This window comes from Siphateles boraxobius, unplaced genomic scaffold, assembly GCF_051911475.1.
Source record: "Siphateles boraxobius isolate OS27281-9 unplaced genomic scaffold, OSU_SipBor_1 140, whole genome shotgun sequence".
Lineage (NCBI taxonomy): Eukaryota > Metazoa > Chordata > Actinopteri > Cypriniformes > Leuciscidae > Siphateles > Siphateles boraxobius.
Window position 1 is genome coordinate 693,560 of NW_027508745.1, and position 288,358 is coordinate 981,917.

A 288,358-nucleotide genomic window follows, 5' to 3' on the forward strand; every position below is an offset into this window, starting at 1 on the left:
ATGATAACTAGACCATATAAGGTAGGATGAATCTGCAAACACTGCAGAATAACACTAAGCATGTTTTATCAAGTGGCTCCAGGTGGTCACAGCTGAGGGAGGTGCAGTGCGACACCTGCTGGTCATTTTCTGTAAATCCTTTTGGTGTGCTTACTGTTAGTTCGATGCCATCGATCTTTATAATATTGAGAACACGTTACCGTCCACAGCATTTACTAAAATAAGTAAAATAATTTACTAAATTTACTAGAATTTACTAAAATCCTTTTGGTGTGCTTACTGTTAGTGTATTGACTGGACTGTACACATAGACTGCCATTCTCAAGAGTGCTTTATTGCTCAAACTCCGTTAACAAGCAACATGAAGCAACACCGCTTAACGGCGCCCTCTGTTGGCTGACTGTTACAATAGTCAGTATCAGTACATCTCTCTTTTTTTTTTTTTTTTTTTTTTTTACAAGAACTTAACAATGACAATTTAAACAAGGTCTGTCAACCTAAACAGCACTTACTCTTAATAACAGCAACAACAAAAGCAACAAGTTAGTACTACACAATCTTGCTGCGTATTTCTAACATTAGCTGCACAAACTTTGTTGCATATAACTAAGTAAATACGAAGTAAAAAAAAAATTTCAAACCTAACCTAACACTATTCTATTAGTCTTTTAGGTTTCATTGCGTGACGACGTGGTCTTCCCCCAGCCATCTCAGTGGAAGGTGAGTTTTTTGTGATGTTTTCAGTGACAGCTGTAGAGCTAGGAGAGTTTTCCTCTACTCGTGTTTGCTCAGTTGGTCCACCAGAGATTACTATGTCTGTACTTTCACTACAGGTGCTTGGCACTTTCAGCAGGTGACGGCGATTTCGTCGCAGTGTGTTACCATACTCAGTAAGTACCTCGTAGGATCTTGGTGTTGTCTCTTTGATGACCTTCGCTACAGGTCCCCATTTCCCATCACATCTGACACGTACCGTGTCCTTTTGTTCCAGTGGACATAGCTGTTTGGCATTCCTGTCATAGGCTTTGCTCTGCCTGTTCTTCTCTGCATAATCTCTGTGTCTCTTTTGAAGCAGGTGTTCTGCTGAGGGTAGCCGTGTTCTCAGCTTCCTGTTCATGAGAATTTCTCCTGGAGACTGTCCACATTCAAGAGGGGATGCTCTGTAGTTTAGCAGTGCTAAATAAGGATCCTCTCCTGTCTCAGCAGCTTTCTTTAGCAGACGCTTTACAATCTCCACTCCTTTTTCAGCCAAGCCGTTTGACTGCGGGTACAGTGGACTTGATGTTACATGTTCAAACCCATAAGTCTCCGCAAAGTCTCCTGACTGCTGAACTGTGGTCCGTTGTCACTCACCACAGTCACCGGAATTCCATGTCTTGCGAAGATGGCTTTAGTGTGTTTTATCACCTGTTGTGCTGTTGTATTTGTCAGCATCGCCAGCTCTGGATAGTTTGACTTGTAGTCCATGATGACAAGGTAGTCCCTCCCTGCTAGGTGAAATAAGTTTGTACCGACCTTTCTCCATGGTTCCTCAGGTTTACTGTGGGCCATCAGGGGTTCCTTAGGTTGCTGGTACCTGTGCCGCTGACATGTCTCGCAGCGCTGCACCAGTGCTTCAATGTCCTTATTCATGTGTGGCCAATACATCAAAACTCTTGCACGTCCCTTGCATTTCTCAATGCCTAAGTGTCCCTCATGCGTGAGTTTTGCCATTTGTGAGCGCATGGAGGTAGGTATGACAATCCGTTCGCCTCTCAAGAGCACACCATGCACAACTGACAGCTCGTCTTTAATGCTCTGATATGGGTTTGTCAACCTCTGATCTCCTGGCAGGTGGATTTTGTCTATTACAGCTTGTAGCTCACGGTCGTCTGCCGTTGCTTCAGCAATCTGTCTCCATTTATCCTCAGACACTGGTAGGTGTTTTTGTATGCAGTCTACATGAACCTGAACATCATGTTCTATGTTACTTGATCCTGTATGGCTCAAAGATGCTCTGCTGAGTGCATCTGCCATCACCAGGTGCTTCCCTGGAGTGAACTCAAACGTCAGACTGTATTTCTGGAGACGGAGCATTAACCGTTGGATGCGAGGAGGAGCATCTCCTAGTGCCTTTGTTGAGATCGCTATCAGTGGTTTATGATCAGTCTCTAATACCACTTCTCTTCCATAAATGTATTCATGGAACTTTTCACATCCGAAAACTGCTCCTAATGTCTCTTTCTCTATTTGTGCATAGTTTCTTTCAGCCTCAGTCATCGTTCGTGATGCATATGCCACTGGAAACCATGCCAAGTCATGCTTTTGAAGCAGAACTGCTCCAAGTCCATCTTTTGAAGCATCAGTAGATACTTTCACTGGAAGCTCAGGATCAAAGAATTTTAGCACCGGTTCTTTAACTAAGCTGTTCTTGAGCATGTCCCATTCAGTCACATGTTCATGCTCCCATCGCCACTCAGTTCCGCTTTCCAGCAAGCTGCGCAATGCCTTCGTGTTAGCCGACAGATTTGGAATAAATCTTCTCACATAGTTGACTAAGCCTAATGCACGTTGCAGCTCTGTCTTTTCTTTGGGTTGTGGCATTTCTTTTATAGCTCTTATTTTTTCAGGGTCTGGCTGTATCCCTGCAGCAGATAATCTGTCACCCAGGTAAGTAATGTCTCTCACCCCAAACTGACACTTTTGCTTGTTCAGTTTCAGTCCTGCTTTTCGTGCTTGTGCCATCACTTTTCTCAGTCGCTCATCATGTTCTGCCCTTGTAGCACCCCATACGACTACATCATCAAGAAAGACTCCCACACCTTCCATGCCATCGAACATTTGTTGTACTGTCCTGTGGAAAACCTCTGGAGCTGAGGCAATTCCAAAAGGCATACGTAGGAAGCAATGTCTACTAAAGGGAGTGTTAAATGTGCACAATGCTGCACTTTCCTCATCCAGTTTAACTTGGTAGAACCCTGATGATGCATCAAGCTTGGAAAAGAACTGTGCACCAGCCATTGCGCTTGTGATGTCTGATTTAGTTGGCAGCCTATAGTGCTCTCTTTTGATCCATTTGTTCAGATCTCTTGGATCGATACAAAGTCTCAAATCACCGTTCTTTTTTTCCACAATGACGAGAGAATTAACCCAGTCAGTAGGTTCTTCTACTTTTCTCACTATCCCTTTGTCTATCAAGGATTTCAGTTCTTTTCTCAGTCTTTCTTTCAGGGCTAATGGCACTTTTCTTGCTGCATGGATAACCGGTTCTGCATTTTCTTTCAGCCGTATTTTGTACTGATTAGGTAAGCAACCGATACCCTGGAACACATCCTTGTACTCCCTCATTATCTCAGCGGTAGAATCAGCACATATGTCCATCCGTTTGCTGTGCGCCCCTAGTGGTCACTAAAGCACTATCAATGACATGAACTCTCTTTATAAGCCCAAGTCCTTCACTTACTTTCAGACCTAAAATCGGCTGTCTATCCTCCTCTACTAGAACAAACAGTGCATTTATGGTGCGTCCTTCTCCTGAAAGACTCGCTCTGAAAACACCCATATGTGGAATCGGCTGATCGTTAAATGCCCTTAAGTCCAATTTCTTTGGTCTCACTTTTGGCTTAACGTTCATCTTATTGTAGTATTTTCTCGGCAGAACATTTACTTGTGCACCTGTGTCGATTTTCATTGGCACTGTCACACCATCCACCATCAAAGGTGCTATGCATTCATCATCATTACTGTCCATATTAGTCAGAATTGCTGCTTCGACATACAGGGGTTCTCCGTCCTCACTGTCACTTTCTTCTCGTTTCTGTCCGACGACATGTACCCTTTTCTTTGTGAGACAGGACCTGGCAAAATGATTTTTTCCTCCACACTTTCGACTTTCTTTGCCATAAGCTGGACATTCTTTGGGAGCATGTTTACTTCCACATCTCTCACAGTCTCTGCCCTGTGGTTTCCATTTGGATTTTTGTGTCTGTCGCTTATCAAATCTATTTTTGTGTTTTTGCACCGTATCAACAGCAGCAGTTTCACTTTCGTTTTCAAATGATTTCAATTGCATCTTCGTACTTTCTGCAGCCTGACAAATACCAACTGCTTTCTCAATGGTAAGTTCTGTTTCTTTTAATAACAGCATCCTTACTCTCTTGTCCTGCACTCCTATTACAATTTGATCCCTTATCATGGAGTCGCACAGTGTGCCGAAATTGCAGGATTGACTCTTAAGGCGCAAGTCTGTCACATACTGTTTTATTGATTCAGTCTATTTTTGCATTCTGTTTCTGAAGACATACCGTTCATATGTTTCATTCTTTCTCGGCGTGCAGTAATCCTCAAACTTGCTCAGTACTGCGGGCAGCGTGTCTCTTTCCTCTTCCGAAAAGACGAACGTGTTGTATACATCCAGCGCAGCCCGACCAGCTACAGTTAGCAACAGAGCTATCTTCCGTCGATTATTTCGTTCGTCAAGCCCAATGGCTAACAAATAAAGCTCAAAACTTTGCCTAAAGGCTTTCCAGTTTGCGTGGACGTTACCCGTCAGCTTCAACTCGTCCGGTGGGCGTATATTATTCATTACACTCATGTTTTACGAGTTTACTCCTGGTACCATGTATTGACTGGACTGTACACATAGACTGCCATTCTCAAGAGTGCTTTATTGCTCAAACTCCGTTAACAAGCAACATGAAGCAACACCGCTTAACGGCGCCCTCTGTTGGCTGACTGTTACAATAGTCAGTATCAGTACAGTTAGTTCGATGCCATCGATCTTTATAATATTGAGAACACGTTACTGTCCACAGCATTTACTAAAATGCTAAATCTGTTATTTATGCAAATGCCAGTGCGCCACAGTTCAGGTCCTCCCAGGGTGCGAACTACGGGGGAGCCAGGGGGAGCTTAGCTCTTTATAATACAGTAAGACATGAGCTCCCCTAAAGACATGATTTGTGAAATTTTTGGGGGTCATCAGGTTTCATCCAGTCAGAGCTGCAGAGGGAACTACTGCAGCGTGGGCCTCTCCACAGCGCCTCACAACTTTCTAAACTCTTCCATCTCACAGAGAGAAGAGTGTAGAGAGACTGGGGCCTACCTGGGGTCAGACCGTCTGAGATCAACTGTAACATTCTGTGTCTGACGCTGAGGCTACATCAACTGTGATTGAACTGTGGCGCACTGGCATTTGGTGTCTCCATCCAATAACACGCATGCTCACAATGGGGAAGATAGATGGTAGTCTACTCTAATGCGCTTCGTAATACAGGGAAAACGTAAATGTACACGTGTAGTGTATGTTAGTAGGCTAACTAAAGCTGGTTGCTGTTTTGACAGCGGAGATCATATTTTATCCAAAAAAAAATGTATGCTTGTATGTTAATTTGCGTTTCAAATCTGGGCAATAGTAAGCTTAATAATAAAATATGATAACTAGACCATATAAGGTAGGATGAATCTGCAAACACTGCAGAATAACACTAAGCATGTTTTATGTTTTTTACACTAAGAGTGTAGAGCATTTGCATTTGCATTTGCATAAATAACAGAAATACCTTTATTTAATTCATCACAAACATGCTCCAAACTGATCATACAGTTGAATTTTGGTCTGAAACGAAAAAACAACATTCAGTTTGAATTTTCGCTTATTTCGTTTTTTAAATCAAAACAAAAAAACGAAATTCAGCGCAATGTCTTGTTTTCCATTATTACTGACAAAACAAATGTATTACTCAATATTTCCTTTCATTGGTGGGTGGGACTTTATCAACCCCTCGCTTCTGATTGGATAGTGTTCTCTATCAGTTATGTCTTTGCTTCAGGCTACTGTTCAATCTTAAGGTTCTACCAAAGAACCTTTTTGCTACTGTAGAGAGACTGACAAACCCCCCAAGCCAGATTCCCAGTGAAATGCTCTCAGAGAGCAAGTGCAGTGAGTTTGCTTCTTTCTTCTCTGAGAAAATCAATAATATCAGAAAGGTGATCAGCTCATCCTTGAGTTGGGCTAGGGTCAGGCAGATCAGACAACAGCCTGAGAAAGTAGTCACTATGTCTGATTTTGAAGAAATTGATGGTAACATTTTGGAAGAAACCGTACGGCACCTTAAAACATCAACCTGCGCCCTTGACGCACTTTCCACATCTTTTTTCCAAAATGTGTTACACAGCTTAGATCTCCTAGAAGTGGTAAATGCCTCACTTCTCTCTGGGAGTTTTCCGAACTCCCTGAAAACTGCAGTTGTCAAGCCCCTCCTGAAGACCATATTAAACAACTATAGACCGATCTCAAAACTTACTTTCATAGGCAAGATCATTGAAAAAGTTGTCTTCAATCAGCTGAACAAATTCTTAAGCTCAAATGGACACTTTGACAATTTTCAATCTGGTTTCCGACCGCACCACAGCACGGAGACAGCGCTCATAAAGATAATAAACGATATTCGCTTAAATACTGATACAAGCAAATTATCAGTGCTGGTACTACTCGACCTCAGTGCTGCATTTGACACTGTCGATCACAACATACTTCCTGACAGGCTGGAAAACTGGGTCGGGTTTTCTGGGATAGTCCTAAAATGGTTCAGGTCATACTTGGTAGGGAGAAATTATTATTTGAGTATAGGAGACCATAAGTCTGAGTGGACATCCATGACATGCGGAGTCCCTCAAGGCTCGATTCTTGCGCCACTCCTATTCAACCTGTACATGCTCCCAATGAGCCAAATAATGAGAAATAACCAAATCGCTTACCACAGCTATGCAGACGATACACAGCTCTATTTAGCCCTATCGCCTACAATTACAGCCCCATTAACTCTCTGTTCCAATGCATTGATGAAGTAAACTATTGGATGTGCCAAAACTTTCTTCAGTTAAACAAAGACAAAACTGAAGTCATTGCGTTTGGAAACAAAGATGAAGTTCTCAAGGTGAACGCATACCTTCAGTCTAGGGGTCAAACAACTAAGTCAGGAATCTTGATGTGTCTCTGGAGTCAGACCTTAGTTTCAGTAGTCATGTCAAAGCAATAACTAAATCAGCATACTATCACCTGAAAAATATTGCAAGAATTAGATGTTTTGTTTCCAGTCAAGACTTAGAGAAACTTGTGCATGCTTTCATCACCAGCAGGGTGGATTATTGTAATGGACTCCTCACTGGCCTTCCCAAAAAGACCATAAGACAGTTGCAGCTCATACAGAACGCTGCCGCCAGGATTCTGAGCATAACCAGAAAATATGAACACATCACACCAGTCCTCAGGGCTTTACACTGGCTGCCAGTTACATTTAGGATTGATTTTAAAGTATTATTACTGGTATATAAATCATTCAATGGCCTAGGACCTCAATACATTGCAGATATGATCACTGAATATAAACCTAACAGATCACTCAGATCATTAGGATCACATCAGCTAGAAATACCAAGGGTTTACTCTAAGCATGGCGAGTCCGCTTTTAGCTACTATGCCAGCCGCAGCTGGAACCAGCTTCCAGAAGAGATCAGATGTGCTCCTACAGTAGTCACATTCAAATCCAGACTAAAAACACATCTGTTTAACTGTGCATTTAATGAATGAGCACTGTGCCACTGTTCGTCCGACTGTTTGTACTGTATTCTATTTTATGTTTTTAATTATTCTGATTTCTTTTGATTATTTCTGTATTTTATCTTTTACTCTAAACTGTTTTAATTATTCTGATTTATTTTGATTATTTTAATTTCTTCTATGTAAAGCACTTTGAATTACCATTGTGTATGAAATGTGCTATATAAATAAACTTGCCTTGCCTTGCCAAAGAATTTCCATTACTGCTGTGGAGCTCCCTCTTTGCCTTAAGACAATGCAATGTTTCCACAAAAATATACACTTAGATCACAATTTATTTGTAAAAACTAATTAAATAATGCAATAAATCCCCCTTCATGATAAAGAGATGAATAGTTTTTAAGAGGTGGCGATTCAACTGTATGATCAGTTTGGAGAATGTTTGTGATGAATTAAATAAAGGTATTTCTGTTATTTAGCATCACAGGTTAAGGCTTATTTTTGTAAATGCTGTGGACAGTAAGGTGTTCTCAATATTATAAAGATCGATGGCATCGAATTTACAGTAAGCACACCAAAAGGATTTTTAGAAACTGACCAATTTATTGCATTATTTAATTAGTTTTCATTAATAAACTGTTATCTAAGTGTAGCTATATTTTTGTGGAGACATTGCATCGTCTTAAGGCAAAGAGGGAGAGCCACAGCAGTAATGGAAATTATTTGGGAGAACCTTCATTTTGAAAAGTAGCCTGAATCACAGACATAACTGGGAGAGCACACTATCAATAAATCCCCATCATGATTAAGAGATTAACAGTTTATGAGAGGAGGCGATTCAACAGTATGATCAGTTTGGAGCATGTAGCCTAGTTTGTGGTTCTGTTAAACTGTAATGAATTAAACAAAGGTGTTTCTGTTATTAAGCCTCACAGATTAAGGCTTATTTTAGTAAATGATGTGGACAGTAAAGTGTTCTCAATATTATAAAGATCGATGCCATCGAACTAACAGCAAGCACGCGAAAAGGATTGACAAAAAATGACCAGCAGGTGTCGCACTGCACCTCCCCCTCAGCTGTGATCACCTAGACCACTTGAGAAAACAGTTCCACTGAGTTAATCCTGCAGTATTTAAAGATTCATCACACCTGATATGGGGCCTGTACCATGATGGTAGTTGAACAAACTCAGGGTTACAGGATTAGTTTAGAGTTGACAAAACCAAACCAATCCAACCAGGCTTTTTTGGTACCATGATGCTGATCATCAACTTTCTCTGTCAACTCAGGCTTTGATCCCGAGTTTAGGAGTTTAAGTGTGACATCAGTAGCGAACAGCCAATCACATGTTGAGAAAGAGTGAAACTGAGATTAATTTCTCGTGAGAGAAGCAGCGCAATTCACTTATTAAATAAAAGTATTCAAATAGTAAGAATTTAAACAAATTTACACAGCAAGAAGAAAACAGCTGTCTATGAAAGAGGACAACTAAAAGAAAAAGTCTCGCTACTGTATATCAGTGCAAGTAAAAGTTATTTTATACAGCTGACAGGGGCGCAGTAAAGGGGGGGTAAACGATGACGATTCTCGGGGCCCATGACTAAGAGGGGGCCCAGAGAAGCCCCCAATAAAATTGTGGTGCTAAAAAAATATATTTGATAGTAAAACTAATTAACTTTAAATTATTCTATTTGCTGTTTCCTGGTGTCAAAAAATTTATTTGTTTAGGAAACACAAAAAGTCCGTGGGCCCCTCTCCCCCTCTCGATTATCTTAAAATGGTTCAGTCCGCCCAAATTGTATTCAGGCAACGTATTTTACGCTCTGATTGTGTGAGACGTAAGTTACACGCTAGGACAGATACGGCTTGAAGTCGTTCATTCTCGGATGCGGTGCCGCTAAGCGAAATGAGGTCTTGCGCACCGAACTTGTCACTTTTGCCGCGCTCGTGCGGACGCTATAAACTTTACTCCGTGTCAGCCCGCGCTCTGATCGGTAAAGGTGCACAGACCTCTCCCGAATCATCTCCAGCACTCAGCCTCCGCCTCCGTTTCCCTCGTAAGCTGATATTAGTATTTAAACATTCTCTATGATAATTTTTTTTAAATGACACAGTCTCTTTCTCTCAGTCTCATACACACACATTCTCTTTCTCTCACACATATGTAGGCTAGTTATAAACTCTTTAGACTTTTAATGATTAGTGCTTTATTTTTAAAGTTTGTGGTTAAGAATCGTGTAAAAAAATCGCTTATTTTGGGGATGGATTCCGGGAAATCTCCCTTATTTTCAATGTTGACAGCTATGGCGTACGCACGCTTTGCATAGTAGACAGTAAAAGAAAGGACGCTTTGTAGATAGATAGTTTCAGACAAAAAACTTAGTCTCAACACATTTGAGCTGACAAACAGCAGCATATTTACAACAGTCTGAAACAGGTGTAGGCTGAAGCTCTTGCTTATACCCTTTTTTGAAAACCTCTCATATTTAAAAAATAAAAGTAATTATCATTATAATCTTGACAAACAAATCTAAACAGAATACAATTTTTTTTATTTCCTATGCAATACAGTTGCACCATCCAAAATACAACAAAAACAGTTTGTTCATTTATCGCTCTTTAAATAGTTTCATATAGTTTCATTGCATTATTTTTAAATAATTTCTTTAACTTGCTAAGTGTCCCACGTTTTTTTAATTCCTCATCACAGCTGTTCCATAGATTTACACCTTTAACTGAAATACAATGGTATTTTGCATTGGTCCTCACTTGGTTCTTTTTGAATATACAAGTTCCCCTTAAGTCATGTTGGCATTCTCTTTCTGTGAACAACCCTTGGATACTTTCTGGCAATTGATGTTTTTTTGCTTTGTACATGATTTGTCATGTTTTAAGTTCTACTAATTCTTTAAACTTTAAAGCCTTTAATTCAATAAAAAGGGAGTTTGTTGGCTCCCTATTGGTGGTTTTCTTTACTATTCGTATGGCTCTCTTTTGAAGCATAAATATTGGGTCAGTGTTTGTTTTATATGTATTTCCCCATACTTCCACACAATAAGTTATGTATGGAAGCACAAGGGAACAATACAAAGTATATAATGATTTTTCATTTAAGAGATCTTTAACTATATACAATATTGCGATTGAATTGATATCTTGTTCAGATATATGGGGCTTCCAATTTAAATTGTCTATAATCACTCCAAGAAATGTAATAGCTGACACCCTTTCTATTTCAACTTCATTAATCATTAATTTACCTATTGTGTTCGATAAACGATTACCAAATACAATAAATTTTGTTTTCCTTATATTTAATGTTAGTTTATTCGAATCAAACCAATTTTTTAGCAGTACCATTTCTTTTTCCATTGTATCCAGAAGTTGTTTCAGATTGTCACCAATACAAAATAAGTTTGTATCATCTGCAAATAATATAAATTTAATACTTTGGAAACCTCACATATATCATTAATGTATAACAGAAAAAGCAATGGGCCCAGCACAGAGCCTTGGGGAACCCCACATGTTACCTGCACCAATTGTGACTTGCAATTATCTATTTTGACATATTGATGCCTTTTCTCTAAGTAATTACTTATCCAAGAGTGAGCTACCCCTCTTACTCCATATTTTTTCAGTTTCTCTAGTAATATGTCATGTTCGACAGTGTCAAATGCTTTTTTAAGATCTAAAAATACCCCAACTGTGCATTGTTTATTTTCTATTGCGTTAGATATTTTTTCCACAAAATCTATTAATGCATGTGAGGTTGTTCTATTAATTCTAAACCCATATTGTTGCTTGCTTATTATATCGTATTTTATAACAAAATCATTTAATCTTATGTAAAATAAATTTTCCAATATTTTTGGAAAATTGTGAAAGCAAAGAAACGGGCCTATAGTTTGAAAAGGTATGTCTATCTCCAGTTTTATATATGGGTATAACTTTAGCTATTTTAAATTTTTTTAGGAAATATGCCATTTTGAAGAGACAAATTGCATATATGTACCGGGGGTTTCTCAACACACTCGATAATATGTTTTACTACAGACATATCCATGTCATTCCAGTCAGTTGACTTCTTATTTTTAAATGATCTGACAATATCAATTATTTCTTTTCCATCTGTTCCTCTTATAAAAATTGATTGCTTATTTACACTACCCGTTTCTCTTTCCGTTCTACTTTTCTTATCAATTCCTACAATCTCCCCAGCCAGACTACATGTACATGAGGCCCCAGGTCTCTACGGTAGCATTTTTCGACAAGTTAGCACGTTTCGACAGGGTGCAGCGGGTGCACGGCTTTGTATTACAGAGGAAAAATTACGGGTGAGGACATGGAGTTCAATTGTCTGATTGACTTAAATATATGAGAATGATAGTCAAAATACCATAAAAGCGCATGATTTTATGTAAATTAATATGAAAAAAGTCTCAGCTGTGTTGGGGGCCCTGTCAAGATTCTTTTCATGGGGCCCAAAATCCTTAGCAGCGCCCCTGCAGCTGATAAATGTATAGAGAGAATTGAACATATAAGCTCACATGTAGTCATTTTATAGCTTCATCTATTGATGCTAAAGCGTATTTATATTACCTTTATATATTTATTCATTTAAACTGCTTAATAATAATTGATGAACTAAAATTGTACATGTGTGATTGATAAAGGGTATAATAATTACATAAATAATATCTAAACCATACAAATTTATTATTCTAAATAAGCATCACTAAAAACCAGACGATTTTGTCTTTAAAAATCATTTGCTATGTAGTGACCATTAATTTGGAGTAGAAACAGGTGGAGTGACTTTATCGCATCAGACATGTGTCACTTTGCTCACAGCTGATTGGTCCAAGTTCAGTTTGCAACCTCTTACCTAGAACATAACCTGCCCCGGACCAGGTTAGCCGTGGAGTGTAAGTTACTATGGCGATGAACACTGCTAAAAGCCAAACCACTTTCATGTTCCCTAAAACCCAGGGTTGACGCAAACTAAACTGAAACATAGCTGGCTAGCCACCTAAACTGGCTTCATAATATAGGCCCATGGTCTAGTTAGGGTTACACTGTTTTTTTTTTATTTTAGGGGCGCATTACTATGACACCGTGCGCATTTACGCACGAGGCACAGCAGCGTAACTTCACTGATTACTAAAAGCTCCTGAAAGCTGACAGGATCGGTCGGGATCAATATTAACTGATGTCCTGTGTTCTTTACACATTCAAAAGGTCTCACACACAGTCCAAGTACATACAGAGAAACTCTTTGGAGTAAAGCAGCCGTCCTCCTGATCAGTCCTGAGCTCCATCAGAGCGTGTCAATAATTTCAGAAGCTAAAAGTGGAATTCTAGTTCCTCTGCAGAGTTTCCTCTGATTTTATCTTTTATTTTTGAATATAATAAAATTATTTCAACATTTCTGTTTATGTGTTTTGTTTTTTAAAACTATTATATACCAGTTATTATAGAGTAGGTGAAATTGGATGTTGTCCTGCTTTTCAGTTGGTTTAATGACTGCAAACAATACATTGATGTTAAAATAGTAAATGAAACACCTGAAATCTTTTGCACATATATGCCATCTTCATTAGATTGTCATATTTATGGAAATCTGATGTTTTAAAAGTAATTGGTGGCTCTTAAAATACAGAAAATGTACAGCCCCATCTGCAAAGAAATAGTACTCAAATATATCTGGCAATGTTTGGCCTCTGCTGTGGATTTAATACTGCCCACAGCTTCTTCATCTCCAGATGATGGTATGGGCATCCTGGGTGTGCTTACGGTCCTCAAGAAGTTATGCAGGACACGGGTAACCTTCCGACAACCGTCATGTTGACAGGGCTGATCCATATGACCAAGCATTCCGTATGAACTTAGCCTCTTGACAAATACTGAAAAGGCTGGTAAAATACATACACTGAAAATGTTACACTTTCCTTTTGGACACAACTTGGATATCCTGAAATGTAAATAAACTGGTGCTGTGATGATGCTCTGTCTAAGGCAAAGGTTTCCACATCAAAGGTCAAACCAGAACATCAAGGCACACCAACTCATAATTGTAACTCATTTAATTATCCTAATAATCATAGCCTATAATTTGCAAATAATTTACTACACACATTTGTGTTTAGGAAACTAAGATATTACAGTAAGCTACCTTGGTTGAGTAAGTAAGAGGCCAGTATGCTGAAATGTCTCAATCTGAGTTCATTGTTAATTGGTTTATTATAGGCCTATGCGCCTTGATATGACATAGCATATGAAACCAGGTGCGATAAAAAAAAGTTTGTAAACTGGCTTGGAACGCTCCCAGGACGTCACCTTATTTAAGCTATCCAAAACATCTGTGATGTGATCAAATATGATCTCCTCTGTTGTGTCAAAATAGCTACACTTCAGCTTGAACCCCCCTTGATGAACTGCACGTTTCCAATTGCACTGTGAGAGTGCGTTGTGATGATAGAGAATGCAAATGCCAGTGCGCCACAGTTCAGGTTCTCCCAGGGTGCAAACTACGGGGGAGCCAGGGGGAGCTTAGCTCTTTATAATACAGTAAGACATGAGCTCCCCTAAAGACATGATTTGTGAAATTTTTGGGGGTCATCAGGTTTCATCCAGTCAGAGCTGCAGAGGGAACTACTGCAGCGTGGGCCTCTCCACAGAGCCTCACGACTTTCTAAACTCTTCCATCTCACAGAGAGAAGAGTGTAGAGAGACTGGGGCCTCCCTGGGGTCAGACCGTCTGAGATCAACTGTAACGTTCTGTGTCTGATGCTGAGGCTACATCAACTGTGATTGAACTGTGGCGCACTGGCATTTGGTGTCTCCATCTAATAACACGCATGCTCACAATGGGGAAGATAGATGGTAGTCTACTCTAATGCGCTTCCTAATACAGGAAAAACTTAAGTGTACACGTGTAGTGTATGTTAGTAGGCTAACTAAAGCTGGTTGCTGTTTTGAGAGCGGAGATCATATTTTATAAAAAAAAAAATGTATGCTTTTATGTTAATTTGCGTTTCAAATCTGGGCAATAGTAAGCTTAATAATAAACTATGATAACTAGACCATATAAGGTAGGATGAATCTGTAAACACTGCAGAATAACACTAAGCATGTTTTATCAAGTGGCTCCAGGTGGTCACAGCTGAGGGAGGTGCAGTGGGACACCTGCTGGTCATTTTCTGTAAATCCTTTTGGTGTGCTTACTGTTAGTTCGATGCCATCGATCTTTATAATATTGAGAACACGTTACTGTCCACAGCATTTACCAAATTAAGTAAAATAAGCAGCATCACAGGTTTACAAACCGGTGATGCTAAATAACAGAAATACCTTTATTTAATTCATCACAAACATGCTCCAAACTGATCATACAGTTGAATCGCCACCTCTTAAAAACTAAGCCTGAAGCACAGACATAACTGATAGAGAACACTATCCAATCAGAAGCGAGGGGTTGATAAAGTCCCACCCACCAATGAAAGGAAATATTGAGTAATACATTTGTTTTGTCAGTAATAATGGAAAACAAGACATTGCGCTGAATTTCGTTTCGAAGAATTTCGAAAAAAAACAGAAAGAGCCCGTTTTCCGTTTTTGGAATTTTGGCCTGAAACGAAAAAACAACATTCAGGGTCAGGGGATCTCTGGATAATCCGTAATTCGTTTGTAATTATAAAACGAAAATAGCGTTTTTCTGTTTTTTGTTTCAAAACGAAAAACCAAACAACCGTTTTTGGTGTAGGAATCAAAAAACGAAAAACCAATTAAAAACGGCCCGTTTTTCGTTTTTGGCGATCATTTTATCGTTATTCCTTTTTGAACAAAGAATGAAGAGAGTCTTTGAACTTCAGTCAATTTGTTTTTCGTTTATAAACCAAAAACGGAAGTCACGTGGTATATTCCTTTTTTTGAAGCGAAAGTAACCGGTAACACTTTCAAAATAAAAGTAGGCTAACTATAGTTAGTGAGGTGATTGTAGACTAAAACTGAACTAATATAACGTTTTTTAGTACAACTAAAGTAGCACTGGGTGTGAAAAAAACACTTTAGTTAACTGAAATAAAAATTTAAACTAATAAAATAATAACTCAGCTGTTAGGGAGAATTAAACATTTGTAAGACCATTGGTGACCTGCAACTTCAGATTAAGACAAGTGAACTCATTTTATATATAGCTTAGGATAGCAGGTAGCCTATTTATTTATAAGTTTCTATTATTTAATTCACATTTTAGTTTTGTAACATATTTATAGCCCTTCTTGCTATGTGGAAGCTGAACCAGCAGAGGTCACTCTACCCCCTTCTGTGCACCGACTCTTTCTGTGGGACAACAGGCAACACGCGTTTGACCTTTTGACTTGTGTTTATATCAAGATAAGAGAAGGCAAGCACAGCTACCAACAGAAGCTAATCACTGAGTTTGAAGGGTGTGCAGAACTTCACCTGCCTTCCAGCTTCTCTTTCTATGGCACTATAGCTGCTAAACACTCTCAGATTCCACCATCTACTGTTACTGTGTCAAAACAAAACTCTTCCAAAACAAATCTATAAAGTTGTATACTTTTTCTTTTTCTTTTGCATTTTTCTCCAGTGTAATATAGCCTACTTATTATGTTAGTTAAGTAGATTAAATATTTGTTATGCAGCTTGTAGTTCTCATTAGTTATGTAGACCTACTTGTGTGTGAAACCTAGACAACCAGCCAAATAACAGCAATAAACAGCTAACATAAGAAAACAACTGAGGGAGAATCAAAAGAAGAAACAGTCAAGCAAATTAAATAAATACAGCACAGCCATGAGAACTAGAATAACAACAATACATTTAAATAAATAACTTAATGAAAAGCATACAGAATAGTTCTACCTGTGACAACTAAAAAAATGAAATTTGTTTGGGTGAATGTTCAATTTTAACCATAAACATAATAGTAGCATTGTTTGTTGGGCTGCTGATAAAGGAAAATCAACCACTAATTTGTGCCCTGGTCACTCCTTTTAACAGTTTCCATTGCACTCCATTTAGTGGCACTTGTGTCCCACTATTTCCAACAGAAGCATTACTAGTGACACTGGGTGCCGCACTTGTAGCACCAAAGTCACAATTAGTCTTAGGACACGCTTATTTCAATATCCAATTCCACAAAAGTAGTGCCACAATTCAAAGATGTGGCTTACCATAAACCATGATGTAAATATCTGAAAGTGACAACAAGGCCCTTTTAGGGTGCCGGAGGAAGGAGTGGTGTGCTGCTTTGTCCTGCCAGTCCAGCATTTATTTGAAGAGAGAGTGATGGTAGGTGACTGGGGCCAGTCTTAATACTATCATCAGTCCTTAAACCCTACACACAGTGCACAGGATCACATCCTCCAGGTATTGGGTCAAATCTGGAAGGTCCTGAGATGAGTACCAGGGAGAAAAACTAAATGATTTAACTAAACTTTTATTTTACTTTACACAAGTACCAAGAGTACAGAGCACTGCCTTTCCCTGGTGGTTCATCAAACAGAATTAAACCCCAAAAAAGCACTAAAAGATCTGAAAGTCCCAGAGCTAGAGACCATTTTTGACTGAGTAATGCTAGGTTTCACACACAATAGGTCTACATAACTAACCAGAACTACAAGCTGCATAACAAATATTTCATCTACTTAACTAACATAATAAGTAGGCTATATTACACTGGAGAAAAATGCAAAAGAAAAAGAAAAAGTATACAACTTTATAGATTTGTTTTGGAAGAGTTTTGTTTTGACACAGAAGGGGTAACAGTAGATGGTGGAATCTGAGAGTGTTTAGCAGCTATAGTGCCATAGAAAGAGGAGCTGGAAGGCAGGTGAAGTTCTGCACACCCTTCAAACTCAGTGATTAGCTTCTGTTGGTAGCTGTGCTTGCCTTCTCTTCTCTTGATATAAACACAAGTCAAAAGGTCAAACGCTTGTTGCCTGTTGTCCCACAGAAAGAGTCGGTGCACAGAAGGGGGTAGAGTGACCTCTGCTGGTTGAGCTTCCACATAGCAAGAAGGGCTATAAATATGTTACAAAACTAAAATGTGAATTAAATAATAGAAACTTATAAATAAATAGGCTACCTGCTATCCTAAGCTACATATAAAATGAGTTCACTTGTCTTAATCTGAAGTTGCAGGTCACCAATGGTCTTACAAATGTTTAATTCTCCCTAACAGCCAGAGTTATTATTTTATTATTTAAAAATTTTATTTCAGTTAACTAAAGTGTTTTTTTCACACCCAGTGCTACTTTAGTTTTACTAAAAAACGTTATATTAGTTCAGTTTTAGTCTACAATCACCTCGCTAACTATAGTTAGCCTACTTTTATTTTGAAAGTGTTACCAGTTACTTTCGCTTCCAAAAAAGGAATATACCACGTGACTTCCGTTTTTGGTTTATAAACGAAAAACAAATTGACTGAAGTTCAAAGACTCTCTTCATTCTTTGTTCAAAAAGGAATAACGATAAAATGATCGCCAAAAACGAAAAACGGGCCGTTTTTAATTGGTTTTTCGTTTTTTGATTCCTACACCAAAAACGGTTATTTGGTTTTTCGTTTTGAAACAAAAAACTGAAAAACGGTATTTTCGTTTTGTAATTTCAAACGAATTACGGATTATCCAGAGATCCCCTGACCATTCAGTTTGATTTTTCGCTTATTTCGTTTTTTTAATCAAAACAAAAAAACGAAATTCAGCGCAATGTATTGTTTTACATTATTACTGACAAAACAAATGTATTACTCAATATTTCCTTTCATTGGTGGGTGGGACTTTATCAACTCCTCGCTTCTGATTGGATAGTGTTCTCCATCAGTTAGGTCTTTGCTTCAGGCTACTTTTCAATCTTAAGGTTCTACCAAAGAACCTTTTTGCTACTGTAGAGAGACTGACAAACTCCCCAAGCCAGATTCCCAGTGAAATGCTCTCAGAGAGCAAGTGCAGTGAGTTTGCTTCTTTCTTCTCTGAGAAAATCAATAATATCAGAAAGGTGATCAGCTCATCCTTGAGTTGCGCTAGGGTCAGGCAGATCAAACAACAGCCTGAGAGAGTAGTCACTATGTCTGATTTTGAAGAAATTGATGGTAACATTTTGGAAGAAACCGTACAGCACCTTAAAACATCAACCTGCGCCCTTGACGTACTTCCCACATCTTTTTTCAAAAATGTGTTACACAGCTTAGAAGCAGATCTCCTAGAAGTGGTAAATGCCTCACTTCTCTCTGGGAGTTTTCCGAACTCCCTGAAAACTGCAGTTGTCAAGCCCCTCCTGAAGACCATATTAAACAACTATAGACCGATCTCAAATCTTCCTTTCATAGGCAAGATCATTGAAAAAGTTGTCTTCAATCAGCTGAACAAATTCTTAAGCTCAAATGGACACTTTGACAATTTTCAATCTGGTTTCCGACCGCACCACAGCACGGAGACAGCGCTCATAAAGATAATAAACGATATTCGCTTAAATACTGATACAAGCAAATTATCAGTGCTGGTACTACTGGACCTCAGTGCTGCATTTGACACTGTCGATCACAACATACTTCTTGACAGGCTGGAAAACTGGGTCGGGTTTTCTGGGATAGTCCTAAAATGGTTCAGGTCATACTTAGCAGGGAGAGGTTATTATGTGAGTATAGGAGACCATAAGTCTGAGTGGACATCCATGACATGCGGAGTCCCTCAAGGCTCAATTCTTGCGCCACTCCTATTCAACCTGTACATGCTCCCAATGAGCCAAATAATGAGAAATAACCAAATCGCTTACCACAGCTATGCAGACGATACACAGCTCTATTTAGCCCTATCGCATACAATTACAGCCCCATTAACTCTCTGTTCCAATGCATTGATGAAGTAAACTATTGGATGTGCCAAAACTTTCTTCAGTTAAACAAAGACAAAACTGAAGTCATTGCGTTTGGAAACAAAGATGAAGTTCTCAAGGTGAACGCAGTCTAGGGGTCAAACAACTAAGTCAGGAATCTTGGTGTGTCTCTGGAGTCAGACCTTAGTTTCAGTAGTTATGTCAAAGCAATAACTAAATCAGCATACTTTCACCTGAAAAATATTGCAAGAATTAGATGTTTTGTTTGCAGTCAAGACTTAGAGAAACTTGTGCATGCTTTCATCACCAGCAGGGTGGATTATTGTAATGGACTCCTCACTGGCCTTCCCAAAAAGACCATAAGACAGTTGCAGCTCATACAGAACGCTGCTGCCAGGATTCTGAGCATAACCAGAAAATATGAACACATCACACCAGTCCTCAGGGCTTTACACTGGCTGCCAGTTACATTTAGGATTGATTTTAAAGTATTATTACTGGTATATAAATCATTCAATGGCCTAGGACCTCAATACATTGCAGATATGCTCACTGAATATAAACCTAACAGATCACTCAGATCACATCAGCTAGAAATACCAAGGGTTCACTCTAAGCATGGCGAGTCCGCTTTTAGCTACTATGCCAGCCGCAGTTGGAACCAGCTTCCAGAAGAGATCAGATGTGCTCCTACAGTAGTCACATTCAAATCCAGACTAAAAACACATCTGTTTAACTGTGCATTTAATGAATGAGCACTGTGCCACTGTTCGTCCGACTGTTTGTACTGTATTCTATTTTATGTTTTTAATTATTCTGATTTCTTTTGATTATTTCTGTATTTTATCTTTTACTCTAAACTGTTTTAATTATTCTGATTTATTTTGATTATTTTAATTTCTTCTATGTAAAGCACTTTGAATTACCATTGTGTATGAAATGTGCTATTTAAATAAACTTGCCTTGCCTTGCCAAAGAATTTCCATTACTGCTGTGGAGCTCCCTCTTTGCCTTAAGACGATGCAATGTTTCAAAAAAATATACACTTAGATCACAATTTATTTGTAAAAACTAATTAAATAATGCAATAAATCCCCCTTCATGATAAAGAGATTAATAGTTTTTAAGATGTGGCGATTCAACTGTATGATCAGTTTAGAGAATGTTTGTGATGAATTAAATAAAGGTATTTCGGTTATTTAGTAAATTAAATAACCGAAATTATTTTACTTATTTTATTAAATGCTGTCTCCTCAGAGGGTCCACAGAAGGTCTAAAAGCTACATGATGTCCTTATAGACTCTTTCTGATGTTAAAAAGTCAAGTCAAGTCCGCCAGACAGTAGTCCATATTGGACCTTTTTAACTTTTTTTCTCCTCAGAGAGTCCCCAGAAGGTCTAATAGCTACATGATGTCTTTATAGACTCTTTCTGATTTTAAAAAGTCAAGTCCTCCAGACAGTTGTCCATATGGGACCTTTTGAACTTTTTTTCTCCTCAGAGGGCCCACAGAAGGTCTAAAAGCTGTGATGTCCTCATAGACTCTTTCTGATGTTAAAGAGTCAAGTCAAGTCCGCCAGAGAGTAGTCCATATAGAACCTTTGAACTTTTTTTCTCCTCAGAAGGTCCCCAGAAGGTCTAAAAGACAGTCCGCTACATGATGTCCTCAAAGACTCTTTCTGATGTTAAAAAGTCGTCAAGTCCGCCAGACAGTAGTCCATATTGGACCATATGGGACCTTTTGAACTTTTTTTCTCCTCAGAGGGCCCACAGAAGGTCTAAAAGCTGTGATGTCCTCATAGACTCTTTCTGATGTTAAAGAGTCAAGTCAAGTCCACCAGACAGTAGTCCATATAGAACCTTTTGAACTTTTTTCTCCTCAGAAGGTCCCCAGAAGGTCTAAAAGACATCCGCTACATGATGTCCTCAAAGACTCTTTCTGATGTTAAAAAGTCAAGTCAAGTCCGCTATACAGTAGTCCATATGGGACCTTTTGAAATTTTTTTCTGCTCAGAGGGTCCACGGAAGGTCTAAAAGCTACATGATGTCTTTATAGACTCTTTCTGATTTTAAAAAGTCAAGTCAATTCCGCCAGACAGTAGTCCATAGGACCTTTTGAACTTTTTTTCTGCTCAGTGGGTCCACAGAAGGTCTAAAAGCTACATGATGTCCTTATAGACTCTTTCTGATTTTAAAAAGTCAAGACAAGTCCGCCAGACAGTAGTCCATATGGGACCTTTTGAACTTTTATTCTGCTCAGAGGGTCCACGGAAGGTCTAATCATGATGTCCTTAAAGACTCTGATGTTAAAAAGTCAAGTCCGCCAGATAGTAGTCCATATGGGTCCTTTTGAACTTTTTTTCACCTCAGAGGGTCCCCAGAAGGTCTAATAGCTACATGATGTCCTTAAAGACTCTCTCTGATGTTAAAAAGTCGTCAAGTCCGCCAGAGAGTAGTCCATATGGGACTTTTGAACTTTTTTTTCTGCTCAGAGGGTCCACAGAAGGTTTAAAAGCTAGATGATGTCCTTATAGACTCTTTTTGATGTTAAAAAGTCAAGTCAAGTCCTCCAGACAGTAGTCCATATGGGACCTTTTGAACTTTTTTTCTGCTCAGAGGGTCCACAGAAGGTCTAAAAGCTACATGATGTCCTCATACACTCTTTCTGATGTTAAAAAGTCAAGTCAAGTCCGCCAGACAGTAGTCCATATGGGACCTTTTGAACTTTTTTTTCTGCTCAGAGGGTCCACAGAAGGTCTAAAAGCTACTTGATGCCCTTAAAGACTCTTTCTGATTTTAAAAAGTACATCAGAAAATTAAAAAGTGACCCTGCTCAGAGTGTCCACAGAAGGTCTAAAAGCTACATGATGTCCTCATAGACTCTTTCTGATGTTAAAAAGTCCAGTAAAGTCCGCCAGACAGTAGTCCATATGGGACCTTTTGAACTTTTTTTCTGCTCAGAGGGTCCACGGAAGGTGTAAGAGCTACATGATGTCCTCATAGACTCTTATGATACTCGCACATAGGATAAAGCAATAGAATAACATATAAGTGATATGCACTTTTTTTGCATTGAAAAGCATTCAAGAACTAATTTATTGCTTTCTGCAATGAACAAACTAACCATAATTATTTGTGTATGAAGTAAAATCATTGCATCAGCTGTTGAAAAGACAACTCACAGCATATTGTTTTTCGAATTGCATACAGCTCTTTAATTTGTGTACTCACGAGGAAATATCACAAAGCTGTCGCTTTCCAATGCATGCAGTAACTATTTCCATTGTTCAACGAAGAGATGTGCAATGCAGCGTGCTGTTGCATTGCACAAAGCGTTTTGCATTGAAGAATAACATTTAAAAGAAATATGCACTTTGTTGCATTGCAAATGCATTCAAGAACTAATGCGTTTCATTCCATTGCAACAGCGTGCTTTGCATTGCATAAGCGTTTTGCATGGAAGAATAACATTTAAAAGTAATATGCACTTTGTTGAATTGCAAATGCATTCAAGAATTAATGCGTTTCATTCCATTGCAACAGCGTGCTGTTGCATTGCACAAGCGTTTTGCATGGAAGAATAACATTTAAAAGTAATATGTATTTGGGTTGCATTGCAATGCATTCAAGAACTAATGCGTTTCATTCAATTGCAACAGCGTGCTGTTGCATTGCACAAGTGTTTTGCATGGAAGAATAACATTTCAAAGTAATATGCACTTTGTTGAATTGCAAATGCATGCAAGAACTAATGCGTTTCATCCCATTGCAACAGCGTGCTGTTGCATTACACAAGCGTTTTGAGTGGAAGAATAACATTTAAAAGTAATATGCATTTGGGTTGCATTGCAATGCATTCAAGAACTAATGCGTTTCATTCCATTGCAACAGCGTGCTGTTGCATTGCACAAGCGTTTTGCATGGAAGAATAACATTTAAAAGTAATATGCGCTTTGTTGCATTGCAATGCATTCAAGAACTAATGCGTTCATTTCATTGCAACAGCGTGTTGTTGCATTGCACAAGCGCTTTGCGTTGAAAAATAACATTTAAAAGTAATATGCGCTTTGTTGTATTGCAATGCATTCAAGAACTAATGCGTTTCATTCCATTGCAACAGCGTGCTGTGGGATTTCACAAACGTTTACATGGAAGAACATTTAAAAGTAATATGCGCTTTGTTGCATTGCAAATGTATTCAAGAACGAATGCGTTTCATTCCATTTCAACAGCGTGCTTGATAATCAGATATGTGCACATTAGACTACTGACTGCCTACTGAAAATTGTTGCTTGCTAGCAGATTGTCTTGTGTCAAACTTGGTTATCTCTCATTTTTTAGCCTATGTTGTGTGCTGATGTTGCTTGTTACTTATTGTTGTGTGTTGTACTTGTCGTATCATTACTTTTCTATGTTGTCATTATTTGTGGACTGTAAAAAGTCATTTTTTGTTTTTATATCTTGATTTTAGGTTGCCTTAATAATAACTGGCCAGGGACAACAGATGAAAATTAGCCGGTTGAGCTAACTCTGGCTCATTTACAGTTATTTTACTGTTAATTAATGAGCACTGTCCCTGTAAAATAAACCAATAAATGAAATGAAATGAAATAAAAAGTAATAAGCACTTTGTTGCATTGCAATGCATTCAATATTCAAGAACTCATAGAAATACAGGCTGATGGTCGACCTTCTGGGCATTGCTGCCTGACGCACCTCCACCGGTGCCTTTTGTGCAGGTGTGCTCCACCTCTTCGGGCATAAAACGGGTCATCAGCTGGGGACCACCAGTCGTGGATGTTTCGCTCCTTTAACCCCAGTACATCTCCTGGTGGCGGAGCGATGGCAGGGATCACTCCCTGCCACCCCCTGCTGAGGCCCTAGGTGTTACTTGGCCCCCATCCCCTATGCTTCCTCCTTAGCCACAGCCAAAAGCTGTCCCTCTCGGCCTCCTCTGCCAGTTCTTTAATGGCTTTTCGACACCCTGCTCCTGTACATCCCATTTCGCGGAGCAGGCGAACCGTTGAGGACCCAACGAAGCCCCTACATCCCACTTCAACGGGACATGTGGTGGCTTTCCAGCCAGCCTCTCTGCAGTCTTCTACCAGATCTGCATACTTGGCACGCTTCCGCTCGTTGGCAGCCTCCATTCCCTCCTCCCATGGGACAGTAAGCTCCACCAACAAGATGGTCTTGCATGACTCTGACCACATGATCAGGTCTGGCCAGAGCAAAGTTTCCACGATCTCCCTGGGGAATTGGAGCTGCGTCCCCAGGTCGACCCTCATGTTCCACTCACTGCCAGATGAGAGGACCCTAGATGTTGCTCTCTGGTGAGGGTGGTTGATTTTTTCCCCGGCCCTTGCAAACAGAATGGGACTTCTCGTTGGCCCAAAAGGTCTGCTATTAGCCTCCTGTCTACATGACTCTGCCACCTCTGCTAGCTTCCTCAACACCAGATCATGTCGCCACCTATAGCGACCTTGGGACAATGCTGTCTTGCTGCCCGACAGGATGTGCTGGAGGCTTGCATCGCTGGTACTGCAAAGGGGGCAAAGTTCTTCAGTGCCGAACCACTTATGGAGGTTTCTGGGACAAGGTAGGGTGTCATAAGTAGATCTAATCAGGAAGCTGAGCCTGGCTTGGGGGATCTTTCACAGATCAGACCATGACAAATGCCTGTCTGTGACACCTTCCCATGACATCCAGCCTCCCTGCCGGCTCTGAGAAATACAGTTGTTTGATGTTACGCCTTGATGTTAAGGCGCTCCTGCTCAGTCCTTGTCACTTCTGCCACCACCATGGCTCTCCGCTCTTCCTTGGAGGCCTTTGACCAGAAGAGGGGGGTCTTGCTCCTCCCAAGGCCTGCTCGACCCTCCTGGATTCTGCCGACTATTTCACAGTGTTTTAGCCTGCTAATTGCCATGTCGACCTCTTCCTGGGCTTTCCACTTCCTCCCTGTTTGTATCTTAGGGCCAGCTGCTCTCACCAGTTGATCAGTGGATTCCCTCAGCTCCAGCACCATCCGAGCCTAAAACTCATTCCGTTTTTTTCATAATAAACCTAAAAACATTTTTTAAAGTAGCCTATGTCGTACTCTTAAACCGACATGATTTTAATTATTGCTATTGCCCTGCTAATTAAGTCATTATTAAAGTACGTTCACTTATTCTAGCTTCTCTCCTTTCTCTCTCTTTCTTTTCTTGTGAAATGAGTAGGCTACACATGCTTACATTCATAAATATAAACTTTATTTCTATTAAATTTTCAAAACTATTTATACATGTGTCACATGATGATGTTAAGACCACCAGACAGTAGTCCATATGGGACCTTTTGAACTTTTTTTCTGGTCAGAGGGTTCCCACAAGGTCTAAAACTACATGATGATGTTCTTATAGAAGCATTCTGATGTTAAAAAGTCAAGTCCGCCAGACAGCTACATGAAAAGCTACATGATGTTATTATAGACTCTTTCTGATTTTAAAAAGTCAAGTCAAGTCATCCAGACAGTAGTCCATATAGGACCTTTTGAACTATTTTATCTCCTCAGAGGGCCCACAGAAGGTCTAAAAGCTGTGATGTCCTCATAGACTCTTTCTGATGTTAAAGAGTCAAGTCAAGTCCGCCAGAAAGTAGTCCATATAGAACCTTTTGAACTTTTTTTCTCCTCAGAAGGTCCCCAGAAGGTCTAAAAGACATCCGCTACATGATGTCCTCAAAGACTCTTTCTGATGTTAAAAAGTCGTCAAGTCCGCCAGACAGTAGTCCATATGGGACCTTTTGAACTTTTTTTCTCCTCAGAGGGCCAACAGAAGGTCTAAAAGCTACATGATGTCTTTATAGACTCTTTCTGGTTTTAAAAAGACCAGTCAAGTTCTCCAGACAGTTGTCCATATGGTACCTTTTGAACTTTTTTTCTGCTCAGAGGGTCCACGGAAGGTTTGCACTTTGTTGCATTGCAAATGCATTCAAGAACTAATGCATTACATTCCATTGCAACAGCGTGCTGTTCCATTGCACAAGCGTTTTGCATGGAAGAATAACATTTCAAAGTAATATGCACTTGGGTTGCATTGCAATGCATTCAAGAACTAATGCGTTTCATTCCATTGCAACGCGTGCTGTTGCATTGCACAAGCATTTTGCATGGAAGAATAACATTTCAAAGTAATATGCACTTGGGTTGCATTGCAATGCATTCAAGAACTAATGCGTTTCATTCCATTGCAACTGCGTGCTGTTGCATTGCACAAGCGTTTTGCATGGAAGAACATTTAAAAGTAATATGCACTTTGTTGCATTGCAAATACATTCGAGAACTAATGCGTTTCATTCCATTGCAACAGCGTGCTGTTGCATTGCACAAGCGTTTTGCATGGAGGAATAACATTTAAAAGTAAAATGTATTTGGGTTGCATGGCAATGCATTCAAGAACTTATGCGTTTCATTCCATTTCAACAGCGTGCTTTTGCATTGCACAAGCGTTTTGCATGGAAAAATAACATTTAAAAGTAATATGCGCTTTGTTGCATTGCAAATGCATTCAGGAACTAATGCGTTTCATTCCATTGCAACAGCATGCTTAGGCATTGCACAAGCGTGTTGCATGGAAGAATAACATTTAAAAGTAATATGTATTTGGGTTGCATGGCAATGCATTCAAGAACTTATGCGTTTCATTCCATTTCAACAGCGTGCTTTTGCATTGCACAAGCGTTTTGCATGGAAAAATAACATTTAAAAGTAATATGCGCTTTGTTGCATTGCAAATGCATTCAGGAACTAATGCGTTTCATTCCATTGCAACAGCATGCTTAGGCATTGCACAAGCGTGTTGCATGGAAGAATAACATTTAAAAGTAATATGCGCTTTGTTGCAAGGAGGAATAACCTTTAAAAGTAATATAGTAATATAAAAAGTAATATGCACTTTGTTGCATTGCAATGCATTCAATATTCAAGAACTAAAACTCATTCCATTTTTTTCATAATAAACCTAAAGACATTTTTTAAAGTAGCCTATGTCGTACTCTTAAACCGGCATGATTTTAATTATTGCTATTGTCCTGCTAATTTAGTCATTATTAATGTACGTTCACTTATTCTAGCTTCTCTCCTTTCTCTCTCTTTCTTTTCTTGTGAAATGAGTAGGCTACACATGCTTACATTAATAAATATAAACTTTATTTCTATTAAATTTTCAAAACTATTTATCCTGTGTCACCTTTTGAACTTTTTTTCTGCTCAGAGGGTCCACGGAAGGTCTAATAGCTACATGATGTCTTTATAGACTCTTTCTGATTTTAAAAAGACAAGTCAAGTCCTCCAGACAGTTGTCCACATGGGACCTTTTGAACTTTTTTTTCTGCTCAGAGGGTCCCCGGAAGGTTTGCACTTGGGTTGCATTGCAATGCATTCAAGAACTAATGCGTTTCATTCCATTGCGACAGCGTGCTGTTGAATTGCACAAGCGTTTTGCATGGAAGAATAACATTTCAAAGTAATATACACTTGGGTTGAATTGCAATGCATTCAAGAACTAATGCGTTTCATTCCATTGCGACAGCGTGCTGTTGAATTGCACAAGCGTTTTGCATGGAAGAATAACATTTAAAAGTAATATGCACTTTGTTGCATTGCAAATGCATTCAAGAACTAATGCGTTTCATTCCATTGCAACAGCGTGCTGTTGCATTGCACAAGCGTTTTGCATGGAAGAGTAACATTTAAAAGTAATATGCACTTGGGTTGCATTGCAATGCATTCAAGAACTACTGCGTTTCATTCCATTGCAACAGCGTGCTGTTGCATTGCACAAGCTTTTTGCATGGAAAAATAACATTTAAAAGTAATATGCGCTTTGTTGCATTGCAAATGCATTCAAGAACTAATGCGTTTCATTCCATTGCAACAGCGTGCTGTTGCATTGCACAAGCGTTTTGCATGGAAGATTTATATTTAAAAGTAATATGCACTTTGTTGCATTGCAATGCATTCAAGAACTAATGCGTTTCATTCCATTGCGACAGCGTGCTGTTGCATTGCACAAGCGTTTTGCATGGAAGAATAACATTTCAAAGTAATATGCACTGGGGTTGCATTGCAATGCATTCAAGAACTAATGCGTTTCATTCAATTGCAACAGCGTGCTGTTGCATTGTACAAGGGTTTTGCATGGAAGAATAACATTTAAAAGTAATATGCGCTTTGTTGCATTGCAAATGCATTCAAGAACTAATGCGTTTCATTACATTGGCACAGCGTGCTGTGGCATTGCACAAGCGTTTTGCATGGAAGAACATTTAAAAGTAATATGCACTTTGTTGCATTTCAAATGCATTCGAGAACTAATGCGTTTCATTCCATTGCAACAGCATCCTGTTGCATTGCACACGCGTTTTGCATGGAAAAATAACATTTAAAAGTAATATGCGCTTTGTTGCATTGCAAATGCATTCAAGAACTAATGCGTTTCATTCCATTGCAACAGCGTGCTGTGGCATTGAACAAGCATTTTGCATGGAAGAACATTTAAAAGTAATATGCGCTTTGTTGCAAGGATGAATAACCTTTATAAGTAATATAAAAAGTAATATCCACTTTGTTGCATTGCAATGCATTCAAGATTCAAGAACTAAAACTCATTCCGTTTTTTCATAATAAACCTGAAAACATTTTTTTAGAGTAGCCTATGTCGTACTCTTAAACCGACATGATTTTAATTATTGCTATTGCCCTGCTAATTTAGTCATTATTAATGTACGTTCACTTATTCTAGCTACTCTCCTTTCTCTCTCTTTCTTTTCTTGTGAAATGAGTAGGCTACACATGCTTACATTCATAAATATAAACTTTATTTCTATTAAATTTTCAAAACTATTTATACATGATGATGTTGAGACCGCCAGACAGTAGTCCATATGGGACCTTTTGAACTTTTTTTCTGGTCAGAGGGTTCCCACAAGGTCTAAAACTATATGATGATGTTCTTATAGAAGCATTTGATGTTAAAAAGTCAAGTCCGCCAGACAGGTACATGAAAAGCTACATGATGTTCTCATAGACTCTTTCTGATTTTAAAAAGTCAAGTCAAGTCCTCCAGGCAGTAGTCCATATAGAACCTTTTGAACTTTTTATCTCCTCAGAAGGTCCCCAGAAGTCCATATGGGACCATATGGGACCTTTTGAACTTTTTTTCTCCTCAAGGGCCCACAGAAGGTCTAAAAAATGTGATGTCCTCATAGACTCTTTCTGATGTTAAAAAGTCAAGTCAAGTCCTCCAGACAGTAGTCCATATGGGACCTTTTGAACTTGTTTTCTGCTCAGAGGGTCCACAGAAGGTCTAAAAGCTACATGATGTCCTAATACACTCTTTCTGATGTTAAAAAGTCGTCAAGCCCGCCAGACAGTAGTCAATATGGGACCTTTTGAACTTTTTTTTCTGCTCACAGGGTCCAAAGAAGGTGTAAAAGCTACATGATGTCCTCAAAGCATATTTCTGATGTTAAAAAGTCAAGTCAAGTCCGCCAGACAGTAGTCCATATGGGACCTTTTGAACTTTTTTTCTGCTCAGAGGGTCCACAGAAGGTCTAAAGGCTACATGATGTCCTAATACACTCTTTCTGATGTTAAAAAGTCAAGTCAAGTCCGCCAGACAGTAGTCAATATGGGACCTACTGAACTTTTTTTGTCCTCAGAGCGTCCCCAGAAGGTCTAAAAGCTACATTATGTAGACTCTTTCTGATGTTAAAAAGTCAAGTCAAGTCCGCCAGACAGTAGTCCATATGGGACCTTCTGAACTTTTTTTCTCCTCAGAGTGTCCCCAGAAGGTCTAAAAGCTACATGATGTCCTTAAAGACTCTTTCTGATGTTAAAAAGTCAAGTCAAGTCCGCCAGACAGTAGTCCATATGGGACCTTTTGAACTTTTTTTTCTGCTCACAGGGTCCAAAGAAGGTGTAAAAGCTACATGATGTCCTCATAGCATAGACTCTTTCTGATTTTAAAAAGTCAAGTCAAGTCCGCCAGACAGTAGTCCATATGGGACCTTTTGAACTTTTTTTCTGGTCAGAGGGTTCCCACAAGGTCTAAAACTATATGATGATGTTCTTATAGAAGCATTTGATGTTAAAAAGTCAAGTCCGCCAGACAGCTACATGATGTTCTCATAGACTCTTTCTGATTTTAAAAAGTCAAGTCAAGTCCTCCAGACAGTAGTCCATATGGGACCTTTTGAACTTGTTTTCTGCTCAGAGGGTCCACAGAAGGTCTAAAAGCTACATGATGTCCTAATACACTCTTTCTGATGTTAAAAAGTCAAGTCAAGCCCGCCAGACAGTAGTCAATATGGGACCTTTTGAACTTTTTTTTCTGCTCACAGGGTCCAAAGAAGGTGTAAAAGCTACATGATGTCCTCATAGCATAGACTCTTTCTGATGTTAAAAAGTCAAGTCAAGTCCGCCAGACAGTAGTCCATATGGGACCTTTTGAACTTTTTTTCTGCTCAGAGGGTCCACAGAAGGTCTAAAGGCTACATGATGTCCTAATACACTCTTTATGATGTTAAAAAGTCAAGTCAAGTCCGCCAGACAGTATTCAATATGGGACCTTTTGAACTTTTTTTTCTGCTCACAGGGTCCAAAGAAGGTGTAAAAGCTACATGATGTCCTCATAGCATAGACTCTTTCTGATGTTAAAAAGTCAAGTCAAGTCCGCCAGACAGTAGTCCATATGGGACCTTTTGAACTTTTTTTCTGCTCAGAGGGTCCACAGAAGGTCTAAAGGCTACATGATGTCCTAATACACTCTTTCTGATGTTAAAAAGTCAAGTCAAGTCCGCCAGACAGTAGTCAATATGGGACCTTCTGAACTTTTTTTGTCCTCAGAGCGTCCCCAGAAGGTCTAAAAGCTACATTATGTAGACTCTTTCTGATGTTAAAAAGTCAAGTCAAGTCCGCCAGACAGTAGTCCATATGGGACCTTCTGAACTTTTTTTCTCCTCAGAGTGTCCCCAGAAGGTCTAAAAGCTACATGATGTCCTTAAAGACTCTTTCTGATGTTAAAAAGTCAAGTCAAGTCCGCCAGACAGTAGTCCATATGGGACATTTTGAACTTTTTTTTCTGCTCACAGGGTCCAAAGAAGGTGTAAAAGCTACATGATGTCCTCATAGCATAGACTCTTTCTGATTTTAAAAAGTCAAGTCAAGTCCGCCAGACAGTAGTCCATATGGGACCTTTTGAACTTTTTTTCTGCTCAGAGGGTCCACAGAAGGTCTAAAGGCTACATGATGTCCTAATACACTCTTTCTGATGTTAAAAAGTCAAGTCAAGTCCGCCAGACAGTAGTCAATATGGGACCTTCTGAACTTTTTTTGTCCTCAGAGCGTCCCCAGAAGGTCTAAAAGCTACGTTATGTAGACTCTTTCTGATGTTAAAAAGTCAAGTCAAGTCCGCCAGACAGTAGTCCATATGGGACCTTCTGAACTTTTTTTCTCCTCAGAGCGTCCCCAGAAGGTCTAAAAGCTACATGATGTCCTTAAAGACTCTTTCTGATGTTAAAAAGTCAAGTCAAGTCCGCCAGACAGTAGTCCATATGGGACCTTTTGAACTTTTTTCTGCTCAGAGGGTCCATGGAAGGTCTAAAAGCGACGTGATGTCCTCATAGACTCTTTCTGATGTTAAAAAGTCAAGTCAAGTCCGCCAGACAGTAGTCCATATGTGAATTTTTGGACTTTTTTTTCTGCTAACAGGGTCCAAAGAAGGTGTAAAAGCTACATGATGTCCTCATAGCATAGACTCTTTCTGATGTTAAAAAGTCAAGTCAAGTCCGCCAGAAAGTAGTCCATATGGGACCTTTTGAACTTTTTTTCTGCTCAGAGGGTCCACGGAAGGTCAAAAGGCTACATGATGTCCTAATACACTCTTTCTGATGTTAAATAGTCAAGTCAAGTCCGCCAGACAGTAGTCCATATTGGACCTTTTGAACTTTTTTTCTGCTCAGAGGGTCCACAGAAGGTCAAAAGGCTACATGATGTCCTAATACACTCTTTCTGATGTTAAAAAGTCAAGTCAAGTCCGCCAGACAGTAGTCCATATGAGACCTTCTGAACTTTTTTTCTCCTACGAGCGTCCCAAGAAGGTCTAAAAGCTACATGATGTCTTTATAGACTCTTTCTGATGTTAAAAAGTCGTCAAGTCCGCCAGACAGTAGTCCGTATATGACCTTTTGAACTTTTTTTCTACTCAGAGGGTCCACAGAAGGTCTAAAAGCGACGTGATGTTCTCATAGACTCTTTCTGATGTTAAAAATTCAAGTCACGTCCGCCAGACAGTAGTCCATATGGGACCTTTTGAACTTTTTTTCCTCAGAGGGTCCCCAGAAGGTCTAAAAGTTTCATGATGTCCTTAAAGACTCTTTCTGATGTTAAAAAGTCAAGTTAAGTCCACCAGACAGTAGTCCATATGGGACCTTTTGAACTTTTTTTCACCTCAGAGGGTCCCCAGAAGGTCTAAAAGCTACATGATGTCCTTAAAGACTCTTTTTGATGTTAAAAAGTCAAGTCCGCTAGACAGTAGTCCATATAGGATCTTTTGAACTTTTTTTCTGCTCAGAGGGTCCCCAGAAGGTCTAAAAGCTACATGATGTCCTCAAAGACTCTTTTTGATGTTAGAAAGTCACGTCAAGTCCGCCAGACAGTAGTCCATATGGGACCTTTTGAACTTTTTTTCTGCTCAGAGGGTCCAGAGAAGGTCTAAAAGCGACGTGATGTCCTCATAGAGTCTTTATGATGTTAAAAATTCAAGTCACGTCCGCCAGACAGTAGTCCATATGGGACCTTTTGAACTTTTTTTTTTCCTCAGAGGGTCCCCAGAAGGTCTAAAAGCTTCATGATGTCCTTAAGACTCTTTCTGATGTTAAAAAGTCAAGTCCTACAGACAGTAGTCCATATGGGACCTTTTGAACTTTTTTTCACCTCAGAGTGTCCCCAGAAGGTCTAAAAGCTACATGATGTCCTTAAAGACTCTTTTTGATGTTAAAAAGTCAAGTCAAGTCCGCCAGACAGTAGTCCATATGGGATCTTTTGAACTTTTTTTCTGCTCAGAGGGTCCCCAGAAGGTCTAAAAGCTACGTGATGTCCTCATAGACTCCTTCTGATGTTAGAAATGGAAGGCAAGTCCGCCAGACACTAGTCCAAATGGATCCTTTTAAACTTTTTTCTGCTCAGAGGGTCCCCAGAGGGTCTGAAAGCTATGCGATGTCCTTCTAGACTCTTTCTGATGTTGAAAAGTCAAGTCAAGTCCTCCAGACAGTAGTCTTTATGGGACCCTTTGAACTTTTTTCTGCTCAAAGGGTCCCCAGAAGGTCTAAAAGCTACATGATGTCCTTATAGACTCTTTCTGATTTTAAAAAGTGAAGTCAAGTCCTCCAGACAGTAGTCCATATAGGACCTTTTGAACTTTTTTTTCTGCTCAGAGGGTCCACAGAAGGTCTAAAAGCTACGTGATGTCCTCATAGACTCTTTCTGATGTTAAAAAGTCGTCAAGTCCGCCAGACAGTCGTCCTTATGGGACCTTTAAACTTTTTTTCTCCTCAGAGGGTCCCCAGAATGTCTAAAAGTTATTTGATGTCCTCTTAGACTCTTTCTGATGTTAAAAAGTAAAGTCTGCCAGACAGTAGTCCATATGGGACCTTTTTAACTTTTTTTCTGCTTAGAGGGTCCACAGAAGGTCTAAAAGCTACATGATGTCCTCAAAGACTCTTTCTGTTGTTAAAAAGTCAAGTCAAGTCCGCCATTCTGTAGTCCATTTGGGACCTTTTGAACTTTTTTTCTGCTCAGAGGGTCCCCAGAAGGTCTAACAGCTACGTGAAGTCCTCATAGACTCTTTCTGATGTTAAAAAATCAAGTCAAGTCCACCAGACAGTAGTCCATATGGGACCTTTTGAACTTTTTTCTGCTCAGAGGGTCCATGGAAGGTCTAAAAGCTACATGATGTATTTATAGACTCTTTCTGATTTTAAAAAGACAAGTCAAGTCCGCCAAACAGAAGTCCATTTGGGACCTTTTGAACTTTTTTTCTGCTCAGAGGGTCCACGGAAGGTCTAAAAGCTACATGATGTCCTCATAGACTCTTTCTGATGTTAAAAAGTCAAGTCAAGAACGCCAGACAGTAGTCCATATGGGACCTTTTGAACTTTTTTTCTGCTCAGACGGTCCCCAGAAGGTGTAATAGCTACATGATGTCCTCAAATACTCTCTCTTATGTTAAAAAGTCAAGTCCGCCAGACAGTAGTCCATATGGGACCTTTTGAACGTTTTTTCTGCTTAGAGGGTCCAAACAAAGTCTAAACGCTACGTGTTGTCCTCATAGACTCTTTCTGATATTAAAAAGTCAAGTCACGTCCGCCACACAGTAGTCCATATGGGACCTTTTGAACTTTTTTTCTCCTCAGAAGGTCCCCAGAAGGTCTAAAAGCGACATGATGTAGACTCTTTCTGATGTTAAAAAGTCAAGTCAAGTCGGCCAGACAGTAGTCCTTATGGGACCTTTTGAACTTTTTTTCTCCTCAGAGGGTCCCCAGAAGGTCTAAAAGCTATGTGATGTCCCCATAGACTCTTTCTGATGTTAAAAAGTGAAGTCAAGTCCTCCAGACAGTAGTCCATATAGGACCTTTTGAACTTTTTTTTCTGCTCAGAGGGTCCACAGAAGGTCTACAAGCTACGTGATGTCCTCATAGACTCTTTCTGATGTTAAAAAGTCGTCAAGTCCGCCGGACAGTCGTCCTTATGGGACCTTTAAACTTTTTTTCTCCTCAGAGGGTCACCAGAAGGTCTAAAAGTTATTTGATGTCCTCATAGACTCTTTCTGATGTTAAAAAGTATTGTCTGCCAGACAGTAGTCCATATGGGACCTTTTTAACTTTTTTTCTGCTCAGAGGGTCCACAGAAGGTCTAAAAGCTACATGATGTCCTCAAAGACTCTTTCTGTTGTTAAAAAGTCAAGTCAAGTCCGCCAGTCTGTAGTCCATTTGGGACCTTTTGAACTTTTTTTCTGCTCAGAGGGTCCCCAGAAGGTCTAACAGCTACGTGACGTCCTCATAGACTCTTTCTGATGTTAAAAAATCAAGTCAAGTCCGCCAGACAGTAGTCCATATGGGACCTTTTGAACTTTTTTCTGCTCAGAGGGTCCATGGAAGGTCTAAAAGCTAGATGATGTCTTTATAGACTCTTTCTGATTTTAAAAAGACAAGTCAAGTCCGCCAAACAGAAGTCCATTTGGGACCTTTTGAACTTTTTTTCTGCTCAGAGGGTCCACGGAAGGTCTAAAAGCTACATGATGTCCTCATAGACTCTTTCTGATGTTAAAAAGTCAAGTCAAGAACGCCAGACAGTAGTCCATATGGGACCCTTTGAACTTTTTTTCTGCTCAGACGGTCCCCAGAAGGTGTAATAGCTAAATGATGTCCTCAAATACTCTCTCTTATGTTAAAAAGTCAAGTCCGCCAGACAGTAGTCCATATGGGACCTTTTGAACGTTTTTTCTGCTTAGAGGGTCCACAGAAAGTCTAAACGCTACGTGTTGTCCTCATAGACTCTTTCTGATATTAAAAAGTCAAGTCACGTCCGCCTGACAGTAGTCCATATGGGACCTTTTGAACTTTTTTTCTCCTCAGAAGGTCCCCAGAAGGTCTAAAAGCGACATGATGTAGACTCTTTCTGATTTTAAAAAGTCAAGTCAAGTCGGCCAGACAGTAGTCCATATGAGACCTTCTGAACTTTTTCTCTCCTACGAGCGTCCCCAGAAGGTCTAAAAACTATGTGATGTCCTCATAGACTCTTTCTGATGTTAAAAAGTCAAGTCAAGTCCGCCAACTTTTTTTCTGCTCAGAGGGTCCACAGAAGGTCTAAAAGCTACATGATGTCCTTATAGACTCTTTCTGATGTTAAAAAGTCAAGTCAAGTCCTCCAGACAGTAGTCCGTATGGGACCTTTTGAACTTTTTTTCTTCTCAGAGGGTCCACGGAAGGTCTAAAAGCTACATGATGTCCTTATAGACTCTTTCTGATGTTAAAAAGTCAAGACAAGTCCTCCAAACAGAAGTCCATATGGGACCTTTTGAACTTTTTTTCTGCCCAGAGGGTCCCCAGAAGGTATAATAGCTAGATGATGTCCTCAAAGGCTCTCTCTGATGTTAAAAAAGTCGTAAAGTCCGCCAGACAGTAGTTCATATGGGACCTTTTGAACTTTTTTTCTGCTCAGAGGGTCCACAGAAGGTCTAAAAGCTACATGATGTCCTTATAGACTCTTTCTGAAGTTTAAAATTCAAGTCAAGTCCTCAAGACTTGAGTCCTCAAGACTGTCCATATGGGACATTTTGAACTTTTTTTCTGCTCAGAGGGTCCACGGAAGGTCTAAAAGCTACATGATGTCCTTATAGACTCTTTCTGATGTTAAAAAGTCAAGTCAAGTCCTCAAGACAGTAGTCCATATGGGACATTTTGAACTTTTTTTCTGCTCAGAGGGTCCATGGAAGGTCTAAAAGCTATATGATGTCCTTAAAGACTCTTTCTGATGTTAAAAAGTCAAGTCAAGTCCTCCAAACAGAAGTCCATATGTGACCTTTTCAACTTTTTTTCTGCTCAGAGGGTCCCCAGAAGGTCTAAAAACTATGTGATGTCCTCATAGACTCTTTCTGATGTTAAAAAGTCGTCAAGTCCGCCAGACAGTAGTCCATAGGGGACCTTTTGAACTTTTTTTCTCCTCAGAGGGTCCCCAGAAGGTCTTAAAGCTACATTATGTCCTCAAAGACTCTTTCTGTTGTTAAAAAGTCAAGTCAAGTCCGCCATACTGTAGTCCATTTTGGACCTTTTGAACTTTTTTTCTGCTCAGAGGGTCCAGAGAAGGTCTAAAAGCGACGTGATGTCCTCATAGAGTCTTTATGATGTTAAAAATTCAAGTCACGTCCGCCAGACAGTAGTCCATATGGGACCTTTTGAACTTTTTTTTTTCCTCAGAGGGTCCCCAGAAGGTCTAAAAGCTTCATGATGTCCTTAAGACTCTTTCTGATGTTAAAAAGTCAAGTCCTACAGACAGTAGTCCATATGGGACCTTTTGAACTTTTTTTTACCTCAGAGTGTCCCCAGAAGGTCTAAAAGCTACATGATGTCCTTAAAGACTCTTTTTGATGTTAAAAAGTCAAGTCAAGTCCGCCAGACAGTAGTCCATATGGGATCTTTTGAACTTTTTTTCTGCTCAGAGGGTCCCCAGAAGGTCTAAAAGCTACGTGATGTCCTCATAGACTCCTTCTGATGTTAGAAATTGAAGGCAAGTCCGCCAGACACTAGTCCAAATGGATCCTTTTAAACTTTTTTCTGCTCAGAGGGTCCCCAGAGGGTCTGAAAGCTATGCGATGTCCTTCTAGACTCTTTCTGATGTTGAAAAGTCAAGTCAAGTCCTCCAGACAGTAGTCTTTATGGGACCCTTTGAACTTTTTTCTGCTCAAAGGGTCCCCAGAAGGTCTAAAAGCTACATGATGTCCTTATAGACTCTTTCTGATTTTAAAAAGTGAAGTCAAGTCCTCCAGACAGTAGTCCATATAGGACCTTTTGAACTTTTTTTTCTGCTCAGAGGGTCCACAGAAGGTCTAAAAGCTACGTGATGTCCTCATAGACTCTTTCTGATGTTAAAAAGTCGTCAAGTCCGCCAGACAGTTGTCCTTATGGGACCTTTAAACTTTTTTTCTCCTCAGAGGGTCCCCAGAATGTATAAAAGTTATTTGATGTCCTCTTAGACTCTTTCTGATGTTAAAAAGTAAAGTCTGCCAGACAGTAGTCCATATGGGACCTTTTTAACTTTTTTTCTGCTTAGAGGGTCCACAGAAGGTCTAAAAGCTACATGATGTCCTCAAAGACTCTTTCTGTTGTTAAAAAGTCAAGTCAAGTCCGCCATTCTGTAGTCCATTTGGGACCTTTTGAACTTTTTTTCTGCTCAGAGGGTCCCCAGAAGGTCTAACAGCTACGTGAAGTCCTCATAGACTCTTTCTGATGTTAAAAAATCAAGTCAAGTCCGCCAGACAGTAGTCCATATGGGACCTTTTGAACTTTTTTCTGCTCAGAGGGTCCATGGAAGGTCTAAAAGCTACATGATGTATTTATAGACTCTTTCTGATTTTAAAAAGACAAGTCAAGTCCGCCAAACAGAAGTCCATTTGGGACCTTTTGAACTTTTTTTCTGCTCAGAGGGTCCCCAGAAGGTCTAAAAACTATGTGATGTCCTCATAGACTCTTTCTGATGTTAAAAAGTCGTCAAGTCCGCCAGACAGTAGTCCATAGGAGACCTTTTGAACTTTTTTTCTCCTCAGAGGGTCCCCAGAAGGTCTTAAAGCTACATTATGTCCTCAAAGACTCTTTCTGTTGTTAAAAAGTCAAGTCAAGTCCGCCATACTGTAGTCCATTTTGGACCTTTTGAACTTTTTTTCTGCTCAGAGGGTCCCCAGAAGGTCTAACAGCTACGTGACGTCCTCATAGACTCTTTTTCTGATGTTAAAAAATCAAGTCACGTCCGCCAGACAGTAGTCCATATGGGACCTTTTGAACTTTTTTCTACTCAGAGGGTCCCCAGAAGGTCTAAAAACTATGTGATGTCCACATAGACTCTTTCTGATGTTAAAAAGTCGTCAAGTCCGCCAGACAGTAGTCCATAGGGGACCTTTTGAACTTTTTTTCTCCTCAGAGGGTCCCCAGAAGGTCTTAAAGCTACATTATGTCCTCAAAGACTCTTTCTGTTGTTAAAAAGTCAAGTCACGTCCGCCAGACAGTAGTCCATATGGGACCTTTTGAACTTTTTTCTACCCAGAGGGTCCACGGAAGGTCTAAAAGCTACATGATGTCTTTATAGACTCTTTCTGATTTTAAAAAGTCAAGTCAAGTCCGCAAAACATAAGTCCATTTGGGACCTTTTGAACTTTTTTTCTGCTCAGAGGGTCCCCAGGTCTAACAGCTACGTGACGTCCTCATAGACTCTTTCTGATGTTAAAAAATCAAGTCACGTCCGCCAGACAGTAGTCCATATGGGACCTTTTGAACTTTTTTCTGCTCAGAGGGTCCACGGAAGGTCTAAAAGCTACATGATGTCTTTATAGACTCTTTCTGATTTTAAAAAGTCAAGTCAAGTCCGCCAAACATAATTCCATTTGGACCTTTTGAACTTTTACTGCCCAGTGGGTCCCCAGAAGGTATAATAGCTAGATGATGTCCTCAAAGGCTCTCTCTGATGTTAAAAAAGTCGTAAAGTCCGCCAGACAGTAGTTCATATGGGTCCTTTTGAACTTTTTTTCACCTCAGAGGGTCCCCAGAAGGTCTAAAAGCTACATGATGTCCTTAAAGACTCTTTTTGATGTTAAAAAGTCAAGTCAAGTCCACCAGACAGTAGTCAATATGGGATCGTTTGAACTTTTTATCTCCTCAGAAGATCCCCAGAAGGTCTAAAACCTACATGATGTAGACTCTTTCTGATGTTAAAAAGTAAAGTCAAGTCCGCCAGACAGTAGTCCATATGGGATCGTTTGAACTTTTTTTCTCCTCAGAAGATCCCCAAAAGGTCTAAAAGCTACATGATGTAGACTTTTTCTGATGTTAAAAAGTCCAGTCAAGTCCGCCAGACAGTAGTACATATGGGACCTTTTGAACTTTTTTTCTCCTCAGGGCGTCCCCAGAAGGTCTAAAAGCTACATGATGACCTTAATGACTCTTTTTGATGTTAAAAAGTCAAGTCAAGTCCGCCAGACAGTAGTCCATATGGGACCTTTTGAACTTTTTTCTGCTCAGAGGGTCCACGGAAGGTCTAAAAGCTACATGATGTCTTTATAGACTCTTTCTGAAGTTAAAAAGTCAAGTCAAGTCCGCCAGACAGTAGTCCATATGTGCCCTTTTAACTTTTTTTCGGCTAAGAGTGTCCCCAGAAGGTCTAACAGCTACGTGAAGTCCTCATAGACTCTTTCTGATGTTAAAAAATCAAGTCAAGTCCGCCAGACAGTAGTCCATATGGGACCTTTTGAACTTTTTTCTGCTCAGAGGGTCCATGGAAGGTCTAAAAGCTACATGATGTATTTATAGACTCTTTCTGATTTTAAAAAGACAAGTCAAGTCCGCCAAACAGAAGTCCATTTGGGACCTTTTGAACTTTTTTTCTGCTCAGAGGGTCCACGGAAGGTCTAAAAGCTACATGATGTCCTCATAGACTCTTTCTGATGTTAAAAAGTCAAGTCAAGAACGCCAGACAGTAGTCCATATGGGACCTTTTGAACTTTTTTTCTGCTCAGACGGTCCCCAGAAGGTGTAATAGCTACATGATGTCCTCAAATACTCTCTCTTATGTTAAAAAGTCAAGTCCGCCAGACAGTAGTCCATATGGGACCTTTTGAACGTTTTTTCTGCTTAGAGGGTCCAAACAAAGTCTAAACGCTACGTGTTGTCCTCATAGACTCTTTCTGATATTAAAAAGTCAAGTCACGTCCGCCACACAGTAGTCCATATGGGACCTTTTGAACTTTTTTTCTCCTCAGAAGGTCCCCAGAAGGTCTAAAAGCGACATGATGTAGACTCTTTCTGATGTTAAAAAGTCAAGTCAAGTCGGCCAGACAGTAGTCCTTATGGGACCTTTTGAACTTTTTTTCTCCTCAGAGGGTCCCCAGAAGGTCTAAAAGCTATGTGATGTCCCCATAGACTCTTTCTGATGTTAAAAAGTGAAGTCAAGTCCTCCAGACAGTAGTCCATATAGGACCTTTTGAACTTTTTTTTCTGCTCAGAGGGTCCACAGAAGGTCTAAAAGCTACGTGATGTCCTCATAGACTCTTTCTGATGTTAAAAAGTTGTCAAGTCCGCCGGACAGTCGTCCTTATGGGACCTTTAAACTTTTTTTCTCCTCAGAGGGTCACCAGAAGGTCTAAAAGTTATTTGATGTCCTCATAGACTCTTTCTGATGTTAAAAAGTATTGTCTGCCAGACAGTAGTCCATATGGGACCTTTTTAACTTTTTTTCTGCTCAGAGGGTCCACAGAAGGTCTAAAAGCTACATGATGTCCTCAAAGACTCTTTCTGTTGTTAAAAAGTCAAGTCAAGTCCGCCAGTCTGTAGTCCATTTGGGACCTTTTGAACTTTTTTTCTGCTCAGAGGGTCCCCAGAAGGTCTAACAGCTACGTGACGTCCTCATAGACTCTTTCTGATGTTAAAAAATCAAGTCAAGTCCGCCAGACAGTAGTCCATATGGGACCTTTTGAACTTTTTTCTGCTCAGAGGGTCCATGGAAGGTCTAAAAGCTAGATGATGTCTTTATAGACTCTTTCTGATTTTAAAAAGACAAGTCAAGTCCGCCAAACAGAAGTCCATTTGGGACCTTTTGAACTTTTTTTCTGCTCAGAGGGTCCACGGAAGGTCTAAAAGCTACATGATGTCCTCATAGACTCTTTCTGATGTTAAAAAGTCAAGTCAAGAACGCCAGACAGTAGTCCATATGGGACCTTTTGAACTTTTTTTCTGCTCAGAGGGTCCACGGAAGGTCTAAAAGCTACATGATGTCCTCAAAGACTCTTTCTGTTGTTAAAAAGTCAAGTCAAGTCCGCCAGTCTGTAGTCCATTTGGGACCTTTTGAACTTTTTTTCTGCTCAGAGGGTCCCCAGAAGGTCTAACAGCTACGTGACGTCCTCATAGACTCTTTCTGATGTTAAAAAATCAAGTCAAGTCCGCCAGACAGTAGTCCATATGGGACCTTTTGAACTTTTTTCTGCTCAGAGGGTCCATGGAAGGTCTAAAAGCTAGATGATGTCTTTATAGACTCTTTCTGATTTTAAAAAGACAAGTCAAGTCCGCCAAACAGAAGTCCATTTGGGACCTTTTGAACTTTTTTTCTGCTCAGAGGGTCCACGGAAGGTCTAAAAGCTACATGATGTCCTCATAGACTCTTTCTGATGTTAAAAAGTCAAGTCAAGAACGCCAGACAGTAGTCCATATGGGACCCTTTGAACTTTTTTTCTGCTCAGACGGTCCCCAGAAGGTGTAATAGCTAAATGATGTCCTCAAATACTCTCTCTTATGTTAAAAAGTCAAGTCCGCCAGACAGTAGTCCATATGGGACCTTTTGAACGTTTTTTCTGCTTAGAGGGTCCACAGAAAGTCTAAACGCTACGTGTTGTCCTCATAGACTCTTTCTGATATTAAAAAGTCAAGTCACGTCCGCCTGACAGTAGTCCATATGGGACCTTTTGAACTTTTTTTCTCCTCAGAAGGTCCCCAGAAGGTCTAAAAGCGACATGATGTAGACTCTTTCTGATTTTAAAAAGTCAAGTCAAGTCGGCCAGACAGTAGTCCATATGAGACCTTCTGAACTTTTTCTCTCCTACGAGCGTCCCCAGAAGGTCTAAAAACTATGTGATGTCCTCATAGACTCTTTCTGATGTTAAAAAGTCAAGTCAAGTCCGCCAACTTTTTTTCTGCTCAGAGGGTCCACAGAAGGTCTAAAAGCTACATGATGTCCTTATAGACTCTTTCTGATGTTAAAAAGTCAAGTCAAGTCCTCCAGACAGTAGTCCGTATGGGACCTTTTGAACTTTTTTTCTTCTCAGAGGGTCCACGGAAGGTCTAAAAGCTACATGATGTCCTTATAGACTCTTTCTGATGTTAAAAAGTCAAGACAAGTCCTCCAAACAGAAGTCCATATGGGACCTTTTGAACTTTTTTTCTGCCCAGAGGGTCCCCAGAAGGTATAATAGCTAGATGATGTCCTCAAAGGCTCTCTCTGATGTTAAAAAAGTCGTAAAGTCCGCCAGACAGTAGTTCATATGGGACCTTTTGAACTTTTTTTCTGCTCAGAGGGTCCACAGAAGGTCTAAAAGCTACATGATGTCCTTATAGACTCTTTCTGAAGTTTAAAATTCAAGTCAAGTCCTCAAGACTTGAGTCCTCAAGACTGTCCATATGGGACATTTTGAACTTTTTTTCTGCTCAGAGGGTCCACGGAAGGTCTAAAAGCTACATGATGTCCTTATAGACTCTTTCTGATGTTAAAAAGTCAAGTCAAGTCCTCAAGACAGTAGTCCATATGGGACATTTTGAACTTTTTTTCTGCTCAGAGGGTCCATGGAAGGTCTAAAAGCTATATGATGTCCTTAAAGACTCTTTCTGATGTTAAAAAGTCAAGTCAAGTCCTCCAAACAGAAGTCCATATGTGACCTTTTCAACTTTTTTTCTGCTCAGAGGGTCCCCAGAAGGTCTAAAAACTATGTGATGTCCTCATAGACTCTTTCTGATGTTAAAAAGTCGTCAAGTCCGCCAGACAGTAGTCCATAGGGGACCTTTTGAACTTTTTTTCTCCTCAGAGGGTCCCCAGAAGGTCTTAAAGCTACATTATGTCCTCAAAGACTCTTTCTGTTGTTAAAAAGTCAAGTCAAGTCCGCCATACTGTAGTCCATTTTGGACCTTTTGAACTTTTTTTCTGCTCAGAGGGTCCAGAGAAGGTCTAAAAGCGACGTGATGTCCTCATAGAGTCTTTATGATGTTAAAAATTCAAGTCACGTCCGCCAGACAGTAGTCCATATGGGACCTTTTGAACTTTTTTTTTTCCTCAGAGGGTCCCCAGAAGGTCTAAAAGCTTCATGATGTCCTTAAGACTCTTTCTGATGTTAAAAAGTCAAGTCCTACAGACAGTAGTCCATATGGGACCTTTTGAACTTTTTTTTACCTCAGAGTGTCCCCAGAAGGTCTAAAAGCTACATGATGTCCTTAAAGACTCTTTTTGATGTTAAAAAGTCAAGTCAAGTCCGCCAGACAGTAGTCCATATGGGATCTTTTGAACTTTTTTTCTGCTCAGAGGGTCCCCAGAAGGTCTAAAAGCTACGTGATGTCCTCATAGACTCCTTCTGATGTTAGAAATTGAAGGCAAGTCCGCCAGACACTAGTCCAAATGGATCCTTTTAAACTTTTTTCTGCTCAGAGGGTCCCCAGAGGGTCTGAAAGCTATGCGATGTCCTTCTAGACTCTTTCTGATGTTGAAAAGTCAAGTCAAGTCCTCCAGACAGTAGTCTTTATGGGACCCTTTGAACTTTTTTCTGCTCAAAGGGTCCCCAGAAGGTCTAAAAGCTACATGATGTCCTTATAGACTCTTTCTGATTTTAAAAAGTGAAGTCAAGTCCTCCAGACAGTAGTCCATATAGGACCTTTTGAACTTTTTTTTCTGCTCAGAGGGTCCACAGAAGGTCTAAAAGCTACGTGATGTCCTCATAGACTCTTTCTGATGTTAAAAAGTCGTCAAGTCCGCCAGACAGTTGTCCTTATGGGACCTTTAAACTTTTTTTCTCCTCAGAGGGTCCCCAGAATGTATAAAAGTTATTTGATGTCCTCTTAGACTCTTTCTGATGTTAAAAAGTAAAGTCTGCCAGACAGTAGTCCATATGGGACCTTTTTAACTTTTTTTCTGCTTAGAGGGTCCACAGAAGGTCTAAAAGCTACATGATGTCCTCAAAGACTCTTTCTGTTGTTAAAAAGTCAAGTCAAGTCCGCCATTCTGTAGTCCATTTGGGACCTTTTGAACTTTTTTTCTGCTCAGAGGGTCCCCAGAAGGTCTAACAGCTACGTGAAGTCCTCATAGACTCTTTCTGATGTTAAAAAATCAAGTCAAGTCCGCCAGACAGTAGTCCATATGGGACCTTTTGAACTTTTTTCTGCTCAGAGGGTCCATGGAAGGTCTAAAAGCTACATGATGTATTTATAGACTCTTTCTGATTTTAAAAAGACAAGTCAAGTCCGCCAAACAGAAGTCCATTTGGGACCTTTTGAACTTTTTTTCTGCTCAGAGGGTCCCCAGAAGGTCTAAAAACTATGTGATGTCCTCATAGACTCTTTCTGATGTTAAAAAGTCGTCAAGTCCGCCAGACAGTAGTCCATAGGAGACCTTTTGAACTTTTTTTCTCCTCAGAGGGTCCCCAGAAGGTCTTAAAGCTACATTATGTCCTCAAAGACTCTTTCTGTTGTTAAAAAGTCAAGTCAAGTCCGCCATACTGTAGTCCATTTTGGACCTTTTGAACTTTTTTTCTGCTCAGAGGGTCCCCAGAAGGTCTAACAGCTACGTGACGTCCTCATAGACTCTTTTTCTGATGTTAAAAAATCAAGTCACGTCCGCCAGACAGTAGTCCATATGGGACCTTTTGAACTTTTTTCTACTCAGAGGGTCCCCAGAAGGTCTAAAAACTATGTGATGTCCACATAGACTCTTTCTGATGTTAAAAAGTCGTCAAGTCCGCCAGACAGTAGTCCATAGGGGACCTTTTGAACTTTTTTTCTCCTCAGAGGGTCCCCAGAAGGTCTTAAAGCTACATTATGTCCTCAAAGACTCTTTCTGTTGTTAAAAAGTCAAGTCACGTCCGCCAGACAGTAGTCCATATGGGACCTTTTGAACTTTTTTCTACCCAGAGGGTCCACGGAAGGTCTAAAAGCTACATGATGTCTTTATAGACTCTTTCTGATTTTAAAAAGTCAAGTCAAGTCCGCAAAACATAAGTCCATTTGGGACCTTTTGAACTTTTTTTCTGCTCAGAGGGTCCCCAGGTCTAACAGCTACGTGACGTCCTCATAGACTCTTTCTGATGTTAAAAAATCAAGTCACGTCCGCCAGACAGTAGTCCATATGGGACCTTTTGAACTTTTTTCTGCTCAGAGGGTCCACGGAAGGTCTAAAAGCTACATGATGTCTTTATAGACTCTTTCTGATTTTAAAAAGTCAAGTCAAGTCCGCCAAACATAATTCCATTTGGACCTTTTGAACTTTTACTGCCCAGTGGGTCCCCAGAAGGTATAATAGCTAGATGATGTCCTCAAAGGCTCTCTCTGATGTTAAAAAAGTCGTAAAGTCCGCCAGACAGTAGTTCATATGGGTCCTTTTGAACTTTTTTTCACCTCAGAGGGTCCCCAGAAGGTCTAAAAGCTACATGATGTCCTTAAAGACTCTTTTTGATGTTAAAAAGTCAAGTCAAGTCCACCAGACAGTAGTCAATATGGGATCGTTTGAACTTTTTATCTCCTCAGAAGATCCCCAGAAGGTCTAAAACCTACATGATGTAGACTCTTTCTGATGTTAAAAAGTAAAGTCAAGTCCGCCAGACAGTAGTCCATATGGGATCGTTTGAACTTTTTTTCTCCTCAGAAGATCCCCAAAAGGTCTAAAAGCTACATGATGTAGACTTTTTCTGATGTTAAAAAGTCCAGTCAAGTCCGCCAGACAGTAGTACATATGGGACCTTTTGAACTTTTTTTCTCCTCAGGGCGTCCCCAGAAGGTCTAAAAGCTACATGATGACCTTAATGACTCTTTTTGATGTTAAAAAGTCAAGTCAAGTCCGCCAGACAGTAGTCCATATGGGACCTTTTGAACTTTTTTCTGCTCAGAGGGTCCACGGAAGGTCTAAAAGCTACATGATGTCTTTATAGACTCTTTCTGAAGTTAAAAAGTCAAGTCAAGTCCGCCAGACAGTAGTCCATATGTGCCCTTTTAACTTTTTTTCGGCTAAGAGTGTCCCCAGAAGGTCTAACAGCTACGTGAAGTCCTCATAGACTCTTTCTGATGTTAAAAAATCAAGTCAAGTCCGCCAGACAGTAGTCCATATGGGACCTTTTGAACTTTTTTCTGCTCAGAGGGTCCATGGAAGGTCTAAAAGCTACATGATGTATTTATAGACTCTTTCTGATTTTAAAAAGACAAGTCAAGTCCGCCAAACAGAAGTCCATTTGGGACCTTTTGAACTTTTTTTCTGCTCAGAGGGTCCACGGAAGGTCTAAAAGCTACATGATGTCCTCATAGACTCTTTCTGATGTTAAAAAGTCAAGTCAAGAACGCCAGACAGTAGTCCATATGGGACCTTTTGAACTTTTTTTCTGCTCAGACGGTCCCCAGAAGGTGTAATAGCTACATGATGTCCTCAAATACTCTCTCTTATGTTAAAAAGTCAAGTCCGCCAGACAGTAGTCCATATGGGACCTTTTGAACGTTTTTTCTGCTTAGAGGGTCCAAACAAAGTCTAAACGCTACGTGTTGTCCTCATAGACTCTTTCTGATATTAAAAAGTCAAGTCACGTCCGCCACACAGTAGTCCATATGGGACCTTTTGAACTTTTTTTCTCCTCAGAAGGTCCCCAGAAGGTCTAAAAGCGACATGATGTAGACTCTTTCTGATGTTAAAAAGTCAAGTCAAGTCGGCCAGACAGTAGTCCTTATGGGACCTTTTGAACTTTTTTTCTCCTCAGAGGGTCCCCAGAAGGTCTAAAAGCTATGTGATGTCCCCATAGACTCTTTCTGATGTTAAAAAGTGAAGTCAAGTCCTCCAGACAGTAGTCCATATAGGACCTTTTGAACTTTTTTTTCTGCTCAGAGGGTCCACAGAAGGTCTAAAAGCTACGTGATGTCCTCATAGACTCTTTCTGATGTTAAAAAGTTGTCAAGTCCGCCGGACAGTCGTCCTTATGGGACCTTTAAACTTTTTTTCTCCTCAGAGGGTCACCAGAAGGTCTAAAAGTTATTTGATGTCCTCATAGACTCTTTCTGATGTTAAAAAGTATTGTCTGCCAGACAGTAGTCCATATGGGACCTTTTTAACTTTTTTTCTGCTCAGAGGGTCCACAGAAGGTCTAAAAGCTACATGATGTCCTCAAAGACTCTTTCTGTTGTTAAAAAGTCAAGTCAAGTCCGCCAGTCTGTAGTCCATTTGGGACCTTTTGAACTTTTTTTCTGCTCAGAGGGTCCCCAGAAGGTCTAACAGCTACGTGACGTCCTCATAGACTCTTTCTGATGTTAAAAAATCAAGTCAAGTCCGCCAGACAGTAGTCCATATGGGACCTTTTGAACTTTTTTCTGCTCAGAGGGTCCATGGAAGGTCTAAAAGCTAGATGATGTCTTTATAGACTCTTTCTGATTTTAAAAAGACAAGTCAAGTCCGCCAAACAGAAGTCCATTTGGGACCTTTTGAACTTTTTTTCTGCTCAGAGGGTCCACGGAAGGTCTAAAAGCTACATGATGTCCTCATAGACTCTTTCTGATGTTAAAAAGTCAAGTCAAGAACGCCAGACAGTAGTCCATATGGGACCTTTTGAACTTTTTTTCTGCTCAGACGGTCCCCAGAAGGTGTAATAGCTAAATGATGTCCTCAAATACTCTCTCTTATGTTAAAAAGTCAAGTCCGCCAGACAGTAGTCCATATGGGACCTTTTGAACGTTTTTTCTGCTTAGAGGGTCCACAGAAAGTCTAAACGCTACGTGTTGTCCTCATAGACTCTTTCTGATATTAAAAAGTCAAGTCACGTCCGCCTGACAGTAGTCCATATGGGACCTTTTGAACTTTTTTTCTCCTCAGAAGGTCCCCAGAAGGTCTAAAAGCGACATGATGTAGACTCTTTCTGATTTTAAAAAGTCAAGTCAAGTCGGCCAGACAGTAGTCCATATGAGACCTTCTGAACTTTTTCTCTCCTACGAGCGTCCCCAGAAGGTCTAAAAACTATGTGATGTCCTCATAGACTCTTTCTGATGTTAAAAAGTCAAGTCAAGTCCGCCAACTTTTTTTCTGCTCAGAGGGTCCACAGAAGGTCTAAAAGCTACATGATGTCCTTATAGACTCTTTCTGATGTTAAAAAGTCAAGTCAAGTCCTCCAGACAGTAGTCCGTATGGGACCTTTTGAACTTTTTTTCTTCTCAGAGGGTCCACGGAAGGTCTAAAAGCTACATGATGTCCTTATAGACTCTTTCTGATGTTAAAAAGTCAAGACAAGTCCTCCAAACAGAAGTCCATATGGGACCTTTTGAACTTTTTTTCTGCCCAGAGGGTCCCCAGAAGGCATAATAGCTAGATGATGTCCTCAAAGGCTCTCTCTGATGTTAAAAAAGTCGTAAAGTCCGCCAGACAGTAGTTCATATGGGACCTTTTGAACTTTTTTTCTGCTCAGAGGGTCCACAGAAGGTCTAAAAGCTACATGATGTCCTTATAGACTCTTTCTGAAGTTTAAAATTCAAGTCAAGTCCTCAAGACTTGAGTCCTCAAGACTGTCCATATGGGACATTTTGAACTTTTTTTCTGCTCAGAGGGTCCACGGAAGGTCTAAAAGCTACATGATGTCCTTATAGACTCTTTCTGATGTTAAAAAGTAAAGTCAAGTCCTCAAGACAGTAGTCCATATGGGACATTTTGAACTTTTTTTTTGCTCAGAGGGTCCACAGAAGGTCTAAAAGCTACATGATGTCCTTATAGACTCTTTCTGATGTTAAAAAGTCAAGTCAAGTCCGCCAGACAGTAGTCCATATGGGACCTTTTGAACTTTTTTCTGCTCAGAGGGTCCATGGAAGGTCTAAAAGCTACATGATGTATTTATAGACTCTTTCTGATTTTAAAAAGACAAGTCAAGTCCGCCAAACAGAAGTCCATTTGGGACCTTTTGAACTTTTTTTCTGCTCAGAGGGTCCACGGAAGGTCTAAAAGCTACATGATGTCCTCATAGACTCTTTCTGATGTTAAAAAGTCAAGTCAAGAACGCCAGACAGTAGTCCATATGGGACCTTTTGAACTTTTTTTCTGCTCAGACGGTCCCCATAAGGTGTAATAGCTACATGATGTCCTCAAATACTCTCTCTTATGTTAAAAAGTCAAGTCCGGCAGACAGTAGTCCATATGGGACCTTTTGAACGTTTTTTCTGCTTAGAGGGTCCAAACAAAGTCTAAACGCTACGTGTTGTCCTCATAGACTCTTTCTGATATTAAAAAGTCAAGTCACGTCCGCCACACAGTAGTCCATATGGGACCTTTTGAACTTTTTTTCTCCTCAGAAGGTCCCCAGAAGGTCTAAAAGCGACATGATGTAGACTCTTTCTGATGTTAAAAAGTCAAGTCAAGTCGGCCAGACAGTAGTCCTTATGGGACCTTTTGAACTTTTTTTCTCCTCAGAGGGTCCCCAGAAGGTCTAAAAGCTATGTGATGTCCCCATAGACTCTTTCTGATGTTAAAAAGTGAAGTCAAGTCCTCCAGACAGTAGTCCATATAGGACCTTTTGAACTTTTTTTTCTGCTCAGAGGGTCCACAGAAGGTCTAAAAGCTACGTGATGTCCTCATAGACTCTTTCTGATGTTAAAAAGTCGTCAAGTCCGCCGGACAGTCGTCCTTATGGGACCTTTAAACTTTTTTTCTCCTCAGAGGGTCACCAGAAGGTCTAAAAGTTATTTGATGTCCTCATAGACTCTTTCTGATGTTAAAAAGTATTGTCTGCCAGACAGTAGTCCATATGGGACCTTTTTAACTTTTTTCTGCTCAGAGGGTCCACAGAAGGTCTAAAAGCTACATGATGTCCTCAAAGACTCTTTCTGTTGTTAAAAAGTCAAGTCAAGTCCGCCAGTCTGTAGTCCATTTGGGACCTTTTGAACTTTTTTTCTGCTCAGAGGGTCCCCAGAAGGTCTAACAGCTACGTGACGTCCTCATAGACTCTTTCTGATGTTAAAAAATCAAGTCAAGTCCGCCAGACAGTAGTCCATATGGGACCTTTTGAACTTTTTTCTGCTCAGAGGGTCCATGGAAGGTCTAAAAGCTAGATGATGTCTTTATAGACTCTTTCTGATTTTAAAAAGACAAGTCAAGTCCGCCAAACAGAAGTCCATTTGGGACCTTTTGAACTTTTTTTCTGCTCAGAGGGTCCACGGAAGGTCTAAAAGCTACATGATGTCCTCATAGACTCTTTCTGATGTTAAAAAGTCAAGTCAAGAACGCCAGACAGTAGTCCATATGGGACCTTTTGAACTTTTTTTCTGCTCAGACGGTCCCCAGAAGGTGTAATAGCTAAATGATGTCCTCAAATACTCTCTCTTATGTTAAAAAGTCAAGTCCGCCAGACAGTAGTCCATATGGGACCTTTTGAACGTTTTTTCTGCTTAGAGGGTCCACAGAAAGTCTAAACGCTACGTGTTGTCCTCATAGACTCTTTCTGATATTAAAAAGTCAAGTCACGTCCGCCTGACAGTAGTCCATATGGGACCTTTTGAACTTTTTTTCTCCTCAGAAGGTCCCCAGAAGGTCTAAAAGCGACATGATGTAGACTCTTTCTGATTTTAAAAAGTCAAGTCAAGTCGGCCAGACAGTAGTCCATATGAGACCTTCTGAACTTTTTCTCTCCTACGAGCGTCCCCAGAAGGTCTAAAAACTATGTGATGTCCTCATAGACTCTTTCTGATGTTAAAAAGTCAAGTCAAGTCCGCCAACTTTTTTTCTGCTCAGAGGGTCCACAGAAGGTCTAAAAGCTACATGATGTCCTTATAGACTCTTTCTGATGTTAAAAAGTCAAGTCAAGTCCTCCAGACAGTAGTCCGTATGGGACCTTTTGAACTTTTTTTCTTCTCAGAGGGTCCACGGAAGGTCTAAAAGCTACATGATGTCCTTATAGACTCTTTCTGATGTTAAAAAGTCAAGACAAGTCCTCCAAACAGAAGTCCATATGGGACCTTTTGAACTTTTTTTCTGCCCAGAGGGTCCCCAGAAGGTATAATAGCTAGATGATGTCCTCAAAGGCTCTCTCTGATGTTAAAAGTGTCGTAAAGTCCGCCAGACAGTAGTTCATATGGGACCTTTTGAACTTTTTTTCTGCTCAGAGGGTCCACAGAAGGTCTAAAAGCTACATGATGTCCTTATAGACTCTTTCTGAAGTTTAAAATTCAAGTCAAGTCCTCAAGACTTGAGTCCTCAAGACTGTCCATATGGGACATTTTGAACTTTTTTTCTGCTCAGAGGGTCCACGGAAGGTCTAAAAGCTACATGATGTCCTTATAGACTCTTTCTGATGTTAAAAAGTCAAGTCAAGTCCTCAAGACAGTAGTCCATATGGGACATTTTGAACTTTTTTTCTGCTCATAGGGTCCATGGAAGGTCTAAAAGCTATATGATGTCCTTATAGACTCTTTCTGATGTTAAAAAGTCAAGTCAAGTCCTCCAAACAGAAGTCCATATGTGACCTTTTCAACTTTTTTTCTGCTCAGAGGGTCCCCAGAAGGTCTAAAAACTATGTGATGTCCTCAAAGACTCTTTCTGTTGTTAAAAAGTCAAGTCAAGTCCGCCATACTGTAGTCCATTTTGGACCTTTTGAACTTTTTTTCTGCTCAGAGGGTCCAGAGAAGGTCTAAAAGCGACGTGATGTCCTCATAGAGTCTTTATGATGTTAAAAATTCAAGTCACGTCCGCCAGACAGTAGTCCATATGGGACCTTTTGAACTTTTTTTTTTCCTCAGAGGGTCCCCAGAAGGTCTAAAAGCTTCATGATGTCCTTAAGACTCTTTCTGATGTTAAAAAGTCAAGTCCTACAGACAGTAGTCCATATGGGACCTTTTGAACTTTTTTTCACCTCAGAGTGTCCCCAGAAGGTCTAAAAGCTACATGATGTCCTTAAAGACTCTTTTTGATGTTAAAAAGTCAAGTCAAGTCCGCCAGACAGTAGTCCATATGGGATCTTTTGAACTTTTTTTCTGCTCAGAGGGTCCCCAGAAGGTCTAAAAGCTACGTGATGTCCTCATAGACTCCTTCTGATGTTAGAAATTGAAGGCAAGTCCGCCAGACACTAGTCCAAATGGATCCTTTTAAACTTTTTTCTGCTCAGAGGGTCCCCAGAGGGTCTGAAAGCTATGCGATGTCCTTCTAGACTCTTTCTGATGTTGAAAAGTCAAGTCAAGTCCTCCAGACAGTAGTCTTTATGGGACCCTTTGAACTTTTTTCTGCTCAAAGGGTCCCCAGAAGGTCTAAAAGCTACATGATGTCCTTATAGACTCTTTCTGATTTTAAAAAGTGAAGTCAAGTCCTCCAGACAGTAGTCCATATAGGACCTTTTGAACTTTTTTTTCTGCTCAGAGGGTCCACAGAAGGTCTAAAAGCTACGTGATGTCCTCATAGACTCTTTCTGATGTTAAAAAGTCGTCAAGTCCGCCAGACAGTCGTCCTTATGGGACCTTTAAACTTTTTTTCTCCTCAGAGGGTCCCCAGAATGTCTAAAAGTTATTTGATGTCCTCTTAGACTCTTTCTGATGTTAAAAAGTAAAGTCTGCCAGACAGTAGTCCATATGGGACCTTTTTAACTTTTTTCTGCTTAGAGGGTCCACAGAAGGTCTAAAAGCTACATGATGTCCTCAAAGACTCTTTCTGTTGTTAAAAAGTCAAGTCAAGTCCGCCATTCTGTAGTCCATTTGGGACCTTTTGAACTTTTTTTCTGCTCAGAGGGTCCCCAGAAGGTCTAACAGCTACGTGAAGTCCTCATAGACTCTTTCTGATGTTAAAAAATCAAGTCAAGTCCGCCAGACAGTAGTCCATATGGGACCTTTTGAACTTTTTTCTGCTCAGAGGGTCCATGGAAGGTCTAAAAGCTACATGATGTATTTATAGACTCTTTCTGATTTTAAAAAGACAAGTCAAGTCCACCAAACAGAAGTCCATTTGGGACCTTTTGAACTTTTTTTCTGCTCAGAGGGTCCACGGAAGGTCTAAAAGCTACATGATGTCCTCATAGACTCTTTCTGATGTTAAAAAGTCAAGTCAAGAACGCCAGACAGTAGTCCATATGGGACCTTTTGAACTTTTTTTCTGCTCAGACGGTCCCCAGAAGGTGTAATAGCTACATGATGTCCTCAAATACTCTCTCTTATGTTAAAAAGTCAAGTCCGCCAGACAGTAGTCCATATGGGACCTTTTGAACGTTTTTTCTGCTTAGAGGGTCCAAACAAAGTCTAAACGCTACGTGTTGTCCTCATAGACTCTTTCTGATATTAAAAAGTCAAGTCACGTCCGCCACACAGTAGTCCATATGGGACCTTTTGAACTTTTTTTCTCCTCAGAAGGTCCCCAGAAGGTCTAAAAGCGACATGATGTAGACTCTTTCTGATGTTAAAAAGTCAAGTCAAGTCTGCCAGACAGTAGTCCTTATGGGACCTTTTGAACTTTTTTTCTCCTCAGAGGGTCCCCAGAAGGTCTAAAAGCTATGTGATGTCCCCATAGACTCTTTCTGATGTTAAAAAGTGAAGTCAAGTCCTCCAGACAGTAGTCCATATAGGACCTTTTGAACTTTTTTTTCTGCTCAGAGGGTCCACAGAAGGTCTAAAAGCTACGTGATGTCCTCATAGACTCTTTCTGATGTTAAAAAGTCGTCAAGTCCGCCGGACAGTCGTCCTTATGGGACCTTTAAACTTTTTTTCTCCTCAGAGGGTCACCAGAAGGTCTAAAAGTTATTTGATGTCCTCATAGACTCTTTCTGATGTTAAAAAGTATTGTCTGCCAGACAGTAGTCCATATGGGACCTTTTTAACTTTTTTCTGCTCAGAGGGTCCACAGAAGGTCTAAAAGCTACATGACGTCCTCAAAGACTCTTTCTGTTGTTAAAAAGTCAAGTCAAGTCCGCCAGTCTGTAGTCCATTTGGGACCTTTTGAACTTTTTTTCTGCTCAGAGGGTCCCCAGAAGGTCTAACAGCTACGTGACGTCCTCATAGACTCTTTCTGATGTTAAAAAATCAAGTCAAGTCCGCCAGACAGTAGTCCATATGGGACCTTTTGAACTTTTTTCTGCTCAGAGGGTCCATGGAAGGTCTAAAAGCTAGATGATGTCTTTATAGACTCTTTCTGATTTTAAAAAGACAAGTCAAGTCCGCCAAACAGAAGTCCATTTGGGACCTTTTGAACTTTTTTTCTGCTCAGAGGGTCCACGGAAGGTCTAAAAGCTACATGATGTCCTCATAGACTCTTTCTGATGTTAAAAAGTCAAGTCAAGAACGCCAGACAGTAGTCCATATGGGACCTTTTGAACTTTTTTTCTGCTCAGACGGTCCCCAGAAGGTGTAATAGCTAAATGATGTCCTCAAATACTCTCTCTTATGTTAAAAAGTCAAGTCCGCCAGACAGTAGTCCATATGGGACCTTTTGAACGTTTTTTCTGCTTAGAGGGTCCACAGAAAGTCTAAACGCTACGTGTTGTCCTCATAGACTCTTTCTGATATTAAAAAGTCAAGTCACGTCCGCCTGACAGTAGTCCATATGGGACCTTTTGAACTTTTTTTCTCCTCAGAAGGTCCCCAGAAGGTCTAAAAGCGACATGATGTAGACTCTTTCTGATTTTAAAAAGTCAAGTCAAGTCGGCCAGACAGTAGTCCATATGAGACCTTCTGAACTTTTTCTCTCCTACGAGCGTCCCCAGAAGGTCTAAAAACTATGTGATGTCCTCATAGACTCTTTCTGATGTTAAAAAGTCAAGTCAAGTCCGCCAACTTTTTTTCTGCTCAGAGGGTCCACAGAAGGTCTAAAAGCTACATGATGTCCTTTTAGACTCTTTCTGATGTTAAAAAGTCAAGTCAAGTCCTACAGACAGTAGTCCGTATGGGACCTTTTGAACTTTTTTTCTTCTCAGAGGGTCCACGGAAGGTCTAAAAGCTACATGATGTCCTTATAGAGTCTTTCTGATGTTAAAAAGTCAAGACAAGTCCTCCAAACAGAAGTCCATATGGGACCTTTTGAACTTTTTTTCTGCCCAGAGGGTCCCCAGAAGGTATAATAGCTAGATGATGTCCTCAAAGGCTCTCTCTGATGTTAAAAAAGTCGTAAAGTCCGCCAGACAGTAGTTCATATGGGACCTTTTGAACTTTTTTTCTGCTCAGAGGGTCCACAGAAGGTCTAAAAGCTACATGATGTCCTTATAGACTCTTTCTGAAGTTTAAAATTCAAGTCAAGTCCTCAAGACTTGAGTCCTCAAGACTGTCCATATGGGACATTTTGAACTTTTTTTCTGCTCAGAGGGTCCACGGAAGGTCTAAAAGCTACATGATGTCCTTATAGACTCTTTCTGATGTTAAAAAGTCAAGTCAAGTCCTCAAGACAGTAGTCCATATGGGACATTTTGAACTTTTTTTCTGCTCAGAGGGTCCATGGAAGGTCTAAAAGCTATATGATGTCCTTATAGACTCTTTCTGACGTTAAAAAGTCAAGTCAAGTCCTCCAAACAGAAATCCATATGTGACCTTTTCAACTTTTTTTCTGCTCAGAGGGTCCCCAGAAGGTCTAAAAACTATGTGATGTCCTCATAGACTCTTTCTGATGTTAAAAAGTCGTCAAGTCCGCCAGACAGTAGTCCATAGGGGACCTTTTGAACTTTTTTTCTCCTCAGAGGGTCCCCAGAAGGTCTTAAAGCTACATTATGTCCTCAAAGACTCTTTCTGTTGTTAAAAAGTCAAGTCAAGTCCGCCATACTGTAGTCCATTTTGGACCTTTTGAACTTTTTTTCTGCTCAGAGGGTCCAGAGAAGGTCTAAAAGCGACGTGATGTCCTCATAGAGTCTTTATGATGTTAAAAATTCAAGTCACGTCCGCCAGACAGTAGTCCATATGGGACCTTTTGAACTTTTTTTTTTCCTCAGAGGGTCCCCAGAAGGTCTAAAAGCTTCATGATGTCCTTAAGACTCTTTCTGATGTTAAAAAGTCAAGTCCTACAGACAGTAGTCCATATGGGACCTTTTGAACTTTTTTTCACCTCAGAGTGTCCCCAGAAGGTCTAAAAGCTACATGATGTCCTTAAAGACTCTTTTTGATGTTAAAAAGTCAAGTCAAGTCCGCCAGACAGTAGTCCATATGGGATCTTTTGAACTTTTTTTCTGCTCAGAGGGTCCCCAGAAGGTCTAAAAGCTACGTGATGTCCTCATAGACTCCTTCTGATGTTAGAAATTGAAGGCAAGTCCGCCAGACACTAGTCCAAATGGATCCTTTTAAACTTTTTTCTGCTCAGAGGGTCCCCAGAGGGTCTGAAAGCTATGCGATGTCCTTCTAGACTCTTTCTGATGTTGAAAAGTCAAGTCAAGTCCTCCAGACAGTAGTCTTTATGGGACCCTTTGAACTTTTTTCTGCTCAAAGGGTCCCCAGAAGGTCTAAAAGCTACATGATGTCCTTATAGACTCTTTCTGATTTTAAAAAGTGAAGTCAAGTCCTCCAGACAGTAGTCCATATAGGACCTTTTGAACTTTTTTTTCTGCTCAGAGGGTCCACAGAAGGTCTAAAAGCTACGTGATGTCCTCATAGACTCTTTCTGATGTTAAAAAGTCGTCAAGTCCGCCAGACAGTCGTCCTTATGGGACCTTTAAACTTTTTTTCTCCTCAGAGGGTCCCCAGAATGTCTAAAAGTTATTTGATGTCCTCTTAGACTCTTTCTGATGTTAAAAAGTAAAGTCTGCCAGACAGTAGTCCATATGGGACCTTTTTAACTTTTTTTCTGCTTAGAGGGTCCACAGAAGGTCTAAAAGCTACATGATGTCCTCAAAGACTCTTTCTGTTGTTAAAAAGTCAAGTCAAGTCCGCCATTCTGTAGTCCATTTGGGACCTTTTGAACTTTTTTTCTGCTCAGAGGGTCCCCAGAAGGTCTAACAGCTACGTGAAGTCCTCATAGACTCTTTCTGATGTTAAAAAATCAAGTCAAGTCCGCCAGACAGTAGTCCATATGGGACCTTTTGAACTTTTTTCTGCTCAGAGGGTCCATGGAAGGTCTAAAAGCTACATGATGTATTTATAGACTCTTTCTGATTTTAAAAAGACAAGTCAAGTCCGCCAAACAGAAGTCCATTTGGGACCTTTTGAACTTTTTTTCTGCTCAGAGGGTCCCCAGAAGGTCTAAAAACTATGTGATGTCCTCATAGACTCTTTCTGATGTTAAAAAGTCGTCAAGTCCGCCAGACAGTAGTCCATAGGGGACCTTTTGAACTTTTTTTCTCCTCAGAGGGTCCCCAGAAGGTCTTAAAGCTACATTATGTCCTCAAAGACTCTTTCTGTTGTTAAAAAGTCAAGTCAAGTCCGCCATACTGTAGTCCATTTTGGACCTTTTGAACTTTTTTCTACTCAGAGGGTCCCCAGAAGGTCTAAAAACTATGTGATGTCCTCATAGACTCTTTCTGATGTTAAAAAGTCGTCAAGTCCGCCAGACAGTAGTCCATAGGGGACCTTTTGAACTTTTTTTCTCCTCAGAGGGTCCCCAGAAGGTCTTAAAGCTACATTATGTCCTCAAAGACTCTTTCTGTTGTTAAAAAGTCAAGTCACGTCCGCCAGACAGTAGTCCATATGGGACCTTTTGAACTTTTTTCTACCCAGAGGGTCCACGGAAGGTCTAAAAGCTACATGATGTCTTTATAGACTCTTTCTGATTTTAAAAAGTCAAGTCAAGTCCGCAAAACATAAGTCCATTTGGGACCTTTTGAACTTTTTTTCTGCTCAGAGGGTCCCCAGGTCTAACAGCTACGTGACGTCCTCATAGACTCTTTCTGATGTTAAAAAATCAAGTCACGTCCGCCAGACAGTAGTCCATATGGGACCTTTTGAACTTTTTTCTGCTCAGAGGGTCCACGGAAGGTCTAAAAGCTACATGATGTCTTTATAGACTCTTTCTGATTTTAAAAAGTCAAGTCAAGTCCGCCAAACATAATTCCATTTGGACCTTTTGAACTTTTACTGCCCAGTGGGTCCCCAGAAGGTATAATAGCTAGATGATGTCCTCAAAGGCTCTCTCTGATGTTAAAAAAGTCGTAAAGTCCGCCAGACAGTAGTTCATATGGGTCCTTTTGAACTTTTTTTCACCTCAGAGGGTCCCCAGAAGGTCTAAAAGCTACATGATGTCCTTAAAGACTCTTTTTGATGTTAAAAAGTCAAGTCAAGTCCACCAGACAGTAGTCAATATGGGATCGTTTGAACTTTTTATCTCCTCAGAAGATCCCCAGAAGGTCTAAAACCTACATGATGTAGACTCTTTCTGATGTTAAAAAGTAAAGTCAAGTCCGCCAGACAGTAGTCCATATGGGATCGTTTGAACTTTTTTTCTCCTCAGAAGATCCCCAAAAGGTCTAAAAGCTACATGATGTAGACTCTTTCTGATGTTAAAAAGTCCAGTCAAGTCCGCCAGACAGTAGTACATATGGGACCTTTTGAACTTTTTTTCTCCTCAGGGCGTCCCCAGAAGGTCTAAAAGCTACATGATGACCTTAATGACTCTTTTTGATGTTAAAAAGTCAAGTCAAGTCCGCCAGACAGTAGTCCATATGGGACCTTTTGAACTTTTTTCTGCTCAGAGGGTCCACGGAAGGTCTAAAAGCTACATGATGTCTTTATAGACTCTTTCTGAAGTTAAAAAGTCAAGTCAAGTCCGCCAGACAGTAGTCCATATGTGCCCTTTTAACTTTTTTTCGGCTAAGAGTGTCCCCAGAAGGTCTAACAGCTACGTGAAGTCCTCATAGACTCTTTCTGATGTTAAAAAATCAAGTCAAGTCCGCCAGACAGTAGTCCATATGGGACCTTTTGAACTTTTTTCTGCTCAGAGGGTCCATGGAAGGTCTAAAAGCTACATGATGTATTTATAGACTCTTTCTGATTTTAAAAAGACAAGTCAAGTCCGCCAAACAGAAGTCCATTTGGGACCTTTTGAACTTTTTTTCTGCTCAGAGGGTCCACGGAAGGTCTAAAAGCTACATGATGTCCTCATAGACTCTTTCTGATGTTAAAAAGTCAAGTCAAGAACGCCAGACAGTAGTCCATATGGGACCTTTTGAACTTTTTTTCTGCTCAGACGGTCCCCAGAAGGTGTAATAGCTACATGATGTCCTCAAATACTCTCTCTTATGTTAAAAAATCAAGTCCGCCAGACAGTAGTCCATATGGGACCTTTTGAACGTTTTTTCTGCTTAGAGGGTCCAAACAAAGTCTAAACGCTACGTGTTGTCCTCATAGACTCTTTCTGATATTAAAAAGTCAAGTCACGTCCGCCACACAGTAGTCCATATGGGACCTTTTGAACTTTTTTTCTCCTCAGAAGGTCCCCAGAAGGTCTAAAAGCGACATGATGTAGACTCTTTCTGATGTTAAAAAGTCAAGTCAAGTCGGCCAGACAGTAGTCCTTATGGGACCTTTTGAACTTTTTTTCTCCTCAGAGGGTCCCCAGAAGGTCTAAAAGCTATGTGATGTCCCCATAGACTCTTTCTGATGTTAAAAAGTGAAGTCAAGTCCTCCAGACAGTAGTCCATATAGGACCTTTTGAACTTTTTTTTCTGCTCAGAGGGTCCACAGAAGGTCTAAAAGCTACGTGATGTCCTCATAGACTCTTTCTGATGTTAAAAAGTCGTCAAGTCCGCCGGACAGTCGTCCTTATGGGACCTTTAAACTTTTTTTCTCCTCAGAGGGTCACCAGAAGGTCTAAAAGTTATTTGATGTCCTCATAGACTCTTTCTGATGTTAAAAAGTATTGTCTGCCAGACAGTAGTCCATATGGGACCTTTTTAACTTTTTTTCTGCTCAGAGGGTCCACAGAAGGTCTAAAAGCTACATGATGTCCTCAAAGACTCTTTCTGTTGTTAAAAAGTCAAGTCAAGTCCGCCAGTCTGTAGTCCATTTGGGACCTTTTGAACTTTTTTTCTGCTCAGAGGGTCCCCAGAAGGTCTAACAGCTACGTGACGTCCTCATAGACTCTTTCTGATGTTAAAAAATCAAGTCAAGTCCGCCAGACAGTAGTCCATATGGGACCTTTTGAACTTTTTTCTGCTCAGAGGGTCCATGGAAGGTCTAAAAGCTAGATGATGTCTTTATAGACTCTTTCTGATTTTAAAAAGACAAGTCAAGTCCGCCAAACAGAAGTCCATTTGGGACCTTTTGAACTTTTTTTCTGCTCAGAGGGTCCACGGAAGGTCTAAAAGCTACATGATGTCCTCATAGACTCTTTCTGATGTTAAAAAGTCAAGTCAAGAACGCCAGACAGTAGTCCATATGGGACCTTTTGAACTTTTTTTCTGCTCAGACGGTCCCCAGAAGGTGTAATAGCTAAATGATGTCCTCAAATACTCTCTCTTATGTTAAAAAGTCAAGTCCGCCAGACAGTAGTCCATATGGGACCTTTTGAACGTTTTTTCTGCTTAGAGGGTCCACAGAAAGTCTAAACGCTACGTGTTGTCCTCATAGACTCTTTCTGATATTAAAAAGTCAAGTCACGTCCGCCTGACAGTAGTCCATATGGGACCTTTTGAACTTTTTTTCTCCTCAGAAGGTCCCCAGAAGGTCTAAAAGCGACATGATGTAGACTCTTTCTGATTTTAAAAAGTCAAGTCAAGTCGGCCAGACAGTAGTCCATATGAGACCTTCTGAACTTTTTCTCTCCTACGAGCGTCCCCAGAAGGTCTAAAAACTATGTGATGTCCTCATAGACTCTTTCTGATGTTAAAAAGTCAAGTCAAGTCCGCCAACTTTTTTTCTGCTCAGAGGGTCCACAGAAGGTCTAAAAGCTACATGATGTCCTTATAGACTCTTTCTGATGTTAAAAAGTCAAGTCAAGTCCTCCAGACAGTAGTCCGTATGGGACCTTTTGAACTTTTTTTCTTCTCAGAGGGTCCACGGAAGGTCTAAAAGCTACATGATGTCCTTATAGACTCTTTCTGATGTTAAAAAGTCAAGACAAGTCCTCCAAACAGAAGTCCATATGGGACCTTTTGAACTTTTTTTCTGCCCAGAGGGTCCCCAGAAGGCATAATAGCTAGATGATGTCCTCAAAGGCTCTCTCTGATGTTAAAAAAGTCGTAAAGTCCGCCAGACAGTAGTTCATATGGGACCTTTTGAACTTTTTTTCTGCTCAGAGGGTCCACAGAAGGTCTAAAAGCTACATGATGTCCTTATAGACTCTTTCTGAAGTTTAAAATTCAAGTCAAGTCCTCAAGACTTGAGTCCTCAAGACTGTCCATATGGGACATTTTGAACTTTTTTTCTGCTCAGAGGGTCCACGGAAGGTCTAAAAGCTACATGATGTCCTTATAGACTCTTTCTGATGTTAAAAAGTCAAGTCAAGTCCTCAAGACAGTAGTCCATATGGGACATTTTGAACTTTTTTTTTGCTCAGAGGGTCCATGGAAGGTCTAAAAGCTATATGATGTCCTTATAGACTCTTTCTGATGTTAAAAAGTCAAGTCAAGTCCTCCAAACAGAAGTCCATATGTGACCTTTCAACTTTTTTTCTGCTCAGAGGGTCCCCAGAAGGTCTAAAAACTATGTGATGTCCTCATAGACTCTTTCTGATGTTAAAAAGTGAAGTCAAGTCCTCCAGACAGTAGTCCATATGGGACCTTTTGAACGTTTTTTCTGCTTAGAGGGTCCACAGAAAGTCTAAACGCTACGTGTTGTCCTCATAGACTCTTTCTGATATTAAAAAGTCAAGTCACGTCCGCCTGACAGTAGTCCATATGGGACCTTTTGAACTTTTTTTCTCCTCAGAAGGTCCCCAGAAGGTCTAAAAGCGAAATGATGTAGACTCTTTCTGATTTTAAAAAGTCAAGTCAAGTCGGCCAGACAGTAGTCCATATGAGACCTTCTGAACTTTTTCTCTCCTACGAGCGTCCCCAGAAGGTCTAAAAACTATGTGATGTCCTCATAGACTCTTTCTGATGTTAAAAAGTCAAGTCAAGTCCGCCAACTTTTTTTCTGCTCAGAGGGTCCACAGAAGGTCTAAAAGCTACATGATGTCCTTATAGACTCTTTCTGATGTTAAAAAGTCAAGTCACGTCCGCCTGACAGTAGTCCATATGGGACCTTTTGAACTTTTTTTCTCCTCAGAAGGTCCCCAGAAGGTCTAAAAGCGACATGATGTAGACTCTTTCTGATTTTAAAAAGTCAAGTCAAGTCGGCCAGACAGTAGTCCATATGAGACCTTCTGAACTTTTTCTCTCCTACGAGCGCCCCAAAAGGTCTAAAAACTATGTGATGTCCTGATAGACTCTTTCTGATGTTAAAAAGTCAAGTCAAGTCCGCCAACTTTTTTTCTGCTCAGAGGGTCCACAGAAGGTCTAAAAGCTACATGATGTCCTTATAGACTCTTTCTGATGTTAAAAAGTCAAGTCAAGTCCTCCAGACAGTAGTCCGTATGGGACCTTTTGAACTTTTTTTCTTCTCAGAGGGTCCACGGAAGGTCTAAAAGCTACATGATGTCCTTATAGACTCTTTCTGATGTTAAAAAGTCAAGACAAGTCCTCCAAACAGAAGTCCATATGGGACCTTTTGAACTTTTTTTCTGCCCAGAGGGTCCCCAGAAGGCATAATAGCTAGATGATGTCCTCAAAGGCTCTCTCTGATGTTAAAAAAGTCGTAAAGTCCGCCAGACAGTAGTTCATATGGGACCTTTTGAACTTTTTTTCTGCTCAGAGGGTCCACAGAAGGTCTAAAAGCTACATGATGTCCTTATAGACTCTTTCTGAAGTTTAAAATTCAAGTCAAGTCCTCAAGACTTGAGTCCTCAAGACTGTCCATATGGGACATTTTGAACTTTTTTTCTGCTCAGAGGGTCCACGGAAGGTCTAAAAGCTACATGATGTCCTTATAGACTCTTTCTGATGTTAAAAAGTAAAGTCAAGTCCTCAAGACAGTAGTCCATATGGGACATTTTGAACTTTTTTTTTGCTCAGAGGGTCCATGGAAGGTCTAAAAGCTATATGATGTCCTTATAGACTCTTTCTGATGTTAAAAAGTCAAGTCAAGTCCTCCAAACAGAAGTCCATATGTGACCTTTCAACTTTTTTTCTGCTCAGAGGGTCCCCAGAAGGTCTAAAAACTATGTGATGTCCTCATAGACTCTTTCTGATGTTAAAAAGTGAAGTCAAGTCCTCCAGACAGTAGTCCATATAGGACCTTTTGAACTTTTTTTTCTGCTCAGAGGGTCCACAGAAGGTCTAAAAGCTACGTGATGTCCTCATAGACTCTTTCTGATGTTAAAAAGTCGTCAAGTCCGCCGGACAGTCGTCCTTATGGGACCTTTAAACTTTTTTTCTCCTCAGAGGGTCACCAGAAGGTCTAAAAGTTATTTGATGTCCTCATAGACTCTTTCTGATGTTAAAAAGTATTGTCTGCCAGACAGTAGTCCATATGGGACCTTTTTAACTTTTTTTCTGCTCAAAGGGTCCACAGAAGGTCTAAAAGCTACATGATGTCCTCAAAGACTCTTTCTGTTGTTAAAAAGTCAAGTCAAGTCCGCCAGTCTGTAGTCCATTTGGGACCTTTTGAACTTTTTTTCTGCTCAGAGGGTCCCCAGAAGGTCTAACAGCTACGTGACGTCCTCATAGACTCTTTCTGATGTTAAAAAATCAAGTCAAGTCCGCCAGACAGTAGTCCATATGGGACCTTTTGAACTTTTTTCTGCTCAGAGGGTCCATGGAAGGTCTAAAAGCTAGATGATGTCTTTATAGACTCTTTCTGATTTTAAAAAGACAAGTCAAGTCCGCCAAACAGAAGTCCATTTGGGACCTTTTGAACTTTTTTTCTGCTCAGAGGGTCCACGGAAGGTCTAAAAGCTACATGATGTCCTCATAGACTCTTTCTGATGTTAAAAAGTCAAGTCAAGAACGCCAGACAGTAGTCCATATGGGACCTTTTGAACTTTTTTTCTGCTCAGACGGTCCCCAGAAGGTGTAATAGCTAAATGATGTCCTCAAATACTCTCTCTTATGTTAAAAAGTCAAGTCCGCCAGACAGTAGTCCATATGGGACCTTTTGAACGTTTTTTCTGCTTAGAGGGTCCACAGAAAGTCTAAACGCTACGTGTTGTCCTCATAGACTCTTTCTGATATTAAAAAGTCAAGTCACGTCCGCCTGACAGTAGTCCATATGGGACCTTTTGAACTTTTTTTCTCCTCAGAAGGTCCCCAGAAGGTCTAAAAGCGACATGATGTAGACTCTTTCTGATTTTAAAAAGTCAAGTCAAGTCGGCCAGACAGTAGTCCATATGAGACCTTCTGAACTTTTTCTCTCCTACGAGCGTCCCCAGAAGGTCTAAAAACTATGTGATGTCCTCATAGACTCTTTCTGATGTTAAAAAGTCAAGTCAAGTCCGCCAACTTTTTTTCTGCTCAGAGGGTCCACAGAAGGTCTAAAAGCTACATGATGTCCTTATAGACTCTTTCTGATGTTAAAAAGTCAAGTCAAGTCCGCCAGACAGTAGTCCATATGGGACCTTTTGAACTTTTTTCTGCTCAGAGGGTCCATGGAAGGTCTAAAAGCTACATGATGTATTTATAGACTCTTTCTGATTTTAAAAAGACAAGTCAAGTCCGCCAAACAGAAGTCCATTTGGGACCTTTTGAACTTTTTTTCTGCTCAGAGGGTCCACGGAAGGTCTAAAAGCTACATGATGTCCTCATAGACTCTTTCTGATGTTAAAAAGTCAAGTCAAGAACGCCAGACAGTAGTCCATATGGGACCTTTTGAACTTTTTTTCTGCTCAGACGGTCCCCATAAGGTGTAATAGCTACATGATGTCCTCAAATACTCTCTCTTATGTTAAAAAGTCAAGTCCGGCAGACAGTAGTCCATATGGGACCTTTTGAACGTTTTTTCTGCTTAGAGGGTCCAAACAAAGTCTAAACGCTACGTGTTGTCCTCATAGACTCTTTCTGATATTAAAAAGTCAAGTCACGTCCGCCACACAGTAGTCCATATGGGACCTTTTGAACTTTTTTTCTCCTCAGAAGGTCCCCAGAAGGTCTAAAAGCGACATGATGTAGACTCTTTCTGATGTTAAAAAGTCAAGTCAAGTCGGCCAGACAGTAGTCCTTATGGGACCTTTTGAACTTTTTTTCTCCTCAGAGGGTCCCCAGAAGGTCTAAAAGCTATGTGATGTCCCAATAGACTCTTTCTGATGTTAAAAAGTGAAGTCAAGTCCTCCAGACAGTAGTCCATATAGGACCTTTTGAACTTTTTTTTCTGCTCAGAGGGTCCACAGAAGGTCTAAAAGCTACGTGATGTCCTCATAGACTCTTTCTGATGTTAAAAAGTCGTCAAGTCCGCCGGACAGTCGTCCTTATGGGACCTTTAAACTTTTTTTCTCCTCAGAGGGTCACCAGAAGGTCTAAAAGTTATTTGATGTCCTCATAGACTCTTTCTGATGTTAAAAAGTATTGTCTGCCAGACAGTAGTCCATATGGGACCTTTTTAACTTTTTTCTGCTCAGAGGGTCCACAGAAGGTCTAAAAGCTACATGATGTCCTCAAAGACTCTTTCTGTTGTTAAAAAGTCAAGTCAAGTCCGCCAGTCTGTAGTCCATTTGGGACCTTTTGAACTTTTTTTCTGCTCAGAGGGTCCCCAGAAGGTCTAACAGCTACGTGACGTCCTCATAGACTCTTTCTGATGTTAAAAAATCAAGTCAAGTCCGCCAGACAGTAGTCCATATGGGACCTTTTGAACTTTTTTCTGCTCAGAGGGTCCATGGAAGGTCTAAAAGCTAGATGATGTCTTTATAGACTCTTTCTGATTTTAAAAAGACAAGTCAAGTCCGCCAAACAGAAGTCCATTTGGGACCTTTTGAACTTTTTTTCTGCTCAGAGGGTCCACGGAAGGTCTAAAAGCTACATGATGTCCTCATAGACTCTTTCTGATGTTAAAAAGTCAAGTCAAGAACGCCAGACAGTAGTCCATATGGGACCTTTTGAACTTTTTTTCTGCTCAGACGGTCCCCAGAAGGTGTAATAGCTAAATGATGTCCTCAAATACTCTCTCTTATGTTAAAAAGTCAAGTCCGCCAGACAGTAGTCCATATGGGACCTTTTGAACGTTTATCTGCTTAGAGGGTCCACAGAAAGTCTAAACGCTACGTGTTGTCCTCATAGACTCTTTCTGATATTAAAAAGTCAAGTCACGTCCGCCTGACAGTAGTCCATATGGGACCTTTTGAACTTTTTTTCTCCTCAGAAGGTCCCCAGAAGGTCTAAAAGCGACATGATGTAGACTCTTTCTGATTTTAAAAAGTCAAGTCAAGTCGGCCAGACAGTAGTCCATATGAGACCTTCTGAACTTTTTCTCTCCTACGAGCGTCCCCAGAAGGTCTAAAAACTATGTGATGTCCTCATAGACTCTTTCTGATGTTAAAAAGTCAAGTCAAGTCCGCCAACTTTTTTTCTGCTCAGAGGGTCCACAGAAGGTCTAAAAGCTACATGATGTCCTTATAGACTCTTTCTGATGTTAAAAAGTCAAGTCAAGTCCTCCAGACAGTAGTCCGTATGGGACCTTTTGAACTTTTTTTCTTCTCAGAGGGTCCACGGAAGGTCTAAAAGCTACATGATGTCCTTATAGACTCTTTCTGATGTTAAAAAGTCAAGACAAGTCCTCCAAACAGAAGTCCATATGGGACCTTTTGAACTTTTTTCTGCCCAGAGGGTCCCCAGAAGGTATAATAGCTAGATGATGTCCTCAAAGGCTCTCTCTGATGTTAAAAAAGTCGTAAAGTCCGCCAGACAGTAGTTCATATGGGACCTTTTGAACTTTTTTTCTGCTCAGAGGGTCCACAGAAGGTCTAAAAGCTACATGATGTCCTTATAGACTCTTTCTGAAGTTTAAAATTCAAGTCAAGTCCTCAAGACTTGAGTCCTCAAGACTGTCCATATGGGACATTTTGAACTTTTTTTCTGCTCAGAGGGTCCACGGAAGGTCTAAAAGCTACATGATGTCCTTATAGACTCTTTCTGATGTTAAAAAGTCAAGTCAAGTCCTCAAGACAGTAGTCCATATGGGACATTTTGAACTTTTTTTCTGCTCATAGGGTCCATGGAAGGTCTAAAAGCTATATGATGTCCTTATAGACTCTTTCTGATGTTAAAAAGTCAAGTCAAGTCCTCCAAACAGAAGTCCATATGTGACCTTTTCAACTTTTTTTCTGCTCAGAGGGTCCCCAGAAGGTCTAAAAACTATGTGATGTCCTCATAGACTCTTTCTGATGTTAAAAAGTCGTCAAGTCCGCCAGACAGTAGTCCATAGGGGACCTTTTGAACTTTTTTTCTCCTCAGAGGGTCCCCAGAAGGTCTTAAAGCTACATTATGTCCTCAAAGACTCTTTCTGTTGTTAAAAAGTCAAGTCAACTCCGCCATACTGTAGTCCATTTTGGACCTTTTGAACTTTTTTTCTGCTCAGAGGGTCCAGAGAAGGTCTAAAAGCGACGTGATGTCCTCATAGAGTCTTTATGATGTTAAAAATTCAAGTCACGTCCGCCAGACAGTAGTCCATATGGGACCTTTTGAACTTTTTTTTTTCCTCAGAGGGTCCCCAGAAGGTCTAAAAGCTTCATGATGTCCTTAAGACTCTTTCTGATGTTAAAAAGTCAAGTCCTACAGACAGTAGTCCATATGGGACCTTTTAAACTTTTTTTCACCTCAGAGTGTCCCCAGAAGGTCTAAAAGCTACATGATGTCCTTAAAGACTCTTTTTGATGTTAAAAAGTCAAGTCAAGTCCGCCAGACAGTAGTCCATATGGGATCTTTTGAACTTTTTTTCTGCTCAGAGGGTCCCCAGAAGGTCAAAAAGCTACGTGATGTCCTCATAGACTCCTTCTGATGTTAGAAATTGAAGGCAAGTCCGCCAGACACTAGTCCAAATGGATCCTTTTAAACTTTTTTCTGCTCAGAGGGTCCCCAGAGGGTCTGAAAGCTATGCGATGTCCTTCTAGACTCTTTCTGATGTTGAAAAGTCAAGTCAAGTCCTCCAGACAGTAGTCTTTATGGGACCCTTTGAACTTTTTTCTGCTCAAAGGGTCCCCAGAAGGTCTAAAAGCTACATGATGTCCTTATAGACTCTTTCTGATTTTAAAAAGTCAAGTCAAGTCCTCCAGACAGTAGTCCATATAGGACCTTTTGAACTTTTTTTTCTGCTCAGAGGGTCCACAGAAGGTCTAAAAGCTACGTGATGTCCTCATAGACTCTTTCTGATGTTAAAAAGTCGTCAAGTCCGCCAGACAGTCGTCCTTATGGGACCTTTAAACTTTTTTTCTCCTCACAGGGTCCCCAGAATGTCTAAAAGTTATTTGATGTCCTCTTAGACTCTTTCTGATGTTAAAAAGTAAAGTCTGCCAGACAGTAGTCCATATGGGACCTTTTTAACTTTTTTCTGCTTAGAGGGTCCACAGAAGGTCTAAAAGCTACATGATGTCCTCAAAGACTCTTTCTGTTGTTAAAAAGTCAAGTCAAGTCCGCCATTCTGTAGTCCATTTGGGACCTTTTGAACTTTTTTTCTGCTCAGAGGGTCCCCAGAAGGTCTAACAGCTACGTGAAGTCCTCATAGACTCTTTCTGATGTTAAAAAATCAAGTCAAGTCCGCCAGACAGTAGTCCATATGGGACCTTTTGAACTTTTTTCTGCTCAGAGGGTCCACGGAAGGTCTAAAAGCTACATGATGTCCTTATAGACTCTTTCTGATGTTAAAAAGTCAAGTCAAGAACGCCAGACAGTAGTCCATATGGGACCTTTTGAACTTTTTTTCTGCTCAGACGGTCCCCAGAAGGTGTAATAGCTACATGATGTCCTCAAATACTCTCTCTTATGTTAAAAAGTCAAGTCCGCCAGACAGTAGTCCATATGGGACCTTTTGAAAGTTTTTTCTGCTTAGAGGGTCCAAACAAAGTCTAAACGCTACGTGTTGTCCTCATAGACTCTTTCTGATATTAAAAAGTCAAGTCACGTCCGCCACACAGTAGTCCATATGGGACCTTTTGAACTTTTTTTCTCCTCAGAAGGTCCCCAGAAGGTCTAAAAGCGACATGATGTAGACTCTTTCTGATGTTAAAAAGTCAAGTCAAGTCGGCCAGACAGTAGTCCTTATGGGACCTTTTGAACTTTTTTTCTCCTCAGAGGGTCCCCAGAAGGTCTAAAAGCTATGTGATGTCCCCATAGACTCTTTCTGATGTTAAAAAGTGAAGTCAAGTCCTCCAGACAGTAGTCCATATAGGACCTTTTGAACTTTTTTTTCTGCTCAGAGGGTCCACAGAAGGTCTAAAAGCTACGTGATGTCCTCATAGACTCTTTCTGATGTTAAAAAGTCGTCAAGTCCGCCGGACAGTCGTCCTTATGGGACCTTTAAACTTTTTTTCTCCTCAGAGGGTCAACAGAAGGTCTAAAAGTTATTTGATGTCCTCATAGACTCTTTCTGATGTTAAAAAGTATTGTCTGCCAGACAGTAGTCCATATGGGACCTTTTTAACTTTTTTCTGCTCAGAGGGTCCACAGAAGGTCTAAAAGCTACATGACGTCCTCAAAGACTCTTTCTGTTGTTAAAAAGTCAAGTCAAGTCCGCCAGTCTGTAGTCCATTTGGGACCTTTTGAACTTTTTTTCTGCTCAGAGGGTCCCCAGAAGGTCTAACAGCTACGTGACGTCCTCATAGACTCTTTCTGATGTTAAAAAATCAAGTCAAGTCCGCCAGACAGTAGTCCATATGGGACCTTTTGAACTTTTTTCTGCTCAGAGGGTCCATGGAAGGTCTAAAAGCTAGATGATGTCTTTATAGACTCTTTCTGATTTTAAAAAGACAAGTCAAGTCCGCCAAACAGAAGTCCATTTGGTACCTTTTGAACTTTTTTTCTGCTCAGAGGGTCCACGGAAGGTCTAAAAGCTACATGATGTCCTCATAGACTCTTTCTGATGTTAAAAAGTCAAGTCAAGAACGCCAGACAGTAGTCCATATGGGACCTTTTGAACTTTTTTTCTGCTCAGACGGTCCCCAGAAGGTGTAATAGCTAAATGATGTCCTCAAATACTCTCTCTTATGTTAAAAAGTCAAGTCCGCCAGACAGTAGTCCATATGGGACCTTTTGAACGTTTTTTCTGCTTAGAGGGTCCACAGAAAGTCTAAACGCTACGTGTTGTCCTCATAGACTCTTTCTGATATTAAAAAGTCAAGTCACGTCCGCCTGACAGTAGTCCATATGGGACCTTTTGAACTTTTTTTCTCCTCAGAAGGTCCCCAGAAGGTCTAAAAGCGACATGATGTAGACTCTTTCTGATTTTAAAAAGTCAAGTCAAGTCGGCCAGACAGTAGTCCATATGAGACCTTCTGAACTTTTTCTCTCCTACGAGCGTCCCCAGAAGGTCTAAAAACTATGTGATGTCCTCATAGACTCTTTCTGATGTTAAAAAGTCAAGTCAAGTCCGCCAACTTTTTTTCTGCTCAGAGGGTCCACAGAAGGTCTAAAAGCTACATGATGTCCTTATAGACTCTTTCTGATGTTAAAAAGTCAAGTCAAGTCCTACAGACAGTAGTCCGTATGGGACCTTTTGAACTTTTTTTCTTCTCAGAGGGTCCACGGAAGGTCTAAAAGCTACATGATGTCCTTATAGACTCTTTCTGATGTTAAAAAGTCAAGACAAGTCCTCCAAACAGAAGTCCATATGGGACCTTTTGAACTTTTTTTCTGCCCAGAGGGTCCCAAGAAGGTATAATAGCTAGATGATGTCCTCAAAGGCTCTCTCTGATGTTAAAAGTGTCGTAAAGTCCGCCAGACAGTAGTTCATATGGGACCTTTTGAACTTTTTTTCTGCTCAGAGGGTCCACAGAAGGTCTAAAAGCTACATGATGTCCTTATAGACTCTTTCTGAAGTTTAAAATTCAAGTCAAGTCCTCAAGACTTGAGTCCTCAAGACTGTCCATATGGGACATTTTGAACTTTTTTTCTGCTCAGAGGGTCCACGGAAGGTCTAAAAGCTACATGATGTCCTTATAGACTCTTTCTGATGTTAAAAAGTCAAGTCAAGTCCTCAAGACAGTAGTCCATATGGGACATTTTGAACTTTTTTTCTGCTCAGAGGGTCCATGGAAGGTCTAAAAGCTATATGATGTCCTTATAGACTCTTTCTGACGTTAAAAAGTCAAGTCAAGTCCTCCAAACAGAAATCCATATGTGACCTTTTCAACTTTTTTTCTGCTCAGAGGGTCCCCAGAAGGTCTAAAAACTATGTGATGTCCTCATAGACTCTTTCTGATGTTAAAAAGTCGTCAAGTCCGCCAGACAGTAGTCCATAGGGGACCTTTTGAACTTTTTTTCTCCTCAGAGGGTCCCCAGAAGGTCTTAAAGCTACATTATGTCCTCAAAGACTCTTTCTGTTGTTAAAAAGTCAAGTCAAGTCCGCCATACTGTAGTCCATTTTGGACCTTTTGAACTTTTTTTCTGCTCAGAGGGTCCAGAGAAGGTCTAAAAGCGACGTGATGTCCTCATAGAGTCTTTATGATGTTAAAAATTCAAGTCACGTCCGCCAGACAGTAGTCCATATGGGACCTTTTGAACTTTTTTTTTTCCTCAGAGGGTCCCCAGAAGGTCTAAAAGCTTCATGATGTCCTTAAGACTCTTTCTGATGTTAAAAAGTCAAGTCCTACAGACAGTAGTCCATATGGGACCTTTTGAACTTTTTTTCACCTCAGAGTGTCCCCAGAAGGTCTAAAAGCTACATGATGTCCTTAAAGACTCTTTTTGATGTTAAAAAGTCAAGTCAAGTCCGCCAGACAGTAGTCCATATGGGATCTTTTGAACTTTTTTTCTGCTCAGAGGGTCCCCAGAAGGTCTAAAAGCTACGTGATGTCCTCATAGACTCCTTCTGATGTTAGAAATTGAAGGCAAGTCCGCCAGACACTAGTCCAAATGGATCCTTTTAAACTTTTTTCTGCTCAGAGGGTCCCCAGAGGGTCTGAAAGCTATGCGATGTCCTTCTAGACTCTTTCTGATGTTGAAAAGTCAAGTCAAGTCCTCCAGACAGTAGTCTTTATGGGACCCTTTGAACTTTTTTCTGCTCAAAGGGTCCCCAGAAGGTCTAAAAGCTACATGATGTCCTTATAGACTCTTTCTGATTTTAAAAAGTGAAGTCAAGTCCTCCAGACAGTAGTCCATATAGGACCTTTTGAACTTTTTTTTCTGCTCAGAGGGTCCACAGAAGGTCTAAAAGCTACGTGATGTCCTCATAGACTCTTTCTGATGTTAAAAAGTCATCAAGTCCGCCATTCTGTAGTCCATTTGGGACCTTTTGAACTTTTTTTCTGCTCAGAGGGTCCCCAGAAGGTCTAACAGCTACGTGAAGTCCTCATAGACTCTTTCTGATGTTAAAAAATCAAGTCAAGTCCGCCAGACAGTAGTCCATATGGGACCTTTTGAACTTTTTTCTGCTCAGAGGGTCCATGGAAGGTCTAAAAGCTACATGATGTATTTATAGACTCTTTCTGATTTTAAAAAGACAAGTCAAGTCCGCCAAACAGAAGTCCATTTGGGACCTTTTGAACTTTTTTTCTGCTCAGAGGGTCCACGGAAGGTCTAAAAGCTACATGATGTCCTCATAGACTCTTTCTGATGTTAAAAAGTCAAGTCAAGAACGCCAGACAGTAGTCCATATGGGACCTTTTGAACTTTTTTTCTGCTCAGACGGTCCCCAGAAGGTGTAATAGCTACATGATGTCCTCAAATACTCTCTCTTATGTTAAAAAGTCAAGTCCGCCAGACAGTAGTCCATATGGGACCTTTTGAACGTTTTTTCTGCTTAGAGGGTCCAAACAAAGTCTAAACGCTACGTGTTGTCCTCATAGACTCTTTCTGATATTAAAAAGTCAAGTCACGTCCGCCACACAGTAGTCCATATGGGACCTTTTGAACTTTTTTTCTCCTCAGAAGGTCCCCAGAAGGTCTAAAAGCGACATGATGTAGACTCTTTCTGATGTTAAAAAGTCAAGTCATGTCGGCCAGACAGTAGTCCTTATGGGACCTTTTGAACTTTTTTTCTCCTCAGAGGGTCCCCAGAAGGTCTAAAAGCTATGTGATGTCCCCATAGACTCTTTCTGATGTTAAAAAGTGAAGTCAAGTCCTCCAGACAGTAGTCCATATAGGACCTTTTGAACTTTTTTTTCTGCTCAGAGGGTCCACAGAAGGTCTAAAAGCTACGTGATGTCCTCATAGACTCTTTCTGATGTTAAAAAGTCGTCAAGTCCGCCGGACAGTCGTCCTTATGGGACCTTTAAACTTTTTTTCTCCTCAGAGGGTCACCAGAAGGTCTAAAAGTTATTTGATGTCCTCATAGACTCTTTCTGATGTTAAAAAGTATTGTCTGCCAGAGAGTAGTCCATATGGGACCTTTTTAATTTTTTTTCTGCTCAGAGGGTCCACAGAAGGTCTAAAAGCTACATGATGTCCTCAAAGACTCTTTCTGTTGTTAAAAAGTCAAGTCAAGTCCGCCAGTCTGTAGTCCATTTGGGACCTTTTGAACTTTTTTTCTGCTCAGAGGGTCCCCAGAAGGTCTAACAGCTACATGACGTCCTCATAGACTCTTTCTGATGTTAAAAAATCAAGTCAAGTCCGCCAGACAGTAGTCCATATGGGACCTTTTGAACTTTTTTCTGCTCAAAGGGTCCATGGAAGGTCTAAAAGCTAGATGATGTCTTTATAGACTCTTTCTGATTTTAAAAAGACAAGTCAAGTCCGCCAAACAGAAGTCCATTTGGGACCTTTTGAACTTTTTTTCTGCTCAGAGGGTCCACGGAAGGTCTAAAAGCTACATGATGTCCTCATAGACTCTTTCTGATGTTAAAAAGTCAAGTCAAGAACGCCAGACAGTAGTCCATATGGGACCTTTTGAACTTTTTTTCTGCTCAGACGGTCCCCAGAAGGTGCAATAGCTAAATGATGTCCTCAAATACTCTCTCTTATGTTAAAAAGTCAAGTCCGCCAGACAGTAGTCCATATGGGACCTTTTGAACGTTTTTTCTGCTTAGAGGGTCCACAGAAAGTCTAAACGCTACGTGTTGTCCTCATAGACTCTTTCTGATATTAAAAAGTCAAGTAGCGTCCGCCTGACAGTAGTCCATATGGGACCTTTTGAACTTTTTTTCTCCTCAGAAGGTCCCCAGAAGGTCTAAAAGCGACATGATGTAGACTCTTTCTGATTTTAAAAAGTCAAGTCAAGTCGGCCAGACAGTAGTCCATATGAGACCTTCTGAACTTTTTCTCTCCTACGAGCGTCCCCAGAAGGTCTAAAAACTATGTGATGTCCTCAGACTCTTTCTGATGTTAAAAAGTCAAGTCAAGTCCGCCAACTTTTTTTCTGCTCAGAGGGTCCACAGAAGGTCTAAAAGCTACATGATGTCCTTATAGACTCTTTCTGATGTTAAAAAGTCAAGTCAAGTCCTCCAGACAGTAGTCCGTATGGGACCTTTTGAACTTTTTTTCTTCTCAGAGGGTCCACGGAAGGTCTAAAAGCTACATGATGTCCTTATAGACTCTTTCTGATGTTAAAAAGTCAAGACAAGTCCTCCAAACAGAAGTCCATATGGGACCTTTTGAACTTTTTTTCTGCCCAGAGGGTCCCCAGAAGGTATAATAGCTAGATGATGTCCTCAAAGGCTCTCTCTGATGTTAAAAAAGTCGTAAAGTCCGCCAGACAGTAGTTCATATGGGACCTTTTGAACTTTTTTTCTGCTCAGAGGGTCCACAGAAGGTCTAAAAGCTACATGATGTCCTTATAGACTCTTTCTGAAGTTTAAAATTCAAGTCAAGTCCTCAAGACTTGAGTCCTCAAGACTGTCCATATGGGACATTTTGAATTTTTTTTCTGCTCAGAGGGTCCACGGAAGGTCTAAAAGCTACATGATGTCCTTATAGACTCTTTCTGATGTTAAAAAGTCAAGTCAAGTCCTCAAGACAGTAGTCCATATGGGACATTTTGAACTTTTTTTCTGCTCAGAGGGTCCATGGAAGGTCTAAAAGCTATATGATGTCCTTATAGACTCTTTCTGATGTTAAAAAGTCAAGTCAAGTCCTCCAAAAAGAAGTCCATATGTGACCTTTTCAACTTTTTTTCTGCTCAGAGGGTCCCCAGAAGGTCTAAAAACTATGTGATTTCCTCATAGACTCTTTCTGATGTTAAAAAGTCGTCAAGTCCGCCAGACAGTAGTCCATAGGGGACCTTTTGAACTTTTTTTCTCCTCAGAGGGTCCCCAGAAGGTCTTAAAGCTACATTATGTCCTCAAAGACTCTTTCTGTTGTTAAAAAGTCAAGTCAAGTCCGCCATACTGTAGTCCATTTTGGACCTTTTGAACTTTTTTTCTGCTCAGAGGGTCCAGAGAAGGTCTAAAAGCGACGTGATGTCCTCATAGAGTCTTTATGATGTTAAAAATTCAAGTCACGTCCGCCAGACAGTAGTCCACATGGGACCTTTTGAACTTTTTTTTTTCCTCAGAGGGTCCCCAGAAGGTCTAAAAGCTTCATGATGTCCTTAAGACTCTTTCTGATGTTAAAAAGTCAAGTCCTACAGACCGTAGTCCATATGGGACCTTTTGAACTTTTTTTCACCTCAGTGTGTCCCCAGAAGGTCTAAAAGCTACATGATGTCCTTAAAGACTCTTTTTGATGTTAAAAAGTCAAGTCAAGTCCGCCAGACAGTAGTCCATATGGGATCTTTTGAACTTTTTTTCTGCTCAGAGGGTCCCCAGAAGGTCTAAAAGCTACGTGATGTCCTCATAGACTCCTTCTGATGTTAGAAATTGAAGGCAAGTCCGCCAGACACTAGTCCAAATAGATCCTTTTAAACTTTTTTCAGCTCAGAGGGTCCCCAGAGGGTCTGAAAGCTATGCGATGTCCTTCTAGACTCTTTCTGATGTTGAAAAGTCAAGTCAAGTCCTCCAGACAGTAGTCTTTATGGGACCCTTTGAACTTTTTTCTGCTCAAAGGGTCCCCAGAAGGTCTAAAAGCTACATGATGTCCTTATAGACTCTTTCTGATTTTAAAAAGTGAAGTCAAGTCCTCCAGACAGTAGTCCATATAGGACCTTTTGAACTTTTTTTTCTGCTCAGAGGGTCCACAGAAGGTCTAAAAGCTACGTGATGTCATCATAGACTCTTTCTGATGTTAAAAAGTCGTCAAGTCCGCCAGACAGTCGTCCTTATGGGACCTTTAAACTTTTTTTCTCCTCAGAGGGTCCCCAGAATGTCTAAAAGTTATTTGATGTCCTCTTAGACTCTTTCTGATGTTAAAAAGTAAAGTCTGCCAGACAGTAGTCCATATGGGACCTTTTTAACTTTTTTTCTGCTTAGAGGGTCCACAGAAGGTCTAAAAGCTACATGATGTCCTCAAAGACTCTTTCTGTTGTTAAAAAGTCAAGTCAAGTCCGCCATTCTGTAGTCCATTTGGGACCTTTTGAACTTTTTTTCTGCTCAGAGGGTCCCCAGAAGGTCTAACAGCTACGTGAAGTCCTCATAGACTCTTTCTGATGTTAAAAAATCAAGTCAAGTCCGCCAGACAGTAGTCCATATGGGACCTTTTGAACTTTTTTCTGCTCAGAGGGTCCATGGAAGGTCTAAAAGCTACATGATGTATTTATAGACTCTTTCTGATTTTAAAAAGACAAGTCAAGTCCGCCAAACAGAAGTCCATTTGGGACCTTTTGAACTTTTTTTCTGCTCAGAGGGTCCACGGAAGGTCTAAAAGCTACATGATGTCCTCATAGACTCTTTCTGATGTTAAAAAGTCAAGTCAAGAACGCCAGACAGTAGTCCATGTGGGACCTTTTGAACTTTTTTTCTGCTCAGACGGTCCCCAGAAGGTGTAATAGCTACATGATGTCCTCAAATACTCTCTCTTATGTTAAAAAGTCAAGTCCGCCAGACAGTAGTCCATATGGGACCTTTTGAACGTTTTTTCTGCTTAGAGGGTCCAAACAAAGTCTAAACGCTACGTGTTGTCCTCATAGACTCTTTCTGATATTAAAAAGTCAAGTCACGTCCGCCAGACAGTAGTCCATATGGGACCTTTTGAACTTTTTTTCTCCTCAGAAGGTCCCCAGAAGGTCTAAAAGCGACATGATGTAGACTCTTTCTGATGTTAAAAAGTCAAGTCAAGTCGGCCAGACAGTAGTCCTTATGGGACCTTTTGAACTTTTTTTCTCCTCAGAGGGTCCCCAGAAGGTCTAAAAGCTATGTGATGTCCCCATAGACTCTTTCTGATGTTAAAAAGTGAAGTCAAGTCCTCCAGACAGTAGTCCATATAGGACCTTTTGAACTTTTTTTTCTGCTCAGAGGGTCCACAGAAGGTCTAAAAGCTACGTGATGTCCTCATAGACTCTTTCTGATGTTAAAAAGTCGTCAAGTCCGCCCGACAGTCGTCCTTATGGGACCTTTAAACTTTTTTTCTCCTCAGAGGGTCCCCAGAAGGTCTAAAAGTTATTTGATGTCCTCATAGACTCTTTCTGATGTTAAAAAGTATTGTCTGCCAGACAGTAGTCCATATGGGACCTTTTTAACTTTTTTTCTGCTCAGAGGGTCCACAGAAGGTCTAAAAGCTACATGATGTCCTCAAAGACTCTTTCTGTTGTTAAAAAGTCAAGTCAAGTCCGCCAGTCTGTAGTCCATTTGGGACCTTTTGAACTTTTTTTCTGCTCAGAGGGTCCCCAGAAGGTCTAACAGCTACGTGACGTCCTCATAGACTCTTTCTGATGTTAAAAAATCAAGTCAAGTCCGCCAGACAGTAGTCCATATGGGACCTTCAAAGGAAAGCTACATGCTAAAAGCTACATGATGTCTTTATAGACTCTTTCTGATTTTAAAAAGACAAGTCAAGTCCGCCAAACAGAAGTCCATTTGGGACCTTTTGAACTTTTTTTCTGCTCAGAGGGTCCACAGAAGGTCTAAAAGCTACATGATGTCCTCATAGACTCTTTCTGATGTTAAAAAGTCAAGTCAAGAACGCCAGACAGTAGTCCATATGGGACCTTTTGAACTTTTTTTCTGCTCAGACGGTCCCCAGAAGGTGTAATAGCTAAATGATGTCCTCAAACACTCTCTCTTATGTTAAAAAGTCAAGTCCGCCAGACAGTAGTCCATATGGGACCTTTTGAACGTTTTTTCTGCTTAGAGGGTCCACAGAAAGTCTAAACGCTACGTGTTGTCCTCATAGACTCTTTCTGATATTAAAAAGTCAAGTCACGTCCGGCTGACAGTAGTCCATATGGGACCTTTTGAACTTTTTTTCTCCTCAGAAGGTCCCCAGAAGGTCTAAAAGCGACATGATGTAGACTCTTTCTGATTTTAAAAAGTCAAGTCAAGTCGGCCAGACAGTAGTCCATATGAGACCTTCTGAACTTTTTTTCTCCTACGAGCGTCCCCAGAAGGTCTAAAAACTATGTGATTTCCTCATAGACTCTTTCTGATGTTAAAAAGTCGTCAAGTCCGCCAGACAGTAGTCCATAGGGGACCTTTTGAACTTTTTTTCTCCTCAGAGGGTCCCCAGAAGGTCTTAAAGCTACATTATGTCCTCAAAGACTCTTTCTGTTGTTAAAAAGTCAAGTCAAGTCCGCCAACTTTTTTTCTGCTCAGAGGGTCCACAGAAGGTGTAAAAGCTACATGATGTCCTTATAGACTCTTTCTGATGTTAAAAAGTCAAGTCAAGTCCTCCAAACAGAAGTCCATATGGGACCTTTTGAACTTTTTTTCTGCCCAGAGGGTCCCCAGAAGGTATAATAGCTAGATGATGTCCTCAAAGGCTCTCTCTGATGTTAAAAAAGTCGTAAAGTCCGCCAGACAGTAGTTCATATGGGACCTTTTGAACTTTTTTTCTGCTCAGAGGGTCCACAGAAGGTCTAAAAGCTACATGATGTCCTTATAGACTCTTTCTGATGTTAAAAAGTCAAGTCAAGTCCTCAAGACTTGAGTCCTCAAGACTGTCCATATGGGACATTTTGAACTTTTTTTCTGCTCAGAGGGTCCACGGAAGGTCTAAAAGCTACATGATGTCCTTATAGACTCTTTCTGATGTTAAAAAGTCAAGTCAAGTCCTCAAGACAGTAGTCCATATGGGACATTTTGAACTTTTTTTCTGCTCAGAGGGTCCACGGAAGGTCTAAAAGCTATATGATGTCCTTATAGACTCTTTCTGATGTTAAAAAGTCAAGTCAAGTCCTCCAAACAGAAGTCCATATGTGACCTTTTCAACTTTTTTTCTGCTCAGAGGGTCCCCAGAAGGTCTAAAAACTATGTGATGTCCTCATAGACTCTTTCTGATGTTAAAAAGTCGTCAAGTCCGCCAGACAGTAGTCCATAGGGGACCTTTTGAACTTTTTTTCTCCTCAGAGGGTCCCCAGAAGGTCTTAAAGCTACATTATGTCCTCAAAGACTCTTTCTGTTGTTAAAAAGTCAAGTCAAGTCCGCCATACTGTAGTCCATTTTGGACCTTTTGAACTTTTTTTCTGCTCAGAGGGTCCACAGAAGGTCTAAAAGCTACGTGATGTCCTCATAGACTCTTTCTGATGTTAAAAAGTCGTCAAGTCCGCCAGACATTCGTCCTTATGGGACCTTTGAACTTTTTTTCTCCCAGAAGGTCTAAAAGCTACTTGATGTCCTCATAGACTCTTTCTGATGTTAAAAAGTCAAGACAAGACCGCCAGACAGTAGTCCATATGTTTCCTTTTGAACTTTTTTTTTCCTCACATGGTCCCCAGAAGGTCTTAAAGCTACATGATGTCCTTAAAGACTCTTTTTGATGTTAAAAAGTCAAGTCAAGTCCGCCAGAAAGTAGTCCACATGGGATCTTTTGAACTTTCTTTCTGCCCAGAGGGTCCCCAGAAGGTCTAAATGCTACGTGATGCCCTTAAAGACTCTTTCTGATGTTAAAAAGTCAAGTCAAGTCAGCCAGACAATAGTCCTTATGGGACCTTTTGAACTTTTTTTCTCCTCAGAGGGTCCCCAGAAGGTCTAACAGCTACGTGACGTCCTCATAGACTCTTTCTGATGTTAAAAAATCACGTCACGTCCGCCAGACAGTAGTCCATATGAGACCTTTTGAACTTTTTTCTGCTCAGAGGGTCCACGGAAGGTCTAAAAGCTACATGATGTCTTTATAGACTCTTTCTGATTTTAAAAAGTCAAGTCAAGTCCGCCAAACATAATTCCATTTGGGACCTTTTGAACTTTTTTTCTGCCCAGAGGGTCCCCAGAAGGTATAATAGCTAGATGATGTCCTCAAAGGCTCTCTCTGATGTTAAAAAAGTCGTAAAGTCCGCCAGACAGTAGTTCATATGGGACCTTTTGAACTTTTTTTCTGCTCAGAGGGTCCACAGAAGGTCTAAAAGCTACATGATGTCCTTATAGACTCTTTCTGATTTTAAAAAGTCGTCAAGTCCTCAAGACAGTAGTCCATATGGGACATTTTGAACTTTTTTTCTGCTCAGAGGGTCCACGGAAGGTCTAAAAGCTACATGATGTCCTTATAGACTCTTTCTGATGTTAAAAAGTCAAGTCAAGTCCTCAAGACAGTAGTCCATATGGGACATTTTGAACTTTTTTTCTGCTCAGAGGGTCCACGGAAGGTCTAAAAGCTATATGATGTCCTTATAGACTCTTTCTGATGTTAAAAAGTCAAGTCAAGTCCTCCAAACAGAAGTCCATATGTGACCTTTTCAACTTTTTTTCTGCTCAGAGGGTCCCCAGAAGGTCTAAAAACTATGTGATGTCCTCATAGACTCTTTCTGATGTTAAAAAGTCGTCAAGTCCGCCAGACAGTAGTCCATAGGGGACCTTTTGAACTTTTTTTCTCCTCAGAGGGTCCCCAGAAGGTCTTAAAGCTACATTATGTCCTCAAAGACTCTTTCTGTTGTTAAAAAGTCAAGTCAAGTCCGCCATACTGTAGTCCATTTTGGACCTTTTGAACTTTTTTTCTGCTCAGAGGGTCCACAGAAGGTCTAAAAGCTACGTGATGTCCTCATAGACTCTTTCTGATGTTAAAAAGTCAAGACAAGACCGCCAGACAGTAGTCCATATGTGTCCTTTTGAACTTTTTTTTTCCTCACATGGTCCCCAGAAGGTCTTAAAGCTACATTATGTCCTTAAAGACTCTTTTTGATGTTAAAAAGTCAAGTCTAGTCCGCCAGAAAGTAGTCCACATGGGATCTTTTGAACTTTCTTTCTGCCCAGAGGGTCCCCAGAAGGTCTAAATGCTACGTGATGCCCTTAAAGACTCTTTCTGATGTTAAAAAGTCAAGTCAAGTCAGCCAGACAATAGTCCTTATGGGACCTTTTGAACTTTTTTTCTCCTCAGAGGGTCCCCAGAAGGTCTAACAGCTACGTGACGTCCTCATAGACTCTTTCTGATGTTAAAAAATCACGTCACGTCCGCCAGACAGTAGTCCATATGAGACCTTTTGAACTTTTTTCTGCTCAGAGGGTCCACGGAAGGTCTAAAAGCTACATGATGTCTTTATAGACTCTTTCTGATTTTAAAAAGTCAAGTCAAGTCCGCCAAACATAATTCCATTTGGGACCTTATGAACTTTTTTTCTGCCCAGAGGGTCCCCAGAAGGTATAATAGCTAGATGATGTCCTCAAAGGCTCTCTCTGATGTTAAAAAAGTCGTAAAGTCCGCCAGACAGTAGTTCATATGGGACCTTTTGAACTTTTTTTCTGCTCAGAGGGTCCACAGAAGGTCTAAAAGCTACATGATGTCCTTATAGACTCTTTCTGATTTTAAAAAGTCAAGTCAAGTCCTCAAGACAGTAGTCCATATGGGACATTTTGAACTTTTTTTCTGCTCAGAGGGTCCACGGAAGGTCTAAAAGCTACATGATGTCCTTATAGACTCTTTCTGATGTTAAAAAGTCAAGTCAAGTCCTCAAGACAGTAGTCCATATGGGACATTTTGAACTTTTTTTCTGCTCAGAGGGTCCACGGAAGGTCTAAAAGCTATATGATGTCCTTATAGACTCTTTCTGATGTTAAAAAGTCAAGTCAAGTCCTCCAAACAGAAGTCCATATGTGACCTTTTCAACTTTTTTTCTGCTCAGAGGGTCCCCAGAAGGTCTAAAAACTATGTGATGTCCTCATAGACTCTTTCTGATGTTAAAAAGTCGTCAAGTCCGCCAGACAGTAGTCCATAGGGGACCTTTTGAACTTTTTTTCTCCACAGAGGGTCCCCAGAAGGTCTTAAAGCTACATTATGTCCTCAAAGACTCTTTCTGTTGTTAAAAAGTCAAGTCAAGTCCGCCATACTGTAGTCCATTTTGGACCTTTTGAACTTTTTTTCTGCTCAGAGGGTCCCCAGAAGGTCTAACAGCTACGTGACGTCCTCATAGACTCTTTTTCTGATGTTAAAAAATCAAGTCACGTCCGCCAGACAGTAGTCCATATGGGACCTTTTGAACTTTTTTCTACTCAGAGGGTCCCCAGAAGGTCTAAAAACTATGTGATGTCCTCATAGACTCTTTCTGATGTTAAAAAGTCGTCAAGTCCGCCAGACAGTAGTCCATAGGGGACCTTTTGAACTTTTTTTCTCCTCAGAGGGTCCCCAGAAGGTCTTAAAGCTACATTATGTCCTCAAAGACTCTTTCTGTTGTTAAAAAGTCAAGTCACGTCCGCCAGACAGTAGTCCATATGGGACCTTTTGAACTTTTTTCTACCCAGAGGGTCCACGGAAGGTCTAAAAGCTACATGATGTCTTTATAGACTCTTTCTGATTTTAAAAAGTCAAGTCAAGTCCGCAAAACATAAGTCCATTTGGGACCTTTTGAACTTTTTTTCTGCTCAGAGGGTCCCCAGGTCTAACAGCTACGTGACGTCCTCATAGACTCTTTCTGATGTTAAAAAATCAAGTCACGTCCGCCAGACAGTAGTCCATATGGGACCTTTTGAACTTTTTTCTGCTCAGAGGGTCCACGGAAGGTCTAAAAGCTACATGATGTCTTTATAGACTCTTTCTGATTTTAAAAAGTCAAGTCAAGTCCGCCAAACATAATTCCATTTGGACCTTTTGAACTTTTTCTGCCCAGTGGGTCCCCAGAAGGTATAATAGCTAGAGGATGTCCTCAAAGGCTCTCTCTGATGTTAAAAAAGTCGTAAAGTCCGCCAGACAGTAGTTCATATGGGTCCTTTTGAACTTTTTTTCACCTCAGAGGGTCCCCAGAAGGTCTAAAAGCTACATGATGTCCTTAAAGACTCTTTTTGATGTTAAAAAGTCAAGTCAAGTCCACCAGACAGTAGTCAATATGGGATCGTTTGAACTTTTTATCTCCTCAGAAGATCCCCAGAAGGTCTAAAACCTACATGATGTAGACTCTTTCTGATGTTAAAAAGTCAAGTCAAGTCCCCCAGACAGTAGTCCATATGGGACCTTTTGAACTTATTTCTGCTCAGAGGGTCCACGGAAGGTCTAAAAGCTACATGATGTCTTTATAGACTCTTTCTGATGTTAAAAAGTCAAGTCGTCTGCCAGACAGTAGTCCATATGTGACTTTTTGAACTTTTTTTCTCGTCAGAGGGTCCACAGAAGATCTAAGAGCGACGTGATGTCCACATAGACTCTTTCTGATGTTAAAAATTCAAGTCACGTCCGCCAGACAGTAGTCCATATGGGACCTTTTGAACTTTTTTTTTCCTCACAGGGTCCCCAGATTGTCTAAAAGCTTCATGATGTCCTTAAAGACTCTTTCTGATGTTAAAGAGTCAAGTCAACCCCACCACACAGTAGTCCATATGGGACCTTTTGAACTTTTTTTCACCTCAGAGGGTCCCCAGAAGGTCTAAAAGCTACATTATGTCCTTAAAGACTCTTTTTGATGTTAGAGTCAACATCAAATTCTAGTCAAGTCCGCCAGACAGTAGTCCATATGGGATCTTTTGAACTTTTTTTCTGCTCAGAGGGTCCCCAGAAGGTCTTAAAGCTACGTGATGCCCTTAAAGACTCTTTCTGATGTTAAAGAGTCGTCAAGTCCTCCAGACAGTAGTCCATATGGGACCTTTTGAACTTTTTTTCTCCTCAGAAGGTCCCCAGAAGGTCTAACAGCGACATGATGTAGACTCTTTCCTATTTTAAAAAGTCAAGTCAAGTCGGCCAGACAGTAGTCCATATGGGACCTTTTGAACTTTTTTTCTCCTCAGAGGGTCCCCAGAAGGTCTAAAAGCTACATGGTGTCCTTAAAGACTCTTTCTGATGTTAAAAAGTCAAGTCAAGTCCGCCAGACAGTAGTCCATATGGGACCTTTTGAACTTATTTCTGCTCAGAGGGTCCACGGAAGGTCTAAAAGCTACATGATGTCTTTATAGACTCTTTCTGATGTTAAAAAGTCAAGTCGTCTGCCAGACAGTAGTCCATATGTGACTTTTTGAACTTTTTTTCTGCTCAGAGGGTCCACAGAAGATCTAAGAGCGACGTGATGTCCACATAGACTATTTCTGATGTTAAAAATTCAAGTCACGTCCGCCAGACAGTAGTCCATATGGGACCTTTTGAACTTTTTTTTTCCTCACAGGGTCCCCAGAAGGTCTAAAAGCTTCATGATGTCCTTAAAGACTCTTTCTGATGTTAAAAAGTCAAGTCAAGCCCACCACACAGTAGTCCATGTGGGACCTTTTGAACTTTTTTTCACCTCAGAGGGTCCCCAGAAGGTCTAAAAGCTACATGATGTCCTTAAAGACTCTTTTTGATGTTAGAGTCAACATCAAATTCTAGTCAAGTCCGCCAGACAGTAGTCCATATGGGATCTTTTGAACTTTTTTTCTGCTCAGAGGGTCCCCAGAAGGTCTTAAAGCTACGTGATGCCCTTAAAGACTCTTTCTGATGTTAAAGAGTCGTCAAGTCCTCCAGACAGTAGTCCATATGGGACCTTTTGAACTTTTTTTCTCCTCAGAAGGTCCCCAGAAGGTCTAAAAGCGACACAATGTAGACTCTTTCTGATTTTAAAAAGTCAAGTCAAGTCCGCCAGACAGCAGTCCATATGGGACCTTTTGAACTTTTTTTCTCCTCAGAGGGTCCCCAGAAGGTCTAAAAGCTACATGGTGTCCTTAAAGACTCTTTCTGATGTTAAAAAGTCAAGTCAAGTCCGCCAGACAGTAGTCCATATGGGACCTTTTGAACTTATTTCTGCTCAGAGGGTCCACGGAAGGTCTAAAAGCTACATGATGCCTTTATAGACTCTTTCTGATGTTAAAAAGTCAAGTCGTCTGCCAGACAGTAGTCCATATGTGACTTTTTGAACTTTTTTTCTCGTCAGAGGGTCCACAGAAGATCTAAGAGCGACGTGATGTCCACATAGACTCTTTCTGATGTTAAAAATTCAAGTCACGTCCGCCAGACAGTAGTCCATATGGGACCTTTTGAACTTTTTTTTTCCTCACAGGGTCCCCAGATTGTCTAAAAGCTTCATGATGTCCTTAAAGACTCTTTCTGATGTTAAAGAGTCAAGTCAACCCCACCACACAGTAGTCCATATGGGACCTTTTGAACTTTTTTTCACCTCAGAGGGTCCCCAGAAGGTCTAAAAGCTACATTATGTCCTTAAAGACTCTTTTTGATGTTAGAGTCAACATCAAATTCTAGTCAAGTCCGCCAGACAGTAGTCCATATGGGATCTTTTGAACTTTTTTTCTGCTCAGAGGGTCCCCAGAAGTCTTAAAGCTACGTGATGCCCTTAAAGACTCTTTCTGATGTTAAAGAGTCGTCAAGTCCTCCAGACAGTAGTCCATATGGGACCTTTTGAACTTTTTTTCTCCTCAGAAGGTCCCCAGAAGGTCTAAAAGCGACACAATGTAGACTCTTTCTGATTTTAAAAAGTCACGTCAAGTCCGCCAGACAGTAGTACATATGGGACCTTTTGAACTTTTTTTCTCCTCAGGGCGTCCCCAGAAGGTCTAAAAGCTACATGGTGTCCTTAAAGACTCTTTCTCAGTCAGTAAGCTCTTGTCAGTAAGCAGGGCTGAGTTGAGTCGGGGACGGAGGGGGGTGACTCTGGGACGCAAGAATCACTGTCTTCATGTTTTTTATCATTTACGCCCGTGTTATGGAAATCATTATGAACAGCAGCTACGCTAATTATTTTCCCTTTTTGCTTTTCTGCTGTTATCTCGGGACGCGAGTCCCGAGAAAAACGGCGTTCGTCAGCTCCAGTTTGTATCCAGCCTTTCACAGAGACTTCAGATACGCCAATCACAAAGCCTGTGAAGAGACGACTCAACACCGGCGATATGGACCCTCTATGGTGGACGGCACTGATCCTCAACAACTCGTCTCAACACCGGCGTGATTACTTGGACTTCCAAAAGATGGAAATGGATAAATATTCTAAATGTTCCGATCCAATCTGACTTGTAATGCTGCCCGAATCATAAATCATGCACTGTTCCTTCGTTGGCCAGAGGAGAACTGGCCCTCCGACTGAGTCTGGTTTCTCCCAAGGTTTTTTTCTCCATTCTGTCACCTGATGGAGTTTTGGTTCCTTGCCACTGTTGCCTTGGCTTTTGGCTTGCTTAGTTGGGGACATTTAATATTCAATAATATTATTGATCTGCCTTACTTAAGGTGGACGTTGACTCAATTTTCTTTTAGAAACAAACTCTGTTATATTATTTTCATGTTATCACTGTGAAGCTGCTTTGATACAATCTGTATTGTAAAAAGCGCTATATAAATAAAGGTGACTTGACTTGACTTGACTTTCTGATGTTAAAAAGTCAAGTCAAGTCCGCCAGACAGTAGTCCATATGGGACCTTTTGAACTTATTTCTGCTCAGAGGGTCCACGGAAGGTCTAAAAGCTACATGATGTCTTTATAGACTCTTTCTGATGTTAAAAAGTCAAGTCGTCTGCCAGACAGTAGTCCATATGTGACTTTTTGAACTTTTTTTCTGCTCAGAGGGTCCACAGAAGATCTAAGAGCGACGTGATGTCCACATAGACTATTTCTGATGTTAAAAATTCAAGTCACGTCCGCCAGACAGTAGTCCATATGGGACCTTTTGAACTTTTTTTTTTCCTCACAGGGTCCCCAGAAGGTCTAAAAGCTACATGATGTCCTTAAAGACTCTTTTTGATGTTAGAGTCAACATCAAATTCTAGTCAAGTCCGCCAGACAGTAGTCCATATGGGATCTTTTGAACTTTTTTTCTGCTCAGAGGGTCCCCAGAAGGTCTTAAAGCTACGTGATGCCCTTAAAGACTCTTTCTGATGTTAAAGAGTCGTCAAGTCCTCCAGACAGTAGTCCATATGGGACCTTTTGAACTTTTTTTCTCCTCAGAAGGTCCCCAGAAGGTCTAAAAGCGACACAATGTAGACTCTTTCTGATTTTAAAAAGTCAAGTCAAGTCCGCCAAACAGTAGTCCATATGGGACCTTCTGAACTTTTTTTCTCCTCAGAGGGTCCCCAGAAGGTCTAAAAGCTACATGGTGTCCTTAAAGACTCTTTCTGATGTTAAAAAGTCAAGTCAAGTCCGCCAGACAGTAGTCCATATGGGACCTTTTGAACTTATTTCTGCTCAGAGGGTCCACGGAACGTCTAAAAGCTACATGATGTCTTTATAGACTCTTTCTGATGTTAAAAAGTCAAGTCGTCTGCCAGACAGTAGTCCATATGTAACTTTTTGAACTTTTTTTCTGCTCAGAGGGTCCACAGAAGATCTAAGAGCGACGTGATGTCCACATAGACTATTTCTGATGTTAAAAATTCAAGTCACGTCCGCCAGACAGTAGTCCATATGGGACCTTTTGAACTTTTTTTTTCCTCACAGGGTCCCCAGAAGGTCTAAAAGCTTCATGATGTCCTTAAAGACTATTTCTGATGTTAAAAAGTCAAGTCAAGCCAACCACACAGTAGTCCATATGGGACCTTTTGAACTTTTTTTCTGCTCAGAGGGTCCCCAGAAGCTCTAAAAGCTACATGATGTCCTTAAAGACTCTTTTTGATGTTAGAGTCAACATCAAATTCTAGTCAAGTCCGCCAGACAGTAGTCCATATGGGATCTTTTGAACTTTTTTTCTGCTCAGAGGGTCCCCAGAAGGTCTTAAAGCTACGTGATGCCCTTAAAGACTCTTTCTGATGTTAAAGAGTCGTCAAGTCCTCCAGACAGTAGTCCATACGGGACCTTTTGAACTTTTTTTCTCCTCAGAAGGTCCCTAGAAGGTCTAAAAGCGACACAATGTAGACTCTTTCTGATTTTAAAAAGTCAAGTCAAGTCCGCCAGACAGTAGTCCATATGGGACCTTTTGAACTTTTTTTCTCCTCAGAGGGTCCCCAGAAGGTCTAAAAGCTACATGGTGTCCTTAAAGACTCTTTCTGATGTTAAAAAGTCAAGTCCGCCAGACAGTAGTCCATATGGGACCTTTTGAACTTTTTTTCTCCTCAGAGGGTCCCCAGAAGGTCTAAAAGCTACATGGTGTTAAAAAAAAGTAGACTCTTTCTGATGTTAAAAAGTCAAGTCAAGTCCGCCAGACAGTAGTCCATATGGGACCTTTTGAACTTTTTTTCTCCTCAGAGGGTCCCCAGAAGGTCTAAAAGCTACATGGTGTCCTTAAAGACTCTTTCTGATGTTAAAAAGTCAAGTCAAGTCCGCCAGACAGTAGTCCATATGGGACCTTTTGAACTTTTTTCTGCTCAGAGGGTCCACGGAAGGTCTAAAAGCTACATGATGTCTTTATAGACTCTTTTTGATGTTAAAAAGTCAAGTCGCCTGCCAGACAGTAGTCCATATGTGACTTTTTGAACTTTTTTTCTGCTCAGAGGGTCCACAGAAGATCTAAGAGCGACGTGATGTCCACTAGACTCTTTCTGATGTAAAAAATTCAAGTCACGTCCGCCAGACAGTAGTCCATATGGGACGTTTTGAACTTTTTTTTTCCTCACAGGGTCCCCAGAAGGTCTAAAAGCTTCATGATGTCCTTAAAGACTCTTTCTGATGTTAAAAAGTCAATTCAAGTCCGCCAGACAGTAGTCCATATGGGACCTTTTGAACTTTTTTTCTCCTCAGAGGGTCCCCAGAAGGTCTAAAAGCTACATAATGTCCTCAAAGACTCTTTCTGTTGTTAAAAAGTCAAGTCATGTCCGCCAGACTGTAGTCCATTTGGGACCTTTTGAACTTTTTTTCTGCTCAGAGGGTCCCCAGAAGGTCTAACAGCTACGTGACGTCCTCATAGACTCTTTCTGATGTTAAAAAATCAAGTCACGTCCGCCAGACAGTAGTCCATAAGGGACCTTTTGAACTTTTTTCTGAAACCTACATGATGTCTTTATAGACTCTTTCTGATTTTAAAAAGTCAAGTCAAGTCCGCCAAACATAATTCCATTTGGGACCTTTTGAAATTTTTCTGCCCAGAGGGTCCCCAGAAGGTATAATAGCTAGATGATGTCCTCAAAGGCTCTCTCTTTTGTTAAAAAAGTCGTAAAGTCCGCCAGACAGTAGTCCATATGGGACCTTTTGAACTTTTTTTCTGCTCAGAGGGTCCACAGAAGGTCTAAAAGCTACATGATGTCCTTATAGACTCTTTCTGATGTTAAAAAGTCAAGTCAAGTCCTCAAGACAGTAGTCCATATGGGACATTTTGAACTTTTTTTCTGCTCAGAGGGTCCACGGAAGGTCTAAAAGCTATATGATGTCCTTATAGACTCTTTCTGATGTTAAAAAGTCGTCAAGTCCTCCAAACAGAAGTCCATATGTGACCTTTTCAACTTTTTTTCTGCTCAGAGAGTCCCCAGAAGTTCTAATAGCTACATGATGACTCTCTATGATGACTCTCTACATGATGACTCTCTCAAAGACTCTCTATTATGTTAAAAAGTCAAGTCAAATCTGCCAGACAGTAGTCCATATGGGACCTTTTAAACTTTTTTTCACCTCAGAGGGACCCCAGAAGGTCTAATAGCTACATGATGTCCTCAAAGACTCTCTCTGATGTTAAAAAGTCAAGTCAAATCTGCCAGACAGTAGTCCATATGGGACCTTTTGAACTTTTTTCTGCTCAGAGGGTCCACAGAAGGACTTAAAAGATACGCGATGACCTCATAGACACTTTCTGATGTTAAAAAGTCAAAAGGAATTGTTGAATTGCAATGCATTCAAGAACTAACTCATTTTGTATTGCATTAAAGAGATTGGCAATGCATTCTGTTGTTTTAATAACATTTTTGATGTTTCATTCCATTGCATAAAAGGACTAACTTATTCCTTTGTGCAATGAAAAAAAACAACTAACGCTTAAAAACTGCTTTTGCATTGCACATATGATCAAGCGATAGAATAACATATAAGCGATATGCACTTTTTTTGCATTGCAAAGCAGCCAAGAACTAACTTATTCCTTCGTGCAATGAAAAAACTAACCATAATTATTTGTGTATGAAGGAAAAATCATTGCATTAGCTGTTGAAAAGACATCTCACAGCATATTGTTTTTCGAATTGCATACAACTCATTAATTTGTGTACTCACGAGGAAACATCACAAAGCTGTCGCTTTCCAATGCATGCAGTAACTAACTATTTCCATTGTTCAACGAAGAGATGTGCAATGCAGCGTGCTGTTGCATTGCACAAGCGTTTTGCATGGAAGAATAACATTTAAAAGAAATATGCACTTTGTTGCATTGCAAATGCATTCAAGAACTAATGCGTTTCATTCCATTGCAACAGCGTGCTTTGCATTGCATAAGCGTTTTGCATGGAAGAATAACATTTTAAAAGTAATTTGCACTTTGTTGAATTGCAAATGCATTCAAGAACTAATGCGTTTCATTCCATTGCAACAGCGTGCTGTTGCATTGCACAAGCGTTTTGCATGGAAGAATAACATTTAAAAGAAATATGCACTTTGATGCATTGCAAATGCATTCAAGAACTAATGCGTTTCATTCCATTGCAACAGCGTGCTTTTCATTGCATACGCGTTTTGCATGGAAGAATAACATTTTAAAAGTAATTTGCACTTTGTTGAATTGCAAATGCATTCAAGAACTAATGCGTTTCATTCCATTGCAACACCGTGCTGTTGCATTGCACAAGCGTTTTGCATGGAAGAATAACATTTAAAAGAAATATGCACTTTGTTGCATTGCAAATGCATTCAAGAACTAATGCGTTTCATTCCATTGCAACAGCGTGCTTTGCATTGCATAAGCGTTTTGCATGGAAGAATAACATTTTAAAAGTAATTTGCACTTTGTTGAATTGCAAATGCATTCAAGAACTAATGCGTTTCATTCCATTGCAACAGCGTGCTGTTGCATTGCACAAGCGTTTTGCATGGAAGAATAACATTTAAAAGAAATATGCACTTTGTTGAATTGCAAATGCATTCAAGAACTAATGCGTTTCATTCCATTGCAACACCGTGCTGTTGCATTGCACAAGCGTTTTGCATGGAAGAATAACATTTCAAAGTAATATGCACTTTGTTGAATTGCAAATGCATAAGAGAACTAATGCGTTTCATTCAAATGCAAAAGCGTGCTGTTGCATTGTACAAGCGCTTTTTGTATGGAAGAATAACATTTCAAACTAATATGCACTTTGTTGAATTGCAAATGCATTCAAGAACTAATGCGTGTCATTCCATTGCAACAGCGTGCTGTTGCATTGCACAAGCATTTTGCATGGAAGAATAACATTTAAAAGTGATATGCACTTGGGTGCATTGCAATGCATTCAAGAACTAATGCGTTTCATTCCATTGCAACAGCGTGCTGTTGCATTGCACAAGCTTTTTGCATGGAAGAATAACAGTTAAAAGTAATATGCACTTTGTTGCATTTCAAATGCATTCAAGAACTAATGCGTTTCATTCCATTGCAACAGCGTGCTGGTGCATTGCACAAGCGTTTTGCATGGAAAAATAGCATTTAAAAGTAATATGCGCTTTGTTGCATTACAAATGCATTCAAGAACTAATGCGTTTCATTCCATTGCAACAGCGTGCTGTTGCATTGCACAAGCGTTTTGCATGGAAGGAAAACATTTAAAAGTAATATGCATTTGGGTTGCATTGCAATGCATTCAAGAACTAATGCATCATGTAGCTTTTAGACCTTCTGGGGACCCTCTGAGGTGAAAAAAAGTTCAAAAGGTCCAATATGGACTAGTGTCTGGTGGACTTGACTTCACTTTTTAATATCAGAAAGAGTCTTTAAGGACATCATGAAGCTTTTAGACCTTCTGGGGACCCTGTGAGGAAAAAAAAAAGTTCAAAAGGTCCCATATGGACTACTGTCTGGCGGACGTGACTTGAATTTTTAACATCAGAAAGAGTCTTTAAGGACATCATGTAGCTTTTAGACCTTCTGGGGACCCTGTGAGGAAATAAAAAGTTCAAAAGGTCCCATATGGACTACTGTCTGGCGGACTTGACTTGACTTTTTAACATCAGAAAGAGTCTTTAAGGACATCATGTAGCTTTTAGACCTTCTGGGGACTCTCTGAGGAGAAAAAAAGCTCAAAAGGTCCCATATGGACTACTGTCTGGCGGACAGGATTTGACTTTTTAACATCAGAAAGAGTACATCATGTAGCTTTTAGACCTTCTGGGTATCTTCTGAGCAGAAAAAAAGTTCAAAAGGTCCCATATGGACTACTGTCTGGCGGACTTGACGACTCTTTAACATCAGAAAGAGTCTTTAAGGGCATCACGTAGCTTTTAAACCTTCTGGGGACCCTCTTAGCAGAAAAAAAGTTCAAAAACTCCCATTTGGACTACTGTCTGGCGGACTTGACTTGACTTATTAAAATCAGAAAGAGTCTATGAGGTCATCATGTAGCTTTTAGACCTTCTGTGGACCCTCTGAGCAGAAACAAAGTTCAAAAGGTCCCATATGGACTACTGTCTAGAGGACTTGACTTGACTTTTTAACATCAGAAAGAGTCTATGAGTACATCATGTAGCTTTTAGACCTTCTGTGGACCCTCTGAGCAGAAAAAAAGTTCAAAAGGTCACATATGGACTACTTTCTGGCGGACTTGACTTGACTTTATAACATCAGAGAGAGTCTATAAAGACATCATGTAGCTTTTAGACCTTCTGGGGACCCTTTGAGCAGAAAAAAAAGATCAAAAGCTCCCATATGGACTACTGTCTGGCTTACTTGACTTGACTTTTTAACATCATAGAGAGTCTTTAAGGACATCATGTAGCTTTTAGACCTTCTGGGGACCCTCTGAGGAGAAAAAAAGTTCTAAAGGTCCCATATGGACTACTGTCTGGCGGACTTGACTTGACTTTTTAACATCAAAAAGAGTCTTTAAGGACATCATGTAGCTTTTAGACCTTCTGGGGACCCTCTGAGGTGAAAAAAAGTTCAAAAGGTCCCATATGGACTACTGTCTGGCGGACTTGACTTGACTTTTTAACATCAGAAGGAGTCTACATCATGTAGCTTTTAGACCTTCCTTTGGACCCTCTGAGCAGAAAAAAAGTTCAAAAGGTCCCATATGGACTACTGTCTGGCGGACTTGACTTGACTTTTTAACATCAGAAAGAGTCTTTAAGGACATCATGTAGCTTTTAGACCTTCTGGGGACTCTCTGAGGAGAAAAAAAGCTCAAAAGGTCCCATATGGACTACTGTCTGGCGGACAGGATTTGACTTTTTAACATCAGAAAGAGTACATCATGTATCTTTTAGACCTTCTGGGTATCTTCTGAGCAGAAAAAAAGTTCAAAAGGTCCCATATGGACTACTGTCTGGCGGACTTGACGACTCTTTAACATCAGAAAGTGTCTTTAAGGGCATCACGTAGCTTTTAAACCTTCTGGGGACCCTCTGAGCAGAAAAAAAGTTCAAAAAGTCCCATTTGGACTACTGTCTGGCGGACTTGACTTGACTTATTAAAATCAGAAAGAGTCTATGAGGTCATCATGTAGCTTTTAGACCTTCTGTGGACCCTCTGAGCAGAAACAAAGTTCAAAAGGTCCCATATGGACTACTGTCTAGAGGACTTGACTTGACTTTTTAACATCAGAAAGAGTCTATGAGTACATCATGTAGCTTTTAGACCTTCTGTGGACCCTCTGAGCAGAAAAAAAGTTCAAAAGGTCACATATGGACTACTTTCTGGCGGACTTGACTTGACTTTATAACATCAGAGAGAGTCTATAAAGACATCATGTAGCTTTTAGACCTTCTGGGGACCCTTTGAGCAGAAAAAAAAGATCAAAAGCTCCCATATGGACTACTGTCTGGCTTACTTGACTTGACTTTTTAACATCAGAGAGAGTCTTTTAGGACATCATGTAGCTTTTAGACCTTCTGGGGACCCTCTGAGGAGAAAAAAAGTTCTAAAGGTCCCATATGGACTACTGTCTGGCGGACTTGACTTGACTTTTTAACATCAAAAAGAATCTTTAAGGACATCATGTAGCTTTTAGACCTTCTGGGGACCCTCTGAGGTAAAAAAAAGTTCAAAAGGTCCCATATGGACTACTGTCTGGAGGACTTGACTTGACTTTTTAATATCAGAAAGAGTCTTTAAGGACATCATGAAGCTTTTAGACCTTCTGGGGACCCTGTGAGGAAATAAAAAGTTCAAAAGGTCCCATATGGACTACTGTCTGGCGGACGTGACTTGAATTTTTTACATCAGAAGAGTCTATGAGGACATCATGTCGCTTTTAGACCTTCTGTGGACCCTCTGAGCAGAAAATTTTTTAAAAAGGTCACATATGGACTACTGTCTGGCGGACTTGACTTGACTTTGTAACATAAGAGAGAGTCTATAAAGACATCATGTAGCTTTTAGACCTTCCCTGGACCCTCTGAGCAGAAAAACGTTCAAAAGGTGACTTGACTTTTTAATATCAGAAAGAGTCTTTAAGGACATCATGAAGCTTTTAGACCTTCTGGGGACCCTGTGAGGAAAAAAAAAGTTCAAAATCTTCAATAGCTACATGATGTCATGAAAGACTCTCTATGATGTTAAAAAGTCAAGTCCGCCAGACAGTAGTCCATGTTGGACTTTTTGAAAGTTTTTTCTGCTCAGAGGGTCCACAGAAGGTCTAAAAGCTACGTGTTGTCCTCATAGAGTCTTTCTGATATTAAAAAGTCAAGTCACGTCCGCCACAAAGTCCATATGGGACCTTCTGAACTTTTTTTCTCCTCACAGGGTCCCCAGAGCGTCTAAAAGCTACATGATGTCCTTAAAGACTCTTTCTGATGCTAAAAAGTCAAGTCAAGTGCGCCAGACAGTAGTCCATATGGGAACTTTTTAACTTTTTTTCTGCTCAGAGGGTTCACGGAAGGTCTAAAAGCTACATGATGTCCTTATAGACTCTTTCGGATGTTAAAAAGTCAAGTCAAGTCCTCTAGACAGTAGTCCATATGGGACATTTTGAACTTTTTTCTGCTCAGAGGGTCCACAGAAGGTCTAAAAGCTACATGATGTCCTCAAAGACTCTTTCTGATGTTAAAAAGTCAAGTCAAGTCCTCCAGACAGTAGTCCATATGGGACCTTTTGAACTTTTTTTCTGCCCAGAGGGTCCCCAGAAGGTATAATAGCTAGATGATGTCCTTAAAGGCTCTCTCTGATGTTAAAAAAATCGTAAAGTCCGCCAGACAGTAGTTCATATGGGACCTTTTGAACTTTTTTTCTGCTCAGAGGATCCACAGAAGGTCTAAAAGCTACATAATATTCTTATAGACTCTTTCTGATGTTAAAAAGTCAAGTCAAGTCCTCCAGACAGTAGTCCATATGGGAACTTTTGAACTTTTATTCTGCTCAGAGGGTCCACGGAAGGTCTAAAAGCTACATGATGTCCTTATAGACTCTTTCTGATGTTAAAAAGTCAAGTCAAGTCCTCCAAACAGAAGTCCAAATGGGACCTTTTGAACTTTTTTTCTGCTCAGAGGGTCCCCAGAAGGTCTAATGGCTACATGATGACTCTCTATGATGACTCTCTACATAATAACTCTCTCAAAGACTCTCTATTATGTTAAAAGGTCAAGTAAAGTCCGCCAGACAGTAGTCCATATGGGACCTTTTGAACTTTTTTCTGCTCAGAGGGTCCACGGAAGGTCTAAAAGCTACATGATGTCTTCATAGACTCTTTCTGATTTTAAAAAGGCAAGTCAAGTCCGCCAAACAGAAGTCCATATGGGACCTTTTGAACTTTTTTTCTGCTCAGAGGGTCCCCAGAAGGTCTAAAAGCTACGTGATGTCCTCATAGACTCCTTCTGATGTTAAAAATTCAAGGCAAGTCCGCCAGACACTAGTTCAAATGGATCCTTTTGAACTTCTTTCTGCTCACAGGGTCCCCAGAGGGTCTGAAAGGTATGTGATGTCCTTATAGACTCTTTCTGATGTTAAAAAGTCAAGTCAAGTCCTCCAGACAGTAGTCTTTATGGGACCCTTTGAACTATTTTCTGCTCAGAGGGTCCCCAGAAGGTCTAAAAGCTACATGATGTTTTTATAGACTCTTTCTGATTTTAAAAAGTGAAGTCAAGTCCTCCAGACAGTAGTCCATATAGGACCTTTTGAACTTTTTTTCTGCTCAGAGGGTCCACAGAAGGTCTAAAAGCTACATGATGTCCTCAAAGACTTTTTCTGTTGTTAAAAAGTCAAGTCAAGTCCTCCAGACAGTAGTCCATTTGGGACCTTTTTAACTTTGTTTCTGTTCAGAGGGTCCCCAGAAGGTCTAACAGCTACATGATGTCCTCAAAGACTCTCTCTGATGTTCAAAAGTCAAGTCAAGTCCGCCAGACAGTAGTCCATATGTGACCTTTTGAACTTTTTGTCTGCTCAGAGGGTCCACAGAAGGTCTAAAAGCGACGTGATGTCCATATAGACTCTTTTTGATGTTAAAAAGTCAAGACACGTCCGCCAGACAGTAGTCCATATGGGACCTTTTGAACTTTTTTTCTCCTCAGAGGGTCCCCAGAAGGTCTAAAAGCTACATGATGTCCAGACCCGTCGCCAGACCTCAGTCTTAAGGGGGGCATATGAAATGTATGGGGGGGCACAATTATTATTAGCCTACAGTATGTATATTTATAATAATCAACTCTAGTCGCGCAGCACGTAATCATCATGTTAAAAATATAACCTACAGCAATATGACCAGGTAGCCTAGCCTACACCACATTGCACAGAAGCAATGTTATGAATATCCATAAAACACTTGACTACACCACATTAGATGTAAAACTAGAAGCGTCTCTCAAACATTGCATTTTAAAGCAGTCAACACAGGGATATGCATTGCCATGACACACACACACACATACATACACGCACGCACGCAAATACACTCGCACAGATACTTTGAGTGGAGGCAGCGCTGTCCTCTCTCCAGTGAGTAGTACAGCGGGAGGAAGCGTTTCTCCGAGCAGAACCTCCTCATCAAAGTATCAATCCACTCGGAAGGAACTGAAGCGAGTAAGCCGGCGAAAACTCGTTTTGAAACCGCTTTCAAAAATGAGCGGTAACTGTTGAGCGGCTTAGTTGTATGTCACGTACGTAGCCTAACGTTCTTTTGTAAGGCCGTGATAGGCTGTTGCAGTGAAGATTCCCATCAATCAAACTAAATCACACCATTGTTTCTTTATATTTTTAATATTTTAATTATAAAGAATGCAACATTAATGCAACACAAAATTAGCAACTATGATAATATTGAAATTAAATTAAAATTAAATTATCTGTGCCTCAAGTGCAGGGGCACAAGCGTTTTTGGGGGCGGGCCCGGCCCCCTATGGCCCGCCCATAGCGACGGGTCTGATGATGTCCTTAAAGACTCTTTCTGATGTTAAAAAGTCAAGTCAAGTCCGCCAGACAGTAGTCCATATGGGACCTTTTGAACTTTTTTTCTCCTCACAGGGTCCCCAGAGGGTCTAAAAGCTACATGATGTCCTTATAGACTCTTTCTGATGTTAAAAAGTCAAGCCAAGTCCTCCAGACAGTAGTCCATTTGGGACCTTTTTAACTTTGTTTCTGCTCAGAGGGTCCCCAGAAGGTCTAACAGCTACATGATGTCCTCAAAGACTCTCTCTGATGTTAAAAAGTCAAGTCAAGTCCGCCAGACAGTAGTCCTTATGGGACCTTTTGAACTTTTTTTCTGCTCAGCCGGGCCCCAGAAGGTCTAACAGCTACGTGACGTCCTCATAGACTCTTTCTGGTGTTAAAAAGTCAAGTCAAGTCCGCCAGACAGTAGTCCATATGGGACCTTTTGAACTTTTTTTCTCCTCACAGGGTCCCCAGAGGGTCTAAAAGCTACATGATGTCCTTAAAGACTCTTTCTGATGCTAAAAAGTCAAGTCAAGTACGCCAGACAGTAGTCCATATGGGAACTTTTGAACTTTTTTTCTGCTCAGAGGGTTCACGGAAGGTCTAAAAGCTACGTGACGTCCTCATATACTCCTTCTGATGTTAAAAATTCAAGGCAAGTCCACCAGACACCAGTCCAAATGGATCCTTTTGAACTTTTTTCTGCTCAGAGGGTCCACGGAAGGTCTGAAAGCTACGTGATGTCCTTATAGACTCTTTCTGATGTTAAAAAGTCAAGTCAAGTCCTCCAGACAGTAGTCCATTTGGGACCTTTTTAACTTTGTTTCTGCTCAGAGGGTCCCCAGAAGGTCTAACAGCTACATGATGTCCTCAAAGACTCTCTCTGATGTTAAAAAGTCAAGTCAAGTCCGCCAGACAGTAGTCCTTATGGGACCTTTTGAACTTTTTTTCTGCTCAGAGGGTCCCCAGAGGGTCTAAAAGCTACATTATGTCCTCAAAGACTCTTTCTGTTGTTAAAAAGTCAAGTCAAGTCCGCCAGACTGTAGTCCATTTGGGACCTTTTGAACTTTTTTTCTGCTCAGAGGGTCCCCAGAAGGTCTAACAGCTACGTGACGTCCTCATAGACTCTTTCTGATGTTAAAAAATCAAGTCACATCCGCCAGACAGTAGTCCATATGGGACCTTTTGAACTTTTTTCTGCTCAGAGGGTCCACAGAAGGTCTAAAAGCTACATGATGTCTTTATAGACTCTTTCTGATTTTAAAAAGTCAAGTCAAGTCCGCCAAACAGAAGTCCATTTGGGACCTTTTGAACTTTTTTTCTGCTCAGAGGGTCCACGGAAGGTCTAAAAGCTAAATGATGTCCTCATAGACTCTTTCTGATGTTAAAAAGTCAGGTCAAGAACGCCAGACAGTAGTCCATATGGGACCTTTTGAACTTCTTTTCTGCTCAGAGGGTCCCATGAGGTTTAATAAATACATGATGTCATGAAAGACTCTCTCTGATGTTAAAAAGTCAAGTCCGCCAGACAGTAGTCCATGTGGGACTTTTTGAAAGTTTTTTCTGCTCAGAGGGTCCACAGAAGGTCTAAAAGCTACATGATGTCCTTAAAGAGTCTTTCTGATGCTAAAAAGTCAAGTCAAGTGCGCCAGACAGTAGTCCATATGGGAACTTTTAAACTTTTTTTCTACTCAGAGGGTTCACGGAAGGTCTAAAAGCTACATGATGTCCTTATAGACTCTTTCGGATGTTAAAAAGTCAAGTCAAGTCCTCTAGACAGTAGTCCATATGGGACATTTTGAACTTTTTTCTGCTCAGAGGGTCCACAGAAGGTCTGAAAGCTACATGATGTCCTCAAAGGCTCTTTCTGATGTTAAAAAGTCAAGTCAAGTCCTCCAGACAGTAGTCCATATGGGACCTTTTGAACTTTGTTTCTGCTCAGAGGGTCCCCAGAAGGTCTAACAGCTACGTGACGTCCTCATAGACTCCTTCTGATGTTAAAAATTCAAGGCAAGTCCGCCAGACACTAGTTCAAATGGATCCTTTTGAACTTCTTTCTGCTCAGAGGGTCCCCAGAAGGTCTAAAAGCTACATGATGTCCTTATAGACTCTTTCTGATTTTAAAAAGTGAAGTCAAGTCCTCCAGACAGTAGTCCATATAGGACCTTTTGAACTTTTTTTTCTGCTCAGAGGGTTCACAGAAGGTCTAAAAGCTATGTGATGTCCTCATAGACTCTTTCTCATGTTAAAAAGTCGTCAAGTCCGCCAGACAGTCGTCCTTATGGGACATTTGAACTTTTTTCTCCTCAGAGGGTCCCCAGAAGGTCTAAAAGCTACATGATGTCCTCAAAGACTTTTTCTGTTGTTAAAAAGTCAAGTCAAGTCCTCCAGACAGTAGTCCATTTGGGACCATTTTAACTTTGTTTCTGCTCAGAGGGTCCCCAGAAGGTCTAAAAGCTATGTGCTGTCCTCATAGACTCTTTCTGATGTTAAAAAGTCAAGTCAAGTCTACCTGACAGTAGTCCTTATGGGACATTTGAACTTTTTTTCTCCTCAGAGGGTCCCCAGAAGGTCTAAAAGCTATGTGATGTCCTCATAGACTCTTTCTGATGTTAAAAAGTCAAGTCAAGTCTACCAGACAGTAGTCCTTATGGGACCTTTTGAACTTTTTTTCTCCTCAGAGGGTCCCCAGAAGGTCTAAAAGCTATGTGATGTCCTCATAGACTCTTTCTGATGTTAAAAAGTTAAGTGCTCTAGACAGTAGTCCATATGGGACATTTTGAACTTTTTTCTGCTCAGAGGGTCCACAGAAGGTCTAAAAGCTACATGATGTCCTCAAAGACTCTTTCTGATGTTAAAAAGTCAAGTCAAGTCCTTCAGACAGTAGTCCATATGGGACCTTTTGAACTTTTTTTCTGCCCAGAGGGTCCCCAGAAGGTATAATAGCTAGATGATGTCCTCAAACACTCTCTCTGATGTTTAAAAAAAGTTGTAAAGTCCGGCTGACAGTAGTTCATATGGGACCTTTTGAACTTTTTTTCTGCTCAGAGGATCCACAGAAGGTCTAAAAGCAACATGATGTCCTTATAGACTCTTTCTGATGTTAAAAAGTCAAGTCAAGTCCTCCAAACAGTAGTCCACATGTGACCTTTTGAATTTTTTTTCTGAGGGTCCCCATAAGGTACATAGCTACATGATGACTCTCTATGATGACTCTCTACATGATGACTCTCTCAAAGACTCTCTATTATGTTAAAAAGTCAAGTCAAGTCCGCCAGACAGTAGTCCATATGGGACCTTTTGAACTTGTTTTCTGCTCAGAGGGTCCACGGAAGGTCGGAAAGCTACATGATATCCTCAAAGACTCTTTCTGATGAGTTCTGAAAAGTCAAGTCAAGTCCGCCAGACAGTAGTCCATATGGGACCTTTTGAACTTTCTTCTGCTCAGAGGGTCCACGGAAGGTCTACAAGCTACATGATGTCCTCATAGACTCTTTCTGATGTTAAAAAGTCAAATCAAGTCCGCCAGACAGTAGTCCATATGGGACCTTTTGAACTTTTTTTCTCCTCAGATGGTCCCCAGAAGGTCTTAAAGCTACGTGATGCCCTTAAAGACTCTTTCTGATGTTAAAGAGTCGTCAAGTCCGCCAGACAGTAGTCCATATGGGACCTTTTGAACTTTTTTTCTCCTCAGAAGGTACCCAGAAGGTCTAAAAGCTGCATGATGTAGACTCTTTCTGATTTTAAAAAGTCAAGTCAAGTCCGCCAAACAGTAGTCCATATGGGACCTTTTGAACTTTTTTCTGCTCAGAGGGTCCACGGAAGGTCTAAAAGCTACATGATGTCCTCGAAGACTCTCTCTGATGTTGAAAAGTCAAGTCAAATCCGCCAGACAGTAGTCCATATGGGACCTTTTGAACTTTTTTTCTGCTCAAAGGGTCCGCAGAAGGTCTAATAGCTACATGATGTCCTCGAAGACTCTCTCTGATGTTGAAAAGTCAAGTCAAGTCCGCCAGACAGTAGTCCATATGTGACCTTTTGAACTTTTTTCCAGCTCAGAGGGTCCACAGAAGGTCTAAAAGCGACGTGATGTCCTCATAGACTCTTTCTGATGTTAAAAAGTCAAGTCACGTCTGCCAGACAGTAGTCCATATGGGACCTTTTGAACTTTTTTTTCCTCACAGGGTCCCCAGAAGGTCTAAAAGCTTCATGATGTCCTTAAAGACTCTGATGTTAAAAAGTCAAGTCAAGTGCACCAGACAGTAGTCCATATGGGAACTTTTGAACTTCTTTCTGCTCAGAGGGTCCACGGAAGGTCTAAAAGCCACATGATGTCTTTATAGACTCTTTCTGATGTTAAAAAGTCAAGTCACGTCTGCCAGACAGTAGTCCATATGGGACCTTTTGAACTTTTTTTCTGCTCAGAGGGTCCACAGAAGGTCTAAAAGCTACATGATGTCCTCATACACTCTTTCTGATGTTAAAAAGTCAAATCAAGTCCGCCAGACAGTAGTCCATATGGGACCTTTTGAACTTTTTTTCTCCTCAGAGGGTCCCCAGAAGGTCTAAAAGCTACGTGATGCCCTTAAAGACTCTTTCTGATGTTAAAGAGTCGTCAAGTCCGCCAGACAGTAGTCCATATGGGACCTTTTGAACTTTTTTTCTGCTCAGAGGGTCCCCAGAAGGTCTAATAGCTACATTATTTCCTCAAAGACTCTCTCTGATGTTAAAAAGTCAAGTCAAGTCAGCCAGACAGTAGTCCATATGTGACCTTTTGAACTTTTTTTCTGCTCAGAGGGTCCACAGAAGGTCTAAAAGCGACGTGATGTCCATATAGACTCTTTTTGATGTTAAAAAGTCAAGTCACGTCCGCCAGACAGTAGTCCATATGGGACCTTTTGAACTTTTTTTCTCCTCAGAGGGTCCCCAGAAGGTCTAAAAGCTACGTGATTCCCTTAAAGACTCTTTCTGATGTTAAAAAGTCAAGTAAAGTCCGCCAGACAGTAGTCCATATGGGACCTTTTGAACTTTTTTTCTCCTCAGAGGGTCCCCAGAAGGTCTAAAAGCTACATGATATCCAGACCCGTCGCCAGACCTCAGTCTTAAGGGGGGCATATGAAATGTATGGGGGGACACAATTATTATTAGCCTACAATATGTATATTTATAATAATCAACTCTAGTCGCGCAGCACGTAATCATCACGTTAAACATATAACCTACAGCAATATGACCAGGTAGCCTAGCCTACACCACATTGCACAGAAGCAATGTTATGAATATCCATAAAACACTTGACTACACCACATTAGATGTAAAACTAGAAGTGTCTCTCAAACATTGCATTTTAAAGCAGTCAACACAGGGATATGTTGCCATGTCATTGCCATGACACACACACACATACATACACGCACGCACGCAAATACACTCGCACAGATACTTTGAGTGGAGGCAGCGCTGTCCTCTCTCCAGTGAGTAGTACAGCGGGAGGAAGCGTTTCTCCGAGCAGAACCTCCTCATCAAAGTATCATTCCACTCGGAAGGAACTGAAGCGAGTAAGCCGGCGAAAACTCGTTTTGAAACCGCTTTCAAAAATGCGCGGTAACTCTTGAGCGGCTTAGTTGTATGTCACGTACGTAGCCTAACGTTCTTTTGTAAGGCCGTGATAGGCTGTTGCAGTGAAGATTCCCATCAATCAAACTAAATCACACCATTGTTTCTTTATATTTTTAATATTTTAATTATAAAGAATGCAACATTAATGCAACACAAAATTAGCAACTATGATAATATTAAAATTAAATTAAAATTAAATTATCTGTGCCTCAAGTGCGGGGACACAAGCGTTTTTGGGGGCGGGCCCGGCCCCCTATGGCCCGCCCATAGCGACGGGTCTGATGATGTCCTCATAGACTCCTTCTGATGTTAAAAATTCAAGGCAAGTCCGCCAGACACTAGTCCAAATGGATCCTTTTGAACTTTTTTCTGCTCAGAGGGTCCACGGAAGGTCTGAAAGCTACGTGATGTCCTTATAGACTCTTTCTGATGTTAAAAAGTCAAGTCCTCCAGACAGTAGTCCATTTGGGACCTTTTTAACTTTGTTTCTGCTCAGAGGGTCCCCAGAAGGTCTAACAGCTACATGATGTCCTCAAACACTCTCTCTGATGTTAAAAAGTCAAGTCAAGTCCGCCAGACAGTAGTCCTTATGGGACCTTTTGAACTTTTTTTCTGCTCAGAGGGTTCACGGAAGGTCTAAATGCTACGTGATGTCCTCATAGACTCCTTCTGATGTTAAAAATTCAAGGCAAGTCCGCCAGACACTAGTCCAAATGGATCCTTTTGAACTTTTTTCTGCTCAGAGGGTCCACGGAAGGTCTGAAAGCTACGTGATGTCCTTATAGACTCTTTCTGATGTTAAAAAGTCAAGTCAAGTCCTCCAGACAGTAGTCCATTTGGGACCTTTTTAACTTTGTTTCTGCTCAGAGGGTCCCCAGAAGGTCTAACAGCTACATGATGTCCTCAAAGACTCTCTCTGATGTTAAAAAGTCAAGTCAATTCCGCCAGACAGTAGTCCTTATGGGACCTTTTGAACTTTTTTTCTCCTCAGAGGGTCCCCAGAAGGTCTAAAAGCTACATTATGTCCTCAAAGACTCTTTCTGTTGTTAAAAAGTCAAGTCAAGTCCGCCAGACTGTAGTCCATTTGGGACCTTTTGAACTTTTTTTCTGCTCAGAGGGTCCCCAGAAGGTCTAACAGCTACGTGACGTCCTCATAGACTCTTTCTGATGTTAAAAAATCAAGTCACGTCCGCCAGACAGTAGTCCATTGGGACCTTTTGAACATTTTTCTGCTCAGAGGGTCCACGGAAGGTCTAAAAGCTACATGATGTCTTTATAGACTCTTTCTGATTTTAAAAAGTCAAGTCAAGTCCGCCAAACAGAAATCCATTTGGGACCTTTTGAACTTTTTTTCTGCTCAGAGGGTCCACGGAAGGTCTTAAAGCTACATGATGTCCTCATAGACTCTTTCTGATTTTAAAAAGTCAGGTCAAGAACGCCAGACAGTAGTCCATATGGGACCTTTTGAACTTCTTTTCTGCTCAGAGGGTCCCCAGAAGGTGTAATAAATACATGATGTCATGAAAGACTCTCTCTGATGTTAAAAAGTCAAGTCCGCCAGACAGTAGTCCATGTGGGATTTTTTGAAAGTTTTTTCTGCTCAGAGGGTCCCCAGAAGGTATAATAGCTAGATGATGTCCTCAAAGACTCTTTCTGATGTTAAAAAGTCAAGTCAAGTCCTCCAGACAGTAGTCCATATGGGACCTTTTGAACTTTTTTCTGCCCAGAGGGTCCCCAGAAGGTATAATAGCTAGATGATGTCCTCAAAGGCTCTCTCTGATGTTAAAAAATTTGTAAAGTCCGCCAGACAGTAGTTCATATGGGACCTTTTGAACTTTTTTTCTGCTCAGAGGATCCACAGAAGGTCTAAAAGATACATGATATTCTTATAGACTCTTTCTGATGTTAAAAAGTCAAGTCAAGTCCTCCAGACAGTAGTCCATATGGGACCTTTTGAACTTTTATTCTGCTCAGAGGGTCCACGGAAGGTCTAAAAGCTACATGATGTCCTTATAGACTCTTTCTGATGTTAAAAAGTCAAGTCAAGTCCTCCAAACAGAAGTCCAAATGGGACCTTTTGAACTTTTTTTCTGTTCAGAGGGTCCCCAGAAGGTCTAATGGCTACATGATGACTCTCTATGATGACTCTCTACATAATGACTCTCTCAAAGACTCTCTATTATGTTAAAAGGTCAAGTAAAGTCCGCCAGACAGTAGTCCATATGGGACCTTTTGAACTTCTTTCTGCTCAGAGGGTCCACGGAAGGTCTAAAAGCTACATGATGTCTTCATAGACTCTTTCTGATTTTAAAGACGGCAAGTCAAGTCCGCCAAACAGAAGTCCATATGGGACCTTTTGAACTTCTTTCTGCTCAGAGGGTCCACGGAAGGTCTAAAAGCTACATGATGTCTTCATAGACTCTTTCTGATTTTAAAGACGGCAAGTCAAGTCCGCCAAACAGAAGTCCATTTTGGACGTTTTTAACTTTGTTTCTGCTCAGAGGGTCCCCAGAAGGTCTAACAGCTACATGATGTCCTCAAAGACTCTCTCTGATGTTAAAAAGTCAAGTCAAGTCCGCCAGACAGTAGTCCATATGGGACCTTTTGAACTTTTTTTCTCCTCAGATGGTCCCCAGAAGGTCTAAAAGCTACATGGTGTCCTTAAAGACTCTTTCTGATGTTAAAAAGTCAAGTCAAGTCCGCCAGACAGTAGTCCATATGGGACCTTTTGAACTTTTTTTCTGCTCAGAGGGTCCCCAGAAGGTCTAAAAGCTACATGGTGTCCTTAAAGACTCTTTCTGATGTTAAAAAGTCAAGTCAAGTCCGCCAGACAGTAGTCCATATGGGACCTTTTGAACTTTTTTCTCCTCAGAGGGTCCCCAGAAGGTCTAAAAGCTACATTATGTCCTCAAAGACTCTTTCTGTTGTTAAAAAGTCAAGTCAAGTCCGCCAGACTGTAGTCCATTTGGGACCTTTTGAACTTTTTTTCTGCTCAGAGGGTCCCCAGAAGGTCTAACAGCTACGTGACGTCCTCATAGACTCTTTCTGATGTTAAAAAATCAAGTCACGTCCGCCAGACAGTAGTCCATATGGGACCTTTTGAACTTTTTTCTGCTCAGAGGGTCCACGGAAGGTCTAAAAGCTACATGATGTCTTTATAGACTCTTTCTGATTTTAAAAAGTCAAGTCAAGTCCGCCAAACAGAAATCCATTTGGGACCTTTTGAACTTTTTTTCTGCTCAGAGGGTCCACGGAAGGTCTTAAAGCTACATGATGTCCTCATAGACTCTTTCTGATTTTAAAAAGTCAGGTCAAGAACGCCAGACAGTAATCCATATGGGACCTTTTGAACTTCTTTTCTGCTCAGAGGGTCCTTAGAAGGTGTAATAAATACATGATGTCATGAAAGACTCTCTCTGATGTTAAAAAGTCAAGTCCGCCAGACAGTAGTCCATGTGGGATTTTTTGAAAGTTTTTTCTGCTCAGAGGGTCCCCAGAAGGTATAATAGCTAGATGATGTCCTCAAAGACTCTTTCTGATGTTAAAAAGTCAAGTCAAGTCCTCCAGACAGTAGTCCATATGGGACCTTTTGAACTTTTTTCTGCCCAGAGGGTCCACAGAAGGTCTAAAAGCTACATGATATTCTTATAGACTCTTTCTGATGTTAAAAAGTCAAGTCAAGTCCTCCAGACAGTAGTCCATATGGGACCAGAAGGTATAATAGCTAGATGGTGTCCTCAAAGGCTCTCTCTGATGTTAAAAAATTTGTAAAGTCCGCCAGACAGTAGTTCATATGGGACCTTTTGAACTTTTTTTCTGCTCAGAGGATCCACAGAAGGTCTAAAAGCTACATGATATTCTTATAGACTCTTTCTGATGTTAAAAAGTCAAGTCAAGTCCTCCAGACAGTAGTCCATATGGGACCTTTTGAACTTTTATTCTGCTCAGAGGGTCCACGGAAGGTCTAAAAGCTACATGATGTCCTTATAGACTCTTTCTGATGTTAAAAAGTCAAGTCAAGTCCTCCAAACAGAAGTCCAAATGGGACCTTTTGAACTTTTTTTCTGTTCAGAGGGTCCCCAGAAGGTCTAATGGCTACATGATGACTCTCTATGATGACTCTCTACATAATGACTCTCTCAAAGACTCTCTATTATGTTAAAAGGTCAAGTAAAGTCCGCCAGACAGTAGTCCATATGGGACCTTTTGAACATCTTTCTGCTCAGAGGGTCCACGGAAGGTCTAAAAGCTACATGATGTCTTCAGAGACTCTTTCTGATTTTAAAGACGGCAAGTCAAGTCCGCCAAACAGAAGTCCATATGGGACCTTTTGAACTTTTTTTCTGCTCAGAGGGTTCACGGAAGGTCTAAAAGCTACGTGACGTCCTCATAGACTCCTTCTGATGTTAAAAATTCAAGGCAAGTCCGCCAGACACCAGTCCAAATGGATCCTTTTGAACATTTTTCTGCTCAGAGGGTCCACGGAAGGTCTGAAAGCTACGTGATGTCCTTATAGACTCTTTCTGATGTTAAAAAGTCAAGTCAAGTCCTCCAGACAGCAGTCCATTTGGGACCTTTTTAACTTTGTTTCTGCTCAGAGGGTCCCCAGAAGGTCTAACAGCTACATGATGTCCTCAAAGACTCTCTCTGATGTTAAAAAGTCAAGTCAAGTCCGCCAGACAGTAGTCCATATGGGACCTTTTGAACTTTTTTTCTCCTCAGAGGGTCCCCAGAAGGTCTAAAAGCTACATGGTGTCCTTAAAGACTCTTTCTGATGTTAAAAAGTCAAGTCAAGTCCGCCAGACAGTAGTCCATATGGGACCTTTTGAACTTTTTTTCTGCTCAGAGGGTCCCCAGAAGGTCTAAAAGCTACATGGTGTCCTTAAAGACTCTTTCTGATGTTAAAAAGTCAAGTCAAGTCCGCCAGACAGTAGTCCATATGGGACCTTTTGAACTTTTTTCTGCTCAGAGGGTCCACAGAAGGTCTAAAAGCTACATGGTGTCCTTAAAGACTCTTTCTGATGTTAAAAAGTCAAGTCAAGTCCGCCAGACAGTAGTCCATATGGGACCTTTTGAACTTTTTTTCTCCTGAGAGGGTCCCCAGAAGGTCTAAAAGCTACATGGTGTTAAAAAAAAAGAAGACTCTTTCTGATGTTAAAAAGTCAAGTCAAGTCCGCTAGACAGTAGTCCATATGGGACCTTTTGAACTTTTTTTCTGCTCAGAGGGTCCCCAGAAGGTCTAAAAGCTACATGGTGTCCTTAAAGACTCTTTCTGATGTTAAAAAGTCAAGTCAAGTCCGCCAGACAGTAGTCCATATGGGACCTTTTGAACTTTTTTTCTGCTCAGAGGGTCCCCAGAAGGTCTAAAAGCTACATGGTGTCCTTAAAGACTCTTTCTGATGTTAAAAAGTCAGGTCAAGTCCGCCAGACAGTAGTCCATATGGGACCTTTTGAACTTTTTTCTGCTCAGAGGGTCCTCGGAAGGTCTAAAAGCTATATGATGTCCTTATAGACTCTTTCTGATGTTAAAAAGTCGTCAAGTCCTCCAAACAGAAGTCCATATGTGACCTTTTCAACTTTTTTTCTGCTCAGAGAGTCCCCAGAAGTTCTAATAGCTACATGATGACTCTCTATGATGACTCTCTACATGATGACTCTCTCAAAGACTCTCTATTATGTTAAAAAGTCAAGTCAAGTCCGCCAGACAGTAGTCCATATGGGACCTTTTGAACTTTTTTCTGCTCAGAGGGTCCACGGAAGGTCTAAAAGCTACATGATGTCCTCATAGACTCTTTCTGATATTAAAAAGTCAAGTCAAGTTCGCCAGACAGTAGTCCATACAGGACCTTTTAAACTTTTTTTCACCTCAGAGGGACCCCAGAAGGTCTAATAGCTACATGATGTCCTCAAAGACTCTCTCTGATGTTAAAAAGTCAAGTCAAATCTGCCAGACAGTAGTCCATATGGGACCTTTTGAACTTTTTTCTGCTCAGAGGGTCCACAGAAGGACTTAAAAGATACGCGATGACCTCATAGACACTTTCTGATGTTAAAAAGTCAAAAGGAATTGTTGAATTGCAATGCATTCAAGAACTAACTCATTTTGTATTGCATTAAAGAGATTGGCAATGCATTCTGTTGTTTTAATAACATTTTTGATGTTTCATTCCATTGCATAAAAGGACTAACTTATTCCTTTGTGCAATGAAAAAAAACAACTAACGCTTAAAAACTGCTTTTGCATTGCACATATGATCAAGCGATAGAATAACATATAAGCGATATGCACTTTTTTTGCATTGCAAAGCAGCCAAGAACTAACTTATTCCTTCGTGCAATGAAAAAACTAACCATAATTATTTGTGTATGAAGGAAAAATCATTGCATTAGCTGTTGAAAAGACATCTCACAGCATATTGTTTTTCGAATTGCATACAGCTCATTAATTTGTGTACTCACGAGGAAACATCACAAAGCTGTCGCTTTCCAATGCATGCAGTAACTAACTATTTCCATTGTTCAACGAAGAGATGTGCAATGCAGCGTGCTGTTGCATTGCACAAGCGTTTTGCATGGAAGAATAACATTTAAAAGAAATATGCACTTTGTTGCATTGCAAATGCATTCAAGAACTAATGCGTTTCATTCCATTGCAACAGCGTGCTTTGCATTGCATAAGCGTTTTGCATGGAAGAATAACATTTAAAAGAAATATGCACTTTGATGCATTGCAAATGCATTCAAGAACTAATGCGTTTCATTCCATTGCAACAGCGTGCTTTTCATTGCATACGCGTTTTGCATGGAAGAATAACATTTTAAAAGTAATTTGCACTTTGTTGATTTGCAAATGCATTCAAGAACTAATGCGTTTCATTCCATTGCAACACCGTGCTGTTGCATTGCACAAGCGTTTTGCATGGAAGAATAACATTTAAAAGAAATATGCACTTTGTTGCATTGCAAATGCATTCAAAAACTAATGCGTTTCATTCCATTGCAACAGCGTGCTTTGCATTGCACAAGCGTTTTGCATGGAAGGAAAACATTTAAAAGTAATATGCATTTGGGTTGCATTGCAATGCATTCAAGAACTAATGCATCATGTAGCTTTTAGACCTTCTGGGGACCCTCTGAGGTGAAAAAAATTTGTGTACTCACGAGGAAACATCACAAAGCTGTCGCTTTCCAATGCATGCAGTAACTAACTATTTCCATTGTTCAACGAAGAGATGTGCAATGCAGCGTGCTGTTGCATTGCACAAGCGTTTTGCATGGAAGAATAACATTTAAAAGAAATATGCACTTTGTTGCATTGCAAATGCATTCAAGAACTAATGCGTTTCATTCCATTGCAACAGCGTGCTTTGCATTGCATAAGCGTTTTGCATGGAAGAATAACATTTTAAAAGTAATTTGCACTTTGTTGAATTGCAAATGCATTCAAGAACTAATGCGTTTCATTCCATTGCAACAGCGTGCTGTTGCATTGCACAAGCGTTTTGCATGGAAGAATAACATTTAAAAGAAATATGCACTTTGATGCATTGCAAATGCATTCAAGAACTAATGCGTTTCATTCCATTGCAACAGCGTGCTTTTCATTGCATACGCGTTTTGCATGGAAGAATAACATTTTAAAAGTAATTTGCACTTTGTTGAATTGCAAATGCATTCAAGAACTAATGCGTTTCATTCCATTGCAACACCGTGCTGTTGCATTGCACAAGCGTTTTGCATGGAAGAATAACATTTAAAAGAAATATGCACTTTGTTGCATTGCAAATGCATTCAAGAACTAATGCGTTTCATTCCATTGCAACAGCGTGCTTTGCATTGCATAAGCGTTTTGCATGGAAGAATAACATTTTAAAAGTAATTTGCACTTTGTTGAATTGCAAATGCATAAGAGAACTAATGCTTTTCATTCAAATGCAAAAGCGTGCTGTTGCATTGTACAAGCGCTTTTTGTATGGAAGAATAACATTTCAAACTAATATGCACTTTGTTGAATTGCAAATGCATTCAAGAACTAATGCGTTTCATTCCATTGCAACAGCGTGCTGGTGCATTGCACAAGCGTTTTGCATGGAAAAATAGCATTTAAAAGTAATATGCGCTTTGTTGCATTGCAAATGCATTCAAGAACTAATGCGTTTCATTCAATTGCAACAGCGTGCTGTTGCATTGCACAAGCGTTTTGCATGGAAGGAAAACATTTAAAAGTAATATGCATTTGGGTTGCATTGCAATGCATTCAAGAACTAATGCATCATGTAGCTTTTAGACCTTCTGGGGACCCTCTGAGGTGAAAAAAAGTTCAAAAGGTCCAATATGGACTAGTGTCTGGTGGACTTGACTTCACTTTTTAATATCAGAAAGAGTCTTTAAGGACATCATGAAGCTTTTAGACCTTCTGGGGACCCTGTGAGGAAAAAAAAAAGTTCAAAAGGTCCCATATGGACTACTGTCTGGCGGACGTGACTTGAATTTTTAACATCAGAAAGAGTCTTTAAGGACATCATGTAGCTTTTAGACCTTCTGGGGACCCTGTGAGGAAATAAAAAGTTCAAAAGGTCCCATATGGACTACTGTCTGGCGGACTTGACTTGACTTTTTAACATCAGAAAGAGTCTTTAAGGACATCATGTAGCTTTTAGACCTTCTGGGGACTCTCTGAGGAGAAAAAAAGCTCAAAAGGTCCCATATGGACTACTGTCTGGCGGACAGGATTTGACTTTTTAACATCAGAAAGAGTACATCATGTATCTTTTAGACCTTCTGGGTATCTTCTGAGCAGAAAAAAAGTTCAAAAGGTCCCATATGGACTACTGTCTGGCGGACTTGACGACTCTTTAACATCAGAAAGAGTCTTTAAGGGCATCACGTAGCTTTTAAACCTTCTGGGGACCCTCTGAGCAGAAAAAAAGTTCAAAAAGTCCCATTTGGACTACTGTCTGGCGGACTTGACTTGACTTATTAAAATCAGAAAGAGTCTATGAGGTCATCATGTAGCTTTTAGACCTTCTGTGGACCCTCTGAGCAGAAACAAAGTTCAAAAGGTCCCATATGGACTACTGTCTAGAGGACTTGACTTGACTTTTTAACATCAGAAAGAGTCTATGAGTACATCATGTAGCTTTTAGACCTTCTGTGGACCCTCTGAGCAGAAAAAAAGTTCAAAAGGTCACATATGGACTACTTTCTGGCGGACTTGACTTGACTTTATAACATCAGAGAGAGTCTATAAAGACATCATGTAGCTTTTAGACCTTCTGGGGACCCTTTGAGCAGAAAAAAAAGATCAAAAGCTCCCATATGGACTACTGTCTGGCTTACTTGACTTGACTTTTTAACATCATAGAGAGTCTTTAAGGACATCATGTAGCTTTAGACCTTCTGGGGACCCTCTGAGGAGAAAAAAAGTTCTAAAGGTCCCATATGGACTACTGTCTGGCGGACTTGACGACTTTTTAACATCAAAAAGAGTCTTTAAGGACATCATGTAGCTTTTAGACCTTCTGGGGACCCTCTGAGGTGAAAAAAAGTTCAAAAGGTCCCATAAAGACTACTGTCTGGAGGACTTGACTTGACTTTTTAATATCAGAAAGAGTCTTTAAGGACATCATGAAGCTTTTAGACCTTCTGGGGACCCTGTGAGGGAAAAAAAGTTCAAAAGGTCCCATATGGACTACTGTCAGGCGGACTTGACTTGACTTTTTAACATCAGAAGATTCTACATCATGTAGCTTTTAGACCTTCCGTGGACCCTCTGAGGAGAAAAAAAGTTCAAAAGGTCCTATATGGACTACTGTCTGGTGGACTTGACTTGACTTTTTAACATCAGAAAGAGTACATCATGTAGCTTTTAGACCTTCTGGGTACCTTCTGAGGAGAAAAAAAGTTCAAAAGGTCCCATATGGACTACTGTCTGGCGGACTTGACGACTCTTTAACATCAGAAAGAGTCTTTAAGGGCATCACGTCACTTTTAGACCTTCTGTGGACCCTCTGAGCAGAAAAAAAGTTCAAAAGGTCACATATGTACTACTGTCTGGCGGACTTGACTTGACTTTTTAACATCAGAAAGAGTCTACATCATGTAGCTTTTAGACCTTCTGGGGACCTTCTGAGGAGAAAAAAGTTTAAAAGGTCCCATATGGACTACTGTCTGGCGGACTTCACTTGATTTTTTAACATCAAAAAGAGTCTTTAAGGACATCATGAAGCTTTTAGACCTTCTGGGGACCCTCTGAGCAGAAAAAAAGTTCAAAAGATCCCATATGGACTACTGTCTGGCGGACTTCACTTGATTTTTTAACATCAAAAAGAGTCTTTAAGGACATCATGTAGCTTCTAGACCTTCCGGGGACCCTCTGAGGAGAAAAAAAGTTCAAAAGGTCCCATATGGACTACTGTCTGGCGGACTTGACTTGACTTTTTAACATCAGAAGGAGTCTACATCATGTAGCTTTTAGATCTTCCTTTGGACCCTCTGAGCAGAAAAAAAGTTCAAAAGGTCCCATATGGACTACTGTCTGGCGGACTTGACTTGACTTTTTAACATCAAAAAGAGTCTTTAAGGACATCATGTAGCTTTTAGACCTTCTGGGGACTCTCTGAGGAGAAAAAAAGCTCAAAAGGTCCCATATGGACTACTGTCTGGCGGACAGGATTTGACTTTTTAACATCAGAAAGAGTACATCATGTATCTTTTAGACCTTCTGGGTATCTTCTGAGCAGAAAAAAAGTTCAAAAGGTCCCATATGGACTACTGTCTGGCGGACTTGACGACTCTTTAACATCAGAAAGTGTCTTTAAGGGCATCACGTAGCTTTTAAACCTTCTGGGGACCCTCTGAGCAGAAAAAAAGTTCAAAAAGTCCCATTTGGACTACTGTCTGGCGGACTTGACTTGACTTATTAAAATCAGAAAGAGTCTATGAGGTCATCATGTAGCTTTTAGACCTTCTGTGGACCCTCTGAGCAGAAACAAAGTTCAAAAGGTCCCATATGGACTACTGTCTAGAGGACTTGACTTGACTTTTTAACATCAGAAAGAGTCTATGAGTACATCATGTAGCTTTTAGACCTTCTGTGGACCCTCTGAGCAGAAAAAAAGTTCAAAAGGTCCTATATGGACTACTTTCTGGCGGACTTGACTTGACTTTATAACATCAGAGAGAGTCTATAAAGACATCATGTAGCTTTTAGACCTTCTGGGGACCCTTTGAGCAGAAAAAAAAGATCAAAAGCTCCCATATGGACTACTGTCTGGCGGACAGGATTTGACTTTTTAACATCAGAAAGAGTACATCATGTATCTTTTAGACCTTCTGGGTATCTTCTGAGCAGAAAAAAAGTTCAAAAGGTCCCATATGGACTACTGTCTGGCGGACTTGACGACTCTTTAACATCAGAAAGTGTCTTTAAGGGCATCACGTAGCTTTTAAACCTTCTGGGGACCCTCTGAGCAGAAAAAAAGTTCAAAAACTCCCATTTGGACTACTGTCTGGCGGACTTGACTTGACTTATTAAAATCAGAAAGAGTCTATGAGGTCATCATGTAGCTTTTAGACCTTCTGTGGACCCTCTGAGCAGAAACAAAGTTCAAAAGGTCCCATATGGACTACTGTCTAGAGGACTTGACTTGACTTTTTAACATCAGAAAGAGTCTATGAGTACATCATGTAGCTTTTAGACCTTCTGTGGACCCTCTGAACAGAAAAAAAGTTCAAAAGGTCACATATGGACTACTTTCTGGCGGACTTGACTTGACTTTATAACATCAGAGAGAGTCTATAAAGACATCATGTAGCTTTTAGACCTTCTGGGGACCCTTTGAGCAGAAAAAAAAGATCAAAAGCTCCCATATGGACTACTGTCTGGCTTACTTGACTTGACTTTTTAACATCAGAGAGAGTCTTTTAGGACATCATGTAGCTTTTAGACCTTCTGGGGACCCTCTGAGGAGAAAAAAAGTTCTAAAGGTCCCATATGGACTACTGTCTGGCGGACTTGACTTGACTTTTTAACATCAAAAAGAGTCTTTAAGGACATCATGTAGCTTTTAGACCTTCTGGGGACCCTCTGAGGTAAAAAAAAGTTCAAAAGGTCCCATATGGACTACTGCCTGGAGGACTTGACTTGACTTTTTAATATCAGAAAGAGTCTTTAAGGACATCATGAAGCTTTTAGACCTTCTGGGGACCCTGTGAGGAAATAAAAAGTTCAAAAGGTCCCATATGGACTACTGTCTGGCGGACGTGACTTGAATTTTTTACATCAGAAGAGTCTATGAGGACATCATGTCGCTTTTAGACCTTCTGTGGACCCTCTGAGCAGAAAAATTTTTCAAAAGGTCACATATGGACTACTGTCTGGCGGACTTGACTTGACTTTGTAACATAAGAGAGAGTCTATAAAGACATCATGTAGCTTTTAGACCTTCCCTGGACCCTCTGAGCAGAAAAACGTTCAAAAGGTGACTTGACTTTTTAATATCAGAAAGAGTCTTTAAGGACATCATGAAGCTTTTAGACCTTCTGGGGACCCTGTGAGGGAAAAAAAAGTTCAAAATGTCCCATATGGACTACTGTCTGGCGGACTTGACTTGACTTTTTAACATCAGAAAGAGTCTATAAAGACATCATGTAGCTTTAAGACCTTCCGTGGAACCTCTGAGCAGAAAAAAGATCAAAAGGTCCCATATGGACTACTGTCTGGCGGACTTGACTTGACTTTTTAACATCAGAAAGAGTCTTTAAGGACATCATGTAGCTTTTAGACCTACTGGGGACCCTCTGAGGTGAAAAAAATTCAAAAGGTCCCATATGGACTAGTGTCTGGCGGACTTGACTTGACTTTTTAACATCAGAAAGAGTCTACATCATGTAGCTTTTAGACCTTCTGGGTACCTTCTGAGGAGAAAAAAAGTTCAAAAGGTCCTATATGGACTACTGTCTGGCGGACTTGACTTGACTTTGTAACATAAGAGAGAGTCTATAAAGACATCATGTAGCTTTTAGACCTTCCCTGGACACTCTGAGCAGAAAAACGTTCAAAAGGTGACTTGACTTTTTAATATCAGAAAGAGTCTTTAAGGACATCATGAAGCTTTTAGACCTTCTGGGGACCCTGTGAGGGAAAAAAAAGTTCAAAATGTCCCATATGGACTACTGTCTGGCGGACTTGACTTGACTTTTTAACATCAGAAAGAGTCTATAAAGACATCATGTAGCTTTAAGACCTTCCGTGGAACCTCTGAGCAGAAAAAAGATCAAAAGGTCCCATATGGACTACTGTCTGGCGGACTTGACTTGACTTTTTAACATCAGAAAGAGTCTTTAAGGACATCATGTAGCTTTTAGACCTACTGGGGACCCTCTGAGGTGAAAAAAATTCAAAAGGTCCCATATGGACTAGTGTCTGGCGGACTTGACTTGACTTTTTAACATCAGAAAGAGTCTACATCATGTAGCTTTTAGACCTTCTGGGTACCTTCTGAGGAGAAAAAAAGTTCAAAAGGTCCTATATGGACTACTGTCTGGCGGACTTGACTTGACTTTGTAACATAAGAGAGAGTCTATAAAGACATCATGTAGCTTTTAGACCTTCCCTGGACACTCTGAGCAGAAAAACGTTCAAAAGGTGACTTGACTTTTTAATATCAGAAAGAGTCTTTAAGGACATCATGTAGCTTTTAGACCTTCTGGGGACCCTCTGAGGAGAAAAAAGTTCAAAAGGTCCCATATGGACTACTGTCTGGCGGACTTGAATTTACTTTTTAACATCAGAAAGAGTCTACATCATGTAGCTTTTAGACCTTCTGGGGACCCTCTGAGGTGAAAAAAAGTTCAAAAGGTCCCATATGGACTACTGTCTGGTGGACTTGACTTGACTTTTTAACATCAGAAAGAGTCTTTAGGACATCATGAAGCTTTTAGACCTTCTGGGGACCCTCTGAGGAGAAAAAAAGTTCAAAAGGTCCCATATGGACTACTGTCTGGCGGACTTGACTTGACTTTTTAACATCAGAAAGAGTCTTTAAGGACATCATGTAGCTTTTAGACCTACTGGGGTCCCTCTGAGGTGAAAAAAATTCAAAAGGTCCCATATGGACTACTGTCTGGCGGACTTGACTTGACTTTTTAACATCAGAAAGAGTCTACATCATGTAGCTTTTAGACCTTCTGGGTACCTTCTGAGGAGAAAAAAAGTTCAAAAGGTCCTATATGGACTACTGTCTGGCGGACTTGACTTGACTTTGTAACATAAGAGAGAGTCTATAAAGACATCATGTAGCTTTTAGACCTTCCCTGGACCCTCTGAGCAGAAAAAAGTTCAAAAGGTGACTTGACTTTTTAATATCAGAAAGAGTCTTTAAGGACTTCATGAAGCTTTTAGACCTTCTGGGGACCCTGTGAGGAAAAAGAAAGTTCAAAAGGTCCCATATGGACTACTGTCTGGCGGACTTGACTTGACTTTTTAACATCAGAAAGAGTCTATAAAGACATCATGTAGCTTTTAGACCTTCTGGGGACCCTCTGAGGAGAAAAAAAGTTCAAAAGGTCCCATATGGACTACTGTCTGGCGGACGTGACTTGAATTTTTAACATCAGAGAGAGTCTATAAAGACATCATGTAGCTTTTAGACCTTCTAGGGACCCTCTGAGCAGAAAAAAAAGTTCAAAAGGTCCCATATGGACTACTGTCTGGCTTAGTTGACTTGACTTTTTAACATCAGAGAGGGAGACTTTAAGGACATCATGTAGCTTTTAGACCTTCTGGGGACCCTCTGAGGAGAAAAAAAGTTCAAAAGGTCCCATATGGACTACTGTCTGGCGGACTTGACTTGACTTTTTAAGATCAGAAGGAGTCTACATTATGTACCTTTTAGACCTTCCGTGGACCCTCTGAGCAAAAAAAAAGTTCAAAAGGTCCCATATGGACTACTGTCTGGTGGACGTGACTTGAATTTTTAACATCAGAAAGAGTCTATGTGGACATCATATCGCTTTTAGACCTTCTGTGGACCCTATGAGCAGAAAAACAGTTCAAAAGGTCACATATGGACTACTGTCTGGCGGACTTGACTTGACTTTTTAATATCAGAAAGAGTCTACATGATGTAGCTTTTAGACCTTCTTGGGACCTTCTGAGGAGAAAAAAAGTTCAAAAGGTCCCATATGGACTACTGTCTGGAGGATTTGACGACTCTTTAACATCAGAAAGAGATTTTAAGGGCATCATGTAGCTTTTAGACCTTCTGGGGACCCTTTGAGCAGAAAAAAAGTTCAAAAGATCCCATATGGACTACTGTCTGGCGGACTTGACTTGACTTTTTAACATCAAAAAGAGTCTTTAAGGACATCATGTAGCTTTTAGACCTTCTGGGGACCCTCTGAGCAGAAAAAAAGTTCAAAAGATCCCATATGGACTACTGTCTGGCGGACTTGACTTGACTTTTTAACATCAAAAAGAGTCTTTAAGGACATCATGTAGCTTTTAGACCTTCCGTGGACCCTCTGAGCAGAAAAAAAGTTCAAAAGGTCCCATATGGACTACTGTCTGGCGGACTTGACTTGACTTTTTAACATCAGAAAGAGTCTTTAAAGACATCATGTAGCTTTTAGACCTTCCGTGGAACCTCTGAGCAGAAAAAAGATCAAAAGATCCCATATGGACTACTGTCTGGCGGACTTGACTAGACTTTTTAACATCAGAAAGAGTCTTTAAGGACATCATGTAGCTTTTAGACCTTCTGGGGACCCTCTGAGGAGAAAAAAAGTTCAAAAGGTCCCATATCGTGAGTCTATGAGGACGTCACGTCGCTTTTAGACCTTCTGTCGACCCTCTGAGCAGAAAAAAAGTTCAAAAGGTCCCATATGGACTACTGTCTGGCGGACTTGACTTGACTTTTTAACATCAGAAAGAGTCTACATCATGTAGCTTTTAGACCTTCTGGGGACCCTCTGAGGTGAAAAAAAGTTCAAAAGGTCCCATATGGACTACTGTCTGGTGGACTTGTCTTGACTTTTTAACATCAGAAAGAGTCTTTAAGGGCATCACGTAGCTTTTAGACCTTCTGGGGACCCTTTGAGCAGAAAAAAAGTTCAAAAGATCCCATATGGACTACTGTCTGGCCGACATGACTTGATTTTTTAACATCAAAAAGAGTCTTTAAGGACATCATGAAGCTTTTAGACCTTCTATGGACCCTCTGAGCAGAAAAAAAAAGATCAAAAGCTCCCATATGGACTACTGTCTGGCGGACTTGAACTGACTTTTTAACATAAAAAAGAGTCTTTAAGGACATCATGTAGCTTTTAGACCTTCCGTGGACCCTCTGAGCAGAAAAAAAGTTCAAAAGGTCCCATATGGACTACTGTCTGGTGGACTTGACTTGACTTTTTAACATCAGAAAGAGTCTATAGAGACATCATGTAGCTGTTAGACCTTCCGTGGAACCTCTGAGCAGAAAAAAGATCAAAAGGTCTTGACTTGACTTTTTAACATCAGAAAGAGTCTACTTCATGTAGCTTTTAGACCTTCTGGGTACCTTCTGAGGAGAAAAAAATTTCAAAAGGTCCCATATGGACTACTGTCTGGCGGACTTGACTTGACTTTTTAACATCAAAAAGAGTCTTTAAGGACATCTTGTAGCTTTTAGACCTTCTGGGGACCCTCTGAGGTGAAAAAAATTCAAAAGGTCCCATATTGACTACTGTCTGGTGGACTTGACTTGACTTTTTAACATCAGAAAGAGTCTTTAAGGACATCGTGAAGCTTTTAGACCTTTGGGGACCCTGTGAGGAAAAAAAACAGTTCAAAAGGTCCCATATGGACTATTGTCTGGCAGACGTGACTTGAATTTTTAACATCAGAAAGAGTCTATGAGGACATCACGTCGCTTTTAGACCTTCTTTGGACCCTCTGAGCAGAAAAAAGTTCAAAAGGTCCCATATGGACTACTGTTTGGTGGACTTGACGACTTTTTAACATCAGAAAGAGTCTACAACATGTAGCTTTTAGACCTTCTGGGGACCTTCTGAGGAGAAAAAAAAAGATCAAAAGCTCCCATATGGACTACTGTCTGGCCTACTTGACTTGACTTTTTAACATCAAAAAGAGTCTACATCATGTAGCTTTCAGACCTTACGTGGACCCTCTGAGCAGAAAAAAAGTTCAAAAGGTCCCATATGGACCACTGTCTGGCGGACTTGACTTGACTTTTTAAAATCAGAAAGAGTCTATAAAGACATCATGTAGCTTTTAGACCTTCCGTGGACCCTCTGAGAAGAAAAAAGTTTAAAAGGTCCCATATGGACTACTGTGTGGCGGACTTGACTTGATTTTTTAACATCAGAAAGAGTCTACATCATGTAGCTTTTAGACCTTCTGGGGACCTTCTGAGGTGAAAAAAAGTTGAAAAGATCCCATATGGACTACTGTGTGGCGGACTTGACTTGATTTTTTAACATCAAAAAGAGTCTTTAAGGACATCATGAAGCTTCTAGACCTTCTAGGGACCCTCTGAGCAGAAAAAAAAGATCAAAAGCTCCCATATGGACTACTGTCTGGCTTACTTGCCTTGACTTTTTAACATCAGAGAGAGTCTTTAAGGACATCATGTAGCTTTTAGACCTTCTGGGGACCCTCTGAGGAGAAAAAAAGTTCAAAAGGTCCCTTATGGACTACTGTCTGGTGGAATTGTTTTGACTTTTTAATATCAGAAAGAGTCTTTAAGGACATCACGTCGCTTTTAGACCTTCTGTGGACCCTCTGAGCAGAAAAAAAGTTCAAAAGGTCACATATGGACTACTGTCTGGCGGACTTGACGACTTTTTAACATCAGAAAGAGTCTTTAAGGGCATCACGTAGCTTTTAGACCTTCTGGGGACCCTCTGAGCAGAAAAAAAGTTCAAAAGATCCCATATGGACTACTGTCTGGCGGACTTGACTTGACTTTTTAACATCAAAAAGAGTCTTTAAGGACATCATGTAGCTTTTAGACCTTCTGTGGACCCTCTGAGGTGAAAAAAAGTTAAAAGGGCCCCATATGGACTACTGTCTGGTGGACTTGACTTGACTTTTTAACATCAGAAAGAGTCTTTAAGGACATCATGAAGCTTTTAGACCTTCTGGGGACCCTGTGAGGAAAAAAAAAAGTCCAAAAGGTCCCATATGGACTACTGTCTGGCGGACTTGACTTGAATTTTTAACATCAGAAAGAGTCTATGAGGACATCACGTCGCTTTTAGACCTTCTGTGGACCCTCTGAGCAGAAAAAAAGTTCAAAAGTTCAAATATGGACCACTGTCTGGCGGACTTCACTTGACTGTTTAAAATCAGAAAGAGTCTATAAAGACATCATGTAGCTTTTAGACCTTCCGTGGACCCTCTGAGAAGAAAAAAGTTTAAAAGGTCCCATATGGACTACTGTCTGGCGGACTTGACGACTCTTTAACATCAGAAAGAGTCTTTAAGGGCGTCACGTAGCTTTTAGACCTTCTGGGGACCCTCTGAGCAGAAAAAAAGTTCAAAAGATCCCATATGGACTACTGTCTGGCGGACTTGACTTGACTTTTTAACATCAGAAAGAGTGTACATCATGTAGCTTTTAGACCTTCTGGGGACCTTCTGAGGTGAAAAAAAATTTCAAAAGATCCCATATGGACTACTGTGTGGCGGACTTGACTTGATTTTTTAACATCAAAAAGAGTCTTTAAGGACATCATGAAGCTTCTAGACCTTCTAGGGACCCTCTGAGCAGAAAAAAAAGATCAAAAGCTCCCATATGGACTACTGTCTGGCTTACTTGCCTTGACTTTTTAACATCAGAGAGAGTCTTTAAGGACATCATGTAGCTTTTAGACCTTCTGGGGACCCTCTGAGGAGAAAAAAAGTTCAAAAGGTCCCATATGGACTACTGTCTGGTGGAATTGTTTTGACTTTTTAACATCAGAAAAAGTCTTTAAGGACATCATGAAGCTTTTAGACCTTCTAGGGACCCTGTGAGGGAAAAAAAAAATTCAAAAGGTCCCATATGGACTACTGTCTGGCGGACGTGACTTGAATTTTTAACATCAGATAGAGTCTATGAGGACATCACGTCGCTTTTAGACCTTCTCTGGACCCTCTGAGCAGAAAAAAGTTCAAAAGGTCACATATGGCCTACTCTCTGGCGGACTTGACTTGACTTTTTAACATCAGAAAGAGTCTACATCATGTAGCTTTCAGACCTTCTTGGGACCTTCTGAGGAGAAAAAAAGTTCAAAAGGTCCCATATGGAATACTGTCTGGAGGACTTGACGACTCTTTAACATCAGAAAGAGTCTTTAAGGGCATCACGTAGCTTTTAGACCTTCTGGGGACCCTCTGAGCAGAAAAAAAGTTCAAAAGATCCCATATGGACTACTGTCTGGCGGACTTGACGACTTTTTAACATCAAAAAGAGTGTTTAAGGACATCATGAAGCTTTTAGTCCTTCTGGGGACCCTGTGAGGAAAAAAAAAGTTCAAAAGGTCCCATATGGACTATTGTCTGGCAGAAGTGACTTGAATTTTTAACATCAGAAAGAGTCTATGAGGACATCACGTCGCTTTTAGACCTTCTGGGGACCATCTGAGCAGAAAAAAAAGATCAAAAGCTCCCATATGGACTACTGTCTGGCTTACTTGACTTGACTTTTTAACGTCAGAAAGAGTCTATATCATGTAGCTTTTAGACCTTCCGTGGACCCTCTGAGAAGAAAAAAGTTCAAAAGGTCCCATATGGACTACTGTCTGGCGGACTTGACTTGACTTTTTAACATCAGAAAGAGTCTTTAAGGACATCATGTAGCTTTTAGACCTTCTGGGGACCCTCTGAGGAGAAAAAAAGTTCAAAAGGTCCAATATGGACTACTGTCTGGCGGACTTGACTTTTTAACATCAGAAAGAGTCTACATCATGTAGCTTTTAGACCTTCTGGGTACCTTCCTAGTAGAAAAAAAGTTCAAAAGGTCCCATATGGACTACTGTCTGGAGGACTTGACGACACTTTAACATCAGAAAGATTCTTTAAGGGCATCACGTAGCTTTTAGACCTTCTGGGGACCCTCTGAGCAGAAAAAAAGTTCAAAAAATCCCATATGGACTACTGTCTGGCGGACTTGACTAGACTTTTTAACAACAGAAAGAGTCTTTAAGGACATCATGTAGCTTTTAGACCTTCCTGGGACCCTCTGAGGTGAAAAAAAGTTCAAAAGGTCCCATATGAACTACTGTCTGGTGGACTTGACTTGACTTTTTAACATCAGAAAGAGTCTTTAAGGACATCATGAAGCTTTTAGACCTTCTGGGGACCCTGTGAGGAAAAAAAAAGTTCAAAAGGTCCCATATGGACTACTGTCCGGTGGACGTGACTTGAATTTTTAACATCAGAAAGAGTCTTTAAGGACATCATGTAGCTTTTAGACCTTCTGGGGACCCTCTGAGGAGAAAAAAAGTTCAAAAGGTCCCATATGGACTACTGTCTGGCGGACTTGACTTGACTTTTTAACATCAGAAAGAGTCTACATCACGTAGCTTTTAGACCTTCTGGGGACCCTCTGAGGTGAAAAAAAGTTCAAAGGGTCCCATATGGACTACTGTCTGGCGGAATTGACTAGACTTTTTAACATCAAAAAGAGTCTTTAAGGACATCATGTAGCTTTTAGACCTTCTGGGGACCCTCTGAGGTGAAAAAAAGTTAAAAGGGCCCCACATGGACTACTGTCTGCTGGACTTGACTTGACTTTTTAACATCAGAAAGAGTCTTTAAGGACATCATGAAGCTTTTAGACCTTCTGGGGACCCTGTGAGGAAAAAAAAAAGTCCAAAAGGTCCCATATGGACTACTGTCTGGCGGACGTGACTTGAATTTTTAACATCAGAAAGAGTCTATGAGGACATCACGTCGCTTTTAGACCTTCTGTGGACCCTCTGAGCAGAAATAAAGTTCAAAAGGTCAAATATGGACTACTGTCTGAAGGACTTGACTTGACTTTTTAACATCAGAAAGAGTCTACAATCATGTAGCTTTTAGACCTTCTGAGGAGAAAAAAAGTTCAAAAGGTCCCATATGGACTACTGTCTGGAGGACTTGACTTTTTAACATCAAAAAGAGTCTTTAAGGACATCGTGTAGCTTTTAGACCTTCTGGGGACCCTCTGAGGTGAAAAAAAGTTAAAAGGGCCCCATATGGACTACTGTCTGGTGGACTTGACTTGACTTTTTAACATCAGAAAGAGTCTTTAAGGACATCATGTAGCTTTTAGACCTTCTGGGGACCCTGTGAGGGAAAAAAAAGTCCAAAAGGTCCCATATGGAGTACTGTCTGGTGGACGTGACTTGAATTTTTAACATCAGATAGAGTGTATGAGGACATCACGTCGCTTTTAGACCTTCTGTGGACCCTCTGAGCAGAAAAAAAGTTCAAAAGGTCAAATATGGACTACTGTCTGGCGGACTTGACTTGACTTTTTAACATCAGAAAGAGTCTACATTACGTAGCTTTTAGACCTTCTGGGGACCCTCTGAGGTGAAAAAAAGTTCAAAGGGCCCCATATGGACTACTGTCTGGCGGACTTGACTAGACTTTTTAACATCAAAAAGAGTCTTTATGGACATCATTTAGCTTTTAGACCTTCTGGGGACCCTCTGAGGAGAAAAAAAGTTCAAAAGGTCACATATGGACTACTGTCTGGCGGACTTGACTTTTTAACATCAGAAAGAGTCATTAAGAACATCATGTAGCTTTTAGACCTTCTGTGGACCCTCTGAGGAGAAAAAAAGTTCAAAAGGTCACATATGGACTACTGTCTGGCGGACGTGACTTGACTTTTTAACATCAGAAAGTCTATGAGGACATCACGTCGCTTTTAGACCTTCTGTGGACCCTCTGAGTAGAAAAAAAGTTCAAAAGGTCACGTATGGACTACTGTCTGGTGGACTTGACTTGACTTTTTAACATCAGAAATAGTCTATAAAGACATCATGTAGCTTTTAGACCTACCGTGGACCCTCTGAGCAGAAAAAAAGTTCATAAGGTCCCATATGGACTACTGTCTGGCGGACTTGACGACTTTTTAACATCAGAAAGTGTCTTTAAGGACATCATGTAGCTTTTAGACCTTCTGGGGACCCTCTGAGGAGGAAAAAAATTCAAAAGGTCCCATATGGACTACTGTCTGGCGGATTTGACTTGACTTTTTAACATATCTTTTAAACATGTTAGACATGTTTAACATATCTAATATGTCAATTCATCATAGACTCTCCCATATGAATGTATTGCAATGCAACAAAGTGCATATTACTTTTAAAGGTTAACCTAAAGCTAAACCCAAGTGCATATTACTTTTAAATGTTATTCTTCCATGCAAAACGCTTGTGCAATGCATGAGCACGCTGTTGCAATGAAATGAAACGCATTAGTTCTTGAATGCATTGCAATGCAACCAAAGTGCATATTACTTTTAAATGTTTTCCTTCCATGCAAAACGCTTGTGCAATGCACCAGCACGCTGTTGCAATGGAATGAAACGCATTAGTTCTTGAATGCATTGCAATGCAACTCAAGTGCATATTACTTTTAAATGTTATTCTTCCATGCAAAACACTTGTGCAATGCACCAGTACGCTGTTGCAATGGAATGAAACGCATTAGTTCTTGAATGCATTTGCAATGCAACCCAAGTGCATATTTCTTTTAAATGTTATTCTTCCATGCAAAACGCTTTTGCAATGCACCATCACGCTGTTGCAATGGAATGAAACTCATTAGTTCTTGAATGCATTGCAATGCAACTCAAGTGCATATTACTTTTTAATGTTATTCTTCCATGCAAAAAGCTTGTGCATTGCAACAGAACGCTGTTGCAATGGAATGAAACGCATTAGTTCTTGAATGCATTTGCAATGCAACAAAGTGCATATTAGTTTTAAATTTAAATCTTACATGCAAAACGCTTGTGCAATGCAACAGTACGCTGTTGAAATGGAACTAAACGCATTAGTTCTTCAATGTATTGCAATGCAACCCTAGTGCATATTACTTTTAAATGTTATTCTTCCATGCAAAACGCTTGTGCAATGCACCATCACGCTGTTGCAATAGAATGAAAAGCATTAGTTCTTGAATGCTTTTTCAATGCAACAAAGTGCATATGACTTTTAAATATTATTTTTCCATGCAAAACGCTTGTGCAATGCACCATCACGCTGTTGCAATAGAATGAAAAGCATTAGTTCTTGAATGCTTTTGCAATGCAACAAAGTGCATATTACTTTTAAATATTATTTTTCCATGCAAAACGCTTGTGCAATGCACCATCACGCTGTTGCAATAGAATGAAACGCATTACTTCTTGAATGCATTGCAATGCAACTCAAGTGCATATTACTTTTAAATGTTTTCCTTCCATGCAAAACGCTTGTGCAATGCACCAGCACGCTGTTGCAATTGAATGAAACGCATTAATTCTTGAATGCATTGCAATGCAACTCAAGTGCATATTACTTTTAAATGTTATTCTTCTATGCAAAAACACTTGTGCAATGCACCATCATGCTATTGCAATGGAATGAAACGCATTAATTCTTGAATGCATTGCAATGCAACTCAAGTGCATATTACTTTTAAATGTTTTCCTTCCATGCAACACGCTTGTGCAATGCAACAGAACGCTGTTGAAATGGAATGAAACGCATTACTTCTTCAATGCATTGCAATGCAGCTCAAGTGCATATTACTTTTAAATGTTTTCCTTCCATGCAAAACGCTTGTGCAATGCAACAGAACGCTGTTGAAATGGAATGAAACGCATTAGTTCTTCAATGCATTTCAATGCAACCCAAGTGCATATTACTTTTAAATGTTATTCTTCCATGCAAACGCTTGTGCAATGCACCAGTACGCTGTTGCAATGGAATGAAACGCAGTAGTTCTTGAATGCATTTGCAATGCAATCCAAGTGCATATTACTTTTAAATGTAAATCTTCAATGCAAAACGCTTGTGCAGTGCAACACAATACGCTGTTGCAATGGAATGAAACGCATTAGTTCTTGAATGCATTTGCAATGCAACAAAGTGCATATTACTTTTAAATGTAAATATTCCATGCAAAACGCTTGTGCAATGCAACAGTACGCTGTTGAAATGGAATGTAACGCATTAGTTCTTGAATGCATTTGCAATGCAACAAAGTGCATATTATTTTAAAATGTAAATCTTCCATGCAAAACGCTAGTGCAATGCATCAGTACGCTGTTGCAATGGAATGAAACTCATTAGTTCTTGAATATATTTGCAATTCAACATAGTGCATATTACTTTTTAATGTTATTCTTCCATGCAAAACGCTTGTGCAATGCACCATCACGCTGTTGCAATGGAATGAAACTCATTAGTTCTTGAATACATTTGCAATTCAACATAGTGCATATTACTTTTTAATGTTATTCTTCCATGTAAAACGCTTGTGCAATGCACCATCACGCTGTTGCAATGGAATGAAACTAATTAGTTCTTGAATACATTTGCAATTCAACATAGTGCATATTACTTTTTAATGTTATTCTTCCATGCAAAACGCTTGTGCAATGCACCATCACGCTGTTGCAATGGAATGAAAAGCATTAGTTCTTGAATGCATTTGCAATGCAACAAAGTGCATATTAGTTTTAAATGTAAATCGTCCATGCAAAACGCTTGTGCAATGCAACAGCACGCTGTTGCAATGGAATGAAACGCCTTAGTTCTTGAATGCATTGCAATGCAACCCAAGTGCATATTACTTTGAAATGTTATTCTTCCATGCAAAACGCTTGTGCAATGCAACAGCACGCTGTTGCAATTGAATGAAATGCATCAGTTCTTGAATGCATTTGCAATGCAACAAAGTGCAAACCTTCCGTGGACCCTCTGAGCAGAAAAAAAGTTCAAAAGGTCCCATATGGACAATTGTCAGGAGGTCTTGACCACTTTTTAAAATCGGAAAGACTCTTTCTGATGTTAAAAAGTCAAGTCAAGTCCGCCAGACAGTAGTCCATATGGGATCTTTTGAACTTTTTTTCTGCTCAGAGGGTCCCCAGAAGGTCTTAAAGCTACGTGATGCCTTTAAAGACTCTTTCTGATGTTAAAGAGTCGTCAAGTCCTCCAGACAGTAGTCCATATGGGACCTTTTGAACTTTTTTTCTCCTCAGAAGGCCCCAGAAGGTCTAAAAGCGACATGATGTAGACTCTTTCTGATTTTAAAAAGTCAAGTCAAGTCGGCCAGACAGTAGTCCATATGGGACCTTTTGAACTTTTTTTCTCCTCAGAGGGTCCCCAGAAGGTCTAAAAGCTACATGGTGTCCTTAAAGACTCTTTCTGATGTTAAAAAGTCAAGTCGTCTGCCAGACAGTAGTCCATATGTGACTTTTTGAACTTTTTTTCTGCTCAGTGGGTCCACAGAAGATCTAAGAGCGACGTGATGTCCACATAGACTCTTTCTGATGTTAAAAATTCAAGTCACGTCCGCCAGACAGTAGTCCATATGGGACCTTTTGAACTTTTTTTATTCTCAGAGGGTCCCCAGAAGGTCTAAAAGCTACATGATGCCCTTAAAGACTCTTTCTGATGTAAAAGAGTCGTCAAGTCCTCCAGACAGTAGTCCATATGGGACCTTTTGAACTTTTTTTCTCATCAGAAGGTCCCAAGAAGGTCTAAAAGCTAGATGATGTAGACTCTTTCTGATGTTAAAAAGTCAATTCAAGTCCGCCAGACAGTAGTCCATATGGGACCTTTTGAACTTTTTTTCTCCTCAGAGCGTCCCCAGAAGGTCTAAAAGCTATATGATGTCCTTAAAGACTCTTTCTGATATTAAAAAGTCAAGTCAAGTCCACCAGACAGTAGTCCATATGGGACCTTTTGAACTTTTTTCTGCTCAGAGGGTCCACGGTAGGTCTAAAAGCTACATGATGTCTTTATAGACTCTTTCTGATGTTAAAAAGTCAAGTCAAGTCCACCAGACAGTAGTCCATATGTGACCTTTTGAACTTTTTTTCTGCTCAGAGGGTCCACAGAAGGTCTAAAAGTGACGTGATGTACTCATAGACTCTTTCTGATGTTAAAAATTCAAGTCACGTCCACCAGACAGTAGTCCATATGGGACCTTTGGAACTTTTTTTTCCCTCACAGGGTCCCCAGAAGGTCTAAAAGCTACATTTTGTCCTCAAAGACTCTTTCTGTTGTTAAAAAGTCAAGTCGTCTGCCAGACAGTAGTCCATATGTGACTTTTTGAACTTTTTTTCTGCTCAGAGGGTCCACAGAAGATCTAAGAGCGACGTGATGTCCACATAGACTCTTTCTGATGTTAAAAATTCAAGTCACGTCCGCCAGACAGTAGTCCATATGGGACCTTTTGAACTTTTTTTCACCTCAGAGGGTCCCCAGAAGGTCTAAAAGCTACATGATGTCCTTAAAGACTCTTTTTCATGTTAGAGTCAACATCAAATTCTAGTCAAGTCCGCCAGACAGTAGTCCATATGGGATCTTTTGAACTTTTTTTCTGCTCAGAGGTTCCCCAGAAGGTCTTAAAGCTACGTGATGTCCTTAAAGACTCTTTTTGATGTTAGAGTCAACATCAAATTCTAGTCAAGTGCACCAGACAGTAGTCCATATGGGACCTTTTGAACTTTTTTTCTCCTCAGAAGGTCCCCAGAAGGTCTAAAAGCGACACAATGTAGACTCTTTCTGATTTTAAAAAGTCAAGTCAAGTCCGCCAGACAGTAGTCCATATGGGACCTTTTGAACTTTTTTTCTCCTCAGAGGGTCCCCAGAAGGTCTAAAAGCTACATGGTGTCCTTAAAGACTCTTTCTGATGTTAAAAAGTCAAGTCGTCTGCCAGACAGTAGTCCATATGTGACTTTTTGAACTTTTTTTCTGCTCAGTGGGTCCACAGAAGATCTAAGAGCGACGTGATGTCCACATAGACTCTTTCTAATGTTAAAAATTCAAGTCACGTCCGCCAGACAGTAGTCCATATGGGACCTTTTGAACTTTTTTTTTCCTCACAGGGTCCCCAGATTGTCTAAAAGCTTCATGATGTCCTTAAAGACTCTTTCTGATGTTAAAAAGTCAAGTCAAGTCCGCCAGACAGTAGTCCATATTGGACCTTTTGAACTTTTTTCTGCTCAGAGGGTCCACGGAAGGTCTAAAAGCTACATGATGTCTTTATAGACTCTTTTTGATGTTAAAAAGTCAAGTCGTCTACCAGACAGTAGTCCATATGTGACTTTTTGAACTTTTTTTCTGCTCAGAGGGTCCACAGAAGATCTAAGAGCGACGTGATGTCCACTAGACTCTTTCTGATGTAAAAAATTCAAGTCACGTCCGCCAGACAGTAGTCCATATGGGACGTTTTGAACTTTTTTTTTCCTCACAGGGTCCCCAGAAGGTCTAAAAGCTTCATGATGTCCTTAAAGACTCTTTCTGATGTTAAAAAGTCAATTCAAGTCCGCCAGACAGTAGTCCATATGGGACCTTTTGAACTTTTGTTCTCCTCAGAGGGTCCCCAGAAGGTCTAAAAGCTACATAATGTCCTCAAAGACTCTTTCTGTTGTTAAAAAGTCAAGTCAAGTCCGCCAGACTGTAGTCCATTTGGGACCTTTTGAACTTTTTTTCTGCTCAAAGGGTCCCCAGAAGGTCTAACAGCTACGTGACGCCCTCATAGACTCTTTCTGATGTTAAAAAATCAAGTCACGTCCGCCAGACAGTAGTCCATAAGGGACCTTTTGAACTTTTTTCTGCTCAGAGGTTCCACGGAAGGTCTAAAACCTACATGATGTCTTTTAGAGACTCTTTCTGATTTTAAAAAGTCAAGTCAAGTCCGCCAAACATAATTCCATTTGGGACCTTTTGAACTATTTTTCTGCCCAGAGGGTCTCCAGAAGGTATAATAGCTAGACGATGTCCTCAAAGGCTCTCTCTGTTGTCATCAGAAAGAGTCTATATCATGTAGCTTTTAGACCTTCTGGGTACCTTCTGAGGAGAAAAAAAGTTCAAAAGGTCCCATATGGACTACTGTCTGGCGGACTTGACTTGACTTTTTAACATCTGAAAGAGTCTACATCACGTAGCTTTTAGACCTTCTGGGGACCCTCTGAGGTGAAAAAAAGTTCAAAGGGTCCCATATGGACTACTGTCTGGCGGAATTGACTAGACTTTTTAACATCAAAAAGAGTCTTTAAGGACATCATGTAGCTTTTAGAACTTCTGGGGACCCTCTGAGGTGAAAAAAAGTTCAAAAGGTCCCATATGGACTACTGTCTGGTGGACTTGACTTGACTTTTTAACATCAGAAAGAGTCTTTAAGGACATCATGAAGCTTTTAGACCTTCTCGGGACCCTGTGAGGGAAAAAAAAGTTCAAAAGGTCCCATATGGACTACTGTCTGGTGGACGTGACTTGAATTTTTAACATCAGAAAGAGTCTATGAGTACATCACGTCACTTTTAGACCTTCTGTGGACCCTCTGAGCAGAAAAAAAGTTCAAAAGGTCACATATGGACTACTGTCTGGTGGACTTGACTTGACTTTTTAACATCAGAAAGAGTCTATAAAGACATCATGTAGCTTTTAGACCTACCGTGGACCCTCTGAGCAGAAAAAAGTTCAAAAGGTCCCATATGGACTACTGTCTGGTGGACTTGAATTGACTTTTTAACATCAGAAAGAGTCTTTAAGGACATCATGAAGCTTTTAGACCTTCTGGGGACCCTGTGAGGAAAAAAAAAGTTCAAAAGGTCCCATATGGACTACTGTCCGGTGGACGTGACTTGAATTTTTAACATCAGAAAGAGTCTTTAAGGACATCATGTAGCTTTTAGACCTTCTGGGGACCCTCTGAGGAGAAAAAAAGTTCAAAAGGTCCCATATGGACTACTGTCTGGCGGACTTGACTTGACTTTTTAACATCAGAAAGAGTCTACATCACGTAGCTTTTAGACCTTCTGGGGACCCTCTGAGGTGAAAAAAAGTTCAAAGGGTCCCATATGGACTACTGTCTGGCGGAATTGACTAGACTTTTTAACATCAAAAAGAGTCTTTAAGGACATCATGTAGCTTTTAGACCTTCTGGGGACCCTCTGAGGTGAAAAAAAGTTAAAAGGGCCCCACATGGACTACTGTCTGCTGGACTTGACTTGACTTTTTAACATCAGAAAGAGTCTTTAAGGACATCATGAAGCTTTTAGACCTTCTGGGGACCCTGTGAGGAAAAAAAAAAGTCCAAAAGGTCCCATATGGACTACTGTCTGGCGGACGTGACTTGAATTTTTAACATCAGAAAGAGTCTATGAGGACATCACGTCGCTTTTAGACCTTCTGTGGACCCTCTGAGCAGAAATAAAGTTCAAAAGGTCAAATATGGACTACTGTCTGAAGGACTTGACTTGACTTTTTAACATCAGAAAGAGTCTACAATCATGTAGCTTTTAGACCTTCTGAGGAGAAAAAAAGTTAAAAAGGTCCCATATGGACTACTGTCTGGAGGACTTGACTTTTTAACATCAAAAAGAGTCTTTAAGGACATCGTGTAGCTTTTAGACCTTCTGGGGACCCTCTGAGGTGAAAAAAAGTTAAAAGGGCCCCATATGGACTACTGTCTGGTGGACTTGACTTGACTTTTTAACATCAGAAAGAGTCTTTAAGGACATCATGTAGCTTTTAGACCTTCTGGGGACCCTGTGAGGGAAAAAAAAGTCCAAAAGGTCCCATATGGACTACTGTCTGGTGGACGTGACTTGAATTTTTAACATCAGAAAGAGTGTATGAGGACATCACGTTGCTTTTAGACCTTCTGTGGACCCTCTGAGCAGAAAAAAAGTTCAAAAGGTCAAATATGGACTACTGTCTGGCGGACTTGACTTGACTTTTTAACATCAGAAAGAGTCTACATTACGTAGCTTTTAGACCTTCTGGGGACCCTCTGAGGTGAAAAAAAGTTCAAAGGGCCCCATATGGACTACTGTCTGGCGGACTTGACTAGACTTTTTAACATCAAAAAGAGTCTTTATGGACATCATTTAGCTTTTAGACCTTCTGGGGACCCTCTGAGGAGAAAAAAAGTTCAAAAGGTCACATATGGACTACTGTCTGGCGGACTTGACTTTTTAACATCAGAAAGAGTCATTAAGAACATCATGTAGCTTTTAGACCTTCTGTGGACCCTCTGAGGAGAAAAAAAGTTCAAAAGGTCACATATGGACTACTGTCTGGCGGACGTGACTTGACTTTTTAACATCAGAAAGTCTATGAGGACATCACGTCGCTTTTAGACCTTCTGTGGACCCTCTGAGTAGAAAAAAAGTTCAAAAGGTCACGTATGGACTACTGTCTGGTGGACTTGACTTGACTTTTTAACATCAGAAATAGTCTATAAAGACATCATGTAGCTTTTAGACCTACCGTGGACCCTCTGAGCAGAAAAAAAGTTCATAAGGTCCCATATGGACTACTGTCTGGCGGACTTGACGACTTTTTAACATCAGAAAGTGTCTTTAAGGACATCATGTAGCTTTTAGACCTTCTGTGGACCCTCTGAGGAGGAAAAAAGTTCAAAAGATCCCATATGGACTACTGTCTGGCGGACTTGACTTGACTTTTTAACATCAAAAAGAGTCTTTAAGGACATCATGTAGCTTTTAGACCTTCTGTGGACCCTCTGAGGTGAAAAAAAGTTAAAAGGGCCCCATATGGACTACTGTCTGCTGGACTTGACTTGACTTTTTAACATCAGAAAGAGTCTTTAAGGACATCATGAAGCTTTTAGACCTTCTGGGGACCCTGTGAGGAAAAAAAAAAGTCCAAAAGGTCCCATATGGACTACTGTCTGGCGGACGTGACTTGAATTTTTAACATCAGAAAGAGTCTATGAGGACATCACGTCGCTTTTAGACCTTCTGTGGACCCTCTGAGCAGAAAAAAAGTTCAAAAGTTCAAATATGGACTACTGTCTGGCGGACTTGACTTGACTTTTTAACATCAGAAAGAGTCTACAATCATGTAGCTTTTAGACCTTCTGGGTACCTTCTGAAGAGAAGAAAAGTTCAAAAGGTCCCATATGGACTACTGTCTGGCGGACTTGACGACTCTTTAACATCAGAAAGAGTCTTTAAGGGCATCACGTAGCTTTTAGACCTTCTGGGGACAGTCTGAGCAGAAAAAAAAGATCAAAAGCTCCCATATGGACTACTGTCTGGCTTACTTGACTTGACTTTTTAACATCAGAGAGTCTTTAAGGACATCATGTAGCTTCTAGACCTTCTGAGGACCATCTGAGGAGAAAAAAAGTTCAAAAGGTCACATATGGACTACTGTCTGGCGGACTTGACTTGACTTTTTAACATCAGAAAGAGTCTACAACATGTAGCTTTTAGACCATCTGAGGAGAAAAAAAGTTCAAAAGGTTCCATATGGACTACTGTCTGGAGGACTTGACGACTCTTTAACATCAGAAAGAGTCTTTAAGGGCATCGCGTAGCTTTTAGACCTTCTGGGGACCCTCTGAGCAGAAAAAAAGTTCAAAAGATCCCATATGGACTACTGTCTGGCGGACTTGACTTGACTTTTTAACATCAAAAAGAGTGTTTAAGGACATCATGAAGCTTTTAGACCTTCTGGGGACCCTGTGAGGAAAAAAAAAGTTCAAAAGGTCCCATATGGACTATTGTCTGGCAGACGTGACTTGAATTTTTAACATCAGAAAGAGTCTATGAGGACATCACGTCGCTTTTAGACCTTCTTTGGACCCTGTGAGCAGAAAAAAGTTCAAAAGGTCCCATATGGACTACTGTCTGGTGGACTTGACTTGACTTTTTAACGTCAGAAAGAGTCTACATCATGTAGCTTTTAGACCTTCTGGGGACCATCTGAGCAGAAAAAAAAGATCAAAAGCTCCCATATGGACTACTGTCTGGCTTACTTGACTTGACTTTTTAACATCAGAAAGAGTCTACATCATGTAGCTTTTAGACCTTCCGTGGACCCTCTGAGAAGAAAAAAGTTCAAAAGGTCCCATATGGACTACTGTCTGGCGGACTTGACGACTCTTTAACATCAGAAAGAGTCTTTAAGGACATCATGTAGCTTTTAGACCTTCTGGGGACCCTCTGAGGAGAAAAAAAGTTCAAAAGGTCCAATATGGACTACTGTCTGGCGGACTTGACTTTTTAACATCAGAAAGAGTCTACATCATGTAGCTTTTAGACCTTCTGGGTACCTTCCTAGTAGAAAAAAAGTTCAAAAGGTCCCATATGGACTACTGTCTGGAGGACTTGACGACACTTTAACATCAGAAAGATTCTTTAAGGGCATCACGTAGCTTTTAGACCTTCTGGGGACCCTCTGAGCAGAAAAAAAGTTCAAAAAATCCCATATGGACTACTGTCTGGCGGACTTGACTAGACTTTTTAACATCAGAAAGAGTCTTTAAGGACATCATGTAGCTTTTAGACCTTCCTGGGACCCTCTGAGGTGAAAAAAAGTTCAAAAGGTCCCATATGAACTACTGTCTGGTGGACTTGACTTGACTTTTTAACATCAGAAAGAGTCTTTAAGGACATCATGAAGCTTTTAGACCTTCTGGGGACCCTGTGAGGAAAAAAAAAGTTCAAAAGGTCCCATATGGACTACTGTCCGGTGGACGTGACTTGAATTTTTAACATCAGAAAGAGTCTTTAAGGACATCATGTAGCTTTTAGACCTTCTGGGGACCCTCTGAGGAGAAAAAAAGTTCAAAAGGTCCCATATGGACTACTGTCTGGCGGACTTGACTTCACTTTTTAACATCAGAAAGAGTCTACATCACGTAGCTTTTAGACCTTCGGGGGACCCTCTGAGGTGAAAAAAAGTTCAAAGGGTCCCATATGGACTACTGTCTGGCGGAATTGACTAGACTTTTTAACATCAAAAAGAGTCTTTAAGGACATCATGTAGCTTTTAGACCTTCTGGGGACCCTCTGAGGTGAAAAAAAGTTAAAAGGGCCCCACATGGACTACTGTCTGCTGGACTTGACTTGACTTTTTAACATCAGAAAGAGTCTTTAAGGACATCATGAAGCTTTTAGACCTTCTGGGGACCCTGTGAGGAAAAAAAAAAGTCCAAAAGGTCCCATATGGACTACTGTCTGGCGGACGTGACTTGAATTTTTAACATCAGAAAGAGTCTATGAGGACATCACGTCGCTTTTTGACCTTCTGTGGACCCTCTGAGCAGAAATAAAGTTCAAAAGGTCAAATATGGACTACTGTCTGAAGGACTTGACTTGACTTTTTAACATCAGAAAGAGTCTACAATCATGTAGCTTTTAGACCTTCTGAGGAGAAAAAAAGTTCAAAAGGTCCCATATGGACTACTGTCTGGAGGACTTGACTTTTTAACATCAAAAAGAGTCTTTAAGGACATCGTGTAGCTTTTAGACCTTCTGGGGACCCTCTGTGGTGAAAAAAAGTTAAAAGGGCCCCATATGGACTACTGTCTGGTGGACTTGACTTGACTTTTTAACATCAGAAAGAGTCTTTAAGGACATCATGTAGCTTTTAGACCTTCTGGGGACCCTGTGAGGGAAAAAAAAGTCCAAAAGGTCCCATATGGACTACTGTCTGGTGGACGTGACTTGAATTTTTAACATCAGAAAGAGTGTATGAGGACATCACGTCGCTTTTAGACCTTCTGTGGACCCTCTGAGCAGAAAAAAAGTTCAAAAGGTCAAATATGGACTACTGTCTGGCGGACTTGACTTGACTTTTTAACATCAGAAAGAGTCTACAATTATGTAGCTTTTAGACCTTCTGGGTACGTTCTGAAGAGAAAAAAAGTTCAAAAGGTCCCATATAGACTACTGTCCGGCGCACTTGACGACTCTTTAACATCAGAAAGAGTCTTTAAGGGCATCACGTAGCTTTTAGACCTTCTGGGGACAGTCTGAGCAGAAAAAAAAGATCAAAAGCTCCCATATGGACTACTGTCTGGCTTACTTGACTTGACTTTTTAACATAAGAGAGTCTTTAAGGACATCATGTAGCTTCTAGACCTTCTGGGGACCCTCTGAGGAGAAAAAAAGTTCAAAATGTCACATATGGACTACTGTCTGGCGGACCTGACTTGACTTTTTAACATCAGAAAGATTCTACAACATGTAGCTTTTAGACCATCTGAGGAGAAAAAAAGTTCAAAAGGTTCCATATGGACTACTGTCTGGAGGACTTGACGACTCTTTAACATCAGAAAGAGTCTTTAAGGGCATCACGTAGCTTTTAGACCTTTCGGGACCCTCTGAGCAGAAAAAAAGTTCAAAAGATCCCATATGGACTACTGTGTGGCGGACTTGACTTGATTTTTTAACATCAAAAAGAGTCTTTAAGGACATCATGAAGCTTCTAGACCTTCTAGGGACCCTCTGAGCAGAAAAAAAAGATCAAAAGCTCCCATATGGACTACTGTCTGGCTTACTTGCCTTGACTTTTTAACATCAGAGAGAGTCTTTAAGGACATCATGTAGCTTTTAGACCTTCTGGGGACCCTCTGAGGAGAAAAAAAGTTCAAAAGGTCCCATATGGACTACTGTCTGGTGGAATTGTTTTGACTTTTTAACATCAGAAAAAGTCTTTAAGGACATCACGTCGCTTTTAGACCTTCTGTGGACCCTCTGAGCAGAAAAAAAGTTCAAAAGGTCACATATGGACTACTGTCTGGCGGACTTGACTTGACTTTTTAACATCAGAAAGAGTCTACATCAAGTTGCTTTTAGACCTTCTGGGTACCTTCTGAGGAGAAAAAAAGTTCAAAAGGTCCCATATGGACTACTGTCTGGCGGACTTGACGACTCTTTAACATCAGAAAGAGTCTTTAAGGGCATCACGTAGCTTTTAGACCTTCTGGGGACCCTCTGAGCAGAAAAAAAGTTCAAAAGATCCCATATGGACTACTGTCTGGCGGACTTGACTTGACTTTTTAACATCAAAAAGAGTCTTTAAGGACATCATGTAGCTTTTAGACCTTCTGTGGACCCTCTGAGGTGAAAAAAAGTTAAAAGGGCCCCATATGGACGCTGTCTGCTGGACTTGACTTGACTTTTTAACATCAGAAAGAGTCTTTAAGGACATCATGAAGCTTTTAGAACTTCTGGGGACCCTGTGAGGAAAAAAAAAAGTCCAAAAGGTCCCATATGGACTACTGTCTGGCGGACGTGACTTGAATTTTTAACATCAGAAAGAGTCTATGAGGACATCACGTCGCTTTTAGACCTTCTGTGGACCCTCTGAGCAGAAAAAAAGTTCAAAAGTTCAAATATGGACTACTGTCTGGCGGACTTGACTTGACTTTTTAACATCAGAAAGAGTCTACAATCATGTAGCTTTTAGACCTTCTGGGTACCTTCTGAAGAGAAGAAAAGTTCAAAAGGTCCCATATGGACTACTGTCTGGCGGACTTGACGACTCTTTAACATCAGAAAGAGTCTTTAAGGGCATCACGTAGCTTTTAGACCTTCTGGGGACAGTCTGAGCAGAAAAAAAAGATCAAAAGCTCCCATATGGACTACTGTCTGGCTTAGTTGACTTGACTTTTTAACATCAGAGAGTCTTTAAGGACATCATGTAGCTTCTAGACCTTCTGAGGACCATCTGAGGAGAAAAAAAGTTCAAAAGGTCACATATGGACTACTGTCTGGCGGACTTGACTTTTTAACATCAGAAAGAGTCTACAACATGTAGCTTTTAGACCATCTGAGGAGAAAAAAAGTTCAAAAGGTTCCATATGGACTACTGTCTGGAGGACTTGACGACTCTTTAACATCAGAAAGAGTCTTTAAGGGCATCACGTAGCTTTTAGACCTTCTGGGGACCCTCTGAGCAGAAAAAAAGTTCAAAAGATCCCATATGGACTACTGTCTGGCGGACTTGACTTGACTTTTTAACATCAAAAAGAGTGTTTAAGGACATCATGAAGCTTTTAGACCTTTTGGGGACCCTGTGAGGAAAAAAAAAGTTCAAAATGTCCCATATGGACTATTGTCTGGCAGACGTGACTTGAATTTTTAACATCAGAAAGAGTCTATGAGGACATCACGTCGCTTTTAGACCTTCTTTGGACCCTGTGAGCAGAAAAAAGTTCAAAAGGTCCCATATGGACTACTGTCTGGTGGACTTGACTTGACTTTTTAACGTCAGAAAGAGTCTACATCATGTAGCTTTTAGACCTTCTGGGGACCATCTGAGCAGAAAAAAAAGATCAAAAGCTCCCATATGGACTACTGTCTGGCTTACTTGACTTGACTTTTTAACATCAGAAAGAGTCTACATCATGTAGCTTTTAGACCTTCCGTGGACCCTCTGAGAAGAAAAAAGTTCAAAAGGTCCCATATGGACTACTGTCTGGCGGACGTGACTTGACTTTTTAACATCAGAAAGAGTCTTTAAGGACATCATGTAGCTTTTAGACCTTCTGGGGACCCTCTGAGGAGAAAAAAAGTTCAAAAGGTCCAATATGGACTACTGTCTGGCGGACTTGACTTGACTTTTTAACATCAGAAAGAGTCTACATCATGTAGCTTTTAGACCTTCTGGGTACCTTCTGAGGAGAAAAAAAGTTCAAAAGGTCCCATATGGACTACTGTCTGGAGGACTTGACGACTCTTTAACATCAGAAAGAGTCTTTAAGGGCATCACGTAGCTTTTAGACCTTCTGGTGACCCTCTGAGCAGAAAAAAGTTCAAAAGATCCCATATGGACTACTGTCTGGCGGACTTGACTAGACTTTTTAACATCAGAAAGAGTCTTTAAGGACATCATGTAGCTTTTAGACCTTCCTGGGACCCTCTGAGGTGAAAAAAAGTTCAAAAGGTCCCATATGAACTACTGTCTGGTGGACTTGACTTGACTTTTTAACATCAGAAAGAGTCTTTAAGGACATCATGAAGCTTTTAGACCTTCTGGGGACCCTGTGAGGAAAAAAAAAGTTCAAAAGGTCCCATATGGACTACTGTCCGGTGGACGTGACTTGAATTTTTAACATCAGAAAAGGTCTATGAGTACATCACGTCGCTTTTAGACCTTCTGTGGACCCTCTGAGCAGAAAAAAAGTTCAAAAGGTCACATATGGACTACTATCTGGTGGACTTGACTTGACTTTTTAACATCAGAAAGAGTCTATAAAGACATCATGTAGCTTTTAGACCTACCGTAGACCCTCTGAGCAGAAAAAAGTTCAAAAGGTCCCATATGTACTGCTGTCTGGCAGACTTGACGACTTTTTAACATCAGAAAGAGTCTACATCATGTAGCTTTTAGACCTTCTCGGGACCTTCTGAGGAGAAAAAAAGTTCAAAAGGTCCCATATGGACTACTGTCTGGCGGACTTGACGACTCTTTAACATCAGAAAGAGTCTTTAAGGACATCATGAAGCTTTTAGACCTTCTAGGGACCCTGTGAGGGAAAAAAAAAATTCAAAAGGTCCCATATGGACTACTGTCTGGCGGACGTGACTTGAATTTTTAACATCAGATAGAATCTATGAGGACATCACGTCGCTTTTAGACCTTCTCTGGACCCTCTGAGCAGAAAAAAGTTCAAAAGGTCACATATGGCCTACTCTCTGGCGGACTTGACTTGACTTTTTAACATCAGAAAGAGTCTACATCATGTAGCTTTCAGACATTCTTGGGACCTTCTGAGGAGAAAAAAAGTTCAAAAGGTCCCATATGGAATACTGTCTGGAGGACTTGACGACTCTTTAACATCAGAAAGAGTCTTTAAGGGCATCACGTAGCTTTTAGACCTTCTGGGGACCCTCTGAGCAGAAAAAAAGTTCAAAAGATCCCATATGGACTACTGTCTGGCGGACTTGACTTGACTTTTTAACATCAAAAAGAGTGTTTAAGGACATCATGAAGCTTTTAGTCCTTCTGGGGACCCTGTGAGGAAAAAAAAAGTTCAAAAGGTCCCATATGGACTATTGTCTGGCAGAAGTGACTTGAATTTTTAACATCAGAAAGAGTCTATGAGGACATCACGTCGCTTTTAGACCTTCTGGGGACCATCTGAGCAGAAAAAAAAGATCAAAAGCTCCAATATGGACTACTGTCTGGCTTACTTGACTTGACTTTTTAACGTCAGAAAGAGTCTATATCATGTAGCTTTTAGACCTTCCGTGGACCCTCTGAGAAGAAAAAAGTTCAAAAGGTCCCATATGGACTACTGTCTGGCGGACTTGACTTGACTTTTTAACATCAGAAAGAGTCCATCATGTAGCTTTTAGACCTTCTGGGGACCCTCTGAGGAGAAAAAAAGTTCAAAAGGTCCAATATGGACTACTGTCTGGCGGACTTGACTTTTTAACATCAGAAAGAGTCTACATCATGTAGCTTTTAGACCTTCTGGGTACCTTCCTAGTAGAAAAAAAGTTCAAAAGGTCCCATATGGACTACTGTCTGGAGGACTTGACGACACTTTAACATCAGAAAGATTCTTTAAGGGCATCACGTAGCTTTTAGACCTTCTGGGGACCCTCTGAGCAGAAAAAAAGTTCAAAAAATCCCATATGGACTACTGTCTGGCGGACTTGACTAGACTTTTTAACAACAGAAAGAGTCTTTAAGGACATCATGTAGCTTTTAGACCTTCCTGGGACCCTCTGAGGTGAAAAAAAGTTCAAAAGGTCCCATATGAACTACTGTCTGGTGGACTTGACTTGACTTTTTAACATCAGAACGAGTCTTTAAGGACATCATGAAGCTTTTAGACCTTCTGGGGACCCTGTGAGGAAAAAAAAAGTTCAAAAGGTCCCATATGGACTACTGTCCGGTGGACGTGACTTGAATTTTTAACATCAGAAAGAGTCTTTAAGGACATCATGTAGCTTTTAGACCTTCTGGGGACCCTCTGAGGAGAAAAAAAGTTCAAAAGGTCCCATATGGACTACTGTCTGGCGGACTTGACTTGACTTTTTAACATCAGAAAGAGTCTACATCACGTAGCTTTTAGACCTTCTGGGGACCCTCTGAGGTGAAAAAAAGTTCAAAGGGTCCCATATGGACTACTGTCTGGCGGAATTGACTAGACTTTTTAACAACAGAAAGAGTCTTTGAGGACATCATGTAGCTTTTAGACCTTCTGTGGACCCTCTAAGCAGAAAAAAGTTCAAAAGATCCCATATGGACTACTGTCTGGCGGACTTGACTTGACTTTTTAACATCAAAAAGAGTGTTTAAGGACATCATGAAGCTTTTAGTCCTTCTGGGGACCCTGTGAGGAAAAAAAAAGTTCAAAAGGTCCCATATGGACTATTGTCTGGCAGAAGTGACTTGAATTTTTAACATCAGAAAGAGTCTATGAGGACATCACGTCGCTTTTAGACCTTCTGGGGACCATCTGAGCAGAAAAAAAAGATCAAAAGCTCCAATATGGACTACTGTCTGGCTTACTTGACTTGACTTTTTAACGTCAGAAAGAGTCTATATCATGTAGCTTTTAGACCTTCCGTGGACCCTCTGAGAAGAAAAAAGTTCAAAAGGTCCCATATGGACTACTGTCTGGCGGACTTGACTTGACTTTTTAACATCAGAAAGAGTCTTTAAGTACATCATGTAGCTTTTAGACCTTCTGGGGACCCTCTGAGGAGAAAAAAAGTTCAAAAGGTCCAATATGGACTACTGTCTGGCGGACTTGACTTTTTAACATCAGAAAGAGTCTACATCATGTAGCTTTTAGACCTTCTGGGTACCTTCCTAGTAGAAAAAAAGTTCAAAAGGTCCCATATGGACTACTGTCTGGAGGACTTGACGACACTTTAACATCAGAAAGATTCTTTAAGGGCATCACGTAGCTTTTAGACCTTCTGGGGACCCTCTGAGCAGAAAAAAAGTTCAAAAAATCCCATATGGACTACTGTCTGGCGGACTTGACTAGACTTTTTAACAACAGAAAGAGTCTTTAAGGACATCATGTAGCTTTTAGACCTTCCTGGGACCCTCTGAGGTGAAAAAAAGTTCAAAAGGTCCCATATGAACTACTGTCTGGTGGACTTGACTTGACTTTTTAACATCAGAACGAGTCTTTAAGGACATCATGAAGCTTTTAGACCTTCTGGGGACCCTGTGAGGAAAAAAAAAGTTCAAAAGGTCCCATATGGACTACTGTCCGGTGGACGTGACTTGAATTTTTAACATCAGAAAGAGTCTTTAAGGACATCATGTAGCTTTTAGACCTTCTGGGGACCCTCTGAGGAGAAAAAAAGTTCAAAAGGTCCCATATGGACTACTGTCTGGCGGACTTGACTTGACTTTTTAACATCAGAAAGAGTCTACATCACGTAGCTTTTAGACCTTCTGGGGACCCTCTGAGGTGAAAAAAAGTTCAAAGGGTCCCATATGGACTACTGTCTGGCGGAATTGACTAGACTTTTTAACATCAAAAAGAGTCTTTAAGGACATCATGTAGCTTTTAGACCTTCTGGGGACCCTGAGAGGAAAAAAAAAAGTCCAAAAGGTCCCATATGGACTACTGTCTGGCGGACGTGACTTGAATTTTTAACATCAGAAAGAGTCTATGAGGACATCACGTCGCTTTTAGACCTTCTGTGGACCCTCTGAGCAGAAATAAAGTTCAAAAGGTCAAATATGGACTACTGTCTGAAGGACTTGACGACTTTTTAACATCAGAAAGAGTCTACAATCATGTAGCTTTTAGACCTTCTGAGGAGAAAAAAAGTTCAAAAGGTCCCATATGGACTACTGTCTGGAGGACTTGACTTTTTAACATCAAAAAGAGTCTTTAAGGACATCGTGTAGCTTTTAGACCTTCTGGGGACCCTCTGAGGTGAAAAAAAGTTAAAAGGGCCCCATATGGACTACTGTCTGGTGGACTTGACTTGACTTTTTAACATCAGAAAGAGTCTACATTACGTAGCTTTTAGACCTTCTGGGGACCCTCTGAGGTGAAAAAAAGTTCAAAGGGCCCCATATGGACTACTGTCTGGCGGACTTGACTAGACTTTTTAACAACAAAAAGAGTCTTTATGGACATCATTTAGCTTTTAGACCTTCTGGGGACCCTCTGAGGAGAAAAAAAGTTCAAAAGGTCACATATGGACTACTGTCTGGCGGACTTGACTTTTTAACATCAGAAAGAGTCATTAAGAACATCATGTAGCTTTTAGACCTTCTGTGGACCCTCTGAGGAGAAAAAAAGTTCAAAAGGTCACATATGGACTACTGTCTGGCGGACGTGACTTGACTTTTTAACATCAGAAAGTCTATGAGGACATCACGTCGCTTTTAGACCTTCTGTGGACCCTCTGAGTAGAAAAAAAGTTCAAAAGGTCACGTATGGACTACTGTCTGGTGGACTTGACTTGACTTTTTAACATCAGAAATAGTCTATAAAGACATCATGTAGCTTTTAGACCTACCGTGGACCCTCTGAGCAGAAAAAAAGTTCATAAGGTCCCATATGGACTACTGTCTGGCGGACTTGACGACTTTTTAACATCAGAAAGTGTCTTTAAGGACATCATGTAGCTTTTAGACCTTCTGGGGACCCTCTGAGGAGGAAAAAAATTCAAAAGGTCCCATATGGACTACTGTCTGGCGGATATGACTTGACTTTTTAACATATCTTTTAAACATGTTAGACATGTTTAACATATCTAATATGTCAATTCATCATAGACTCTCCCATATGAATGTATTGCAATGCAACAAAGTGCATATTACTTTTAAAGGTTAACCTAAAGCTAAACCCAAGTGCATATTACTTTTAAATGTTATTCTTCCATGCAAAACGCTTGTGCAATGCATGAGCACGCTGTTGCAATGAAATGAAACGCATTAGTTCTTGAATGCATTGCAATGCAACCAAAGTGCATATTACTTTTAAATGTTTTCCTTCCATGCAAAACGCTTGTGCAATGCACCAGCACGCTGTTGCAATGGAATGAAACGCATTAGTTCTTGAATGCATTGCAATGCAACTCAAGTGCATATTACTTTTAAATGTTATTCTTCCATGCAAAACACTTGTGCAATGCACCAGTACGCTGTTGCAATGGAATGAAACGCATTAGTTCTTGAATGCATTTGCAATGCAACCCAAGTGCATATTTCTTTTAAATGTTATTCTTCCATGCAAAACGCTTTTGCAATGCACCATCACGCTGTTGCAATGGAATGAAACTCATTAGTTCTTGAATGCATTGCAATGCAACTCAAGTGCATATTACTTTTTAATGTTATTCTTCCATGCAAAAAGCTTGTGCATTGCAACAGAACGCTGTTGCAATGGAATGAAACGCATTAGTTCTTGAATGCATTTGCAATGCAACAAAGTGCATATTAGTTTTAAATTTAAATCTTACATGCAAAACGCTTGTGCAATGCAACAGTACGCTGTTGAAATGGAACTAAACGCATTAGTTCTTCAATGTATTGCAATGCAACCCTAGTGCATATTACTTTTAAATGTTATTCTTCCATGCAAAACGCTTGTGCAATGCACCATCACGCTGTTGCAATAGAATGAAAAGCATTAGTTCTTGAATGCTTTTTCAATGCAACAAAGTGCATATGACTTTTAAATATTATTTTTCCATGCAAAACGCTTGTGCAATGCACCATCACGCTGTTGCAATAGAATGAAAAGCATTAGTTCTTGAATGCTTTTGCAATGCAACAAAGTGCATATTACTTTTAAATATTATTTTTCCATGCAAAACGCTTGTGCAATGCACCATCACGCTGTTGCAATAGAATGAAACGCATTACTTCTTGAATGCATTGCAATGCAACTCAAGTGCATATTACTTTTAAATGTTTTCCTTCCATGCAAAACGCTTGTGCAATGCACCAGCACGCTGTTGCAATTGAATGAAACGCATTAATTCTTGAATGCATTGCAATGCAACTCAAGTGCATATTACTTTTAAATGTTATTCTTCTATGCAAAAACACTTGTGCAATGCACCATCATGCTATTGCAATGGAATGAAACGCATTAATTCTTGAATGCATTGCAATGCAACTCAAGTGCATATTACTTTTAAATGTTTTCCTTCCATGCAACACGCTTGTGCAATGCAACAGAACGCTGTTGAAATGGAATGAAACGCATTACTTCTTCAATGCATTGCAATGCAGCTCAAGTGCATATTACTTTTAAATGTTTTCCTTCCATGCAAAACGCTTGTGCAATGCAACAGAACGCTGTTGAAATGGAATGAAACGCATTAGTTCTTCAATGCATTTCAATGCAACCCAAGTGCATATTACTTTTAAATGTTATTCTTCCATGCAAACGCTTGTGCAATGCACCAGTACGCTGTTGCAATGGAATGAAACGCAGTAGTTCTTGAATGCATTTGCAATGCAATCCAAGTGCATATTACTTTTAAATGTAAATCTTCAATGCAAAACGCTTGTGCAGTGCAACACAATACGCTGTTGCAATGGAATGAAACGCATTAGTTCTTGAATGCATTTGCAATGCAACAAAGTGCATATTACTTTTAAATGTAAATATTCCATGCAAAACGCTTGTGCAATGCAACAGTACGCTGTTGAAATGGAATGTAACGCATTAGTTCTTGAATGCATTTGCAATGCAACAAAGTGCATATTATTTTAAAATGTAAATCTTCCATGCAAAACGCTAGTGCAATGCATCAGTACGCTGTTGCAATGGAATGAAACTCATTAGTTCTTGAATATATTTGCAATTCAACATAGTGCATATTACTTTTTAATGTTATTCTTCCATGCAAAACGCTTGTGCAATGCACCATCACGCTGTTGCAATGGAATGAAACTCATTAGTTCTTGAATACATTTGCAATTCAACATAGTGCATATTACTTTTTAATGTTATTCTTCCATGTAAAACGCTTGTGCAATGCACCATCACGCTGTTGCAATGGAATGAAACTAATTAGTTCTTGAATACATTTGCAATTCAACATAGTGCATATTACTTTTTAATGTTATTCTTCCATGCAAAACGCTTGTGCAATGCACCATCACGCTGTTGCAATGGAATGAAAAGCATTAGTTCTTGAATGCATTTGCAATGCAACAAAGTGCATATTAGTTTTAAATGTAAATCGTCCATGCAAAACGCTTGTGCAATGCAACAGCACGCTGTTGCAATGGAATGAAACGCCTTAGTTCTTGAATGCATTGCAATGCAACCCAAGTGCATATTACTTTGAAATGTTATTCTTCCATGCAAAACGCTTGTGCAATGCAACAGCACGCTGTTGCAATTGAATGAAATGCATCAGTTCTTGAATGCATTTGCAATGCAACAAAGTGCAAACCTTCCGTGGACCCTCTGAGCAGAAAAAAAGTTCAAAAGGTCCCATATGGACAATTGTCAGGAGGTCTTGACCACTTTTTAAAATCGGAAAGACTCTTTCTGATGTTAAAAAGTCAAGTCAAGTCCGCCAGACAGTAGTCCATATGGGATCTTTTGAACTTTTTTTCTGCTCAGAGGGTCCCCAGAAGGTCTTAAAGCTACGTGATGCCTTTAAAGACTCTTTCTGATGTTAAAGAGTCGTCAAGTCCTCCAGACAGTAGTCCATATGGGACCTTTTGAACTTTTTTTCTCCTCAGAAGGCCCCAGAAGGTCTAAAAGCGACATGATGTAGACTCTTTCTGATTTTAAAAAGTCAAGTCAAGTCGGCCAGACAGTAGTCCATATGGGACCTTTTGAACTTTTTTTCTCCTCAGAGGGTCCCCAGAAGGTCTAAAAGCTACATGGTGTCCTTAAAGACTCTTTCTGATGTTAAAAAGTCAAGTCGTCTGCCAGACAGTAGTCCATATGTGACTTTTTGAACTTTTTTTCTGCTCAGTGGGTCCACAGAAGATCTAAGAGCGACGTGATGTCCACATAGACTCTTTCTGATGTTAAAAATTCAAGTCACGTCCGCCAGACAGTAGTCCATATGGGACCTTTTGAACTTTTTTTATTCTCAGAGGGTCCCCAGAAGGTCTAAAAGCTACATGATGCCCTTAAAGACTCTTTCTGATGTAAAAGAGTCGTCAAGTCCTCCAGACAGTAGTCCATATGGGACCTTTTGAACTTTTTTTCTCATCAGAAGGTCCCAAGAAGGTCTAAAAGCTAGATGATGTAGACTCTTTCTGATGTTAAAAAGTCAATTCAAGTCCGCCAGACAGTAGTCCATATGGGACCTTTTGAACTTTTTTTCTCCTCAGAGCGTCCCCAGAAGGTCTAAAAGCTATATGATGTCCTTAAAGACTCTTTCTGATATTAAAAAGTCAAGTCAAGTCCACCAGACAGTAGTCCATATGGGACCTTTTGAACTTTTTTCTGCTCAGAGGGTCCACGGTAGGTCTAAAAGCTACATGATGTCTTTATAGACTCTTTCTGATGTTAAAAAGTCAAGTCAAGTCCACCAGACAGTAGTCCATATGTGACCTTTTGAACTTTTTTTCTGCTCAGAGGGTCCACAGAAGGTCTAAAAGTGACGTGATGTACTCATAGACTCTTTCTGATGTTAAAAATTCAAGTCACGTCCACCAGACAGTAGTCCATATGGGACCTTTGGAACTTTTTTTTCCCTCACAGGGTCCCCAGAAGGTCTAAAAGCTACATTTTGTCCTCAAAGACTCTTTCTGTTGTTAAAAAGTCAAGTCGTCTGCAAGACAGTAGTCCATATGTGACTTTTTGAACTTTTTTTCTGCTCAGAGGGTCCACAGAAGATCTAAGAGCGACGTGATGTCCACATAGACTCTTTCTGATGTTAAAAATTCAAGTCACGTCCGCCAGACAGTAGTCCATATGGGACCTTTTGAACTTTTTTTCACCTCAGAGGGTCCCCAGAAGGTCTAAAAGCTACATGATGTCCTTAAAGACTCTTTTTCATGTTAGAGTCAACATCAAATTCTAGTCAAGTCCGCCAGACAGTAGTCCATATGGGATCTTTTGAACTTTTTTTCTGCTCAGAGGTTCCCCAGAAGGTCTTAAAGCTACGTGATGTCCTTAAAGACTCTTTTTGATGTTAGAGTCAACATCAAATTCTAGTCAAGTGCAACAGACAGTAGTCCATATGGGACCTTTTGAACTTTTTTTCTCCTCAGAAGGTCCCCAGAAGGTCTAAAAGCGACACAATGTAGACTCTTTCTGATTTTAAAAAGTCAAGTCAAGTCCGCCAGACAGTAGTCCATATGGGACCTTTTGAACTTTTTTTCTCCTCAGAGGGTCCCCAGAAGGTCTAAAAGCTACATGGTGTCCTTAAAGACTCTTTCTGATGTTAAAAAGTCAAGTCGTCTGCCAGACAGTAGTCCATATGTGACTTTTTGAACTTTTTTTCTGCTCAGTGGGTCCACAGAAGATCTAAGAGCGACGTGATGTCCACATAGACTCTTTCTAATGTTAAAAATTCAAGTCACGTCCGCCAGACAGTAGTCCATATGGGACCTTTTGAACTTTTTTTTTCCTCACAGGGTCCCCAGAAGGTCTAAAAGCTTCATGATGTCCTTAAAGACTCTTTCTGATGTTAAAAAGTCAATTCAAGTCCGCCAGACAGTAGTCCATATGGGACCTTTTGAACTTTTTTCTGCTCAGAGGGTCCCCAGAAGGTCTAAAAGCTACATAATGTCCTCAAAGACTCTTTCTGTTGTTAAAAAGTCAAGTCAAGTCCGCCAGACTGTAGTCCATTTGGGACCTTTTGAACTTTTTTTCTGCTCAAAGGGTCCCCAGAAGGTCTAACAGCTACGTGACGCCCTCATAGACTCTTTCTGATGTTAAAAAATCAAGTCACGTCCGCCAGACAGTAGTCCATAAGGGACCTTTTGAACTTTTTTCTGCTCAGAGGTTCCACGGAAGGTCTAAAACCTACATGATGTCTTTTAGAGACTCTTTCTGATTTTAAAAAGTCAAGTCAAGTCCGCCAAACATAATTCCATTTGGGACCTTTTGAACTATTTTTCTGCCCAGAGGGTCTCCAGAAGGTATAATAGCTAGACGATGTCCTCAAAGGCTCTCTCTGTTGTCATCAGAAAGAGTCTATATCATGTAGCTTTTAGACCTTCTGGGTACCTTCTGAGGAGAAAAAAAGTTCAAAAGGTCCCATATGGACTACTGTCTGGAGGACTTGACGACTCTTTAACATCAGAAAGAGTCTTTAAGGGCATCACGTAGCTTTTAGACCTTCTGGGGACCCTCTGAGCAGAAAAAAATTTCAAAAGAAACCATATGGACTACTGTCTGGCGGACTTGACTAGACTTTTTAACATCAAAAAGAGTCTTTAAGGACATCATGTAGCTTTTAGAACTTCTGGGGACCCTCTGAGGTGAAAAAAAGTTCAAAAGGTCCCATATGGACTACTGTCTGGTGGACTTGACTTGACTTTTTAACATCAGAAAGAGTCTTTAAGGACATCATGAAGCTTTTAGACCTTCTCGGGACCCTGTGAGGGAAAAAAAAGTTCAAAAGGTCCCATATGGACTACTGTCTGGTGGACGTGACTTGAATTTTTAACATCAGAAAGAGTCTATGAGTACATCACGTCACTTTTAGACCTTCTGTGGACCCTCTGAGCAGAAAAAAAGTTCAAAAGGTCACATATGGACTACTGTCTGGTGGACTTGACTTGACTTTTTAACATCAGAAAGAGTCTATAAAGACATCATGTAGCTTTTAGACCTACCGTGGACCCTCTGAGCAGAAAAAAGTTCAAAAGGTCCCATATGGACTACTGTCTGGTGGACTTGAATTGACTTTTTAACATCAGAAAGAGTCTTTAAGGACATCATGAAGCTTTTAGACCTTCTGGGGACCCTGTGAGGAAAAAAAAAGTTCAAAAGGTCCCATATGGACTACTGTCCGGTGGACGTGACTTGAATTTTTAACATCAGAAAGAGTCTTTAAGGACATCATGTAGCTTTTAGACCTTCTGGGGACCCTCTGAGGAGAAAAAAAGTTCAAAAGGTCCCATATGGACTACTGTCTGGCGGACTTGACTTGACTTTTTAACATCAGAAAGAGTCTACATCACGTAGCTTTTAGACCTTCTGGGGACCCTCTGAGGTGAAAAAAAGTTCAAAGGGTCCCATATGGACTACTGTCTGGCGGAATTGACTAGACTTTTTAACATCAAAAAGAGTCTTTAAGGACATCATGTAGCTTTTAGACCTTCTGGGGACCCTCTGAGGTGAAAAAAAGTTAAAAGGGCCCCACATGGACTACTGTCTGCTGGACTTGACTTGACTTTTTAACATCAGAAAGAGTCTTTAAGGACATCATGAAGCTTTTAGACCTTCTGGGGACCCTGTGACGAAAAAAAAAAGTCCAAAAGGTCCCATATGGACTACTGTCTGGCGGACGTGACTTGAATTTTTAACATCAGAAAGAGTCTATGAGGACATCACGTCGCTTTTAGACCTTCTGTGGACCCTCTGAGCAGAAATAAAGTTCAAAAGGTCAAATATGGACTACTGTCTGAAGGACTTGACTTGACTTTTTAACATCAGAAAGAGTCTACAATCATGTAGCTTTTAGACCTTCTGAGGAGAAAAAAAGTTAAAAAGGTCCCATATGGACTACTGTCTGGAGGACTTGACTTTTTAACATCAAAAAGAGTCTTTAAGGACATCGTGTAGCTTTTAGACCTTCTGGGGACCCTCTGAGGTGAAAAAAAGTTAAAAGGGCCCCATATGGACTACTGTCTGGTGGACTTGACTTGACTTTTTAACATCAGAAAGAGTCTTTAAGGACATCATGTAGCTTTTAGACCTTCTGGGGACCCTGTGAGGGAAAAAAAAGTCCAAAAGGTCCCATATGGACTACTGTCTGGTGGACGTGACTTGAATTTTTAACATCAGAAAGAGTGTATGAGGACATCACGTTGCTTTTAGACCTTCTGTGGACCCTCTGAGCAGAAAAAAAGTTCAAAAGGTCAAATATGGACTACTGTCTGGCGGACTTGACTTGACTTTTTAACATCAGAAAGAGTCTACATTACGTAGCTTTTAGACCTTCTGGGGACCCTCTGAGGTGAAAAAAAGTTCAAAGGGCCCCATATGGACTACTGTCTGGCGGACTTGACTAGACTTTTTAACATCAAAAAGAGTCTTTATGGACATCATTTAGCTTTTAGACCTTCTGGGGACCCTCTGAGGAGAAAAAAAGTTCAAAAGGTCACATATGGACTACTGTCTGGCGGACTTGACTTTTTAACATCAGAAAGAGTCATTAAGAACATCATGTAGCTTTTAGACCTTCTGTGGACCCTCTGAGGAGAAAAAAAGTTCAAAAGGTCACATATGGACTACTGTCTGGCGGACGTGACTTGACTTTTTAACATCAGAAAGTCTATGAGGACATCACGTCGCTTTTAGACCTTCTGTGGACCCTCTGAGTAGAAAAAAAGTTCAAAAGGTCACGTATGGACTACTGTCTGGTGGACTTGACTTGACTTTTTAACATCAGAAATAGTCTATAAAGACATCATGTAGCTTTTAGACCTACCGTGGACCCTCTGAGCAGAAAAAAAGTTCATAAGGTCCCATATGGACTACTGTCTGGCGGACTTGACGACTTTTTAACATCAGAAAGTGTCTTTAAGGACATCATGTAGCTTTTAGACCTTCTGTGGACCCTCTGAGGAGGAAAAAAGTTCAAAAGATCCCATATGGACTACTGTCTGGCGGACTTGACTTGACTTTTTAACATCAAAAAGAGTCTTTAAGGACATCATGTAGCTTTTAGACCTTCTGTGGACCCTCTGAGGTGAAAAAAAGTTAAAAGGGCCCCATATGGACTACTGTCTGCTGGACTTGACTTGACTTTTTAACATCAGAAAGAGTCTTTAAGGACATCATGAAGCTTTTAGACCTTCTGGGGACCCTGTGAGGAAAAAAAAAAGTCCAAAAGGTCCCATATGGACTACTGTCTGGCGGACGTGACTTGAATTTTTAACATCAGAAAGAGTCTATGAGGACATCACGTCGCTTTTAGACCTTCTGTGGACCCTCTGAGCAGAAAAAAAGTTCAAAAGTTCAAATATGGACTACTGTCTGGCGGACTTGACTTGACTTTTTAACATCAGAAAGAGTCTACAATCATGTAGCTTTTAGACCTTCTGGGTACCTTCTGAAGAGAAGAAAAGTTCAAAAGGTCCCATATGGACTACTGTCTGGCGGACTTGACGACTCTTTAACATCAGAAAGAGTCTTTAAGGGCATCACGTAGCTTTTAGACCTTCTGGGGACAGTCTGAGCAGAAAAAAAAGATCAAAAGCTCCCATATGGACTACTGTCTGGCTTACTTGACTTGACTTTTTAACATCAGAGAGTCTTTAAGGACATCATGTAGCTTCTAGACCTTCTGAGGACCATCTGAGGAGAAAAAAAGTTCAAAAGGTCACATATGGACTACTGTCTGGCGGACTTGACTTGACTTTTTAACATCAGAAAGAGTCTACAACATGTAGCTTTTAGACCATCTGAGGAGAAAAAAAGTTCAAAAGGTTCCATATGGACTACTGTCTGGAGGACTTGACGACTCTTTAACATCAGAAAGAGTCTTTAAGGGCATCGCGTAGCTTTTAGACCTTCTGGGGACCCTCTGAGCAGAAAAAAAGTTCAAAAGATCCCATATGGACTACTGTCTGGCGGACTTGACTTGACTTTTTAACATCAAAAAGAGTGTTTAAGGACATCATGAAGCTTTTAGACCTTCTGGGGACCCTGTGAGGAAAAAAAAAGTTCAAAAGGTCCCATATGGACTATTGTCTGGCAGACGTGACTTGAATTTTTAACATCAGAAAGAGTCTATGAGGACATCACGTCGCTTTTAGACCTTCTTTGGACCCTGTGAGCAGAAAAAAGTTCAAAAGGTCCCATATGGACTACTGTCTGGTGGACTTGACTTGACTTTTTAACGTCAGAAAGAGTCTACATCATGTAGCTTTTAGACCTTCTGGGGACCATCTGAGCAGAAAAAAAAGATCAAAAGCTCCCATATGGACTACTGTCTGGCTTACTTGACTTGACTTTTTAACATCAGAAAGAGTCTACATCATGTAGCTTTTAGACCTTCCGTGGACCCTCTGAGAAGAAAAAAGTTCAAAAGGTCCCATATGGACTACTGTCTGGCGGACTTGACGACTCTTTAACATCAGAAAGAGTCTTTAAGGGCATCACGTAGCTTTTACACCTTCTGGGGACAGTCTGAGCAGAAAAAAAGATCAAAAGCTCCCATATGGACTACTGACTGGCTTACTTGACTTGACTTTTTAACATCAGAGAGAGTCTTTAAGGACATCATGTAGCTTCTAGACCTTCTGAGGACCATCTGAGGAGAAAAAAAGTTCAAAAGGTCACATATGGACTACTGTCTGGCGGACTTGACTTGACTTTTTAACATCAGAAAGAGTCTACAACATGTAGCTTTTAGACCATCTGAGGAGAAAAAAAGTTAAAAAGGTTCCATATGGACTACTGTCTGGAGGACTTGACGACTCTTTAACATCAGAAAGAGTCTTTAAGGGCATCACGTAGCTTTTAGACCTTCTGGGGACCCTCTGAGCAGAAAAAAAGTTCAAAAGATCCCATATGGACTACTGTCTGGCGGACTTAACTTGACTTTTTAACATCAAAAAGAGTGTTTAAGGACATCATGAAGCTTTTAGTCCTTCTGGGGACCCTGTGAGGAAAAAAAAAGTTCAAAAGGTCCCATATGGACTATTGTCTGGCAGAAGTGACTTGAATTTTTAACATCAGAAAGAGTCTATGAGGACATCACGTCGCTTTTAGACCTTCTGGGGACCATCTGAGCAGAAAAAAAAGATCAAAAGCTCCCATATGGACTACTGTCTGGCTTACTTGACTTGACTTTTTAACGTCAGAAAGAGTCTATATCATGTAGCTTTTAGACCTTCCGTGGACCCTCTGAGAAGAAAAAAGTTCAAAAGGTCCCATATGGACTACTGTCTGGCGGACTTGACTTGACTTTTTAACATCAGAAAGAGTCTTTAAGGACATCATGTAGCTTTTAGACCTTCTGGGGACCCTCTGAGGAGAAAAAAAGTTCAAAAGGTCCAATATGGACTACTGTCTGGCGGACTTGACTTTTTAACATCAGAAAGAGTCTACATCATGTAGCTTTTAGACCTTCTGGGTACCTTCCTAGTAGAAAAAAAGTTCAAAAGGTCCCATATGGACTACTGTCTGGAGGACTTGACGACACTTTAACATCAGAAAGATTCTTTAAGGGCATCACGTAGCTTTTAGACCTTCTGGGGACCCTCTGAGCAGAAAAAAAGTTCAAAAAATCCCATATGGACTACTGTCTGGCGGACTTGACTAGACTTTTTAACATCAGAAAGAGTCTTTAAGGACATCATGTAGCTTTTAGACCTTCCTGGGACCCTCTGAGGTGAAAAAAAGTTCAAAAGGTCCCATATGAACTACTGTCTGGTGGACTTGACTTGACTTTTTAACATCAGAAAGAGTCTTTAAGGACATCATGAAGCTTTTAGACCTTCTGGGGACCCTGTGAGGAAAAAAAAAGTTCAAAAGGTCCCATATGGACTACTGTCCGGTGGACGTGACTTGAATTTTTAACATCAGAAAGAGTCTTTAAGGACATCATGTAGCTTTTAGACCTTCTGGGGACCCTCTGAGGAGAAAAAAAGTTCAAAAGGTCCCATATGGACTACTGTCTGGCGGACTTGACTTGACTTTTTAACATCAGAAAGAGTCTACATCACGTAGCTTTTAGACCTTCGGGGGACCCTCTGAGGTGAAAAAAAGTTCAAAGGGTCCCATATGGACTACTGTCTGGCGGAATTGACTAGACTTTTTAACATCAAAAAGAGTCTTTAAGGACATCATGTAGCTTTTAGACCTTCTGGGGACCCTCTGAGGTGAAAAAAAGTTAAAAGGGCCCCACATGGACTACTGTCTGCTGGACTTGACTTGACTTTTTAACATCAGAAAGAGTCTTTAAGGACATCATGAAGCTTTTAGACCTTCTGGGGACCCTGTGAGGAAAAAAAAAAGTCCAAAAGGTCCCATATGGACTACTGTCTGGCGGACGTGACTTGAATTTTTAACATCAGAAAGAGTCTATGAGGACATCACGTCGCTTTTTGACCTTCTGTGGACCCTCTGAGCAGAAATAAAGTTCAAAAGGTCAAATATGGACTACTGTCTGAAGGACTTGACTTGACTTTTTAACATCAGAAAGAGTCTACAATCATGTAGCTTTTAGACCTTCTGAGGAGAAAAAAAGTTCAAAAGGTCCCATATGGACTACTGTCTGGAGGACTTGACTTTTTAACATCAAAAAGAGTCTTTAAGGACATCGTGTAGCTTTTAGACCTTCTGGGGACCCTCTGTGGTGAAAAAAAGTTAAAAGGGCCCCATATGGACTACTGTCTGGTGGACTTGACTTGACTTTTTAACATCAGAAAGAGTCTTTAAGGACATCATGTAGCTTTTAGACCTTCTGGGGACCCTGTGAGGGAAAAAAAAGTCCAAAAGGTCCCATATGGACTACTGTCTGGTGGACGTGACTTGAATTTTTAACATCAGAAAGAGTGTATGAGGACATCACGTCGCTTTTAGACCTTCTGTGGACCCTCTGAGCAGAAAAAAAGTTCAAAAGGTCAAATATGGACTACTGTCTGGCGGACTTGACTTGACTTTTTAACATCAGAAAGAGTCTACAATTATGTAGCTTTTAGACCTTCTGGGTACGTTCTGAAGAGAAAAAAAGTTCAAAAGGTCCCATATAGACTACTGTCCGGCGCACTTGACGACTCTTTAACATCAGAAAGAGTCTTTAAGGGCATCACGTAGCTTTTAGACCTTCTGGGGACAGTCTGAGCAGAAAAAAAAGATCAAAAGCTCCCATATGGACTACTGTCTGGCTTACTTGACTTGACTTTTTAACATAAGAGAGTCTTTAAGGACATCATGTAGCTTCTAGACCTTCTGGGGACCCTCTGAGGAGAAAAAAAGTTCAAAATGTCACATATGGACTACTGTCTGGCGGACCTGACTTGACTTTTTAACATCAGAAAGATTCTACAACATGTAGCTTTTAGACCATCTGAGGAGAAAAAAAGTTCAAAAGGTTCCATATGGACTACTGTCTGGAGGACTTGACGACTCTTTAACATCAGAAAGAGTCTTTAAGGGCATCACGTAGCTTTTAGACCTTTCGGGACCCTCTGAGCAGAAAAAAAGTTCAAAAGATCCCATATGGACTACTGTGTGGCGGACTTGACTTGATTTTTTAACATCAAAAAGAGTCTTTAAGGACATCATGAAGCTTCTAGACCTTCTAGGGACCCTCTGAGCAGAAAAAAAAGATCAAAAGCTCCCATATGGACTACTGTCTGGCTTACTTGCCTTGACTTTTTAACATCAGAGAGAGTCTTTAAGGACATCATGTAGCTTTTAGACCTTCTGGGGACCCTCTGAGGAGAAAAAAAGTTCAAAAGGTCCCATATGGACTACTGTCTGGTGGAATTGTTTTGACTTTTTAACATCAGAAAAAGTCTTTAAGGACATCACGTCGCTTTTAGACCTTCTGTGGACCCTCTGAGCAGAAAAAAAGTTCAAAAGGTCACATATGGACTACTGTCTGGCGGACTTGACTTGACTTTTTAACATCAGAAAGAGTCTACATCAAGTTGCTTTTAGACCTTCTGGGTACCTTCTGAGGAGAAAAAAAGTTCAAAAGGTCCCATATGGACTACTGTCTGGCGGACTTGACGACTCTTTAACATCAGAAAGAGTCTTTAAGGGCATCACGTAGCTTTTAGACCTTCTGGGGACCCTCTGAGCAGAAAAAAAGTTCAAAAGATCCCATATGGACTACTGTCTGGCGGACTTGACTTGACTTTTTAACATCAAAAAGAGTCTTTAAGGACATCATGTAGCTTTTAGACCTTCTGTGGACCCTCTGAGGTGAAAAAAAGTTAAAAGGGCCCCATATGGACGCTGTCTGCTGGACTTGACTTGACTTTTTAACATCAGAAAGAGTCTTTAAGGACATCATGAAGCTTTTAGAACTTCTGGGGACCCTGTGAGGAAAAAAAAAAGTCCAAAAGGTCCCATATGGACTACTGTCTGGCGGACGTGACTTGAATTTTTAACATCAGAAAGAGTCTATGAGGACATCACGTCGCTTTTAGACCTTCTGTGGACCCTCTGAGCAGAAAAAAAGTTCAAAAGTTCAAATATGGACTACTGTCTGGCGGACTTGACTTGACTTTTTAACATCAGAAAGAGTCTACAATCATGTAGCTTTTAGACCTTCTGGGTACCTTCTGAAGAGAAGAAAAGTTCAAAAGGTCCCATATGGACTACTGTCTGGCGGACTTGACGACTCTTTAACATCAGAAAGAGTCTTTAAGGGCATCACGTAGCTTTTAGACCTTCTGGGGACAGTCTGAGCAGAAAAAAAAGATCAAAAGCTCCCATATGGACTACTGTCTGGCTTAGTTGACTTGACTTTTTAACATCAGAGAGTCTTTAAGGACATCATGTAGCTTCTAGACCTTCTGAGGACCATCTGAGGAGAAAAAAAGTTCAAAAGGTCACATATGGACTACTGTCTGGCGGACTTGACTTTTTAACATCAGAAAGAGTCTACAACATGTAGCTTTTAGACCATCTGAGGAGAAAAAAAGTTCAAAAGGTTCCATATGGACTACTGTCTGGAGGACTTGACGACTCTTTAACATCAGAAAGAGTCTTTAAGGGCATCACGTAGCTTTTAGACCTTCTGGGGACCCTCTGAGCAGAAAAAAAGTTCAAAAGATCCCATATGGACTACTGTCTGGCGGACTTGACTTGACTTTTTAACATCAAAAAGAGTGTTTAAGGACATCATGAAGCTTTTAGACCTTTTGGGGACCCTGTGAGGAAAAAAAAAGTTCAAAATGTCCCATATGGACTATTGTCTGGCAGACGTGACTTGAATTTTTAACATCAGAAAGAGTCTATGAGGACATCACGTCGCTTTTAGACCTTCTTTGGACCCTGTGAGCAGAAAAAAGTTCAAAAGGTCCCATATGGACTACTGTCTGGTGGACTTGACTTGACTTTTTAACGTCAGAAAGAGTCTACATCATGTAGCTTTTAGACCTTCTGGGGACCATCTGAGCAGAAAAAAAAGATCAAAAGCTCCCATATGGACTACTGTCTGGCTTACTTGACTTGACTTTTTAACATCAGAAAGAGTCTACATCATGTAGCTTTTAGACCTTCCGTGGACCCTCTGAGAAGAAAAAAGTTCAAAAGGTCCCATATGGACTACTGTCTGGCGGACGTGACTTGACTTTTTAACATCAGAAAGAGTCTTTAAGGACATCATGTAGCTTTTAGACCTTCTGGGGACCCTCTGAGGAGAAAAAAAGTTCAAAAGGTCCAATATGGACTACTGTCTGGCGGACTTGACTTGACTTTTTAACATCAGAAAGAGTCTACATCATGTAGCTTTTAGACCTTCTGGGTACCTTCTGAGGAGAAAAAAAGTTCAAAAGGTCCCATATGGACTACTGTCTGGAGGACTTGACGACTCTTTAACATCAGAAAGAGTCTTTAAGGGCATCACGTAGCTTTTAGACCTTCTGGTGACCCTCTGAGCAGAAAAAAGTTCAAAAGATCCCATATGGACTACTGTCTGGCGGACTTGACTAGACTTTTTAACATCAGAAAGAGTCTTTAAGGACATCATGTAGCTTTTAGACCTTCCTGGGACCCTCTGAGGTGAAAAAAAGTTCAAAAGGTCCCATATGAACTACTGTCTGGTGGACTTGACTTGACTTTTTAACATCAGAAAGAGTCTTTAAGGACATCATGAAGCTTTTAGACCTTCTGGGGACCCTGTGAGGAAAAAAAAAGTTCAAAAGGTCCCATATGGACTACTGTCCGGTGGACGTGACTTGAATTTTTAACATCAGAAAAGGTCTATGAGTACATCACGTCGCTTTTAGACCTTCTGTGGACCCTCTGAGCAGAAAAAAAGTTCAAAAGGTCACATATGGACTACTATCTGGTGGACTTGACTTGACTTTTTAACATCAGAAAGAGTCTATAAAGACATCATGTAGCTTTTAGACCTACCGTAGACCCTCTGAGCAGAAAAAAGTTCAAAAGGTCCCATATGTACTGCTGTCTGGCAGACTTGACGACTTTTTAACATCAGAAAGAGTCTACATCATGTAGCTTTTAGACCTTCTCGGGACCTTCTGAGGAGAAAAAAAGTTCAAAAGGTCCCATATGGACTACTGTCTGGCGGACTTGACGACTCTTTAACATCAGAAAGAGTCTTTAAGGACATCATGAAGCTTTTAGACCTTCTAGGGACCCTGTGAGGGAAAAAAAAAATTCAAAAGGTCCCATATGGACTACTGTCTGGCGGACGTGACTTGAATTTTTAACATCAGATAGAATCTATGAGGACATCACGTCGCTTTTAGACCTTCTCTGGACCCTCTGAGCAGAAAAAAGTTCAAAAGGTCACATATGGCCTACTCTCTGGCGGACTTGACTTGACTTTTTAACATCAGAAAGAGTCTACATCATGTAGCTTTCAGACCTTCTTGGGACCTTCTGAGGAGAAAAAAAGTTCAAAAGGTCCCATATGGAATACTGTCTGGAGGACTTGACGACTCTTTAACATCAGAAAGAGTCTTTAAGGGCATCACGTAGCTTTTAGACCTTCTGGGGACCCTCTGAGCAGAAAAAAAGTTCAAAAGATCCCATATGGACTACTGTCTGGCGGACTTGACTTGACTTTTTAACATCAAAAAGAGTGTTTAAGGACATCATGAAGCTTTTAGTCCTTCTGGGGACCCTGTGAGGAAAAAAAAAGTTCAAAAGGTCCCATATGGACTATTGTCTGGCAGAAGTGACTTGAATTTTTAACATCAGAAAGAGTCTATGAGGACATCACGTCGCTTTTAGACCTTCTGGGGACCATCTGAGCAGAAAAAAAAGATCAAAAGCTCCAATATGGACTACTGTCTGGCTTACTTGACTTGACTTTTTAACGTCAGAAAGAGTCTATATCATGTAGCTTTTAGACCTTCCGTGGACCCTCTGAGAAGAAAAAAGTTCAAAAGGTCCCATATGGACTACTGTCTGGCGGACTTGACTTGACTTTTTAACATCAGAAAGAGTCCATCATGTAGCTTTTAGACCTTCTGGGGACCCTCTGAGGAGAAAAAAAGTTCAAAAGGTCCAATATGGACTACTGTCTGGCGGACTTGACTTTTTAACATCAGAAAGAGTCTACATCATGTAGCTTTTAGACCTTCTGGGTACCTTCCTAGTAGAAAAAAAGTTCAAAAGGTCCCATATGGACTACTGTCTGGAGGACTTGACGACACTTTAACATCAGAAAGATTCTTTAAGGGCATCACGTAGCTTTTAGACCTTCTGGGGACCCTCTGAGCAGAAAAAAAGTTCAAAAAATCCCATATGGACTACTGTCTGGCGGACTTGACTAGACTTTTTAACAACAGAAAGAGTCTTTAAGGACATCATGTAGCTTTTAGACCTTCCTGGGACCCTCTGAGGTGAAAAAAAGTTCAAAAGGTCCCATATGAACTACTGTCTGGTGGACTTGACTTGACTTTTTAACATCAGAACGAGTCTTTAAGGACATCATGAAGCTTTTAGACCTTCTGGGGACCCTGTGAGGAAAAAAAAAGTTCAAAAGGTCCCATATGGACTACTGTCCGGTGGACGTGACTTGAATTTTTAACATCAGAAAGAGTCTTTAAGGACATCATGTAGCTTTTAGACCTTCTGGGGACCCTCTGAGGAGAAAAAAAGTTCAAAAGGTCCCATATGGACTACTGTCTGGCGGACTTGACTTGACTTTTTAACATCAGAAAGAGTCTACATCACGTAGCTTTTAGACCTTCTGGGGACCCTCTGAGGTGAAAAAAAGTTCAAAGGGTCCCATATGGACTACTGTCTGGCGGAATTGACTAGACTTTTTAACAACAGAAAGAGTCTTTGAGGACATCATGTAGCTTTTAGACCTTCTGTGGACCCTCTAAGCAGAAAAAAGTTCAAAAGATCCCATATGGACTACTGTCTGGCGGACTTGACTTGACTTTTTAACATCAAAAAGAGTGTTTAAGGACATCATGAAGCTTTTAGTCCTTCTGGGGACCCTGTGAGGAAAAAAAAAGTTCAAAAGGTCCCATATGGACTATTGTCTGGCAGAAGTGACTTGAATTTTTAACATCAGAAAGAGTCTATGAGGACATCACGTCGCTTTTAGACCTTCTGGGGACCATCTGAGCAGAAAAAAAAGATCAAAAGCTCCAATATGGACTACTGTCTGGCTTACTTGACTTGACTTTTTAACGTCAGAAAGAGTCTATATCATGTAGCTTTTAGACCTTCCGTGGACCCTCTGAGAAGAAAAAAGTTCAAAAGGTCCCATATGGACTACTGTCTGGCGGACTTGACTTGACTTTTTAACATCAGAAAGAGTCTTTAAGTACATCATGTAGCTTTTAGACCTTCTGGGGACCCTCTGAGGAGAAAAAAAGTTCAAAAGGTCCAATATGGACTACTGTCTGGCGGACTTGACTTTTTAACATCAGAAAGAGTCTACATCATGTAGCTTTTAGACCTTCTGGGTACCTTCCTAGTAGAAAAAAAGTTCAAAAGGTCCCATATGGACTACTGTCTGGAGGACTTGACGACACTTTAACATCAGAAAGATTCTTTAAGGGCATCACGTAGCTTTTAGACCTTCTGGGGACCCTCTGAGCAGAAAAAAAGTTCAAAAAATCCCATATGGACTACTGTCTGGCGGACTTGACTAGACTTTTTAACAACAGAAAGAGTCTTTAAGGACATCATGTAGCTTTTAGACCTTCCTGGGACCCTCTGAGGTGAAAAAAAGTTCAAAAGGTCCCATATGAACTACTGTCTGGTGGACTTGACTTGACTTTTTAACATCAGAACGAGTCTTTAAGGACATCATGAAGCTTTTAGACCTTCTGGGGACCCTGTGAGGAAAAAAAAAGTTCAAAAGGTCCCATATGGACTACTGTCCGGTGGACGTGACTTGAATTTTTAACATCAGAAAGAGTCTTTAAGGACATCATGTAGCTTTTAGACCTTCTGGGGACCCTCTGAGGAGAAAAAAAGTTCAAAAGGTCCCATATGGACTACTGTCTGGCGGACTTGACTTGACTTTTTAACATCAGAAAGAGTCTACATCACGTAGCTTTTAGACCTTCTGGGGACCCTCTGAGGTGAAAAAAAGTTCAAAGGGTCCCATATGGACTACTGTCTGGCGGAATTGACTAGACTTTTTAACATCAAAAAGAGTCTTTAAGGACATCATGTAGCTTTTAGACCTTCTGGGGACCCTGAGAGGAAAAAAAAAAGTCCAAAAGGTCCCATATGGACTACTGTCTGGCGGACGTGACTTGAATTTTTAACATCAGAAAGAGTCTATGAGGACATCACGTCGCTTTTAGACCTTCTGTGGACCCTCTGAGCAGAAATAAAGTTCAAAAGGTCAAATATGGACTACTGTCTGAAGGACTTGACGACTTTTTAACATCAGAAAGAGTCTACAATCATGTAGCTTTTAGACCTTCTGAGGAGAAAAAAAGTTCAAAAGGTCCCATATGGACTACTGTCTGGAGGACTTGACTTTTTAACATCAAAAAGAGTCTTTAAGGACATCGTGTAGCTTTTAGACCTTCTGGGGACCCTCTGAGGTGAAAAAAAGTTAAAAGGGCCCCATATGGACTACTGTCTGGTGGACTTGACTTGACTTTTTAACATCAGAAAGAGTCTTTAAGGACATCATGTAGCTTTTAGACCTTCTGGGGACCCTGTGAGGGAAAAAAAAGTCCAAAAGGTCCCATATGGACTACTGTCTGGTGGACGTGACTTGAATTTTTAACATCAGAAAGAGTGTATGAGGACATCACGTCGCTTTTAGACCTTCTGTGGACCCTCTGAGCAGAAAAAAAGTTCAAAAGGTCAAATATGGACTACTGTCTGGCGGACTTGACTTGACTTTTTAACATCAGAAAGAGTCTACATTACGTAGCTTTTAGACCTTCTGGGGACCCTCTGAGGTGAAAAAAAGTTCAAAGGGCCCCATATGGACTACTGTCTGGCGGACTTGACTAGACTTTTTAACAACAAAAAGAGTCTTTATGGACATCATTTAGCTTTTAGACCTTCTGGGGACCCTCTGAGGAGAAAAAAAGTTCAAAAGGTCACATATGGACTACTGTCTGGCGGACTTGACTTTTTAACATCAGAAAGAGTCATTAAGAACATCATGTAGCTTTTAGACCTTCTGTGGACCCTCTGAGGAGAAAAAAAGTTCAAAAGGTCACATATGGACTACTGTCTGGCGGACGTGACTTGACTTTTTAACATCAGAAAGTCTATGAGGACATCACGTCGCTTTTAGACCTTCTGTGGACCCTCTGAGTAGAAAAAAAGTTCAAAAGGTCACGTATGGACTACTGTCTGGTGGACTTGACTTGACTTTTTAACATCAGAAATAGTCTATAAAGACATCATGTAGCTTTTAGACCTACCGTGGACCCTCTGAGCAGAAAAAAAGTTCATAAGGTCCCATATGGACTACTGTCTGGCGGACTTGACGACTTTTTAACATCAGAAAGTGTCTTTAAGGACATCATGTAGCTTTTAGACCTTCTGGGGACCCTCTGAGGAGGAAAAAAATTCAAAAGGTCCCATATGGACTACTGTCTGGCGGATTTGACTTGACTTTTTAACATATCTTTTAAACATGTTAGACATGTTTAACATATCTAATATGTCAATTCATCATAGACTCTCCCATATGAATGTATTGCAATGCAACAAAGTGCATATTACTTTTAAAGGTTAACCTAAAGCTAAACCCAAGTGCATATTACTTTTAAATGTTATTCTTCCATGCAAAACGCTTGTGCAATGCATGAGCACGCTGTTGCAATGAAATGAAACGCATTAGTTCTTGAATGCATTGCAATGCAACCAAAGTGCATATTACTTTTAAATGTTTTCCTTCCATGCAAAACGCTTGTGCAATGCACCAGCACGCTGTTGCAATGGAATGAAACGCATTAGTTCTTGAATGCATTGCAATGCAACTCAAGTGCATATTACTTTTAAATGTTATTCTTCCATGCAAAACACTTGTGCAATGCACCAGTACGCTGTTGCAATGGAATGAAACGCATTAGTTCTTGAATGCATTTGCAATGCAACCCAAGTGCATATTTCTTTTAAATGTTATTCTTCCATGCAAAACGCTTTTGCAATGCACCATCACGCTGTTGCAATGGAATGAAACTCATTAGTTCTTGAATGCATTGCAATGCAACTCAAGTGCATATTACTTTTTAATGTTATTCTTCCATGCAAAAAGCTTGTGCATTGCAACAGAACGCTGTTGCAATGGAATGAAACGCATTAGTTCTTGAATGCATTTGCAATGCAACAAAGTGCATATTAGTTTTAAATTTAAATCTTACATGCAAAACGCTTGTGCAATGCAACAGTACGCTGTTGAAATGGAACTAAACGCATTAGTTCTTCAATGTATTGCAATGCAACCCAAGTGCATATTACTTTTAAATGTTATTCTTCCATGCAAAACGCTTGTGCAATGCACCATCACGCTGTTGCAATAGAATGAAAAGCATTAGTTCTTGAATGCTTTTTCAATGCAACAAAGTGCATATGACTTTTAAATATTATTTTTCCATGCAAAACGCTTGTGCAATGCACCATCACGCTGTTGCAATAGAATGAAAAGCATTAGTTCTTGAATGCTTTTGCAATGCAACAAAGTGCATATTACTTTTAAATATTATTTTTCCATGCAAAACGCTTGTGCAATGCACCATCACGCTGTTGCAATAGAATGAAACGCATTACTTCTTGAATGCATTGCAATGCAACTCAAGTGCATATTACTTTTAAATGTTTTCCTTCCATGCAAAACGCTTGTGCAATGCACCAGCACGCTGTTGCAATTGAATGAAACGCATTAGTTCTTGAATGCATTGCAATGCAACTCAAGTGCATATTACTTTTAAATGTTATTCTTCTATGCAAAAACACTTGTGCAATGCACCATCATGCTATTGCAATGGAATGAAACGCATTAATTCTTGAATGCATTGCAATGCAACTCAAGTGCATATTACTTTTAAATGTTTTCCTTCCATGCAACACGCTTTTGTGCAATGCAACAGAACGCTGTTGAAATGGAATGAAACGCATTACTTCTTCAATGCATTGCAATGCAGCTCAAGTGCATATTACTTTTAAATGTTTTCCTTCCATGCAAAACGCTTGTGCAATGCAACAGAACGCTGTTGAAATGGAATGAAACGCATTAGTTCTTCAATGCATTTCAATGCAACCCAAGTGCATATTACTTTTAAATGTTATTCTTCCATGCAAACGCTTGTGCAATGCACCAGTACGCTGTTGCAATGGAATGAAACGCAGTAGTTCTTGAATGCATTTGCAATGCAATCCAAGTGCATATTACTTTTAAATGTAAATCTTCAATGCAAAACGCTTGTGCAGTGCAACACAATACGCTGTTGCAATGGAATAAAACGCATTAGTTCTTGAATGCATTTGCAATGCAACAAAGTGCATATTACTTTTAAATGTAAATATTCCATGCAAAACGCTTGTGCAATGCAACAGTACGCTGTTGAAATGGAATGTAACGCATTAGTTCTTGAATGCATTTGCAATGCAACAAAGTGCATATTATTTAAAATGTAAATCTTCCATGCAAAACGCTAGTGCAATGCATCAGTACGCTGTTGCAATGGAATGAAACTAATTAGTTCTTGAATACATTTGCAATTCAACATAGTGCATATTACTTTTTAATGTTATTCTTCCATGCAAAACGCTTGTGCAATGCACCATCACGCTGTTGCAATGGAATGAAAAGCATTAGTTCTTGAATGCATTTGCAATGCAACAAAGTGCATATTAGTTTTAAATGTAAATCGTCCATGCAAAACGCTTGTGCAATGCAACAGCACGCTGTTGCAATTGAATGAAATGCATCAGTTCTTGAATGCATTTGCAATGCAACAAAGTGCAAACCTTCCGTGGACCCTCTGAGCAGAAAAAAAGTTCAAAAGGTCCCATATGGACAATTGTCAGGAGGTCTTGACCACTTTTTAAAATCGGAAAGACTCTTTCTGATGTTAAAAAGTCAAGTCAAGTCCGCCAGACAGTAGTCCATATGGGATCTTTTGAACTTTTTTTCTGCTCAGAGGGTCCCCAGAAGGTCTTAAAGCTACGTGATGCCTTTAAAGACTCTTTCTGATGTTAAAGAGTCGTCAAGTCCTCCAGACAGTAGTCCATATGGGACCTTTTGAACTTTTTTTCTCCTCAGAAGGTCCCCAGAAGGTCTAAAAGCGACATGATGTAGACTCTTTCTGATTTTAAAAAGTCAAGTCAAGTCGGCCAGACAGTAGTCCATATGGGACCTTTTGAACTTTTTTTCTCCTCAGAGGGTCCCCAGAAGGTCTAAAAGCTACATGGTGTCCTTAAAGACTCTTTCTGATGTTAAAAAGTCAAGTCGTCTGCCAGACAGTAGTCCATATGTGACTTTTTGAACTTTTTTTCTGCTCAGTGGGTCCACAGAAGATCTAAGAGCGACGTGATGTCCACATAGACTCTTTCTGATGTTAAAAATTCAAGTCACGTCCGCCAGACAGTAGTCCATATGGGACCTTTTGAACTTTTTTTATTCTCAGAGGGTCCCCAGAAGGTCTAAAAGCTACATGATGCCCTTAAAGACTCTTTCTGATGTTAAAGAGTCGTCAAGTCCTCCAGACAGTAGTCCATATGGGACCTTTTGAACTTTTTTTCTCATCAGAAGGTCCCAAGAAGGTCTAAAAGCTAGATGATGTAGACTCTTTCTGATGTTAAAAAGTCAATTCAAGTCCGCCAGACAGTAGTCCATATGGGACCTTTTGAACTTTTTTTCTCCTCAGAGCGTCCCCAGAAGGTCTAAAAGCTATATGATGTCCTTAAAGACTCTTTCTGATGTTAAAAAGTCAAGTCAAGTCCACCAGACAGTAGTCCATATGGGACCTTTTGAACTTTTTTCTGCTCAGAGGGTCCACGGTAGGTCTAAAAGCTACATGATGTCTTTATAGACTCTTTCTGATGTTAAAAAGTCAAGTCAAGTCCACCAGACAGTAGTCCATATGTGACTTTTTGAACTTTTTTTCTGCTCAGTGGGTCCACAGAAGATCTTAAAGCTACGTGATGCCTTTAAAGACTCTTTCTGATGTTAAAGAGTCGTCAAGTCCTCCAGACAGTAGTCCATATGGGACCTTTTGAACTTTTTTTCTCCTCAGAAGGTCCCCAGAAGGTCTAAAAGCGACACAATGTAGACTCTTTCTGATTTTAAAAAGTCAAGTCAAGTCCGCCAGACAGTAGTCCATATGGGACCTTTTGAACTTTTTTTCTCCTCAGAGGGTCCCCAGAAGGTCTAAAAGCTACATGGTGTCCTTAAAGACTCTTTCTGATGTTAAAAAGTCAAGTCGTCTGCCAGACAGTAGTCCATATGTGACTTTTTGAACTTTTTTTCTGCTCAGTGGGTCCACAGAAGATCTAAGAGCGACGTGATGTCCACATAGACTCTTTCTAATGTTAAAAATTCAAGTCACGTCCGCCAGACAGTAGTCCATATGGGACCTTTTGAACTTTTTTTTTCCTCACAGGGTCCCCAGATTGTCTAAAAGCTTCATGATGTCCTTAAAGACTCTTTCTGATGTTAAAAAGTCAAGTCAAGTCCGCCAGACAGTAGTCCATATGGGACCTTTTGAACTTTTTTCTGCTCAGAGGGTCCATGGAAGGTCTAAAAGCTACATGATGTCTTTATAGACTCTTTTTGATGTTAAAAAGTCAAGTCGTCTACCAGACAGTAGTCCATATGTGACTTTTTGAACTTTTTTTCTGCTCAGAGGGTCCACAGAAGATCTAAGAGCGACGTGATGTCCACTAGACTCTTTCTGATGTAAAAAATTCAAGTCACGTCCGCCAGACAGTAGTCCATATGGGACGTTTTGAACTTTTTTTTTCCTCACAGGGTCCCCAGAAGGTCTAAAAGCTTCATGATGTCCTTAAAGACTCTTTCTGATGTTAAAAAGTCAATTCAAGTCCGCCAGACAGTAGTCCATATGGGACCTTTTGAACTTTTGTTCTCCTCAGAGGGTCCCCAGAAGGTCTAAAAGCTACATAATGTCCTCAAAGACTCTTTCTGTTGTTAAAAAGTCAAGTCAAGTCCGCCAGACAGTAGTCCATATGGGACCTTTTGAACTTTTTTTATTCTCAGAGGGTCCCCAGAAGGTCTAAAAGCTACATGATGCCCTTAAAGACTCTTTCTGATGTTAAAGAGTCGTCAAGTCCTCCAGACAGTAGTCCATATGGGACCTTTTGAACTTTTTTTCTCATCAGAAGGTCCCAAGAAGGTCTAAAAGCTAGATGATGTAGACTCTTTCTGATGTTAAAGAGTCGTCAAGTCCTCCAGTAAGTAGTCCATATGGGACCTTTTAAACTTTTTTCTCCTCAGAAGGTCCCAAGAAGGTCTGAAAGCTACATGATGTAGACTCTTTCTGATGTTAAAAAGTCAAGTCAAGTCCGCCAGACAGTAGTCCTTATGTGACCTTTTGAACTTTTTTCTGCTCAGAGGGTCCACAGAAGATCTAAGAGCGACGTGATGTCCACTAGACTCTTTCTGATGTAAAAAATTCAAGTCACGTCCGCCAGACAGTAGTCCATATGGGACGTTTTGAACTTTTTTTTTCCTCACAGGGTCCCCAGAAGGTCTAAAAGCTTCATGATGTCCTTAAAGACTCTTTCTGATGTTAAAAAGTCAATTCAAGTCCGCCAGACAGTAGTCCATATGGGACCTTTTGAACTTTTGTTCTCCTCAGAGGGTCCCCAGAAGGTCTAAAAGCTACATAATGTCCTCAAAGACTCTTTCTGTTGTTAAAAAGTCAAGTCACGTCCGCCAGACAGTAGTCCATATGGGACCTTTTGAACTTTTTTTATTCTCAGAGGGTCCCCAGAAGGTCTAAAAGCTACATGATGCCCTTAAAGACTCTTTCTGATGTTAAAGAGTCGTCAAGTCCTCCAGACAGTAGTCCATATGGGACCTTTTGAACTTTTTTTCTCATCAGAAGGTCCCAAGAAGGTCTAAAAGCTAGATGATGTAGACTCTTTCTGATGTTAAAAAGTCAATTCAAGTCCGCCAGACAGTAGTCCATATGGGACCTTTTGAACTTTTTTTCTCCTCAGAGCGTCCCCAGAAGGTCTAAAAGCTATATGATGTCCTTAAAGACTCTTTCTGATGTTAAAAAGTCAAGTCAAGTCCACCAGACAGTAGTCCATATGGGACCTTTTGAACTTTTTTCTGCTCAGAGGGTCCACGGTAGGTCTAAAAGCTACATGATGTCTTTATAGACTCTTTCTGATGTTAAAAAGTCAAGTCAAGTCCACCAGACAGTAGTCCATATGTGACTTTTTGAACTTTTTTTCTGCTCAGTGGGTCCACAGAAGATCTTAAAGCTACGTGATGCCTTTAAAGACTCTTTCTGATGTTAAAGAGTCGTCAAGTCCTCCAGACAGTAGTCCATATGGGACCTTTTGAACTTTTTTTCTCCTCAGAAGGTCCCCAGAAGGTCTAAAAGCGACACAATGTAGACTCTTTCTGATTTTAAAAAGTCAAGTCAAGTCCGCCAGACAGTAGTCCATATGGGACCTTTTGAACTTTTTTTCTCCTCAGAGGGTCCCCAGAAGGTCTAAAAGCTACATGGTGTCCTTAAAGACTCTTTCTGATGTTAAAAAGTCAAGTCGTCTGCCAGACAGTAGTCCATATGTGACTTTTTGAACTTTTTTTCTGCTCAGTGGGTCCACAGAAGATCTAAGAGCGACGTGATGTCCACATAGACTCTTTCTAATGTTAAAAATTCAAGTCACGTCCGCCAGACAGTAGTCCATATGGGACCTTTTGAACTTTTTTTTTCCTCACAGGGTCCCCAGATTGTCTAAAAGCTTCATGATGTCCTTAAAGACTCTTTCTGATGTTAAAAAGTCAAGTCAAGTCCGCCAGACAGTAGTCCATATGGGACCTTTTGAACTTTTTTCTGCTCAGAGGGTCCACGGAAGGTCTAAAAGCTACATGATGTCTTTATAGACTCTTTTTGATGTTAAAAAGTCAAGTCGTCTACCAGACAGTAGTCCATATGTGACTTTTTGAACTTTTTTTCTGCTCAGAGGGTCCACAGAAGATCTAAGAGCGACGTGATGTCCACTAGACTCTTTCTGATGTAAAAAATTCAAGTCACGTCCGCCAGACAGTAGTCCATATGGGACGTTTTGAACTTTTTTTTTCCTCACAGGGTCCCCAGAAGGTCTAAAAGCTTCATGATGTCCTTAAAGACTCTTTCTGATGTTAAAAAGTCAATTCAAGTCCGCCAGACAGTAGTCCATATGGGACCTTTTGAACTTTTGTTCTCCTCAGAGGGTCCCCAGAAGGTCTAAAAGCTACATAATGTCCTCAAAGACTCTTTCTGTTGTTAAAAAGTCAAGTCAAGTCCGCCAGACTGTAGTCCATTTGGGACCTTTTGAACTTTTTTCTGCTCAAAGGGTCCCCAGAAGGTCTAACAGCTACGTGACGCCCTCATAGACTCTTTCAGATGTTAAAAAATCAAGTCACGTCCGCCAGACAGTAGTCCATAAGGGACCTTTTGAACTTTTTTCTGCTCAGAGGTTCCACGGAAGGTCTAAAACCTACATGATGTCTTTTAGAGACTCTTTCTGATTTTAAAAAGTCAAGTCAAGTCCGCCAAACATAATTCCATTTGGGACCTTTTGAACTATTTTTCTGCCCAGAGGGTCCCCAGAAGGTATAATAGCTAGACGATGTCCTCAAAGGCTCTCTCTGTTGTCATCAGAAAGAGTCTATATCATGTAGCTTTTAGACCTTCTGGGTACCTTCTGAGGAGAAAAAAAGTTCAAAAGGTCCCATATGGACTACTGTCTGGAGGACTTGACGACTCTTTAACATCAGAAAGAGTCTTTAAGGGCATCACGTAGCTTTTAGACCTTCTGGGGACCCTCTGAGCAGAAAAAAAGTTCAAAAGAAACCATATGGACTACTGTCTGGCGGACTTGACTAGACTTTTTAACATCAAAAAGAGTCTTTAAGGACATCATGTAGCTTTTAGAACTTCTGGGGACCCTCTGAGGTGAAAAAAAGTTCAAAAGGTCCCATATGGACTACTGTCTGGTGGACTTGACTTGACTTTTTAACATCAGAAAGAGTCTTTAAGGACATCATGAAGCTTTTAGACCTTCTCGGGACACTGTGAGGGAAAAAAAAGTTCAAAAGGTCCCATATGGACTACTGTCTGGTGGACGTGACTTGAATTTTTAACATCAGAAAGAGTCTATGAGTACATCACGTCACTTTTAGACCTTCTGTGGACCCTCTGAGCAGAAAAAAAGTTCAAAAGGTCACATATGGACTACTGTCTGGTGGACTTGACTTGACTTTTTAACATCAGAAAGAGTCTATAAAGACATCATGTAGCTTTTAGACCTACCGTGGACCCTCAGAGCAGAAAAAAGTTCAAAAGGTCCCATATGGACTACTGTCTGGTGGACTTGAATTGACTTTTTAACATCAGAAAGAGTCTACATCATCTAGCTTTTAGACCTTCTTGGGACCTTCTGATGAGAAAAAAAGTTCAAAAGGTCCCATATGGACTACTGTCTGGAGGACTTGACGACTCTTTAACATCAGAAAGAGTCTATAGAGACATCATGTAGCTTTTAGACCTTCTGGGGACCCTCTGAGAATAAAAAAAGTTCAAAAGATCCCATATGGACTACTGTCTGACGGACTTGACTTGAATTTTTAACATCAAAAAGAGTCTTTAAGGACATCATGTAGCTTTTAGACCTTCTGGGGATCCTCTGAGGTGAAAAAAAGTTCAAAAGGTCCCATATGGACTACTGTCTGGTGGACTTGACTTGACTTTTTAACATCAGAAAGAGTACATCATGTAGCTTTTAGACCTTCTGGGTACCTTCTGAGGAGAAAAAAAGTTCAAAAGGTCCCATATGGACTACTGTCTGGCGGACTTGACGACTCTTTAACATCAGAAAGAGTCTTTAAGGGCATCACGTCACTTTTAGACCTTCTGGGACCCTCTGAGCAGAAAAAAAGTTCAAAAGGTCACATATGTACTACTGTCTGGCGGACTTGACTTGACTTTTTAACATCAGAAGGAGTCTACATCATGTAGCTTTTAGACCTTCCTTTGGACCCTCTGAGCAGAAAAAAAGTTCAAAAGGTCCCATATGGACTACTGTCTGGCGGACTTGACTTGACTTTTTAACATCAGAAAGAGTCTTTAAGGACATCATGTAGCTTTTAGACCTTCTGGGGACTCTCTGAGGAGAAAAAAAGCTCAAAAGGTTCCATATGGACTACTGTCTGGCGGACAGGATTTGACTTTTTAACATCAAAAAGAGTACATCATGTATCTTTTAGACTTTCTGGGTACATTCTGAGCAGAAAAAAAGTTCAAAAGGTCCCATATGGACTACTGTCTGGCGGACTTGACGACTCTTTAACATCAGAAAGAGTCTTTAAGGGCATCACGTAGCTTTTAGACCTTCTGGGGACCCTCTGAGCAGAAAAAAAGTTCAAAAAGTCCCATTTGGACTACTGTCTGGCGGACTTGACTTGACATTAAAATCAGAAAGAGTCTATGAGGACATCATGTAGCTTTTAGACCTTCTGGGGACTCTCTGAGGAGAAAAAAAGCTCAAAAGGTTCCATATGGACTACTGTCTGGCGGACAGGATTTGACCCTTTTAACATCAAAAAGAGTACATCATGTATCTTTTAGACCTTCTGGGTACCTTCTGAGGAGAAAAAAAGTTCAAAAGGTCCCATATTGACTACTTTCTGGAGGACTGGACGACTGTTTAACATCAGAAAGAGTCTTAAAGGGCATCACGTAGCTTTTAGACCTTCTGGGGACCCTCTGAGCAGAAAAAAAGTTCAAAAGATCCCATATGGACTACTGTCTGGCGGACTTCACTTGATTTTTTAACATCAAAAAGAGTCTTTAAGGACATCATGTAGCTTTTAGACCTTCTGGGGACCCTCTGAGGAGAAAAAAAGTTCAAAAGGTCCCATATGGACTACTGTCTGGCGGACTTGACTTGACTTTTTAACATCAGAAGGAGTCTACATCATGTAGCTTTTAGACCTTCCTTTGGACCCTCTGAGCAGAAAAAAAGTTCAAAAGGTCCCATATGGACTACTGTCTGGCGGACTTGACTTGACTTTTTAACATCAGAAAGAGTCTTTAAGGACATCATGTAGCTTTTAGACCTTCTGGGGACTCTCTGAGGAGAAAAAAAGCTCAAAAGGTTCCATATGGACTACTGTCTGGCGGACAGGATTTGACTTTTTAACATCAAAAAGAGTACATCATGTATCTTTTAGACCTTCTGGGTACCTTTTGAGCAGAAAAAAAGTTCAAAAGGTCCCATATGGACTACTGTCTGGCGGACTTGACGACTCTTTAACATCAGAAAGAGTCTTTAAGGGCATCACGTAGCTTTTAGACCTTCTGGGGACCCTCTGAGCAGAAAAAAAGTTCAAAAAGTCCCATTTGGACTACTGTCTGGCGGACTTGACTTGACTTATTAAAATCAGAAAGAGTCTATGAGGTCATCATGTAGCTTTTAGACCTTCTGTGGACCCTCTGAGCAGAAAAAAAGTTCAAAAGGTCCCATATGGACTACTGTCTAGAGGACTTGACTTGACTTTTTAACATCAGAAAGAGTCTATGAGGTCATCATGTAGCTTTTAGACCTTCTGTGGACCCTCTGAGCAGAAAAAAAGTTCAAAAGGTCCCATATGGACTACTGTCTAGAGGACTTGACTTGACTTTTTAACATCAGAAAGAGTCTATGAGTACATCATGTAGCTTTTAGACCTTCTGTGGACCCTCTGAGCAGAAAAAAAGTTCAAAAGGTCACATATGGACTACTTTCTGGCGGACTTGACTTGACTTTATAACATCAGAGAGAGTCTATAAAGACATCATGTAGCTTTTAGACCTTCTGGGGACCCTTTGAGCAGAAAAAAAAGATCAAAAGCTCCCATATGGACTACTGTCTGGCTTACTTGACTTGACTTTTTAACATCATAGAGAGTCTTTAAGGACATCATGTAGCTTTTAGACCTTCTGGGGACCCTCTGAGGAGAAAAAAAGTTCTAAAGGTCCCATATGGACTACTGTCTGGCGGACTTGACTTGACTTTTTAACTTCAAAAAGAGTCTTTAAGGACATCATGTAGCTTTTAGACCTTCTGGGGACCCTCTGAGGTGAAAAAAAGTTCAAAAGGTCCCATATGGACTACTGTCTGGAGGACTTGACTTGACTTTTTAATATCAGAAAGAGTCTTTAAGGACATCATGAAGCTTTTAGACCTTCTGGGGACCCTGTGAGGAAATAAAAAGTTCAAAAGGTCCCATATGGACTACTGTGTGGCGGACGTGACTTGAATTTTTTACATCAGAAGAGTCTATGAGGACATCACGTCGCTTTTAGACCTTCTGGGGACCCTCTGAGCAGAAAAAAATTTCAAAAGGTCACATATGGACTACTGTCTGGCGGACTTGACTTGACTTTGTAACATAAGAGAGAGTCTATAAAGACATCATGTAGCTTTTAGACCTTCCCTGGACCCTCTGAGCAGAAAAACGTTCAAAAGGTGACTTGACTTTTTAATATCAGAAAGAGTCTTTAAGGACATCATGTAGCTTTTAGACCTTCTGGGGACCCTCTGAGGAGAAAAAAGTTCAAAAGGTCCCATATGGACTACTGTCTGGCGGACTTGACTTGACTTTTTAACATCAGAAAGAGTCTACATCATGTAGCTTTTAGACCTTCTGTGGATCCTCTGAGCATAAAAAAAGTTCAAAAGGTCCCATATGGACTACTGTCTGGCGGACTTGACTTTACTTTTTAACATCAGAAAGAGTCTACATCATGTAGCTTTTAGACCTTCTGGGGACCCTCTGAGGTGAAAAAAAGTTCAAAAGGTCCCATATGGACTACTGTCTGGTGGACTTGACTTGACTTTTTAACATCAGAAAGAGTCTTTAAGGACATCATGAAGCTTTTAGACCTTCTGGGGACCCTTTGAGGAAAAAAAAGTTCAAAAGGTCCCATATGGACTATTTTCTGGCAGACGTGACTTGAAATTTTAACATCAGAAAGAGTCTATGAGGACATCACGTCGCTTTTAGACCTTCTGTGGACCCTCTGAGCAGAAAAAAGTTCAAAAGGTCACATATGGACTACTGTCTGGCGGACTTGACTTGACTTTTTAACGTCAGAAAGAGTCTACATCATGTAGCTTTTAGACCTTCTGGGGACCTTCTGAGGAGAAAAAAGTTCAAAAGGTCCCATATGGACTACTTTTTGGAGGACTGGATGACTCTTTAACATCAGAAAGAGTCTTTAAGGGCATCACGTAGCTTTTAGACCTTTTGGGGACCCTCTGAGCAGAAAAAAAGTTCAAAAGATCCCATATGGACTACTGTCTGGCGGACTTGACTTGACTTTTTAACATCAGAAAGAGTCTACATCATGTAGCTTTTAGACCTTCTGGGTACCTTCTGAGGAGAAAAAAAGTTCAAAAGGTCCCATATGGACTACTGTCTGGCGGACTTGACTTGACTTTTTAACATCAAAAAGAGTCTTTAAGGACATCATGTAGCTTTTAGACCTTCTGTGGACCCTCTGAGGTGAAAAAAATTCAAAAGGTCCCATATGGACTACTGTCTGGTGGACTTGACTTGACTTTTTAACATCAGAAAGAGTCTTTAAGGACATCATGAAGCTTTTAGACCTTTGGGGACCCTGTGAGGAAAAAAAAAGTTCAAAAGGTCCCATATGGACTATTGTTTGGCAGACGTGACTTGACTTTTTAACATCAGAAAGAGTCTATGAGGACATCACGTCGCTTTTAGACCTTCTGTGGACCCTCTGAGCAGAAAAAAAGTTTAAAAGGTCACATATGGACAACTGTCTGGCGGACTTGACTTGACTTTTTAACATCAGAAAGAGTCTACATCATGTAGCTTTTAGACCTTCTGGGGACCCTCTGAGCAGAAAAAAATTTCAAAAGGTCCCATATGGACTACTGTCTGGCGGACTTGACTTGACTTTGTAACATAAGAGAGAGTCTATAAAGACATCATGTAGCTTTTAGACCTTCCCTGGACCCTCTGAGCAGAAAAACGTTCAAAAGGTGACTTGACTTTTTAATATCAGAAAGAGTCTTTAAGGACATCATGAAGCTTTTAGACCTTCTGGGGACCCTGTGAGGAAAAAAAAAGTTCAAAAGGTCCCATATGGACTACTGTCTGGCGGACTTGACTTGACTTTTTAACATCAGAAAGAGTCTATAAAGACATCATGTAGCTTTTAGACCTTCTGGGGACCCTCTGAGGAGAAAAAAAGTTCAAAAGGTCCCATATGGACTACTGTCTGGCGGACTTGACTTGACTTTTTAACATCAGAAAGAGTCTACATCATGTAGCTTTTAGACCTTCTGGGTACCTTCGGAGGAGAAAAAAAGTTCAAAAGGTCACATATGGACTACTGTCTGGCGGACTTGCCTTGACTTTTTAACATCAGAAAGAGTCTACATCATGTAGCTTTTAGACCTTTTGGGGACCCTCTGAGCAGAAAAAAAGTTCAAAAGGTCACATATGGACTACGGTCTGGCGGACTTGCCTTGACTTTTTAACATCAGAAAGATTCTACATCATGTAACTTTTAGACCTTTTGGGGACCCTCTGAGCAGAAAAAAAGTTCAAAAGGTCACATATGGACTACTGTCTGGCGGACTTGCCTTGACTTTTTAACATCAGAAAGAGTCTACATCATGTAGCTTTTAGACCTTCTGGGGACCTTCTGAGGAGAAAAAAAGTTCAAAAGGTCCCATATGGACTACTTTCTGGAGGACTGGACGACTCTTTAACATCAGAAAGAGTCTTTATGGGCATCACGTAGCTTTTAGACCTTCTGGGGACCCTCTGAGCAGAAAAAAAGTTCAAAAGATCCCATATGGACTACTGTCTGGCGGACTTGACTTGATTTTTTAACATCAGAGAGAGTCTATAAAGACATCATGTAGCTTTTAGACCTTCTAGGGACCCTCTGAGCAGAAAAAAAAGATCAAAAGCTCCCATATGGACTACTGTCTGGCTTACTTGACTTGACTTTTTAACATCAGAGAGAGACTTTAAGAACATCATGTAGCTTTTAGACCTTCTGGGGATCCTGTGAGGAAAAAAAAAGTTCAAATGGTCCCATATGGACTACTGTCTGGCGGACGTGACTTGAATTTTTTACATCAGAGAGAGTCTATAAAGACATCATGTAGCTTTTAGACCTTCTAGGGACCCTCTGAGCAGAAAAAAAAGATCAAAAGCTCCCATATGGACTACTGTCTGGCTTACTTGACTTGACTTTTTAACATCAGAGAGAGACTTTAAGAACATCATGTAGCTTTTAGACCTTCTGGGGACCCTCTGAGGAGAAAAAAAGTTCAAAAGGTCCCATATGGAATACTGTCTGGCAGACTTGCCTTGACTTTTTAACATCAGAAGGAGTCTACATCATGTAGCTTTTAGACCTTCTGGGGACCCTCTGAGGAGAAAAAAAGTTCAAAAGGTCCCATATGGACTACTGTCTGGCGGACTTGACTTGACTTTTTAACATCAGAAAGAGTCTACATCATGTAGCTTTTAGACCTTCTGGGTACCTTCGGAGGAGAAAAAAAGTTCAAAAGGTCCCATATGGACTACTGTCTGGCGGACTTGACGACTCTTTAACATCAGAAAGAGTCTTTAAGGGCATCACGTAGCTTTTAGCCCTTCTGGGGACCCTCTGAGCAGAAAAAAAGTTCAAAAGATCCCATATGGACTACTGTCTGGCGGACTTGACTTGACTTTTTAACATCAGAAAGAGTCTACATCATGTAGCTTTTAGACCTTCTGGGTACCTTCTGAGGAGAAAAAAAGTTCAAAAGGTCCCATATGGACTACTGTCTGGCGGACTTGACGACTTTTTAACATCAAAAAGAGTCTTTAAGGAAATCATGTAGCTTTTAGACCTTCTGGGGACCCTCTGAGGTGAAAAAAAGGTCAAAAGGTCCCATATGGACTACTGTCTGGCGGACGTGACTTGAATTTTTAACATCAGAGAGAGTCTATAAAGACATCATGTAGCTTTTAGACCTTCTAGGGACCCTCTGAGCAGAAAAAAAAGATCGAAAGCTCCCATATGGACTACTGTCTGGCTAACTTGACTTGACTTTTTAACATCAGAGAGAGTCTTTAAGAACATCATGTAGCTTTTAGACCTTCTGGGGACCCTCTGAGGAGAAAAAAAGTTCAAAAGGTCCCATATGGAATATTGTCTGGCGGACTTGACTTGACTTTTTAACATCAGAAGAGGTCTACATCATGTAGCTTTTAGACCTTCCGTGGACCCTCTGAGCCGAAAAAAAGTTCAAAAGGTCCCATATGGACTACTGTCTGGCGGACTTGACAACTCTTTAACATCAGAAAGAGTCTTTAAGGGCATCACGTAGCTTTTAGACCTTCTGGGGACCCTCTGAGCAGAAAAAAAGTTCAAAAGATCCCATATGGACTACTGTCTGGCGGACTTGACTTGACTTTTTAACATCAGAAAGAGTCTACATCATGTAGCTTTTAGACCTTCTGGGTACCTTCTGAGGAGAAAAAAAGTTCAAAAGGTCCCATATGGACTACTGTCTGGCGGTCTTGACGACTCTTTAACATCAGAAAGAGTCTACATCATGTAGCTTTTAGACCTTCTGGGGACCCTCTGAGGTGAAAAAAAGTTCAAAAGGTCCCATATGGACTACTGTCTGTTGGACTTGACTTGACTTTTTAATATCAGAAAGAGTCTTTAAGGACATCATGAAGCTTTTAGACCTTCTGGGGACCCTCTGAGGTGAAAAAAAATTCAAAAGGTCCCATATGGACTACTGTCAGGCGGACTTGACTTGACTTTTTAACATCAGAAAGAGTACATCATGTAGCTTTTAGACCTTCTGGGTACCTTCTGAGGAGAAAAAAAGTTCAAAAGGTCCCATATGGACTACTGTCTGGCGGACTTGACGACTCTTTAACATCAGAAAGAGTCTTTAAGGGCATCACGTCACTTTTAGACCTTCTGTGGACCCTCTGAGCAGAAAAAAAGTTCAAAAGGTCCCATATGGACCACTGTCTGGCGGACTTGACTGTACTTTTTAAAATCAGAAAGAGTCTAGAAAGACATCATCTAGCTTTTAGACCTTCCGTGGACCCTCTGAGAAGAAAAAAAGTTCAAAAGGTCCCATATGGACTACTGTCTGGCGGACTTGACTTGACTTTTTAACATCAGAAAGAGTCTTTAAGGACATCATGTAGCTTTTAGACCTTCTGGGGACCCTCTGAGGAGAAAAAAAGTTCAAAAGGTCCAATATGGACTACTGTCTGGCGGACTTGACTTGACTTTTTAACATCAGAAAGAGTCTACATCATATAGCTTTTAGACCTTCTGGGTACCTTCTGAGGAGAAAAAAAGTTCAAAAGGTCCCATATGGACTACTGTCTAAAGGACTTGACGACTCTTTAACATCAGAAAGAGTCTTTAAGGACATCATGTAGCTTTTAGACCTTCTGGGGACCTTCTGAGGAGAAAAAAAGTTCAAAAGGTCCCATATGGACTACTGTCTGGCGGACTTGACGACGCTTTAACATCATAAAGAGTCTTTAAGGGCATCACGTAGCTTTTAGACCTTCTGGGGACCCTCTGAGGAGAAAAAAAGTTCAAAAGGTCCCATATGGACTACTGTCTGGCGGACTTGACTTGACTTTTTAACATCAGAAAGAGTCTTTAAGGACATCATGAAGCTTTTAGACCTTCTGGGGACCCTCTGAGCAGAAAAAAAGTTCAAAAGATCCCATATGGACTACTGTCTGGCGGACTTGACTAGACTTTTTAACATCAGAAAGAGTCTTTAAGGACATCATGAAGCTTTTAGACCTTCTGGGGACACTCTGAGGAGAAAAAAGTTCAAAAGGTCACATATGGACTACTGTCTGGCGGACTTGACTTGACTTTTTAACATCAGAAAGAGTCTACATCATGTAGCTTTTAGACCTTCTTGGGACCTTCTGAGGAGAAAAAAGTTTAAAAGGTCCCATATGGACTACTGTCTGGAGGACTTGACGACTCTTTAACATCAGAAAGAGTCTTTAAGGACATCATGTAGCTTTTAGACCTTCTGGGGACCTTCTGAGGAGAAAAAAAGTTCAAAAGGTCCCATATGGACTACTGTCTGGCGGACTTGACTTGACTTTTTAATATCAGAAAGAGTCTTTAAGGACATCATGAAGCTTTTAGACCTTCTGGGGACCCTCTGAGGTGAAAAAAAGTTCAAAAGGTCCCATATGGACTACTGTCAGGCGGACTTGACTTGACTTTTTAACATCAGAAAGAGTACATCATGTAGCTTTTAGACCTTCTGGGTACCTTCTGAGGAGAAAAAAAGTTCAAAAGGTCCCATATGGACTACTGTCTGGCGGACTTGACGACTCTTTAACATCAGAAAGAGTCTTTAAGGGCATCACGTCACTTTTAGACCTTCTGTGGACCCTCTGAGCAGAAAAAAAGTTCAAAAGGTCCCATATGGACCACTGTCTGGCGGACTTGACTGTACTTTTTAAAATCAGAAAGAGTCTAGAAAGACATCATGTAGCTTTTAGACCTTCCGTGGACCCTCTGAGAAGAAAAAAGTTCAAAAGGTCCCATATGGACTACTGTCTGGCGGACTTGACTTGACTTTTTAACATCAGAAAGAGTCTTTAAGGGCATCACGTAGCTTTTAGACCTTCTGGGGACCCTCTGAGGAGAAAAAAAGTTCAAAAGATCCCATATGGACTACTGTCTGGCGGACTTGACGACTTTTTAACATCAAAAAGAGTCTTTAAGGACATCATGTAGCTTTTAGACCTTCTGGGGACCCTCTGAGCAGATAAAAAGTTCAAAAGATCCCATATGGACTACTGTCTGACGGACTTGACTTGACTTTTTAACATCAAAAAGGTCTTTAAGGACATCATGAAGCTTTTAGACCTTCTGGGGACCCTGTGAGGGAAAAAAAAGTTCAAAAGGTCCCATATGGACTATTGTCTGGCAGACGTGACTTGAATTTTTAACATCAGAAAGAGTCTATGAGGACATCACGTCGCTTTTAGACCTTCTTTGGACCCTCTGAGCAGAAAAAAGTTCAAAAGGTCCCATATGGACTACTGTTTGGTGGACTTGACGACTTTTTAACATCAGAAAGAGTCTACATCATGTAGCTTTTAGACCTTCTGGGGACCATCTGAGCAGAAAAAAAAGATCAAAAGCTCCCATATGGACTACTGTCTGGCCTACTTGACTTGACTTTTTAACATCAAAAAGAGTCTACATCATGTAGCTTTTAGACCTTACGTGGACCCTCGAAGCAGAAAAAAAGTTCAAAAGGTCCCATATGGACAACTGTCTGGCGGACTTGACTTGACTTTTTAAAATCAGAAAGAGTCTATAAAGACATCAAGTAGCTTTTAGACCTTCCGTGGACCCTCTGAGAAGAAAAAAGTTCAAAAGGTCCCATATGGACTACTGTCTGGCGGACTTGACTTGACTTTTTAACATCAGAAAGAGTCTTTAAGGACATCATGTAGCTTTTAGACCTTCTGGGGACCCTCTGAGGAGAAAAAAAGTTCAAAAGGTCCAATATGGACTACTGTCTGGCGGACTTGACTTGACTTTTTAACATCAGAAAGAGTCTATAAAGACATCATGTAACTTTTAGACCTTCCGTGGACCATCTGAGCAGAAAAAAGTTCAAAACGTCCCATATGGACTACTGTCTGGCGGACTTGACTTGACTTTTTAACATCAGAAAGAGTCTTTAAAGACATCATGTAGCTTTTAGACCTTCCGTGGAACCTCTGAGCAGAAAAAAGATCAAAAGGTCCCATATGGACTACTGTCTTGCGGACTTGACGACTCTTTAACATCAGAAAGAGTCTTTAAGGGCATCACGTAGCTTTTAGACCTTCTGGGGACCCTCTGAGCAGAAAAAAAGTTCAAAAGATCCCATATGGACTACTGTCTGGCGGACTTGACTTGACTTTTTAACATCAAAAAGAGTCTTTAAGGACATCATGTAGCTTTTAGACCTTCTGTGGACCCTCTGAGGTGAAAAAAAGTTAAAAGGGCCCCATATGGACTACTGTCTGGTGGACTTGACTTGACTTTTTTACATCAGAAAGAGTCTTTAAGGACATCATGAAGCTTTTAGACCTTCTGGGGACCCTGTGAGGAAAAAAAAAAGTCCAAAAGGTCCCATATGGACTACTGTCTGGCGGACGTGACTTGAATTTTTAACATCAGAAAGAGTCTATGAGGACATCACGTCGCTTTTAGACCTTCTGTGGACCCTCTGAGCAGAAAAAAAGTTCAAAAGTTCAAATATGGACTACTGTCTGGCGGACTTGACTTGACTTTTTAACATCAGAAAGAGTCTACAATCATGTAGCTTTTAGACCTTCTGGGTACCTTTTGAAGAGAAAAATTGTTCAAAAGGTCCCATATGGACTACTGTCTGGCGGACTTGACGACTCTTTAACATCAGAAAGAGTCTTTAAGGGCATCACGTAGCTTTTAGACCTTCTGGGGACAGTCTGAGCAGAAAAAAAAGATCAAAAGCTCCCATATGGACTACTGTCTGGCTTACTTGACTTGACTTTTTAACATCAGAGAGAGTCTTTAAGGACATCATGTAGCTTCTAGACCTTCTGAGGACCATCTGAGGAGAAAAAAAGTTCAAAAGGTCACATATGGACTACTGTCTGGCGGACTTGACTTGACTTTTTAACATCAGAAAGAGTCTACAACATGTAGCTTTTAGACCATCTGAGGAGAAAAAAAGTTCAAAAGGTTCCATATGGACTACTGTCTGGAGGACTTGACGACTCTTTAACATCAGAAAGAGTCTTTAAGGGCATCACGTAGCTTTTAGACCTTCTGGGGACCCTCTGAGCAGAAAAAAAGTTCAAAAGATCCCATATGGACTACTGTCTGGCGGACTTGACTTGACTTTTTAACATCAAAAAGAGTGTTTAAGGACATCATGAAGCTTTTAGACCTTCTGGGGACCCTGTGAGGAAAAAAAAAGTTCAAAAGGTCCCATATGGACTATTGTCTGGCAGACGTGACTTGAATTTTTAACATCAGAAAGAGTCTATGAGGACATCACGTCGCTTTTAGACCTTCTTTGGACCCTGTGAGCAGAAAAAAGTTCAAAAGGTCCCATATGGACTACTGTCTGGTGGACTTGACTTGACTTTTTAACGTCAGAAAGAGTCTACATCATGTAGCTTTTAGACCTTCTGGGGACCATCTGAGCAGAAAAAAAAGATCAAAAGCTCCCATATGGACTACTGTCTGGCTTACTTGACTTGACTTTTTAACATCAGAAAGAGTCTACATCATGTAGCTTTTAGACCTTCCGTGGACCCTCTGAGAAGAAAAAAAGTTCAAAAGGTCCCATATGGACTACTGTCTGGCGGACGTGACTTGACTTTTTAACATCAGAAAGAGTCTTTAAGGACATCATGTAGCTTTTAGACCTTCTGGGGACCCTCTGAGGAGAAAAAAAGTTCAAAAGGTCCAATATGGACTACTGTCTGGCGGACTTGACTTGACTTTTTAACATCAGAAAGAGTCTACATCATGTAGCTTTTAGACCTTCTGGGTACCTTCTGAGGAGAAAAAAAGTTCAAAAGGTCCCATATGGACTACTCTCTGGCGGACTTGACTAGACTTTTTAACATCAGAAAGAGTCTTTAAGGACATCATGTAGCTTTTAGACCTTCTGGGGACCCTGTGAGGAAAAAAAAGTTCAAAAGGTCCCATATGGACTACTGTCTGGTGGACGTGACTTGAATTTTTAACATCAGAAAGAGTCTATGAGTACATCACGTCGCTTTTAGACCTTCTGTGGACCCTCTGAGCAGAAAAAAAGTTCAAAAGGTCCCATATGTACTACTGTCTGGCAGACTTGACTTGACTTTTTTTTTTTTTTTTAATATTTTATTATTTCTTGAAGTTGCAAGACATAAATACACATTTGGTCATATTAAACAACATTTTTGTCTTGTCTCACATCAGCTTTTTTTTTTTTTTTAACGAGAAAAAAAATAAATAAAAAAAAATAAAAGAAATACAATAAAACAAAAAAACAAACAGACTGGTAGCAAGAACAAAAACAGGGGAGTGTCTCAGGTACTATATTTCACACAAAATCTGATCTTATTGGCCGAATAAATTTTAAGAATCCATTCCATATTCTCTCGAATTTATCCATTTCAAATCTACAAGTGGAAGTCAGTTTCTCCATAACGTATATATCATGCATGACATCAACCCAATTTTCCTTTCTTGGCGCTTCCACCTGTAGCCATTTCCTAGTAATTCCCTTTTTTCCTGCTAGTAACATGATTTTAAACATTTTGCAATTCAGATTCTTTTTACCTTGCATATTAAGTCTTCCCAAATAAAGTGTGTCAAAAGTGAAAGGTAGATTAATCTGTAAAATCTTGTCCATACACTGTTTAAGTTCCATCCAATATTTCACCATCGAGGGACAAATCCAAAAAATATGAACATGGTTTGCACTCTTTTCCCCACATCCCCGCCAACAGATTGTATCCCGATATTTTGTCTGAGCTGGGGTTCTAAAATATCTCACTAAGTTTTTCCATCCATGTTCCCTCCAGGTTAAGGATGATGTCACTCTCCATATTTGTTGCGAGAGATCCTCCCATTCCTCATCCGTCAATTTTATGTTTGCTTCAATTTCCCATTTTTGTTTTATGTAGTGTGTATCGTCTCCTTTTAAAGCTTCTATCCCTGAATAAATCTTTGCAATTAATTTCCTGTTTATTTTAGATTGGTATGAGGAGATAAAGAGTTTTATAATGTTGAATTCTACGTCAAAATTTTCCTTTTTTATATCATGCTCTAAATAATGTCTCACTTGCAGAAATCTATAAAAATCTTGATTTGCCAGACTAAACTGTCCTTTCATATTTTCGAAACTTTTACACTTCTTCTTTTCTAATAGTTCCCAAAACATACGTGGTCCTTGTTCCCAATTTTTAAATCTATTATCTCTTATATTAGGGGAAAATTCTGTATCATATCCTATCCACCTTAGCAGCTTATTCCTGTGTGTCAATTTATTCTTTGTAACAATTTCAAACCACACTTTAAGTGAAATGTCAAGCCATGGATTGGGTACATTTTTCAAATGGTGCCTGAGTTTGTAATCCCCAATTAATGCCTGAATTGGAGCTTCCGTTGTCATTTCTATTTCAATTTCTTTCCACCTAGCAGAGTATGAGGGATTACATAAATTCAACAAAGGCTTTATTAGCGCTGCTTGATAATAACTTTTTAAGCACGGGAGAGCTAGCCCCCCCTTCGCCTTAGATAACTGTAATGTTTTGTATCTTATTCTAGGTTGTTTTCCTTGCCAGATATATCTTGAGATAATTTTGTCCCATTCTATAACTTCCTTATCCAGTATCTCCACTGGAAGATTCTGAAACAGGTATAACACCCTGGGAAGAACATTGATTTTGATCACCTCAACTCTAGATATAAGAGTCATAAAGGGAATTAAATTCCACCTTGCAATGTCTTCTTTTATTTTGGATATTAATGGGTCATAGTTTGCTGATTTCAATTGGCTAATATCTTTTGTTAAATTAATTCCAAGATATTTCATTGATTTCAAATTCCACTTAATTTCATAATTTTCTTTAATCGCTTCAGAGGGGCTATAATTGAAAGTGAGGACTTGTGTTTTCTGTACATTTATTTTGTAGCCGGACATTTGTCCAAACTTTACAAATTCTGACATGAGTACTGGCAAGGATGTATCAGGACTAGACAAAAATATTAGAACATCATCTGCGAATAGTGCCAGCTTCTGAAATGTCCCCTTTATCTCTATGCCTTGTATTTGTGCGTTTTGTTTTATGGATTGGCTAAGTGGTTCCAAAAAAATTGCGAAGAGAAGGGGGCTAGCCGAACAACCCTGCCTACATCCACGCCTTAATGAAATAGAATTGGATAAACTCCCATTAATCTTGATCCTGGCCGTTGGGTCAGTATACAAGGTTTGTATTGTCCTAACTATTGTATCATGAAAGTTAAATTTTTTTAACACTCTATAAAGGAAATCCCACCTGACAGAGTCAAACGCTTTCTCCGCATCCATTCCCATCACTACTGCTTCTGTGTGATTTTCTTTAATATGCTGCATCACATGTAAAGCCCTTCTTATATTATCTTGCGTTTGTCTTTCTTTAATAAATCCCGTCTGGTCCAACTGAATAATATCCGGTAAAACCCGTTCAATACGTCTAGCCAATATTGCAGTGAAAAGTCTATAATCCTGATTCAGGACACTAATAGGTCTATAGCTGGAACAATCCAATTCGTCTTTGCCTTCTTTAGGGATTACAGAGATTATGGCTTCACGCCATGAGTATGGTATTTCACCCTTCTTTAACACCCAGTTAAATGTTTTTACTAGCATTGGGATTAATGCTTCCCTGAACAATTTATACCATTCTGAGGGGTATCCATCTGCTCCCGGAGACTTATTCACTTTGAGTTTAGAAATCGCAGAGTTTATTTCCTGAGCTGTAATCACTGATATCAGGAATGAGTTTTGTTCGTCTGTTACCTTAGGCAATGAAAGTGTATCATTGACTTGACTTTTTAACATCAAAAAGAGTCTTTAAGGACATCATGTAGCTTTTAGACCTTCTGGGGACCCTCTGAGATGAAAAAAAGTTCAAAATGTCCCATATGGACTACTGTGTGGCGGACGTGACTTGAATTTTTAACATCAGAAAGAGTCTATGAGAACATCACGTTGCTTTTAGACATTCTGTGGACCCTCTGAGCAGAAAAAAAGTTCAAAAGGTCACATATGAACTACTGTCTGGCGGACTTGACTTGACTTTTTAACATCAGAAAGAGTCTACAACATGTAGATTTTAGACCTTCTGAGGAGAAAAAAAGTTCAAAAGGTCCCATATGGACTACTGTCTGGAGGACTTGACTTTTTAACATCAAAAAGAGTCTTTAAGGACATCATGTAGCTTTTAGACCTTCTGGGGACCCTCTGAGGTGAAAAAAAGTTAAAAGGGCCCCATATGGACTACTGTCTGGTGGACTTGACTTGACTTTTTAACATCAGAAAGAGTCTATGAGGACATCACGTCGCTTTTAGACCTTCTGTGGACCCTCTGAGCAGAAAAAAAGTTCAAAAGTTCAAATATGGACTACTGTCTGGCGGACTTGACTTGACTTTTTAACATCAGAAAGAGTCTACAATCATGTAACTTTTAGACCTTCTGGGTACCTTCTGAAGAGAAAAAAAGTTCAAAAGGTCCCATATGGACTACTGTCTGGCGGACTTGACGACTCTTTAACATCAGAAAGAGTCTTTAAGGGCATCACGTAGCTTTTAGACCTTCTGGGGACAGTCTGAGCAGAAAAAAAAGATCAAAAGCTCCCATATGGACTACTGTCTGGCTTACTTGACTTGACTTTTTAACATCAGAGAGAGTCTTTAAGGACATCATGTAGCTACTAGACCTTCTGAGGACCATCTGAGGAGAAAAAAAGTTCAAAAGGTCACATATGGACTACTGTCTGGCGGACTTGACTTGACTTTTTAACATCAGAAAGAGTCTACAACATGTAGCTTTTAGACCATCTGAGGAGAAAAAAAGTTCAAAAGGTTCCATATGGACTACTGTCTGGAGGACTTAACGACTCTTTAACATCAGAAAGAGTCTTTAAGGGCATCACGTAGCTTTTAGACCTTCTGGGGACCCTCTGAGCAGAAAAAAAGTTCAAAAGATCCCATATGGACTACTGTCTGGCGGACTTGACTTGACTTTTTAACATCAAAAAGAGTGTTTAAGGACATCATGAAGCTTTTAGTCCTTCTGGGGACCCTGTGAGGAAAAAAAAAGTTCAAAAGGTCCCATATGGACTATTGTCTGGCAGAAGTGACTTGAATTTTTAACATCAGAAAGAGTCTATGAGGACATCACGTCGCTTTTAGACCTTCTGGGGACCATCTGAGCAGAATAAAAAGATCAAAAGCTCCCATATGGACTACTGTCTGGCTTACTTGACTTGACTTTTTAACGTCAGAAAGAGTCTATATCATGTAGCTTTTAGACCTTCCGTGGACCCTCTGAGAAGAAAAAAGTTCAAAAGGTCCCATATGGACTACTGTCTGGCGGACTTGACTTGACTTTTTAACATCAGAAAGAGTCTTTAAGGACATCATGTAGCTTTTAGACCTTCTGCGGACCCTCTGAGGAGAAAAAAAGTTCAAAAGGTCCAATATGGACTACTGTCTGGCGGACTTGACTTTTTAACATCAGAAAGAGTCTACATCATGTAGCTTTTAGACCTTCTGGGTACCTTCTGAGGAGAAAAAAAGTTCAAAAGGTCCCATATGGACTACTGTCTGGAGGACTTGACTTTTTAACATCAAAAAGAGTCTTTAAGGACATCATGTAGCTTTTAGACCTTCTGGGGACCCTCTGAGGTGAAAAAAAGTTAAAAGGGCCCCATATGGACTACTGTCTGGTGGACTTGACTTGACTTTTTAACATCAGAAAGAGTCTATGAGGACATCACGTCGCTTTTAGACCTTCTGTGGACCCTCTGAGCAGAAAAAAAGTTCAAAAGTTCAAATATGGACTACTGTCTGGCGGACTTGACTTGACTTTTTAACATCAGAAAGAGTCTACAATCATGTAGCTTTTAGACCTTCTGGGTACCTTCTGAAGAGAAAAAAAGTTCAAAAGGTCCCATATGGACTACTGTCTGGCGGACTTGACGACTCTTTAACATCAGAAAGAGTCTTTAAGGGCATCACGTAGCTTTTAGACCTTCTGGGACAGTCTGAGCAGAAAAAAAAGATCAAAAGCTCCCATATGGACTACTGTCTGGCTCACTTGACTTGACTTTTTAACATCAGAGAGAGTCTTTAAGGACATCATGTAGCTTCTAGACCTTCTGAGGACCATCTGAGGAGAAAAAAAGTTCAAAAGGTCACATATGGACTACTGTCTGGCGGACTTGACTTGACTTTTTAACATCAGAAAGAGTCTACAACATGTAGCTTTTAGACCATCTGAGGAGAAAAAAAGTTCAAAAGGTTCCATATGGACTACTGTCTGGAGGACTTGACGACTCTTTAACATCAGAAAGAGTCTTTAAGGGCATCACGTAGCTTTTAGACCTTCTGGGGACCCTCTGAGCAGAAAAAAAGTTCAAAAGATCCCATATGGACTACTGTCTGGCGGACTTGACTTGACTTTTTAACATCAAAAAGAGTGTTTAAGGACATCATGAAGCTTTTAGACCTTCTGGGGACCCTCTGAGCAGAAAAAAAGTTCAAAAAATCCCATATGGACTACTGTCTGGCGGACTTGACTAGACTTTTTAACATCAGAAAGAGTCTTTAAGGACATCATGTAGCTTTTAGACCTTCCTGGGACCCTCTGAGGTGAAAAAAAGTTCAAAAGGTCCCATATGAACTACTGTCTGGTGGACTTGACTTGACTTTTTAACATCAGAAAGAGTCTTTAAGGACATCATGAAGCTTTTAGACCTTCTGGGGACCCTGTGAGGAAAAAAAAAGTTCAAAAGGTCCCATATGGACTACTGTCCGGTGGACGTGACTTGAATTTTTAACATCAGAAAAGGTCTATGAGTACATCACGTCGCTTTTAGACCTTCTGTGGACCCTCTGAGCAGAAAAAAAGTTCAAAAGTTCACATATGGACTACTATCTGGTGGACTTGACTTGACTTTTTAACATCAGAAAGAGTCTATAAAGACACCATGTAGCTTTTAGACCTACCGTAGACCCTCTGAGCAGAAAAAAGTTCAAAAGGTCCCATATGTACTGCTTTCTGGCAGACTTGACTTGACTTTTTAACATCAGAAAGAGTCTACATCATGTAGCTTTTAGACCTTCTCGGGACCTTCTGAGGAGAAAAAAAGTTCAAAAGGTCCCATATGGACTACTGTCTGGCGGACTTGACGACTCTTTAACATCAGAAAGAGTCTTTAAGGACATCATGAAGCTTTTAGACCTTCTAGGGACCCTGTGAGGGAAAAAAAAAAATTCAAAAGGTCCCATATGGACTACTGTCTGGTGGACTTGACTTGTCTTTTTAACATCAGAAAGAGTCTACATCATGTAGCTTTTAGACCTTCTGGGGACCTTCTGAGGAGAAAAAAAGTTCAAAAGGTCCCATATGGACTACTCTCTGGCGGACTTGACGACGCTTTACATCAGAAAGAGTCTTTAAGGGCATCACGTAGCTTTTAGACCTTATGGGGACCCTCTGAGGAGAAAAAAAGTTCAATAGGTCACATTAGGACTACTGTCTGGCGGACTTGACTTGACTTTTTACCATCAGAGAGAGTCTTTATGGACATCATGAAGCTTTAAGACCTTTTGGGGACCCTGTGAGGAAAAAAAAAATTCAAAAGGTCCCATATGGACTATTGTCTGGCAGACGTGACTTGAATTTTTAACATCAGAAAGAGTCTATGAGGACATCATGTCATTTCTAGACCTTCTGGGGACCCTCTGAGGAGAAAAAAAGTTCAAAAGGTCACATATGGACTACTGTCTGGCGGACCTGACTTGACTTTTTAACATCAGAAAGAGTCTACAACATGTAGCTTTTAGACCATCTGAGGAGAAAAAAAGTTCAAAAGGTTCCATATGGACTACTGTCTGGAGGACTTGACGACTCTTTAACATCAGAAAGAGTCTTTAAGGGCATCATGTAGCTTTTAGACCTTTCGGGACCCTCTGAGCAGAAAAAAAGTTCAAAAGATCCCATATGGACTACTGTCTGGCGGACTTGACTTGACGTTTTAACATCAAAAAGAGTCTTTAAGGACATCATGTAGCTTTTAGACCTTCTGGGGACCCTCTGAGCAGAAAAAAAGTTCAAAAGATCCCATATGGACTACTGTCTGGCGGACTTGACTTGACTTTTTAACATCAGAAAGAGTCTACATTACGTAGCTTTTAGACCTTCTGGGGACCCTCTGAGGTGAAAAAAAATTCAAAAGGTCCCATATGGACTACTGTCGGGCGGACGTGACTTGAATTTTTAACATCAGAAAGAGTCTATGAGGACATCACGTCGCTTTTAGACCTTCTGTGGACCCTCTGAGCAGAAAAAAAGTTCAAAAGGTCACATATGGACTACTGTCTGGTGGACTTGACTTTTTAACATCAGAAAGAGTCATTAAGAACATCATGTAGCTTTTAGACCTTCTGTGGACCCTCTGAGGAGAAAAAAAGTTCAAAAGGTCACATATGGACTACTGTCTGGCGGACGTGACTTGAATTTTTAACATCAGAAAGTCTATGAGGACATCACGTCGCTTTTAGACCTTCTGTGGACCCTCTGAGTAGAAAAAAAGTTCAAAAGGTCACGTATGGACTACTGTCTGGTGGACTTGACTTGACTTTTTAACATCAGAAATAGTCTATAAAGACATCATGTAGCTTTTAGACCTACCGTGGACCCTCTGAGCAGAAAAAAAGTTCAAAAGGTCCCATATGGACTACTGTCTGGTGGACTTGACTTGACTTTTTAACATCAGAAAGAGTCTACATCATGTAGCTTTTAGACCTACCGTGGACCTTCTGAGGAGAAAAAAAGTTCAAAAGGTCCCATATGGACTACTCTCTGGCGGACTTGACGACGCTTTAATATCAGAAAGAGTCTTTAAGGGCATCACGTAGCTTTTAGACCTTATGGGGACCCTCTGAGGAGAAAAAAAGTTCAAAAGGTCACATTAGGACTACTGTCTGGCGGACTTGACTTGGCTTTTTAACATCATAGAGAGTCTTTGAGGACATCATGTAGCTGTTAGACCTTCTGGGGACCCTCTGAGCAGAAAAAAAGTTCAAAAGGTCCCATATGGACTACTGTCTGACGGACTTGACTTTTTAACATCAGAAAGAGTCTATGAGGACATCATGTAGCTTTTAGACCTTCCGTGGACCCTCTGAGAGAAAAAAAGTTCAAAAGGTCCCATATGGACTACTGTCTGGCGGACTTGACGACTTTTTAACATCAGAAAGTGTCTTTAAGGACATCATGTAGCTTTTAGACCTTCTGGGGACCCTCTGAGGAGGAAAAAAATTCAAAAGGTCCCATATGGACTACTGTCTGGCGGATTTGACGACTTTTTAACATATCTTTTAAACATGTTAGACATGTTTAACATATCTAATATGTCAATTCATCATAGACTCTCCCATATGAATGTATTGCAATGCAACAAAGTGCATATTACTTTTAAAGGTTAACCTAAAGCTAAACCCAAGTGCATATTACTTTTAAATGTTATTCTTCCATGCAAAACGCTTGTGCAATGCATGAGCACGCTGTTGCAATGAAATGAAACGCATTCGTTCTTGAATGCATTTGCAATGCAACTCAAGTGCATATTACTTTTAAATGTTATTCTTCCATGCAAAACGCTTTTGCAATGCACCATCACGCTGTTGCAATGGAATGAAACTCATTAGTTCTTGAATGCATTTGCAATGCAACAAAGTGCATATTACTTTTTAATGTTATTCTTCCATGCAAAAAGCTTGTGCATTGCAACAGAACGCTGTTGCAATGGAATGAAACGCATTAGTTCTTGAATGCATTTGCAATGCAACAAAGTGCATATTAGTTTTAAATTTAAATCTTACATGCAAAATGCTTGTGCAATGCGTTTGAAATGGAACTAAACGCATTAGTTCTTCAATGTATTGCAATGCAACCCAAGTGCATATTACCTTTAAATGTTATTCTTCCATGCAAAACGCTTGTGCAATGCACCATCACGCTGTTGCAATAGAATGAAAAGCATTAGTTCTTGAATGCATTTGCAATGCAACAAAGTGCATATTACTTTTAAATATTATTTTTCCATGCAAAACGCTTGTGCAATACACCATCACGATGTTGCATTAGAATGAAACGCATTAGTTCTTGAATGCATTTGCAATGCAACCAAGCGCATATTACTTTTAAATGTTATTCTTCCATGGAAACGCTTGTGCAATGCAACAGCACGCTGTTGCAATGAAATGAAACGCATTACTTCTTGAATGCATTGCAATGCAACTAAAGTGCATATTACTTTTAAATGTTTTCCTTCCATGCAAAACGCTTGTGCAATGCACCAGCACGCTGTTGCAATTGAATGAAACGCATTAGTTCTTGAATGCATTGCAATGCAACTCAAGTGCATATTACTTTTAAATGTTATTCTTCTATGCAAAAACACTTGTGCAATGCACCATCATGCTATTGCAATGGAATGAAACGCATTACTTCTTGAATGCATTGCAATGCAACTCAAGTGCATATTACTTTTAAATGTTTTCCTTCCATGCAACACGCTTGTGCAATGCAACAGAACGCTGTTGAAATGGAATGAAACGCATTACTTCTTCAATGCATTGCAATGCAACTCAAGTGCATATTACTTTTAAATGTTTTCCTTCCATGCAAAACGCTTGTGCAATGCAACAGAACGCTGTTGAAATGGAATGAAACGCATTAGTTCTTCAATGCATTTCAATGCAACCCAAGTGCATATTACTTTTAAATGTTATTCTTCCATGCAAACGCTTGTGCAATGCACCAGTACGCTGTTGCAATGGAATGAAACGCAGTAGTTCTTGAATGCATTTGCAATGCAATCCAAGTGCATATTACTTTTAAATGTAAATCTTCAATGCAAAACGCTTGTGCAATGCAACAGAACGCTGTTGAAATGGAATGAAACGCATTAGTTCTTCAATGCATTTGCAATGCAACAAAGTGCATATTACTTTTAAATGTAAATATTCCATGCAAAACGCTTGTGCAATGCAACAGTACGCTGTTGAAATGGAATGTAACGCATTAGTTCTTGAATGCATTTGCAATGCAACAAAGTGCATATTACTTTTAAATGTAAATCTTCCATGCAAAACGCTAGTGCAATGCATCAGTACGCTGTTGCAATGGAATGAAACTCATTAGTTCTTGAATACATTTGCAATTCAACATAGTGCATATTACTTTTTAATGTTATTCTTCCATGCAAAACGCTTGTGCAATGCACCATCACGCTGTTGCAATGGAATGAAACTCATTAGTTCTTGAATACATTTGCAATTCAACATAGTGCATATTACTTTTTAATGTTATTCTTCCATGCAAAACGCTTGTGCAATGCACCATCACGCTGTTGCAATGGAATGAAACTCATTAGTTCTTGAATACATTTGCAATTCAACAGAGTGCATATTACTTTTTAATGTTATTCTTCCATGCAAAACGCTTGTGCAATGCACCATCACGCTGTTGCAATGGAATGAAAAGCATTAGTTCTTGAATGCATTTGCAATGCAACAAAGTGCATATTAGTTTTAAATGTAAATCGTCCATGCAAAACGCTTGTGCAATGCAACAGCACGCTGTTGCAATGGAATGAAACGCCTTAGTTCTTGAATGCATTGCAATGCAACCCAAGTGCATATTACTTTGAAATGTTATTCTTACATGCAAAACGCTTGTGCAATGCAACAGCACGCTGTTGCAATTGAATGAAATGCATCAGTTCTTGAATGCATTTGCAATGCAACAAAGTGCAAACCTTCCGTGGACCCTCTGAGCAGAAAAAAAGTTCAAAAGGTCCCATATGGAAAATTGTCAGGAGGTCTTGACCACTTTTTAAAATCGGAAAGAGTCTATAAAGACATCACGTAGCTTTTAGACCTTCTGGGGACCCTCTGAGGAGAAACAAAGTTTGAAAGCTCTCATCTGGACTACTGTCTGGAGGACTTGACTTGACTTTTTAACATCAGAAAGAGTCTTTAAGGACACCATGTAGCTTTTAGACCTTCTGTAGACCCTCTGAGCAGAAAAAAGGTCAAAAGGTCCCTTATGAACTACTGACTGGCGGACTTGACGACTTTTTTAACATCAGAGAGAGCCTTTGAGGACATCATCTAGCTTTTAGACCTTCCGTGGACCTTCTGAGCAGAAAAAAAGTTCAAAAGGTCCCATATGGACTACTTTCTGGCGGACTTGACTTGACTTTTTAACATCAGAAAGAGTCTTTAAGGACACCACGTCGCTTTTAGACCTTCTGTGGACCCTCTGAGCAGAAAAAAAGTTCAAAAGGTCACATATGGACTACTGTCTGGCGGACTTGACTTGACTTTTTAACATCAGAAAGAGTCTACATCATGTAGCTTTTAGACCTTCTGGGTACCTTCTGAGGAGAAAAAAAGTTCAAAAGGTCCCATATGGACTACTGTCTGGCGGACTTGACGACTAAAATCAGAAAGAGTCTTTAAGGGCATCACCTTTTAGACCTTCTGGGGACCCTCTGAGGTGAAAAAAAGTTCAAAAGGTCCCATATGGACTACTGTCTGGTGGACTTGTTTTGACTTTTTAACATCAGAAAGAGTCTTTAAGGACACCACGTCGCTTTTAGACCTTCTGTGGACCCTCTGAGCAGAAAAAAAGTTCAAATGGTCACATATGGACTACTGTCTGGCGGACTTGACTTGAGATTTTAACATCAGAAAGAGTCTATATCATGTAGCTTTTAGACCTTCTGGGTACCTTCTGAGGAGAAAAAAAGTTCAAAAGGTCCCATATGGACTACTGTCTGGCGGACTTGACGACTTTTTAACATCAAAAAGAGTCTTTAAGGACATCATGTAGCTTTTAGACCTTCTGGGGACCCTCTGGGGACTGTCTGGCGGACTTGACCTGACTTACTAACATCAGAAAGAGTCTATGATGTCATCATGTAGCTATTAGACCTTCTGTGGACCCTCTGAGCAGACAAAAAGTTCAAAAGGTCACAAAAGTCTCTGAGCAGACTACTGTCTGGCTTACTTGACTTTTTAACATCAGAAAGAGTCTTTAAGGACATCATGTAGCTTTTAGATCTTCTGGAGACCCTCTGAGGAGAAAAAAAGTTCAAAAGGTCCCGGACTTGACTTGACATTTTAACATCAGAAAGATTCTACATCATGTAGCTTTAAGACATTCTGGGTACCTTCTGAGGAGAAAAAAAATTCAAAAGGTCCCATATGGACTACTGTCTGGCGGACTTGACTTGACTTTTTAACATCAGAGAGAGTCTTTAAGGACATCATGGGGCTTTTAGACCTTCTGGGGACCCTGTGAGGAAAAAAAAAGTTCAAAAGGTCCCATATGGACTACTGTCTGGCGGACTTGACTTGACTTTTTAACATCAGATAGAGTCTACATTATGTAGCTTTTAGACCTTCTGTGGACCCTCTGAGCAGAAAAAAAGTTCAAAAGGTCACAAAAGTCTCTGAGCAGACTACTGTCTGGCTTACTTACTTGACTTGACTTTTTAACATCCGAAAGAGTCTTTAAGGACATCATGTAGCTTTTAGATCTTCTGGAGACCCTCTGAGGAGAAAAAAAGTTCAAAAGGTCCCATATGGACTAATGTCTGGCGGACTTGACTTGACTTTTTAACATCAGAAAGAGTCTACATTATGTAGCTTTTAGAACTTCTGGGGACCTTCTGAGGAGAAAAAAAGTTCAAAAGGTCCCAGAAGGACTACTGTCTGGAGGACTTCACGACTCTTTAACATCAGAAAGAGTCTTTAAGGGCATCATGTAGCTTTTAGACCTTCTGGGGACCCTCTGAGCAGAAAAAAAGTTCAAAAGGTCACAAAAGTCTCTGAGCAGACTCCTGTCTGGCTTACTTGACTTGACTTTTTAACATCAGAAAGAGTCTTTAAGGACATCATGTAGCTTTTAGATCTTCTGTAGACCCTCTGAGGAGAAGATCCCAAGAAGGTCTAAAACCTACATGATGTAGACTCTTTCTGATGTTAAAAAGTCAAGTCAAGTCCGCCAGACAGTAGTCCATATGGGATCGTTTGAACTTTTTTTCTCCTCAGAAGATCCCCAGAAGGTCTAAAAGCTACATGATGTAGACTCTTTCTGATGTTAAAAAGTCCAGTCAAGTCCGCCAGACAGTAGTACGTATGGGACCTTTTGAACTTTTTTTCTCCTCAGGGCGTCCCCAGAAGGTCTAAAAGCTGCATGATGACCTTAATGACTCTTTCTGATGTTAAAACTTCAAGTCAAGTCCGCCAGACAGTAGTCCATATGGGACCTTTTGAACTTTTTTCTGCTCAGAGGGTCCACGGAAGGTCTAAAGCTACATGATGTCTTTATAGACTCTTTCTGAAGTTAAAAAGTCAAGTCAAGTCCACCAGACAGTAGTCCATATGTGCCTTTTAACTTTTTTTCGGCTAAGAGGGTCCACAGAAGGTCTAAGAGCGAAATCATGTCCTCATAGACTATTTCTGATGTTAAAAATTCAAGTCACGTCCGCCAGACAGTAGTCCATATGGGACCTTTTGAACTTTTTTTTTCCTCACAGGGTCCCCAGAAGGTCTAAAAGCTTCATGATGTCCTTAAAGACTCTTTCTGATGTTAAAAAGTCAAGTCAAGACCACCACACAGTAGTCCATATGGGACCTTTTGAACTTTTTTTCACCTCAGAGGGTCCCCAGAAGGTCTAAAAGCTACATGATGTCCTTAAAGACTCTTTTTGATGTTAGAGTCAACATCAAATTCTAGTCAAGTCCGCCAGACAGTAGTCCATATGGGATCTTTTGAACTTTTTTTCTGCTCAGAGGGTCCCCAGAAGGTCTTAAAGCTACGTGATGCCTTTAAAGACTCTTTCTGATGTTAAAGAGTCGTCAAGTCCTCCAGACAGTAGTCCATATGGAACCTTTTGAACTTTTTTTCTCCTCAAAAGGTCCCCAGAAGGTCTAAAAGCGACATGATGTAGACTCTTTCTGATTTTAAAAAGTCAAGTCAAGTCGGCCAGACAGTAGTCCATATGGGACCTTTTGAACTTTTTTTCTCCTCAGAGGGTCCCCAGAAGGTCTAAAAGCTACATGGTGTCCTTAAAGACTCTTTCTGATGTTAAAAAGTCAAGTCAAGTCCGCCAGACAGTAGTCCATATGGGACCTTTTGAACTTTTTTTCTGCTCAGAGGGTCCCCAGAAGGTCTAAAAGCTACATGATGTCCTTAAAGACTCTCTTTGATGTTAGAGTCAACATCAAATTCTAGTCAAGTCCGCCAGACAGTAGTCCATATGGGATCTTTTGAACTTTTTTCTGCTCAGAGGTTCCCCAGAAGGTCTTAAAGCTACGTGATGTCCTTAAAGACTCTTTTTGATGTTAGAGTCAACATCAAATTCTAGTCAAGTCCGCCAGACAGTAGTCCATATGGGACCTTTTGAACTTTTTTTCTCCTCAGAAGATCCCCAGAAGGTCTAAAAGCTACATGATGTAGACTCTTTCTGATGTTAAAAAGTCCAGTCAAGTCCGCCAGACAGTAGTACGTATGGGACCTTTTGAACTTTTTTTCTCCTCAGGGCGTCCCCAGAAGGTCTAAAAGCTGCATGATGACCTTAATGACTCTTTCTGATGTTAAAAAGTCAAGTCAAGTCCGCCAGACAGTAGTCCATATGGGACCTTTTGAACTTTTTTCTGCTCAGAGGGTCCACGGAAGGTCTAAAAGCTACATGATGTCTTTATAGACTCTTTCTGAAGTTAAAAAGTCAAGTCAAGTCCACCAGACAGTAGTCCATATGTGCCTTTTAACTTTTTTTCGGCTAAGAGGGTCCACAGAAGGTCTAAGAGCGAAATCATGTCCTCATAGACTATTTCTGATGTTAAAAATTCAAGTCACGTCCGCCAGACAGTAGTCCATATGGGACCTTTTGAACTTTTTTTTTCCTCACAGGGTCCCCAGAAGGTCTAAAAGCTTCATGATGTCCTTAAAGACTCTTTCTGATGTTAAAAAGTCAAGTCAAGCCCACCACACAGTAGTTCATATGGGACCTTTTGAACTTTTTTTCACCTCAGAGGGTCCCCAGAAGGTCTAAAAGCTACATGATGTCCTTAAAGACTCTTTTTGATGTTAGAGTCAACATCAAATTCTAGTCAAGTCCGCCAGACAGTAGTCCATATGGGATCTTTTGAACTTTTTTTCTGCTCAGAGGGTCCCCAGAAGGTCTTAAAGCTACGTGATGCCTTTAAAGACTCTTTCTGATGTTAAAGAGTCGTCAAGTCCTCCAGACAGTAGTCCATATGGGACCTTTTGAACTTTTTTTCTCCTCAAAAGGTCCCCAGAAGGTCTAAAAGCGACATGATGTAGACTCTTTCTGATTTTAAAAAGTCAAGTCAAGTCGGCCAGACAGTAGTCCATATGGGACCTTTTGAACTTTTTTTCTCCTCAGAGGGTCCCCAGAAGGTCTAAAAGCTACATGGTGTCCTTAAAGACTCTTTCTGATGTTAAAAAGTCAAGTCAAGTCCGCCAGACAGTAGTCCATATGGGACCTTTTGAACTTTTTTTCTGCTCAGAGGGTCCCCAGAAGGTCTAAAAGCTACATGATGTCCTTAAAGACTCTTTTTGATGTTAGAGTCAACATCAAATTCTAGTCAAGTCCGCCAGACAGTAGTCCATATGGGATCTTTTGAACTTTTTTCTGCTCAGAGGTTCCCCAGAAGGTCTTAAAGCTACGTGATGTCCTTAAAGACTCTTTTTGATGTTAGAGTCAACATCAAATTCTAGTCAAGTCCGCCAGACAGTAGTCCATATGGGACCTTTTGAACTTTTTTTCTCCTCAGAAGGTCCCCAGAAGGTCTAAAAGCGACACAATGTAGACTCTTTCTGATTTTAAAAAGTCAAGTCAAGTCCGCCAGACAGTAGTCCATATGGGACCTTTTGAACTTTTTTTCTCCTCAGAGGGTCCCCAGAAGGTCTAAAAGCTACATGGTGTCCTTAAAGACTCTTTCTGATGTTAAAAAGTCAAGTCGTCTGCCAGACAGTAGTCCATATGTGACTTTTTGAACTTTTTTTCTGCTCAGTGGGTCCACAGAAGACCTAAGAGCGACGTGATGTCCACATAGACTCTTTCTGATGTTAAAAATTCAAGTCAAGTCCGCCAGACAGTAGTCCATATGGGATCGTTTGAACTTTTTTTCTCCTCAGAAGATCCCCAGAAGGTCTAAAAGCTACATGATGTAGACTCTTTCTGATGTTAAAAAGTCCAGTCAAGTCCGCCAGACAGTAGTACGTATGGGACCTTTTGAACTTTTTTTCTCCTCAGGGCATCCCCAGAAGGTCTAAAAGCTGCATGATGACCTTAATGACTCTTTCTGATGTTAAAACGTCAAGTCAAGTCCGCCAGACAGTAGTCCATATGGGACCTTTTGAACTTTTTTCTGCTCAGAGGGTCCACGGAAGGTCTAAAAGCTACATGATGTCTTTATAGACTCTTTTTGATGTTAGAAAGTCAAGTCGTCTGCCAGACAGTAGTCCATATGGGACGTTTTGAACTTTTTTTTTCCTCACAGGGTCCCCAGAAAGTCTAAAAGCTTCATGATGTCCTTAAAGACTCTTTCTGATGTTAAAAAGTCAATTCAAGTCCGCCAGACAGTAGTCCATATGGGACCTTTTGAACTATTTTTCTCCTCAGAGGGTCCCCAGAAGGTCTAAAAGCTACATTTTGTCCTCAAAGACTCTTTCTGTTGTTAAAAAGTCAAGTCGTCTGCCAGACAGTAGTCCATATGTGACTTTTTGAACTTTTTTTCTGCTCAGAGGGTCCACAGAAGATCTAAGAGCGACGTGATGTCCAAATAGACTCTTTCTGATGTTAAAAATTCAAGTCACGTCCGCCAGACAGTAGTCCATATGGGACCTTTTGAACTTTTTTTCACCTCAGAGGGTCCCCAGAAGGTCTAAAAGCTACATGATGTCCTTAAAGACTCTTTTTGATGTTAGAGTCAACATCAAATTCTAGTCAAGTCCGCCAGACAGTAGTCCATATGGGATCTTTTGAACTTTTTTTCTGCTCAGAGGTTCCCCAGAAGGTCTTAAAGCTACGTGATGTCCTTAAAGACTCTTTTTGATGTTAGAGTCAACATCAAATTCTAGTCAAGTCCGCCAGACAGTAGTCCATATGGGACCTTTTGAACTTTTTTTCTCCTCAGAAGGTCCCCAGAAGGTCTAAAAGCGACACAATGTAGACTCTTTCTGATTTTAAAAAGTCAAGTCAAGTCCGCCAGACAGTAGTCCATATGGGACCTTTTGAACTTTTTTTCTCCTCAGAGGGTCCCCAGAAGGTCTAAAAGCTACATGGTGTCCTTAAAGACTCTTTCTGATGTTAAAAAGTCAAGTCGTCTGCCAGACAGTAGTCCATATGTGACTTTTTGAACTTTTTTTCTGCTCAGTGGGTCCACAGAAGATCTAAGAGCGACGTGATGTCCACATAGACTCTTTCTGATGTTAAAAATTCAAGTCACGTCCGCCCGACAGTAGTCCATATGGGACCTTTTGAACTTTTTTTTTCCTCACAGGGTCCCCAGATTGTCTAAAAGCTTCATGATGTCCTTAAAGACTCTTTCTGATGTTAAAAAGTCAAGTCAACCCCACCACACAGTAGTCCATATGGGACCTTTTGAACTTTTTTTCACCTCAGAGGGTCCCCAGAAGGTCTAAAAGCTACATTATGTCCTTAAAGACTCTTTTTGATGTTAGAGTCAACATCAAATTCTAGTCAAGTCCGCCAGACAGTAGTCCACATGGGATCTTTTGAACTTTTTTTCTGCTCAGAGGGTCCCCAGAAGGTCTTAAAGCTACGTAATGCCCTTAAAGACTCTTTCTGATGTTAAAGAGTCGTCAAGTCCTCCAGACAGTAGTCCATATGGGACCTTTTGAACTTTTTTTCTCCTCAGAAGGTCCCCAGAAGGTCTAAAAGCGACATGATGTAGACTCTTTCTGATGTTAAAAAGTCAAGTCAAGTCGGCCAGACAGTAGTCCATATGGGACCTTTTGAACTTTTTTTCTCCTCAGAGGGTCCCCAGAAGGTCTAAAAGCTACATGGTATCCTTAAAGACTCTTTCTGATGTTAAAAAGTCAAGTCAAGTCCACCAGACAGTAGTCCATATGGAACCTTTTGAACTTTTTTCTGCTCAGAGGGTCCACGGAAGGTCTAAAAGCTACATGATGTCTTTATAGACTCTTTTTGATGTTAAAAAGTCAAGTCGTCTACCAGACAGTAGTCCATATGTGACTTTTTGAACTTTTTTTCTGCTCAGAGGGTCCACAGAAGATCTAAGAGCGACGTGATGTCCACTAGACTCTTTCTGATGTAAAAAATTCAAGTCACGTCCGCCAGACAGTAGTCCATATGGGACGTTTTGAACTTTTTTTTTCCTCACAGGGTCCCCAGAAGGTCTAAAAGCTTCATGATGTCCATAAAGACTCTTTCTGATGTTAAAAAGTCAATTCAAGTCCGCCAGACAGTAGTCCATATGGGACCTTTTGAACTTTTGTTCTCCTCAGAGGGTCCCCAGAAGGTCTAAAAGCTACATAATGTCCTCAAAGACTCTTTCTGTTGTTAAAAAGTCAAGTCAAGTCCGCCAGACTGTAATCCATTTGGGACCTTTTGAACTTTTTTTCTGCTCAAAGGGTCCCCAGAAGGTCTAACAGCTACGTGACGTCCTCATAGACTCTTTCTGATGTTAAAAAATCAAGTCACGTCCGCCAGACAGTAGTCCATATGGGACCTTTTGAACTTTTTTCTGCTCAGAGGTTCCACGGAAGGTCTAAAACCTACATGATGTCTTTTATAGACTCTTTCTGATTTTAAAATGTCAAGTCAAGTCTGCCAAACATAATTCCATTTCGGACCTTATGAACTTTTTTTCTGCCCAGAGGGTCCCCAGAAGGTATAATAGCTAGACGATGTCCTCAAAGGCTCTCTCTGTTGTTAAAAAAGTCGTAAAGTCCGCCAGACAGTAGTCCATATGGGACCTTTTGAACTTTTTTTCTGCTCAGAGGGTCCACAGAAGGTCTAAAAGCTACATGATGTCCTTATAGACTCTTTCTGATGTTAAAAAGTCAAGTCAAGTCCTCAAGACAGTAGTCCATATGGGACATTTTGAACTTTTTTTCTGCTCAGAGGGTCCACGGAAGGTCTAAAAGCTATATGATGTCCTTATAGACTCTTTCTGATGTTAAAAAGTCGTCAAGTCCTCCAAACAGAAGTCCATATGTGACCTTTTCAGCTTTTTTTCTGCTCAGAGAGTCCCCAGAAGTTCTAATAGCTACATGATGACTCTCTATGATGACTCTCTACATGATGACTCTCTCAAAGACTCTCTATTATGTTAAAAAGTCAAGTCAAGTCTGCCAGACAGTAGTCCATATGGGACCTTTTGAACTTTTTTCTGCTCAGAGGGTCCACGGAAGGTCTAAAAGCTACATGATGTCCTTAAAGACTCTTTCTGGTGTTAAAAAGTCAAGTCAAGTCCACCGGACAGTAGTCCATATGGGACCTTTTGAACTTTTTTTCACCTCAGAGGGTCCCCAGAAGATCTAAAAGCTACATGATGTCCTTTTTAACATCAGAAAGAGTCTATGAGGACATCACGTCGCTTTTAGACCTTCTGTGGACCCTCTGAGCAGAAAAAAAGTTCAAAAGGTCACATATGGACTACTGTCTGGCTTACTTGACTTGACTTCTTAACATCAGAGAGAGTCTTTAAGGACATCATGTAGCTTTAAGACCTTCTGGGGTCCCTCTGAGGAGAAAAAAAGTTCAAAAGGTCCCATATGGACTACAGTCTGACGGACTTGACTTGACTTTTTAACATCAGAAAGAGTCTACATCATGTAGCTTTTAGACCTTCTGGGGACAATCTGAGCAGAAAAAAAAGATCAACAGCTCCCACATGGACTACTGTCTGGCTTACTTGACTTGACTTTTTAACATCAGAGAGAGTCTTTAAGGACATCATGTAGCTTTTAGACCTTCTGGGGACTCTCTGAGGAGAAAAAAAGTTCAAAAGGTTCCATATGGACTACTGTCTGAAGGGCTTGACGACTCTTTAACATCAGAAAGAGTCTTTAAGGGCATCACGTAGCTTTTAGACCTTCTGGGGACCCTCTGAGCAGAAAAAAAGTTCAAAAGATCCCATATGGACTACTGTCTGGCGGACTTGACGACTCTTTAAAATCAGAAAGAGTCTTTAAGGGCATCACGTAGCTTTTAGACCTTCTGGGGACCCCCTGAGGTGAAAAAAAGTTCAAAAGGTCCCATATGTACTACTGTCTGGTGGACTTGACTTGACTTTTTAACATCAGAAAGAGTCTTTAAGGACATCGTTTAGCTTTAAGACCTTCTGGGGACCCTCTGAGGAGAAAAAAAGTTCAAAAGGTCCCATATGGACTACTGTCTGGCGGACTTGACTTGACTTTTTAAAATCAGAAAGAGTCTACATCATGTAGCTTTTAGACCTTCTGGGGACAATCTGAGCAGAAAAAAAAGATCAACAGCTCCCATATGGACTACTGTCTGGCTTACTTGACTTGACTTTTTAACATCAGAGAGAGTCTTTAAGGACATCATGTAGCTTCTAGACCTTCTGGGGACCCTCTGAGGAGAAAAAAAGTTCAAAAGGTTCCATATGGACTACTGTCTGAAGGGCTTGACGACTCTTTAACATCAGAAAGAGTCTTTAAGGGCATCACGTAGCTTTTAGACCTTCTGGGAACCCTCTGAGCAGAAAAAAAGTTCAAAAGATCCCATATGGACTACTGTCTGGTGGACTTGACTTGACATTTTAACATCAGAAAGAGTCTTTAAGGACATCATGAATCTTTTAGACCTTCTGGGGACCCTGTGAGGAGAAAAAAAGTTCAAAAGGTCACATATGGACTACTGTCTGGCAGACTTGACTTGACTTTTTTACATCAGAAAGAGTCTACAACATGTAGCTTTTAGACCTTCCGTGGACCCTCTGAGCAGAAAAAAAAGTTCAAAAGGTCCCATATGGACTACTGTCTGGCGGACTTGACTTGACTTTTTAACATCAGAAAGAGTCTTTAAGGACATCATGTAGCTTTAAGACCTTCTGGGGTCCCTCTGAGGAGAAAAAAAGTTCAAAAGGTCCCATATGGACTACAGTCTGGCGGACTTGACTTGACTTTTTAACATCAGAAAGAGTCTATATCATGTAGCTTTTAGACCTTCTGGGGACAATCTGAGCAGAAAAAAAAGATCAACAGCTCCCATATGGACTACTGTCTGGCTTACTTGACTTGACTTTTTAACATCAGAGAGAGTCTTTAAGGACATCATGTAGCTTTTAGACCTTCTGGGGACCCTCTGAGGAGAAAAAAAGTTCAAAAGGTTCCATATGGACTACTGTCTGAAGGGCTCGACGACTCTTTAACTTCAGAAAGAGTCTTTAAGGGCATCACGTAGCTTTTAGACCTTCTGGGGACCCTCTGAGCAGAAAAAAAGTTCAAAAGATCCCATGTGGACTACTGTCTGGCGGACTTGACGACTCTTTAAAATCAGAAAGAGTCTTTAAGGGCATCACGTAGCTTTTAGACCTTCTGGGGACCCCCTGAGGTGAAAAAAAGTTCAAAATGTCCCATATGTACTACTGTCTGGTGGACTTGACTTGACTTTTTAACATCATAAAGAGTCTTTAAGGACATCGTTTAGCTTTAAGACCTTCTGGCGACCCTCTGAGGGGACAAAAAATTCAAAAGGTCCCATATGGACTACTTTCTGGCGGACTTGACTTGACTTTTTAACATCAGAAAGAGTCTACATCATGTAGCTTTTAGACCTTCTGGGGACAATCTGAGCAGAAAAAAAAGATCAACAGCTCCCATATGGACTACTGTCTAGCTTACTTGACTTGACTTTTTAACATCAGAGAGAGTCTTTAAGGACATCATGTAGCTTTTAGACCTTCTGGGGACCCTCTGAGGAGAAAAAAAGTTCAAAAGGTTCCATATGGACTACTGTCTGAAGGGCTTGACGACTCTTTAACATCAGAAAGAGTCTTTAAGGGCATCACGTAGCTTTTAGACCTTCTGGGGACCCTCTGAGCAGAAAAAAAGTTCAAAAGATCCCATATGGACTACTGTCTGGTGGACTTGACGACTCTTTAAATTAAGAAAGAGTCTTTAAGGGCATCACGTAGCTTTTAGACCTTCTGGGGACCCCCTGAGGTGAAAAAAAGTTCAAAAGGTCCCACATGTACTACTGTCTGGTGGACTTGACTTGACTTTTTAACATCAGAAAGAGTCTTTAAGAGTCTTCATGAAGCTTTTAGACCTTCTGGGGACCCTGTGAGGAAAACAAAAGTTCAAAAGGTCCCATATGGACTACTTTCTGGCGGACGTGACTTGAATTTTTAACATCAGAAAGAGTCTATGAGGACATCACGTCGCTTTTAGACCTTCTGTGGACCCTCTGAGCAGAAAAAAAGCTCAAAAGGTCACATATGGACTACTCTCTGGTGGACTTGACTTGACATTTTAACATCAGAAAGAGTCTTTAAGGACATCATGAAGCTTTTAGACCTTCTGGGGACCCTGTGAGGAAAAAAAAAGTTCAAAAGGTCCCATATGGACTATTGTCTGGCAGACGTGACTTGAATTTTTTACATCAGAAAGAGTCTACCTTTCTGTAAACTCTCTTTTCATATTTATAATTTTTTACCAACATTTTGATTTTAAAAAAAGACGAACATGAAAAGTTTAATGATGACAATTTTCATTTGGGGTGAACTATTCCTTTAATGTAGCGGGTTGCTTTTACACAGTCATGGATTATCCAGGAAAATACACTTTTCAAGACTTTTCATTTGTGTAAATTCAGTTTTGCGGACTATAAACATCAGGTATGGAAATAACCTATTTAGAGCAGTACCAAATAATCAAAATGCAATTTTTAGGATCTTTTTTAATTATTAAAATTTAGCAGATTCTGCAAGGGGTGTGTAAACTTATTAATCACAGCTGAAGGTGAAGCAACATGTAGCAACACTGTGTGGGTTTTTGTTATAGATTGGTCAGTCATGACTGAATAGTAATCAAGTTGTTGATTTTGTCATCATGAGGACATCACGTCGCTTTTAGACCTTCTGTGGACCCTCTGAGCAGAAAAAAAGTTCAAAAGGTCACATATGGACTACTGTCTGGCGGACTTGACTTGACTTTTTAACATCAGAGAGAGTCTATAAAGGCATCATGTAGCTTTTAGACCTTCTGGGGACCATCTGAGCAGAAAAAAAAGATCAAAAGCTCCCATATGGACTACTGTCTAGCTTACTTGACTTGACTTTTTAACATCAGAAAGAGTCTACATCATGTAGCTTTTAGACCTTACGTGGACCCTCTGAGCAGAAAAAACGTTCAAAAGGTCCCATATGGACTACTGTCTGGCGGACTTGACTTGACTTTTTAACATCAGAAAGAGTCTTTAAGGACATCACGTCGCTTTTAGACCTTCTGTGGACCCTCTGAGCAGAAAAAAGTTCAAAAGGTCACATATGGACTACTGTCTGGTGGACTTGACTTGACTATTTAATATCAGAAAGAGTCTATAAAGACATCATGTAGCTTTTAGACCTACCGTGGACCCTCTGAGCAGAAAAAAGTTCAAAAGATCCCATATGGACTACTGTTTGGCGGACTTGACTTGACTTTTTAACATCAAAAGGAGTCTTTAAGGACATCATGTAGCTTTTAGACCTTCTGGGGATCCTCTGAGGTGAAAAAAAGTTCAAAAGGTCCCATATGGACTACTGTCTGGTGGACTTGACTTGACTTTTTAACATCAGAAAGAGTCTTTAAGGACATCATGAAGCTTTTAGACCTTCTGGGGACCCCTTTGAGGAAAAAAAAATTCAAAAGGTCCCATATGGACTACTTTCTGCCGGACGTGACTTGACTTTTTAACATCAGAAAGAGTCTACATCATGTAGCTTTTAGACCTTCTGGGTACCTTCTGAGGAAAAAAAAAGTTCAAAAGGTCCCATATGGACTACTGTCTGGCGGACTTGACGACTCTTTAAAATCAGAAAGAGTCTTTAAGGGCATCACGTAGCTTTTAGACCTTCTGGGGACCCCCTGAGGTGAAAAAAAGTTCAAAAGGTCCCATATGGACTACTGTCTGGTGGACTTGACTTGACTTTTTAACATCATAAAGAGTCTTTAAGGACATCATGAAGCTTTTAGACCTTCTGGGGACCCTGTGAGGAAAACAAAAGTTCAAAAGGTCCCATATGGACTACTGTCTGGCGGACGTGACTTGAATTTTTAACATCAGAAAGAGTCTATGAGGACATCACGTCGCTTTTAGACCTTCTGTGGACCCTCTGAGGAGAAAAAAAGCTCAAAAGGTCACATATGGACTACTGTCTGGCGGACTTGACATGACTTTTTAACATCAGAAAGAGTCTAAATCATGTAGCTTTTAGACCTTCTGGGTACCTTCTGAGGAAAAAAAAGTTCAAAAGGTCCCATATGGACTACTGTCTGGCGGACTTGACGACTCTTTAACATCAGAAAGAGTCTTTAAGTGCATCACGTAGCTTTTAGACCTTCTGGGGACCCTCTGAGCAGAAAAAAAGTTCAAAAGATCCCATATGTACTACTGTCTGGCGGACTTGACTTGACTTTTTAACATCAAAAAGAGTCTTTAAGGACATCATATAGCTTTTAGACCTTCTGGGGACCCTCTGAGGAGAAAAAAAGTTCAAAAGGTCCCATATGGACTACTGTCTGGTGGACTTGACTTGACTTTTTAACATCAGAAAGAGTCTTTAAGGACATCATGAAGCTTTTAGACCTTCTGGGGACCCTTTGAGGAAAACAAAAGTTCAAAAGGTCCCATATGGACTACTGTCTGGCGGACGTGACTTGAATTTTTAACATCAGAAAGAGTCTATGAGGACATCACGTCGCTTTTAGACCTTCTTTGGACCCTCTGAGCAGAAAAAAGCTCAAAAGGTCACATGTGGACTACTGTCTGGCGGACTTGACTTGACTTTTTAACATCAGAAAGAGTCTACATCATGAAGCTTTTAGACCTTCTGGGGACCCTCTGAGGAGAAAAAAAGTTCAAAAGGTCCCATATGGACTACTGTCTGGCGGACTTGACTTGATTTTTTAACATCAAAAAGAGTCTTTAAGGACATCATGAAGCTTTTAGACCTTCTGGGGATCCTCTGAGGGAAAAAAAAGTTCAAAAGGTCCCATATGGACTACTGTCTGGTGGACTTGAATTGATTTTTTAACATCAAAAAGAGTCTTTAAGGACATCATGAAGCTTTTAGACCTTCTGGGGATCCTGTGAGGGAAAAAAAGTTCAAAAGGTCCCATATGGACTACTGTCTGGCGGACTTGACTTGAATTTTTAACATCAGAGAGAGTCTATAAAGACATCATGTAGCTTTTAGACCTTCTAGGGACCCTCTGAGCAGAAAAAAAAGATCAAAAGCTCCCATTTGGACTACTGTCTGGCTTAGTTGACTTGACTTTTTAACATCAGAGAGAGAGTCTTTAAGGACATCATGTTGCTTTTAGACCTTCTGGGTACCTTCTGAGGAGAAAAAAAGTTCAAAAGGTCCCATATGGACTACTGTCTGGCGGACTTGACTTGACTTTTTAACATCAAAAAGAGTCTTTAAGGACATAATGTAGCTTTTAGACCTTTTGGGGACCCTCTGAGGTGAAAAAAAGTTCAAAAGGTCCCATATGGACTACTGTCTGGTGGACTTGACTTGACTTTTAACATCAGAAAGAGTCTTTAAGGACATCATGAAGCTTTTAGACCTTCTGGGTACCCTGTAAGGAAAAAAAAAGTTCAAAAGGTCCCATATGGACTATTGTCTGGCAGACGTGACTTGAATTTTTAACATCAGAAAGAGTCTATGAGGACATCACGTCGCTTTTAGACCTTCTGTGGACCCTCTGAGCAGAAAAAAAGTTCAAAAGGTCACATATGGACTACTGTCTGGCGGACTTGACTTGACTTTTTAACATCAGAAAGAGTCTACATCATGTAGCTTTTAGACCTTCTGGGGACCTTCTGAGGAGAAAAAAAGTTCAAAAGGTCCCATATGGACTACTTTCTGGAGGACTGGACGACTCTTTAACATCAGAAAGAGTCTTTATGGGCATCACGTAGCTTTTAGACCTTCTGGGGACCCTCTGAGCAGAAAAAAAGTTCAAAAGATCCCATATGGACTACTGTCTGGCGGACTTGACTTGATTTTTTAACATCAAAAAGAGTCTTTAAGGACATCATGAAGCTTTTAGACCTTCTGGGGATCCTGTGAGGAAAAAAAAAGTTCAAATGGTCCCATATGGACTTCTGTCTGGCGGATGTGACTTGAATTTTTTACATCAGAGAGAGTCTATAAAGACATCATGAAGCTTTTAGACCTTCTAGGGACCCTCTGAGCAGAAAAAAAAGATCAAAAGCTCCCATATGGACTACTGTCTGGCTTACTTGACTTGACTTTTTAACATCAGAGAGAGACTTTAAGAACATCATGTAGCTTTTAGACCTTCTGGGGACCCTCTGAGGAGAAAAAAAGTTCAAAAGGTCCCATATGGAATACTGTCTGGCGGACTTGCCTTGACTTTTTAACATCAGAAGGAGTCTACATCATGTAGCTTTTAGACCTTCTGGGGACCCTCTGAGGAGAAAAAAAGTTCAAAAGGTCCCATATGGAATACTGTCTGGCGGACTTGACTTGACTTTTTAACATCAGAAGAGGTCTACATCATGTAGCTTTTAGACCTTCCGTGGACCCTCTGAGCCGAAAAAAAGTTCAAAAGGTCCCATATGGACTACTGTCTGGCGGACTTGACGACTCTTTAACATCAGAAAGAGTCTTTAAGGGCATCACGTAGCTTTCAGCCCTTCTGGGGACCCTCTGAGCAGAAAAAAAGTTCAAAAGATCCCATATGGACTACTGTCTGGCGGACTTGACTTGACTTTTTAACATCAGAAAGAGTCTACATCATGTAGCTTTTAGACCTTCTGGGTACCTTCTGAGGAGAAAAAAAGTTCAAAAGGTCCCATATGGACTACTGTGTGGCGGACTTGACGACTTTTTAACATCAAAAATAGTCTTTAAGGAAATCATGTAGCTTTTAGACCTTCTGGGGACCCTCTGAGGTGAAAAAAAGGTCAAAAGGTCCCATATGGACTACTGTCTGGCGGACGTGACTTGAATTTTTAACATCAAAAAGAGTCTTTAAGGACATCATGAAGCTTTTAGACCTTCTGGGGATCCTCTGAGGGGAAAAAAAGTTCAAAAGGTCCCATATGGACTACTGTCTGGTGGACTTGACTAGACTTTTTAACATCAGAAAGAGTCTTTAAGGACATCATGAAGCTTTTAGACCTCCTGGGGACGCTCTGAGGAGAAAAAAAGTTCAAAAGGTCCCATATGTACTACTGTCTGGCAGAATTGACTTGACATTTTAACATCAGAAAGACTCTACATCATGTAGCTTTTAGACCTTCTGGGGACCTTCTGAGGAGAAAAAAAGTTCAAAAGGTCCCATATGGACTACTGTCTGGCGGACTTGACGACGCTTTAACATCAGAAAGAGTCTTTAAGGGCATCACGTAGCTTTTAGACCTTCTGGGGACCCTCTGAGGAGAAAAAAAGTTCAAAAGGTCCCATATGGACTACTGTTTGGTGGACTTGACTTGACTTTTTAACATCAGAAAGAGTCTTTAAGGACATCATGAAGCTTTTAGACCTTCTGGGGACCCTGTGAGGGGAAAAAAAAGTTCAAAAGGTCCCATATGGACTACTGTCTGGTGGACGTGACTTGAATTTTTTACATCAGATAGAGTCTATGAGGACATCACGTCGCTTTTAGACCTTCTGTGGACCCTCTGAGCAGAAAAAAGTTCAAAAGGTCACATATGGACTACTGTCTGGCGGACTTGACTTGACTTTTTAACATCAGAAAGAGTCTACATCATGTAGCTTTTAGACCTTCTTGGGACCTTCTGAGGAGAAAAAAGTTTAAAAGGTCCCATATGGACTACTGTCTGGAGGACTTGACGACTCTTTAACATCAGAAAGAGTCTTTAAGGGCATCATGTAGCTTTTAGACCTTCTGGGGACCCTCTGAGCAGAAAAAAAGTTCAAAAGATCCCATATGGACTACTGTCTGGCGGAATTGACTTGACTTTTTAACATCAAAAAGAGTCTTTAGGGACATCATGTAGCTTTTAGACCTTCTGGGGATCCTCTGAGGTGAAAAAAAGTTCAAAAGGTTCCATATGGACTACTGTCTGGTGGACTTGACTTGACTTTTTAACATCAGAAAGAGTCTTTAAGGACATCATGAAGCTTTTAGACCTTCTGGGGACCCTATGAGGAAAAAAAGTTCAAAAGGTCCCATATGGACTACTGTCTGGCGGACGTGACTTGAATTTCTAACATCAGAAAGAGTCTATGAGTACATCACGTCGCTTTTAGACCTTCTGTGGACCCTCTGAGCAGAAAAAAAGTTCAAAAGGTCACATATGGACTACTGTCTGGTGGACTTGACTTGACTTTTTAACATCAGAAAGAGTCTATAAAGACATCATGTAGCTTTTAGACCTACCGTGGACCCTCTGAGCAGAAAAAAGTTCAAAAGGTCCCATATGGACTACTGTCTGGTGGACTTGACTTGACTTTTTAAAATCAGAAAGAGTCTATAAAGACATAATGTAGCTTTTAGACCTTCTGTGGACCCTCTGAGAAGAAAAAAGTTCAAAAGGTCCCATATGGACTACTGTCTGGCGGACTTGACTTGACTTTTTAACATCAGAAAGAGTCTACATCATGTAGCTTTTAGACCTTCTGGGGACCTTCTGAGGAGAAAAAAAGTTCAAAAGGTCCAATATGGACTACTGTCTGGTGGACTTGACTTGACTTTTTAACATCAGAAAGAGTCTACAACATGTAGCTTTTAGACCTTCTGGGGACCTTCTGAGGAGAGAAAAAGTTCAAAAGGTCCCATATGTACTACTGTCTGAAGGACTTGACGACGCTTTAACATCAGAAAGAGTCTTTAAGGGCATCACGTAGCTTTTAGACCTTCTGGGGACCCTCTGAGGAGAAAAAAAGTTCAAAAGGTCCCATATGGACTACTGTCTGGTGGACTTGACTTGACTTTTTAACATCAGAAAGAGTCTTTAAGGACATCATGAAGCTTTTAGACCTTCTGGGGACCCTCTGAGCAGAAAAAAAGTTCTAAGGTCCCATATGGACTACTGTCTGGCGGACGTGACTTGAATTTTTAACATCAGAAAGAGTCTATGAGTATATCACGTCGCTTTTAGACCTTCTGTGGACCCTCTGAGCAGAAAAAAAGTTCAAAAGGTCACATATGGACTACTGTCTGGTGGACTTGACTTGACTTTTTAACATCAGAAAGAGTCTATAAAGACATCATGTAGCTTTTAGACCTTTTGGGGACCCTCTGAGGTGAAAAAAAGTTCAAAAGGTCCCATATGGACTACTGTCTGGTGGACTTGACTTGACTTTTTAACATCAGAAAGAGTCTTTAAGGGCATCACGTAGCTTTTAGACCTTCTGGGGACCCTCTGAGCAGAAAAAAAGTTCAAAAGATCCCATATGGACTACTGTCTGGCGGACTTGACGACTCTTTAAAATCAGAAAGAGTCTTTAAGGGCATCACGTAGCTTTTAGACCTTCTGGGGACCCCCTGAGGTGAAAAAAAGTTCAAAAGGTCCCATATGTACTACTGTCTGGTGGACTTGACTTGACTTTTTAACATCAGAAAGAGTCTTTAAGGACATCGTTTAGCTTTAAGACCTTCTGGGGACCCTCTGAGGAGAAAAAAAGTTCAAAAGGTCCCATATGGACTACTGTCTGGCGGACTTGACTTGACTTTTTAACATCAGAAAGAGTCTACATCATGTAGCTTTTAGACCTTCTGGGGACAATCTGAGCAGAAAAAAAAGATCAACAGCTCCCATATGGACTACTGTCTGGCTTACTTGACTTGACTTTTTAACATCAGAGAGAGTCTTTAAGGACATCATGTAGCTTCTAGACCTTCTGGGGACCCTCTGAGGAGAAAAAAAGTTCAAAAGGTTCCATATGGACTACTGTCTGAAGGGCTTGACGACTCTTTAACATCAGAAAGAGTCTTTAAGGGCATCACGTAGCTTTTAGACCTTCTGGGGACCCTCTGAGCAGAAAAAAAGTTCAAAAGATCCCATATGGACTACTGTCTGGTGGACTTGACTTGACATTTTAACATCAGAAAGAGTCTTTAAGGACATCATGAAGCTTTTAGACCTTCTGGGGACCCTGTGAGGAGAAAAAAAGTTCAAAAGGTCACATATGGACTACTGTCTGGCAGACTTGACTTGACTTTTTTACATCAGAAAGAGTCTACAACATGTAGCTTTTAGACCTTCCGTGGACCCTCTGAGCAGAAAAAAAAGTTCAAAAGGTCCCATATGGACTACTGTCTGGCGGACTTGACTTGACTTTTTAACATCAGAAAGAGTCTTTAAGGACATCATGTAGCTTTAAGACCTTCTGGGGTCCCTCTGAGGAGAAAAAAAGTTCAAAAGGTCCCATATGGACTACAGTCTGGCGGACTTGACTTGACTTTTTAACATCAGAAAGAGTCTACATCATGTAGCTTTTAGACCTTCTGGGACAATCTGAGCAGAAAAAAAGATCAACAGCTCCCATATGGACTACTGTCTGGCTTACTTGACTTGACTTTTTAACATCAGAGAGAGTCTTTAAGGACATCATGTAGCTTTTAGACCTTCTGGGGACCCTCTGAGGAGAAAAAAAGTTCAAAAGGTTCCATATGGACTACTGTCTGAAGGGCTTGACGACTCTTTAACATCAGAAAGAGTCTTTAAGGGCATCACGTAGCTTTTAGACCTTCTGGGGACCCTCTGAGCAGAAAAAAAGTTCAAAAGATCCCATATGGACTACTGTCTGGCGGACTTGACGACTCTTTAAAATCAGAAAGAGTCTTTAAGGGCATCACGTAGCTTTTAGACCTTCTGGGGACCCCCTGAGGTGAAAAAAAGTTCAAAAGGTCCCATATGTACTACTGTCTGGTGGACTTGACTTGACTTTTTAACATCAGAAAGAGTCTTTAAGGACATCGTTTAGCTTTAAGACCTTCTGGGGACCCTCTGAGGAGAAAAAAAGTTCAAAAGGTCCCATATGGACTACTGTCTGGCGGACTTGACTTGACTTTTTAACATCAGAAAGAGTCTACATCATGTAGCTTTTAGACCTTCTGGGGACAATCTGAGCAGAAAAAAAAGATCAACAGCTCCCATATGGACTACTGTCTGGCTTACTTGACTTGACTTTTTAACATCAGAGAGAGTCTTTAAGGACATCATGTAGCTTTTAGACCTTCTGGGGACCCTCTGAGGAGAAAAAAAGTTCAAAAGGTTCCATATGGACTACTGTCTGAAGGGCTTGACGACTCTTTAACATCAGAAAGAGTCTTTAAGGGCATCACGTAGCTTTTAGACCTTCTGGGGACCCTCTGAGCAGAAAAAAAGTTCAAAAGATCCCATATGGACTACTGTCTGGTGGACTTGACGACTCTTTAAATTAAGAAAGAGTCTTTAAGGGCATCACGTAGCTTTTAGACCTTCTGGGGACCCCCTGAGGTGAAAAAAAGTTCAAAAGGTCCCACATGTACTACTGTCTGGTGGACTTGACTTGACTTTTTAACATCAGAAAGAGTCTTTAAGAGTCTTCATGAAGCTTTTAGACCTTCTGGGGACCCTGTGAGGAAAACAAAAGTTCAAAAGGTCCCATATGGACTACTGTCTGGCGGACGTGACTTGAATTTTTAACATCAGAAAGAGTCTATGAGGACATCACGTCGCTTTTAGACCTTCTGTGGACCCTCTGAGCAGAAAAAAAGCTCAAAAGGTCACATATGGACTACTGTCTGGTGGACTTGACTTGACATTTTAACATCAGAAAGAGTCTTTAAGGACATCATGAAGCTTTTAGACCTTCTGGGGACCCTGTGAGGAAAAAAAAAGTTCAAAAGGTCCCATATGGACTATTGTCTGGCAGACGTGACTTGAATTTTTTACATCAGAAAGAGTCTACCTTTCTGTAAACTCTCTTTTCATATTTATAATTTTTTACCAACATTTTGATTAAAAAAAAAGACGAACATGAAAAGTTTAATGATGACAATTTTCATTTGGGGTGAACTATTCCTTTAATGTAGCGGGTTGCTTTTACACAGTCATGGATTATCCAGGAAAATACACTTTTCAAGACTTTTCATTTGTGTAAATTCAGTTTTGCGGACTATAAACATCAGGTATGGAAATAACCTATTTAGAGCAGTACCAAATAATCAAAATGCAATTTTTAGGATCTTTTTTAATTATTAAAATTTAGCAGATTCTGCAAGGGGTGTGTAAACTTATTAATCACAGCTGAAGGTGAAGCAACATGTAGCAACACTGTGTGGGTTTTTGTTATAGATTGGTCAGTCATGACTGAATAGTAATCAAGTTGTTGATTTTGTCATCATGAGGACATCACGTCGCTTTTAGACCTTCTGTGGACCCTCTGAGCAGAAAAAAAGTTCAAAAGGTCACATATGGACTACTGTCTGGCGGACTTGACTTGACTTTTTAACATCAGAGAGAGTCTATAAAGGCATCATGTAGCTTTTAGACCTTCTGGGGACCATCTGAGCAGAAAAAAAAGATCAAAAGCTCCCATATGGACTACTGTCTGGCTTACTTGACTTGACTTTTTAACATCAGAAAGAGTCTACATCATGTAGCTTTTAGACCTTACGTGGACCCTCTGAGCAGAAAAAACGTTCAAAAGGTCCCATATGGACTACTGTCTGGCGGACTTGACTTGACTTTTTAACATCAGAAAGAGTCTTTAAGGACATCACGTCGCTTTTAGACCTTCTGTGGACCCTCTGAGCAGAAAAAAGTTCAAAAAGTCACATATGGACTACTGTCTGGTGGACTTGACTTGACTATTTAACATCAGAAAGAGTCTATAAAGACATCATGTAGCTTTTAGACCTACCGTGGACCCTCTGAGCAGAAAAAAGTTCAAAAGATCCCATATGGACTACTGTCTGGCGGACTTGACACTTGACTTTTTAACATCAAAAGGAGTCTTTAAGGACATCATGTAGCTTTTAGACCTTCTGGGGATCCTCTGAGGTGAAAAAAAGTTCAAAAGGTCCCATATGGACTACTGTCTGGTGGACTTGACTTGACTTTTTAACATCAGAAAGAGTCTTTAAGGACATCATGAAGCTTTTAGACCTTCTGGGGACCCCTATGAGGAAAAAAAAATTCAAAAGGTCCCATATGGACTACTTTCTGCCGGACGTGACTTGACTTTTTAACATCAGAAAGAGTCTACATCATGTAGCTTTTAGACCTTCTGGGTACCTTCTGAGGGAAAAAAAAGTTCAAAAGGTCCCATATGGACTACTGTCTGGCGGACTTGACGACTCTTTAAAATCAGAAAGAGTCTTTAAGGGCATCACGTAGCTTTTAGACCTTCTGGGGACCCCCTGAGGTGAAAAAAAGTTCAAAAGGTCCCATATGGACTACTGTCTGGTGGACTTGACTTGACTTTTTAACATCATAAAGAGTCTTTAAGGACATCATGAAGCTTTTAGACCTTCTGGGGACCCTGTGAGGAAAACAAAAGTTCAAAAGGTCCCATATGGACTACTGTCTGGCGGACGTGACTTGAATTTTTAACATCAGAAAGAGTCTATGAGGACATCACGTCGCTTTTAGACCTTCTGTGGACCCTCTGAGGAGAAAAAAAGCTCAAAAGGTCACATATGGACTACTGTCTGGCGGACTTGACATGACTTTTTAACATCAGAAAGAGTCTAAATCATGTAGCTTTTAGACCTTCTGGGTACCTTCTGAGGAAAAAAAAGTTCGAAAGGTCCCATATGGACTACTGTCTGGCGGACTTGACGACTCTTTAACATCAGAAAGAGTCTTTAAGTGCATCACGTAGCTTTTAGACCTTCTGGGGACCCTCTGAGCAGAAAAAAAGTTCAAAAGATCCCATATGGACTACTGTCTGGCGGACTTGACTTGACTTTTTAACATCAAAAAGAGTCTTTAAGGACATCATGAAGCTTTTAGACCTTCTGGGGACCCTGTGAGGAAAACAAAAGTTCAAAAGGTCCCATATGGACTACTGTCTGGCGGACGTGACTTGAATTTTTAACATCAGAAAGAGTCTATGAGGACATCACGTCGCTTTTAGACCTTCTGTGGACCCTCTGAGGAGAAAAAAAGCTCAAAAGGTCACATATGGACTACTGTCTGGCGGACTTGACATGACTTTTTAACATCAGAAAGAGTCTAAATCATGTAGCTTTTAGACCTTCTGGGTACCTTCTGAGGAAAAAAAAGTTCAAAAGGTCCCATATGGACTACTGTCTGGCGGACTTGACGACTCTTTAACATCAGAAAGAGTCTTTAAGTGCATCACGTAGCTTTTAGACCTTCTGGGGACCCTCTGAGCAGAAAAAAAGTTCAAAAGATCCCATATGGACTACTGTCTGGCGGACTTGACTTGACTTTTTAACATCAAAAAGAGTCTTTAAGGACATCATATAGCTTTTAGACCTTCTGGGGACCCTCTGAGGAGAAAAAAAGTTCAAAAGGTCCCATATGGACTACTGTCTGGTGGACTTGACTTGACTTTTTAACATCAGAAAGAGTCTTTAAGGACATCATGAAGCTTTTAGACCTTCTGGGGACCCTTTGAGGAAAACAAAAGTTCAAAAGGTCCAATATGGACTACTGTCTGGCGGACGTGACTTGAATTTTTAACATCAGAAAGAGTCTATGAGGACATCACGTCGCTTTTAGACCTTCTTTGGACCCTCTGAGCAGAAAAAAGCTCAAAAGGTCACATATGGACTACTGTCTGGCGGACTTGACTTGACTTTTTAACATCAGAAAGAGTCTACATCATGAAGCTTTTAGACCTTCTGGGGACCCTCTGAGGAGAAAAAAAGTTCAAAAGGTCCCATATGGACTACTGTCTGGCGGACTTGACTTGATTTTTTAACATCAAAAAGAGTCTTTAAGGACATCATGAAGCTTTTAGACCTTCTGGGGATCCTCTGAGGGAAAAAAAAGTTCAAAAGGTCCCATATGGACTACTGTCTGGTGGACTTGACTTGATTTTTTAACATCAAAAAGAGTCTTTAAGGACATCATGAAGCTTTTAGACCTTCTGGGGATCCTGTGAGGGAAAAAAAAGTTCAAAAGGTCCCATATGGACTACTGTCTGGCGGACTTGACTTGAATTTTTAACATCAGAGAGAGTCTATAAAGACATCATGTAGCTTTTAGACCTTCTAGGGGCCCTCTGAGCAGAAAAAAAAGATCAAAAGCTCCCATTTGGACTACTGTCTGGCTTAGTTGACTTGACTTTTTAACATCAGAGAGAGAGTCTTTAAGGACATCATGTTGCTTTTAGACCTTCTGGGTACCTTCTGAGGAGAAAAAAAGTTCAAAAGGTCCCAAATGGACTACTGTCTGGCGGACTTGACTTGACTTTTTAACAACAAAAAGAGTCTTTAAGGACATAATGTAGCTTTTAGACCTTTTGGGGACCCTCTGAGGTGAAAAAAAGTTCAAAAGGTCCCATATGGACTACTGTCTGGTGGACTTGACTTTTAACATCAGAAAGAGTCTTTAAGGACATCATGAAGCTTTTAGACCTTCTGGGGACCCTGTAAGGAAAAAAAAAGTTCAAAAGGTCCCATATGGACTATTGTCTGGCAGACGTGACTTGAATTTTTAACATCAGAAAGAGTCTATGAGGACATCACGTCGCTTTTAGACCTTCTGTGGACCCTCTGAGCAGAAAAAAAGTTCAAAAGGTCACATATGGACTACTGTCTGGCGGACTTGACTTGACTTTTTAACATCAGAAAGAGTCTACATCATGTAGCTTTTAGACCTTCTGGGGACCTTCTGAGGAGAAAAAAAGTTCAAAAGGTCCCATATGGACTACTTTCTGGAGGACTGGACGACTCTTTAACATCAGAAAGAGTCTTTATGGGCATCACGTAGCTTTTAGACCTTCTGGGGACCCTCTGAGCAGAAAAAAAGTTCAAAAGATCCCATATGGACTACTGTCTGGCGGACTTGACTGTACTTTTTAAAATCAGAAAGAGTCTAGAAAGACATCATGTAGCTTTTAGACCTTCCGTGGACCCTCTGAGAAAAAAAAAGTTCAAAAGGTCCCATATGGACAACTGTCTGGTGGACTTGACTTGATTTTTTAACATCAAAAAGAGTCTTTAAGGACATCATGAAGCTTTTAGACCTTCTGGGGATCCTGTGAGGGAAAAAAAAGTTCAAAAGGTCCCATATGGACTACTGTCTGGCGGACTTGACTTGAATTTTTAACATCAGAGAGAGTCTATAAAGACATCATGTAGCTTTTAGACCTTCTAGGGGCCCTCTGAGCAGAAAAAAAAGATCAAAAGCTCCCATTTGGACTACTGTCTGGCTTAGTTGACTTGACTTTTTAACATCAGAGAGAGAGTCTTTAAGGACATCATGTAGCTTTTAGACCTTCTGGGGACCTTCTGAGGAGAAAAAAAGTTCAAAAGGTCCCATATGGACTACTTTCTGGAGGACTGGACGACTCTTTAACATCAGAAAGAGTCTTTATGGGCATCACGTAGCTTTTAGACCTTCTGGGGACCCTCTGAGCAGAAAAAAAGTTCAAAAGATCCCATATGGACTACTGTCTGGCGGACTTGACTTGATTTTTTAACATCAAAAAGAGTCTTTAAGGACATCATGAAGCTTTTAGACCTTCTGGGGATCCTGTGAGGAAAAAAAAAGTTCAAATGGTCCCATATGGACTACTGTCTAGCGACGTGAATTGAATTTTTTACATCAGAGAGAGTCTATAAAGACATCATGTAGCTTTTAGACCTTCTAGGGACCCTCTGAGCAGAAAAAAAAGATCAAAAGCTCCCATATGGACTACTGTCTGGCTTACTTGACTTGACTTTTTAACATCAGAGAGAGACTTTAAGAACATCATGTAGCTTTAGACCTTCTGGGGACCCTCTGAGGAGAAAAAAAGTTCAAAAGGTCCCATATGGAATACTGTCTGGCGGACTTGACTTGACTTTTTAACATCAGAAGAGGTCTACATCATGTAGCTTTTAGACCTTCCGTGGACCCTCTGAGCCGAAAAAAAGTTCAAAAGGTCCCATATGGACTACTGTCTGGCGGACTTGACGATTCTTTAACATCAGAAAGAGTCTTTAAGGGCATCACGTAGCTTTTAGCCCTTCTGGGGACCCTCTGAGCAGAAAAAAAGTTCAAAAGATCCCATATGGACTACTGTCTGGCGGACTTGACTTGACTTTTTAACATCAGAAAGAGTCTACATCATGTAGCTTTTAGACCTTCTGGGTACCTTCTGAGGAGAAAAAAAGTTCAAAAGGTCCCATATGGACTACTGTCTGGCGGACTTGACGACTTTTTAACATCAAAAAGAGTCTTTAAGGAAATCATGTAGCTTTTAGACCTTCTGGGGACCCTCTAAGGTGAAAAAAAGGTCAAAAGGTCCCATATGGACTACTGTCTGGCGGACGTGACTTGAATTTTTAACATCAGAGAGAGTCTATAAAGACATCATGTAGCTTTTAGACCTTCTAGGGACCCTCTGAGCAGAAAAAAAAAGATCAAAAGCTCCCATATGGACTACTGTCTGGCTAACTTGACTTGACTTTTTAACATCAGAGAGAGTCTTTAAGAACATCATGTAGCTTTTAGACCTTCTGGGGACCCTCTGAGGAGAAAAAAAGTTCAAAAGGTCCCATATGGAATACTGTCTGGCGGACTTGACTTGACTTTTTAACATCAGAAGAGGTCTACATCATGTAGCTTTTAGACCTTCCGTGGACCCTCTGAGCCGAAAAAAAGTTCAAAAGGTCCCATATGGACTACTGTCTGGCGGACTTGACGACTCTTTAACATCAGAAAGAGTCTTTAAGGGCATCACGTATCTTTTAGACCTTCTGGGGACCCTCTGAGCAGAAAAAAAGTTCAAAAGATCCCATATGGACTACTGTCTGGCGGACTTGACTTGACTTTTTAACATCAGAAAGAGTCTACATCATGTAGCTTTTAGACCTTCTGGGTACCTTCTGAGGAGAAAAAAAGTTCAAAAGGTCCCATATGGACTACTGTCTGGCGGACTTGACGACTTTTTAACATAAGAAAGAGTCTTTAAGGACATCATGTAGCTATTAGACCTTCTGGGGACCCTCTGAGGTGAAAAAAAGTTCAAAAGGTCCCATATGGACTACTGTCTGTTGGACTTGACTTGACTTTTTAATATCAGAAAGAGTCTTTAAGGACATCATGAAGCTTTTAGACCTTCTGGGGACCCTGTGAGGAAAAAAAAATTCAAAAGGTCCCATATGGACTACTGTCAGGCGGACTTGACTTGACTTTTTAACATCAGAAAGATTCTACATCATGTGGCTTTTAGACCTTCCGTGGACCCTCTGAGCAGAAAAAAAGTTCCAAAGGTCCCATATGGACTACTGTATGGCGGACTTGACGACTTTTTAACATCAAAAAGAGTCTTTAAGGACATCGTGTAGCTTTTAGACCTTCTGGGGACCCTCTGAGGTGAAAAAAAGTTCAAAAGGTCCCATATGGACTACTGTCTGGTGGACTTGACTTGACTTTTTAACATCAGAAAGAGTACATCATGTAGCTTTTAGACCTTCTGGGTACCTTCTGAGGAGAAAAAAAGTTCAAAAGGTCCCATATGGACTACTGTCTGGCGGACTTGACGACTCTTTAACATCAGAAAGAGTCTTTAAGGGCATCACGTCACTTTTAGACCTTCTGTGGACCCTCTGAGCAGAAAAAAAGTTCAAAAGGTCCCATATGGACCACTGTCTGGCGGACTTGACTGTACTTTTTAAAATCAGAAAGAGTCTAGAAAGACATCATGTAGCTTTTAGACCTTCCGTGGACCCTCTGAGAAAAAAAAAGTTCAAAAGGTCCCATATGGACAACTGTCTGGCGGACTTGACTTGACTTTTTAACATCAGAAAGAGTCTTTAAGGACATCATGTAGCTTTTAGACCTTCTGGGGACCCTCTGAGGAGAAAGAAAGTTCAAAAGGTCCAATATGGACTACTGTCTGGCGGACTTGACTTGACTTTTTAACATCAGAAAGAGTCTACATCATGTAGCTTTTAGACCTTCTGGGTACCTTCTGAGGAGAAAAAAAGTTCAAAAGGTCCCATATGGACTACTGTCTGGAGGACTTGACGACTCTTTAACATCAGAAAGAGTCTTTAAGGACATCATGTAGCTTTTGGACCTTCTGGGGACCTTCTGAGGAGAAAAAAAGTTCAAAAGGTCCCATATGGACTACTGTCTGGCGGACTTGACGACGCTTTAACATCATAAATAGTCTTTTAGGACATCATGTAGCTTTTAGACCTTCTGGGGACCCTCTGAGCAGAAAAAAAGTTCAAAAGATCCCATATGGACTACTGTCTGGCGGACTTGACTTGACTTTTTAACATCAAAAAGAGTCTTTAAGGACATCATGTAGCTTTTAGACCTTCCGTGGACCCTCTGAGAAGAAAAAAAGTTCAAAAGGTCCCATATGGACTACTGTCTGGCGGACTTGAGTTGACTTTTTAACATCAGAAAGAGTCTACGACATGTAGGTTTTAGACCATCTGAGGAGAAAAAAAGTTCAAAAGGTTCCATATGGACTACTGTCTGGTGGACTTGACTTGACATTTTAACATCAGAAAGAGTCTTTAAGGACATCATGAAGCTTTTAGACCTTCTGGGGACCCTGTGAGGGAAAAAAAAGTTCAAAAGGTCCAATAAGGACTATTGTCTGGCAGACGTGACTTGACTTTTTAATATCAGAAAGAGTCTACAACATGTAGGTTTCAGACCATCTGAGGAGAAAAAAAGTTCAAAAGGTTCCATATGGACTACTGTCTGGTGGACTTGACTTGACATTTTAACATCAAAAAGAGTCTTTAAGGACATCATGAAGCTTTTAGACCTTCTGGGGACCCTGTGAGGAAAAAAAAAGTTCAAAAGGTCCCATAAGGACAATTGTCTGGCAGACGTGACTTGACTTTTTAACATCAGAAAGAGTCTATGAGGATATCATGTCGCTTTTAGACCTTCTATGGACCCTCTGAGCCTAAAAAAAGTTCAAAAAGTCACATATGGACTACTGTCTGGCGGACTTGACTTGACTTTTTAATATCAGAAAGAGTCTACAATCACGTAGCTTTTAGACCTTCTGGGGACCTACTGAGCAGAAAAAAAGTTCAAAAGGTCCCATATGGACTACTGTCTGGCGGACTTGACTTTTTAACATCAGAAAGAGTCTATAAAGACATCATGTAGCTTTTAGACCTTCCGTGGAACCTCTGAGCAGAAAAAACTTCAAAAGGTCCCATATGGACTACTGTCTGGCGGACTTGACTTGACTTTTTAACATCAGAAAGAGTCTACAACATGTAGCTTTTAGACCTTCTGAGGAGAAAAAAAAGTTCAAAAGGTCCCATATGGACTACTGTCTGGAGGACTTGAAGACTCTTTAACATCAGAAAGACTCTTTAAGGGCATCACGTAGCTTTTAGACCTTCTGGGGACCCTCTGAGCAGAAAAAAATTTCAAAAGATCCCATATGGACTACTGTCTGGCGGACTTGACTTGACTTTTTAACATCAAAAAGAGTCTTTAAGGACATCATGTAGCTTTTAGACCTTCTGGGGACCCTCTGAGGTGAAAAAAAGTTCAAAGGGCCCCATATGGACTACTGTCTGGTGTACTTGACTTGACTTTTTAACATCAGAAAGAGTCTTTAAGGACATCATGAAGCTTTTAGACCTTCTAGGGACCCTGTGAGGAAAAAAAAAAGTTCAAAAGGTCCCATATGGACTACTGTCTGGCGGACGTGACTTGACTTTTTAACATCAGAAAGAGTCTATGATGACATCACGTCGGTTTTAGACCTTCTGTGGACCCTCTGAGCAGAAAAAAAGTTCAAAAGGTCAAATATGGACTACTCTCTGGCGGACTTGCCTTGACTTTTTAACATCAGAAAGAGTCTACAATCATGTAGCTTTTAGACCTTCTGGGTACCTTCTGAAGAGAAAAAAAGTTCAAAAGGTCCCATATGGACTACTGTCTGGCGGACTTGACGACTCTTTAACATCAGAGAGAGTCTTTAAGGACATCATGTAGCTTCTAGACCTTCTGGGGACCCTCTGAGGAGAAAAATTTAAAAAGGTCACATATGGACTACTGTCTGGCGGACTTGACTTGACTTTTTAACATCAGAAAGAGTCTACAACATGTAGCTTTTAGACAATCTGAGGAGAAAAAAAGTTCAAAAGGTTCCATATGGACTCTTGTCTGGAAGACTTGACGAATCTATAACATCAGAAAGAGTCTTTAAGGGCATCACTTAGCTTTTAGACCTTCTGGGGACCCTCTGAGCAGAAAAAAAGTTCAAAAGATCCCATATGGACTACTGTCTGGCGGACTTGACGACTTTTTAACATCAAAAAGAGTCTTTAAGGACATCATGTAGCTTTTAGACCTTGTGGGGACCCTCTGAGGTGAAAAAAAGTTCAAAAGGTCCCAAATGGACTACTGTCTGGTGGACTTGACTTGACATTTTAACATCAGAAAGAGTCTTTAAGGACATCATGAAGCCTTTAGACTTTCTGGGGACCCTGTGAGGAAAAAAAAAGTTCAAAAGGTCCCATATGGACTATTGTCTGGCAGACGTGACTTGAATTTTTAACATCAGAAAGAGTCTATGAGGACATCACGTCACTTTTAGACCTTCTGTGGACCCTCTGAGCAGAAAAAAAGTTCTAAAGGTCACATATGGACTACTGTTTGGCGGACTTGACTTGACTTTTTAACATCAGAGAGAGTCTATAAAGACATCATGTAGCTTTTAGACCTTCCGTGGAACCTCTGAGCAGAAAAAAGTTCAAAAGGTCCCATATGGACTACTGTCTGGCGGACTTGACTTGACTTTTTAACATCAGAAAGAGTCTTTTAGGACATCATGTAGCTTTTAGACCTTCCGTGGAACCTCTGAGCAGAAAAAAGTTCAAAAGGTCCCATATGGACTACTGTCTGGCGGACTTGACTTGACTTTTTAACATCAGAAAGAGTCTACATCATGTAGCTTTTAGACCTTCTGGGTACCTTCTGAGGAGAAAAAAAGTTCAAAAGGTCCCATATGGACTACTGTTTGGCGGACTTGACTTGACTTTTTAACATCAAAAAGAGTCTTTAAGGACATCATATAGCTTTTAGACCTTCTGGGTACCTTCTGAGGAGAAAAAAAGTTCAAAAGGTCCCATATGGACTACTGTTTGGCGGACTTGACTTGACTTTTTAACATCAAAAAGAGTCTTTAAGGACATCATATAGCTTTTAGACCTTCTGGGGACTCTCTGAGGTGAAAAAAAGTTCAAAAGGTCCCATATGGACTCCTGTCTGGTGGACTTGACTTGGATTTTTAACATCAGAAAGAGTCTATGAGGACATCACGTCGCTTTTAGACCTTCTGTGGACCCTATGAGCAGAAAAACAGTTCAAAGCGTCACATATGGACTACTGTCTGGCGGACTTGACTTGACTTTTTAACATCAGAAAGAGTCTTTAATGACATCATGAAGCTTTTAGACCTTCTGGGGACCCTGTGAGGAAAAAAAAAGTTCAAAAGGTCCCATATGGACTACTGTCTGGCGGACTTGACTTGACTTTTTAACATCAGAAAGAGTCTACATCATGTAGCTTTTAGACCTTCTTGGGACCTTCTGAGGAGAAAAAAAGTGCAAAAGGTCCCATATGGACTACTGTCTGGAGGACTTGACGACTCTTTAACATCAGAAAGAGTCTTTAAGGGCATCATGTAGCTTTTAGACCTTCTGGGGACCCTCTGAGCAGAAAAAAAGTTCAAAAGATCCCATATGGACTACTGTCTGACGGACTTGACTTGACTTTTTAACATCAAAAAGAGTCTTTAAGGACATCATGTTGCTTTTAGACCTTCTGGGGACCCTCTGAGTAGAAAAAAAGTTCAAAAGATCCCATATGGACTACTGTCTGGCGGACTTGAGTTGACTTTTTAACATCAGAGTCTACAACATGTAGGTTTTAGAACATCTGAGGAGAAAAAAAGTTCAAAAGGTTCCATATGGACTACTGTCTGGTGGACATGACTTGACATTTTAACATCAGAAAGAGTCTTTAAGGGTATCATAAAGCTTTTAGACCTTCTGGGGACCTTGTGAGGGAAAAAAAAGTTCAAAAGGTCCCATAAGGACTATTGTCTGGCAGACGTGACTTGACTTTTTAACATCAGAAAGAGTCTACAACATGTAGGTTTCAGACCATCTGAGGAGAAAAAAAGTTCAAAAGGTTCCATATGGACTACTGTCTGGTGGACTTGACTTGACATTTTAACATCAAAAAGAGTCTTTAAGGACATCATGAAGCTTTTAGACCTTCTGGGGACCTTCTGAGGAGAAAAAAAGTGCAAAAGGTCCCATATGGACTACTGTCTGGAGGACTTGACGACTCTTTAACATCAGAAAGAGTCTTTAAGGGCATCATGTAGCTTTTAGACCTTCTGGGGACCCTCTGAGCAGAAAAAAAGTTCAAAAGATCCCATATGGACTACTGTCTGACGGACTTGACTTGACTTTTTAACATCAAAAAGAGTCTTTAAGGACATCATGTTGCTTTTAGACCTTCTGGGGACCCTCTGAGTAGAAAAAAAGTTCAAAAGATCCCATATGGACTACTGTCTGGCGGACTTGAGTTGACTTTTTAACATCAGAGTCTACAACATGTAGGTTTTAGAACATCTGAGGAGAAAAAAAGTTCAAAAGGTTCCATATGGACTACTGTCTGGTGGACATGACTTGACATTTTAACATCAGAAAGAGTCTTTAAGGACATCATAAAGCTTTTAGACCTTCTGGGGACCTTGTGAGGGAAAAAAAAGTTCAAAAGGTCCCATAAGGACTATTGTCTGGCAGACGTGACTTGACTTTTTAACATCAGAAAGAGTCTACAACATGTAGGTTTCAGACCATCTGAGGAGAAAAAAAGTTCAAAAGGTTCCATATGGACTACTGTCTGGTGGACTTGACTTGACATTTTAACATCAAAAAGAGTCTTTAAGGACATCATGAAGCTTTTAGACCTTCTGGGGACCCTGTGAGGAAAAAAAAAGTTCAAAAGGTCCCATATGGACTATTGTCTGGCAGACGTGACTTGAATTTTTAACATCAGAAAGAGTCTATGAGGACATCACGTCACTTTTAGACCTTCTGTGGACCCTCTGAGCAGAAAAAAAGTTCAAAAGGTCACATATGGACTACTGTCTGGCGGACTTGACTTGACTTTTTAACATCAGAGAGAGTCTATAAAGACATCATGTAGCTTTTAGACCTTCCGTGGAACCTCTGAGCAGAAAAAAGTTCAAAAGGTCCCATATGGACTACTGTCTGGCGGACTTGACTTGACTTTTTAACATCAGAAAGAGTCTTTTAGGACATCATGTAGCTTTTAGACCTTCTGGGGACCCTCTGAGCAGAAAAAAAGTTCAAAAGATCCCATATGGACTACTGTCTGGCGGACTTGACTTGACTTTTTAACATCAAAAAGAGGCTTTAAGGACATCATGTAGCTTTTAGACCTGCTGGGGACCCTCTGAGCAGAAAAAAAGTTCAAAAGATCCCATATGGACTACTGTCTGGCGGACTTGACTTGACTTTTTAACATCAAAAAGAGTCTTTAAGGACATCATGTAGCTTTTAGACCTTCCGTGGACCCTCTGAGAAGAAAAAAAGTTCAAAAGGTCCCATATGGACTACTGTCTGGCGGACTTGAGTTGACTTTTTAACATCAGAAAGAGTCTACGACATGTAGGTTTTAGACCATCTGAGGAGAAAAAAAGTTCAAAAGGTTCCATATGGACTACTGTCTGGTGGACTTGACTTGACATTTTAACATCAGAAAGAGTCTTTAAGGACATCATGAAGCTTTTAGACCTTCTGGGGACCCTGTGAGGGAAAAAAAAGTTCAAAAGGTCCAATAAGGACTATTGTCTGGCAGACGTGACTTGACTTTTTAACATCAGAAGGAGTCTACAACATGTAGGTTTCAGACCATCTGAGGAGAAAAAAAGTTCAAAAGGTTCCATATGGACTACTGTGTGGTGGACTTGACTTGACATTTTAACATCAAAAAGAGTCTTTAAGGACACCATGAAGCTTTTAGACCTTCTGGGGACCCTGTGAGGAAAAAAAAAGTTCAAAAGGTCCCATAAGGACTATTGTCTGGCAGACGTGACTTGACTTTTTAACATCAGAAAGAGTCTATGAGGATATCATGTCGCTTTTAGACCTTCTATGGACCCTCTGAGCCTAAAAAAAGTTCAAAAGGTCACATATGGACTACTGTCTGGCGGACTTGACTTGACTTTTTAATATCAGAAAGAGTCTACAATCACGTAGCTTTTAGACCTTCTGGGGACCTACTGAGCAGAAAAAAAGTTCAAAAGGTCCCATATGGACTACTGTCTGGCGGACTTGACTTTTTAACATCAGAAAGAGTCTATAAAGACATCATGTAGCTTTTAGACCTTCCGTGGAACCTCTGAGCAGAAAAAACTTCAAAAGGTCCCATATGGACTACTGTCTGGCGGACTTGACTTGACTTTTTAACATCAGAAAGAGTCTACAACATGTAGCTTTTAGACCTTCTGAGGAGAAAAAAAGTTCAAAAGGTCCCATATGGACTACTGTCTGGAGGACTTGAAGACTCTTTAACATCAGAAAGAGTCTTTAAGGGCATCACGTAGCTTTTAGACCTTCTGGGGACCCTCTGAGCAGAAAAAAAGTTCAAAAGATCCCATATGGACTACTGTCTGGCGGACTTGACGACTTTTTAACATCAAAAAGAGTCTTTAAGGACATCATGTAGCTTTTAGACCTTCTGGGGACCCTCTGAGGTGAAAAAAAGTTCAAAAGGTCCCAAATGGACTACTGTCTGGTGGACTTGACTTGACATTTTAACATCAGAAAGAGTCTTTAAGGACATCATGAAGCCTTTAGACTTTCTGGGGACCCTGTGAGGAAAAAAAAAGTTCAAAAGGTCCCATATGGACTATTGTCTGGCAGACGTGACTTGAATTTTTAACATCAGAAAGAGTCTATGAGGACATCACGTCACTTTTAGACCTTCTGTGGACCCTCTGAGCAGAAAAAAAGTTCAAAAGGTCACATATGGACTACTGTCTGGCGGACTTGACTTGACTTTTTAACATCAGAGAGAGTCTATAAAGACATCATGTAGCTTTTAGACCTTCCGTGGAACCTCTGAGCAGAAAAAAGTTCAAAAGGTCCCATATGGACTACTGTCTGGCGGACTTGACTTGACTTTTTAACATCAGAAAGAGTCTTTTAGGACATCATGTAGCTTTTAGACCTTCCGTGGAACCTCTGAGCAGAAAAAAGTTCAAAAGGTCCCATATGGACTACTGTCTGGCGGACTTGACTTGACTTTTTAACATCAGAAAGAGTCTACATCATGTAGCTTTTAGACCTTCTGGGTACCTTCTGAGGAGAAAAAAAGTTCAAAAGGTCCCATATGGACTACTGTTTGGCGGACTTGACTTGACTTTTTAACATCAAAAAGAGTCTTTAAGGACATCATGTAGCTTTTAGACCTTCTGGGGACTCTCTGAGGTGAAAAAAAGTTCAAAAGGTCCCATATGGACTCCTGTCTGGTGGACTTGACTTGGATTTTTAACATCAGAAAGAGTCTATGAGGACATCACGTCGCTTTTAGACCTTCTGTGGACCCTATGAGCAGAAAAACAGTTCAAAGGGTCACATATGGACTACTGTCTGGCGGACTTGACTTGACTTTTTAACATCAGAAAGAGTCTTTAATGACATCATGAATCTTTTAGACCTTCTGGGGACCCTGTGAGGAAAAAAAAAGTTCAAAAGGTCCCATATGGACTACTGTCTGGAGGACTTGACTTGACTTTTTAACATCAGAAAGAGTCTACATCATGTAGCTTTTAGACCTTCTTGGGACCTTCTGAGGAGAAAAAAAGTGCAAAAGGTCCCATATGGACTACTGTCTGGAGGACTTGACGACTCTTTAACATCAGAAAGAGTCTTTAAGGGCATCATGTAGCTTTTAGACCTTCTGGGGACCCTCTGAGCAGAAAAAAAGTTCAAAAGATCCCATATGGACTACTGTCTGACGGACTTGACTTGACTTTTTAACATCAAAAAGAGTCTTTAAGGACATCATGTAGCTTTTAGACCTTCTGGGGACCCTCTGAGCAGAAAGAAAGTTCAAAAGATCCCATATGGACTACTGTCTGGTGGACTTGACTTGACATTTTAACATCAAAAAGAGTCTTTAAGGACATCATGAAGCTTTTAGACCTTCTGGGGACCCTCTGAGCAGAAAAAAGTTCAAAAGGTCCCATTTGGACTATTGTCTGGCAGACGTGACTTGAATTTTTAACATCAGAAAGAGTCTTTTAGGACATCATGTAGCTTTTAGACCTTCTGGGGACCCTCTGAGCAGAAAAAAAGTTCAAAAGATCCCATATGGACTACTGTCTGGCGGACTTGACTTGACTTTTTAACATCAAAAAGAGGCTTTAAGGACATCATGTAGCTTTTAGACCTGCTGGGGACCCTCTGAGCAGAAAAAAAGTTCAAAAGATCCCATATGGACTACTGTCTGGCGGACTTGACTTGACTTTTTAACATCAAAAAGAGTCTTTAAGGACATCATGTAGCTTTTAGACCTTCCGTGGACCCTCTGAGAAGAAAAAAAGTTCAAAAGGTCCCATATGGACTACTGTCTGGCGGACTTGAGTTGACTTTTTAACATTAGAAAGAGTCTACGACATGTAGGTTTTAGACCATCTGAGGAGAAAAAAAGTTCAAAAGGTTCCATATGGACTACTGTCTGGTGGACTTGACTTGACATTTTAACATCAGAAAGAGTCTTTAAGGACATCATGAAGCTTTTAGACCTTCTGGGGACCCTGTGAGGGAAAAAAAAGTTCAAAAGGTCCAATAAGGACTATTGTCTGGCAGACGTGACTTGACTTTTTAACATCAGAAAGAGTCTACAACATGTAGGTTTCAGACCATCTGAGGAGAAAAAAAGTTCACAAGGTTCCATATGGAGTACTGTCTGGTGGACTTCACTTGACATTTTAACATCAAAAAGAGTCTTTAAGGACATCATGAAGCTTTTAGACCTTCTGGGGACCCTGTGAGGAAAAAAAAAGTTCAAAAGGTCCCATAAGGACTATTGTCTGGCAGACGTGACTTGACTTTTTAACATCAGAAAGAGTCTATGAGGATATCATGTCGCTTTTAGACCTTCTATGGACCCTCTGAGCCTAAAAAAAGTTCAAAAGGTCACATATGGACTACTGTCTGGCGGACTTGACTTGACTTTTTAATATCAGAAAGAGTCTACAATCACGTAGCTTTTAGACCTTCTGGGGACCTACTGAGCAGAAAAAAAGTTCAAAAGGTCCCATATGGACAACTGTCTGGCGGACTTGACTTGACTTTTTAACATCAAAAAGAGGCTTTAAGGACATCATGTAGCTTTTAGACCTGCTGGGGACCCTCTGAGCAGAAAAAAAGTTCAAAAGATCCCATATGGACTACTGTCTGGCGGACTTGACTTGACTTTTTAACATCAAAAAGAGTCTTTAAGGACATCATGTAGCTTTTAGACCTTCCGTGGACCCTCTGAGAAGAAAAAAAGTTCAAAAGGTCCCATATGGACTACTGTCTGGCGGACTTGAGTTGACTTTTTAACATCAGAAAGAGTCTACGACATGTAGGTTTTAGACCATCTGAGGAGAAAAAAAGTTCAAAAGGTTCCATATGGACTACTGTCTGGTGGACTTGACTTGACATTTTAACATCAGAAAGAGTCTTTAAGGACATCATGAAGCTTTTAGACCTTCTGGGGACCCTGTGAGGGAAAAAAAAGTTCAAAAGGTCCAATAAGGACTATTGTCTGGCAGACGTGACTTGACTTTTTAACATCAGAAAGAGTCTACAACATGTAGGTTTCAGACCATCTGAGGAGAAAAAAAGTTCAAAAGGTTCCATATGGACTACTGTCTGGTGGACTTCACTTGACATTTTAACATCAAAAAGAGTCTTTAAGGACATCATGAAGCTTTTAGACCTTTTGGGGACCCTGTGAGGAAAAAAAAAGTTCAAAAGGTCCCATAAGGACTATTGTCTGGCAGACGTGACTTGACTTTTTAACATCAGAAAGAGTCTATGAGGATATCATGTCGCTTTTAGACCTTCTATGGACCCTCTGAGCCTAAAAAAAGTTCAAAAGGTCACATATGGACTACTGTCTGGCGGACTTGACTTGACTTTTTAATATCAGAAAGAGTCTACAATCACGTAGCTTTTAGACCTTCTGGGGACCTACTGAGCAGAAAAAAAGTTCAAAAGGTCCCATATGGACTACTGTCTGGCGGACTTGACTTTTTAACATCAGAAAGAGTCTATAAAGACATCATGTAGCTTTTAGACCTTCCGTGGAACCTCTGAGCAGAAAAAACTTCAAAAGGTCCCATATGGACTACTGTCTGGCGGACTTGACTTGACTTTTTAACATCAGAAAGAGTCTACAACATGTAGCTTTTAGACCTTCTGAGGAGAAAAAAAGTTTAAAAGGTCCCATATGGACTACTGTCTGGAGGACTTGAAGACTCTTTAACATCAGAAAGAGTCTTTAAGGGCATCACGTAGCTTTTAGACCTTCTGGGGACCCTCTGAGCAGAAAAAAATTTCAAAAGATCCCATATGGACTACTGTCTGGCGGACTTGACTTGACTTTTTAACATCAAAAAGAGTCTTTAAGGACATCATGTAGCTTTTAGACCTTCTGGGGACCCTCTGAGGTGAAAAAAAGTTCAAAGGGCCCCATATGGACTACTGTCTGGTGTACTTGACTTGACTTTTTAACATCAGAAAGAGTCTTTAAGGACATCATGAAGCTTTTAGACCTTCTGGGGACCCTGTGAGGAAAAAAAAAAGTTCAAAAGGTCCCAAAAGGACTATTGTCTGGCAGACGTGACTTGACTTTTTAACATCAGAAAGAGTCTACATCATGTAGCTTTTAGACCTTCTGGGTACCTTCTGAGGAGAAAAAAAGTTCAAAAGGTCCCATATGGACTACTGTCTGGCGGACTTGACGACTTTTTAACATCAAAAAGAGTCTTTAAGGACATCATGTAGCTTTTAGACCTTCTGGGGACTCTCTGAGGTGAAAAACAGTTCAAAAGGTCCCATATGGACTACTGTCTGGTGGACTTGACTTGGATTTTTAACATCAGAAAGAGTCTATGAGGACATCACGTCGCTTTTAGACCTTCTGTGGACCCTATGAGCAGAAAAACAGTTCAAAGGGTCACATATGGACTACTGTCTGGCGGACTTGACTTGACTTTTTAACATCAGAAAGAGTCTACATCATGTAGCTTTTAGACCTTCTTGGGACCTTCTGAGGAGAAAAAAAGTTCAAAAGGAACCATATGGACTACTGTCCGGCGGACTTGACGACTCTTTAACATCAGAAAGAGTCTTTAAGGGCATCATGTAACTTTTAGACCTTCTGGGGACCCTCTGAGCAGAAAAAAAGTTCAAAAGATCCCATATGGACTATTGTCTGGCGGACTTGACTTGACTTTTTAACATCAAAATGAGGCTTTAAGGACATCATGTAGCTTTTAGACCTTCTGGGGACCCTCTGAGCAGAAAAAAAGTTCAAAAGATCCCATATGGACTACTGTCTGGCGGACTTGACTTGACTTTTTAACATCAAAAAGAGTCTTTAAGGACATCATGTAGCTTTTAGACCTTCCGTGGACCCTCTGAGAAGAAAAAAAGTTCAAAAGGTCCCATATGGACTGCTGTCTGGCGGACTTGAGTTGACTTTTTAACATCAGAAAGAGTCTACGACATGTAGGTTTTAGACCATCTGAGGAGAAAAAACGTTCAAAAGGTTCCATATGGACTACTGTCTGGAGGACTTGACTTGACATTTTAACATCAGAAAGAGTTTTTAAGGACATCATGAAGCTTTTAGACCTTCTGGGGACCCTGTGAGGGAAAAAAAAGTTCAAAAGGTCCAATAAGGACTATTGTCTGGCACACGTGACTTGACTTTTTAACATCAGAAAGAGTCTACAACATGTAGGTTTCAGACCATCTGAGGAGAAAAAAAGTTCAAAAGGTTCCATATGGACTACTGTCTGGTGGACTTGACTTGACATTTTAACATCAAAAAGAGTCTTTAAGGACATCATGAAGCTTTTAGACCTTCTGGGGACCCTGTGAGGAAAAAAAAAGTTCAAAAGGTCCCATAAGGACTATTGTCTGGCAGACGTGACTTGACTTTTTAACATCAGAAAGAGTCTATGAGGATATCATGTCGCTTTTAGACCTTCTATGGACCCTCTGAGCCTAAAAAAAGTTCAAAAGGTCACATATGGACTACTGTCTGGCGGACTTGACTTGACTTTTTAATATCAGAAAGAGTCTACAATCACGTAGCTTTTAGACCTTCTGGGGACCTACTGAGCAAAAAAAAAGTTCAAAAGGTCCCATATGGACTACTGTCTGGCGGACTTGACTTTTTAACATCAGAGAGAGTCTATAAAGACATCATGTAGCTTTTAGACCTTCCGTGGAACCTCTGAGCAGAAAAAACTTCAAAAGGTCCCATATGGACTATTGTCTGGCGGGCTTGACTTGACTTTTTAACATCAAAATGAGGCTTTAAGGACATCATGTAGCTTTTAGACCTTCTGGGGACCCTCTGAGCAGAATTTTTTTTAAAAAGATCCCATATGGACTACTGTCTGGCGGACTTGACTTGACTTTTTAACATAAAAAAGAGTCTTTAAGGACATCATGTAGCTTTTAGACCTTCTGGGGACCCTCTGAGGTGAAAAAAAGTTCAAAGGGCCCCATATGGACTACTGTCTGGTGTACTTGACTTGACTTTTTAACATCAGAAAGAGTCTTTAAGGACATCATGAAGCTTTTAGACCTTCTGGGGACCCTGTGAGGAAAAAAAAAAGTTCAAAAGGTCCCATATGGACTACTGTCTGGCGGACGTGACTTGAATTTTTAACATCAGAAAGAGTCTATGAGGACATCACGTCGCTTTTAGACCTTCTGTGGACCCTCTGAGCAGAAAAAAAGTTCAAAAGGTCAAATATGGACTACTGTCTGGCGGACGTGACTTGACTTTTTAACATCAGAAAGAGTCTATGATGACATCACGTCGGTTTTAGACCTTTTGTGGACCCTCTGAGCAGAAAAAAAGTTCAAAAGGTCAAATATGGACTACTCTCTGGCGGACTTGCCTTGACTTTTTAACATCAGAAAGAGTCTACAATCATGTAGCTTTTAGACCTTCTGGGTACCTTCTTAAGAGAATAAAAGTTCAAAAGGTCCCATATGGACTACTGTCTGGCGGACTTGACGACTCTTTAACATCAGAGAGAGTCTTTAAGGACATCATGTAGCTTCTAGACCTTCTGGGGACCCTCTGAGGAGAAAAATTTAAAAAGGTCACATATGGACTACTGTCTGGCGGACTTGACTTGACTTTTTAACATCAGAAAGAGTCTACAACATGTAGCTTTTAGACCATCTGAGGAGAAAAAAAGTTCAAAAGGTTCCATATGGACTCTTGTCTGGAAGACTTGACGAATCTATAACATCAGAAAGAGTCTTTAAGGGCATCACGTAGCTTTTAGACCTTCAAGGGACCCTCTGAGCAGAAAAAAAGTTCAAAAGATCCCATATGGACTACTGTCTGGCGGACTTGACTTGACTTTTTAACATCAGAAAGAGTCTACATCATGTAGCTTTTAGACCTTCTGGGTACCTTCTGAGGAGAAAAAAAGTTCAAAAGGTCCCATATGGACTACTGTTTGGCGGACTTGACTTGACTTTTTAACATCAAAAAGAGTCTTTAAGGACATCATGTAGCTTTTAGACCTTCTGGGGACTCTCTGAGGGGAAAAAAAGTTCAAAAGGTCCCATATGGACTCCTGTCTGGTGGACTTGACTTGGATTTTTAACATCAGAAAGAGTCTATGAGGACATCACGTCGCTTTTAGACCTTCTGTGGACCCTATGAGCAGAAAAACAGTTCAAAGGGTCACATATGGACTACTGTTTGGCGGACTTGACTTGACTTTTTAACATCAAAAAGAGTCTTTAAGGACATCATGTAGCTTTTAGACCTTCTGGGGACTCTCTGAGGAGAAAAAAAGTTCAAAAGGTCCCATATGGACTACTGTTTGGCGGACTTGACTTGACTTTTTAACAACAAAAAGAGTCTTTAAGGACATCATGTAGCTTTTAGACCTTCTGGGGACTCTCTGAGGAGAAAAAAAGTTCAAAAGGTCCCATATGGACTACTGTTTGGCGGACTTGACTTGACTTTTTAACATCAAAAAGAGTCTTTAATGACATCATGAAGCTTTTAGACCTTCTGGGGACCCTGTGAGGAAAAAAAAAGTTCAAAAGGTCCCATATGGACTACTGTCTGGCGGACTTGACTTGACTTTTTAACATCAGAAAGAGTCTACATCATGTAGCTTTTAGACCTTCTTGGGACCTTCTGAGGAGAAAAAAAGTTCAAAAGGTCCCATATGGACTACTGTCTGGAGGACTTGACGACTCTTTAACATCAGAAAGAGTCTTTAAGGGCATCATGAAGCTTTTAGACCTTCTGGGGACCCTCTGAGCAGAAAAAAAGTTCAAAAGATCCCATATGGACTACTGTCTGACGGACTTGACTTGACTTTTTAACATCAAAAAGAGTCTTTAAGGACATCATGTAGCTTTTAGACCTTCTGGGGACCCTCTGAGTAGAAAAAAAGTTCAAAAGATCCCATATGGACTACTGTCTGGCGGACTTGAGTTGACTTTTTAACATTAGAGTCTACAACATGTAGGTTTTAGACCATCTGAGGAGAAAAAAAGTTCAAAAGGTTCCATATGGACTACTGTCTGGTGGACATGACTTGACATTTTAACATCAGAAAGAGTCTTTAAGGACATCATAAAGCTTTTAGACCTTCTGGGGACCCTGTGAGGGAAAAAAAAGTTCATAAAGGGCCCATAAGGACTATTGTCTGGCAGACGTGACTTGACTTTTTAACATCAGAAAGAGTCTACAACATGTAGGTTTCAGACCATCTGAGGAGAAAAAAAGTTCAAAAGGTTCCATATGGACAACTGTCTGGTGGACTTGACTTGACATTTTAACATCAAAAAGAGTCTTTAAGGACATCATGAAGCTTTTAGACCTTCTGGGGACCCTGTGAGGAAAAAAAAAGTTCAAAAGGTCCCAAAAGGACTATTGTCTGGCAGACGTGACTTGACTTTTTAACATCAGAAAGAGTCTACATCATGTAGCTTTTAGACCTTCTGGGTACCTTCTGAGGAGAAAAAAAGTTCAAAAGGTCCCATATGGACTACTGTCTGGCGGACTTGACGACTTTTTAACATCAAAAAGAGTCTTTAAGGACATCATGTAGCTTTTAGACCTTCTGGGGACTCTCTGAGGTGAAAAAAAGTTCAAAAGGTCCCATATGGACTACTGTCTGGTGGACTTGACTTGGATTTTTAACATCAGAAAGAGTCTATGAGGACATCACGTCGCTTTTAGACCTTCTGTGGACCCTATGAGCAGAAAAACAGTTCAAAGGGTCACATATGGACTACTGTCTGGCGGACTTGACTTGACTTTTTAACATCAGAAAGAGTCTTTAAGGACATCATGAAGCTTTTAGACCTTCTGGGGACCCTGTGAGGATAAAAAAAGTTCAAAAGGTCAAATATGGACTACTCTCTGGCGGACTTGCCTTGACTTTTTAACATCAGAAAGAGTCTACAATCATGTAGCTTTTAGACCTTCTGGGTACCTTCTGAGGAGAAAAAAAGTTCAAAAGGTCCCATATGGACTACTGTCTGGAGGACTTGACAACTCTTTAACATCAGAAAGAGTCTTTAAGGGCATCATGTAGCTTTTAGACCTTCTGGGGTCCCTCTGAGCAGAAAAAAAGTTCAAATGATCCCATATGGACTACTGTCTGGCGGACTTGACTTGACTTTTTAACATCAAAAAGAGTCTTTAAGGACATCATGTAGCTTTTAGACCTTCTGGGGACCCTCTGAGTAGAAAAAAAGTTCAAAAGATCCCATATGGACTACTGTCTGGCGGACTTGAGTTGAATTTTTAACATCAGAAAGAGTCTATGAGGACATCACGTCGCTTTTAGACCTTCTGTGGACCCTATGAGCAGAAAAACATTTCAAAAGGTCACATATGGACTACTGTCTGGCGGACTTGACTTGACTTTTTAACATCAGAAAGAGTCTACATCATGTAGCTTTTAGACCTTCTTGGGACCTTCTGAGGAGAAAAAAAGTTCAAAAGGTCCCATATGGACTACTGTCTGGAGGACTTGACGACTCTTTAACATCAGAAAGAGTCTTTAAGGGCATCATGTAGCTTTTAGACCTTCTGGGGACCCTCTGAGCAGAAAAAAGGTTCAAAACATCCCATATGGACTACTGTCTGGCGGACTTGACTTCACTTTTTAACATCAAAAAGAGTCTTTAAGGACATCATGTAGCTTTTAGACCTTCCGTGGACCCTATGAGAAGAAAAAAAGTTAAAAAGGTCCCATATGGACTACTGTCTGGCGGACTTGACTTGACTTTTTAACATCAGAAAGAGTCTATAAAGACATCATGTAGCTTTTAGACCTTCCGTGGAACCTCTGAGAAGAAAAAAGTTCAAAAGGTCCCATATGGACTACTGTCTGGCGGACTTGACTTGACTTTTTAACATCAGAAAGAGTCTACAACATGTAGCTTTTAGACCTTCTGAGGAGAAAAAAAGTTCAAAAGGTCCCATATGGACTACTGTCTGGAGGACTTGACGACTTTTTAACATCAGAAAGAGTCTTTAAGGGCATCACATAGCTTTTAGACCTTCTGGGGACCCTCTGAGCAGAATCAAAGTTCAAAAGATCCCATATGGACTACTGTCTGGCGGACTTGACTTGACTTATTAACATCAAAAAGAGTCTTTAAGGACATCATGTAGCTTTTAGACCTTCTGGGGACCCTCTGAGGTGAAAAAAAGTTCAAACGGTCCCATATGGACTACTGTCTGGTGGACTTGACTTTTTAACATCAGAAAGAGTCTTTAAGGACATCATGAAGCTTTTAGACCGTCTTGGGACCCTGTGAGGAAAAAAAAAGTTCAAAAGGTCCCATATGGACTACTGTCTGGCGGACTTGACTTGAATTTTTAACATCAGAAAGAGTCTATGAGGACATCACGTCGCTTTTAGACCTTCTGTGGACCCTATGAGCAGAAAAACAGTTCAAAAGGTCACATATGGACTACTGTCTGGCGGACTTGACTTGACTTTTTAACATCAGAAAGAGTCTACATCATGTAGCTTTTAGACCTTCTTGGGACCTTCTGAGGAGAAAAAAAGTTCAAAAGGAACCATATGGACTACTGTCCGGCGGACTTGACGACTCTTTAACATCAGAAAGAGTCTTTAAGGGCATCATGTAGCTTTTAGACCTTCTGGGGACCCTCTGAGCAGAGAAAAAGTTCAAAAGATCCCATATGGACTACTGTCTGGCGGACTTGACTTGACTTTTTAACATCAAAAAGAGGCTTTAAGGACATCATGTAGCTTTTAGACCTTCTGGGGACCCTCTGAGCAGAAAAAAAGTTCAAAAGATCCCATATGGACTACTGTCTGGCGGACTTGACTTGACTTTTTAACATCAAAAAGAGTCTTTAAGGACATCATGTAGCTTTTAGACCTTCCGTGGACCCTCTGAGCAGAAAAAAAGTTCAAAAGATCCCATATGGACTACTGTCTGGCGGACTTGACTTGACTTTTTAACATCAAAAAGAGGCTTTAAGGACATCATGTAGCTTTTAGACCTTCTGGGGACCCTCTGAGCAGAAAAAAAGTTCAAAAGATCCCATATGGACTACTGTCTGGCGGACTTGACTTGACTTTTTAACATCAAAAAGAGTCTTTAAGGACATCATGTAGCTTTTAGACCTTCTGGGGACCCTCTGAGCAGAAAAAAAGTTCAAAAGATCCCATATGGACTACTGTCTGGCGGACTTGACTTGACTTTTTAACATCAAAAAGAGTCTTTAAGGACATCATGTAGCTTTTAGACCTTCCGTGGACCCTCTGAGAAGAAAAAAAGTTCAAAAGGGCCCATATGGACTACTGTCTGGCGGACTTGAGTTGACTTTTTAACATCAGAAAGAGTCTACGACATGTAGGTTTTAGACCATCTGAGGAGAAAAAAAGTTCAAAAGGTTCCATATGGACTACTGTCTGGTGGACTTGACTTGACATTTTAACATCAGAAAGAGTCTTTAAGGACATCATGAAGCTTTTAGACCTTCTGGGGACCCTGTGAGGGAAAAAAAAGTTCAAAAGGTCCAATAAGGACTATTGTCTGACAGACGTGACTTGACTTTTTAACATCACAAAGAGTCTACAACATGTAGGTTTCAGACCATCTGAGGAGAAAAAAAGTTCAAAAGGTTCCATATGGACTACTGTCTGGTGGACTTGACTTGACATTTTAACATCAAAAAGAGTCTTTAAGGACATCATGAAGCTTTTAGACCTTCTAGGGACCCTGTGAGGAAAAAAAAAGTTCAAAAGGTCCCATAAGGACTATTGTCTGGCAGACGTGACTTGACTTTTTAACATCAGAAAGAGTCTACATCATGTAGCTTTTAGACCTTCTGGGTACCTTCTGAGGAGAAAAAAAAGTTCAAAAGGTCCCATATGGACTACTGTCTGGCGGACTTGACTTGACTTTTTAACATCAAAAAGAGTCTTTAAGGACATCATGTAGCTTTTAGACCTTCTGGGGACTCTCTGAGGTGAAAAAAAGTTCAAAAGGTCCCATATGGACTACTGTCTGGTGGACTTGACTTGGATTTTTAACATCAGAAAGAGTCTATGAGGACATCACGTCGCTTTTAGACCTTCTGTGGACCCTATGAGCAGAAAAACAGTTCAAAGGGTCACATATGGACTACTGTCTGGCGGACTTGACTTGACTTTTTAACATCAGAAAGAGTCTTTAGGGACATCATGAAGCTTTTAGACCTTCTGGGGACCCTGTGAGGAAAAAAAAAGTTCAAAAGGTCCCATATGGACTACTGTCTGGCGTACTTGACTTGACTTTTTAACATCAGAAAGAGTCTACATCATGTAGCTTTTAGACCTTCTTGGTACCTTCTGAGGAGAAAAAAAGTTCAAAAGGTCCCATAAGGACTATTGTCTGCCAGACGTGACTTGACTTTTTAACATCAGAAAGAGTCTACAACATGTAGGTTTTAGACCATCTGTGGAGAAAAAAAGTTCAAAAGGTTCCATATGGACTACTGTCTGGAGGACTTGACGACTCTTTTACATCAGAAAGAGTCTTTAAGGGCATCATGTAGCTTTTAGACCTTCTGGGGACCCTCTGAGCAGAAAAAAAGTTCAAAAGATCCCATATGGACTACTGTCTGGCGGACTTGACTTGACTTTTTAACATCAAAAATGAGTCTTTAAGGACATCATGTAGCTTTTTGACCTTTTGGGGACCCTCTGAGTAGAAAAAAAGTTCAAAAGATCCCATATGGACTACTGTCTGGCGGACTTGAGTTGACTTTATAACATCAGAAAGAGTCTACAACATGTAGGTTTTAGACCATCTGAGGAGAAAAAAAGTTCAAAAGGATCCATATGGACTACTGTCTGGTGGACTTGACTTGACATTTTAACATCAGAAAGAGTCTTTAAGGACATCATGAAGCTTTTAGACCTCCTGGGGACCCTGTGAGGAAAAAAAAAGTTCAAAAGGTCCCATAAGGACTTTTGTCTGGCAGACGTGACTTGACTTTTTAACATCAGAAAGAGTCTATGAGGACATCATGTCGCTTTTAGACCTTCTATGGACCCTCTGAGCCTAAAAAAAGTTCAAAAGATCACATATGGACCACTGTCTGGTGGAGTTGACTTGACTTTTTAACATCAGAGAGATTCTATAAAGATATCATGTAGCTTTTAGACCTTCCGTGGACCCTGTGAGCAGAAAAAAGTTCAAAAGGTCCCATATGGACTACTGTCTGGTGGACTTGACTTGACTTTTTAACATCAGAAAGAGTCTACATCATGTAGCTTTTAGACCTTCTGGGGACCATCTGAGCAGAAAAAAAAGATCAAAAGCTCCCATATGGACTACTGTCTGGCGGACTTGACTTGACTTTTTAAAATCAGAAAGAGTCTATAAAGACATCATGTAGCTTTTAGACCTTCCGTGGACCCTCTGAGCAGAAAAAAGTTCTAAAGGTCCCATATGGACTACTGTCTGGCGGACTTGACTTGACTTTTTAACAACAGAAAGAGTCTTTAAGGATATCATGTAGCTTTTAGACCTTCTGGGGAACCTCTGAGGAGAAAAAAAGTTCAAAAGGTCCCATATGGACTACTGTTTGGCGGACTTGACTAGACTTTTTAACATCAAAAAGAGTCTTTAAGGACATCATGTAGCTTTTAGACCTTATGGGGTGAAAAAAAGTTCAAAAGGTCCCATATGGACTACTGTTTGGCGGACTTGACTTGACTTTTTAACAACAAAAAGAGTCTTTAAGGACATCATGTAGCTTTTAGACCTTCTGGGGACTCTCTGAGGAGAAAAAAAGTTCAAAAGGTCCCATATGGACTACTGTTTGGCGGACTTGACTTGACTTTTTAACATCAAAAAGAGTCTTTAATGACATCGTGAAGCTTTTAGACCTTCTGGGGACCCTGTGAGGAAAAAAAAAGTTCAAAAGGTCCCATATGGACTACTGTCTGGCGGACTTGACTTGACTTTTTAACATCAGAAAGAGTCTACATCATGTAGCTTTTAGACCTTCTTGGGACCTTCTGAGGAGAAAAAAAGTTCAAAAGGTCCAATATGGACTACTGTCTGGAGGACTTGACGGCTCTTTAACATCAGAAAGAGTCTTTAAGGGCATCATGAAGCTTTTAGACCTTCTGGGGACCCTCTGAGCAGAAAAAAAGTTCAAAAGATCCCATATGGACTACTGTCTGACGGACTTGACTTGACTTTTTAACATCAAAAAGAGTCTTTAAGGACATCATGTAGCTTTTAGACCTTCTGGGGACCCTCTGAGTAGAAAAAAAGTTCAAAAGATCCCATATGGACTACTGTCTGGCGGACTTGAGTTGACTTTTTAACATCAGAGTCTACAACATGTAGGTTTTAGACCATCTGAGGAGAAAAAAAGTTCAAAAGGTTCCATATGGACTACTGTCTGGTGGACATGACTTGACATTTTAACATCAGAAAGAGTCTTTAAGGACATCATAAAGCTTTTAGACCTTCTGGGGACCCTGTGAGGGAAAAAAAAGTTCATAAAGGGCCCATAAGGACTATTGTCTGGCAGACGTGACTTGACTTTTTAACATCAGAAAGAGTCTACAACATGTAGGTTTCAGACCATCTGAGGAGAAAAAAAGTTCAAAAGGTTCCATATGGACAACTGTCTGGTGGACTTGACTTGACATTTTAACATCAAAAAGAGTCTTTAAGGACATCATGAAGCTTTTAGACCTTCTGGGGACCCTGTGAGGAAAAAAAAAGTTCAAAAGGTCCCAAAAGGACTATTGTCTGGCAGACGTGACTTGACTTTTTAACATCAGAAAGAGTCTACATCATGTAGCTTTTAGACCTTCTGGGTACCTTCTGAGGAGAAAAAAAGTTCAAAAGGTCCCATATGGACTACTGTCTGGCGGACTTGACGACTTTTTAACATCAAAAAGAGTCTTTAAGGACATCATGTAGCTTTTAGACCTTCTGGGGACTCTCTGAGGTGAAAAAAAGTTCAAAAGGTCCCATATGGACTACTGTCTGGTGGACTTGACTTGGATTTTTAACATCAGAAAGAGTCTATGAGGACATCACGTCGCTTTTAGACCTTCTGTGGACCCTATGAGCAGAAAAACAGTTCAAAGGGTCACATATGGACTACTGTCTGGCGGACTTGACTTGACTTTTTAACATCAGAAAGAGTCTTTAAGGACATCATGAAGCTTTTAGACCTTCTGGGGACCCTGTGAGGATAAAAAAAAATCAAAATGTCAAATATGGACTACTCTCTGGCGGACTTGCCTTGACTTTTTAACATCAGAAAGAGTCTACAATCATGTAGCTTTTAGACCTTCCGGGTACCTTCTGAGGAGAAAAAAAGTTCAAAAGGTCCCATATGGACTACTGTCTGGAGGACTTGACAACTCTTTAACATCAGAAAGAGTCTTTAAGGGCATCATGTAGCTTTTAGACCTTCTGGGGTCCCTCTGAGCAGAAAAAAAGTTCAAATGATCCCATATGGACTACTGTCTGGCGGACTTGACTTGACTTTTTAACATCAAAAAGAGTCTTTAAGGACATCATGTAGCTTTTAGACCTTCTGGGGACCCTCTGAGTAGAAAAAAAGTTCAAAAGATCCCATATGGACTACTGTCTGGCGGACTTGAGTTGAATTTTTAACATCAGAAAGAGTCTATGAGGACATCACGTCGCTTTTAGACCTTCTGTGGACCCTATGAGCAGAAAAACATTTCAAAAGGTCCCATATGGACTACTGTTTGGCGGACTTGACTTGACTTTTTAACATCAGAAAGAGTCTACATCATGTAGCTTTTAGACCTTCTTGGGACCTTCTGAGGAGAAAAAAAGTTCAAAAGGTCCCATATGGACTACTGTCTGGAGGACTTGACGACTCTTTAACATCAGAAAGAGTCTTTAAGGGCATCATGTTGCTTTTAGACCTTCTGGGGACCCTCTGAGCAGAAAAAAGGTTCAAAACATCCCATATGGACTACTGTCTGGCGGACTTGACTTCACTTTTTAACATCAAAAAGAGTCTTTAAGGACATCATGTAGCTTTTAGACCTTCCGTGGACCCTATGAGAAGAAAAAAAGTTCAAAAGGTCCCATATGGACTACTGTCTGGCGGACTTGACTTGACTTTTTAACATCAGAAAGAGTCTATAAAGACATCATGTAGCTTTTAGACCTTCTGTGGAACCTCTGAGCAGAAAAAAGTTCAAAAGGTCCCATATGGACTACTGTCTGGCGGACTTGACTTGACTTTTTAACATCAGAAAGAGTCTACAACATGTAGCTTTTAGACCTTCTGAGGAGAAAAAAAGTTCAAAAGGTCCCATATGGACTACTGTCTGGAGGACTTGACGACTTTTTAACATCAGAAAGAGTCTTTAAGGGCATCACGTAGCTTTTAGACCTTCTGGGGACCCTCTGAGCAGAAAAAAAGTTCAAAAGATCCCATATGGACTACTGCCTGGCGGACTTGACTTGACTTATTAACATCAAAAAGAGTCTTTAAGGACATCATGTAGCTTTTAGACCTTCTGGGGACCCTCTGAGGTGAAAAAAAGTTCAAACGGTCCCATATGGACTACTGTCTGGTGGACTTGACTTTTTAACATCAGAAAGAGTCTTTAAGGACATCATGAAGCTTTTAGACCGTCTTGGGACCCTGTGAGGAAAAAAAAAGTTCAAAAGGTCCCATATGGACTACTGTCTGGCGGACTTGACTTGAATTTTTAACATCAGAAAGAGTCTATGAGGACATCACGTCGCTTTTAGACCTTCTGTGGACCCTATAAGCAGAAAAACAGTTCAAAAGGTCACATATGGACTACTGTCTGGCGGACTTGACTTGACTTTTTAACATCAGAAAGAGTCTACATCATGTAGCTTTTAGACCTTCTTGGGACCTTCTGAGGAGAAAAAAAGTTCAAAAGGAACCATATGGACTACTGTCCGGCGGACTTGACGACTCTTTAACATCAGAAAGAGTCTTTAAGGGCATCATGTAGCTTTTAGACCTTCTGGGGACCCTCTGAGCAGAGAAAAAGTTCAAAAGATCCCATATGGACTACTGTCTGGCGGACTTGACTTGACTTTTTAACATCAAAAAGAGGCTTTAAGGACATCATGTAGCTTTTAGACCTTCTGGGGACCCTCTGAGCAGAAAAAAAGTTCAAAAGATCCCATATGGACTACTGTCTGGCGGACTTGACTTGACTTTTTAACATCAAAAAGAGGCTTTAAGGACATCATGTAGCTTTTAGACCTTCTGGGGACCCTCTGAGCAGAAAAAAAGTTCAAAAGATCCCATATGGACTACTGTCTGGCGGACTTGACTTGACTTTTTAACATCAAAAAGAGTCTTTAAGGACATCATGTAGCTTTTAGACCTTCCGTGGACCCTCTGAGAAGAAAAAAAGTTCAAAAGGTCCCATATGGACTACTGTCTGGCGGACTTGAGTTGACTTTTTAACATAAGAAAGAGTCTACGACATGTAGGTTTTAGACCATCTGAGGAGAAAAAAAGTTCAAAAGGTTCCATATGGACTACTGTCTGGTGGACTTGACTTGACATTTTAACATCAGAAAGAGTCTTTAAGGACATCATGAAGCTTTTAGACCTTCTGGGGACCCTGTGAGGGAAAAAAAAGTTCAAAAGGTCCAATAAGGACTATTGTCTGACAGACGTGACTTGACTTTTTAACATCACAAAGAGTCTACAACATGTAGGTTTCAGACCATCTGAGGAGAAAAAAAGTTCAAAAGGTTCCATATGGACTACTGTCTGGTGGACTTGACTTGACATTTTAACATCAAAAAGAGTCTTTAAGGACATCATGAAGCTTTTAGACCTTCTAGGGACCCTGTGAGGAAAAAAAAAGTTCAAAAGGTCCCATAAGGACTATTGTCTGGCAGACTTGACTTGACTTTTTAACATCAGAAAGAGTCTATGAGGACATCACGTCGCTTTTAGACCTTCTGGGGACTCTCTGAGGTGAAAAAAAGTTCAAAAGGTCCCATATGGACTACTGTCTGGTGGACTTGACTTGGATTTTTAACATCAGAAATAGTCTATGAGGACATCACGTCGCTTTTAGACCTTCTTTGGACCCTATGAGCAGAAAAACAGTTCAAAGGGTCACATATGGACTACTGTCTGGCGGACTTGACTTGACTTTTTAACATCAGAAAGAGTCTTTAAGGACATCATGAAGCTTTTAGACCTTCTGGGGACCCTGTGAGGAAAAAAAAAGTTCAAAAGGTCCCATATGGACTACTGTCTGGCGTACTTGACTTGACTTTTTAACATCAGAAAGAGTCTACATCATGTAGCTTTTAGACCTTCTTGGTACCTTCTGAGGAGAAAAAAAGTTCAAAAGGTCCCATAAGGACTATTGTCTGGCAGACGTGACTTGACTTTTTAACATCAGAAAGAGTCTACAACATGTAGGTTTTAGACCATCTGTGGAGAAAAAAAGTTCAAAAGGTTCCATATGGACTACTGTCTGGAGGACTTGACGACTCTTTTACATCAGAAAGAGTCTTTAAGGGCATCATGTAGCTTTTAGACCTTCTGGGGACCCTCTGAGCAGAAAAAAAGTTCAAAAGATCCCATATGGACTACTGTCTGGCGGACTTGACTTGACTTTTTAACATAAAAAAATGGGTCTTTAAGGACATCATGTAGCTTTTTGACCTTCTGGGGACCCTCTGAGTAGAAAAAAGGTTCAAAAGATCCCATAAGGACTACTGTCTGGCGGACTTGAGTTGACTTTTTAACATCAGAAAGAGTCTACAACATGTAGGTTTTAGACCATCTGAGAAGAAAAAAAGTTCAAAAGGATCCATATGGACTACTGTCTGGTGGACTTGACTTGACATTTTAACATCAGAAAGAGTCTTTAAGGACATCATGAAGCTTTTAGACCTCCTGGGGACCCTGTGAGGAAAAAAAAAGTTCAAAAGGTCCCATAAGGACTTTTGTCTGGCAGACGTGACTTGACTTTTTAACATCAGAAAGAGTCTATGAGGACATCATGTCGCTTTTAGACCTTCTATGGACCCTCTGAGCCTAAAAAAAGTTCAAAGGCCTTGTGGAGACCACAAAGTTCTGTGGGAAAAAAAAAAGTTCAAAAGGTCCCATATGGACTACTGTCTGGCGGACCTGACTTGAATTTTTAACATCAGATAGAGTCTATGAGGACATCACGTTGCTTTTAGACCTTCTTGGGACCTTCTGAGGAGAAAAAAAGTTCAAAAGGTCCCATATGGACTACTTTCTGGAGGACTTGACGACTCTTTAACATCAGAAGGAGTCTTCAAGGACATCATGAAGCTTTTAGACCTTCTGGGGACCCTCTGAGCAGAAAAAAAGTTCAAAAGATCCCATATGGACTACTGTCTGGCGGACTTGACTTGACTTTTTAACATCAAAAATGAGTCTTTAAGGACATCATGTAGCTTTTTGACCTTCTGGGGACCCTCTGAGTAGAAAAAAAGTTCAAAAGATCCCATATGGACTTGAGTTGACTTTTTAACATCAGAAAGAGTCTACAACATGTAGGTTTTAGACCATCTGAGGAGAAAAAAAGTTCAAAAGGATCCATATGGACTACTGTCTGGTGGACTTGACTTGACATTTTAACATCAGAAAGAGTCTTTAAGGACATCATGAAGCTTTTAGACCTCCTGGGGACCCTGTGAGGAAAAAAAAAGTTCAAAAGGTCCCATAAGGACTTTTGTCTGGCAGACGTGACTTGACTTTTTAACATCAGAAAGAGTCTATGAGGACATCATGTCGCTTTTAGACCTTCTATGGACCCTCTGAGCCTAAAAAAAGTTCAAAAGATCACATATGGACCACTGTCTGGTGGAGTTGACTTGACTTTTTAACATCAAAAATGAGTCTTTAAGGACATCATGTAGCTTTTAGACCTTCCGTGGACCCTGTGAGCAGAAAAAAGTTCAAAAGGTCCCATATGGACTACTGTCTGGTGGACTTGACTTGACTTTTTAACATCAGAAAGAGTCTACATCATGTAGCTTTTAGACCTTCTGGGGACCATCTGAGCAGAAAAAAAAGATCAAAAGCTCCCATATGGACTACTGTCTGGCGGACTTGACGACTTTTTAACATCAGAAAGAGTCTACATCATGTAGCTTTTAGACCTTCTTGGGACCTTCTGAGGAGAAAAAAAGTTCAAAAGGTCCCATATGGACTACTTTCTGGAGGACTTGACGACTCTTTAACATCAGAAGGAGTCTTCAAGGGCATCATGTAGCTTTTAGACCTTCTGGGGAACCTCTGAGCAGAAAAAAAGTTCAAAAGATCCCATATGGACTACTGTCTGGCGGACTTGACTTGACTTTTTAACATCAAAAAGAGTCTTTAAGGACATCATGTAGCTTTTAGACCTTCTGGGGATCCTCTGAGGTGAAAAAAAGTTCAAAAGGTCCCATATGGACTACTGTCTGGCGGACTTGACTTGACTTTTTAACATCAGAAAGAGTCTACATCATGTAGCTTTTAGACCTTCTTGGGACCTTCTGAGGAGAAAAAAAGTTCAAAAGGTCCCATATGGACTACTGTCTGGCGGACTTGACTTGACTTTTTAACATCAAAAAGAGTTCAAAAGGTATGGACTACTGTCTGGAGGACTTGACGACTCTTTAACATCAGAAAGAGTCTTTAAGGGCATCATGTAGCTTTTAGACCTTCTGGGGACCCTCTGAGCAGAAAAAAGGTTCAAAAGATCCCATATGGACTACTGTCTGGCGGACTTGACTTGACTTTTTAACATCAAAAAGAGTCTTTAAGGACATCATGTAGCTTTTAGACCTTCTGGGGACCCTCTGAGTAGAAAAAAAGTTCAAAAGATCCCATATGGACTACTGTCTGGCGGACTTGAGTTGACTTTTTAACATCAGAAAGAGTCTACAACATGTAGGTTTTAGACCATCTGAGGAGAAAAAAAGTTCAAAAGGTTCCATATGGACTACTGTCTGGTGGACTTGACTTGACATTTTAACATCAGAAAGAGTCTTTAAGGACATCATGAAGCTTTTAGACTTTCTGGGGACCCTGTGAGGGAAAAAAAAGTTCAAAAGGTCCCATAAGGACTATTGTCTGGCAGACGTGACTCGACTTTTTAACATCAGAAAGAGTCTACAACATGCAGGTTTCAGACCATCTGAGGAGAAAAAAAGTTCAAAAGGTTCCATATGGACTACTGTCTGGTGGACTTGACTTGACATTTTAACATCAGAAAGAGTCTTTAAGGACATCATGAAGCTTTTAGACTTTCTGGGGACCATGTGAGGGAAAAAAAAGTTCAAAAGGTCCCATAAGGACTAATGTCTGGCAGACGTGACTCGACTTTTTAACATCAGAAAGAGTCTACAACATGTAGGTTTCAGACCATCTGAGGAGAAAAAAAGTTCAAAAGGTTCCATATGGACTACTGTCTGGTGGACTTGACTTGACATTTGAACATCAAAAAGAGTCTTTAAGGACATCATGAAGCTTTTAGACCTTCTGGGTACCTTCTGAGGAGAAAAAAAGTTCAAAAGGTCCAATAAGGACTATTGTCTGGCAGACGTGACGACTTTTTAACATCAGAAAGAGTCTACATCATGTAGCTTTTAGACCTTCTGGGTACCTTCTGAGGAGAAAAAAAGTTCAAAAGGTCCCATATGGACTACTGTCTGGCGGACTTGACTTGACTTTTTAACATCAAAAAGAGTCTTTAAGGACATCATGTAGCTTTTAGAACTTCTGGGGACTCTGAGGTGAAAAAAAGTTAAAAAGGTCCCATATGGACTACTGTCTGGTGGACTTGACTTGGATTTTTAACATCAGAAAGAGTCTATGAGAACATCACGTCGCTTTTAGACCTTCTGTGGACCCTATGAGCAGAAAAACAGTTCAAAGGGTCACATATGGACTACTGTCTGGCGGACTTGACTTGACTTTTTAACATCAGAAAGAGTCTTTAAGGACATCATGAAGCTTTTAGACCTTCTGGGGACCCTGTGAGGAAAAAAAAAGTTCAAAAGGTCCCATATGGACTACTGTCTGGTGGACTTGACTTGGATTTTTAACATCAGAAAGACTCTATGAGGACATCACGTCGCTTTTAGACCTTCTGGGGACCCTCTGAGCAGAAAAAAAGTTCAAAAGGTCCCATATGGACTACTGTCTAGAGGGCTTGACTTGACTTTTTAAGATCAGAAAGAGTCTATGAGTACATCATGTAGCTTTTAGACCTTCTGTGGACCCTCTGAGCAGAAAAAAAGTTCAAAAGGTCCCATATGGACTACTGTCTAGAGGGCTTGACTTGACTTTTTAACATCAGAAAGAGTCTATGAGTACATCATGTAGCTTTTAGACCTTCTGTGGACCCTCAGAGCAGAAAAAAAATTCAAAAGGTCCCATATGGACTACTGTCTAGAGGACTTGACTTGACTTTTTAACATCAGATAGAGTCTTTAAGGACATCATGGAGCATTTAGACCTTCTGGGGACCCTGTGAGGAAAAAAAAGTTCAAAAGGTCCCATATGGACTACTGTCTGGCGGACGTGACTTGAATTTTTAACATCAGAAAGAGTCTATGAGGACATTACGTCACCTTTAGACCTTCTCTGGACCCTCTGAGCAGAAAAAAAGTTCAAAAGGTCACATATTGATTACTGTCTGGCGGACTTGACTTGACTTTTTAACATCAGAAAGAGTCTACATCATGTAGCTTTTAGACCTTCTGGGGACCTTCTGAGGAGAAAAAAATTTCAAAAGGTCCCATATGGATTACTTTCTGGAGGACTGGACGACTCTTTAACATCAGAACGAGTCTTTAAGGGCATCACGTAGCTTTTAGACCTTCTGGGGACCCTCTGAGCAGAAAAAAAGTAACCCAACCCAACCCAATGGAATGAAACTCATTAGTTCTTGAATGCATTTGCAATGCAACAAAGTGCATATTACTTTTTAATGTTATTCTTCCATGCAAAACGCTTGTGCAAATGCACCATCACGCTGTTGCAATGGAATGAAAAGCATTAGTTCTTGAATGCATTTGCAATTTAACAAAATACATATTACTTTTAAATGTAAATCTTCCATGCAAAACGCTTGTGCAATGCAACAGCACGCTGTTGCAATGGAATGAAACGCATTAGTTCTTGAATGCATTGCAATGCAACCCAAGTCCATATTACTTTTAAATGTTATTCTTCCATGCAAAACGCTTTTGCAATGCACCATAACGTTGTTGCAATGGAATGAAACTCATTGGTTCTTGAATGCATTTGCAATGCAACAAAGTGCATATTACTTTTTAATGTTATTCTTCCATGCAAAAAGCTTGTACAATGCACCAGTACGCTGTTGCAATGGAATGAAACTGAATTAGTTCTTGAATGCATTTGCTATGCAACAAAGTGCATATTACTTTTAAATGTTATGCTTCCATGCAAAACACTTGTGCAATGCACCAGTACGCTGTTGCAATGGAATGAAACGCATTAGTTCTTGAATGCATTTGCAATGCAACCCAAGTGCATATTACTTTTAAATGTTATTCTTCCGTGCAAAACGCTTGTGCAATGCACCATCACGCTGTTGCAATAGAATGAAAAGCATTAGTTCTTGAATGCATTTGCAATGCAACAAAGTGCATATTACTTTTAAATGTTATTTTTCCATGCAAAACGCTTGTTCAATGCCACAGCAACGCTAATGCAATGGATTGAAACGCAGTAGTTCTTGAATGTATTTGCAATGCAACCAAGCGCATATTACTTTTAAATGTTATTCTTCCATGGAAACGCTTGTGCAGTGCAACAGCACGCTGTTGCAATGAAATGAAACGCATTAGTTCTTGAATGCATTGCAATGCAACCCAAGTGCATATTACTTTTAAATATTTTCCTTCCATGCAAAACGCTTGTGCAATGCACCAGCACGCTTGCAATGGAATGAAACGCATTAATTCTTGAATGCATTGCAATGCAACTCAAGTGCATATTACATTTAAATGTTATTCTTCTATGCAAAAACACTTGTGCAATTCACCATCACGCTATTGCGATGGAATGAAATTCATTAGTTCTTGAATGCATTTGCAATGCAACAAATTGCATATTACTTTTTAATGTTATCCCATGCAAAAAGCTTGTGCATTGCAACAGAACGCTGTTGCAATGGAATGAAACGCATTAGTTCTTGAATGCATTTGCAATGCAACAAAGTGTATATTACTTTTTAATGTTATTCTTCCATGCAAAAAGCTTGTGCATTGCAACAGAACGCTGTTGCAATAAATGAAACGCATTAGTTCTTGAATGCATTTGCAATGCAACAAAGTGCATATTACTTTTAAATGTAAATCTTACATGCAAAACGCTTGTGCAATGCAACAGTACGCTGTTAAAATGGAATGAAACGCATTAGTTCTTCAATGCATTTCAATGCAACCCAAGTAAATATTACTTTTAAATGTTATTCTTCCATGCAAACACTTGTGCAATGCACCAGTACGCTGTTGCAATGGAATAAAACGCAGTAGTTCTTGAATGCATTTGCAATGCAATCCAAGTGCATATTACTTTTAAATGTAAATCTTCCATGCAAAACGCTTGTGCAATGCAACACAATACGCTGTTGCAATGGAATGAAACGCATTAGTTCTTGAATGCATTTGCAATGCAACAAAGTGCATATTACTTTTAAACCTTTAAATCTGTAAATCTTCCATGCAAAACGCTTGTGCAATGCAACAGTATTCTGTTGAATTGGAATGAAACGCATTAGTTCTTGAATGCATTTGCAATGCAACAAAGTGCATATTACTTTTAAATGTAAATCTTCCATGCAAAACGCTTGTGCAATGCAACAGTACGCTGTTGAATTGGAATGAAACGCATTAGTTCTTGAATGCATTTGCAATGCAACCCAAGTGCATATTACTTTTAAATGTAAATCTTCCATGCAAAACGCTTGTGCAATGCAACAGTACGCTGTTGAAATGGAATGAAACGCATTAGTTCTTCAATGCATTGCAATGCAACCCAAGTGCATATTACTTTTAAATGTTATTATTCCATGCAAACGCTTGTGCAGTGCACCAGTACACTGTTGCAATGGAATGAAACGCAGTAGTTCTTGAATGCATTTGCATGCAATCCAAGTGCATATTACTTTTAAATGTAAATCTTCCATGCAAAACTCTTGTGCAATGCAAAAGTACGCTGTTGCAATGGAATGAAACGCATTAGTTCTTGAATGCATTTGAAATGCAACAAAGTGCATATTACTTTTAAATGTAAATCTTCCATGCAAAACGCTTGTGCAATGAATCAGTACGCTGTTGAAATGGAATGAAACGCATTAGTTCTTCAATGCATTGCAACGCAACCCAAGTGCATATTACTTTTTAATTTTTTTTCTTCCATGCAAAACGCTTGTGCAATGCACCATCACGCTGTTGCAATGGAATAAAACGCATTAGTTCTTGAAAGCATTTGCAATGCAACAAAGTGCATATTACTTTTAAATGTAAATCTTCAATGCAAAACGCTTGTGCAATGCAACAGCACGGTTTTGCAATGGAATGAAACGCATTAGTTCTTCAATGCATTGCAATGCACCCAAGTGCATATTACTTTGTAATGTAATTCTTCCATGCAAAAAGCTTGTGCAATGCAACAGCACGCTGTTGAAATAGAATGAAATGCATCAGTTCTTGAATGCATTTGCAATGCAACAAAGTGCAAACCTTCCGTGGACCCTCTGAGCAGAAAAAAAGTTCAAAAGGTCCCATATGGACAATTGTCTGGAGGACTTAAACACTTTTTAAAATCGGAAAGAGTCTATAAAGACATCACGTATTTTTTAGACCTTCTGGGGACCCTCTGAGGAGAAACAAAGTTCGAAATGTCTCATCTGGACTACTGTCTGGCGGACTAGACTTGACTTTTTAACATCAGAAAGAGTCTTTAAGGACACCATGTAGCTTTTAGACCTTCTGTAGACCCTCTGAAGAGAAAAAAAGTTCAAAAGGTCCCATATTGACAACTATCTGGAGGACTTGACGACTTTTTTACATCAGAAAGAGTCCTTAAGGACATCATGTAGCTTTCAGACCTTCTGGGGACCCTCTGGGGACTGTCTGGCGGACTTGACTTGACTTATTAACATGAGAAAGAGTCTATGAGGTCATCATGTAGCTTTTAGACCTTCTGTGGACCCTCTGAGCAGAAAAAAAGTTCAAAAGGTCCCATATGGACTACTGTCTAGAGGGCTTGACTTGACCTTTTAAGATCAGAAAGAGTCTATGAGCACATCATGTAGCTTTTAGACCTTCTGTGGACCCTCTGAGCAGAAAAAAAGTTCAAAAGGTCCCATATGGACTACTGTCTAGAGGGCTTGACTTGACTTTTTAACATCAGAAAGAGTCTATGAGTACATCATGTAGCTTTTAGACCTTCTGTGGACCCTCAGAGCAGAAAAAAAATTCAAAAGGTCCCATATGGACTACTGTCTAGAGGACTTGACTTGACTTTTTAACATCAGATAGAGTCTTTAAGGACATCATGGAGCATTTAGATCCTTCTGGGGACCCTGTGAGGAAAAAAAAGTTCAAAAGGTCCCATATGGACTACTGTCTGGCGGACGTGACTTGAATCTTTAACATCAGAAAGAGTCTATGAGGACATTACGTCGCTTTTAGACCTTCTCTGGACCCTCTGAGCAGAAAAAAAGTTCAAAAGGTCACATATTGATTACTGTCTGGCGGACTTGACTTGACTTTTTAACATCAGAAAGAGTCTACATCATGTAGCTTTTAGACCTTCTGGGGACCTTCTGAGGAGAAAAAAATTTCAAAAGGTCCCATATGGATTACTTTCTGGAGGACTGGACGACTCTTTAACATCAGAACGAGTCTTTAAGGGCATCACGTAGCTTTTAGACCTTCTGGGGACCCTCTGAGCAGAAAAAAAGTAACCCAACCCAATGGAATGAAACTCATTAGTTCTTGAATGCATTTGCAATGCAACAAAGTGCATATTACTTTTTAATGTTATTCTTCCATGCAAAACGCTTTTGCAAATGCACCATCACGCTGTTGCAATGGAATGAAAAGCATTAGTTCTTGAATGCATTTGCAATTTAACAAAATACATATTACTTTTAAATGTAAATCTTCCATGCAAAACGCTTGTGCAATGCAACAGCACGCTGTTGCAATGGAATGAAACGCATTAGTTCTTGAATGCATTGCAATGCAACCCAAGTCCATATTACTTTTAAATGTTATTCTTCCATGCAAAACGCTTTTGCAATGCACCATCACGTTGTTGCAATGGAATGAAACTCATTAGTTCTTGAATGCATTTGCAATGCAACAAGGTGCATATTACTTTTTAATGTTATTCTTCCATGCAAAAAGCTTGTGCAATGCACCAGTACGCTGTTGCAATGGAATGAAACTGAATTAGTTCTTGAATGCATTGCAATGCAACTCAAGTGCATATTACTTTTAAATGTTATGCTTCCATGCAAAACACTTGTGCAATGCACCAGTACGCTGTTGCAATGGAATGAAACGCATTAGTTCTTGAATGCATTTGCAATGCAACCCAAGTGCATATTACTTTTAAATGTTATTTTTCCATGCAAAACGCTTGTTCAATGCCACAGCAACGCTAATGCAATGGATTGAAACGCAGTAGTTCTTGAATGTATTTGCAATGTAACCAAGCGCATATTACTTTTAAATGTTATTCTTCCATGGAAACGCTTGTGCAGTGCAACAGCACGCTGTTGCAATGAAATGAAACGCATTAGTTCTTGAATGCATTGCAATGCAACCCAAGTGCATATTACTTTTAAATATTTTCCTTCCATGCAAAACGCTTGTGCAATGCACCAGCACGCTTGCAATGGAATGAAACGCATTAGTTCTTGAATGCATTGCAATGCAACTCAAGTGCATAACATTTAAATGTTATTCTTCTATGCAAAAACACTTGTGCAATTCACCATCACGCTATTGCGATGGAATGAAATTCATTAGTTCTTGAATGCATTTGCAATGCAACAAATTGCATATTACTTTTTAATGTTATCCCATGCAAAAAGCTTGTGCATTGCAACAGAACGCTGTTGCAATGGAATGAAACGCATTAGTTCTTGAATGCATTTGCAATGCAACAAAGTGTATATTACTTTTTAATGTTATTCTTCCATGCAAAAAGCTTGTGCATTGCAACAGAACGCTGTTGCAATAAATGAAACGCATTAGTTCTTGAATGCATTTGCAATGCAACAAAGTGCATATTACTTTTAAACCTTTAAATCTGTAAATCTTCCATGCAAATCGCTTGTGCAATGCAACAGTACGCTGTTGAATTGGAATGAAACGCATTAGTTCTTGAATGCATTTGCAATGCAACAAAGTGCATATTACTTTTAAATGTAAATCTTCCATGCAAAACGCTTGTGCAATGAATCAGTACGCTGTTGAAATGGAATGAAACGCATTAGTTCTTCAATGCATTGCAATGCAACCCAAGTGCATATTACTTTTTAATGTTATTCTTCCATGCAAAACGCTTGTGCAATGCACCATCACGCTGTTGCAATGGAATGAAACGCATTAGTTCTTGAAAGCATTTGCAATGCAACAAAGTGCATATTACTTTTAAATGTAAATCTTCAATGCAAAACGCTTGTGCAATGCAACAGCACGGTTTTGCAATGGAATGAAACGCATTAGTTCTTCAATGCATTGCAATGCAACCCAAGTGCATATTACTTTGAAATGTAATTCTTCCATGCAAAAAGCTTGTGCAATGCAACAGCACGCTGTTGATATAGAATGAAATGCATCAGTTCTTGAATGCATTTGCAATGCAACAAAGTGCAAACCTTCCGTGGACCCTCTGAGCAGAAAAAAAGTTCAAAAGGTCCCATATGGACAATTGTCTGGAGGACTTGACCACTTTTTAAAATCGGAAAGAGTCTATAAAGACATCACGTATTTTTTAGACCTTCTGGGGACCCTCTGAGGAGAAACAAAGTTCGAAATGTCTCATCTGGACTACTGTCTGGCGGACTAGACTTGACTTTTTAACATCAGAAAGAGTCTTTAAGGACACCATGTAGCTTTTAGACCTTCTGTAGACCCTCTGAAGAGAAAAAAAGTTCAAAAGGTCCCATATTGACAACTGTCTGGAGGACTTGACGACTTTTTTACATCAGAAAGAGTCCTTAAGGAAATCATGTAGCTTTCAGACCTTCTGGGGACCCTCTGGGGACTGTCTGGCGGACTTGACTTGACTTATTAACATGAGAAAGAGTCTATGAGGTCATCATGTAGCTTTTAGACCTTCTGTGGACCCTCTGAGCAGAAAAAAAGTTCAAAAGGTCCCATATGGACTACTGTCTAGAGGGCTTGACTTGACTTTTTAACATCAGATAGAGTCTATGAGTACATCATGTAGCTTTTAGACCTTCTGTGGACCCTCTGAGCAGAAAAAAAGTTCAAAAGGTCCCATATGGACTACTGTTTAGAGGGCTTGACTTGACTTTTTAACATCAGAAAGAGTCTATGAGTACATCATGTAGCTTTTAGACCTTCTGTGAACCCTCAGAGCAGAAAAAAAATTCAAAAGCTCCCATATGGACTACTGTCTAGAGGACTTGACTTGACTTTTTAACATCAGATAGAGTCTTTAAGGACATCATGGAGCATTTAGACCTTCTGGGGACCCTGTGAGGAAAAAAAAAGTTCAAAAGGTCCCATATGGACTACTGTCTGGCGGACGTGACTTGAATTTTTAACATCAGAAAGAGTCTATGAGGACATTACGTCGCTTTTAGATCTTCTCTGGACCCTCTGAGCAGAAAAAAAGTTCAAAAGGTCACATATTGATTACTGTCTGGCGGACTTGACTTGACTTTTTAACATCAGAAAGAGTCTACATCATGTAGCTTTTAGACCTTCTGGGGACCTTATGAGGAGAAAAAAATTTCAAAAGGTCCCACATGGATTACTTTCTGGAGGACTGGACGACACTTTAACATCAGAACGAGTCTTTAAGGGCATCAAGTAGCTTTTAGACCTTCTGGGGACCCTCTGAGCAGAAAAAAGGTAACCCAACCCAACCCAATGGAATGAAACTCATTAGTTCTTGAATGCATTTGCAATGCAACAAAGTGCATATTACTTTTTAATGTTATTCTTCCATGCAAAACGCTTGTGCAAATGCACCATCACGCTGTTGCAATGGAATGAAAAGCATTAGTTATTGAATGCATTTGCAATTTAACAAAATACATATTACTTTTAAATGTAAATCTTCCATGCAAAACGCTTGTGCAATGCAATAGCACGCTGTTGCAATGGAATGAAACGCATTAGTTCTTGAATGCATTGCAATGCAACCCAAGTGCATATTACTTTTAAATGTTATTCTTCCATGCAAAACGCTTTTGCAATGCACCATCACGTTGTTGCAATGGAATGAAACTCATTAGTTCTTGAATGCATTTGCAATGCAACAAGGTGCATATTACTTTTTAATGTTATTCTTCCATGCAAAAAGCTTGTGCAATGCACCAGTACGCTGTTGCAATGGAATGAAACTGAATTAGTTCTTGAATGCATTGCAATGCAACTCAAGTGCATATTACTTTTAAATGTTATGCTTCCATGCAAAACACTTGTGCAATGCACCAGTACGCTGTTGCAATGGAATGAAACGCATTAGTTCTTGAATGCATTTGCAATGCAACCCAAGTGCATATTACTTTTAAATGTTATTTTTCCATGCAAAACGCTTGTTCAATGCCACAGCAACGCTAATGCAATGGATTGAAACGCAGTAGTTCTTGAATGTATTTGCAATGTAACCAAGCGCATATTACTTTTAAATGTTATTCTTCCATGGAAACGCTTGTGCAGTGCAACAGCACGCTGTTGCAATGAAATGAAACGCATTAGTTCTTGAATGCATTGCAATGCAACCCAAGTGCATATTACTTTTAAATATTTTCCTTCCATGCAAAACGCTTGTGCAATGCACCAGCACGCTTGCAATGGAATGAAACGCATTAGTTCTTGAATGCATTGCAATGCAACTCAAGTGCATAACATTTAAATGTTATTCTTCTATGCAAAAACACTTGTGCAATTCACCATCACGCTATTGCGATGGAATGAAATTCATTAGTTCTTGAATGCATTTGCAATGCAACAAATTGCATATTACTTTTTAATGTTATCCCATGCAAAAAGCTTGTGCATTGCAACAGAACGCTGTTGCAATGGAATGAAACGCATTAGTTCTTGAATGCATTTGCAATGCAACAAAGTGTATATTACTTTTTAATGTTATTCTTCCATGCAAAAAGCTTGTGCATTGCAACAGAACGCTGTTGCAATAAATGAAACGCATTAGTTCTTGAATGCATTTGCAATGCAACAAAGTGCATATTACTTTTAAACCTTTAAATCTGTAAATCTTCCATGCAAATCGCTTGTGCAATGCAACAGTACGCTGTTGAATTGGAATGAAACGCATTAGTTCTTGAATGCATTTGCAATGCAACAAAGTGCATATTACTTTTAAATGTAAATCTTCCATGCAAAACGCTTGTGCAATGAATCAGTACGCTGTTGAAATGGAATGAAACGCATTAGTTCTTCAATGCATTGCAATGCAACCCAAGTGCATATTACTTTTTAATGTTATTCTTCCATGCAAAACGCTTGTGCAATGCACCATCACGCTGTTGCAATGGAATGAAACGCATTAGTTCTTGAAAGCATTTGCAATGCAACAAAGTGCATATTACTTTTAAATGTAAATCTTCAATGCAAAACGCTTGTGCAATGCAACAGCACGGTTTTGCAATGGAATGAAACGCATTAGTTCTTCAATGCATTGCAATGCAACCCAAGTGCATATTACTTTGAAATGTAATTCTTCCATGCAAAAAGCTTGTGCAATGCAACAGCACGCTGTTGAAATAGAATGAAATGCATCAGTTCTTGAATGCATTTGCAATGCAACAAAGTGCAAACCTTCCGTGGACCCTCTGAGCAGAAAAAAAGTTCAAAAGGTCCCATATGGACAATTGTCTGGAGGACTTGACCACTTTTTAAAATCGGAAAGAGTCTATAAAGACATCACGTATTTTTTAGACCTTCTGGGGACCCTCTGAGGAGAAACAAAGTTCGAAATGTCTCATCTGGACTACTGTCTGGCGGACTAGACTTGACTTTTTAACATCAGAAAGAGTCTTTAAGGACACCATGTAGCTTTTAGACCTTCTGTAGACCCTCTGAAGAGAAAAAAAGTTCAAAAGGTCCCATATTGACAACTGTCTGGAGGACTTGACGACTTTTTTACATCAGAAAGAGTCCTTAAGGAAATCATGTAGCTTTCAGACCTTCTGGGGACCCTCTGGGGACTGTCTGGCGGACTTGACTTGACTTATTAACATGAGAAAGAGTCTATGAGGTCATCATGTAGCTTTTAGACCTTCTGTGGACCCTCTGAGCAGAAAAAAAGTTCAAAAGGTCCCATATGGACTACTGTCTAGAGGGCTTGACTTGACTTTTTAACATCAGATAGAGTCTATGAGTACATCATGTAGCTTTTAGACCTTCTGTGGACCCTCTGAGCAGAAAAAAAGTTCAAAAGGTCCCATATGGACTACTGTTTAGAGGGCTTGACTTGACTTTTTAACATCAGAAAGAGTCTATGAGTACATCATGTAGCTTTTAGACCTTCTGTGAACCCTCAGAGCAGAAAAAAAATTCAAAAGCTCCCATATGGACTACTGTCTAGAGGACTTGACTTGACTTTTTAACATCAGATAGAGTCTTTAAGGACATCATGGAGCATTTAGACCTTCTGGGGACCCTGTGAGGAAAAAAAAAGTTCAAAAGGTCCCATATGGACTACTGTCTGGCGGACGTGACTTGAATTTTTAACATCAGAAAGAGTCTATGAGGACATTACGTCGCTTTTAGATCTTCTCTGGACCCTCTGAGCAGAAAAAAAGTTCAAAAGGTCACATATTGATTACTGTCTGGCGGACTTGACTTGACTTTTTAACATCAGAAAGAGTCTACATCATGTAGCTTTTAGACCTTCTGGGGACCTTATGAGGAGAAAAAAATTTCAAAAGGTCCCACATGGATTACTTTCTGGAGGACTGGACGACACTTTAACATCAGAACGAGTCTTTAAGGGCATCAAGTAGCTTTTAGACCTTCTGGGGACCCTCTGAGCAGAAAAAAGGTAACCCAACCCAACCCAATGGAATGAAACTCATTAGTTCTTGAATGCATTTGCAATGCAACAAAGTGCATATTACTTTTTAATGTTATTCTTCCATGCAAAACGCTTGTGCAAATGCACCATCACGCTGTTGCAATGGAATGAAAAGCATTAGTTATTGAATGCATTTGCAATTTAACAAAATACATATTACTTTTAAATGTAAATCTTCCATGCAAAACGCTTGTGCAATGCAATAGCACGCTGTTGCAATGGAATGAAACGCATTAGTTCTTGAATGCATTGCAATGCAACCCAAGTGCATATTACTTTTAAATGTTATTCTTCCATGCAAAACGCTTTTGCAATGCACCATATAACGCAGTTGCAATGGAATGAAACTCATTAGTTCTTGAATGCATTTGCAATGCAACAAAGTGCATATTACTTTTTAATGTTATTCTTCCATGCAAAAAGCTTGTACATTGCAACAGAACGCTGTTGCAATGAAATGAAACGCATTAGTTCTTGAAAGAATTGCAATGCAACCCAAGTGCATATTACTTTTAAATGTTTTCCTTCCATGCAATACGCTTGTGCAATGCAACAGAACGCTGTTGCAATAAATGAAACGCATTAGTTCTTGAATGCATTTGCAATGCAACAAAGTGCATATTACTTTTAAATGTAAATCTTACATGCAAAACGCTTGTGCAATGCAACAGTACGCTGTTGCAATGGAAAGAAACACATTAGTTCTTGAATGCATTTGCAATGCAACAAAGTGCATATTACTTTTAAATGTAAATCTTCCATGCAAAACGCTTGTACAATGCAACAGCACACTGTTGCAATGAAATGAAACGCATTAGTTCTTGAAAGCATTGCAATGCAACCCAAGTGCATATTACTTTTAAATGTTTTCCTTCCATGCAAAACGCTTGTGCAATGCACCAGCAAGCTGTTGCAATGGAATGAAACGCATTAGTTCTTGAATGCATTTGCAATGCATATTACTTTTAAATGTTATTCTTCCATGCAAAACGCTTTTGCAATGCACCATCACGCTGTTGCGATGGAATGAAACGCATTAGTTCTTGAATGCATTTGCAATGCAACCCAAGTGCATATTACTTTTAAATGTTATTCTTCCATGCAAAACGCTTGTGCAATGCACCATCACGCTGTTGCAATAGAATTAAAAGCATTAGTTCTTGAATGCATTTGCAATGCAATCCAAGTGCATATTACTTTTAAATGTAAATCTTCCATGCAAAACGCTTGTGCAATGCAACAGTACGCTGTTGAAATGGAATGAAACGCATTAGTTCTTCAATGCATTGCAATGCAACCCAAGTGCATATTACTTTTAAATGTTATTATTCCATGCAAACGCTTGTGCAATGCACCAGTACACTGTTGCAATGGAATTAAACGCAGTAGTTCTTGAATGCATTTGCAATGCAATCCAAGTGCATATTACTTTTAAATGTAAATCTTCCATGCAAAACTCTTGTGCAATGCAAAAGTACGCTGTTGCAATGGAATGAAACGCATTAGTTCTTGAATGCATTTGAAATGCAACAAAGTGCATATTACATTTAAATGTTATTCTTCTATGCAAAAACACTTGTGCAATTCACCATCACGCTATTGCGATGGAATGAAATTCATTAGTTCTTGAATGCATTTGCAATGCAACAAATTGCATATTACTTTTTAATGTTATCCCATGCAAAAAGCTTGTGCATTGCAACAGAACGCTGTTGCAATGGAATGAAACGCATTAGTTCTTGAATGCATTTGCAATGCAACAAAGTGTATATTACTTTTTAATGTTATTCTTCCATGCAAAAAGCTTGTGCATTGCAACAGAACGCTGTTGCAATAAATGAAACGCATTAGTTCTTGAATGCATTTGCAATGCAACAAAGTGCATATTACTTTTAAATGTAAATCTTACATGCAAAACGCTTGTGCAATGCAACAGTACGCTGTTAAAATGGAATGAAACGCATTAGTTCTTCAATGCATTTCAATGCAACCCAAGTGCATATTACTTTTAAATGTTATTCTTCCATGCAAACGCTTGTGCAATGCACCAGTACGCTGTTGCAATGGAATAAAACGCAGTAGTTCTTGAATGCATTTGCAATGCAATCCAAGTGCATATTACTTTTAAGTGTAAATCTTCCATGCAAAACGCTTGTGCAATGCAACACAATACGCTGTTGCAATGGAATGAAACGCATTAGTTCTTGAATGCATTTGCAATGCAACAAAGTGCATATTACTTTTAAACCTTTAAATCTGTAAATCTTCCATGCAAAACGCTTGTGCAATGCAACAGTATTCTGTTGAATTGGAATGAAATGCATTAGTTCTTGAATGCATTTGCAATGCAACAAAGTGCATATTACTTTTAAATGTAAATCTTCCATGCAAAACGCTTGTGCAATGCAACAGTACGCTGTTGAATTGGAATGAAACGCATTAGTTCTTGAATGCATTTGCAATGCAACAAAGTGCATATTACTTTTAAATGTAAATCTTCCATGCAAAACGCTTGTGCAATGCAACAGTACGCTGTTGAAATGGAATGAAACGCATTAGTTCTTCAATGCATTGCAATGCAACCCAAGTGCATATTACTTTTAAATGTTATTATTCCATGCAAACGCTTGTGCAATGCAACAGTACACAGTTGCAATGGAATGAAACGCAGTAGTTCTTGAATGCATTTGCAATGCAATCCAAGTGCATATTACTTTTAAATGTAAATCTTCCATGCAAAACTCTTGTGCAATGCAAAAGTACGCTGTTGCAATGGAATGAAACGCATTAGTTCTTGAATGCATTTGAAATGCAACAAAGTGCATATTACTTTTAAATGTAAATCTTCCATGCAAAACGCTTGTGCAATGAATCAGTACGCTGTTGAAATGGAATGAAACGCATTAGTTCTTCAATGCATTGCAATGCAACCCAAGTGCATATTACTTTTTAATGTTATTCTTCCATGCAAAACGCTTGTGCAATGCACCATCACGCTTTTTTAACATCAGAAAGAGTCTATGAGGACATCACGTCGCTTTTAGACCTTCTGTGGACCCTATGAGCAGAAAAACATTTCAAAAGGTCACATATGGACTACTGTCTGGCGGACTTGACTTGACTTTTTAACATCAGAAAGAGTCTACATCATGTAGCTTTTAGACCTTCTTGGGACCTTCTGAGGAGAAAAAAAGTTCAAAAGGTCCCATATGGACTACTGTCTGGAGGACTTGACGACTCTTTAACATCAGAAAGAGTCTTTAAGGGCATCATGTTGCTTTTAGACCTTCTGGGGACCCTCTGAGCAGAAAAAAGGTTCAAAACATCCCATATGGACTACTGTCTGGCGGACTTGACTTCACTTTTTAACATCAAAAAGAGTCTTTAAGGACATCATGTAGCTTTTAGACCTTCCGTGGACCCTATGAGAAGAAAAAAAGTTCAAAAGGTCCCATATGGACTACTGTCTGGCGGACTTGACTTGACTTTTTAACATCAGAAAGAGTCTATAAAGACATCATGTAGCTTTTAGACCTTCTGTGGAACCTCTGAGCAGAAAAAAGTTCAAAAGGTCCCATATGGACTACTGTCTGGCGGACTTGACTTGACTTTTTAACATCAGAAAGAGTCTACAACATGTAGCTTTTAGACCTTCTGAGGAGAAAAAAAGTTCAAAAGGTCCCATATGGACTACTGTCTGGAGGACTTGACGACTTTTTAACATCAGAAAGAGTCTTTAAGGGCATCACGTAGCTTTTAGACCTTCTGGGGACCCTCTGAGCAGAAAAAAAGTTCAAAAGATCCCATATGGACTACTGCCTGGCGGACTTGACTTGACTTATTAACATCAAAAAGAGTCTTTAAGGACATCATGTAGCTTTTAGACCTTCTGGGGACCCTCTGAGGTGAAAAAAAGTTCAAACGGTCCCATATGGACTACTGTCTGGTGGACTTGACTTTTTAACATCAGAAAGAGTCTTTAAGGACATCATGAAGCTTTTAGACCGTCTTGGGACCCTGTGAGGAAAAAAAAAGTTCAAAAGGTCCCATATGGACTACTGTCTGGCGGACTTGACTTGAATTTTTAACATCAGAAAGAGTCTATGAGGACATCACGTCGCTTTTAGACCTTCTGTGGACCCTATAAGCAGAAAAACAGTTCAAAAGGTCACATATGGACTACTGTCTGGCGGACTTGACTTGACTTTTTAACATCAGAAAGAGTCTACATCATGTAGCTTTTAGACCTTCTTGGGACCTTCTGAGGAGAAAAAAAGTTCAAAAGGAACCATATGGACTACTGTCCGGCGGACTTGACGACTCTTTAACATCAGAAAGAGTCTTTAAGGGCATCATTTAGCTTTTAGACCTTCTGGGGACCCTCTGAGCAGAGAAAAAGTTCAAAAGATCCCATATGGACTACTGTCTGGCGGACTTGACTTGACTTTTTAACATCAAAAAGAGGCTTTAAGGACATCATGTAGCTTTTAGACCTTCTGGGGACCCTCTGAGCAGAAAAAAAGTTCAAAAGATCCCATATGGACTACTGTCTGGCGGACTTGACTTGACTTTTTAACATCAAAAAGAGTCTTTAAGGACATCATGTAGCTTTTAGACCTTCCGTGGACCCTCTGAGCAGAAAAAAAGTTCAAAAGATCCCATATGGACTACTGTCTGGCGGACTTGACTTGACTTTTTAACATCAAAAAGAGGCTTTAAGGACATCATGTAGCTTTTAGACCTTCTGGGGACCCTCTGAGCAGAAAAAAAGTTCAAAAGATCCCATATGGACTACTGTCTGGCGGACTTGACTTGACTTTTTAACATCAAAAAGAGTCTTTAAGGACATCATGTAGCTTTTAGACCTTCCGTGGACTCTCTGAGAAGAAAAAAAGTTCAAAAGGTCCCATATGGACTACTCTCTGGCGGACTTGAGTTGACTTTTTAACATCAGAAAGAGTCTTTAAGGACATCATGAAGCTTTTAGACCTTCTGGGGACCCTGTGAGGGAAAAAAAAGTTCAAAAGGTCCAATAAGGACTATTGTCTGACAGACGTGACTTGACTTTTTAACATCACAAAGAGTCCACAACATGTAGGTTTCAGACCATCTGAGGAGAAAAAAAGTTCAAAAGGTTCCATATGGACTACTGTCTGGTGGACTTGACTTGACATTTTAACATCAAAAAGAGTCTTTAAGGACATCATGAAGCTTTTAGACCTTCTGGGGACCCTGTGAGGGAAAAAAAAGTTCAAAAGGTCCAATAAGGACTATTGTCTGACAGACGTGACTTGACTTTTTAACATCACAAAGAGTCTACAACATGTAGGTTTCAGACCATCTGAGGAGAAAAAAAGTTCAAAAGGTTCCATATGGACTACTGTCTGGTGGACTTGACTTGACATTTTAACATCAAAAAGAGTCTTTAAGGACATCATGAAGCTTTTAGACCTTCTAGGGACCCTGTGAGGAAAAAAAAAGTTCAAAAGGTCCCATAAGGACTATTGTCTGGCAGACTTGACTTGACTTTTTAACATCAGAAAGAGTCTACATCATGTAGCTTTTAGACCTTCTGGGTACCTTCTGAGGAGAAAAAAAAGTTCAAAAGGTCCCATATGGACTACTGTCTGGCGGACTTGACTTGACTTTTTAACATCAAAAAGAGTCTTTAAGGACATCATGTAGCTTTTAGACCTTCTGGGGACTCTCTGAGGTGAAAAAAAGTTCAAAAGGTCCCATATGGACTACTGTCTGGTGGACTTGACTTGGATTTTTAACATCAGAAAGAGTCTATGAGGACATCACGTCGCTTTTAGACCTTCTTTGGACCCTATGAGCAGAAAAACAGTTCAAAGGGTCACATATGGACTACTGTCTGGCGGACTTGACTTGACTTTTTAACATCAGAAAGAGTCTTTAAGGACATCATGAAGCTTTTAGACCTTCTGGGGACCCTGTGAGGAAAAAAAAAGTTCAAAAGGTCCCATATGGACTACTGTCTGGCGTACTTGACTTGACTTTTTAACATCAGAAAGAGTCTACATCATGTAGCTTTTAGACCTTCTTGGTACCTTCTGAGGAGAAAAAAAGTTCAAAAGGTCCCATAAGGACTATTGTCTGGCAGACGTGACTTGACTTTTTAACATCAGAAAGAGTCTACAACATGTAGGTTTTAGACCATCTGTGGAGAAAAAAAGTTCAAAAGGTTCCATATGGACTACTGTCTGGAGGACTTGACGACTCTTTTACATCAGAAAGAGTCTTTAAGGGCATCATGTAGCTTTTAGACCTTCTGGGGACCCTCTGAGCAGAAAAAAAGTTCAAAAGATCCCATATGGACTACTGTCTGGCGGACTTGACTTGACTTTTTAACATCAAAAATGAGTCTTTAAGGACATCATGTAGCTTTTTGACCTTCTGGGGACCCTCTGAGTAGAAAAAAGGTTCAAAAGATCCCATATGGACTACTGTCTGGCGGACTTGAGTTGACTTTTTAACATCAGAAAGAGTCTACAACATGTAGGTTTTAGACCATCTGAGAAGAAAAAAAGTTCAAAAGGATCCATATGGACTACTGTCTGGTGGACTTGACTTGACATTTTAACATCAGAAAGAGTCTATGAGGACATCATGTCGCTTTTAGACCTTCTATGGACCCTCTGAGCCTAAAAAAAGTTCAAAGGCCTTGTGGAGACCACAAAGTTCTGTGGGAAAAAAAAAAGTTCAAAAGGTCCCATATGGACTACTGTCTGGCGGACCTGACTTGAATTTTTAACATCAGATAGAGTCTATGAGGACATCACGTTGCTTTTAGACCTTCTGTGGACCCTCTGAGCAGAAAAAAGTTCAAAAGGTCACATATGGACTACTGTCTGGCGGACTTGACGACTTTTTAACATCAGAAAGAGTCTACATCATGTAGCTTTTAGACCTTCTTGGGACCTTCTGAGGAGAAAAAAAGTTCAAAAGGTCCCATATGGACTACTTTCTGGAGGACTTGACGACTCTTTAACATCAGAAGGAGTCTTCAAGGGCATCATATAGCTTTTAGACCTTCTGGGGACCCTCTGAGCAGAAAAAAAGTTCAAAAGATCCCATATGGACTACTGTCTGGCGGACTTGACTTGACTTTTTAACATCAAAAATGAGTCTTTAAGGACATCATGTAGCTTTTTGACCTTCTGGGGACCCTCTGAGTAGAAAAAAAGTTCAAAAGATCCCATATGGACTTGAGTTGACTTTTTAACATCAGAAAGAGTCTACAACATGTAGGTTTTAGACCATCTGAGGAGAAAAAAAGTTCAAAAGGATCCATATGGACTACTGTCTGGTGGACTTGACTTGACATTTTAACATCAGAAAGAGTCTTTAAGGACATCATGAAGCTTTTAGACCTCCTGGGGACCCTGTGAGGAAAAAAAAAGTTCAAAAGGTCCCATAAGGACTTTTGTCTGGCAGACGTGGCTTGACTTTTTAACATCAGAAAGAGTCTATGAGGACATCATGTCGCTTTTAGACCTTCTATGGACCCTCTGAGCCTAAAAAAAGTTCAAAAGATCACATATGGACCACTGTCTGGTGGAGTTGACTTGACTTTTTAACATCAAAAATGAGTCTTTAAGGACATCATGTAGCTTTTAGACCTTCCGTGGACCCTGTGAGCAGAAAAAAGTTCAAAAGGTCCCATATGGACTACTGTCTGGTGGACTTGACTTGACTTTTTAACATCAGAAAGAGTCTACATCATGTAGCTTTTAGACCTTCTGGGGACCATCTGAGCAGAAAAAAAAGATCAAAAGCTCCCATATGGACTACTGTCTGGCGGACTTGACTTGACTTTTTAAAATCAGAAAGAGTCTATAAAGACATCATGTAGCTTTTAGACCTTCCGTGGACCCTCTGAGCAGAAAAAAGTTCAAAAGGTCCCATATGGACTACTGTCTGGCGGACTTGACTTGACTTTTTAACAACAGAAAGAGTCTTTAAGGATATCATGTAGCTTTTAGACCTTCTGGGGAACCTCTGAGGAGAAAAAAAGTTCAAAAGGTCCCATATGGACTACTGTCTGGCGGACTTGACTAGACTTTTTAACATCAAAAAGAGTCTTTAAGGACATCATGTAGCTTTTAGACCTTATGGGGTGAAAAAAAGTTCAAAAGGTCCCATATGGACTACTGTCTGGCGGACTTGTCTTGACTTTTTAACATCAGAAAGAGTCTTTAAGGACATCATGAAGCTTTTAGACCTTCTGGGGACCCTGTGGGAAAAAAAAAAAGTTCAAAAGGTCCCATATGGACTACTGTCTGGCGGACGTGACTTGAATTTTTAACATCAGATAGAGGCTATGAGGACATCACGTCGCTTTTAGACCTTCTGTGGACCCTCTGAGCAGAAAAAAGTTCAAAAGGTCACATATGGACTACTGTCTGGCGGACTTGACGACTTTTTAACATCAGAAAGAGTCTACATCATGTAGCTTTTAGACCTTCTTGGGACCTTCTGAGGAGAAAAAAAGTTCAAAAGGTCCCATATGGACTACTTTCTGGAGGACTTGACGACTCTTTAACATCAGAAGGAGTCTTCAAGGGCATCATGTAGCTTTTAGACCTTCTGGGGACCCTCTGAGCAGAAAAAAAGTTCAAAAGATCCCATATGGACTACTGTCTGGCGGACTTGACTTGACTTTTTAACATCAAAAAGAGTCTTTAAGGACATCATGTAGCTTTTAGACCTTCTGGGGATCCTCTGAGGTGAAAAAAAGTTCAAAAGGTCCCATATGGACTACTGTCTGGCGGACTTGACTTGACTTTTTAACATCAGAAAGAGTCTACATCATGTAGCTTTTAGACCTTCTTGGGACCTTCTGAGGAGAAAAAAAGTTCAAAAGGTCCCATATGGACTACTGTCTGGCGGACTTGACTTGACTTTTTAACATCAAAAAGAGTTCAAAAGGTATGGACTACTGCCTGGAGAACTTGACGACTCTTTAACATCAGAAAGAGTCTTTAAGGGCATCATGTAGCTTTTAGACCTTCTGGGGACCCTCTGAGCAGAAAAAAGGTTCAAAAGATCCCATATGGACTACTGTCTGGCGGACTTGACTTGACTTTTTAACATCAAAAAGAGTCTTTAAGGACATCATGTAGCTTTTAGACCTTCTGGGGACCCTCTGAGTAGAAAAAAAGTTCAAAAGATCCCATATGGACTACTGTCTGGCGGACTTGAGTTGACTTTTTAACATCAGAAAGAGTCTACAACATGTAGGTTTTAGACCATCTGAGGAGAAAAAAAGTTCAAAAGGTTCCATATGGACTACTGTCTGGTGGACTTGACTTGACATTTTAACATCAGAAAGAGTCTTTAAGGACATCATGAAGCTTTTAGACTTTCTGGGGACCCTGTGAGGGAAAAAAAAGTTCAAAAGGTCCCATAAGGACTATTGTCTGGCAGACGTGACTCGACTTTTTAACATCAGAAAGAGTCTACAACATGCAGGTTTCAGACCATCTGAGGAGAAAAAAAGTTCAAAAGGTTCCATATGGACTACTGTCTGGTGGACTTGACTTGACATTTTAACATCAGAAAGAGTCTTTAAGGACATCATGAAGCTTTTAGACTTTCTGGGGACCCTGTGAGGGAAAAAAAAGTTCAAAAGGTCCCATAAGGACTAATGTCTGGCAGACGTGACTCGACTTTTTAACATCAGAAAGAGTCTACAACATGTAGGTTTCAGACCATCTGAGGAGAAAAAAAGTTCAAAAGGTTCCATATGGACTACTGTCTGGTGGACTTGACTTGACATTTGAACATCAAAAAGAGTCTTTAAGGACATCATGAAGCTTTTAGACCTTCTGGGGACCCTGTGAGGAAAAAAAAGTTCAAAAGGTCCAATAAGGACTATTGTCTGGCAGACGTGACGACTTTTTAACATCAGAAATAGTCTACATCATGTAGCTTTTAGACCTTCTGGGTACCTTCTGAGGAGAAAAAAAGTTCAAAAGGTCCCATATGGACTACTGTCTGGCGGACTTGACTTGACTTTTTAACATCAAAAAGAGTCTTTAAGGACATCATGTAGCTTTTAGAACTTCTGGGGACTCTGAGGTGAAAAAAAGTTAAAAAGGTCCCATTTGGACTACTGTCTGGTGGACTTGACTTGGATTTTTAACATCAGAAAGAGTCTATGAGGACATCACGTCGCTTTTAGACCTTCTGTGGACCCTATGAGCAGAAAAACAGTTCAAAGGGTCACATATGGACTACTGTCTGGCGGACTTGACTTGACTTTTTAACATCAGAAAGAGTCTTTAAGGACATCATGAAGCTTTTAGACCTTCTGGGGACCCTGTGAGGAAAAAAAAAAGTTCAAAAGGTCCCATATGGACTACTGTCTGGTGGACTTGACTTGGATTTTTAACATCAGAAAGACTCTATGAGGACATCACGTCGCTTTTAGACCTTCTGGGGACCCTCTGAGCAGAAAAAAAGTTCAAAAGGTCCCATATGGACTACTGTCTAGAGGGCTTGACTTGACTTTTTAAGATCAGAAAGAGTCTATGAGTACATCATGTAGCTTTTAGACCTTCTGTGGACCCTCTGAGCAGAAAAAAAGTTCAAAAGGTCCCATATGGACTACTGTCTAGAGGGCTTGACTTGACTTTTTAACATCAGAAAGAGTCTATGAGTACATCATGTAGCTTTTAGACCTTCTGTGGACCCTCAGAGCAGAAAAAAAATTCAAAAGGTCCCATATGGACTACTGTCTAGAGGACTTGACTTGACTTTTTAACATCAGATAGAGTCTTTAAGGACATCATGGAGCATTTAGACCTTCTGGGGACCCTGTGAGGAAAAAAAAGTTCAAAAGGTCCCATATGGACTACTGTCTGGCGGACGTGACTTGAATTTTTAACATCAGAAAGAGTCTAAGAGGACATTACGTCGCTTTTAGACCTTCTAGACCCTCTGAGCAGAAAAAAAGTTCAAAAGGTCACATATTTATTACTGTCTGGCGGACTTGACTTGACTTTTTAACATCAGAAAGAGTCTACATCATGTAGCTTTTAGACCTTCTGGGGACCTTCTGAGGAGAAAAAAATTTCAAAAGGTCCCATATGGATTACTTTCTGGAGGACTGGACGACTCTTTAACATCAGAACGAGTCTTTAAGGGCATCACGTAGCTTTTAGACCTTCTGGGGACCCTCTGAGCAGAAAAAAAGTAACCCAACCCAACCCAATGGAATGAAACTCATTAGTTTCATCCCATTGCAACAACGTGATGGTTGAGAGTCTACATCATGTAGCTTTTAGACATTCTGGGTACCTTCTGCTACACGTCCGCCAGACAGTAGTCCAAATGGGACCTTTTGAACTTTTTTTTTCCTCACAGGGTCCCCAGGAGGTCTAAAAGCTTCATGATGTCCTTAAAGACTCTTTCTGATGTTAAAACGTCGTCAAGTTCACCAGACAGTAGTCCATATGGGATCTTTTGAACTTTTTTCTGCTCAGAGGGTCCCCAGAAAGTCTAAATGCTACGTGATGCCCTTAAAGACTCTTTCTGATGTTAAAGAGACGTCAAGTCCGCCAGACAGTACTCCATATGGGACCTTTTGAACCTTTTTTCTCCTCAGAAGGTACCCAGAAGGTCTAAAAGCTACATGATATAGACTCTTTCTGATGTTAAAAAGTCAAGTCAAGTCCGCCAGACAGTAGTCCATATGGGACCTTTTGAACTTTTTTTCTCCTCAGAGGGTCCCCAGAAGGTCTAAAAGCTTCATGATGTCCTTAAAGACTCTTTCTGATGTTAAAAAGTCAAGTCAAGTCCACCAGACAGTAGTCCATATGGGACCTTTTGAACTTTTTTTCACCTCAGAGGGTCCGCAGAAGGTCTAAAAGCTACATGATGTCCTTAAAGACTCTTTTTGATGTTAAAAAGTCAAGTCAAGTCCGCCAGACAGTAGTCCATATGGGATCTTTTGAACTTTTTTTCTGCTCAGAGGGTCCCCAGAAGGTCTAAAAGCTACGTGATGCCTTTAAAGACTCCTTCTGATGTCGAAGAGTCGTCCAGTCTTCTAAAAAGTAGTCCATATGGGACCTTTTGAACTTTTTTTCTCCTCAGAAGGTCCCCAGAAGGTCTAAAAGCTACATGATGTAGACTCTTTCTGATGTTAAAAAGTCAAGTCAAGTCCGCCAGACAGTAGTCCATATGTGACCTTTTGAACTTTTTTTTTCCTCACAGGGTCCCCAGAAGTTCTAAAAGCTACATGATTGTAGACTCTTTCTGATGTTAAAAAGTCAAGAAAAGTCCGCCAGACAGTAGTCCATATTTGACCTTTTGAACTTTTCTTCTGCTCAGAGGGTCCACAGAAGGTCTAAAAGCGACGTGATGTCCTCATAGACTCTTTCTGATGTTAAAAATTCAAGTCACGTCCGCCAGACAGTAGTCCATATGGGACCTTTTGAACTTTTTTGTTCCTCACAGGGTCCCCAGAAGGTCTAAAAGCTTCATGATGTCCTTAAAGACTCTATCTGATGTTGAAAAGTCAAGTCAAGTCCACCAGACAGAAGTCCATATGGGGCCCTTTGAACTTTTTTTCACCTCAGAGGGTCCCCAGAAGGTCTAAAAGCTACATGATGTCCTTAAAGACTCTTTTTGATGTTAAAAAGTCAAGTCCGCCAGACAGTAGTCCATATGGGATCTTTTGAACTTTTTTTCTAATCAGAGGGTCCCCAGAAGGTCTAAAAGCTACGTGATGCCCTTAAAGACTCTTACTGATGTTAAAGAGTCGTCAATTCCTCCAGACAGTAGTCCATATGAGACCTTTTGAACTTTTTTTCTCCTCAGAAGGTCTAAAAGCTACATGTTGTAGACTCTTTCTGATGTTAAAAAGTCAAGTCAGGTCCGCCAGACAGTAGTCCAGATGAGACCTTTCGAACTTTGTTTCTCCTCAGAGGGTCCCCAGAAGGTCTAAAAGCTACGTGATGTCTTTATAGACTCTTTCCGATTTTAAAAAGTTGTCAAGTCCTCCAGACAATTGTCCATATGGGACCTTTTGAACTTTTTTTCTGCTCAGAGGGTCCACGGAAGGTTTGCACGTTGTTGCATTGCAAATGCATTCAAGAACTAATGCATTTCATTCCATTGCAACAGCGTGCTGTTGCATTGTACAAGCGTTTTGCATGGAAGAATAACATTTCAAAGTAATATGCACTTGGGTTCCATTGCAATGCATTCAAAAACTAATGCGTTTAATTCCTTTGCAACAGCGTGATGGTGCATTCCACAAGTGTTTTACATGGAAGAATAACATTTAAAAGTAATATGCACTTGAGTTGCATTGCAATGCATTCAAAAACTAATGCGTTTCATTCCATTGCAACAGCGTATTGTGTGGCATTGCACAAGCGTTTTGCATGGAAAAATAACATTTAAAAGTAATATGCGCTTTGTTGCATTGCAAATGCATTCAAGAACTAATGCCTTTCATTCCATTGCAACAGCGTGCTGTTGCATTGCACAAGCGTTTTGCATGGAAGAGTAACATTTCAAAGTAATATGCACTTGGGTTGCATTGCAATGCATTGAAGAACTAATGTGTTTCATTCGAATTCATTAGCGTGCTGTTGCATTGCACAAGCGTTTTGCATGGAAGATTTACATTTAAAAGTAATATGCACTTTGTTGGATTGCAAATGTATTCAAGATGTAATGCGTTTCATTCCATTGCAACAGCGTTCTGTTGCATTGCACAAGCGTTTTGCATGGAAGAATAACATTTAAAAGTAATATGCACTTTGTTGCATTGCAAATGCATTCAAGAACTAATGCTTTTCATTTTATTGCAACAGCGTGATGGTGCATTGCACAAGCGTTTTGCATGGAAGAATAACATTTAAAAGTAATATGCACTTGGGTTGCATTGCAATGCATCGAAGAACTAATGCGTTTCATTCCATTTCAACAGCGTACTGTTGCATTGCACAAGCGTTTTGCATGTAAGATTTACATTTAAAAGTAATATGCACTTTGTTGCATTGCAAATGTATTCAAGAACTAATGCGTTTCATTCCATTGCAACAGCGTTCTGTTGCATTGCACAAGCGTTTTGCATGGAAGAATAACATTTAAAAGTAATATGCACTTTGTTGCATTACAAATGCATTCAAGAACTAATGCTTTTCATTCTATTGCATAAGCGTGATGGTGCATTGCACAAGCGTTTTGCATGGAAGGAAAACATTTAAAAGTATTATGCACTTGGGTTGCATTGCAATGCATTCAAGAACTAATGCGTTTCATTTCATTGCAACAGCGTGCTGTTGCATTGCACACGCGTTTTGCATGGAAGAATAACATTTAAAAGTAATATGCACTTGGGTTTAGCTTTAGGTTAACCTTTAAAAGTAATATAGTAATATAAAAAGTAATATGCACTTTGTTGCATTGCAATACATTCATATGGGAGAGTCAATGATGACTTGACATGTTAGATATGTTAAACATGTCTAACATGTTTAAAAGATATGTTAAAAAGTCAAGTCAAGTCCGCCAGACACTAGTCCATATGGGACCTTTTTAAGTTTTTTCCTCCTCAGAGGGTCCCCAGAAGGTCTAAAAGCAACATGATGTCCTTAAAGACACTTTCTGATGTAAAAAGTCAAGTCAAGTCCGCCAGACAGTAGTCCATATAGGACCTTTTGAACTTTTTTTTTCCTCACAGGGTCCCCAGAAGGTCTAAAAGCTTCATGATGTCCTTAAAGACTCTTTCTGATGTTAAAAAGTCAAGTCAAGTCCGCCAGACAGTAGTCCATGTGGTACCTTTTGAACTTTTTTCTGCTCAGAGGGTCCCCAGAATGTCTAAAAGCTACATGATGTCTTTATAGACTCTTTCTGATGTTAAAAAGTCAAGTCAGGTCCGCCAGACAGTAGTCCATATGGGACCTTTTGAACTTTTTTTCTGCTCAAAGGGTCCACGAAAGGTCAAAAAGCTACATGATGTCCTCATAGACTCTTTCTGATGTTAAAAAGTCAAGTCAGGTCCGCCAGACAGTAGTCCATATGGGACCTTTTGAACTTTTTTTCTGCTCAGAGGGTCCCCAAAAGGTCTAAAAGCTTCATGGTGTCCTTAAAGACTCTTTCTGATGTTAAAAAGTCGTCAAGTCCGCCAGACAGTAGTCCATATGGGACCTTTTGAACTTTTTTTCACATCAGAGGGTCCCCAAAAGGTCTAAAAGCTTCATGATGTCCTTAAAGACTCTTTCTGATGTTAAAAAGTCGTCAAGTCCACCAGACAGTAGTCCATATGGGACCTTTTGAACTTTTTTTCACATCAGAGGGTCCCCAGAAGGTCTAAAAGCTACATGATGTCCTTAAAGACTCTTTTTGATGTTAAAAAGTCAAGTCAAGTCTGCCAGACAGTGGTCCATATGGGACCTTTTGAACTTTTTTCTGCTCAGAGGGTCCCCAAAAGGTCTAAAAGCTTCATGATGTCCTTAAAGACTCTTTCTGATGTTAAAAAGTCGTCAAGTCCACCAGACAGTAGTCCATATGGATCCTTTTGAACTTTTTTTCACATCAGAGGGTCCCCAGAAGGTCTAAAAGCTACATGATGTCCTTAAAGACTCTTTTTGATGTTAAAAAGTCAAGTCAAGTAAGCCAGACAGTAGTACATATGGGCGCTTTTGTATTTTTTTCTGCTCAGAGGGTCCCCAGAAGGTCTGAAAGCTACATGATGTAGACTCTTTCTGATGTTAAAAAGTCAAGTCAAGTGCACCAGACAGTAGTCCATTTGGGTCCTTTTGAACTTTTTTCTGCTCAGAGGGTCCACAGAAGGTCTAAAAGATACACGATGAAGACTCTTTCTGATGTTAAAAAGTCAAGTAAAGTCCTTCAGACAGTAGTCCATATGGGACCTTTTGAACTTTTTTTCTCCTCAGAAGGTCCCCAGAAGGTCTAAAAGCTACATGATGTCCTTAAAGACTCTCTCTGATGTTAAAAAGTCAAGTCAAGTAAGCCAGACAGTAGTACATATGGTAGCTTTTGATCTTTTTTTTCTGCTCAGAGGGTCCCCAGAAGGTCTAAAAGCTACAGGATGTAGACTCTTTCTGATGTTAAAAAGTCAAGTCAAGTCCACCAGACAGTAGTCCATATGGGACCTTTTGAACTTTTTTCTGCTCAGAGGGTCCCCAGAAGGTCTAAAAGCTTCATGATGTCCTTAAAGACTCTGATGTTAAAAAATCAAGTCAAGTGCACCAGACAGTAGTCCATATGGGACCTTTTGAACCTTTTTTCTGCTCAGAGTGTCCACAGAAGGTCTAAAAGCTACATGATGTCCTCATACACTCTTTCTGATCTTAAAAAGTCAAATCAAGTCCACCAGACAGTAGTCCATATGGAACCTTTTGAACTTTTTTTCTCCTCAGAGGGTCCCCAGAAGGTCTAAAAGCTACATGATGTCTTTATAGACACTTTCTGATTTTAAAAAATCAAGTCAAGTCCGCCAGACAGTAGTCCATATGGGACCTTTTGAACTTTTTTCTGCTCAGAGGGTCCACGGAAGGTCTAAAAGCTACATGATGTCCTCGAAGAATCTCTCTGATGTTGAAAAGTCAAGTCAAGTCCGCCAGACAGTAGTCCATATGTGACCTTTTGAACTTTTTTTCAGCTCAGAGGATCCACAGAAGGTCTAAAAGCGACGTGATGTCCTCATAGACTCTTTCTGATGTTAAAAAGTCAAGTCAAGTCCGCCAGACAGTAGTCCATATGTGACCTTTTGAACTTTTTTTCTGCTCATAGGGTCCCCAGAAGGTCTAAAAGCGACGGGATGTCCATAAAGACTCTTTTTGATGTTAAAAGTCAAGTCAAGTCCGCCAGACAGTAGTCAATATGGGACCTTTTGAACTTTTTTTTCCCCACAGGGTCCCCAGAAGGTCTAAAAGCTTCAAGATGTCCTTAAAGACTCTTTCTGATGTTAAAAAGTCAAGTCAAGTGCACCAGACAGTAGTCCATATGGGAACTTCTGAACTTCTTTTTTATTCAGAGGGTCCACGGAACGTCTAAAAGCCAGATGATGTCTTTATAGACTCTTTCTGATGTTAAAAAGTCAAGTCAAGTCCGCCAGACAGTAGTCCATATGGGTCCTTTTGAACTTTTTTTCACCTCATAGGGTCCCCAGAAGGTCTAAAAGCTACATGATGTCCTTAAAGATTCTTTTTGATATTAAAAAGTCAAGTCAAGTCCATCAGACAGTAGTCCATATGGGATCTTTTGAATTTTTTTTCTGCTCAGAGAGTCCCCAGAAGGTCTAATAGCTACATGATGTCCTTACAGACTCTCTCTGATATTAAAGTCAAGTCAAGTCCGCCAGACAGTAGTCCATATGTGACCTTTTGAACTTTTTTTTTCCTCACAGGGTCCCCAGAAGTTCTAAAAGCTACATGATTGTAGACTCTTTCTGATGTTAAAAAGTCAAGAAAAGTCCGCCAGACAGTAGTCCATATTTGACCTTTTGAACTTTTCTTCTGCTCAGAGGGTCCACAGAAGGTCTAAAAGCGACGTGATGTCCTCATAGACTCTTTCTGATGTTAAAAATTCAAGTCACGTCCGCCAGACAGTAGTCCATATGGGACCTTTTGAACTTTTTTGTTCCTCACAGGGTCCCCAGAAGGTCTAAAAGCTTCATGATGTCCTTAAAGACTCTATCTGATGTTGAAAAGTCAAGTCAAGTCCACCAGACAGAAGTCCATATGGGGCCCTTTGAACTTTTTTTCACCTCAGAGGGTCCCCAGAAGGTCTAAAAGCTACATGATGTCCTTAAAGACTCTTTTTGATGTTAAAAAGTCAAGTCCGCCAGACAGTAGTCCATATGGGATCTTTTGAACTTTTTTTCTAATCAGAGGGTCCCCAGAAGGTCTAAAAGCTACGTGATGCCCTTAAAGACTCTTACTGATGTTAAAGAGTCGTCAATTCCTCCAGACAGTAGTCCATATGAGACCTTTTGAACTTTTTTTCTCCTCAGAAGGTCTAAAAGCTACATGTTGTAGACTCTTTCTGATGTTAAAAAGTCAAGTCAGGTCCGCCAGACAGTAGTCCAGATGAGACCTTTCGAACTTTGTTTCTCCTCAGAGGGTCCCCAGAAGGTCTAAAAGCTACGTGATGTCTTTATAGACTCTTTCCGATTTTAAAAAGTTGTCAAGTCCTCCAGACAATTGTCCATATGGGACCTTTTGAACTTTTTTTCTGCTCAGAGGGTCCACGGAAGGTTTGCACGTTGTTGCATTGCAAATGCATTCAAGAACTAATGCATTTCATTCCATTGCAACAGCGTGCTGTTGCATTGTACAAGCGTTTTGCATGGAAGAATAACATTTCAAAGTAATATGCACTTGGGTTCCATTGCAATGCATTCAAAAACTAATGCGTTTAATTCCTTTGCAACAGCGTGATGGTGCATTCCACAAGTGTTTTACATGGAAGAATAACATTTAAAAGTAATATGCACTTGAGTTGCATTGCAATGCATTCAAAAACTAATGCGTTTCATTCCATTGCAACAGCGTATTGTGTGGCATTGCACAAGCGTTTTGCATGGAAAAATAACATTTAAAAGTAATATGCGCTTTGTTGCATTGCAAATGCATTCAAGAACTAATGCCTTTCATTCCATTGCAACAGCGTGCTGTTGCATTGCACAAGCGTTTTGCATGGAAGAGTAACATTTCAAAGTAATATGCACTTGGGTTGCATTGCAATGCATTGAAGAACTAATGTGTTTCATTCGAATTCATTAGCGTGCTGTTGCATTGCACAAGCGTTTTGCATGGAAGATTTACATTTAAAAGTAATATGCACTTTGTTGGATTGCAAATGTATTCAAGATGTAATGCGTTTCATTCCATTGCAACAGCGTTCTGTTGCATTGCACAAGCGTTTTGCATGGAAGAATAACATTTAAAAGTAATATGCACTTTGTTGCATTGCAAATGCATTCAAGAACTAATGCTTTTCATTTTATTGCAACAGCGTGATGGTGCATTGCACAAGCGTTTTGCATGGAAGAATAACATTTAAAAGTAATATGCACTTGGGTTGCATTGCAATGCATCGAAGAACTAATGCGTTTCATTCCATTTCAACAGCGTACTGTTGCATTGCACAAGCGTTTTGCATGTAAGATTTACATTTAAAAGTAATATGCACTTTGTTGCATTGCAAATGTATTCAAGAACTAATGCGTTTCATTCCATTGCAACAGCGTTCTGTTGCATTGCACAAGCGTTTTGCATGGAAGAATAACATTTAAAAGTAATATGCACTTTGTTGCATTACAAATGCATTCAAGAACTAATGCTTTTCATTCTATTGCATAAGCGTGATGGTGCATTGCACAAGCGTTTTGCATGGAAGGAAAACATTTAAAAGTATTATGCACTTGGGTTGCATTGCAATGCATTCAAGAACTAATGCGTTTCATTTCATTGCAACAGCGTGCTGTTGCATTGCACACGCGTTTTGCATGGAAGAATAACATTTAAAAGTAATATGCACTTGGGTTTAGCTTTAGGTTAACCTTTAAAAGTAATATAGTAATATAAAAAGTAATATGCACTTTGTTGCATTGCAATACATTCATATGGGAGAGTCAATGATGACTTGACATGTTAGATATGTTAAACATGTCTAACATGTTTAAAAGATATGTTAAAAAGTCAAGTCAAGTCCGCCAGACACTAGTCCATATGGGACCTTTTTAAGTTTTTTCCTCCTCAGAGGGTCCCCAGAAGGTCTAAAAGCAACATGATGTCCTTAAAGACACTTTCTGATGTAAAAAGTCAAGTCAAGTCCGCCAGACAGTAGTCCATATAGGACCTTTTGAACTTTTTTTTTCCTCACAGGGTCCCCAGAAGGTCTAAAAGCTTCATGATGTCCTTAAAGACTCTTTCTGATGTTAAAAAGTCAAGTCAAGTCCGCCAGACAGTAGTCCATGTGGTACCTTTTGAACTTTTTTCTGCTCAGAGGGTCCCCAGAATGTCTAAAAGCTACATGATGTCTTTATAGACTCTTTCTGATGTTAAAAAGTCAAGTCAGGTCCGCCAGACAGTAGTCCATATGGGACCTTTTGAACTTTTTTTCTGCTCAAAGGGTCCACGAAAGGTCTAAAAGCTACATGATGTCCTCATAGACTCTTTCTGATGTTAAAAAGTCAAGTCAGGTCCGCCAGACAGTAGTCCATATGGGACCTTTTGAACTTTTTTTCTGCTCAGAGGGTCCCCAAAAGGTCTAAAAGCTTCATGGTGTCCTTAAAGACTCTTTCTGATGTTAAAAAGTCGTCAAGTCCGCCAGACAGTAGTCCATATGGGACCTTTTGAACTTTTTTTTCACATCAGAGGGTCCCCAAAAGGTCTAAAAGCTTCATGATGTCCTTAAAGACTCTTTCTGATGTTAAAAAGTCGTCAAGTCCACCAGACAGTAGTCCATATGGGACCTTTTGAACTTTTTTTCACATCAGAGGGTCCCCAGAAGGTCTAAAAGCTACATGATGTCCTTAAAGACTCTTTTTGATGTTAAAAAGTCAAGTCAAGTCTGCCAGACAGTGGTCCATATGGGACCTTTTGAACTTTTTTCTGCTCAGAGGGTCCCCAAAAGGTCTAAAAGCTTCATGATGTCCTTAAAGACTCTTTCTGATGTTAAAAAGTCGTCAAGTCCACCAGACAGTAGTCCATATGGATCCTTTTGAACTTTTTTTCACATCAGAGGGTCCCCAGAAGGTCTAAAAGCTACATGATGTCCTTAAAGACTCTTTTTGATGTTAAAAAGTCAAGTCAAGTAAGCCAGACAGTAGTACATATGGGCGCTTTTGTATTTTTTTCTGCTCAGAGGGTCCCCAGAAGGTCTGAAAGCTACATGATGTAGACTCTTTCTGATGTTAAAAAGTCAAGTCAAGTGCACCAGACAGTAGTCCATTTGGGTCCTTTTGAACTTTTTTCTGCTCAGAGGGTCCACAGAAGGTCTAAAAGATACACGATGAAGACTCTTTCTGATGTTAAAAAGTCAAGTAAAGTCCTTCAGACAGTAGTCCATATGGGACCTTTTGAACTTTTTTTCTCCTCAGAAGGTCCCCAGAAGGTCTAAAAGCTACATGATGTCCTTAAAGACTCTCTCTGATGTTAAAAAGTCAAGTCAAGTAAGCCAGACAGTAGTACATATGGGAGCTTTTGATCTTTTTTTTCTGCTCAGAGGGTCCCCAGAAGGTCTAAAAGCTACAGGATGTAGACTCTTTCTGATGTTAAAAAGTCAAGTCAAGTCCACCAGACAGTAGTCCATATGGGACCTTTTGAACTTTTTTCTGCTCAGAGGGTCCCCAGAAGGTCTAAAAGCTTCATGATGTCCTTAAAGACTCTGATGTTAAAAAATCAAGTCAAGTGCACCAGACAGTAGTCCATATGGGACCTTTTGAACCTTTTTTCTGCTCAGAGTGTCCACAGAAGGTCTAAAAGCTACATGATGTCCTCATACACTCTTTCTGATCTTAAAAAGTCAAATCAAGTCCACCAGACAGTAGTCCATATGGAACCTTTTGAACTTTTTTTCTCCTCAGAGGGTCCCCAGAAGGTCTAAAAGCTACATGATGTCTTTATAGACACTTTCTGATTTTAAAAAATCAAGTCAAGTCCGCCAGACAGTAGTCCATATGGGACCTTTTGAACTTTTTTCTGCTCAGAGGGTCCACGGAAGGTCTAAAAGCTACATGATGTCCTCGAAGAATCTCTCTGATGTTGAAAAGTCAAGTCAAGTCCGCCAGACAGTAGTCCATATGTGACCTTTTGAACTTTTTTTCAGCTCAGAGGATCCACAGAAGGTCTAAAAGCGACGTGATGTCCTCATAGACTCTTTCTGATGTTAAAAAGTCAAGTCAAGTCCGCCAGACAGTAGTCCATATGTGACCTTTTGAACTTTTTTTCTGCTCATAGGGTCCCCAGAAGGTCTAAAAGCGACGGGATGTCCATAAAGACTCTTTTTGATGTTAAAAGTCAAGTCAAGTCCGCCAGACAGTAGTCAATATGGGACCTTTTGAACTTTTTTTTCCCCACAGGGTCCCCAGAAGGTCTAAAAGCTTCAAGATGTCCTTAAAGACTCTTTCTGATGTTAAAAAGTCAAGTCAAGTG